Source organism: Pleurodeles waltl, chromosome 4_2, assembly GCF_031143425.1.
Source record: "Pleurodeles waltl isolate 20211129_DDA chromosome 4_2, aPleWal1.hap1.20221129, whole genome shotgun sequence".
NCBI classification, from domain to species: domain Eukaryota; kingdom Metazoa; phylum Chordata; class Amphibia; order Caudata; family Salamandridae; genus Pleurodeles; species Pleurodeles waltl.
In genome coordinates this window covers 419,627,401-419,915,758 of record NC_090443.1, presented here as the reverse complement: position 1 = coordinate 419,915,758, position 288,358 = coordinate 419,627,401, and the positions used below count along the sequence as shown (strand labels likewise).

General features: G+C 46.5%; 1 protein-coding gene across 1 annotated transcript; it reads left to right on the top strand.

Annotated features, from left to right (window-relative positions):
• Positions 1 to 80,414: 80,414 nt before the first annotated feature.
• Positions 80,415 to 222,446, top strand: SYDE1 (synapse defective Rho GTPase homolog 1). The gene is made up of 8 exons (XM_069231653.1): positions 80,415 to 80,701; positions 128,397 to 129,410; positions 132,067 to 132,840; positions 137,233 to 137,456; positions 170,915 to 171,041; positions 171,710 to 171,885; positions 181,914 to 182,145; positions 216,920 to 222,446. The coding sequence occupies exons 1-8, from the start codon at positions 80,614 to 80,616 to the stop codon at positions 217,384 to 217,386; spliced, it is 3,102 nt and encodes a 1,033-aa protein (XP_069087754.1). The 5' UTR covers positions 80,415 to 80,613; the 3' UTR covers positions 217,387 to 222,446.
• The last annotated feature ends 65,912 nt before the right edge of the window (positions 222,447 to 288,358 follow it).

Sequence of the window (288,358 nt, the reverse complement as noted above, 5' to 3'; positions counted from 1 at the left end):
CATTTTGTAATGTTCTGCAAATATTTTAGTTTGACCAGAAAGCAGTTGATTGTCCCATTGCTGGAGCCCTTGAGCTTTACCCAAATATGCCCTGCTCTCGTGTACTTGCAGATGCTTCCTGATGACCATGTTTATAGTCTGTCCCTTGCTTTTTACGTGCTGTTTTGAGATCTAGGCTATCAAGACCAGATTGATTAATGCTTTGCTGTCTATATTTTATCTTGTTTTCAATTGTCTTTTGGTACAAATTTTAACTGTTTGTACCCCGAGTGATGCCTTATATTGTATGACTGTACGGGTTGTGTTTTATCTTTCATTCTAATGTTCTTTCATGGTTGTTTTTACAACTGAATATAGATTTCATCATGATGTTGAACATATATTGTATTGTATTGGTAGTTCTTTAGCGCTTTCTTACTGCTTGTGAAGCCCAAAGCACTTTGAGTGGCCCAATTTCACTATTTATGTAGTGCTTCATAAACCTGGCAGTATTTGAAGTGATCCAGTTTACAAATTAGATTCATAGGCGCCCCATCAAAGAGCATGGTTCAAAGAGTGATGGCTATAGTTTGACCTATCTCTTTCATTTTAGGTGATGTATGTGAGGTGTATGTAAAAGCAGCATACTAAACTGGTGCTGGATTAAACCCTGTGGAGGCCCGAGGTAGTCGAAATTTTGCCCCTACTCGCAAATTATCTCCTAATACGTTTTTAATTTTACCAATCAACAATTTTAATAAGCCAATTTTTTTACACAAAACCAAACATTACACGTACGTAGTTTGCACCGAATTTGTTTTACAAACTGACAGCTGACAGAAGATGAGTTTTTAAGAGACAAACTGTTAAGTGAAGCTAATGTCTATGGTTGATGTACTTTGAGTTGTTCATGGCTACATTACATTAATACAGTATTTTCTCTATAAAGTCTTTAATGTAAAGTTTTCGTTTCTTTGAGTTGATAAATTTTTTCTAGTTTTTGGAAACAATTTAAGAAAGCTTGATTGTAATTTTCGTACAAGAGAAAATGAATATTATTTTGATCCGTTGACGTGGGCCTCCTAAAAGGAGTGGGGCCCATAGGCTGGTGCCTACTTTGGCTATTTGGTAATGCAGTACTGAGTGTTGCACTGCCAGTTAAAATGAACAAATTATGTTACTCTATAATACAAGATCAACAACTTTATTTTGTGAAATTTTCACAATGTTTATTAGTTTTTCGTAAAAAAGTAAATAAGTATATTTTCATATTGAAAACATATTACAGATCTCGTTTTAAAGCAACCACCAAACATACCGCGTAGTGTTGATTCAGTTACAGTGCCCCATACTACATCTCTTGAAGAAGCAGAGTTGGTCCTCCTACAGTGTCATGATACTGGGCTAATTTATTGGACCCTTCAAAAACATTTATAAGTATCTACATATAAGGACATTGAGTTATGCTTTGCCCGTCCATCAATAATAATCACTGATAACATAAGCATATTACTTGCCTAAATATTTAAATTGCAAAGTAATATCCTGGAGAAGGCTTGGGCAAATGTTACCTAGAAGCCGGAACAGTATATGCCAACATTATATTTAGAACTAAACAGCCATCTCACTCTGGAGTATGCATAATATTGAATGGATGGATGTGAGACATCACACCATCGTTGTAACACTTGACATGCACCTGGAAAACTTGAAGACCCTGCCATGTGTGGAAAGTCAATGAACCAAACGTTTTTGGTGTGATTGAACATAAAACAGAACACGCATTGGCAAAGCCAACACATCTCACCTATGCAAGATTTATTGGCTTTGCCAATATGTTTTAGCCATGTTGTACATCATGTTGGCAGCTGTTCAGCATGGGTAAAAGTAGGTGACATAAAGGAGAGCGATGTGGAGTGGAGTGTTGTAAAGTAGTGTGTTGTGGAGTAGAGCAGGGTGTTATGGAGTGGCATAGAGAGTCGTGGTGTGGAGTAGAGTTGAGTGGCATAAAGTGGAGTGTCATGGAGAGGCGCAGAGTTGAGTGGCATAGTGTTGTGGAATGTTGTGGAGGGAGTAAAGTTGAAGGGTGAAGTATGGAGTAGTGTCGTAGAGTCGAGTGGAGTAGAGCGGCATACATTGCAGTGGCATAGAATAGTGTAGAGCAGAGTGGTGTGGTGTAGATGGTGTTGCATAGAGTGGAGTAGAGTGTTGTAGAGTGAAGTGGCATAGTGAGTGGAGTGGCATAGAGTGTCATGGAGATTTGTGGCACAGAGTGGAGTAGTGTGTCATAGAATGGAGTGGAGTAAAGTGGCATGGTGTGGCATAGAGGGAGTTGTGTAGAGTGTCGTAGAGTTGAGTAGTGTTGTAGAGTGGCATGGAGTAGAGTGTTGTAGAGAAGAGTGGCATAGCATAGAGTGGAGTAGAGTTTAATGGAGTAGAGCGTCAAAGAGTGGAGTTGTTGTAGAGTGGCCTGGAGTGAAGTGGCATAAAGTGCAGTGGTGCAGAGTATATTGGCATAGAGTGCATTGTCTTAGAGTTCATTGGTAGCGAGCAAAGTTGTGTAGAGTGCATTGGTGTAGAATGCAGTGGCGTAGAGTAGGGCAGAGTAGAGTGGAGTGACATCGTAGATTGTAGTGGTGTAGAGTGCAATGGCATAGAGCGGAGTGGCTCAGGGTGGAGTGGTGCAGGGTGGAATAGATTGGCATAGAGTGCAGTGGTGTAGAATAAATTGTTTCAGAGCAGAGTGAAGGGGTGCAGGGTAAAGTGGAGTAGTGAAAGATTGAGTGCAGAGGTGTTGAGTAGAGTGGCGTAGAGTGCAGTGGCATAGCGCCACAGAGAGTGCAGTGGTGCAGGGTAGATTAGAGTGGTGCAGAGTGTAGTGACATTGAGTGCATTGACGTAGAAATGAGTGATGCAGAGTAGAGTGCAGTAACATAGTGCAGTGGTGCAGAATAGCGTAGAGTTCAGTAGCAGAGAGTGTAGTCTTGCAGAGTGAAGTGTCTTAGAGTGCAGTGGTATAGAATGCATTGCCATAGACTGCAGTGGTGTAGAGTGTTGCAGAGTAAAGTGCTGTAGAGAGCAGTGCATATATTACAGTGGGGCATAGTAGAATAGAGTAGCGCAGAGTGCAGTGACGTAGAGCGCAATGGTGTAGAGTGCCATAGCATGTAGTGGCATAGAGTGCAGTGATGTAAAGTGTTGTAGAGTATAGTGGCATAGAATGCAGTGGTGGAGAGTAATTGGCATAGAGTGGATTGGTTTTGAGTTAAATGGTGTAGAGTACATTGGGTGGAGTGCAGTGGTTTAGAGCAGAGAAATGTAGAGTGGTGTAGAGTGGTGCAGCATAAAGTGAAGTGGCAAAGAATGCCGTGGTGTAGAATAGATTGTTTCAGAGTAGAGTGAAGTGTGTAGAGTGGAGTGGTGCAGGGTAGAGTGAAGTGGCAGAGTACTGGCGTACAGTGGAGTGGTGCAGAGTAGAGTGGAGTGATGTAGAGTGCAGTGGTGAAGAGTGCAGTGGTGCATAATAAAGCAGAGTTCATTGGCATAGAGCATCGTGGTGCAGTATTAGAGAACTGATGTATAGAGTAAAGTGGCATAGAGTGGGGTGGTGCACAATAGATTATAGTGGTGTAGAGTGCAGTGGTGTACAGTGGTGTAGTGTACGTTGGTGCAGTGGCATAGAGTGCAGTGACACAGAGTAGAGTGGCAGAGAATTCAAGTGGCAAATGGCGCAGTGTTGCAGATTAGAGTGTTATAGAGTGCAGTGATGTAGAGTGGTTTAGAGTGCAGTGGTGCAGAATTGTGCAGAATAAAGTGTCACAGAGAGCAGTGGCATAGAGTACAGTGGTGTAGAGTGTAGTGGCATAGAGAAGAATGTTGCAGAGTAGGGAATAGTGGCGTACAGTGCAGTGGTATAGAGTGTATTGGTTTTGATTAAAGTGGTGTAGAGTGCAGTGGCATAGAGTGGAACAGTGCAAAGTGGAATACAATGGCATAGAGTGCAGTGGAATAGAGTAGATTGTTTTTTCGGAGTAGAATGAAGAGGCATTGAGTACCATAGAGTCCAGTGGTACATATTAGATTAGCGTGGTTTAGAGTGGATTGGCATAGAGTGCAGTGACACAGAATGGTGCGGTGCAGGGAAGAGTGGAGTGATGCAGAGTAGGGTGGCATAAAGTGTAGTGGATAAAGTGCATTGACAGAGTGGCATAGAGAAGAGTGGTGCAGAGTAGCCTGCAGTGGCGTACAGAGCAGTGACATAGAATAGAGTGGCATAGAGTTCAGTGTTGCAAAGTAGACAGTCGTAGAGTGCAGTGGTGTATGTACAGTGGCAAAGAGTGCACTGGTGTAGACTGCAGTGGAGTAGAGTGGTGTGGAGTAGAGTAGCATAGAGAGCAGTGGCACAGAGTACAGGGGTGCAGAGTAGAACAGAGTGGCGTAGAGTACAATTGTGTAGATTGCAGTGGTGTAGAGTATCGCAGAGTAGAGTACAGTGGTGTAGAGTGCTGTGGTACAGAGTAGATGGACACAGAGTGCATTGTTTTAGGGAAAAGCGGTGGTGAGTGCAGTGGTGAAGAGTACAGTGGCAAAGTGTAGGGTGGTACACAGTAGAGTAGAGTGGCGCAGAGTGCAGTGGTGCAGTAGTAGATTAGAGTGGTGTAGAGTGGATGGCATAGAGTGCACTGGCATAGTGTAGAGTGGTACATAGGTCCATATTTATACTTTTTGACGCAAAACTGCGCCAACGCAGTTTTGCGTCAAAAAAATTAGCGCCGGCTAACGCCATTCTGAAGCGCCATGCGGGCGCCGTATTTATTGAATGACGTTAGCCGACGTTAGCCGCCGGCGCTGTCTGGTGTGCGTTAAAAAAAACGACGTACACCAGGCAGCGCCGGCGTAGGGGGAAAATGGCGTATGGGCGTCCAGAAATGGTGCAAGTCAGGCTGAGCCAAAAAAATCGTCTTAACCCGATTTGCGCCATTTTTTTACGACGCCCATCCCCCATTGAAATGACTCCTGTCTTAGCAAAGACAGGAGTCATGCCCCCTTGCCCAATGGCCATGCCCAGGGGACTTCTGTCCCCTGGGCATGGTCATTGGGCATAGTGGCATGTAGGGGGGCACAAACCAGGCCCCCCTATGCCACAAAAAAAAAAAAAATACTTACCTGGACTTACCTCAATGTCCCTGGGGTGGGTCCCTCCATCCTTGGGTGTCCTCCTGGGGTGGGCAAGGGTGGCAGGGGGTGTCCCTGGGGGCAGGGGAGGGCACCTCTGGGCTCATTCTGAGCCCACAGGTCCCTTAACGCCTGCCCTGACCCAGGCGCTAAAATCCGGCGCAAATGCGGGTTTTTTAGACCCGCCCACTCCCGGGCGTCATTTTTGCCCGGGAGTATAAATACGACGCATATGCATCGCAGTCATTTTTTAAGACGGGAACGCCTACCTTGCATATCATTAACGCAAGGAAGGTGTTCACGCAAAAAAATGACGCTAACTCCATGAACTTTGGCGCTAGACGCGTCTAACGCCAAAGTATAAATATGGAGTTAGTTTTGCGTCGAATTTGCGTCGAAAAAAACGACACAAATTCGGCGCAAGCGGAGTATAAATATGGGCCATAGAGTGCAATGGCATAGAGTACAGGGGCATAGAGTGGACTGGCATAGAGTGGAATGGGTAAAATGCAGTGGTGAAGAGTGCAGTGGTGCATAGTAGTGTAGAGTGGGGTAGAGTACATTAGCATAGAATGATGCAGAGTAGAGAGGTGTTGACTGAAGTGACGTGTGAGTGGTGCAGAGTAGAGTGCAGTAGCATGGGTTTGTGCAGAGTAGAGGGGAGTGGCGTAAAGTGGAGTATGCATAATTTGGTAGCACACTGCCATTACAGACAACAAATCTTATAATGAAACAACTATTACATTTTCACAGACTGACAATTTTAATGATAAAAAGCATACAGTGCCCAGACTAGAATGTGTGTTAAGGTCATCACCTGGCGTACTGATTTGTTTTGATGGTATTAAAATATTTTTTTCCATCTAATTTTAGATTTACTTCGGGTAGCCAACATGATTGTCACATAAATCATCTCCCTTTGAAGTCAAAGAAAAAAAAGTAAACACCAAGCTCCTAAGAAGACGGATCCCGCCATTTGACCTCTGTCTTTGAATGCACAGCAAATGTTACAAGATATGAAACAAGCTTTAAAGGCATGTTTACAGAAATGGAGCACTCAGAAGGATACTGTAAATAAGGATTGGACAAGGGAAGGGACGACCTCAAGCTGGACAGCCTAAAACAGATATAGCCAACAAATAGAAAGCGAGAAAATGTGAGTTATAAACCAAAAAAAAATGGTAAGCGATGGGCAGATGTATTCCCAGGGACGTTTTCCCAATGTCCCCAAGATGTTGTTAGTGTAGGCTTCAACCTAAAAATGGAAGTGCAAATGTAGTGGAAAAAGAAGTGTAAGAATAATGTTTACACTTTTAAAATGGGGCATTTAAGAGCCCTGGTTGCTTTAAAGGTGGTGTTGTTTAGCTCGATCAAAGGCAGTTCCAGATTTTAGGCTGAAAACAATTCACAAATGGTTTGCACTTTCATGAGAGCTTACTGCTGCCTACATTTCTGAATTGCCTTCCTGGAAGTTAGTGTCGGACTTCCCAGGAACGTATGATTGCATGAGAGAGGGCAATGGGGATACAGTCCTTGCATTCCTGAATGCTGAAAGTTTTTCCACTCATCCTTTTATGGCAGATGGATAGCCGAAGATTATCTCAGGGTGCCGAGTTAGACATACAGAGAGTCATTTACAGGTCCTAGGGTGGACATTCCAGGGCCAGAGTAATTTGTATACACGCCTCTGAGCTCACACATCAAAAAGGAAATCAATTCTCTGTCTCAGGCTGTCTATGAAAGTCCCAATCTGTATGGAATGTGACACACGTTATCACTGATAACTTTAACTCTCACGTCCCTTGCTGGACATGACTACTATCACTGAGACCTAGGTTGGCACCAAGCCACCCCAGCAGCCTTTCAAACAGGCCATGCTAGCTTTACCTCACACACATCCCTTGAAAGAAGCAAAGAAGGCGAAGCAGGTAGTCTTATTAACTAGTTGTTTATGACTAGCCAGTTTAATAAACTATCCACCCCAACTTCTTTCCCAATCGCATTGTACATCAGTCATTGCCCGATTTAAAGCAAACATTCTGACTTTGTTTAGACCCCCCAGCCAATTGTTCAGAAGCAGTATAAAACCTCCACCAGCACTAACTTAGGTGCCTGGCAACATCCCACATTGTTCTGTCTACTTCGCTGCCACTGGCTTTGAACCGTGCACTGATATTGTGTTCCCCGTCCCTTCTGTACTTAATTTGACTTTCCATTTTTACTGACTTGTTTGCTGAACCTTGAACTTATTTTCTTTGTGGATTTGTTGAAGCCTACAGCAAGAGATCAGTGCAGAGCTCTGTATACAAGCAGATTATCAGAGAAGAAACAAGGTACATCATTGTACAGGGGAGAAGCACTACCATCCAAAAAAGAGTTGCAAAGGCAGGCTATGTAATTGTATCACAACCTGCCAGTGGCAGGGCATCCTGGACTGAAGAATATGGAATAACTAGTGAAAAGACATTTCTGGTGGCCTAAGATAAACAAGGCCATGCAAGGGTATGTCCATTGTGTCCAGACAAAGAGCGAAGCTATGAAACCAGCAGGAGTACTTCAGTCTTTACCTCCTTCAAGGCAACTTGGTTGAAATTTTCTGCAGTTTATCAAACAACTACCTGGGTGTCAGGGGTATAACACAATTCTAGTGGTAGCAGATTACCTAACAAAACGGGGTCACTTTATTCTTCCATAGAGGCTACCTCCCTTAATTATATATGCATCCATGGCATACATAGTTTTTTTTAAAACTTTTATTTTATTGGCTTTTCAGTTGAAGTTTAAACAGATATGACACAATGCCTTATACGTTTTATGACATTCTTCCTGACATTCGTACAAGTGACACATTTAGGCTTTCCAGGCACAGTGAACTTACAACAAAGCATAGTAGTTCCGTTTTGTCGCTAAAGTTCTCACCCCTTTGTTAGGATGCCAGCATTACTCATCTGTTCAATAGGTCTTAACAGAGACCTAGGGCAGTGGGGGAGTAGAGGTGGCCATAACCATGGTCTTAAGGCCACTGTCTAATGCCTCCAGGAATACGTATTCATGCTCTAGGGATTACCAATCCACTTCATTCTCTGCAATACTTATCAAGAGAGCCAATCAGATATGAAGCCAACAATATAACAAAGCTAAGAGAAACAAAAACAAACAATCTGCCAGTGGTCCTCGTATGTATACAAGCAAGCTGTGCGACGACTGTAGATATGGAAATCAGCTTTTGTGTACTATCTCAGAGTCTGTGCATGGGGATGGGTACCCAGTGAGGTAAGTGTGCTGGGGAGGGGGCCACCCACCCATTTGTCGTTCCTCTGGGGGTCCTGGATTTAGTACATGGGCACTTTCCCTATATCCCTCTCCTAGAAACTCATTGTGGTGCTTCCGGTATCACTTTCATGATCTGTGTCTAGTCCCGCAGCACTGTTTTCTCAGCCATCCATAACTTCTGTCCACAGTGGGGCCAGTGGCCTACGCCTCATCCCTTTGCCTTCTTCTCTCTTCAAGGCTCTCTCCTCCGTTCTACCCCATCTCGTGACCTCTTGTGCCCAAGTCTGTAGGCTAGGACCTTCAGCATGTTTCCATGCCATTGATACTCGTCGCTCAGTAAGCACCAGAGCCGAATCAACAAATCTGTTGTCCACTTTTTGGGTGCGTGGCCTAGTAAACAACCCGAGGAGGCATGTTTCCATTGTGGTCTCTAGTCGTCTATGCAGCGCATGGTTAATTTTATGGATGACCCCCCTCCAAAATTCCTGCCTCTGTGGACATCCCCATGTCATGTGCTCGAGTCCCGCATCCAACAATCGGCACCGTGGGCAACCCAACCCAACCCAGCCCCCTGTATATGAGCGCCAGCCGTCGTGGGGTTAGGTAAGTCCTATGTGTGTAGTTATATTGTATATATTTTAGTCAGGTGTTTCGGGAGACCGAGGGGGCATATGCAAGTACCCTGCTCCATTCTCCATCAGTGAGGTGTCTAGCTAGGTCCTTCTCCCACCTAGCCTGTAGAGCATCTAGCGGGTTATGACCATTGCCAGTAGTGCCCAATAAAGCCAGTAGACCAAACGTGAGCCCCCCCCCCAATGGACAGCATAGTCAGCAAGACCTTGTGTGTGGGAGGTTCACCCTCTATCCCTCTCTAGGGGACCCGGCTAGACCCTGTCATCACCTTGTATGTCAGAAACTGCCCTCAAGGCAGACCAGTGGTCTGCTAGATCCTCAAACGAGATTAGTGATCCCTGAACGTACCGTGCGCCCAGCGTATGCAGATCTGTGGCTGTCCAGCAGTGCAGTTGTTGTTTTGTAAGACAAGAGAGGGGGTCACTATGAAGCATTCCCAGTAGGGGCATATCTGGCGGGTAAGGCACCTCCGTGTGTGTTCTTCTAAGGACTCTCCTCCAGTTGGCAAGAGCTGTTGCCAGTAATACTCCCCTCTTAGTGCCGCGCATGGTAGGCAAAAGCAGCCCATCCACCAGTCCGGTGTTGCTGAGGTCTCCCCCATCTACTGCTAGTTCCATAAACCCCACTCCACTGAGCCACCATGCAGGCCACTGCATCTGGGCTGCCAGGAAATAAAACTCAAGGTCGGGGGCTCCGAGCCCCCAGCGTCCCGGGGCAGTCGCAGAGTGGACATTGCCACTCGTTGCCGTCCCTCATCCCAAATCATTTACCTTAGCAGTATGTCCCGTGGTCGATTCCAAGAGGGCGGCAGGGTGATAGGCAAATTAGCAAAATAATATAGCAGTCTGGGCAGCACAACCATCTTAAGAGGAGATACGTTGGCCATAATTGGCAATCTAAGGGAGTGCCAGAAGGTGACACTGGACCGCAGTGCCCGAATCGCTGGGCCCAAGTTACCCTCCCTGAGGTCCTGTGTCTCGTGGTAGATCTGGATGCCCAGATAATGGAAGGTATGTGGTGCCCAAGATACCTCCTCCGGGCAGGAAGATGGCCGGCTCGTTCCACAGACCCCCGGGAAGATATGTCTTTTGTTTACTTAGTTGGAGACCAGGGCAGACCCTGAACTCATCTAGCAGTTGGAACACCTGAGGTAAAGTTTGTAGACCATTGTGGAGATAGATAAGTAGATCATCTGCATACAAGGAGACTACATGGAAACGTCCACGTCTACGTATGCCCTAGTCTTTGGCCCTCTCTCAAAGTCTCGCCACCAGGGGTTCTATGGCATTGGCGAATAGCAAGAGGGACAGAGGGCATCCTTGTCGGGCTCCTCTATGTATGTCATAGCTACACTCGAGTCATAGATTGTGTATATAGCAACTTAACCCAGTCACTCCAGGCCTTGCCCAAGCCCAGCCGCAGTATAGTGGCATCCAAAAGGTCCCAGCTCACCGTGTCGAAGGCTTTTTCAAGATCCACCGACACAATCATTTCCCTCGGATTAGGGGGATGAACATCCTCATCGAGCAGGGAGTATAACCTACAGAGGTTATTGGAAGTGCGGTGGGTCGGAATGAACCCGTTCTAGTCCCCATGGATGAGGGTATTCATGTGGGGCAGCAGTCTTGCGGCAAGGGCTTTACTAAGGATTTTAAAGTCAGTGTTGAGCATGGACAGAGGCCTAAAGTCGGTAACCCTCCTGTCGGCCTGTGTGGACTTGGGTAATGGGATGACTATGGCTTCCCTGGTCGTGGCCGGCAACAGTTTGGTCTCATAGGCTTCAGCATACATCTCCGCCAGTCTAGGGACCAGGACATCACAGCCCAGCTTATAAAACTCAGAGGGAATGCCATCAGCACCCGGGGCTTACCCGCCGCTAGTGTTTTAATGGCTGCCTTAATCTCCCCTATGGAGATCTGTACACCCAACCCCTCCCTGTCCTCGTCAGTCACAACATTCCGAGGCAGTGCAGACAGAAAGCTCTCCCTCACGATAGCTGAGTCCATCTGAATGGGGCTAAACAAGGATTTATAGTAAGCCGAAGGCGATCTGTTTCCACTTGGATGAGGTGAGATTCCTGTAACATGGCAATCTGTCCCCCCCTGCACTTCATATAGGAAAGAATCTTGTGTTGTTTTGCAATCAAACCCATACCCCTGACATTCCAAGACAGTATTTTAGAAAAGGGACATGTCGCAGCCATATCCTCTAAGAGGGCCACCAGGGAGTATGTACCTCCTTCCCACGCAGCTCCCTATTGACCATTGCAGTAGCACATTGCATATGTCTAAGGGACCACAGGCTAAAACAGGCAATACTAGCAATCCCCAACTCCCCATCCAAGGCCAGACAAGCAACTGCTGCCCACCCAAACCATAATAACCAGTACATGAACAAGTGATGTCATCATCCGACTGGAGTGTCCAGCGGGTGATCTGTGGGTGGTTCCGGAGCACAAAAGTCGTCCACTAGTGCCCCAACCGGCCCGCCTCTGAGCTGTATGAGAGCAACAGGGCTAAGAGTATGTATGCCCCCCGGTCTCAAACGATGTCATCTGACGTCTGAGGCATCACGTGGGGGAGGCCCTCCACCACACTAGACAATGAGTCTACATCCGTGGAGTCCTCCCCGTTCAAGGACTCAGGCTCTGACCTCTGGCCATCCCTGGAGCTTCTCGCCTCCGTCAGGAAGGCTGCCGCCTGTAGTGCAGCTCTCTTCCCCCAGTGCACCTGTTGGCTTGTGGGTTTTGTCACCCGGCGGTCGCCCAGAGGATCTCTGGTGTGTCTTCTCTTGCCATGGCATCAAGGTTGTTTGCGCTCCACATGTTTGGGGTCTGTAATGCCCGCTCATTAGGACTCCAGTCATGCCCATGCTTCATCCGGTTCCTGAAAGAAGCGCGTGGTGCCATCTAATAAAATCTTTAACTTGGATGGGAACAGCAAAGAATATCGGAGTCCCTTCTCCCGCAGGACTGCCAATGTAAAGTCAGGGAATAAAGTGGCACTACCCCGATCCTCCTGGAAGGGGCCCGTCTCTTGGGCCACCTGCAACAGCAGGTCACGGTCTTGATAATGTAAAAGCTTTGCCACTATCGGTCGGGTGGTCTTCCCGGCTCTTGCCTATGAGTCGGGACTCAGTGCGCTCTCTCCAGGGCAAAGAAGGCCGTGAGGGGGCGTTCGTTCATATTGAAGCGCAGCCAGGTCTCTAGGTAGGCCACTGCATGGGCGCCCTCAACGCCCTCTGGTAGTCTAACAATTTGTATATTATTGCGCCGACTGTGGCCCTCCGCATCCTCCGCTCGACGTTCCAATACATGAACCCGCTCAGAGGGACAGGTGGCCTGAGCCCAGAGGGCCTGGTGCACGGGCTGCAGCTCCTCCAGGGATGTTTCAGTAGCTTCTACCCTGTCTACTGACTTTTGGTGATCCGTTCGTAAGTGACTTAGTTCAGAAGAGACCTTTCCGATTTCCTGGCTTAGAGTTAGCTTGGTGTCTTCAATCACCCCCAGGATCTTATTCAGGGTATCGTGGTAGGTGCTGAGCTGGGGAGTGGCACGAGAAGCAGCACCTAACCCTTGAGGAATGTATGACTACAGGGTGGTGCTCCCACCCGGCACCGAAAAAGGCGAGTAAAAATGAAAACTCGATAACAGAATGTGTATACATATGAGAAATCCTCTTAAATACACAGTTGATTAAGCTCCTGAATAAAGGACAGGTAGGGGTGTATATATATATATATATATATATATATATATATATATATATATATATGACGGGCAGGACGAAGGTCCTGATGAAGGCCTAATGACCCTATGTGGCAACTCAAAAATGGCCGAAACATGTTGACCCTTTACAGATATTGGGGTGTACAGGTAATTGGTCCCTAGTAGCACCACCTTTGATAAATTTTTAACCCTGTCCAGGCGACACTGGAATAAACTTGAGGAGTGATCGGCCTGAGACAGTTTTATTCTCTGTTGTTCGTCCTTGGTCCCCGTACTTCTTTGTTGTCTGATGTGTACCTTCATGTTTCCCTACCCCTACTGAGTGTGTTAGCAGGGCCCTATGATGAAGCATGCCACAATTTGTGGGTGAGGGCTGTTTTTTACACATAGGTGTTTAACCCTTAGGGTTTTTTTACACCTAATCTTCTGTCCTCTGGTGTTGATAATATAGTTAAGGGAGGTCGGGCAGAAAAGCATCTCCTCTTACCCCTTTATAGTGTTTAATCGGCGCTGCACTCTCCTCAGGCTCACCATTAGTCAACTGTCGGACATGCCCCTGCTCTGCCTGGGGCACTCCCTGTGATTGGTGACTGAGTTTTCCCATATTCAGTAAGGCTCTGGGGGCAGCCGGGATTCACCTCTGTCTAGTGTCCAGCAATGTGGATGAGCCTCACAGCACGGAGCACCACCAATCCTCCGCTTGCAGACCCCCACTCACGGCCAAGTAGTTCCCCAGGTCAGTTCCTCACCTGGGGCTCAGTCTTGCTCCATTGTATCCACTTCTCCGCCGGCATCTCCCAACTTCATCTGACCAGGACCACTTGTCATGTGGAGGAAAACTGGGGGGCAGCCGCAACCTCGGGCCCCACGTCAAGCACCCCCAGGACGGGCCATCCAATGTTCTTATGGGAGGGTGAGGCAAGAAGCACCCCCGCTGTTCACACTTCTCGGGGGGGGCATCCACCACCAACTCCTCCCTGCATAGGGGGCAGCAGAATCCAGGGGTCTCCCCCAACCTCCTTGCAATCTCCTCACCTCCTTCCAGGCTTCCCACACGCCTCTCTGCCAGTCCCGTGGAGGGCCGCCTTCTGTTGTAGCAACGCCTATGCTTCTGTATGTGGAGTTGAGCGGGCCGCACTCCCAGTGCCTCTTCAATCGCGCATGGGGTTTCTCAGCCCATCACTCATTAACATCCCTCCGGTGCGCCGAGATGCCTGCACGGCTAGCGGTGCCAGCGGTGGCACCCGGCGCCCCCGGGGGTCCTCTGAGGGCCGGCCAGCGCCCCGTCGACTATGTTCGGGGGCAGCGCACCTCTCTCCACTGCCTCGCTTCAGCACTCAGGCGACCGCCAAGCTCAGTGGCGCAAATACGCACCACCTATTCTCCCACGCCGGCGGCCGCTCCCTGCAGCAGCGGCCCACGCGGTAGGCCGGCCGGTGTGGCTGTTCAGCCCGCACGGCTCCTGACAGCACCTGGCTTCTCCAGGGGCTCCGTCTCCCGGGTGTCCTCTGGCTTGCGGGCACCCACCCGCTCACAGTGTCACAGGGGGCCCCCCAAACAACCTGATATTGACAGAATTTTAGGCGGGCCACTCGGAGCTCCGATTCTAAGCGGCCGCCGACTTAGCCACTCAAGCTCCCCTCCATGTCATACATAGTTATTGACAATATATTTAAACATCACTTATTACCAGATATTATTACCACAAATGAAGAAACATAATTCACAGCACATTTCTGGACAGACTTGAACAATAGAACAGAAACTACACATTTCCTATCCACCATCTACCACCCTCAGATGGATGGGCTGATAAAGAGACTGAATTGATCCATACAACAATATCTGCAATGCCTTTTGATTGATCATCACAAGAAGTAGAGCAAGTGAATTTCCTCAGTAGAGTTTGCTTACCTGAGCTGATATCTAGTGCCTGTTCTTACAGTGTCTCCAATGTTTCTTCCTTTCACCATTGTCCCCGGTTCCTAAGCAAGATATTTTTCATTATTTGTTTCAATTGCAACTGGTGGACGATTGTGAGTTTTGTTAGGCCTTTTTTTGATCACTTGTGTTGGAAATTGCCCTTTGAGCAGGTTTATCCCCAAACCATTTGCCTTCTTCCTCCTATTTTTTCACATTTGTTTTGCTCGTTTACTGTCTCTGAGCACTTTACCACTGCAGATCAGTGCTAATGTGCAAGTGCTCCCTGTGCAAATTGTATTGGTGATTGGTCTATCCATGATTGGCATATTTGATTTATTAATAAGTCCCTACTAAAGTGCACTTGATATGCCCATGGCCTGTAAATCAAATGCTACTAGTGGACCTACAGCACTAATTGTGCCACCCACATGAGTAGCCCTGTAAACATGTCTCAGACCTCCCACTGCGGTGTCTGTGTGGGTAGTTTTAAACTGCTATGTCGACTTGGCAAGTGCACCCACTTGCCATGTCCAATCCTTCCCTTTTTGTACATGTAAGGCATCACTAAGGTAGGTCCTAGGTAGCCCCATGGTCAGGGTGCAGTGTATTTAAAAGGTAGGGCATGTACCGGTGTGCTTTACATGTCCTGACTGTGAAATACTGCCAAATTCAGCTTTCACTATTGCAATGACTATCTCTTTCATTTGTTAACATGGGGACTGCCTTTAAATATCTTTCAAGTGTAGTTTTCTATTGGGAGCAGATTAAGCTATAGAGTTTGGGGTCTCTGAATTCACAATTTTAAAATACATCTTTTGGTGGAGTTGGTTTTTATATTGTCTGTTTGAATATGCCACTTTTAGAAAGTGGGCATTTTTTGGCTTAACCATTCTGTGCCTCTGCCTGCCTGAGGATTCCACGTCTGGGTCAGACTGACATTTGGGCTGTTTGTGAATTCCCTCTAGAGAGTGACACAAATGGATTTGAGTGTGTCCTGCACATCCTGATGAGTCTTCCTGTGCTATAGTGGGGAGGGAGGAGCTGGCACCTGCACCTGAAAGGGATGTGTCTGTCCTCACACAATGCAGTCTCCAACCCCATGGAGTGTGTCTGGAGCAAGGAGAAGAGCTGAAGAGCTGTAGGAGGAGTACTGCCCCTTTGCTGTGTGTGCTTTGCTGGGTTCGCCTACAGTTGCTGCTTCTGCCTTAAAGAGGACAAAGACTGGAATTTGCTGTGTATCCTGCTTGTGAAGATTCTCTAAGGGCTTGAACTAGAGTTTGCCTCCTGTTGGAAGTCTCAGAGATATCAAAGACTTCAGTTTAATCTGCCTACAGCAGTGGGAACTGTGTGTTTTGTGCTGCAACAAAAGAAAAATCACTACAAAACCGTCAACGACGCCGCTATCTGCACTGTGACCTGATGATGGCGCATGGAGCCGTTCCCCGCTTTACACTGCAATCCTGGTCTTACTGCGGCCGCCATCTGCCGCCATCATTGAGCCGCTGCTTGCACCGTGACCCATGGGCCCCACACTCTGCATCACCTTGCTCACACCACAGCCTTAGTATTCCTGACGCCCCCACTCTACGCTGACACTGACGCCACTGCTTGAACCGTGGCCTGAGGACACCGCTCGCGAGGTACACAGAGCACCGTCCTGTCCCGCAACACAGCCCTGGTCTACCAACACCAGCGTCATCAACTCCAGCCTCATCAACAGACGCCTCAGTCTGCAACGTGACCTGATGGTGCTGCATGGAGCCCGCACTGCATCGTACCACCGTCTTTGGCCTACTGACGACAGCGCTTCAGCAACGACGATGCTGCTGCCTGCACTGCGGCCTGGAGACAACACATGCTTCACCGCCACACTGCAGCCCTAGTATCACAGAAGCTGCAGGACGACCGTCACCGAGCCGCTGCTTGCACCATGACATCTGGGCCCCACACGTCGCATCGTCCTGATTCGCACTGCAGCCCAGATGCCATCAATGCCAGCACTCTTGACTTCATCATCAATCCGGAGTTCAATCTGCAACGTGTGTAACTTCAAGGGCCCCCGACCCCTGCATCGACCTCCGGACCGATGCCTGCAACACTGCATTCCAGATCTCATTGTGAGGATCACAATGCCCTGCATTTCCAATGTACAGTTTGCGGGTCTTCGAAACACTGTAGCTGGCCTGCAACCCAGCGGACGGCCTGAACTGTTGGATTTGTTGTTCATGATGATGTGATAGCCCTGTACAGAGCTATTAACTTCAAGGAACTGAATTTTTAAGTAACTCTTACAAAATTCATATCTTTATTACTGTATGTTCGATTTTACTCATTTTGGTCTTGCTTTATACAGATAAATATTGGCTATTTTTCTAAAACTGGTTTTCACTGTATTTCTGTGTGTTCTGTGCAAATGTTTTACACATTGCTTCTGAGTTCAGCCTGACTGCTTGTGCCAAGCTACCAAGGGGGTGAGCAGGGGTTACCTGAACTGGGTATCTCCCTTGCCCTGACTAGAGTGAGGGTCCCTACTTGGACAGGGTGTAAACCGACTGCCGGCTAGAGACCCCATTTCCAACAACTTGCAATTCTTTTCTTTTTACGGTTAGCAAACTTGGACAAGAATGTCTAACTCTGTACCTCAGACACACTAGTGCTGATGTGGGAGTCCTCCATATAAATTCTTGTCCTTAGTTAGCATTTTTCCTGCAAGGTTATTTGATGGTAATGTCTTCCTGGAGTTTTGACCACTCGTGTTAATGCACTAGACTGCAGTACAGCTGAAGCTGTGGTATAGGGGAGAATTATGATTGGGTACCTAAAGAGAAAATCCATAGAGAAGACTGAGGATCTAATAAAATGTTCTAAGTCACCTAAGGCCATCTAACTGATTTACCATATTGCTCTGTTTAAACTAAGCCCAACCCCTGGGGCAAAACAACTTGGTTGTGTATTTAGGATGATATTTGTTATCTTTACAGTTCCATCATCATGAAAGGAAATTGTTATGGTTCCTATCCATAAGAAAGGCGATAGAAGTATCACAAATTATTTTGGATTAATTGCCATTTTGGATGCAAACAGCAAAACGTTTGCCAAAGCACTCTTGCTACATCTGGATTACTGGATAGACTCAAAGCACTTAGGCCCATATTTATACTTTTTGACGCACAACTGCGCCAACGCAGTTGTGCGTCAAAAATTTTAACGCCGGCTAACGCCATTCCAAAGCACCATGCGGGCGCCTTATTTATTGAATGACGTTAGCCGGCGCTGCGGACTGGTGTGCGTCAAAAAAAATGACTCACACCAGGCAGCGCCGGCGTAGGGGAAAATGGAGCTTGGGCGTCAAAAAATGGGGCAAGTCAGGCTGAGGCAAAATTTTGGCCTCAACCCGATTTGCGCCATTTTTTTTGACGCCCAACCTCCATTGAAATGACTCCTGTCTTAGCAAAGACAGGAGTCATGCCCCCTTGCCCAATGGCCATGCCCAGGGGACTTATGTCCCCTGGGCATGGCCATTGGGCATAGTGGCATGTAGGGGGGCACAAATCAGGCCCCCCTATGCCACACAAAAAATAACGTAAAAATATACTTACCCCAACTTACCTCAACTTCCCTGGGATGGGTCCCTCCATCCTTGGGTGTCCTCCTGGGGTGGGCAAGGGTGGCAGGGGGTGTCCCTGGGGGCATGGGAGGGCACCTCTGGGCTCCTTCTGAGCCCACAGGTCCCTTAACGCCTGCCCTGACCCAGGCGTTAAAAAACGGCGCCCATCAGGCTGGGCGCCGTTTTTTAAGGCCTGCCCCCTCCTGTGCGTCAAAATGACGTCACAGTATAAATATGGGGCACAGGCCTTTAAGTCATTTTTTGGAAGGGAACGCCTACCTTGCATATAATTAACGCAAGGCTGGTTCCCCCTTCCAAAAAATGGCGCACATGGTGGAACTTTGACGCCCGCTGCGTCGGACGTCAAAGTATAAATATGGGGCAGGGTTTGCACCGAATGTGCGTCAAACATTTTGACGCACATTCGGCGCAAACAGAGTATAAATATGCCCCTTAGGGTCAGATTTACTACAAAGTGGCACAGCATTGTCCTGTGCCGAAATTTGCCTTGCTGCGTCACTTTAGGAATGCAGGGATGCACAGTATTTAGTAAAAGTATGTGTTTCCCCCTGCGCCGGAGCTAAATATAGCAGCCAACGCCAATGCAGTCATCCTTGCACCATAGTGCAATAGTGTCTGCGTTTAAGGGAATGATTGTGTATGTTCACACAAAGAGGACAAGAAATATAGTCAAGTATCAAAACCCGACTAATTCAAAATCAACAAAATTTTTAAAAAACGGCTCTCACCCACAATTTGTGGCATGCTTCATCAACGCGGAACCGGGTAGAGGCAAATAGCAGCAGCACCGGACCCTTGACGAAGTAAGGAGGGGGAAGGGGTCTGGGGCCTCATTTAACAGCACGCTTACTATTTCGGCCATATTATAGTTATGCCTACCCGTTTGATCGGGTGTTTGGGCATGTCCGAGTCGACAAGTGCAACATGGACAGCTCTGAGTTGTACAATTAGGGACGGCGGGCTGAATTATTTTTTCCCATGCACACAAGATGTTTCTATTGATAACACGGGTATGGGCGATGATAGAATAAAGTTAAATGCCTGCATCATAAAACTGGCAACATGAATGGGCCGGCGGGCGGAAACATGATACCACAGTAACGAGAGAGACAAAAAATCTTTTAAAAGAAGACTATTTATAATCTAGCACTACTTGTTTGAAAATCCTGAAGAATAAAACTACGTTATATTATATACAGCTACTTCCTTAACATCATATTTATGATGATTTATTCTCATACAGTGTGTGACTACAAGGTGGTGGTCCCACCCGGCTCTGATGAAAAGGGGCATTTGTGAAACTCGGTAAGTGCATACACACCAGCCTTTCCCTGGTTTATGGACCTGGGTATATCACATGGGTGTGTAAGATATTGATAACAAATTATTCAACACAGGTGGATTTAGACAGGTGTTATTCCTCCTACAAGGTAATGGAAATATACTTAGGGAATTTTTATGCACTAGTTTGATTATCTTTTCCTTACACATATAAGGTGAAGATTTGGGGACTTCACTGAATTTTGGATATCAATCTTATATGTATTTCTTTCCCCACAGAATACTGAGTGTGTTGACAAATGACAGTATATTTTGTGGCACAAATCAATTAGCCTCCTGATCAAAGGACAGGTAGGACTCTTTCTTATAATACGGGTACAGGGCGAAGGTCCTGACGAAGGCCGCATGACCCAAGTTGGCATCAGAAACAGGCCGAAACATGTTGACCCTCTTCAGAGATTGGGAGTACAGGTTACTAACTCCTGAAAACACCACCAATAACATTTTAATCCTGTCCAGGCTGTGCCGGAATAAAACAGGATAAGTGGTCAGCCTGAGTCAGTTTTATATCTGTTTCTGTTGTTCGTCTTTGGCCCCTGTGCCATGATTGTTGGTCCTGTCTATTGTGCTTATATGTTCCCCCACCCTTACTGCTCCACTCCAAAGGGGTTTTATAAATTTGGAGTGTGTTAGCAGGGCCCTATGATGAAGCATGCCACAAATTGTGGGTGAGGGCAGTTTTTTCAAAATTTATTTGATTTTGAATTAGTCGGGTTTTGATACTTGACTATATTTCTTGTCCTCTTTGTGTGAATATTATTGATTAAGGGAGGTCGGACAGGAATTCCCTCTCACCCCTTCATAGTGTTTTAATGATTGTGTATGTGCAGGAAGGTGTCCCTTCCTGCACATAAACAATCTACAATGGTGATTTGGCACTTCTATGTGTGCTGCACAATGCAGCACAAATAGAAGTAGCAAATCGTCCGTTTTTAAAAGGGTCACCTTCCTGCACATATACAATCATCCATAGCCTTTTGTTCTTTTGATGTGTGCTGCAGAATGCAGCACACATGGAAAAAGCAAAAACAAGGAGGAATAAAAGTATTCCTCCTCGTTGTGCCACGCAAACGCCACCTCATGGGGTGTGTTAGACCTGACAGCCTCAGGGTGGGACTTATAAGTCCCAAGTAAAGTGCACTACATGTGCCAGGGCCTGTAGATTAAATGCTACTAGTGGGTCTGCAGCACTGATTGTGCCACCCACATAAGTAGTCCCTTAACCATGCCATTGCAAGGCCTTTGTGTGCAGTTTCACTGCCACTTTGACTTGGCATTTAACAGTCCTTTCCAAGTCTTAAACTCCCCTTTTTCTACATATAAGTCACCCCTAATGTATGCCCTAGATAACCCATAGGGTGCTGTGTAGACAAAAGGCAGGACATATACCTGTGTAGTTTACATGTCCTGGTAGTGTAAAACTTCTAAATTCGTTTTTACACTGCTGTGAGGCCTGCTCCCTTCATAAGCTAATATTGGGGCTGCCCTTGTGCATTGTTTGAGTGGTAGCTGCTGATATGAAAGGAGTTGGAAGGTCATATTTAGTATGGCCAGAATGGTGATGCAAAATCCTGCTGACTGGTGAAGTTGGATTTAATATTACTATTTTAGAAATGCCACTTTTAGAAAGTGAGCCTTTCTCTGCACTTAAATCCTTCTGTGCCTTCAAATCCACGTCTGGCTGGGTTTAGTTGACGGCTCCCTTGTGCATTCACTCAGACACACCCCAAACACAGGATACTCAGCCTCACTTGCATACATCTGCATTTTGAATGGGTCTTCCTGGGCTGGGAGGGTGGAGGGCCTGACAATTGCATGTCAAAGGACAGTAGCCTGCCCTGACACAAAGGACTGCCACACACCCTACTGTGGCCCTGGCAGACAGGATTGAACTGAAAGGGAACCTTGTGCACTTCTTTGAGTCTCCCCCACTTCAAAGGCACATTCGGGTATTTAAACAGGGCCTCTGCCCTTACCTCGCAGACACTTCCTGGAGAAGATATCCTAAACCAGAACCTGCATCGTGCCAAGAAGACCTGCCTGGCTGCTCAAAGGACTCACCTGTCTGCTTTCTGTGAAGGACTGCTGCCTTGCTGTCACCCTGCTGCCTTGCTGCTCTCTGGCTGTGGTGAAGAAGTGCTCTCCAAGGGCTTGGATAGAGCTTGCCTCCTGTTCACTGAAGTCTCAGGACCAAAAGACTTCATCTCTACAAGAAGGACTCCTTGTGTAGCGAAATTCAACGCACAACCTGCCAGAAACGACGCACAGCCTGCACCGCTGTGAAAATTTCACTGCACACCGAACTGGAATGACGCAGCCCGACTTCGCAACAAGAAGATCGACACAGCGCCAGCGTAGCAACCGGAAATTCGACGCACGACCCATTGGATCGATGCACAGCTGAGCCGGAACGACGCAATCCGACTTCCAGAGAGGAATTGCCGCAGTGCCTGCCGTGCGGTAGAAAATTTAACGCAACGCCCACCTGATTGATGCAGCTCCTGTGACTTCGTCCTGCCAGCGCAGGAAAACCACGCATTGTCCCAGGGGCATCTGAAAACCCCACAACCCTGAGAGGATTCACGACCGAACGCCGGAAATCGACACACATCCGTCCCTGCGTGAAAACTAAACGACGCATTACCATGTGCGGCCTGAGAAATTGACGCACAGCCCTTTGTTTCCACACATCTGTTCCTCTGCGATTCTTTGTGGAGATTTTTCACGCAAACCAGGTACTTTGTGCTTGAAAGAGACTTTGTTTGCTTTTAAAAGACTTAAGACACTTTATATCATTTTTCAGCAATATCTCAACATTTACTTATTGCATCTTTCAATCGTTTTCACCTGCATCTTATCAGATAAATCATATATATTTTCTAAACACTGTGTGGTGTATTTTTGTGGTGCTATATGGTGTTATTGTATGATTTATTGCACAAATACTTTACACATTGCCTTGTAAGTTAGGCTTGACTGCTCAGTGCCAAGCTACCAGAGGGTGGGCACAGGATAATTTGGATTGTGTGTGACTTACCGTGACTAGAATGAGGGTCCTTGCTTCGATAGGGGGAAACCTGACTGCCAACCAGAGACCCCATTTCTAACAGGGTGATGTTAGTTTTTGGTGCTGTCACATATTTGCAACACCTTGTATATCTGAGGCAGCGTCAAAAGCAAAGGGTGTTGCGGTGGAACGCCCACAGCAACACCCATTGCACATCCCTCTGACACAGAAAACTGCATCAAAGGGGCCTATATTTACAAGGTAGCATTAAGCCACAAAAAGTGGCTTTCGCCAGCTTGTAAATGTGGGACACTGCACAGCGCCACCGGAGCATCACAAAAAGTGATGCTTAGGAGGCAAGGGCCTTGTAAATATGGCTCTTAATACCTTCTGTTCAAGCTCAGTTTGGGAGTGGTGCCTCCACAGCAGATAATGTTATGATGCTATGTACTCTTAACTCAGCCGTTTTTACTAGTAAACGAAAGGTGAAAGGTGTATAATTGTTTCATTGACTACAGTAATTTTGTGAATTGGCAGATAGTCCTCTGCTCTGTAGTAAACTCACAAAATTGGGTTTTGATCCAGCATTGTTGGAGTTGATTGGAACCTTACACACTGAAAACGGGGTCATGGTCGAGACTAACATAACAGGTACCCTCACTCAAATGGCTTGTAATGGTCTCCAGTGACAAGCAGGGTCACATACTTGTACCCTGATAATGAAATTTGGAAGTGGTAGAATTTGTGGAACATCTGACAAATTGGCACTGCTTCCCTCTTGTGTAGCATGGCGCACCACTTACTTGCTGTCGTATTAGAACGGTTTGATTCTGTTGGATCAGACACCAATTGACTCATAGAGATTACTACACTCCCTCATTTATTATAACTGTACCAACAAATGATAAGTTTCCTTCTGAAAAGCTTGCACAAAACATCAAATATAGTGAGGGTTTTCAAGGCATGTCCTGCATGCAATTGAGAAAGGCAAGCATTTCCTCAGGTCTTCTTCGGTCTGCGCTACTATGATAATGCATGTTTGTCTTCAGATGTGTCTAAGATTAGGTAGATGGTTTTGGAGGGCGCACGGGCTGCCAAGGGTGAAGTAGGGTCTTGCTGTGTAAAGTGTGTGCCACTGGACAGTGTGGGTGCCCTCTGGATCTAAGAGACTTGGAATGGAGTACCTTGGGAATTCGATAAGCTGTTTTATCTTATGTTTTTAAGACTTTATTTATCATTTTCTAGAACAAAACAGACACATGTATCAAAGACCCCACGTAGTGGGATATTGCATAGCAGTTGTCATTACATCAGAGATAGAAGGAGGGGGGTACGAACAGATTCATACATGGTAGGTGGATCAAGACCAATCGAGCAGGGAGACGATAGCTGTAAAATTAAGTACAATTGTGGCCACCGCGTGGGCAGGGTGAATTATAACACATATTGCATGGAGTATTCAGAGAGACAAGTACAGGAACTCAGCTTTGATCGTCTGACTCAATGGATAGTAAATAGTCCCGGAGAGGTTGCCAAATGTCCCTTTGGCCTTGCAGAGGGGTGGTGCAGTGTAGCATAGACTTCGCTGGTCATGTTGCAGTAGATCATGTTAGTTAGTCAGACATCCGCTGCAGGATGGATGCCACTACCCCATCATAGTGCTATCGCTCTTTTAGCTAACATCAGCGTCATGGCCATAAATCTATGGATGCTCTTTGGAGTGTCAGCTTCGCAGCCCATAAGTATCAAGAGGGGGTTCAGGAAGAGTTGCTGCCTCTGGCATAAGGGAACGTCGTTCAAACACCCCTTCCAGAACGTGCATATATATGTGCGTATGTCTACGTCAGGTGGGAAAGGTCTGCCTTCATGGCGCTACATTAAGGGCATTGCGAGGATTTCATGGGGTCAAGTTTGGACAACATATTAGGAGTGGTATGTGCTCTATGTAAAAATAATTTGAAATGGAGGAGTTTGTGAGGGTGATTAGGATCGACCAACTTTGCATGCAACAGTAGTGCCATTTATTGTGTAAGAGAGGGTGGCCCAGGTCACTTTCCCATTTTGTCCTAATTTTCCCATTATGTGTCTATTTCAGGGTCATGCAAGTGTGATAGAGTTTAGAGACCAGTCTTCCACTTTCCGCATCTGATAAAAGTAATGTCAAAGGAGTGAAGTCCTCGGGGGGCAGCGGGTAGGAGGGGATGCATGCCCGCAGGGTGGCATGCATGCATCTGAGGATAAAGTGGTCCATGTGTGACGCATTTGCGAACCGGGTGTCATCTGCATGTGAAAGGACGTGGCCATCCGAGAAGAGATCACCTTCGCTATGTAGTTCATATCGAGTCAATGTACGCTGGACCACTTTCTCCAGTGTCATGGTGGACTGCTTCTGTATGTCAGAAGTGTCCAGTTTAAGGCCTTGTGGCAGTAGCGTCACCAAGGGGATCCCGCCAGCCTGATCACTAGCTGGTTTTGCATAGGAAAGACGGGCTTCTGGATGAACCAGTAAGAAGCAAATTGGCATTGCGCTCTAAGACTGTAAACCTGGACATCAGGGACCCCGAACCTGCCCTGCTCGTAAGAGAGGACAAGTGTATCCCACTTAATCAGGGGTCTGTGACCCGCCCAAATTAATCTTAACAACAAATTACTAAGAGTATGGAAAAATGAGTTGGTCAAAAGTATGGGTATGTTTAGAAATAAATATAAAAAGCGGGGAAGGACCACCATTTTAATGATGGCAATACGACCCACCATGGAGAGGGGGGGATGGAACTACTGTTCAGTTTGTATTGAGGGTTTATCTATGGCATGGCCATAATTAAGGTGGACTACATTCTCTTTGTCTTGATGTAAAATAACACCTAAATCAAAGGCCATGATGCATATGATTTTCTTGTAAATGATGAACCAGGAGGCCCATAGCAATTCTAAAGAGAAATGGCGTTAGGGGGCAGCCTTGCCTTGTACCCCTGGCTATGGTAAAAGGCTCTAAAACAGAGCCATTCGCCAGAGGCCAAAGGGTTGGAGTACAAAAGCATAATCAGGGCAGTAAATCCAATGGTAATCCCAATTTATGCAGCGTCACATGCAAGAAGGGCCATCCAAGGAGGTCTACTCTGCGTCTAGTAGTGCAACTGTAGCAGGCATGACCAGGGATACCCTACTGAGCACTGCAAACACAGTGCACAGGTGGAAAGAGGTGGATCTATGAGGGACAAACCCTATTTGGATTGGCAAAATAATTTGGTACATCAACAGGGACAGCCGATTAACAGTCACCTCGGCCAGGATCTTGTTATCAAAGTTAAGTAATGAGAGAGGTCAGTAGGAAGTGCAGAGGTGAGGGTCCTTACCAGGCTTCAACGTTAGGGTAATAACTGCATTGTGCAGCGAGGGTGGTAGGGATCCAGCATCAAGGGCCTCAGCAAACATGTCCAACAGACGTGGGGCAAGGGTGTGTGTATATGCCTTATAAAAAGCACATGTAAGACTGTCATGGCCAGTAACCACTATCGGTCCTGATGAAGCGCCATTGGATCTTTCTTTGACCGTGTGGGCGCGAAACATGTCGACCAAGTGTTAGGAGCAAACAATTTTTTTCTCCTCTCTAGTTTTGAAGGAGTATTGGTAGCATTATTTTCCTGAATACTCCCATTCGTGTTTTTAATCTTGACCTGACCCTTATTGAAAGTATTAAAACTAAGTATGAGGTGTTCAGAGCCAATTTTATATCTCTCACTCTCCTTTTTCTCCTCTGCCAGCATGTGCTGCAGACTTTTCTTGATTTATTAAACATCTTCCTGGTTGAAGAGCCTCCATCTTATGGATGTTGGCCCGTCAGATATTGCAGTGCCAGTCTGGCGAGGAGTCAGCCCGATGATGATGCTTAGCATCCTAATGTGATGCTTGAGGGCACTCCTACAAATTCTTGATTGCAGTCTATTTTTCGTCCCCTGTGACAATTTATCCTGGAACAGTGTACTCACTTTGATTAAAGGTACATACACTCATTCACCTACGCATTCATACATTCATACACACTCACAGCAACACTCACGAACATACATTCAGGCACACACACAATCTCACGACACAACATGCACGTCCACTCACACCCACTCATGTACACACGCATTACACACGCATGCACGCATTCACACACAGTCACACACCCCCACTCATGCACACAACACCCCCCACCCCTCTCTCCTGTCGGAGAACCCGACTTACCTGCTTGCAGGGGGTCCTCCGGCAGGAGATAGGACATGGCGCTGCTGCCAGCAGCAGCGTCCGCCGGTAGAACACCGCCAGACCATATTATCGGTCATGATACGGTCGCCGGCAGTCTACTGGGGTGGCGCTGCTGCTGGCAGCAGCGACACCCTACCGTCGTCCGCTGCAATGACCGTCTGCGGAATTTCGCCAGAAGGCTGGCGGAATTCCGTCGGCGGTCATAATATGGTTGATGGTAGGTAGCCATGGCGACGGTGTTTTGGTGGCTGTCGCCACAGCGGTAGGCGGTTTTTACCGCCAATGTCATAATGAGGGCCTACATGTTACAAGATTATCGTGAAAAGGCAAGGCATAAAATGCCATACTACAGTGAATACTGAGGCCATAAAATGCTGTAGTTAGGTGCAGAACATAAATGAGTCACCAAAACATCACCATATACATATGAATACCGACAACCTCACCATCAGGCTATAGGAACAGAGCTCTTGTGTTCCTATTAGGTATTATGTGGCAATCTTCAGATTCCTAACGTAGAATGCAGGACCACTTTCACTCCTGCTACCCAATATACAGTAGTGTCTGGAAAACTGCTTGTAATAAAGCTCTGCGTCATTCTGGGTTCATCTCCAGAGGATTCATCCCCAAGAAAACCCCCATGATAGGTACAAACATGGAGGTGGGGGGGCAATCCCCATGGAAGGCTTCACAAGGAGACCTCACAGGGTCCCCTACACCAACCAGTGTAAGATAGCTACTAACGCTGTGGGCTCTTCTTCTAGGGGAGGTACCTAGAACAAGCTGTCTGGCTCCCGGGCTTCATACGGAGCAAGGCTCAGCGTTCTGACTCACCCAGCCCTCACCCGGCAGATATTCACAGGGAGACCGCTCATGGTCCTTCCTGCCGTCAGGATCCCAAAGCCAGGTAGCCGCTCAGAATCTTGGGGTCTCCATGCACTGGTAACAAGACAAAGGATCACTCCAGCACAGCTCACAACACACTGATAGTAGAGCCTAAAGCACAACAGGGAGGGGGGCACACCACCCAGTCCCTGGAGAACAACCAGGGAGCACAAGAGCTGGGAATAAACAGCAGGCCAGCACATCAAGGTCCTTAGAGCAAAGTGGCAGTTCTTTTTGTAGCTCAACAGGCCACAGGTCAGCCCAACAAGCAAGTCAGCCCATTGGTGGTTGTCCTGCAATCATAACAGTTCCTTCTTGCAATCTGCAGTCTGTAGAACCAGCAGCATCCGGTTACAAGTCCATGCAGTGTCTAAAATCATTGAGTCACAGCCACTGTACTTATATTCAAAATGTCTTTGATCTAGGTGATACTTCAAAAGAACCTTAGAGGTGCACAACACCCCCTTTCAACCCCAGCCCTGGCTCCAGACATCAGTAAGAGGTAAACAATCCCTTTGTGTGAGGGCAGGACACAGCCTATACAAATGTAAGTGCGCCCCACCTCCCTTTCTCCCAGCCCAGGAAGACCATTCAGTATGCAGATGTAATCCTGTTACACCTCCTCCTCCACTCTCCCTCTGCGATGGCTGTCTGGAAGTATGCACAAAGCCCAGCTGTCACTTTACCCTAGACGTAGGTGGGAGTCAGGCTGCAAAGCACACGAGGTAAAAACCAGAGAGATGCCCACTTTCTAAAAGTGTCATTTCTACAATAGTAATTAAAAATCCACCTACACCAATAAGCAGGATTTCTCACTTCCATACATACCAAACATGCCCACACTACTCCTCACAGATCAGAAATGTCCATGTAAGTACCTTTAAGGAAATTCCCAACGCTAGCCTATGGGAGGAGCAGCACTCACAGTAGTGAAAAACGAAATAGGTTGTTTGTCACTGGTAGGACATGAAAAACATAAAAGTATATGTCCTACCTTTTACATAGACAGCACCCTGCCCATAGAGCTGTCTTGGGCCTACCTTAACGGCGACTTAAGTGTAGCAAAAAAGGGTCTAGGCATTGGCAATTAGTTTGAATTGCCAAGACAATGTGGAAGAAAACTGTGCACGCAGTCAGTGCGGTGACAGGCCTGAGACAAGCTTGAAAGGCTACTTCTGTGGATGGCACAATCAGCGCTGGAGGCCCACTGGTAGCATATAATTTACGGGCCCTGGGTTGATGTTAAGCCATGTTACAAGGGACTTACTGGTAAACTAAATGAGCTAAACAGGTGTAAGCCAATTATACCAATTTTTAGGGGAGAGAGAACATGCACTTTAGCACTGTTTAGCAGTGGTAAAGTGCCCAAAGTCCTAAAGCCAACAGAAAGAGGGTCAGAAAAATAGGAGGAGAAAGGCAAAATGTTTGGGGATAACCCTGCAGAAAGGGCCATTTCGAACAAGCAACAATCTCACTGGAGCATGATCCAACAGTGTGCATGGGAGATTCCAAATGTGGTTGAGCCAAAGGACAGCCTTCACAAATATGAACCGGTAATCTAGATGTGTCCTCACTGCATGAAAATGTAAAATATGTATCCAGTCGTGTTAGAGTGTTTGAGGCGCCATGCATCTTTGAGGGCGTATAAGTCATTAATTCCTTGGAGAACCTGGAGTGCATGTGGTTTGCTGCCTGAATGGATACAGGTCGAGTCCAGTACTTGGTCGTGGACCATATTGAGGTCTCCTGCAGCAGCACAAATTCAGCATCAAAGCGACTCGTCAGGGCTGAGGTTTCTTGATAAAAAGCTGGGATGTCTATGTTTGGGGCATAGCCATTTGTTATGAGGAGGTTCTGTCCCGTCGCGGTGCCTGCAATTATGTCATATCGGCCTTCCTTGTCACGATGACTAAAATGAAGACCTTAATGAATAGGTGTATGAACACCTTGTGAGTATGTGCTATAGCAAGAGAAGTATCTATGTGAACCTCAAGGAGTTTCAAAGGCAGGGGATGACTGAGGCGGGATGAGAGTCTCTTGTAAGAATGTAATTTTCACACCATTCTATTGAGATATGAGAGGACTTCCTTGCCCTTGCAAGGGTTGTGGAGGCCACGTATATTCCATGTCAGAAAAGAGAACTCAGTCTACCGGGCCCTGCCCAGGACAGTGGTGGTCATGGAGTTAGCGATAAGTATGGAGTTATGTTTTTACAATGTACAGTGCCCCTTCTAAACAGCTAATAAAACTAAAGAAATAAATCAATACCCACGTGAACACCCAAGCACCACCCCCAGCCACACCAAGCTACCCAGTGAATCCCAACCCAACACTTAAAACAAACAGAAACCCCAACATTTGCAGTTGTGGTGGACACCTTGGCTGATGGCCAATGCTATGGCACACTGAGCCCTGTCAGTGAGTGATACCGGAGGAATAAAGGTAAAAGCCTGGTTACAGCAAAGTTGTCACAGCAGGAGACAAGATAAAAGACAAAGGAAAGGAGATCCTGCCAGTGGTGTGACTGGACATAAGTCAGGCTCACAATGCGGTGAGTAAATCATCCAGGCAGAAAAAGGTCAATGCTCACTGAAGCATGGAGTTCTGGAGGAGTGCGCACCAGAGTGTTGTGGGGACAGTTTGATTTGCCAGAACCTTGTTGCTAGCAGAAGGACATCGCCTCAGCCGGTATGTCGAAGAACTGTGCCTTACCATGGACAATTATGCACAGCCTGGCCGGGTAAAGCATGCCATATTTTAGACCTTGCTTGAGAAGTTGAGCTTTGGCCTTGTTGAGCTTATGCTGCGTTTCCTGCACTGCCAGTGTAAAATCAGGACAGCAGGAGGCAGCGGAGCACTGGTATTGCAGAGGATCGTGCTTCTGGGCCAGTCGAAGCATCTTGTCCCAATCTCTGTAGTTATGCAGGTGAGTAACAATGGGACACAGAGGGGTGCTAGACAGAGAACGAGGGCTCAGGGTACTGTGGGGCCATTCCACCACAAATGTGGAGGTGAAGCTTTGGTGGTCAAAGAGTTCAGAGGGCAGTCATTCCACAAATAGTTCGGGTTGCCCCATGTCGGTAGATTCGATTCAATGATTTCCCATAATACAAATGTTGTTTCTATATGATATCACTTCAAGGTACTCATTTTAATGGCCACTTCTTTAAGAAGCCGTTCAGTCTTTTCTAGACATTTAGTAAGGGACACAGTACTATCTTCCAAGTCAGAGATACATCCCTCAGCAGTGTTCAGTTGAGCATTTTGGTGATCAAGTCTCTCCCTCATGCAGTCCAAGCATTCAGCGAAGGAATCAAAGTGAGCATCAATGGAGCGGAATCCAGCACGGAGCTCTGACATAGATGGCCGCAGTGTGGTATGTCTCTTACCCAGGCCCTCCTCTACATCTGATGTGGAGCCAGATCTACAGTCACCTTGGTGTGGTCAAACATGTTTCCTCTGCCTGGTGTTTCCCACATCCCATGATACCTTGCACCCGGAGAGAGTGAGTATGGCCAAGTGCTAAAGCGATATGCAAAGCCAAGTCTCAGGGCAGGTGGGGGGAGGTCTGATGGTGACTCCCAGCAGCCAGGAGAAGCCAGGCACCCCATATGCTGCGCATGGATTCAGAGCCAAGCTGAGGTCATAGCAGAAAGGACCACTTCCCTACAGGAAAGTGTCTCTTTTAACAAGGTTACCCCCCACATGTTGCCTGGTTTCTGGTGCAATTTCGACGGAAAGTAAAGTGGGTACCTGCTAAACAGGTATCCAGTGCCAGATCTTTCTCCCAAAACTGCACAGTTATTTTTCCAAGTGGCAAACCCTTTAATTGCCACTGTAAGTCCTTAGTAAATGGCAGCCTTGGTACCTAGGGCATGGGGCACTAAAGAAGGCCCCTGAGGGCTGCAGCACTGACTGTGTCACCATCAAGGTCCCTTTCATCAACTGCACAAAGTGCTGCCATTGCAGACTGCGTATTTTGGAGCGGAGATAAAATGAAAACATGACATGGCCCACAGCCTGTTGCCATGTCCCCTAACACTGCATGCAATATATGTAAGTCATCGCTTTGGCACGCCTTACAGACCTAAGGCAGGGTGCATTATATTACATGTGTGGGCACGGTTTCATGAGCAGCTATGCCCCGTTATGTCTTTGACGATCCACCGACATAGCAAGTGACCAGTCAAGCTAATTTAAGTACATGTGCTGGACAGTAGGTCATTACGAGTTTCCCAGCTACATGATTGCTTCACTGAAGATAGGGATATTTGGTATAAAAAATCTTGATTTAATAAACCCTCACTGAATCCAGAGATGGATTTATTATAACATGCACATGGAGGGCACCCTAGAGGTGCCCATTGAAAACCTACCAGCCCCTAGTGTGGTCACTGACTGGTGCAAACCAATGCAGCCACCGACAGTGTTCTGGCCCCCTAAGGTGACAGCCAACACTCTTGAGGGCTCAAAACAAAGGCCTGCTCTGGGTGAAGGTGATAAGACCTCGTCCAGGCAGGATGGACATTCCTGGGTGGGGAGCTTCAAAGGCCTTGTCGCCTTTGAAATGAGACTCAGGCCTCTCCACATGCTATTAGAGAAGGCTGACCCCCAATTTCTGACCCCACATTTGACGAGAGGACTGGTGAGAAAATTAGTTAAATTAAAAAGACTGCCCACTTCATGACAGTCCCACCCGTAAGGTGGATAAGCTGAGGTGGACACTACTTTTTAAATTTCTCCATCTTGTTTGGAAGGAATTAGGCCAATAGGTTTAGGGCTATGCCCAATTCCTAAAGGAAGTGGTCATAGGAATGGTTTAGTCACCCTAAAGGTGAGTAGGCCATTGACTACCACCTGGCACCCCTGTAATGTCCCTAAATTCAGTATTTAGGTGGTACTCCTAAACCCTAGAACTCAGATTCCTAATCACCTAAGAAGAGCCAGACACCGCAGGGTCGCACCAGCAGGGAAGACTGCAGACACCAACTGACTTGGCCCCAGCCCTACCAGCCTGTCTGCAGCCCTCAACATTTCTGTATCAAAAGACGATCCGTCCTGCAGCTCAGCAACCTCCAAAGCCCTGTAAGGGCTGCCTGCCTTCGACAAAGACCAAGATCTCCCATGGACAGCGGACCTGTCCAGAAGAAACCAATTTTAAAGAAAAGAACTCTGCCCTGAGGAACCGTAAACTGCACCTGGACCCACCTTTGCACCTGACACCCATGGCCTGAGTCCGAGTGAAGGTTCCCCTGCGATTCTGAGCCTGAGACCACGTGGAGTGACCCCTATCAGACTGTGCCTTGAAGCCTGCAGCCTCAATCTGAGAACTCCCCCTGACCGCGACCGCACAGCAAGCTGTTTTCCAATGTCAAAGGACACCTCATCATTCAGAGCCCCTGGATCTTGGGGAGCTGGACCAAGGATGTCCTGGACTCCTTCTACATCTGAGCTTACCTGGGCAGCTGTGGGTTTTCCTCATTCAGCCTCGTGGCCCGATCCTGCAGCCTTTTTTCAAAACTGACCTCCTCCATTTGACTTGCATTGGGCGCCTGACACTGTGTTGGCAGTCTGCACCTGGCCGCCCCTGCGCTGCTGAGGTTGTAAGTTTAGTGCTGCCTTGTAGTCCCCCTTGTACTTACCTCAACCGCAGGAGATCGACCCCTGACGCCTCTTTACTCACCTGTGAGCAGCGCATCTTCGCTAACCCTCAGTCTCCATTGGTTAACGTTGGGCACCCGATCCAGAATTTGACATCTGCACCTGGCTGCCCCTGTGCCGCTGTGGGTGCACTTTTATTGCTGATTTGAACATTGCCTGCTGTTGAACTAAAACCCCAAACACTCGATTTATAAGTCGAGTACCCAACTGAAAAACTGGATTCTTGTTTTCCTTCCGTAGGTTAACATTGAACACTCTGAAAATTGCACTGTGTCGATTTTTGAAACTGAAGAGTATTTTTAATTTAAAAAAAGTTCTTACCTTACAACAAAATTCTTTGGTTCAAAGCATATATAAAAGAAAATGTTATTTTTCTAATATGGTCTTGGGTGTATTCTTTGAGTGTGTGTCTCATTTATTGCCTCTGTGAATACAACAAATGCTTAGCACAACTCCTTGATAAGCCTAACTGCTCACCCACGCTATCACAAATAAAGCATTAGACCTATCTATCTCTGCCTCGGCAAAACTTTGGGGATCCAATTGACTCTCTGCTCGGTGTACTTCATTTTAGTGCACTACATAGAGAGACAGATTCCTACACTGGTAGCAGCAGTGGGGTCTGCGACTTTGCATTGGTTGATACCACTTGGTCAACAAGTGAATACACAAATAAATTGCCTTTAGTTAGATTGCATTTTTTGAATTGGGTATTTTTTCAAATTCCAAAAAGTAGCTGTTAGGGCCCTGGCTAAGTCCCTGTCGCTTAACAGTGTTTACAATATGTACTGTAGTTACCTTCAGCTTTCACACAAAGATCTGAGGTCCCTCTGTAAAACAAAACAGATCAAAACAGGTTCATACCATATCAGTGCCCAACTCCAGGAGTTTCTGCCAGAGTATGACCTGGCAAAGCATTCTAAGGAGGCCACTGATCTGATAACTGAAGAAAGCGAGGAAGAGGTATATCCAGATCCCCCTTAAGTTGAAAGGGAACAACCTGCACCAAGAGTATCCAGGTCACATCCCTCTAGAGAGGACGGTACAAGTTCTCCCAGAGATAGACTCTCTGAACGGGAGATACTTTTAGAGCAACTGTCTAGGAGAATTGCCCTGGAGGACAGGATCCTAGATATAGAGAGGGAAGGAAAAGAAATGGGTTTAGCACCCAGGAATGATGGCAGCAATATTATGATTAGAGACAGAGTAGAGCACTTTGACCCTAAAATCCCCAAAGGGATTGTCCAAAAATATATGAGTAGGGTGGTGATATCACCAAATGGTGCCCAGCCTTTGAGAGGGCCTATGTTTCCATAAGACTTAAGGAAGAGCACTGGGGAACTCTCCTTTGGGAACTGTTCTCAGAAAAGTGTAGGGGTAGACTCTTTACACTGAATGAGTCAGATACAACCTCATATGATCTCATAAAAACTACCCTAATTGAGGGATTTGGATTGACTCCTGAGGAGTACAGTATCAAATTCAGGGAGATTTGAAAAACAAAGAACAAGTCCTGGGTTGAATTTGTGGACTTCCCAGTGAGAACACTAGGTGACTGGTTAGGAGGTAACAATGTACATGATTATGAAAGGGCTGTATAACTTAGTAATGAAAGAGCACCTTTTGAGTACCTGTGTTCAGTACCTGGTAGACCTAGGTCCACTTTCTCCTCAAGAATTGGGAAAGAAGGCAGACCACTGGGTCAAAACAAGGGTGACCAAAACTTCCACTTGTGGGGGGGAGCCACAAGAAAGAGGCCAAAATGCCCCCACAAGGGAAAGAGGGTAACCAAAACAAAGACAAAAGCAAAGAGTTTTCTAAAGGCCCCCACAGACCTGCCCAGGAGGTTGAGTCCCAAGACTCTTCCCAGCCCAAGGGTGGGTACAAAGGGAAAAGTTGGGATTCCAGAAAGGCTTGGTGCCACACTTGTAAAACCCATAGGCACCTAACTGGAGATCTTAACTGTCCTAACAAACAGAATGCCTCTAGTGCACCTGCAGTACCTGCTGTGGTAAGTCTCCAGGTGAGATTCCAAGTAGGCCCTGACCATGTCAGTGAGCCATGTGAGGCAAGTTTAGTCTCAGAAGATGGGGTAGATGTAACTGCCCTGGCTGTCTGGCCCAGTAGTCTGGAGAAGTACAAACAACAGCCTTGTAAATGGGATTCAAGTTGAAGTACTAAGAGGCATTGGTACCAGTGTCACTATGGTGAATGAGCAACTGGTGTCCTCTGAACAGTATCTTCCTGGAGAGACATATAGGGGGTGATTCTGAGCTTGGCGGGCGGCGGTAGCCGCCCGCCAAGCGGGAACTGCCAGAAGACCGTACCGCGGTCAAAAGACCGCAGCGGTCATTCTGGGTTTCCCACTGGGCTGGCGGGCGACCGCCGAAAGTCCGCCCGCCAGCCCAGCGGGAAACACCCTTCCCACGAGGACGCCGGCTCAGAATTGAGCCGGCGGAGTGGGAAGGTGCGACGGGTGCAGTTGCACCCGTCGCGAATTTCAGTGTCTGCTAGGCAGACACTGAAATTCTTTTTGGGGCCCTCTTACGGGGGCCCCTGCAGTGCCCATGCCATTGGCATGGGCACTGCAGGGGCCCCCAGGGGCCCCGTGGCACCCCCTACTGCCATCCTGTTCCCGGCGGGAGAACCGCCAGGAACAGGATGGCGGTAGGGGGTGTCAGAATCCCCATGGCGGCGGAGCGCGCTCCGCCGCCATGGAGGATTCTCAAGGGCAGCGGAAAGTCGTCGGGACACCGCCGACTTTCCGTTTCTGGCCCCGGCTGAACCGCCGCAGTCAGAATGCCCAGCGGTGCACCGCCAGCCTGTTGGCGGTGCTACCGCGGTCGTTCGCCCTGGCGGTTTTTACCGCCAGGGTTAGAATGACCCCCATACTGTCCTCAACGCGGACAATCAGGCTAAGGTCCATTCCATGGCAATGGTGTCCTTAGAATGGGGAGGGGCTACTGACCAAAAGAAGGTGGTGGTATCTCCTGCTATACCTGTCCAATGTCTGCTAGGGAATGATCTGGAGTCCCCAGCCTAGCTAAGGTAGAAAGAAAGACCCATGCCGTTATGCTGGGTATCCCTGAGTGGGTGTGCATCAAAACCAGAGCACAGAGCAAAGCACAGGGTGAACAAGTGGAGCTGGAGCCTTGACTAATGGCCCAGATTACCAAGAGAAAAGGGAAGAAGATTGGGGACCAGCTTCTCCACAGATCACAGAGCAGGATCTCTCTCCCCAGGGAGAAGACCTAACAACCCCAGATGGGAGTTGAGTCTCAGGAGCTTGGGCCTTACAGGGCAGAGCTCCTGGGACCAGGGGGCCCCTCTTGGGAAGCTCTCAGCCAGGGACAACAAACCTGGCCCACTCTTGAAGGCCTGAGGCAGCAGGGTGCTGCACAGGAAAAAGGTGATGTTAGTGGTAGCCACAGGACCTATCTGGAGGAGGGACTTCTGTATACTGAGGCCAGAGACCTTAAACCTGGTGCCACTAGGAGATTGGTAGTGTCTCAGCAATGCAGAGCGTTTCTCCTCTCATTGGCCTATGACATTCCCTTATCTGGGCATCTTGGCCAGACCAAAACATGGAGGTGGATGGTCAACCACTTCTACTGACCAGGCATGTCCCAGAAAGTAAAGGAGTTTTGTAACTCCTGTGTCACCTGTCAAGCCAGTGGCAAGACAGGTGGACAACCAAAGGCCCCCTTAATTCCACTTCCAGTGGTTAGGGTTCCCTTTGAAAGGATTAGGATCAACATTGTTGCTCCCCTTGATCCTCCAACACCATCAGGGAACAGATTTATGCTGGTGGTAGTGGATCATGCCACCAGGTACCCTGAAGCAAATCCCCTAAGGATTACTACTGCCCCTGCAGTGGCCAGGGTGCTCATTGGTATCTTTACCCGAGTGGATTTTCCTAAGTTGATGTCAGACAGAGGTACCTTCTTCATGTCTGGATACCTGAAGCACATGTGGGCTGAGTGTGGTGTAACCTATAAGTTCACAACCCCATATCATCCCCAGTGCAATGGTCTTGTTGAGAGATTTAACAAGACCCTCAAAGGCATGATTGGTGGGCTCCCTGAAAAACTCAGAAGGAGAGGGCATGTCCTACTTCCTTGCCTGCTGTTTGCCTACAGGGAAGTGCCACAGAAGGGAGTGGGGGTTTCCCCGTTTGAACTTTTGTTTGGGTATTTTGTTAGGGGACCCTTTTTTTGTGAAGGAGTGATGGGCGATACCTCTTAGAGAGCCTAAACAAGACATTGTGGATTATGTGCTTGGCCTTTGTTCCAGGATGGCTGAGTACATGAAAATAGCAAACAAAAATATTGAGGCCAGCCAGGAGCTCCAGAAGCTATGGTTTGACCTAAAAGCTGCACTAGTTGTTGACTAACCAGGGCAGAAGGTATGCGTGTTGGAGCTTGTGGCCCCAAGGGCCCTCCAAGACAAGTGGACTTAATTCTGCCCTATAGTAGAGAGAAAAGACAAAGTCACCTATCTGGTGGTCTTTGGAAGATGAAAGAAACCCCAAGAGGGTGATCCATGTTAGCCGCCTAAAACCCTACCATGACAGAACTGAAGTGACCATGCTCATGGTCACAGATGAGGGACATGAAATTGAGTGAGCCTCTCCCTGATCTCCTCTTCAGCAATCCCAGGGAGAGTTCAGTTGAATGAGTTGCCTTTTCAGACACCCTCTCTAACCAACAACAGACAGATTGCAAGCAAGTCTTACATCAGTTTTCTGAACTCTTCTCCTTGATCCCTGGCAGAAACACCTGGGGTACTCATGATGTGGACACTGAAGACAGCTTGCCTGTCAAGAACAAAATATACGGACAATCTGATCATGTTAAGGAGAGCATCAAAGCTGAGGTCAGCAAGATCCTGGAATTGGCAGTCATCGAGCACTCAGAGAGCCTCTGGGCCAGCCCAATTGTGCTAATCCCTAAACCTTATTCCCAGGGTGGAATTAAATAGATGAGGTTCTGTGTGGACTATACGGGTCTTAATACAGTGACCAAGGCAGATGACCAACCAATTCTAAGAGCAGATGAACTCACTGACAGATTGGGAGCAGCCAAATATCTGAGTACGTTTGATCTCACATCTGGGCACTGGCAGATAGGCCTGAGTCCAGGAGCAAAAGAAAAGTCAGCATTCTCCACTCCTGATAGGCATTATCAGTTCACTGTTATGCCCTTTGGTCTGAAGAATGCTCCTGCCACCTTCCAGTGGTTGGTGAACAAAATCCTTGCTGGATTAGAAGACTGTAGTGCAGCAGATCTTGAATACATTGCTATCTTCAGCTCCACCTGGCAGGATCAGCTGAACCACCTCAGAAAGGTCCCTGAGGCTCTGAAAAAGGCAAGCCTCACTATCAAGACAAGCAAGTGCCAGATAGGCCAGGGTCAGGTTGTATACTTGGGACACCTTGTTGATTGAGGCCAAGTTCTACCTCTCTAACCCAAGATCCAGACCATTCTTGGCGGGGAAGCTCCAACAACCCAGACCCAAGGCTTTCCTTGGCATTCCTTGGCTTGACAGGGTATTACAGAAGATTTGCGAAGGGCTAGGGCATCATTGTGGCACCCCCCACAGAACTCACATCCAAAAAGATGCCCAAAAAGGTAAACTGGATAGTCAGCTGTCAAAAGGCCTTTGACACCCTGAAAGAAGCAAAGTGCTCTGCACCTGTTCTAAAGGCTCCAAATTACTCTAAGCAGTTTATTGTGCAGATAGATGTCTCTGAACATGGGATAGTAGCGGTCCTGTCCCAAATCAATGATGATGGCCATGACCAACCTGTTGCTTTCATTAGCAGGAAGTTAACTCCCAGACTGCAGCTTTGGGATGCCATTGAAAGGGAAGCTTTTGCTGTGGTCTAGTCCCTGAAGACGCTGATACTATACTTGTTTGGCTCTCACTTCCTTGTTCAAACTGACCACAGGCCTCTCAGATGGCTAATGCAATTGAAGGGTGAAAATCCAAAACTGTTAAGGTGGTCCATCTCCGTACAGGGATTGGACTTCACAGAGGAGCAGAGAACTGGGACTGACCATGCAAATGCAGATGGCCTTTCCAGGTTCTTCTACTTAGAAGAAGGAGGCTTCCCTGGGAAGGGCTAGCTTTGTCCCCTTTGGTTTAGGAGGGTCATTTAGGAAAGTGCCTCTTTTGACATGGTTACCCCCCACTTTTTGCCTGATTCCTGGTGCAATTTTGACTGAAAATGACTGGATACCTGCTAAACAGGTCCCCAGTGCCAGATATCTTTCTCCCAAAATTTCAGGGTCCTTTTTCCAATTGTTAAACCCTTTAGTTGCCACTGTAAGTCCCTTGTAAATGGTACCCTTGGTACCTAGGGCAGGCATAGGGCACTAAGGAAGGCCCATGATGGTGCAGCTCAGACTGTATCACCCTCAAGGACCCTCTCACCAATTGCACACAGTGCTGCCATTGCAGACTGTGGGGGTCATTCTGACCCTGGCGGTCATTGACCGCCAGGGCCAACGACCACGGAAGCACCGCCAACAGGCTGGCGGTGCTTCCTGGCCAATTCTGACCGCGGCGGTAAAGCCGCGGTCAGAAAAGGGAAACCGGCGGTTTCCCGCCGGTTTTCCCCTGGCCAAAGGAATCCTCCATGGCGGCGCTGCAAGCAGCGTCGCCATGGGGATTCCGACCCCCATCCCGCCAGCCTGTTCCTGGCGGTTTACACCGCCAGGAAGAGGCTGGCGGGAACGGGTGTCGTGGGGCCCCTGGGGGCCCCTGCACTGCCCATGCCACTGGCATGGGCAGTGCAGGGGCCCCCTAACAGGGCCCCAGCAAGATTTTCAGTGTCTGCTTGGCAGACACTGAAAATTGCGACGGGTGCCACTGCACCCGTCGCACCTCAGCAAATCCGCCAGCTCCATTCGGAGCCGGCTTCATCTTTGCTGGGGCTTTCCCGCTGGGCCGGCGGGCGATCTTTTGCAGATCGCCCGCCGGCCCAGCGGGAAAGTCGGAATGCCTCCCGCGGTCATCTGACCGCGGGGCGGTGTTTGGGTGGTTTCCGCCCGCCGCACGCCGGGGTCGGAATGACCCCCTGTGTGTCTAGGTGCAGAGATAAAACGCAAACATGACATGGCCAACAGCCTGTGTGCCATGTCCCCTAACACTTCATGCAATATATGCAAGTCACCCCTCTGATATGCCTTGCAGCCCTAAGACAGGGTGCATTACAGTACATGTGTGGGCACAGCTAGCATGAGCAGCTATGCCCGTTATGTCTTTGTCGATTCTCAGACATAGCAAGTGACCAGTGAAGTTATTTTAAGTACATGTGCTGGACACTGTTCAGTATAAATTCCCCAGCTACATGAAGGCTTCACTGAAGATAGGGATGTTTGGTATCAAACATCTCGTATTAATAAACCACTGAATCCAGTGATTGATTTATAAATACATGCACTCAGAGGGCACTTTAGAGGTGCCCCTGAAAAACCTACAATCTCCTAGCTTGGTCACTGACTGGTGAAAGCCAGTGCAGCCACCTTAGGCATTGTTTTGGACCCCTGCGGTAACAGCCAATACTCTTGAGGGCGCAGAACAAAGGCCTACTCTGGGCACAGCTGATAACACCTTTTCCAGGTAGGATGGACATTCCAGGGCGGGAAACTTTACAGATGTTGCCGCCTTTGAAATGCAACCCAGGACTCTCCAAATTGTAGAGAAGGCCGACTCACAGTTCCTGACCCCACTTTTGGTGCCAGGACTGGTGAGAAAATTAGTTAAATTAGGAGGAGTTCCCACTTCATGCTAAACGTGTTCAAGCTGAAGTGGACACTGCTTTTTAAATTCCTCCATTTTGTTTGGAAGGAATTAGGCCAATAGGGTTAGGGCTATGACCACTTCCCAACGAAAGTGGTCATAAGAAGGGTGTAGTCACTCCAAAGGTGAGTAGCCCATTGGCTACCACCCGGCACTCTTGTAACACCAGTAAATTCAGTATTTAGATGCCACCCCTGAACCCTAGAACTCAGATTCCTGATCACCTAAGAAGAGCCGGACACTACAGCGTCGCATCAGCAGAGAATACTGCAGACACTAACTGACTTGACCCCAGCCCTACCGGCCTGTCTGCAGCCCTCAACGATTCGTCATCAAAAGATGACCCATCCTGCAGCCCAGCGATCTCCAAAGCCCTGGGAGGGCTACCTGCTTTTGACAAAGACCAACACCCCCCTGGACAGCAGACCTGTCCAGAAGAAACCAATTTTAAAGAAAAATAACTCTGCCCCGAAGAACTGTGAAAGTCCACCCGTACCCACCTCTGCACACGACACCCACGCCCAAGTTTGAGTGGCCCACCGTTCCTGTGAACGTTTACCAACAATTCCGAGCCTGAGTCCACTTTGGGTTGACCCCTGCCGGACTTTGCCTCAAAGCCTGTAGCCTCAATCCCTGACTTCGACCTCCCAGTAAGCTGTTTTTCGACATCAAAGGACACCCTTGCATCCGGAGCACATGGACCTTGGGAAGCTGGACCAACGATGTCCCTGAGTCCCTCAACATCCAAACTTACCTGGGCAGCAGGGTTTTCTTCATTCAGCCTCATGGCCCGATCCTGCGGCCTTTTTAAAAAAACAACTATAGGAGGCTGGCTCTGTTTATGGTGTACACCTATGGTGTGGCACCCTATACTCCAGGCAACCCCTTAGAGATAGTGAATAGGTAACCAGATAGCAAAAACTCACTAGGGGTAGCTAACACGTGCATCTGAAGCTTATCCAGGTGGAATGTAAAGCACTTGCAATACCAAAGTAGTCAGGTAATAACTCAGTCACAAAAAAGCAGGCAGTGTTGCAAAGATAAAGTATTCTTTATTACAGCACAAACTACTAGACTAGCATTGATATATCTCCCTTTGGAGATATCTACATACAATATATACACAAAAAAACAAGCAGAAATAGCATAAAATATACAGGGCCTTATGGGGGGGCCAAACCATATACTAAGTAAGTGGAATGCGAAATAGTGAACCCAACGAAGATAAGTGTACTAGTTAGCTAGGGGCTGGGGTAGATGAATACACCAGAGGTAAGTACGGTAAGTGCCCCCAGTGACCAGGTGCAGAGTGGTTACGTACCCAGGAGTCCCATAGACTAACCCAGGGAAGTAGTGGTTAGAGTTTGGTGTGCTTCAGAACCCTCCCCAGCGGACCCTGAGGAAACCAACAGACAGGAGGAAGGTTGGAGAGTGCCCTCACCCAATGATACCCAGAAGACAGGAGCACATAGAACAGGGGACCCAGATGCAGAGGGGAGAAGGGACTCTCACTGAAGTCAATGGAAGCCTCGGATTGTCCAGCTGCTGTCACGACCCATGGACCAGGCCAGTGGAACCTAGGAATGGATTCCAGAAGTATAGGATCTAAAAAGGAAGGAGACAGAATCTAGCACCTTTGGAGGTGCCAAGGTGTTGCAGGTAGCAATGCCCTCTCCTAGAGGTGAAGTTCCTACAAGTCGGTGGAGGTAGAAGTCCACCTGCAGGGTCCAGGAGCTACAGAAGATCCTAGGAGTTGCTATGAGCTGTCCCTCAATGGTCGCCAGATTGCAGGAGGGTCAGTGACCAGCAAGGCCACCAACAAGCACTGGTAAATACAAGCAGGAGCTGAATATGTATTTGCAAAGGTTTGGGGACCAGCAAGGTCCAGAGGGGGAGTCAAGGCAGGCCCTCACCAAGTGAGAAGGCCAGCAGAAGTTGTTGGAGCCCCCACGAGTGACCTACAGGTGATCACACAGGGAGTCACAAGAGGCTTCAAAAACACACAAAAACAGAAGTTGCAGGAGTTGTAGGACAGGGGCTGATCTTCAAGTTGCAAAGTATTGGAGATGGGGCTTCTGGGCACCTGAAGATCTCCTGGAGGAAGAGTCCATAAGCCTTGGCAAGAGCAACAGTCACATTGCAGGTTCCAGTCCAGTGGCAGGAGCAGAGGCCTACAGTCTCCCAACTTGGTCAAAAGATAAGCAGGTCCCAGAAGAGGCTTTCGATTTCCATGGAACAGCAGACCCCACCAACCTGTTGATGTTGTCTTGAGGTGCCTGCGGCTGCAGGGGAGTGACTTCTTCACTCCAAGGGGATTCCTTGATGCTTCCATGTGCAAACAGAGTCCCTGTGACCCTGGACGATGCACAGCCTTGGATGTTGCAGAACTCTGGCAGGATCCAGAGAAACAATGGTGCAATGGGAGCCTTCCCACCAGAAGCATACTTGTTTTGGTTCCAAAGCAGACCAGCAGTGGTTCCAGAGGCCAGGAGCAGAAGATGTCTTGTAGAGAGTTTCTTGTAGAGTCTTGCTTGACGAATCTGAGGACCCACCCTTGAGGGAGCCCTTAAGTAACCCTAAAAGGGGGCTGGTTACACTCTAAAGCCATGGCACTCAAAGTATGGCCTGCGGGCCGCCAGCAGCCCCGCTGACCTACCTTGGCAGACCGCTTATCGGAATACACTACAATGGCGGCCATAAAAATAAAAGTGAGCCACTGGAGCATGTGCGATAGCGGCTTCATTGCGCATGCTCCCACGGACCTCTTCTATGTTTACCGGTGATGTCACAAGCCTGCCCACTGGAGGGAAGCCAAGGCCCCTTAAAAGTCATCGCTTGCAGCTAACTTTTACGGGGCTTTTTCGTCCGCTTCCTACAACCTTCGCCACCCGGTTTTCAGCCAGATGCTGCCACCTACACCAGTCTCTGCCCACAAGACTAATTTACGGTGAGTGAATGGGACACAGGCCCGGTTCCAGGAATGTAAATCTGAGGGGCCAAATGTGCGTTAGGGAGGGCCAATGTGTCCCCACTGCAGCTTGCCTCAGACATGAGCTAAGGTCCCCACCGGGCTATTTTATTTCACGGGCATGCCCAGAGTTTTGTCTCAGGCAGTAGAAAAATAGGGAAAATCATTTAAAGGTGGTCTTTTTCTCCCTAGCAGTACACAAGTAAGACAGCTATTATTAAAACAGTGAGCTATAAAATGTATTCTAGAAATTTATTGTTGACCCGCAGAAATATTTTTACAGCCCGTAGTGATCGAGGAGGTACCGGATATACAGAAAAGGGGGTGTCAGGAAGTCATATCTTTGTTGGGCGTGCAGGACTTGTGAGGAAATGTTATCAGCGTTAACCGGTGTTTATGTAGCAGCAACTATTAGCTTCGAGCCTCAGACGCTGTTGCATATTATAGTCATGCATTGCACGTAATGTATTAGATAACCCCAGCTTGTACTGACGCCTTTCCGATCACATAGCTCAGGTGCGGTGAGTTCTACACAGGTAAGTAATTTCAAGAGAGGTATAAGTTTGTGTTTTTTTTCTCCAGATGTCTTTCAATATTGTGCTGGGCAGACCTAAGCAGCAGGTCTATTATTGTTTTATTTGTTACAGAGCCAGGGCTGTTGAAAACATCTTACAATAATACATTTGCATATCTGGCCCCTGGCCCGGCGTGGCACTTGAGTATAGCTAACCCTCTTGGAGTGCTTCGCCTTACTGGGTTTCCGTTGTTTCCTCTATCCTAGCTGGTTCTAGTTGAAAGCTGCCTTTTTTTAAAAAATGAATACCTATAACCAGCAGTGGTGGCTCGTGGGAGGGAAATGGGGTGGGGCGTCAAGTGCAGGGGGGGCAGAATATAATATTTTTTTTGAAAACGTACATTTGCCAAATGCAGGGCACGGAAGGAGGCACAAACAGATAATGGGCTCTTCACCTCCACCACAACGCAGTACTTAATTTGTAAATGAAAATGTGGCAGTGCTCAAAGCCCTCCTCTTAAACACGTGGCTGCTACAATTAAATGTGGGAACGTGGAATATGGAGGCAGCTAATCCTGAAGCCATCTCTGGCCTCTTTAGTTCATTTAAAGCCACTCCCTGCCCCTTCAGCTCACTTTTTCAGCTTTCTGCTTTCTCCTATTGTGACGCTTTTCGTTTTTCTCTTCCTCCGTCGTTCCCATATGTCTTTAGCTCGGATCAAACCTTGAGCCAGAAGAATAAGCGCCGGCCCTCAAATAAATGCCGGCATGGACCTAGTCTAGATTTCCAAACATCATTTACAGAGCAGTATTTTTAAGGTGGAGGGTGTGAGGAATAATAAATGGTAGCAAAAGTCCTGCGACAGTGTGTCCCGCCTGAATTTCAAGCCCAAATTTCAGAAAAACAAATTTAATTTAGTGGCACAGTTCCAATGTAAGCCCTGTTTAGGCCCTTCTTTCTTGAGTAATGTAGCCAAGATATCTTTCTAATGATTTTATAGCAGGGCAACATATTTACATTGTTTGCATGACCCACCTACCTATGATTCTCTTTCCCCTTGATTCATGAGGTTTGTGCAATAACACGTGTTGCCTATTTACAAACTCATCTTCTCAGAAATACATTATTGCTCTTCTAACATCTGAAGCATGCAATGCCCTTTCAGATGGAGTTGTTGGATGTTGTAAAAAAGGATGGGGGCTGAATAATGTGATTAAAAAGATAGATGCATACCACCTTTGCAAAGAATGTTGGGTTTGTCTTTGCGTATTTATAGGTAAGGCTTTTTAAACTGGAAATGCCTACATCATGATTACTGACATTTGTTAATTCAATACTTTGGCCCTTCCATGTAGCCTGGAATGGCTGAGAAATGCATCTTACTCATAGCATAAATGAGACTGAGGTTTACTAAATGCACAATAAGATACTGAAGCATGACTCCTATATCTGTTTGTACTGCCTTGCATCTGTTAATATACAACAAGGTGACAAAACATTTAGATTTTGCAGTGTAACACTGCCTGTCGCTGGCTTTCTTGCTTCTTTTTAAAAAAAAATCCTTATATGTGTGTGGTAGATAATGGTTCTAACTTCAAGAGCAAAGATACTCCGCTGAGGCTATTATAGAGACTGGTGGTCTGAATCTTCTTTCACTTGTCATGCTATCTTTCGTGCACTGCTTCACTTTGTGACTGACTCTCCCTAAATGCTCCCTGTCCATGACACCTCTGGTTCATTAGCAGGTTCTGTTTTGGGCACATGTGTAATGAAGCATACAGTATCAAACTCTTACATGATACCATCATTCCCATCAACTTCATAACTGTTCTCAATGACACCGACTGTGATGTGTGGTAACGGTAAGCCTGTTACTAAAATGCCTGGAATCTCTCTTTGATTTTGCAACCTTCGCTGTGGTCATATCTATCTCTGGTCACAATGATACCCTATGTTGAGAATGCGGGCACAGATTTCTTCTGACTGACACTGAAACCCAAAGAGTACACTAATGTAGTCACCTGGTTTACACTGTCCTGGCATTGTTCCATTGATGAGGTATGGGTACATATGTTTGGGCTGTCACCCAAGAAGTACCACCACTACAGCAGGAAACTTGTCTGTTCCGTGTTTCGTGTCATGAATCCTAATCTATCATCCCTAAAATATGCTGCAGTCCTGTATTGGTTTGGTTTTCTGGCATTTCAAGCACAGTTGATTTCTATTGCTGTGTGACCCAGCACACTGAAAAAAAGCAATCTCTAAAAAGGGGTCCACATACCATTCATTGGCCTCATTATCACTCTCTGATGCCTAGCAAGTTGCAAGCATAATTGCAAAAAATACTTTTTATAACATGGTTCTCTGGGAATCGGCAAAGGCCAGCATGTGTGTTAACAATTATATGTTTAATCACGGTGCGCATCGTTTCTTTTTTACACATCACTTTATGTTACTTTGGTGTTGCGCACAGAGGTCTGTAGTGAGGCGCAGTGTCAGTCCATTGGTCGTGAGGCGGTGTCGGTCCATTGGTCGGTCGTGGGGCGTGTCGGTCCATCGGTCATTCGTGAGGCGGTGTTGGTCCATCAGTCGGTCGTGAGGTGGTGTCGGTCCTTCGGCTGTGAGAAGAAAATCTGATTCCTGAACCTTGATACTCATTGCACAGCAACAAACCCACCTGAGACCTTTGCAGTGGCCTACAGTCCAGTTACCGAGCCTTGCAAACGACCCAGATCCATACAGAGTGAACACAGATCATTCCAGGCAGCATGGGAAGAAGAGTACTTTTTTGTTGAATGGCCAAAGGAGAAAGCCACCTGTTTGCTTTGCAAGAGAAAGTAAATGTTCTTAAGAGATATAACCTGGAACGGCACTATAAAACTTGACACGTAGGTTATACTGAGAACTTCCCATTGCACTCAAAACTGCGTTCAGCAAAAGTAGCATTGTTAAACATAGGAAGCCATTCACGGAGGCAGAGCAGGTGAAGAAATGTTTCTTTTCAGCAGCTGAAATTTTGTTTGAAAACTATAGCAACAAATCCAGCATTTAATCGGTGCATTATAGCTATCGGATTCCACTTGTTCACAGAGAATAGAGGCAATGGGAGAAAATGTCCAGGAGCAGGTGATCAAAGCTGTCAGAGTCACCGTTCTTCAGCATTGCCATGGATGAGTCCACAGATATGGCTGATGTGGCTCAGTTGTTAGTTTGGGTGAGGTATTTGGACCAATCGCTTCAGCCCAATGAAAAGCTTCTGTGCCTTCTACCACTGCAAGGGCACACAAGAGGAGAAGATATTCTGGTCAGTATCTGCAACTACTTTGAAACACATCACATTCCACTGGACACTCTTGTCAGCATCACAACAAATGGGGCTCCTGCTATGGTAGGCCATGACAGAGGCTTTGTATCTCTGCTTAAAAAGAAGCTCACTGGACAGACTGTGATAGACTACCACTGCATTATTCATCAGGAAGTTTTGTGTGCAAAATTAACTGAATAACGTTCTAAAACCTGCAGTGAAACTTTTTAATTTTAATCGTGCCAAAGCCCTTAACCATAGACTTTTTAAGGCTATGCTGCAGGATTCTGAAGCTGAATATACAGACCTCTTGATGCACACTGAAGTGTGATGGCTAAGCAAAGGGAAAGTTCTGGAGTAGTTCATTGCTTTGCTTCCTGAAATTGAACACTTTGTAAACAGTAGAGGTCAAACATTCCCAGAACTAAAGGATGTGAAATGGCTTTTAATGCTCCATTTTCTTTCAGATCTATTTACACACTTCAATGTTCTTAATTTGATGCTGCAAGGCGAACAACAGCTTGTGTGGTCCATGATGAATGGTATTTACTAATTTGAAAGTAAGCTTGTGCTATTCAAAGAACAACTGGATGTTGCTGACTTCACCCACTTTCCAAAACTATTGGCTGTGACTCAGAGGTTTCCAAATGCACAGGAAATGCTGCCAACGCTAACTCTTGGTGCATGTCTAGAGGAAATTTCTGGGGAGATCAAAAGGAGATTTTCTCAATTCAGAGCCCTCACCACTCTGTTCAGGCTGGTTGAAAATCCCTGGATGGTGAGTGCACAAAATCTTGATGCTGTTGAACTTATTAGCATGAAAAGAGTGCAAGCACAAATGGAGCTGATAGACATGCATCACAACTCAGCTCTCAAAGCATCTTTTTTGGGACAGGCACCAGAAGAATTCTGGAACATTGTGCCTTCTGACAAATTTCCTCTTCTTTTTACAGTGGCCCAGAAAATAATTTGTATGTTTGGGTCAACATATGTTTGTGAAAGTTTGTTTTCCACAATGGGACTGTTGAAGAGTAAACTCAGAAATAAGCTAACAGACTTACATCTGGATTAGCTCTTAAGGCTTGCCGTTTCAGACATAATACCAGATTACAGAACACTAATAAGAGACATGAAGTTCTTAGTATGTCTTCCTTTGACATACCAATTTTTTGGACTCAGATAAACCTGTGCTGCACTGGGCCTGTGCTGAATATCCAGTTCACAAGGATTACCATTCCATGCCTCTTAAGATTACTATTGTCTGAAAAGTGTTTTTCAAAATGTCCTCTTTGTAGGTTTGTAGTTATATCTGGCTTCAAAATACAGCATTGTCTAGCAATGTTTTAAAAAGGGGGGTGGTTGTGCCCCCCATAGTATCTCTGCCCACTACCCCGCCCCCCCACCCCTGGGCCCTTCAGTGGGGCCCTCAGCCACAAACTATACTGCAATTTTGGCCCCCGAGAAAAAGTTTGTGAGTACACATGCTCTAAAGTGACCCACCTATCAGAGGGGGTCAGGGATGTCATCTACCTGGCCTGACCAGTTAGATGCTCCCCGGGACCTCTGCCTACCTTGTTTCCAACATGGCAGAATCAACCAGCCACCTGACAGAGCCCAATGCATTTCCTTCCGGGAGGAGCTGGACAGTGGAGGGGGTCATTCCTCTGTCCTTCGTGCAGTTCGTGCCAGAGTGGTAACCGGGGGTTCCTGAACTGGTGAAACCGGATTATGCAAGGAGGGCACCAAATGTGCCCTTCAAAGCAGTCTGGTGGCACTCAGTGTCCACCTTACCCCAGCCCTTAGATACCTAATACACAGGGGAGGTGGTCACACCTCTCCCTTTCAAGAAATCCCTTGTTGTTCCTTCCTCTGCCTGAGCCAGGCTCATCAGCAGGAGGGGTGAACAGTGTCTAGGGTGAACAGCAGCAAGGGGCTTGCAGCTAGACATCGTAAGGCTGCACAGGCAGAAATGGGGGACCCTCTAAGGAACCCCCAGAGTACAGGGGATCATGCAACTATCACTGGAATTGGTGTAGTTGCATGATTCCAATATGTTTGATACCAAACATGTCTAGGTTTGGAGAAGGCATTATGTAGCTGAACCACAAGTGTTGACCAGTGTCCACTACAACTCATTACACAACCAAGGCAGACACATCGGACTCCTATTTAAAACAGTAGAAAACCATCAGCACCAACCCCTTTCCTAAAATGCCCTCCAAGAATAAACCAACCCAGCCTATTTACTCCTTCATACAAACATCACAAGGTGAATTTATGGATTTAATCAAAGAAAGCAGGCCTTCTGGTTGCCCTTTTGACCCTCATCCACCACACATCTTCAAGAACATTCTTTTAGCTACTTCTGCTGCCACACCTGTAAGAAGAATCATCAATAGGGGCCAGATGTATGAAAATGTTTTGCACTCGCAAACGGTGCGGAACGGTAAATTCGGCCATTTGCGAGTGCAAAACAGTGGTCTGCAATGCATGAAAGGCATTCGCAGACCACAAATAAGAAATCACTAAAATTGTGATTTCTTGCGTTGCGACCTGGAAATTGCGAGTCGCAATTTGCGATTCGCAAATTCCAGGTCGCAAGGCAATGCTGCAAAAAATCGCAAATTGCGATTTTTCGCAGAATGCCATTTTGCACATGCAAAATACCATGGACTGCAACCAGGTGGTAACCTGGTGCAAAATTTTAAAATGCATCTAAAATGCATTTTTAAATTGAACATGTAAAGCACACATGCCCTTTTGGCATGTGTGTACCTTACATGTCCCCCAAAACATTTTTGGGGTGCAGCAGAGGGGGCCATAGGCCCCCAGCACCCTGGGGATCTGCATTTCCAAAATTGCAATTTCTGGTTCAGAAATCTCAATTTTGGAAATGCAAAACATTTTCAGCTATGGGCCAACAGGCCCATAGCTGCGAATGGGGCCAGTATCGCAATTTATGTTTCGGTAATAGCATTTGCGATTTTTAAGAAATCGCTATTACCGAATCGCAAATGTGATACATGGCACTTTGCGAGTCGGTAATAGCGATTTCTTAAAAATCGCTATTACCGAATCGCAAAGGGCCGTGATGATACATCTGGCCCTAAATCTTTAACTTCAGGAACTTTTCTTGAAAACCTGAAAAAGTCATACATTTGTCTGTTATTAAAGAAAACAAGCCTAGACCCGCAGGACCCCAACAACTACAACCAGTCACAAATGGACCTTTCCTGGGCAAACTGATAGAAAGCGCAGCATTCGCCCAGATGTCACAATTCATTGAAGACATTTCCAGACTTTTTGGACTTCCAAACTGGATTCCTTGCAGGAAAAGGAACTGAATCGGCACTCATTGCAATCTGGGATGATCTTAAAAACACAGTTGACCGCAATGGAGTTGCTGCACTACTTCTCTTGGACTGCCTTTGATACTGTTGACTGTGACACCCTAATTCAAAGACTTCACGAAGCCAGCATAGAAGGGACTGCTCTCGACTAGATTACATCCTACCTTCAAAACAGAACTAATATTTTCTATTCTCTCCCCTTCTCGTCCAAACCCTACCTCACAAAAGCAGAGGTCCCCCAAGGATCAATCATCTCACCTATGCTTTTCAACATCTACATAAAGTAATTATCAGAATTGATCAGTGATTTTCAATTCTCATGCTACAACTATGCAGATGACACACAAATACTACTTAAATTGGAATGCCCGAAAGGCATTGAAATCTCACAAATCTTCAGTTGCCTCAGAGTCGTTGATCAGTGGAGCCACCTCAAACTAAACGCTTCCAAAACAGAAATACTCACATGTGGCGACTGGAAAAATTATGACCCACTGTGTGCCTGACCTGACGATCTCAGACCACCTCCTCAAGTATCCAAGGAAGTGAAAAAACCTTGGAATTACCACGGACTACAAGTTAACAATAAATGCCCAAGTGGACAAATTAGTGCGATCAAGCTTCATCACCTTGAAGACTCTGAAACGCATCTTCCCCCACGTGGGATTTCCACACAAGGTGCAGGCTACTATCTCTCTTGTACTATACAAACTGGATTATGCCAGCCTCTACCATGGATCATCTCTATCTATCATGAAAAAACGACAACATATTCATAGCTATTACATTTAAATCCTCAAGCCCACATCGCCCCTGCCTTGACAGCACCACACTGGTTACCCATTGCCAGAAGATCCACCTTCAAGCTGCTTTGTATCACCCACAAAGCTATACATGGAACAGGACCACTTTTCATCAGAAACAAAATAACCAAATACATTCAGCAAAGGAACCTCCACTCAAGATTGGCACCCCACCTTAGAACATCACCATACAAGAAAAAGACAATAGGTGGTACATCCTTCTCCGTTCAAGCAGCCAAACTATGGAATTCATTACCCCCAAATATAAGATCCACGGATAACTATCTTGCCTTAAGAAGACAACTCAAGAGTTGTCTCTTTCCTTCATAAACACTATAGTTAAGCAGCAATGGACTGTGTATGCCTTGCCTGTGTTGATAAACATTTATAATCTGATGATATGTATATTCTAGATATGTATAGTTCTTTAAGAAATATGTATCATTACTATTTCATAATAATACATTATGCACATACCCTTTAAGCCTGTTTAATAAATGCATATTTACTCATGGTTACGTTTATACATATATATATATATATATATATATATATATATATATATATATATATATACTTAAAATGCTGTGATTGGAGGACAGGTACATGTGATCAAGGCTACGGCCGAAATGTGTTGTTTTGTGATTAAACTTTCCACTCTTCTGCTGCTCTGACGTCCTGAGTGTGTGTTTGTACTGTGTTTTGTTTGGATTTATTACCAGTCTGCTCTGCCGGTGCATGCACCATCCCTCACTGGCTGCTATAACCTGGAAGGAGCGCCGTTTGGATTAGATTGTTATGAGGGTTTGATTATGGCCGGCGGCTATGGAAGTGTCCGAAACAATAGCTGATGGAAGACGTTACACACTTACAGGTCTCGACCTCTCGTATTTGGACAAATTGATGATTAAATCAAATGCAATGGTAGAGTTGAAAGGAATGGCTATGGATTCTCAGATCACCATATCTGTTTCAGCCTGAAGGGATTGCATGCTCCGGTGGTAGGTGCTGTTTGGTTACTGGGGGAGGGCATTGCTGCTAGTTCATGTTTGTGCGCTGGGGGCCTGCCCTACCTGACCTACGGCTTATGCACAGATAGTGGACAAGACAACTGAAAGTGATTTAAGTGTGAGCTGCAAGGGGAACTGAGTATTATACTCAGGGGACGTCCGAGCCAGTTGTATTGAGTGGCATTTTAAGTGGTGATTTAGTTTACCGGTGCACTGTTATCATAAGTTGGATGATGATATAGATCAAGAAAGAAAGGCAGTGGGGCAGGTGTTATTTGCAAAATCACTGAGAGGACAATCGCTTTCGAAAGATCATGAGTCAACTAATTACCTCAATACACTAGTATATAGATTAGAAAAATTAAGTGGAACTGAGACATCAAAATGGTGGGAAGCAACATCCTTACAGAACTATATAGACCAAGGAATGGTCCGAGAGGCCTACATATATGTATCACCCCATCGTATGAATCACCCAATCCTTAGATGCTGAAAGAATGGGCAGATAATTCAGCATTAAGTTCCAGACATATGTTGGAGATATTAGTGAAGCATGCATGGAGAGACAGAGAGGTGATATTACATGAAATCAAGAAAATCAAAGATGAGTTCAATTTGAGATTGGGGAAAGAGACTAGTAAAAATGTTTTTGAGGCAATGAAATTACGATTGAAAAAATATGAAGAAGATGTTACGATGAGAAAACAACGCAAACTACATAGAGATATGGGAGATCACGGGATTGGCCGAATTTTGACTTTCAGTCGAAAATATGGTCATCTATATAAATGTGAAAACATAAATGTGGATCAAATGTCGGCAAGTGATGTACCAACTTCAGAAAGTGAGCAAGGAAGTGAATCTGATGTTGACACCTCGAGTACCATAGAAAGTGATACTATTACTAATGAATTGAGTGGTAAACCGGCAACTTTTTTAGACGAGTATTGTTCACTGTGCAAAGGCAAGCTGATTATAGAAAAATCAAAAGGTGGCAGCACAAAAGGACAGGGGCCGAGGGGTCAGATGAAGAGGATGAGGAAGGGGAGGAGTTTTAAGAGACGAGAAAGACTCAGACATATGAAAACCAACTTACAACAAGACAGGGGCACATGGGAAGAACAACAAAAAGCTCCAATGTGGGATCATGATGGATAGAGAAATGGTTAATAGAACACTTATCAGTTTATCCAACCACATACTGACGGATAATGACAAATTGACTGTGCTTAGGGTTATCCTTTTGTTCCAAAGAATGATTTAATTATGCAGAGACTTGGATAGATCTGTTCAAATTTGTGAGGAAACTGAAACTAAAAAAATGGTATAAGCTAAAAGGTCAGATGGGAAATGTAAGTGAATCTGCAAGTAACCATGAGATTAATATTACTCTGAATATTGGTGATGTTGACACTTTTCTAACTCTACATGAACCTGAAAAAAATGAAATGGGTTTCGTTTGTTCAAAGAAAATATATACAACAGTAGATGATCTGGGCATTAAATATGATGGGGCAGCTTACTCTGGATTTAGACCGGTATCCACATTCCTTCCTATCATGAATCATGATAATATAGATACCTTTCACGATTTGATGGTACAGAATCTATTACACTTTCAACATAAGACATGGTTCAAAGCCAGACAAAATCAAAATTTGACTTTGGCCCAGCGAGAAGTCAAAAAACCTTTAGTAGGCAATTATAATACCATTATCTGCCCCTCTGACAAAGGTGGCAATATTGTACCTATGAGTAGGGAGATGTACATCAATGAGACCATGCGCCAAATGAATGACAAAAGGTTTTATACTATTGCCATGAAGGAAATGTATTCAAAAAGTGTAACAGCGATTTAGGAACATCTTACTGATTGGAGAGACATGGGCCCATTTACATGGGAAGAATATGTTTTTTTGAAAAAAGACTTTCCAAAATTGCCAGTATTATATCTCCTACCAAAAATACATAAAGATCAACAACATCCCCCAGGGAGATCAATTGTGTCTTCACAGGACAGTGCATTCGAAAATGTGTCCAAATATGTAGATTTGTTTTTCTTAAAGAGCATGTGTCAAACCTGCCCTCGCATGTCCGGGATACCAAGGACTTTTTGGGCAAACTTGAAGGGGTAGTATGGGAAGATGATTTCCTGCTCATACCTTTGGATGTCAATTCCCTATATACGATCATTGATGATGAAAAGGGAATTGAAATGTGCAGATATTTTTAAGAGCTAGGCCTATCAAATATTTGGCACATACTGATATGATTGTTAAAATGATGAGATGTTGTCTTATGAATAATATTTTTCTATTCAATGGCGTACTGTACAAGCAGATACTTGGAGCAGCACTGGGAACTTGTTTTGCTCCCAGTTTTGTTCATTTGTTCCTGGGTTGATGGAAGAAATTTCCAAAGGCAGAGATATGCTTTTTGAATTTGAAAAGGTAGTATCGTGGCTCTGATTCATTGATGATTTATTCAATATTTGGAAGGGCATCGCAGGGGAAGCCAATCGATTCATTGAGAAATTGAATAACAACAATCACAATATTGTTTTAACTTCCAATATGAGTAGATCAACTATTGAATTTCTGGATGTTAGAATACAAATACAGAACAGGCACATAAACACCAAACTATTTCGCAAAAGCACTGTGGGGAAATAATTCGCTCCACGCACTCAGCAGTCATCCTGACAATCTTAAGTGAAGTATCCCTTATGAGGAGCTATTAAGGGTTACACGTAATTGCATTACAGAAGAAGCATTTAGTACTGAACAGATGATAATGAAAACGAGGTTCAAAGAAAGAGGCTCTCAAGACTGGGTCATTAAGCAGGCCATTGATAAAGTCAAACAGGTGGACAGGACAAGATTTTATTTAAAAATAAACAGAACAAAAGTGCAGTTGAGTAGAATGAGCCCAGGATACTTATGACGTATAATGAGGATGTAAGGGAGATCAATACATTTTTGGTGAAGAACTGGGAGATTCTGAAAAGTGATCATATTATTGGTTCACCAATCCAAAGGAGGCCATGCATCACATATAAGAAGGGGCAAAGTCTATGAGATATCCTGAGGTCTAATGACATTACCACTATCCCTCAAATGAAAGATCATAATTTGTAGGGATTTTTCCTCCCATGTGGCCACTGTAAGGCATTCTGCAACAGTTTGCAGTGGGAAGAATATCCTACATTCAAACCAGGTGAAAAGAGATAGATTGAACAATTTCCCACTTGTAGAGGTACTTTTACTATCTATGTTTTGAAATGTCTGTCGACCGGTGGTATGTAGGGAGCACAAAACACATGGTCAGGAAAAGAGTGCTTAAACATATGCGAGCAATTACATCAAATGATCCCCACTATCCGGTGGCCAGATATTTCCAAGAATGCCATAATTCTAATAATTCTTTACTTGCTTATTTCACTGTGGAACAGGTGCCATCTAACCACAGGGGTGGTAATAGACTAGTGCAGTTAAGAAAGAAAGAATCTAGATATCTACTAGATCTTGAAACTAAAATACAAAAAGGATTGAATACTGACAAAGAGTTAAATACCCATCTCTATGAAGATTAAATAAACCATCTGAGTATATTTGAGGATGTATAATTATACATACAATCAGTTATATATACAAAGAGTATTGATTATATTTTTTGAACATTGCTTCTATGCTGATTTCCAGTCTGCGCACAATTTTCTGTATGAATTTTCTTCACTAAGTCATCAGCAACTATATATTTGTATGTACATTATATACTTTGGTACAGATTGATGTATTTTATCTGTAACAATGTAGTTGTAAATCTAATTGTTTAGGGGATTTTGTATTTTTCTGTTTATTTTGGGTTTGTGCACAGGTGATGATAAAAAAATATTTTATATCTTTTTTTAGAGTGTTTTAGATTTTTAGATCTGTCCTCCTGCTCATAAAGTCAATTGATGAATACATAATGAGGTTATTTTCTAGACCTACCCACTTGGGATTTAATGCGAAAGTGTACTTAGGCTGCAGCGTACTACTGGTTATACGTACAGAGTATTAGGATCTGTATTTATATTTTCTAAATTGATTACGCTTACTGTTCTAATACTGTTTTTTCAGGTGATGTACCTCAATATTGTGTCAAATTGTATTCAGAATATACGAAAAAAATATTTTTTGGAACAAATAGTCGACAGCTTGATCTGATTATTGGGATTTTAGAAATACTGATGTATTGGGTTAAATTGATATGATAATGACTATTTTCAGTCAATATTGATATGTTGACAATATATTGATATGATTCTGAAATAAGGTACTGTATCTGAATGTAGTGTTTCCATTTCTATTTTCATGCTGAGTATGTACTTAAACTGCTGTGATTGGAGGACAGGTACACGTGATCAAGGCTACGGCCGAAAGACGTTGTGTTTGGTGATTAAACTTTCCACTCTTCTGCTACTCTGACATCTTGAGTGTTTTGTTTGTGTATATATATATATATATGTGTGTATGTGCGTGTGTATGTATATATGTGTGTGTATATATATATATATATATATATATATATATATGTGTATATTATTCTATGATTAACATGTTCATAAGTCATTGCATAGCTCCTAGATAAGTTGTTATATTAGATACTTATGAATACCTCCTTTAGTTTTTTTATCACAATGATCAAATGTTTTACTATCATAAGCGTTCCGATATTCAAAAATTGAGGAAAGATAAATGAATGTTAGAAAAGTACACTTATTAATTATCTTCAAATATTAAAAATCTTGAAAGTCTGTGTTTATACAATACTACTTTTCTTCTCATATTATTATATCCATTGTTATATTCCTTGCACATATATTCCCTAACAATGTATTTACAAATCTATTTATTTCTCTAGTCCTATGATACTAGAGAAAAATTAAACACAAATAAATAAAATCTATAAATAAAATTAAAATTATAAATAATAAAATTAAAAAAACAATTTTATAGATAAATAAAAGAAATATTAAAATCAAAACAATTATCTCTCTCTCTATATATATATATGTGTATATATATATATATATATATATATGTATATATATATATATATATATATATATATATATATATATATATATATATAATAAATGAAAATAATATAATTTTACTGTCTTGTACTCTGTCTCCCCATCACCCTATGTCTCCATCAATCTATCCTTCATCCCCACTCTGACTCATCCCAAACCCATTCTACTACTTTCATCTCCAAAATAACCCTGCCTAAGTTCTTCCCTCCTCTACCGGATCTACCTTACCCCAAACCTCAGTTTACTACAATGATCTTCCAAATAACCCTACTAAATTCTCCCTGATTTATCTCACCTTTGACCCATCCAAAACCCCTCCTGCTACTATGATCTCCCTAACCCTTTCCACAGACTCTTCCCTTCTCCATCTCTTCTTTACTCATCCCAAGCCTCATACTATTACTGTAAATTCCCAATTAGCACTTAAGGATTGTTCCCTCCATTACTCTTGTCAATCCAACTAACAAACTCACATATCCTCTGCTCAAATTAACTCATAATAATACCAATACTGTACTCATATTTCCCTATACTAATACACCACTAATTCCTCTTGGGTTCTGGAGTAGCGTGCTACTCGCTGAAAAGTGCTTTGACCACATGTCACGGGTAGTAAGCACTATATAAATGCAATTACAATTACAATACCTTGAGATGGCTTCCTTGCACTTAAGAAAACCCAGGGAATGGAGTCTGGGGTTTGTAGGGGTAAGCCTTATATCTTAAGTGAAAGGTGCATGCATCATTTCACGCAAGCTGCAGTGGCAGGCCTGCAGACACAGTTTGCATGGGCTCCCACGGGTGGCATACTGCATGCTGCAGCCATGGGGGTCCTCAGGTGTACCAATGCCTTGGGTACCCAAGTACCATATACTAGGGACATAGGTGCACTGGTATGCCAATTGAGGTTGTAAAATATTTACCAGAAACCAAATTTAGAGGAGAGAGCACCGACACTGGGGTCCTGGTTAGCAGGATCCCAGTGAGCTACAGTCTAAACACACTAACAACAGGCCAAAAGTGGGGGTAACTATGCTAGAAAGATGGTACTTAACTACACCAACTTCCTCCATTAACTTGCACTCGGCATCCGACGCTGTGTTGACACTCTGCATCCGGCTGCCTTGTGCCGCTGAGGGTGTAAGTTTGATGCTGCCTTGTGCCCCCCCCCTTGTAGTTACCTCAAACCCAGGAGATCGACCCCTGGCACAGTTTTACTCACCTGTGAGCAACGCTTCTTGGTTCACCCCCAGCCTCCATTGGTTAACATTGGGTACCCAACGATGTGTTGGCACTCTGCATCTGGCTGCCCCTGTGCCGCTGTGGGTGCACTCTTGGTGCTGATTTGAATATTGCTTGGTGTTGATCTAAAACCCCGAAGAGTGGATTTGTACGTCGAGGACTTATCAGCAAAGCTGCATTCTTGTTTCCTCATAGGTTAACATTGAAGACTCTGAAAATTGCAGTGTTGGTTTTTGTAATTGAAAAGTATTTTTAATTTAAAAACTGCTTACCTTATAAAGAAGTTCTTTGGTTCAAAGTATATATAAAAGCAAATGTTATTTTACTAATGTGGTCTCTGATTTATTCTTTGAGCGTGTGTTTCATTTATTCCCTCTGTGAATACAACAAATGCTTAACACTACTAGTTGATAAGCCTAACTGCTCGCCCACACTACCACAAATAGAGCATTAGAATTATTTATTTCTGCCTCTGCAAACCTTTGGGGATCCTCTGTACTTGTGAGAAAGTAGCCTCTTTCTACCATGGTTACCCCTACTTTTGGCCTGTTTGTGAGTGTGTGTCAGTGTGTTTCTACTGTGCCACTGGGATCCTGCTAGCCAGGACCCCAGTACTCATAGATATAAACCAATATGTCAGTGTGTTTTGCCTGTCTCACTGGGATCCTCCTAGCCAGGACCCCAGTGCTCATAGTTTGTGGCCTAATGTGTGTGTTGTCAATAGTGCTTGATTGTGTCACTGAGGCTCTGCTAACAAGAACCTCAGTGCTTATGCTCTCTCTGCTTTTAAATTTGTCACTATAGGCTAGTGACTTCATTTACCAATTTCAATTGGCACACTGGACCCCCCCTTATAAGTCCCCAGTATATGGTACCTAGGTACCCAGGGCATTGGGGTTCCAGGAGATCCTTATGGGCTGCAGCATTTATTTTGCCACCCATAAGGAGCTCAGACAAACCCTTTCACAGGACTGCCACTGCAGCCTGCGTGAAATAACGCACACGTTATTTCACAGCCATTTTCACTGCACATAAAGTAACTTATAAGTCACCTATCTGTCTAACCTTCACTTGCTGAAGGTTAGGTGCAAAGTTACTAAGTGTGAGGGCACCCTTGCAAGTAAAGGTGCCCCCACATAGTTCAGGGACATTTCCCGGGACTTTGTGAGTGCGGGGACACCATTATACCTATCTGTAGCTTCACAATGGTAACTCCGAATATGGCTATGTAAGGTGTCTAAGATAATGGATCCCCCCCCCCCATTCCAAATCTGGTATTGGGGAGCCAATTCCATGCATCCTGGGGGCTCCACTATGGACCCCCAGTACAGCCAAACCAGCTCTCTTGGGCTTGCACTGCAGCTACAGCTGCTGCCACCTCACAGACAGGGTTCTGCCCTCCTGGGGTCTTAGCAGCTCAGTCCCAGGAAGGCAGAACAAAGCATTTCCTTTGGGAGCAGGGTGTTACACCCTCTTCCTTTGGAAGTAGGTGTTACAGGCTGGGGGGGGTTAGCCTCCCCCAGCCTCTGGAAATGCTTTGAAGGGCACAGATGGTGCCCTCCTTGCATAAGCCAGTCTACACTGGTTCAGGGACCCCTTGTCCCCTGCTCTGGCGTGAAACTGGACAAAGGAACGTGAAGTGACCGCTCCCCTGTCCATCACCACCCTGTGGGGGCACTCTGGAGGGCTCTGAGTGGCCAGTGCCAGCAGGTGACGTCAGAGACTTCTCCCAATAGGTCCTTACCTGATAAGGTAGCCAATCCCCCTCTCAGGGCTATTTAGGGTCTCTCCTGTGGGTTCTCTTTAGATTCTACTTGCAAGTTTCCAGCAGGAATCCTCTGCAAATACTACGTCATCCTCTGACCTTGGATCAACCGCAGCCTGCTCCAGGAACCGCTGTACAGCAACAAAGTATCCACAAGGGATACTTTTCTTCTGCAACTTCAGATCCAGCCAGCAACTGCAACAATTTCCACAGTGTGCACGCTCTGAGGACTCCCTGTCTTTACCCTGCACTAGAAGGACTAAAGAAATCTCCTGTGGGGTGATGGAGTCACTCCCCTGCTCAAGCAGAAACCTTCTAAGTTGATGACCGGTTCTCTTGGACTCCTGTCACAGCAATGAGCATGCTCCTTGGAACACAGAGGGTGGACCCCATCGACACAGACTGTCCTGAGGTCCTGCTGTCGCACTTTACAGGGGGTAAGACCATGCCTTCCCCCAGAACGACAGTACCCCTGTGCACTGCATCTTCTTCACCTCCTGAGGCCTCTGTGCACTATTTGCAAAATTCCTTCATGCACAACCTGGCCCAGGTCCCCAGCACTCTATCCTGTGACGCTCAACTCGCTGAGTTGTTCTCCAGCGGTGTGGGACCTTCCTTCGTAGTGCTGCACCAACTGCATTTTGCACCTCGTTTGTCCCTGTGTCCTTGGACACCCGTGGGTGCTATCTGGTGCTCTAGGGCTCTCTGAAGTGCTGAGAGTCCCCTCTTCCTCCTCACACAGAGTTGAGGCCCCAGGTCCCTCCTGGGTCCAGATAGCACCTAGTTGATGCAAAATGTGACTTTGCCGGAACCATGGCTTGTTGGAGGAATCCAGTGCCAAAACTCGACTGCATCCATCTTCATGACGTCGGACATCCTTTCCATCATGCAGGAACCCACTGGAATCTTCCTAGGGTGCATTTCTGCAGTCTTCGTGCAACCAGGGACTCTTCTTTTGCACCCTCTTCTGGGTTGGCAGGGGCTCATCTCCTTTTTGGAACTTATTTTGACTTCTGGACTTGGTCCCCTTCTTTTGCAGATTGTCAGGTCTGGGAATCCACTATTTGTTGTTTGTAGACTTGGTTGGTTCTTGCAATAATTCCAATTATGTGGTGTAGTGTGTCATAAAGAAACTTGCAGTAGTTTACTCCTGCTTTTCTGGGCTCTAGGGTGGGGTAATTTACCTAACGTTACTGTATTCTTACTCTCCCAGCGATTCTACACACACTACACTTGACTAGGGAGGAATTCGACATTTCGTATTGCACTTTCTTAGTATATGGTTTGTGTTGCCCCTAGACCTATTTTCTCCCATTGCATTCTAAAGTATTTCCTATGGTTTGCACTATCCTATGTCTAATTACTTACCTTTTTTGGAGTCTAGTGTATAAATTGTGTATAATACTTACCCCGAGCAGGAGTATTGCCTCTAAGATATTTTGGTACTGTGTCACCCAAATAAACTACCTTTATTTTTGGTAACACTGAGTATTGTCTTTACTTGTGTATAAGTACTGTGTAACTATAAGTGGTATGGCATGAGCTTTGCATCCCTCCTAGTTCAGTCTAAGCTGCTCTGTTATAGCTACCTCTATCAGCCTAAGCTGCTAGAACCCTACTACATTTCACCAATAAAGGATAACTGGACCTGTTATAAGGTGTAAGTACCCAAGGTACCCACTACAAACCAGACCAGCCTCCTACATTGGTGGCAGCGGTGGGATAAGTACTTGCAATTGCTTTACCACTTTTGTTACTGGTGCTTTTCACGCCAAAAAGCTTGCTGCAATACTTAAAGCATAGATAATATATGCCTAGAAGTAATTTTCTAACTTTCTAAAAAGTTCATTAAACTTTGCAAACTTTTTTTTAAGTTCTGAAAAGTGTTCTTCTTTTCTCTAAAAAGTTAGCTCTGTTATTCTACTAACTTTTTACTTACTTTCCTAAACTTTTTCTCTTTCAATATGTCTTCTGTAGAAGCTACCCCTAGAGTTGTGAAAACAACATATGAGAATTTAAACTTTAAAAGTTTGAGGGGCCTCTGTATTAAAAGAAGTTTATGGATTGGAAAGAACCCCAATAAGGAGTTCCTCTTAAATCTTCTCCTCCAAGATGGGGACAGGGACTCAGCACTGGTACAGATCAGACAGGGGAAGAGGTAGAGGATGATTCCAACCAGGAAGGCTCAGAGAAGCACAATGACAATCCTGGGGAGGGTACTTCCATAGATGTATCTGTTAACAAGCCCCTTAGCACAACTGGGAGTGGGAAGGGTTCATACACTAGTAGGGTTCTCTTCATCCCTAGAGGCCAGGTCACTAGACTGGCCACTGTTAGAGATAGATCTGCCTCTGCCCGTTCCAATGTTACCTCTGTTTCAGAGGCATCTCACACATCTAACCCTGAGGACCATCCCCTACATAGGGAACTCAGAAGTGTGAGGTTAGAGAAGGCCAGACTGAGGCTAAGGCAGCAACAGTTGGCCTGAGACAGGGAATCCCTGGCAGTGGGAAAAGGAAAGGCAGGGTTCGGGGTTAGTTCCCCATGGTGGCAGCAGTAGTTTCAGAAATTCAAATGTTAGAGAGCCTTCATTTGACTCTAGAAACTTGCACAAAGTTGTCCCTCCTTACAAGGATGGTAATTACATTTATAAGTGGTTTGCTGCACTTGAGAGGGCCTGTAAAGTTCAGAGGGTCCCTCATGTACAGTGGGCTGCTATCCTATGGCTATCCTTCTCTGGTAAGGGGAGAGACAGACTCCTTATTGTCAGAGAGGATGATGCAGATAATTACCAAATTCTTAAAAGTGCACTCTTAGATGGTCTGGGCTTAACCACTGAACGGTACAGACTTAAGCTCAGACAGACCAGAAAGGAGTCATCACAGGACTGGACAGACTTTGTAGACTGTTCTGTGAAGGCCCTAGAAGGTTGGTTAAATGGCAGTAAGGTGACTGACTATGAAAGCCTATATAACTTGATTCTGAGAGAGCATATTTAAATAATTGTGTGTCTGACTTGTTGCATCAGTATCTTGTGGACTCAGATCTGACCTCTCCCCAAGAATTGGGAAAGAAGGCAGACAAATGGGTCAGAACAAGGGTGAACAGAAACGTTCATACAGGGGGTGACAAGGACAGCAAAAAGAATGATGGTGAAAAATCTCAGGACAAGCATGGGGATAAAAGTAAACACAAAGATCCTTCTTAAGGTCCAAAACACTCCTCTGGGGGTGGGGCTAAAACTTCTTCATCTTCTTCAAAGTCTCCACACAATAAGAAAAAGCTTTGGTGCTATGTGTGCAGAGGTAAAGGCCATTGGCCAGGGAATAAGTCCTGTTCAGGTAAAGCCCCTGAGCCTACCACCACTAATACATCAAACTCTAGTGCCCCTAGCAGTAGTGGTAATAGTGGTGGGACTACTGGCAATAGTCAAACTAAAGGTGTAGTTGGGTTCACTTTTGGGACCATAATAGAAACTGGGGTAGACAGTCCCAAGACAGTTTCTGTCACACCTGGTGGTATTGGCCTTGCCACCTTGGCTGCTTGTCCCCTTAACATGGATAAGTACAGGCAGTCAATCTTAATAAATGGTGTTGAGGCCCAGGCCTACAGGGACACAGGTGCCAGTATCACTTTGGTGACCTAAAACTTGGTGTGGCATGCACAACACCTCCTTGGACAAAAGGACCAAGTTACTGATGTCAATACCTCCGCTCAGTCTCTCCCCTTAGCTGTAGTTCAACTTAGTTGGGGTGGAGTTACTGGCCCTAATCAAGGTGGTGGTATCACCTAGCTTGCCTGTTGATTGTCTCTTAGGGAATGACATAGGGGTCTCAGGTTGGGCTGAGGTAGAGTTTAGGACCCATGCTTGGTATCCCTGAGGAATTGCTTCCTCTCATTTCTGGTAAAATGAAAAAGCAAAGGAGAGAAAAAAATCTGAAATCTCAGGATCCCTCTCCACCAACAGGTAAGAAGGGTATCAAAGTATCCCTTCTCCACCCTGCCACTAAGGATACCATTCCTGTGGTGGGAGAAACCTCTCCTGGGGTGGAACCTGTACCAAGGGAGCCATCAGCTACCACAGCTGGACCCCCAGAGGTAAAAGTATTTATTAATATAAGGCACACCTCCAACCAATGTCCGTTTCACGTAAATTTTCAGTCTTTATTTGTTGTTTCTTGAGTTTCAAGCACGTGCTCCAGCCATCACTTGTCAATTGCCGACAACATGTGTTTCGTCTGGAGTGTACCCTGCAACTTCGTCAGGGCTGCAATTATATATATACAACATATTGCCTATCCATCTTCAAATCACAATAACACTGTTAACATCAAATTTGTAATACCTCTTGTGCAAATAGTGGGATCTTGATATAGTCTATAACCATTGCCATTAAATACCATGATAAACTGTGGGCAACAGATAGGTTGTGGTGCACCCATAAACACATTGCCAAACTAATTAGTCTGCTTAGAAATTCATAGTGCTTTCCATTGGTTCAATAGGGATATTTAGTGATTTGCATGTTTGACCCCTGAAAACCCTAATGTGCAAGCATATACATGTGCAATTCTACCAGCATCGTACATCTGATAAGTGTAAACCTGAAAACACCAACCCTTCACCCACATCAAATACCTGTAGATTCCTTTCTCGTATCCTTATATTTACTTCTTCTTAGTCCTTAAATCACGTTGCCGTACTGTTCTTTTCTTTGTTTTATATTTCTTCTTATTGCATTAGCTCCTTTATTTACATCAATTGTAATGTTCCATATTTTCAATAGATATCTGTATTGTGTAACCATGTTCTGTGAATACAACCATATCCTCAGATCTCCCCCATTAGAGTTTAATATGTTTTTTCATGATTTAATCATTTTACCCTCTTGCTAGACTGTTATTTATCCACTTAAGGTGCACTAAGTATATTACTCACACCACATACCAATTTCTCTTATGTATATTCTTATATAATCTCCCTCCTTATAGTCAGTGAGCGTTTATTCTCTGCGTTATCCGTAATGCGCTCTAAATATGTTAACTTCGCCGTGTGCCCAAATCTCTTGTGTATGAGTAATCACCCTCCTTAGAGCCGGTAAGCGTTTACCGGAGTGCTGTTATATTGGACTCAGTTCCCCAAATCTAATAAAACTTCCATGTTTCCACTATCTATATCAATAGTCTCCCCATAATCGTTGGTATGCATCTCACCTCAATCAAAAAACACGCCAAACCACATACACTCACATCCGAGTCTCCTCACCTGATTACAGCTTCTTTCACTGCACCGAGTACGCTTCCTGTATTGTCATCTAGTCCGTTTTTTATCCCCCCCCCCTTTTTTATAGTCATCCATTCATGGACATTAAAAAGGGACTATGTTATACTCAAAAGTCAATGCGATCTCAATTCCGATACATTCTTCGCACTTTCATTCTTTGTTAGTATCTGTGCCCAATAGTTGCCAGTCATCCTTTCCCTTTCTTGTGAGCACATGGAGGACATCTTCACATGCATAAAAAAACCTACCTAAATACATGTCAAATAAATTCTAAATTGCACGTTGGGGCTCCACTATGGACCCCCAGTACTGCCAAACCAGCTCTCTGAGGCTTGCACTGCAGCTGCTGTAACCTCACAGACAGGGTTCTACTCTCCTGGGGTCTGAGCAGCTCAGTCCCAGAAAGGCAGAACAAATAATTTCCTTTCGGAGCAGAGTGTTACTCACTCTCCCTTTGGAAATAGGTGTTACAAGCTGGGGAGCGGTAGCCTCCCCCAGCCTCTGGAAATGCTTTGAAGGGCACAGATGGTGCCTTTCTTGCATAAGTCAGTCTACACCGGTTCAGGGACCACTTGTCCTCTGCTCTGGTGCGAAACTGGACAAAGGAAAGGGGAGTGACTACTCCCCTGTCCATCACCACCCTAGGGGTGGTGCCCAGTGCTCCTCCAGTGTGTCCCAGACTTCAGCCATCTTGCTTTGCAAGGTGTGGGGGCACTCTGGAGGGCTCTGAGTGGCCAGTGCCAGCAGGTGATGTCAGAGACCCCTCCTGATATGTCCTTGCCTGATAAGATAGCCAATCCCCCTCTCAGGGCTATTTAGGGTCTCTCCTGTGGGTTCAGATCTTCAGATTCTACTTGCAAGTTTCCAGCAGGAATCCTCTGCAACTACTACTTCATCCTCTGACCTCGGATCAACCGCAGCCTGCTCCAGGAACCGCTGTAACAGCAACAAAGTATCCACAAGGTATACTTTTCTTCTGCAACTTCAGCTCCAGCCAGCAACTCCAACAGTTTCCACGGTGTGCACGCTCTGAGGACTCCCTGTCTTCACCCTGCACCAGAAGGACCGAAGAAATCTCCAGTGGGGTGACGGAGTCACTACCATGCTCACGCAGGCACCTTCTAAGTTGATGACCGGTTTTCTTGGACTCCTCTCACAGCGACACAGAGGGTGGACCCCATTAACACAGACTGTCCTGAGGTCCTGCTGTCGCAATTTGGAGGAGGTAAGACCTTGCCTTCCCCCAGAATGACAGTAACTCTGTGCACTGCATCTTCTTCACCTCCTGATGCCTCTGTGCGCTATTTGCAAAATTCCTTCATGTACATCCTGGCCCAGGTCCCCAGCACTCTATCCTGTGACGCTCAACTCGCTGAGTTGTTCTCCGGAGGCGTGAGACCTTCCTTTGTAGTGCTGCACCAACCGCATTTTGCACCTCATTTGTCCCTGTGTTCTGGGACACCCATGGGTGCTATCTGGTGCTCTGGTGGCTCTCTGGGGTGCTGAGAGTCCCCTCTTCCTCCTCACACAGAGTTGAGGCCCCCAGGTCCCTCCTGGGTCCAGATAGCACCTAGTTGATTCAAAACGCGACTTTGCCAGAACCAAGGCTTGTTAGAGGAATCCAGTGCTAAAACTCGCCTGCATCCATCTTCGCGATGTGGGACATCCTTTGCATCATGCAAGAACCCACTGGCATCTTCCTAGGGTGTATTTCTGCAGTATTCGTCCAACCGGGGACTCTTCTTTTGCACCCTCTTCTGGGTTGGCAGGGGTTCCTGTCCTTCCTGGAACATCTTTCAACTTCTGGACTTGGTCCCCTTCTTTTGCAGGTCTTCAGGTCCAGCAATCCACTGTTTGTTGTTTGCAGACTTGGTTGGTTCTTGCAATAATTCCAATCACAAAGTGTAGTGTGTACTAAGGAAACTTGCAGTACTTTACTCCTGCTTTTCTGGGATCTGGGGTGGGGTAATTTACTTACCTTTACTGTATTCTTACTCTCCCAGCAATTCTGTACACACTACCCTTGTCTGGAGGGGAATTTGTGATTCGCATTCCACTTTCTTAGTGTATGGTTTGTGTTGCCCCTAGACCTATTTTCTCCCTTTGCTTTCTATAGCATTTCCTATTGTTTGCACTATCCTATGTCTAATTACTTACATTATTTTGTAGTCTAGTGTATATATTGTGTATAATACTTACCTCCAGAAGGAGTATTGCTTCTGAGATATTTTTGGTACTGTGTCACCCAAATAAACTACCTTTATTTTTGTTAACACTGAGTATTGTCTTTACTTGTGTATAATTACTGTGTAACTATAAGTGGTATTGCATGCGATTTTCATGTCTCCTAGTTCAGCCTAAGCTGCTCTGCTATAGCTACCTCTATCAGCCTAAGCTGCTAGAACACTACTACGTTTCACTAATAAGGGATAACTGGACCTGGTATAAGGCGTAAGTACCCAAGGTACCCACTACCAACCAGGCCAGCCTTCTACAGTACTTCAGTTTAGTGCACCATATAGAAAGCCAGTTTCCTACACTCCCCAAGAGTAGAAAGCAGGCTTGAAATGTGAGGCAGAAGGACCCCCAACCTGTGTCACTGGCAGCAGTATGTGGATGAACAGGGAGATCCCTCTTTCTGTTTAGGACCCAAAGGGAGCTTGTGGGCGGCAGCAGAAGTATCTCAGGACTTGCTGTGTGAGGTCAGCTAGGGGTGAAGGAAGGGGCATTCAACCAAGTCACGCAACAATAATAAAGGGCTCGGGGACAAGTGGGACCCTCTAAAGTCGTGCGACGCTCAGCAGGCGGCCACAATCACACATGGGCCTGGGGTCCACTGAGCGCCAATCATCAGGGCCCCTGCTAGGAGCGTAACATGGTTGGCAGGTGATCGTGCGGTGTGGCGGGGCCCTCCCGGTACATCCCACCATGAAAGTGCCATCTGCCCCCTTCCAGCAGTTATTTAAGGCAGCATGGTTAGTGTGTGTAAAGCCGTCGAGGAGTCCCAGTGTGGAGCTGCGGAGTCCCCCGGGCTGTGGCAGCCTCATCAGCCACACCATCTCAACCTCTGCCTCCTGCAGTGGTCTCCGGGTGTCTGTGGGCTGCTTTCACCTCAGCTGGCAGGACACAGGCCGCAAAGGCAGTCTTTCAGAGGTGTGGGTGGGCCAGCGAGGCTAGGCAGCCTCTAGGCTCAGACTCACCTGTGGCCCCTGTCACCAATGGGTCTCCTAGTCACAGTCTAGGCCGCACCTGCCCGTACCAGTTACTCAGCTGTTAAGTTCTGCAACGCAGCAGTAGATGGCATCTCTTCACACCATCCACAGGAGTGCTGCAAAGCCCTGCTTTTCCAATGTGGGAAGATTGCTGTGGTAGCCTGTAACAAAGCTTATGAGGGCTAACAACGCTAGAGCTTCACAGCTGTGCGGCCATCATGGTCAATGGCCTGGCCATGCCCCCGACAAGTTGTTTTAGAGATGGGCTATGGCTCAATGTAGGGATAGTAGAGGGAGATCACAAGATGTGTTTTGTGGTCTCGGCTTTGGGTGTTTGTCATCAGGTGGACTACTGGAAGTTGCAAGGCCACTAGGCCGGAGCTTCTGCTTGTGTTGTACCCATCGTTTGTGTGTTGCTGTAGTCTAATCTGGACACAATGGGTCCGATTCACACAAAAAAAAATGTTTGTAAGTAGATATGACTTACTCTTGACATATGTAATTATTTAGTTAAGGTTTTCGTATTTACACCCACTGGAGGTAGCTTCAGAGCTCTATATATCAGAACACATTCTACAGTGATAAACAGGGATGTATAAAGTTGATAAATACATCAACTATATCAAATGATCTGAAATGAAGATGTAAAAGGCTTATGAAGGGTCAGAATATGTTCCTCAGTGAGGGTGGCTGGTTTTAGGTACCTGACCAGTAGGCCTGCCCAGATCATAAGCTGTCAGGTGGCCCTCTGCCTGCTGGTTGTGTCGGGTGACCAGCTGCCAGTAGCCTTGCAATAGGCTTGGCAGAAAAAAATGAGTTTTTAAAAGCTTCCTGAATCTCAGAAAGCCATTTTCAGTCTCAGTTGTGATGGAAATGAGTTGGAGGGGTATGAACAGATTTACTTCGCAGTTACTTCTGATATACTCCCGAATGTCCTGGAGTAACTCACACCTACTCATGGAAAAATGCATGTGGAATGTGTTAGTGGTTCACCCAAAATGAAGAAACTTCTTTTGGGGTAAGCTTAAGTATAATACACAGTTTAATTCAAATTTAAAAGAAGCAAGTGGCCTGCTTGTTTTCACCACCAAGTTAGCTTCCTCGTGACATTAACAGTCTTTATAGAAGGAGGAAAACTACTGGCTGAGAAATCCCTCTTTTCAGGTTACAAACCTGAAAGATTAGGGGCGAAGGCCCGTGACCACCGGGATCTCAGAATGGCCGGAGCGGAAACCCCACCGCGGCCCTGAGCATGAAATTCGCGCCAAAATGGGGCGCGCAAAACAAAGGTTTCGTGGGGGGGCGGAAGTGCCCCCCCCAAGTGAACAACGCCCCCCCCTTTTTACGGCCCCATCGTAGTGGCAACGTTGGGCGGAAACGGAAAGGAGAGGGGTCAACGAGGAGCAAGCGACCAATAAGGGGGGGTTGCATTTTTCGAATCCAACGGGGAGGGGGGGGCACCCCGTGGGGATTCACAAGGACGCTTAAAAGGGGGCTGCCCGGCACCTTGGTCAACACAGGCGACCGGGCAGCCAAGAGGAAGAAGACACCCACCCACCCACACCAACCGAACAACAGGCACCCAGAATGTCGCAGACTCGGTGGTCGGATGACAAGCAGCAAGTAAGAAAGCGGAAAGAAAGGATAAAAGAACTACAAAGGCCACACCCAGCGCAGCGGGGTGGCAAGGCTACTTACCTTGGGATGCCTCACGGCAGGGTAAGGCAGTCAGGGAGTTGTAAAGGAAAGCAATTATGACACAAATGTATCAAAGGTATAATGATTTTATTGCCCTTTACAACAACCCGTATGTTTGATTTATGGCCCTCATAAAAGAAGGGCTGGCATGCTGTAAATAATCCCTCAATAAACTGCGGCTATGTTTCCAACAAACTACGTGCATCTTTGAGGTAATGGGCCGTCTGGAGGGGTTTCTTGTGTAAGCAGAGCCGACTGAGTAGTCCTGTAGGCCATTACATTTCAAATGCGGGCCGACGATTCCCATACTACTCAATCGTTTTAAACGTCAATGAGATGAATCAACTTCTTTTTGAAGGAGACCCTCAGAAAATATCTAGATGAATCCATTTCTATTGGATAGCCCATCTAACTTCTGGGAGATGAACCCCTTACTTGAGGAAACGCTCTCGAAACCTCTTAAAAGGCGATTCCCTCCTTTAGAAGCAAAGGTAAACTTCTCGTCGAAGAAGTGTCCCTTTCCGCGAGAGAACCTTTCTAAACAACCGAAAGAAGGATCTTTTTCTTCCAGACCCTCTCAAAACCTCTGGGGGGACAAACCACCTTCTAAACGAAACTCCCGGTGCACGCCTGACAGATGAATCCCTTTCCTTGGGAGTTCCTCTAATCCTCTAGGCAAGTGGTGCTTTCCTGGCAGAGACCTCGTATGCTGCCGACGCGGAATCGTTTTCCATTTGCCAGAGTGGTCGAACCGAGAGTAACTCCCAGGTCTTGCGACTCTAGAAATAACTGAAATATATGTTCCTCGCATAAGAAGAACTAGGGCTGCAGGACTGGGGTGGAAAGTAGTGGTGGTGGTGGTGACGGAGGCGGTGAGGGAGGAGGGGGTCTTCCGGCACATAAGGCCCCCACTGAGTCTTCTCTTTCACGGCTTTCACGATTAACACAATCGAGGACTTTGTTGGCGCCTCCTCCCCTCTCCCTCCCCCTTCTCACACGTAACATTGGACCCTCAGTGCTGGACGGCTCTTGTTATTCCAAATTATCAGGCACCCACACCCTTCCTGCCTCAGCCCCCTTCATTTGCTTAAATGCTAATTCATAATGGCACAACCGCAGCTAGAATACACTCGCCCTCTTCCCCCCCCCCCCCCCCCCGGATGGAGGAAAACGCACAGGGCAGGGTGTCAGCAACACGGAGCTGCAAACTATCAGCTCAAACTTTCTTGGAGTCAGGAAGTGCCCTCTTATTCATATGCCCCCATTTTTTTAGGGCGCAGCCTACCAGACAGCGGTTTGCTAGAGACATTTTGGGGACGTTCAGAAATTCGACTTAGGAATGCATTCCCTTCGTTGATCACCATTGGCTTTGCAAGTCACACTTTCTGGCTTTCCATTTCCTGGCTTTATTTGCTTTAGGTTCTCCAGATTCAGTTCCTCCCTAATGTTGCCTAAACTGTGTTTTCTGGATCCTTCCACAAACTCACTTTATGTTGATAGGCCTTTAAATCATGTTCTTATTGCTTCACATTTGCTGTGCATTCAAAGACTGAGGTCTAATGTCAGGCTGTGCCCTCCAAGGAAGCTTATTTACTTTTCTTGCTCTGACTTTAAAGTGAGAGGTTTTATGTGGATATTGGGGGTAGGAAGGAGTTTTTTCTAGCACATGAAAATCTTTAAATGAACTGTGTAAGTGTTTCAGATAATATCAGAATTATGAATTTCAAATGAAGCACATTTTTTATTTCTGAAGTGTGTTGGAAACAAATACTTTAATATGATCAAAACTAATCATTAAACTAGGTGATGCAATTTCCACATGTATTCGTCTGTACATTGTATAGTTTTAGTCTCTGCAAATGTAATGGTAATTGAAAATGTGTTGTATGTAATGGCAGTGTGCTACCACACCATGAATACTCCACTCCACTCTACTCTGCACTACCCCGCACCACAGCACTCTAATCTGCACCACTTCACTCTAAGCCACTTTACGCATCTCTTCTCTACTCTAACCTGTGTCACTCTACTGTATACCAACGCATTCTTTGCCACTCTACTCTACACCACAGCACTCTGCGCCATTGCACTCTATACCACACCCATCTAGGCCACACCAATTTACTTTGCACAACTCCACTCTAAGCCACTGTACTCAACGCCACTCTGCAATCTATGCCACTGCACTCTATGCCAATACACTCTACACCAATGCATTTTACTTTGTAACACTCAACACTATGCCCCTGCACTCTATGCCAGTCCACTATACGCCACTTTACTCTGCACCACTGCACTCTATACTACTGCAATCTACACCACTTTACACCATTACACTCTGTCACTCTATGCAACTGCACTCTATTCTGCACTGCTCTACTCTACGCCACTTCATTCTACTATAAAATGATCTACTCTACAAAACTGCACTCTACTCACTCTACTCAACTCCAGTTTATGCCACTGCACTCTATATCTCTCATATACTAACCACTGCACTCTAAGCTAATGCACCCTACTCTGCATCACTGTACTCTATGCCACTGCTCTCAAAGCCACTCTGCTCCACTCTACACCACTGCACTCTGACACTATATTCTGCAACACTGCACCCTCCACCACTCTACCGTGCACTACTCCACACCACTGCACTCTAAGTTACTACACTATATGGAACTATACTCTACTATGCAACACTCTATGCTACTCTGATCTGCACCACTATGTGCCACTGCACACTCTGCCATTCAACTCCACTCAACTCTACTCTGCAGTGTACAACACTACATTCTATGCCACTCTACTCTTTGCCACTGCCATCTGCATCACTCAACTCAACTCTACGCCACTGCACACCATTCTGCACCACTGCACTTTATGCCACTGCACTCTACGCCACTGTACTCTACTTTGCACCACTCTACTCTGGGCCACTCTGCTCCGTGCTATTCTGCTCTGCACCACTCCACTCTACTCCACTCTGCGCCACTGCACTCTACACCAATGTGCTCTACTATGCACCACTCTAATCTACGCCACTGCATTCTACAACGCTGGATTGTAGGCTGATGAATTCAATTCCACTGCACTCAATGCCACTGCATTCTACTCCACTGTACTCTTCAACAGTCTACTTCATAGCACTCTACGTCAGTCCACTCTACTCTGCCACTATAGTATATTCCCCTCTACGTGACTCCACACTATGCCACTCCAATATACAACACTCTCTGCCACTCCACTCTACAACACTCTACCCCACTCCTTGGCATTCCTCTCTATGACACTCCATGCTACTCTCCTCTATGCCACTAACTTTTAGCCATGCTGGTGAACAACATGGCTAAAACACATTGGCAAAGCCAATAGCCCTTGCAAAGAGGAGACCTAATGGCTTTGCCAGTGCTTGTTTCTCTTTGTCAGTTAGGGGCTGAAGACAGACTTTTATAGCCTCCCCGCATGTTCACAAGTCTTGTGAGAACAGAGGTCCACATTGTGCAAACATCACGAGTCTTGCCTCCGTTGTTGATACTTATGCTCTTTTTTGTGGTCAGGTTACACCAGAACACCAGCAGGTCTGCCAGTGGGTCTGCCCCAGTCCTATGGAGCTACACACAAGTTATACAATACTAGGCCACACACCCATTACGCACAATTTATTTTATCGAACATTTTCAGGGATTTTTGTCTCTATGAAAAGCAGATCCTGATTTCAACCTTTCATCTCTAGCCAGTGACCTAACACAAAATGATGAGGCCCCCAGCAGAATGTGATAAGGACCCCTTGAGTGTTCTGTGTGTGACAGATATTCATTGGCCTTGGGCTGACTGGGGGAACTCTTAAGGGGTTCGGGGATCACATGCAGCAAGAGCCCATATGGGCTGCAAGAGCCTATGTTACTCCGACCCCTTCCCCTCCAGTAGCCCCTATTCCAATGACAACAAGAGGTGCCTGAAACACGTAAGGAAAAAATTAACAAACCATTTGAGACAGTGCTTATATGGTCTTTGGTGCTGCACAAAAACCAGAGTGCTGCACAAAGGGCTAGCAGCCTTACGGGGGCACAGTTAGAAACGCAAGCATTGGCAAAGCCAGTAGTTCTGGTTTATTGTGCCATTGCATGTAGCGCTAACATTATAAGAATATGACGCATGAGAGTGTGTGGCAGGAGCTGACAGAGATAGATATAGCTGTAAAATAGTGCCTCGTGCAGTACAGTGAAAGTGAAAAGATACATTCAAACAGTCAATTGCATTAGATGAGAGATAAATACTCCAGTGGGGTTGGCCAAGCCGCGATTGGCAAAGTCTGAAGTCAGGGCTGAAAAAGCTGGTCACAGAAAGCCAGTGTTTGAAAGGGGCAGAATTAGTGCTCACCATTTGTCTATTGTTAGTAGTAGGTCTGTTTGACAAATCCACTGTCAAAACCCAGACCTAAAAATGATGCAGTAGATACAGAAAGAAGTCTATTGACTCTCTTAGGTAAGTGTGACCCATGGGGCACCATCTTAAGGTGTGACTGCCTTCCACGATGGACAGAGTCACCTGCAGCTCCGCTTATAATGGTATTGGTTATCCATACATTATTTAAAAACGCATGATGTCACAAAAATGTTTTATTTACTATGTTGTTATCGTTCAGACACACTTTCCACTGAAAAGGCATTTTTGATTACCTACAACTTTTAATCTTGTACACAGATTTGCAAGAAATTCGTCAAATCAGTTCCTTAGATAGTTTAGATCCAACTTGCCAATTTTCATGCAGATCCATGCAGGGGCAAAAAGTAAAGGGTTGAAAAAAAGAATTATTTCCTATTTTAATTCCCATAGAAAGTTTTGCTCACATATGTAAACCAAACGATAAACAGACTTGCACCACACTTCTTACAAATGTAGAACATTACTCAGAAAACGTGCTTTTGTTTGTTTGATATATATCTGTTGAGTATTTTTCGAGATATAAACATTTCAAAAAGATGCCGAGGTGACTTTTAGAGGTTATCATTTTTCTATATCTTGTCCGTTGTAATGCTACAGGATTTTTGGATTCGATTTCGGCATATCCACAAATAAAAAATTTAGGGCCAGATGTAGAAGCCTGTTTGCATTTCTTAACAGTCCGAATCGGTATTTCGGGCTGTTAAGACATGCAAACTATGCTTTTCTAATGTACAAAGGGCCAGATGTATCATCAAGGCCATTTGCCATTCGGAAATAGCGATTTTTAAGAAATCGCTATTTCTGACTCGCTAAGTGCCATGTATCACATTTGCGAATCGGTAATAGCGATTTCTTAAAAATCGCAAATGCTATTACCGAATCGCAAATTGCGATACCGGCCCGATTCGCAGCTATGGGCCTGTTGGCCCATATCTGCGAATTTTTTGCATTTCCAAAATTGCGATTTCTGAACCAAAAATCGCAATTTTGGAAATGCAAAACCTCAGGGTGCTGGGGGCCTAAGGCCCCCTCTGTTGCACCCTAACATTTTTTGGGGGGACATGTAAGGTGCACACATGCCAAAAGGGCATATGTGCTTTACATGTACAATTTAAAAATGCATTTTAAATGCATTTTTAAATTTTGCACATGGTTACCACCAAGTTCAACTTGGTGGTAATTAGCGATTCCTAAATGCCAAAATCGCATTTAGGAATTTGTTCATGCATTTGCTAAGGAATCGCAAATAAGGAATCCTTATTTGCGATTTCTAATTTAGAGAGTCGCAATTTGCGACTCTCTAAACAGGGTCGCAATTTTAAGGAATCGCTATTTTAGAGATTCCTTAAGATTGCGTTCAGAATGTATTTCATACATTCTGAATTGTCATTTTGCATTCGCAAACGGGCATTCGCACCGTTTGCTAATGCAAAATTATTTCATACATCTGGCCCAAAGTCCTTTAAAGAATCACAAATTGTGATTTCTACCCTGTAAAAATTGCAATTTGCGATTCCCAGAATAGGAAATACAAGTAGGGATTATCTATTTGAATTTCCTATTCTGATGTACCATGCATTTCCAAAATGCGATTTGGGCATTTTGGAGCTGCAATTACCACTGACTTAAAGTCGGTGGTAACCAGGTACAATTAAAAAAAAATAAACAGCACCGGAAGGTGCTTTTTTCAAATTGCAATAGAGCACACATATGCCCTTTAGGTATATGTGTGCTCTACAGGTGCACCCCTATTTTGGGGATGCACCAAGGGGGGGCCATTTTTCCATTGCCATCCCTGGTTTTGCATTTCCTAAATAGCGATTTCTTAACAAGAAATCGATATTTAGGAAATGCAAAACCAGCCCATTGACTTAAATGCTATGCGATTTCTTAATACTGATTTCCGCGACTCCTACTTTGTAGAAATCACTACTAAGAAATCGGTATCTTTGTACATTGCATTTTGCATTTCTTAAAACGTGATTTATGTGAAGTCGCTTCTTAAGAAATGCAAAATTTAATTTTCGTACATCTGACCCTTAAATCCTAAAAGGAAACCTAATGGATTAAGGCAGTGCAGATCACAGCGTTCTGACGGGCTGGCATCACGAAAAATGTCTCTTGTGGCCACTATTTCAGGAAGCAGGGCTCAGTCCCTGAACCCTACATGAAATTTTAAAGGCCATATAAAGGGGAACGATGAGCACACCCTTATCCCCAGGCTTTGTGGAGGGACTATCCTAGAACCTGCACATTGTTTAAATAAATAAAAAAAAAAAAAAAACTTTAAAGAGTTGTAGTGTCCACATATTCTTTCACGGAGTCGAGGTACCCTGATTCCTAAAATGGCAGCAAGGGTCCTCGGAACCTGCCTCAGAACCATGGATCCTGTACCTCAATGTAGGTTTCAAGGTACAGCAAATACCCAGGGGCTGCGGACATGCAAGCTTCATGCTGAGTACCGCAAAACCGTGGCAATCTTCACCACCCCATTCCTCACCATTCGGGGGTTCGTGGTTATGGATTCGGAATCACAGACACCCGAAGGAAAGGCATTGGTCAGAGAAACTAAACTGGCCCTGGGTTTGGGCTACATGGCTATGAAGCTTGTCTTGGGCTTGGGTTACGTGGCTATGAAGCTTGCTTCGGGTTTGAGCTGCCAAACCAGGGTCCATTAATTAAAAAAACAAAAAGTCCTGGCTTAAGGCCAAACTTTGTGGGTCAACCAAAATAATTGCATCGTAATAATTCCGATAAAATTCACTGAACGAACACAATTAAAAACGGAGCTACGGCTCAAGGGAACGAAATCACTGAAATTCACTGGTTATGGTGTACAGCAGGGGCGTTGTCAACCTCTCAGGGTGAAGTTCTTTAGGGCCTCGTCTGTCTGCAACTCAGTAGACAAGATTTATAAATAACGTGAAAGGGTTGAGTGGGTGAAAGGGTGCGTGACTGAAAGGGTCGATGGGTGGCCAGATGTATGAGTGAAAGGATCAATGTAAGGATGGATGAGTGAAAGAATGGGTGAATTAGTAAGAGGGAGGATGAACAGATGAAAGGGTGGACGTATGGATAAGTGGAAGAATGGAAGGATAAATAAAAAAAGAGGATGGCTGGATGAAAGGGTGAATGGATGAATGTTTGAAAGGGTGGATGGATGGACAGAATGAAAAGATGGGTAGATGGATGAGTGAAAGGGTGGCTAGATGATGAGAAAGGATGGATGAGTGAAAGGGTGGATGGATGGACAGAATGAAAAGATGGGTAGATGGATGAGTGAAAGGGTGAATAAATGGATAAGCGAAAGGACAGATGAGTGAAAGGATGGATGAGTAAAAAATGGATGAGTGAAAGGATGGGTGGATGAGTAAAAGGGAAGGTGGATAATAGATGAGTAAAAGCGTGAATGGATGACCGAATGAATGGATGAGTAGATGGATGAATGAAAAGATAAATGGATGGATGAGTGATGGGTGGACGAGTGGAAGGGAGGATAGATGAAGTGAAAGTGTGGATGGATGGATGAGTAACTGAAAGGATAGAAGGAGAGATGAGTGAATGGGAGGATGGATGAATGGATGATGGAGAGATGGATGGATAGGTTTGATGGGGAGGTTTGGAACTGGATGGATAGGCTTGGATATGGATGGGTGGACGGACGGACGGAATGGTGAGAGACAATGATAGATGAAAGAACGAATGAATGACAGGATGTATAGGTGAAATTGTGGCTATCATCAGGTGGATGGAGTAATGGAAGAATGAATGGATATATACTTGGATAGAAGAGACGAGAGAGCTCTTCTGGGGAGGGTGACGATGACGACTAGCTTCGGTTGCTTGGTGCCAGAACAGCTTTGGTTCAAAGTTGGGGGTAATTTAATTTCTGGCGACTTCCTTGGTATACAATCCTCACCCTAACACAAGTCGGCCGCCATGTAGAAAACGCAAAACTCACAAAACATGCATGTCAAAATGGGACAGGAAAAAAACGACTGCCCACCAAGAGCAAAACATGGAATGTGACGTGAATTAAGCAATGTGTTGTGTGAGATAAAATTCATAAAGTACAGATGAACGTTCAGAATGTGCAAATAATTGTTCAAAGGGGGCATAGAATGCTCAAGAAAATGTAAAGACCTGTTCAAAACTTTGAAAGAGTTTACATCAAAGTTGCACATACTTGCTCGAAAATAGTACATCATTGTTCGAAACGTGCAGAGAACTCGTCAACAAGTATACAGAATTACCCAAAAGATCACAAATGTATCTAAAAACATGTGCAGATTGTTCGAGGAGTGTGTCAAATTCTCAAAAGGCTGATAGAATTCCATCTCTTCTGCTCTGTAAAATCAGGCGTTCAATAAAAAATGTGAAAAAGAAAGAGAGAGTGGGGGACTACAACACCCAGACTCCTACAGTCGCCCCCACCTCTCGCCCCCGCCCTACGCAGCCTAAGACCCAAAAGGGAAAACAGTGGCTGAAAGCACGCCTGGAATTCGCTTCCTGCGACTTTCCTTCCAGAGGAGCTGGACAAGAGGAGGAGCTGAAGGATGGAAGAGCGGCCGCTAAAGCTGGGGGGCTGCACCCCTGGGGGGCCTCGGGGACCCCCCTCCCCATTCTAGAGCCCCCCACTCGCTTCCACCATGGCGGAGCCTCTGCTGAAGAAGACATTCTCCAGACTGCGGGGCAAGGACAGGCTCAAACGCAAGAAGTCCGATGCCAAGGAGCGGGGTAAGACACCCAGAAACTTTTATAGAGGGAGTTAACGTGCCTAGAAATCCGAAGTAGGGAGTTAAGGCGCCCAGCAACTTTCAGAGACTGAGGTGAAGCGCGCTGGCAACTCTAGGGAGCAAGGCAAGGCGCTCGAACACTTTCAGGGGGAGACGTAAAGTGCTCCGAAACTTTAAGTGCTCCGAGACGTCCAGGGAGCGAGGCAACGGTCTGTCACCAAGATACTTTCAGAGAGCAAGTTAAAGCGCCCAGAAACGTCCAGTGGGTGACGTAAGGCCCTTGGAATCAGAGAAGTTGACAGTGAGAGAAAGCGCCCTGAAATCTGCATAGGCTGACGTAAGGCGCTCGTCACTTAAAGATTTACAGAGAAGGTAAAATGTCCAAAAACGTAAGGATGCGCTGCGGGATGCTTGTCACCCAAAGATTTTCAGAGAGTGAGCTAAATGTCCACGGACTTCCAGAGATTGAGCTGAGTACCGAAAACTTCATTCAGAACGTGGGGTGGAGGGGGTAGAAAACCCCAGTGGGTGTGCTGAAGCGCCCAAGTGCCTTCATACTGTGGGGCATAACACACTGACTTTTCAAGGAATGAGAATAGCTGCCAAGTAGCCCCGTGTCATATAAAACTTTAGGTTTTTCATGACTTTTTATTATACACCACTCTGCATGTGGTGTTACTAAATTCGATCCTTATAAGGATACAAATTGAACTACAACACCCAGAAAGCAACGTATTGTTTATTGAAAAGCCTGAACTGACCGCAGATATCACACATGACATGGGTCTGTTTGTGAAGTAAGGCATAGAGAGACTGCATAACTAATCGAGACAAGGTTTGGGCCCCGCAGGCCTATGGAGGATGTGCAAGGTTTACATCACACTGAAGTTATAACTGAGATCCCCCCTTGTATTTAAATGACGCACACAAGAAACGCCATTGTGGGATGATACATTGATTGGAAGGTAGGATTTAAAAAAAACTATAGATGAGTTAGGAGAGGGGCTTAGAAACTTTAAAATAGTCCATAAGATGTCCCGTGAGATCAGTGACTCAAACCCGTTAAGTGATATAAAGCGCCTTAAGTAAGTGATCTAAGATGCATAGAAACAAGGCTGGGTTAGGGTGTGCCAGTTATGCCAGGAGTAGTGTATGACACCTCATGGGTGTCCAGAAGAAAGACGAGGAGATGCAGAGCAGTTAGGAGTGATGTTATTTGACCACGGGGCATGAGGAGCGTGGCAAGGCGCCTAGAATACCCCAAGAAAGTTGTAAGGTGCTACAAGGCTGTTAAGGGCTGGTGAGGTAAGGTGCAGCAAGGCTTTCGGGGCAAGTGAGGATATCCACTGGGGCTATCAAGACAGAGGGAGACCCTGATGAGGTAAGGCAAGTTGAAGCCACCAGGAGGTAAAGTAAACCATGCTTACCTCCAGGCGCTCGCGAAGATGTCAGGGAGCGATTTCACGTCACATTGATTAACTATAACTCATACTATGAAGTGGGGGGGGGGGGGGGGGGGTACTGAGGTTTTAATTGAAATGTGAAAACCAGACAGGCCAAAACCCTAGAAATACATTCTGCATCATTTACTGCACAAGAGACATTTGGTTCGAGCCGTCACCCTCTGCAGGTGTGTAGTGCATACCCCTGCAGCTCCGCCCGCCAACCTCCCAAAAAAACCTTCAAGGGGCCTCCATTCCGCCTGAGGCCAATTAATATCTGTGAGACATGGGAGACTCGAGGACTCCCCATCATATTTTGCAAGGGGGTTGTGTGTGTGGGGGGTGGGGCTGTTGGGGGTCATCATTTTGCGTTTCGCCGCTGCCACCTTGGGAGAGACACACAGGGTTAGTTGTGGGTTCCATTTCCCCTTTGCATCACGCTATGCACCAGGTGTCCTGTCCATTTTAAAGATGTGCAGGGGACGAAATTCATGTTTAGTGACCAGTGCAAGCTTTCAAAATCCCAACTCTCAATAGTTAAAATTGGATCGCGATAAGGACATTCAACGAGAGCCCAAAGAGACGTCAAAGGGCACAAAAAATAAAGATAAACCTCCTTGAACGGCATTTAGCGACTCTGACCCAGGGATGTCAAGTTTGCTTGTGAATTGCACTGGTGAGTTTGAGTGTGGGTCGGCGGAGGGGATGGATTTACAGAGCAAAAACAATTAAGTGCAAGTAACTTGGCTCTGCCTTTGAGCGGAGTGATGCTGTGTGTTTTTTTTTTTTTTTTGCAGTATGGTGTGTCTTTTTGCAGGTTGTCGCGGGTCCATGCACACACTGGCCCAGACTGAACTGACCTTTGCCCGGATTGATTTTCTCGTTTGCACAGCGTGATCTGGGACAGTTTCATGAACATCTGTGGTGGCTCAGAGCAGACATGAGCTCCTCTCTTCTGCATTTACACTCTCTAAAGTTCAGAGACCAGGCTAAAGGGATCAAAGCATTCTGTAACTATTTTGTTGGCCTTTTACCTAGAGGTAGCTGCATATTAAATGTAACACAGGAGCCGTAAATGCAACACATTTATCTGTGAGAAATGCATTTTTTTGGGTTGGAAAGCTCGGTTGGTTAATGCGATCACTTCAGATGTCTGTGGGTGTAACTAACCCTAGTCAGTGCACTGGGGATCTAGAAATTTGTATTTACATTGCTGAAAGGTCCAAACCCGTGACAGAAAGCACTGGCAATATGCAATTCATTATTTTAACATGTATTGCATACAGTAAAAATAATCTGGCTCAAAAGTGATTAAATGTTTACGGTGCTTCCAAAAGTTATTTTTTTAGTAATATGCTGACTGTATATACTACAAACCTTTTATATAGGTTTCTGTTAAAATTCCAAATTCCAGAATAGTCCAATGAAAGCGTATACTGGCTTCCAAGCAGCCTTTAGATTTGTTGATGCAACAACTGCACACATTTATTTTTCATTCAGGCAGCAGGCACCCTGGAGACAAGGCTTGCTTCTTCTTAGCTACTTCTCCCTTCTCTCACGGTAGAGGGGACCCTACATCTCCCTCAGCAACTCAACCTTTCAGGACTTCTTTATTTGCAATAAAAAGTATGGGAACTGTTGCGATCAAATCAATAAAGCTCGAGAACGCCCCCGTTCCCCTGCCCACTTCGCCCTTTATTGAAGCTCATACATTTAACTGGGACTTTCTCTGAGTTAGTACATGAACAGCCAAGGGGAGAGCTTGGACTCAGTGCTCAGTGACCTCCTCTCTGGGATTTTGCTAGCTTTTATTTATTCACTAACTCGGAGAACTTCTGAGATAAACGTACGTTCCTTGGAGACAGTAAATGCATAACATAGGATCTCGGTTGTGATCCGAATCGGTGCAATTGTTCATCATAGGGCTAAATTGGTCTTTGCACTGAATGGTCTTGCACCTTGTACCTAGGTTTGTAAGCGGAGGTCCAGGGAATCTAATCCAATTGTGCTGCTTCCGAGTAAAGTGTCTGTTTTTAAGCGTTTGTAGTGTCTAAAGTGTATAGATTTCACTTGCACTAACTAGGAGAAATTCCGAGTTAAATACCTGCGCTTTAGATACTCCGGTGTGTGGCTTGGTCAGTAAGATTCGGAGATGGGTTTTGAGCTTCTAGTTTTCCAAGGGGCAGTGGGAAACCGTAGCAGTGTGAATTGTTAGGATTACTTAAAAGACAATATGGCGTAAAGTAACCAACAGTTTTAAGAACTTCAAGACTGTGTGTGTGTTTATGTTTTTTTTCTTTGTGTGCAAGTAAAATTCGTAGGTGAAATGTGTCAGCCACCTCGCCATAAATGGCCAAAAGCAACTTTATCCAACTATTTAGTAGAGAATACATTATTTTTTAGTGGGGGTTTAACACCCCAAACAACCCCCCTGAAGCTGCGCCCCTGTAGATACTGCAAAACAAAACAAAAAACAGGCATGAGGCTCTACATTAAGCCAGCATCTCTTAAGGCTAAGTCCCAATCTGAGTGTAGTGCAGCCATTTTTTTTATCCATGTCTCAGAGTAGTCCCTCCAGTTACCAAAGTGGTCCTGTCTTTGCACTGAATAATGCAGAGAGCTCCTTTTTGTGTGCACAGTTATTCATCCTGTTCATTGAGTGGTTCTATTTTCACTAACCTTGGTTACGTGCAGGGCCGGACTGGGAATCCAAAACAGCCCTAGAAAATTTTGTCAGATGAGCCCCCCCCCTAGGATGCATAGTGAGAAAGCCTGACCACTACAATTGGCCTTGCCCCCCTTCAAAGAAAACAGTGCTTTCTACAAAAAATGTAATTACATATTCAAGTGGATTTGTTTTTAAAGCATAGTAAATGATGACCTTATAGTGCACCAGGATACAACAATATTTATTGGGGCTCTTCAACGGTTCCTTCACCATCATCTAACAGTGCCTCTCATCTCTCCATCGCCCCTCTCTCACATGTATTTCATTTTTTTATAGCGCCCCTCTTACCAGTGTAGGGTGTTGGAGCACTTTACATCACACACACATACAGAGACAATGAATCATATATGTGTAAATCAGTGAATACAAAATGTTACATAAGACAAAGTAGACTACACGGTGTAGGGGCACGTTATCCATACTAGTAGGCTTTTTTAAGAGTGCTGGGGAAGTGTAAACTCGGGATTCAGAACATAACACAGTGGCTAGGGTTGACTTTACTAATAATTTCTTTCTACCCAAACAAACCCTTTTTTAGCAAAATTAGGGTAGGCAAAGACTGGGAAAAACATACCTTTCTAACCTGTACCATGCAGTTTGCATGCAGCTCTTTGATGGTAGTTCATAGCTCACTGTGCTAGATTACGACTGTCATTTATTAACTGCACAGTAACAAAAGGATCTCTGGACACAAGCAGTAATCCACTGAGCAATGCACATCAAGTACTGTTCTGTGATCTGCATTGTACACGTTCTTTGCAGCAGGCATATTAACCCTCTGTGCTACCTTAGATGAGTCAACACGACCTCTAGACAAAACTCAGATCTCTCTCCAGGAGGTACATTAATTACCAGAGTTATCTTTGCACTTTTGTTGCCTGAAAGGAGTTGGATATACAAGGAACTCTGCAGTGTTTTTAAAACTGCTGCACTCCCACAAAGGCGGACTCCACTCCCTTCCAGTCCAGCCTTGAGTAGGTAGTTGCTTGTGGACAGTGTGAGATGCGTGTGTGGCAGGGTTTTGGTTGGCACCGAGGGGTCAGAGCTCGCAAAGAGTGGTTCTGTTTTTTAGCAGAGGGTTCAGATTACTGAATGCAGCGATTTGTTTCTTGATAAAGAGGGTGTGGATTCATATGACGGTGTGTGTGTTGGTGGGGGAGGGGTTCCACACGTGCCGGTGGTTCGCAGGAACAAGGGCACCACGGCTCAGGGCACCAAGGCTTGAGGGCCGGCCGGGGCTGCTCTGCTCCTGGCGTCGGCTCACAAAGCCCAGACCGTTATGTGCAGGGAATTAACTAGCCTACGGGGAAGGGGAAAAACCACGTCTGGCTCTCACACAAGGCTTTCTTTCTCTCTCTCAAGGAAGTCTTGGGAGCTTGTCCCTCTCGGTGGACAGGCACGTCCAGCCCTGCCTTCAGGGTTTTTTTTTAAGGGGCGGGGAGGGCTAGAGGGCAACAGTGAGCATAAAGTCGCCTCACTAGTTCTCTTCTAAATGTCCTCCCCAGGAATACTTCCACTGTCGAAACATTTATGATTCTATTGATTTTTTTTTTTTTTCTTTTTTTATGAAGTGCGTAATATGGGCTTCGCCAGCAGACAAGTTAGCGCGGTGGGTTGACTTCACGTTGCAGATGTTTGTGCAATCTGTTTCCTATAAATATAACAATCCCTTTTCTTTTGAGAGGCCTTTCGCTTTATGTCACGGCGGGACATCACCCACATGAGTACCGCCTACATCGCTGTGAAAGGAATTATGAGAAATGACTGAAAAAAATCCCAAGGGTTTTCTGTTTGAAGCTCAAGCTGCTATTTTTGGAAACGTAAAATTCTTTCCGTTCACTGTTAAAATGCAAGAAAAATGTGGGCCACAGACTGGCTGTTTTCTGTTTCGAAAAAGCTCGTTGGTGGAGGAGGGGTGTGTGTGTGTGTGTGGGGGGCGGGGGGGTGGTACTTTCCGGAAGTGATCAACCCATCTACTTGAAAAAGTTAACGAGGGTTGTGTTAAACTCAGGAGACAAAAGACAGAATTAAATAAAGAGATTTCTTCAGATCTTCAGTCCATCTGATTATAGTAGTGTTTCTCTGGGAACCATGTGACACGGGGAGGGGGAGGGTGCCTTCCTGGAGCGGGGTGTCTCTGTGGTGTGTGTCTGTGTCTCTCTTTGGAGGGGTGGTGTCTCTGGCGTGGTTCTTTAGGTGGGTGGTGTCTGTCACAGTGGTGTCTTGTCTTTCCCAACGATTTCATTATGTTGTTTGTTTGCAAAGTTGCGTGTCGCCTGTGCGCATGTGATGGTTTGTGTGGTTCTTATTGTGGATTGGATAGTTCTGCCAGCCAAAGGGCCCCACTCACCCAGAGGCCCTTTTTGTAAACCACGTCTTTTCATGTTAATCTACCTCCTTGTTATCCGAGGCGTTCAGTGTGTTTAAATCTGATTACCTCCAGCAGAGTACAGTGCTCCTCGGGGGTCAGTCAGTGTCATGGAGGCTGGGAGGGCTGAGCAGGCAGGGGCACAATTTGAAATAACGGGTACAGTGTACTCTTCTTAGCCTCTAGCGTAGCCAACGAGAAATCATTTCCTCACTCTTTGTGGACTCGAGATCACGTGATCGTGAGTCCATGTTAATAAACCGATTTCGCTCATGATTGGCACTAATCGGCGTGACGGGTCATAGGGCGATCACGCGGGAGGGAGGAGGGTGGCAGCTGTCTCCACCACCAGCCTGTGTGTTGCATGTTGGTAACTGCACAAGCTGAACTCTGAGACACCGGCAAAGGGGTGTGTACGTCCGAGGCCCGCTGCTTAGCGTGACCTTCAGTGGCATGAGTGAACCTGCTTTCCGGGGTCAATATTCGTCAGCATCCTGACACTCCAGTGCGCGGTGGGAATTGTAGTGCACTATGTGCTCCTGGACATATAATTCTGCCTCCGTTTGCCCAGTTTTCTTAACTGCAGAACTTTAGGAGAACCTGGTTACTCAAACCTAGTATTGAGGGCTACATGTAGCAAGCACTTGCAAGTACCATGGGTCTAACCTTTTGGCTTTGTCAATGCTTTTGCTGATGCTGTTAGTTCCCTGGTGTAATCCTTGAAAATACATAGGTCACTAATTCAAAAAGGATGGTAAAAAGGTTATGCTACAGGGGTGGGAATAATAAGCAAGCAAATAAGTGACAAGAAAGCAACCAATGTTAAACAATGGGTTGATCCGAAGCCCTCTCCAAGTCAACTGCGTTGTAGACAATAGGTCTTCTATAGCAGGCAGCCAAGGCTGTGTGTAGCTATGACCTAAAAGATAGGCTTTGGAGTGGACATAATTAGAATGTACCACTTTGTGAAACTGAGTCTTGGATTGGAGGGGCTGGGGGTCTGGCATGGAATTTAGGAGAGGAATCCATAGCCCTACATTGAATGGGAAGGACAGACCATTAACACATGGGATGTTCACCAAGCAGGTCACGCAAGGTGACCACATTACTTCATATAACTGAGAATGTCATGTTTACAGTGCTTTCAAAACCTAAAGCATTGCGGGAATCAATGTCTTTCTCTAGTTCCATGAACCACTTGGTCTGAAGTACCAGATGAGTGTGAGAAACCCCAGGGACCCTGCTTGCTCCATCTTTTTGTTTTGGTGATGCCAAACCACAACAGAAAATGTTGCCATGCTCTAAAAACAGCGTCTGTGGAAGATACAGCTCAGCATCCCTGCCAGTTTTTCTCTGAAGACACTTCCCTGACCCTTTCTCCTTTGTGCATCCAAAGACCCATGCTCACCTGCATAACTCTTGCCCATTAGTTACTTATGAATCTAAACTACACTACCTTCTTACTGGTGACAACATATATCATTTCCGTCTGCTTGTTGGCTTCTGCTGCAGACTTTGCTGTATATGCCACCTTTAACATGTCTTTACCCATCTGGAGATGAGGAATGCACGTCTGCAGAATATGCTGCTGAGGAGAGCAGGAAACCTGGGCACAATAATTTAGATTAGCACTCTAGCACCTGATACTATCCTGCATATACTGTATTTTGTGTGACGAGGCCTCTAGAACTGATAAAATACTTCATCAAGTACTCTAGAATTGGACACAAGAGTCAAATGAGGCCTCCAAAGATGTGTACAATAATCCAGATTAGTTCTCTAGAACTGGACACTGTCTTGCAAATGACACCTCTACACACCCCTGGTACCACTGCACCTGCTGCACTATTGATAGCTATGCCCCTGTGTAGATGACGTCTAGCATGCATCACAGTACTCTGATAAGGCTTTTAGAACTGGGCATAATCCTGCAAATAAGACTTCTGGTACTGGGCATAGAACTGTATATACCATCTCAAAACCACGAGGCCATACTCCGGATGAGCACTCTGGAACTAGAGAAAGTGCAAGTGAGGTTGGATGGAAGCAAGTATAAATACTTCGGTCGAAGCCCCCCGGATAAGCGCCCTCAATGAGATTTCTAGAGCTAAACACTGTACAGCAGACACATCCTGAACACAATACTGCATTGAGGCCTGTAGAGCTAGATATAATAATCCCTATGTGATCTCTAGAACTGGACACATAAGTGTAGATGAGACCTATAGAACCTGATATAGATCTTCATATGAGACCGCCAGAGGAAACGCATATAAGACCCACAACTCTATGCAATACAACACCGGGGCTTGGAGCACTGAATGCAGTGCTTTGATGGGCCCTCTAGAACTGGATATAATACTCCAGGTGCGATCTAGAACTGGACGTAACGCTGAAAAAGTAGCAGATGAAGCCTCCAGAAGTGGCCAGACAGATGTGTCCTTCAGACCCGGAAATGGATAGTGCATATTTTACATATGATTGCAGACGTAGCCTTTTGGCGCTCATTTTTCTCACTTGACAATCCTGCATCCTGTCCTGATCTGCCATGCCCCACTCCTGGCAACCGGGCATTATAGGACTGCTGCCCGCGACTCCAGGGGGAGGCACACACTGTTTGTTGCCCACTTCCTTTTCAGATTATATTATAATAATGAGTATTTTTCCTGACATTTGAGTTTTGTTTTCCGCCTTAAAATTACATAGCGGGTAAGATTACACTAGAGAGCGGGCTGCGCACGAGACCAGAGACGCTGCACGTGCTGCGTTTTCTCTGATACGCTCGCTTTAAGAGGGAGGAGGGGGGCCTCCCGCCTACAATACACTCAGCGGCTCACGGCACGCTGTCCTTCCCGTGTCAGGAGAGCGAATCAAGGGCTTTGCATACTTTGTGTCAACATAAAATACAAGATTAAGGGTAATTAGGAGACCACGACCCGGAGCGTAATGCACCTCACAATACCCCCAACAAGTAGGTGGCACAAAAAACCTATGAGGTCACCGATGCACACTGACCATATTTTCTTTTATTGTCAAATGGTAATGTGAATGCAACTTGATGTGAATGTCGGGTTTCCATAGTGTCTAGCCTATACACCATAGTTCACACTCAAAGTATATTTAGCATGTATTTTTTTTATCTTTCTATCCATGCCCTGCTTAATTTGTATAAGACTAGGTGCTGGGCCCAAAGTTTTTCTCAAAAGCCTGCGGCTGGAGCTATCAAAGGTCAAGTTGCCGAATACCAAGGGAGCTTAGTCTTGATTCCACCTCATGCTTCTTTCATCCACAATAGACACTCTTTATCCCACTCTTGCAGGCCCTTTTTACATCCCTAGGTCCTCCCTTCTTCACTGTTTTTCTTTCTTTCTCCTTCCCATTTTTGTGTTTTTTCTCTCTCTTTCTGTGGATCAAAGTTTGCTGAGGAAAAATAAACGACATTCCCTAAAATGAGTGTCAGTGGTCCCACCTGCAACCACCTGCTCAAATTAAGCACTGTATCCAGCTATTGATATAGCTATCATCCATCTTTTCACTCTTCTATCCTCCATCGTTTTACCCATCAATCCATTATTTACTTCTTCCATCCTTTTATGCAGTTTATTTTGCCATTATGTCCTTTAATTCTTTCAAACTACCTTTAACAGTTTCTTCCTTCTTTCCAGTCACCTTTGCTTCCTCCTCCTGTTCTTTCCTTTTCTTTCTACCATCATCTTCTTTTCCTCATGCATACTTTTTCTCTCTCATCTCTCTCATGGTCATTTTGTAGGCCTTTCCAACCAGATGGCTCAAGCTGGATGTGAAAGACCTATTGTGAACTTCCAGTGGTCTAAGAATTAGCCTATTGCTCACCTTTGGTTGGGCTTATTGTGACTTTCATTTTCTTGCCTCTTATTCAGTGGTTTGCCTTCCTCTTATTGTATTTGTCCCTCCCCTAGAGCATATCTTCTTTACAATGGTTTTGATTGGCTGACTTGTATCCTTCCATTACTCAGATTTATGGAACTACTTATATTTTTCATTCAACACTCTGACAGCGTATGCGTTTCTATCTCCCTCTTGTGCTTCTTTCCCCTACCCCACCAAACATCTACAACCCTGCACTGTGTTGCTCCGCACCCCTATAGATTGTCTGTTAAAACACAGTAACACGTTTATATTTGCTGGGTTGTAGCTGAAAAGCATAATATTAAGGGTTGTTTTTTTAGGGTTGAGCCTGTGTCGCATGTGCTTGCGCATGCGTTTCACTTGCGAGACGCTTTAGGAATTAGATAAGGGCTCAGAGCCCCGTTGACGTCCCGTCAGTTGTCTTTCATTGGTTTGTGGGCTTACCTCTTAAAATCTGCTTGCTTTCATTAGTGGAAAGCATTCATAGGTCATGCCTTTTCCGGTGGTTAGCCCTCCTCGAGCACAGCGACCAAGTACTGGAAACATGTGAGGCTCGCTGTTTCCCGTCAGGTTTGGAGACTACTTTTTATCTTTTGTTTGCAGCGCGATCTCGCTTGGCAGAATTCGAGCGCTTTGCATAACATCGAAACGACCCTGTTACATAGTTGATTGCACTTTTGCCAATAGGTTTCATTACGAGTGAACTGTAGCAGCGCGATCACGCTGTTTTTTTCTTTCAATTGGCATGGAGGATTTCAGGGGATGTTGGTTGGTTCCAGGCCTTTTGAGACAGGCAGATATCTTCATCCACAAGGCATGGCAGACAGTACAAACAAACGTTAACAGTCCTCATGGTGCAAGTGGATTGGTTGGTGTTTGTGGCAGGACTTGGAACCCAAGGGAGCAGGTCTTGTACATATTCTGAACATTCTTGTGGAGCTAGCGGAGAAAGACTTGATTCGCTAGTCGCTTAGTACTGCATCTTCTGCCATCTCTGCAGGCCACTTGCCTTTGTGCATAAAGGTATATTGGAAGGCATAATTAATTAATTGGATTGGTTTGTTGAATCTACCTTCAGGACGTTTTATTGTAGCTGGTAGTGGATTTGGCTTTCACGGTTGTGAGTAAGCTTTGAACTTGGATAATACTAACCTCTGGGCCTGACCTACAATGTGAACTTTCCTACCCATTGTGGAGGAACTGAAGATTATCTCAACTGGCTTTATGTCAGTTGTATTCATTTAGTTTTCGTAAAGTTTGCTATACAGTATTTGAACAATTTATGGTTGCAGAGCCCGTTTAGTGATAGTGTATATTTTTGTAGGTTTGGAATCCAAGCAAGACCTTTGAAGAGAAGTGTGGATGATCTATGCCGGCTGCATAAAGAAAAGAGGACTGCTCCAAGGGAACTGGGTTTTTTGTGGGGAATGCTGGATGTGATTGGCAGAGAAATACGGCAAGCTGCCCTGGGATTTGTAGTTTTTTTAATCATCTTTTTGTGTGGTTACTATAAGAACATTGTTATTTCGTGAAGCTTTTGAGTGCTGCTGTGGTTGGGAAAAAATGAAATTAAATGCATTATCCTTTCCTCCGTATTCTTAACAGAATTAGAACTTGATGGCATGAAGGTTAGGAAATTTTACATCTAATGTACAGTTTTGAGCTATCACATGTGTTGGCGTTTCCTTTATTATTTTGGAATGGTTTATGTGTATTCTTTTTGCAAGCACTATTTTACAGTCAAAAATAAGCAATGCCAACAGATTGGCACTCGGGTTAGAGTAGCAAGGCTTAGTGGCTTTGACAATGTTTCTTTTATTTGTTATGTTTTCTACTATTTTTATCATTTGTCTTAACGGTGTGAAGTGTGCATGTCAGCACACAGCTTGCATCTCTGTCATTCTGTTCTTTCTGTGCTATTTTTGAGAATTGTGTCTGCAGACAGAGGCAGCCCATAAATGAATACTAGTTTTAGTGGAACCCATTTGACCAACTCAGTGGCAGCCCCGCCATAAGCTGATTAAGTATGGGGGTTCACTACACCACTGGCTAGAGAAGTAGTTGCTAAATGTATATGCGTTGTAGAACAGCAAGGCCGTTTCCTGGGGGAGCAGCCAAGGTCATTTGCTCCAGGCCCCTCTCTGGATAGTCCACCCTGACTCCGATAAATTTATTTAGATATCACTTACATCCATGAGGCAGGTAATGTAGGTCGGCACTAATTGGCACCACATATGGGTTCTTCCTCAAAGTTTTTCAGGATTTTTTTTTCATGTTAATGACTTGCTTATACACAAGCAAGTGGCCTTGTATGACTTTATCGAGCCAGGCCCCACAGAAGCTTGTGATGGACCTCTAGCACAGATGCATAAGCTAGAAGGGTTTACAGTGGGTTCCGCTAGTGTCCCATGCCACTGTGTGATATCAGCTCTTCACGTGGTGATTGTGTGTGAATGCAGCTGATATCTTTTACACATGATGGTGCCATGTGAGTTGGCAGGTCTGCCTTCTGCCTCTCAAGTGAAACATGCACGCCTGAAGTGTAAGCTCCAAGTTCTTGGAGCGTTAAGGTGACCGGATCTTGAGCCCCAAAAGCTGGGACATTTTGCAAACATAGAAGAAGGACAACAATTTTTAGGTCGAGTGTGCAAGCACTCTGACCTCTTGTAATCCATCTGTGGGCTTTTAACCACGCCTATCACATGCCCATCACTATCACTCATTCTTGGGCTTGCCTTTCAAAAATCCTTTGTTATTATTTGTAAATGCTTTACGTTTGTCCTACCCTTGGGGCGGTTTTATTACCGCCTTGGGGACGGACTCTGTTACAAGGATAACTGCACGTTTGCCTATACATTTGTCTGCAAGCTAACTTCTTTTTCCTTTTGTCTCTCCTTCGCGCTCATGCACATGGCAGCCATGGCGCTTTGAATCGGCTTGCTTATGTCTACTGTTTTACTTTTCATTTTCAAATTAAGTGGCAAGAAAAGTCCAGCTAGGATTTTACAATGTTACTAGCTCTAACTCGAGCAAACTCGAGACCCATTGCATTGTAAACGATTATACTTCAATGGAGCATTGCAGAATGACAGCTCTCATCAACATCGGAACACTGTAAAGGAAATAAATAAAAAGTACATTTTTAATACATTATCATATATGTTTAAGTGCTTACTTATAACATTTGCTGAATAGCCTTGCTTTGGAACACCTTAAAAAGTGCCTATCACTTTTTTAAGTCGACCCCCTCTAAAAACCGGGACATAAGCCAAATGTGCTGAAATCTGCTGGAACAGCTGGTGAAAAATTGGGATGGTCCCCACAAATTCGGGACGCCTGGTCACGCAACAGGAGGGTTCACTTGCAATGTTTCACACTGGTGTCAAGTTATTTCTGTCATATCTTCATATTAACCACTGAAATGTTCATACAAACCGCTGTAAAGGCCCTCCGAATATGGAGCTGCTCTTTAGAATGTTAATGACGCAGTGTGTTCGAGGCTGCAGCGCCCACTTCACGTTTGCGTCAGCAGCCGTGCCAGGCCCTCTCTTGAAGACATTTTTTTTTATCAAAATACGAATGTCATGACAGGGCAGCGGTAGAGTGATGAGGTTTGAGATAAAGTATTGAACCTCGTGAGACGACCAGGAGACCAGTGATGAAATCAAGACGGCTGCCAAGAATTAATGTGTAATTGTTGAAGCAGAATTGTTCAGCAGTGTTGGCAGGATGCAGGACGCAGGAAGGCGCTAGGAAGTGGAGCGAGGCCCGAGGGTTCCGGGATGCTGGTGTGGTGGTGTTAAAGATACCGATCTTAATTCTTCATTGTCACCTCTCCGGCCACCGACTCCCTCCTGGAGTCATCCAGGAATAGGATTCTCTAAAATAAGAACACGTTAGCGGTCACCGCCAAATACTGACGGAGGGCATTAGTCACAATCGGGGAATTTAAGAATTTCTCGTTGACACTAAATTTTAGTCCGAGGCCCTGTGGTGGGACTGGCTACACGCGTGCCTACAGGGCTAGCTTGAGGCCTTCTCGTAGCGATGATCTGACGCCGGTGCTCCCTTTGCAAAAGAATAAGAGCTGGGCCCAAGGTTTTGCTAAGAAGCCCGCAGCTGCCGCTTCCAAAATGTCGGGGCTTCCAAATAGCAAGGCTGCTTCCAAGTTAATTTTCTTCCCCACTTTCTCACTGTTTTTCTGTCCTTTTCCTCTTTGCTTCATTTATCCCTTTGCTCTAGATCAAAGTCTGATATAAAAGAATTCTCAGTCCCCAAAAATGAATGCTGGTGGCATCTTGGACAATTACATTTAACTACGTCAGAAAGCAGGACTATTGGCCACTTCACTCCTTTAATTAATTTTAAACAGCTATATCTGTGTTTGGAAGCCCTCTTTCTCTTTCCACTTATGATGGTTCCAACAGGAATGATACTCCCTGCACTGATTTTGGCTGCTGTTTTGAGGCACCGCATATGAGAACGTTTATTTAGGTGGTTGTAATGTGGTGCCCACACAGCAGAAGAGGCCAGTGTAATTAAACCTCTCTCCATCCACAAGGTTACGCAGAAGAGGACATAAGTAGACTTCTAGCATTGTTAGCAACCCAAGGGCCACACTGGTGAACCAAAAACAGCCCTGGCAAAAATGCTCACACCAGCCCTGCTTTAATTGTTAATTTGCTGTAGTTCTCTCTTTCTGTCCATTCCCTCTCCTCCTTTCCTCTGTTCTTGCTCTCTGATCACTTTCTCTCTATCTTCCCACCTACCCCCTTCTCGGTGGAGCTGGGAAAAGTGACAGAGATACCAGGGGCGATCCTGGGCTTTCAAAACCAGCCCAAGGCTCCAGCCCACTAGGGAAATGCCCGGTGGAGTAAAGGCCTCCAGCCCTGAGCAGCACCCGCGTTCCTTGGGTCCGACACTAGCATTTGAGCTGCACTTCGTCTTCTTGCCATTTTAAGAATTACAGAATTACTCTTGGCATATTGTGTTGTGCCCAGTGAATATTTGAGCAGCACTAAAGGCATGTTTGTGGAGTAGCTCATACTTGCTGAACAGCCTCCAGGGCACGTTTCAGCAGAACATCTCGTCTTCAAACTGTTGCGCCGCTGCGCGCGGCACGAGCCGTACATTCGACTCGGGCCGCGGCACGCTGTTTAAAGACGCGCCGCGTCCCCAGCCTGCTCTGCACCTTACGAGGCCCCAAATTGGGCATGGGGCCTCGTTCTTTTGAGCGCACCGCGCTTCCAGGCAGGTCTGACCTCCCCCACTCACCTGTTCTTCTTTTCTTCTTCTTTTTCCTGTTGTCTTATTGTGCCTTCCTTTATGTTTTATCCCTTTCCCATACTACCCCTCTCTTCCCAGCATTCCTTGTTTCCCTACTCTCTATGGCTCCTAGTCCCTTCTGTTCTATGTGTTTTTCCCTATCTAATATGGTGCCCTTGTACTTCCTGTTGGTCACTTCCTGTTTATTGGTATTTAAGAGCTGTGATTCTTTCTCTCCTTGCGCTGCAACACTTTATGTTTGGATGGTGTCTTCGCTCCTGCTTCCTTGTATCCTGTGCTGGTTCTCGCCTGTTCCAGTGTTTTTTCCTGTATTTTGCTCCTGTTGTTACCTATTCATTTTGTTCCTTTTGCAGGAACATATCTTTTTGGAGGTTTTTTCCCCTTTCAGGGTTTTTTTTCCCTCTGGCACTACCTCTGAGGGACACGGCCTGCTCTTGGCGTACCCATTGCCTGCAGCACCGTGGCTACCAGAAAGAGTCGCCCCTACCTGGGCCAAGGCCGCACATTCAGAAACAAGATCCTCGCCACTCGTTCAGCGGACTCCAGGTTAAAGCAGCATGTAAGTCGTGACAGATTGCAGCGCCAAATACTCCCGACGTCGTCTAACACCATGAATGATTCAGTGGCAGCTGCTGCAGATCCTGATCAATCTCTTCTGGCAACCATTCAGCAACAGGCTCAGGAACTGCAACAATTACGCAATGAGAATGCTGCTTTACGACAGGCTTTGGCTTTCCGCAGTGCAGATGTTCCGGCCGTCTCCACCTCTACTCCTTGTTTCTCCGGTGAACCAACTAAACTGCGAGAGTTCCTCGATGCATTAACTGTGCATTTCGCCTTCCGACCTACCCAATTCTCCCACGACAAGACAAAGGTGGGATATCTTATCAGCGCGCTATCCGGTCCTTCCGTGGCCTGGGCAACCCCGATGGTATCATCAAATGACCCAGTATTGTCGGACTATCCCACCTTCGTGAATCGGTTTAAACAGATGTTTAGTCGTCCAGGATTGGAGGCCTCTGCGGAAGGAGCCTTACTTGACATCCAACAAGGCTCACAAGATGTCCTCCAATATATTACCCGCTTTCGACAGCTAGCGGCTGAGACCACCTGGGTGGAACGAACTCTGGTGACTTTATTCCGTAGAGGACTTAAGGAGGAGATTAAAGATGAGTTAGTACACTCCACCCGAGTTGAAGATCTTCGTGGTCTGATGGATCAAGCTCTTTCCATTGAATACCGTCTCCAAGAACGACATATGGAGAAAAGAAAGAATAGAGGATCTTCCCAGCCAAGCACTTCACGTGTCTTTTTGCATCGTCCCGAGGAACCTTGTCCTCCAGCCAGAGACGCAGAAAGTGAACCTATGCAGGTGAATACCACTCGAGGCCCACTTTCCGTTAGCGAGCAGGAAGACAGACGTGTCTGTATTGTGGTGCTGCCGGCCACATGCTTCGTACCTGCCCCGTTCGTCCTCAAAGGCCATCGGGAAACGCCACTTCCCGTCCTCTGTAAGAAGGGAGGGGACGGGATCATCTGCTATACCTTCCATCAGTTCATTCAAGGACAATGCCACAACTTTGTTTATGTTACCTGTGATGTTACAGTTACTGGACGGCCGTCAAGAAAGAACAATGGCTTTACTTGATTGTGGTGCTAGTGGCATATATATGGATAAGACTTGGGCCACAACTCAACAAATACCAACACGACCTAGAGAAGTCCCGGAACAAGTTCACACGGTGGATGGATCCTTAATATCCTCTGGTCCAGTTGATACTACCACCCTGACATTAAGTTTACAATTTGGGAACCATCAAGAACACATCTCATTTGATCTAATATCATCCCCCAATCATACTATCATTTTAGGAATTCTGTGGTTCATAAGACATAACCCTTATGTAAATTGGGAAACCCGGACTATTTCCTTGTCCTCACAGTTTTGCCATGAGAAATGCTTTGCTTCAGATACTTATTGGTCACCCTAGAGGTTGATGCCTACTGAAATTACTACAGGATGTTCCATCAATACAGTCCAAGGAGTCCCCGATCTCTATCTAGAATTTCAAGATGTGTTCCAAAAACCATCCGTACCTGTGTTACCCCCACATCAAGATTACGATTGTTTTATTCCCTTGAAACCTGGAGCGATCATTCCCTTTGGGAGGATGTATTCACTCACGGAACCCGAAAGGGAAGTTCTCAAGGAGGATCTGCAAGTAAACTTACATAGCGGTCTTATTGTACCATCATCCTCTCCGGCAGGGGCTCCCCTCTTTTTTGTACCCAAGAAGACGAAGGAGCTTCATCCCTGCCTGGATTTTCGAGGTCTAAATAAGATAACTATAAAAGACCGTTATCCTTTGCCCCTCATCAAGGATATACTAGAGGCAGTCAGAGGGGCTCAACGAGTTACCAAACTAGATCTTCGTGGAGTCTACCACCTTCTGCGTATTAAAGAAGGAGACGAGTGGAAGACTGCTTTCCGGACCCCATTTGGTCATTATGAGTACAGAGTTATGCCCTTTGGTCTCACTAATGCCCCCTCAATTTTCCAAAGATTTATGGACTCTGTGTTCTCTGATCTCTTGAATCATACGGTCGTCATCTACTTAGACAATATCCTTATTTATTCTAAACGCCCTGAACTTAATTCCTCTCACGTGAAACAAGTCCTCCAAAGACTCCGGGAACACCAACTGTCCTGTAAACCAGAAAAGTGTGAGTTTGACAAGACCGAAGTCAAATATTTGGGATATCACCTTAGTCCCACTGGAATAGCAATGGACCAGGAAAAGGTACAAGCCATCCTAGACTGGTCTTCCCCTTCCTCTATTAAGGAAACGCAATGTTTTCTAGGATTGTCTATTTTTTATCAGCAGTTTATCTTGGACTTTGCAGAACAAACCAGCCACATAACTCAAACATTAAAGAAGGAGAATTTAAAGAAAGGCTTTGTCTGGACAAGGGCGGCTGAAATAGCTTTTCAGAGTCTAAAAAAGGCCTTCACTCAAGCACCGATATTGAGACACCCAGATACCAACAAACAATTTATTGTTGTTACTGATGCTTCCGAAAGAGCCATCGGAGCTGCCTTATTCCAACAACAAGAAGATGACGGTCTTGAACATCCTGTTTTTTTATTTGTCCCATGTACTCTCTGCGTCGGAACAACATTACTCAGTACTAGAAAGGGAGTTATTAGCTCTGAAAACAGCCTGCCTAGAGTGGAGACAGTTTCTTATGGGTTCCAAAGAGCCCTTCGAGGTGAGAACAGACCATCGTAATCTACAATGTTTACGTAATTTTTTATGCCAGAACAGTCGTCAGGCTCGTTGGACCTTTTTCTTCAGTCAGTATGACTTTTATGTCACCTATATTCCTGGCTCCCAAAACATTCTGGCCGATGCTCTGTCTCGCCGGTATCCAGATTGTACTCCTACCCCATCACAATATCTACTTGAGCCCAGTAAAATCATCGGTGTAGCTCAATCTTTCCTGGATGAGGTACAACTGGGATATTCCAACCTGTCTGATCAAGAGTTAAAGAACCTAAACCCCCTAATACGTAAACAGAAGGGGTATTATTATTTTAAGAACCTGTTGTTCCTCCCTACTAATGGAGTAAGAGAAAAGGCACTACAAATGTGCCATGATTCTCCGGTTGCTGGTCATAGAGGCATCAAGGCCACACAAGAACTACTCTTGCGGTCTTTCTGGTGGCCTACCTGGAAATTGGATGTCGAAAGATACGTTCAGGCTTGTCCCATATGTGCTCAAGTAAAGATACCCCGTACCAGACCTGCAGGATTACTACAACCATTACCTGTTCCACCAGCTCCCTGGCACACCATTTCTACTAATTTCATGTGTTCACTACCTCCATCAGCAGGAAACCGGGTTATCATGGTCACCATAGATTCCTTTACTAAGATGGCTCACTTCACTGCCCTGAAAAAATTACCTACTTCCCAAGAACTAAGTCAGATATTTGTCCATCATATTTTCCGTCTCCATGGACTTCCACACAGCATTGTATCTGACAGGGGACCTCAGTACATCTCCTGGTTTTGGAAATATTTCTGTAGGACACTGAATATCAGTATAGCACTATCATCGGGTTTCCATCCTCAAACCAATGGACAGACTGAGCGTCTCAATCAAGGATTAGAGCAGTACCTTCGCTGCTTTTGTAATTCTACCCAGAGCAACTGGAACACTTACCTTCCTATCGCTGAATTCTCTTACAATAACACTGTCCATAGTGCCTCTAAGGTCACTCCTTTTTTCTGTTCTTATGGCTATCATCCTACCTCTTTTCCTACTACTCCTCAGTCTACCTCTTCCCTTCCTCCTGTTACTTAATTTTCCAGACGACTTTTACAGATCCATAGATTGATTCGATCTAACTTGTTGAACACCAAGAGATACATGAAGAGAATGCAGACAAAAAGCGTAGGGATGCTCCAGAATATATCACCTTCAGGATAAAGTCTGGCTTTTGTCAAAATTTTTGCATTTATGCCTTTCTCAGAATAAGTTCACACCTCGTTACTACGGTCCTTTCCGTATCCTTCAGCTGATTAATCCTGTCACTGTCCGTCTTCACTTGCCTCGTACCTGGAGGATTCATCCGGTCTTTCATGTTTACCATCTCAAACCCTATGTACCTGATCCTTACTCTCGACAGTTTCCTTGTCCTCCTCCTTTATTAGTGGATGATGTACAAGAGATTTGTGACTCTCGTATCTTTCACAAACGTCTTCAGTATCTGATTCATTGGAAGCGTTACCCTCTCAGTGAATGCTCTTGGGAAGATGCATCTTCTGTTCACGCACCTCTTCTGATTCGTCATTTTCACCGCTTGTTTCCGCACAAACCTGGACCTTCGGGGGGGTGCCTACTGTTGCGCCGCTGCACGCGGCACGAGCCCTACATTCGGCTCGGGCCACGGCACGCGGTTTAGAGACGCCCGTGTCCCCAGCCTGCTCTGCATCTTACGAGGCCCCAAATTGGGCATGGGGCCTTGTTCTTTTTAGCCACCGCGCTTCCAGGCAGGTCTGACCTCCCCCACTCACCTGTTCTTCTTTTCTTCTTCTTCTGTTTCCTGTTGTCTTATTGTGCCTTCCTTTATGTTTTCTCCCTTTCCCATATTACCCCTCTCTTCCCAGCATTCCTTGTTTCCCTACTCTCTATGGCTACTAGTCCATTCTGTTCTATGTGTTTTTTCCTATCTAATATGGTGTCCTTGTACTTCCTGTTGGTCGCTTCCTGTTTGTTGGTATTTAAGGGCTGTGATTCTTTCTCTCCTTGCACTGCAACACTTTCTGTTTGGATGGTGTCTTCGCTCCTGCTTCCTTGTATCCTGTGATGGTTCTCGTCTGTTCCAGTGTGTTTTCCTGTATTTTGCTCCTGTTGTTACCTATTCATTTTGTTCCTGTTGCAGGAACCTATCTTTTTGGAGGTTTTTTTCCCCTTTCAGGGTTTTTTTCCCTCTGGCACTACTTTTTAGGGACAGGGCCTGCTCTTGGCGTACCCATTGCCTGCAGCACCGTGGCTACCAGTAAGAGTCGCCCCTACCTGGGCCAAGGCCGAACATTCAGAAACAAGATCCTCGCCACTCATTCTGCGGACTCAAGGTTGAAGCAGCACGTAAGTCGTGACACAAACTCCTAATCCACGCCCACAAAGCTCTCCACCACGACGGACCAGCCTACCTCAATGAGCGCCTCCACTTCCACGTCTTGACACACCAGCTCCACTCCGCCAACCTTGCCCTCGCATCCGTCCCCCGCATTCACCGTACCACAACCGGCGGCAGATCCTTCTCCCACCTTGCAGCCAAAACCTGGAACTCCCTCCCCGTCAACCTAGGTACGACCCAGGACCTCCCTACCTTCAGGAAGCGCCTCAAGACCTGGCTTTTCGAACAGTAGCAACCCCCGTGCCTTGAGGCCCTCTGGGTGAGTAGTGCGCTTAACAAATATCTGATTGATTGATTGATTTTATGTTTTGATTCGGGTCGCTTGATTTATGCTGCAATGCAGGACTGCCTCAGACTGCAGAGCTGTGTATGCAGAAGGAAAAGGCAAAATGTGTGACATACTTTTACAGGATTAGCTTGCTGTTTTCTTTCTAGCATAAATTGATATTAAGATATGCCAACGGTATGCAAAATACAACGTTTGTCGAGAAAGACAAATATACACACACAGTAGAAACTAGATGTAGCTACTCACCAGCAAATAATGATTTTTGTTTTGCGTGAAAGCACCAAGATATTGTTATTAATACTGTCCCTTCTATTCCTTCTGACCCCAGAATAAAATAGTTTGTGTAGGAAATCTAATGTTTATAGTCAGCATCCTGCAGGTACACACTTCAGGTAATAAAAGGTGTGCCTCCTTTATTGTGCATCTCTTAAGTTTTGGAACTGGTTTTATTATCTGGTGTGAGAGAGAGATGCCTGTGCTGCAGTCTGAGCGTGCTCTTGACGTTACTGCTGTGTGTGGCAAAGGAAAGAGCTCCTCTGCCCAGCGCCAGAGTGCACCCCAAATGGTAGTTGCCCACTACCATCAACAGTTTAACATCAAAGGTAAATGTAGGAGGCACCTCAAAAAATGATTTCAAAATACGATCGCTTTTCAGTCCAAAATACATAAATGGATTTAAATCACCGAGTTCATTTCATTCACAATATCGAAATATTTTGAATGAAATGAATTTTTTGATTTAAATACATGTAAGCATTTTGGACTCGGAAGCAATTATATTTTGAAAGAATGTTTTGAGGTGCCTTCTACGTTTACCTTTGATGTCCAAGTGCGTGTGTGTTGCTAGCCCTGTTTAAAATGTGCTGGCTGATCCTGAGAGCTCTTGTCTGTATTAGTTTTCTGTATATCTTTGCCCTTGTTGCTTGATGCTTTTTAGTTGGTCATGTGATCTCAATCCCTCTCATTCTACAGGTGCTCCTCTCCCTTTGAGTGCTAACCTGTAGCTGGGGCTTATCATGGCTATGCTAGCCAGTGTTAGTGTCTAGTGATGTGAGAGGTCTGCTGGTGGTTTGTTGCCGGGCGCAGAGTGAGTCTGTGTATTCACCTGTTTTGAGGGGACTGTGTGGTGTTGATGTGTAAATGTGCTTTACTGTCTGGCATTGGGATGTCTCACCTGTAATCCCCAAAGTCTCTTCAAGGGATGTACCTCATTGCTCCCCAAGTGACTCAGTTGTAGGCCCCAAAAGTGTAGGCATGCATTGTAAGTTTATCCTCAGCACTTGGCGTACTACGCAGCGCTGTGGTATACTCATAGCTGCCAAGTTTCTCATGTCCATGCGTGACATGCTGCTCAGTCCATGTTTTCTTCTTCGAATTCTGGGACTTGTAGTCCTGTTTTATAATGGAATAAACAATACTACACGTCCCAGAAATGGAAAAAAGTAGCACTCATGGACCTGGGAAGCTTGCCAGGGCTGTATCCTACAATATCATATTGAACTATTACTTGTTGGGTGCCACCCCTGGCTCACAGATCAGGCCCTGTGGCATATTTGAGTGGTACAACTGGCACATTGTCTGGTAGTTTATTGTTAGTGCACCGCACTGCACCGGGAACAGCATCTCCGCAACGAGGTATAGTAGCAACAGCGGTAACACTCTAGATTGTATAATCCCGGATGTGCTGTGGGGGCGCTAAGAAGCCAGCACAATAATATGTAGCGCATCATATGGTCGGTTTTTACAAGCCGAAGTTGTTCACAGTTTTTTCGTTTTTTCCAGACATTAATCCAACCGGAGGCACAGGGAGATATGGTGAGTTGCCCACATTTACATAGCTGTTGGTTCAGGGCAAGAAGACGGGCTTTGAACCCTCCCCTCCAGATTCAAGGAGAGGTTGTTTCCTGCAACTGAAAACGGCTCCCCCTGATGTTTCATTCACGTGGTTCATCCACAATAAAGCACGCTCAGAGAATTAAAAGGTGTGGTCCAGAGAGACGCTGTGGCTAATTTGAGCGGGTGGTTCAGGTGGGGCCCACCAGCACTCCCTTTGGAGGAAGGAGACTCCTTTCCACAGCAGACTTTCATCTAGCGCAAGATGGAGAAAAACATAAAAGGGGGATGAGGGAAGAAGAGAAGGATTGGAAAACTGTGACAAAGGCAGAAGGCAGGATCAGCAAGGACATGCAAGAGTTAGATAAAGGCAGGGACACCTTAAGGATTTTGGGGATCCTGGGCCAAAAGTATTTTTGGGGGCACATTTTTGGAACAGCTTTGAATTTATGATCCAATTTCAACTCTTTTGTGCACTCTTCGGCCAGGTCTCTGACAGTGCACAGGCTCGCGTCCAAATTCTAAATATGTTTACATCTACTATTCAGGGATAGTGACCTGTTTTCAAAAACAATACTGCAGCAGCTCACTAACAGTACTGCAGTTAATCTCTGGGACACCTTCCAATTTCCTGTATATCTTATAGGATGTCCTGTTTTGATCTAAGGAAACCCCTTTTTTTTTTATAGATGTTGCATTAAAAACATAAACACATCATTTCTCTGCCAGATGTCAGTAATAGAATCACACACCACCCATATTAAAAATATATTAAACAAAAACTGTATCTAAAACAATCTAAGAAGTATTCAAGGGCTTTGGAACAAGACTGCAGAACGGAGCAGGAGCAGTTTGTGCTGCTTTGTAGTGGTGGGGCCACACAGGGGGATGAATTAAAAAAAAAATGTGCATAGTTGCCGCTGCCGCCACCGCCACCACCACCACACCGCTCCTCTGCTGCAGGCACAGGCTCCCAGCCCGCCCTGCGGCCAATCCTGACGCTGCTCAGAGAAGTGTTAGGATTGGCTGGGAGCGCTCAGCCCTGGTGCTCCCAGGCAGACTGGGAGCCTGTGCCTGCTCTCTCCTGCCAGGAAACACAGTGCCGGACTGCAGAGAGCACAGTGCACAAGTGTGTTTGGCCAGCCCGAGACGGCCGGTCAAACATACATGCGCAATGAGGGGAGTGCACAGTGCTCGTCACAGCCTGTGGCCCTGCCCCTTTTATTACAAAACAATAATAAACACAGTTTATTATTGTTTTGTAGTAAAAGGTTTTTAGCTGCTGCTGCTGGAGGAGGGCGACCCTCCTCGACCCTGGCGGAGGAACCGCGCCTGCAACAGAGCTGGCTATTTCAGGGGGCCCCTTGAAAGGATTGGGCCCTGGGCAAGAGTCCACTTTGCCCCTGCCTTAAAATGTCTCTGTATAAAGTGGCGGGGCCTGCCTGGTCAAGAAAGAGACATGAGGTGGAATCAAGACTAGGAAGCCTTAGTTCTTGGACCCATGCTTTCATAACTCCACCGAGGGCTTTGTGAGGAAAACTTACTCTTGTTCAAATGAAGCACAGGACAGATGTACCAGGAGCGACTGGTGACATCTGCGATAAACGGCGCGTTCGTGTGATGGGGGTCTGAAGAGCGCATGCCGTGGGGACGAAGAGGACATGTACAGACTGGGGGTGAGGGAGATCCGAAATGTGCGTGGTGTGAGAGATGGGGTCTGAGATGTTCTGGAGCTCAGGGTGTTAGTGAGGGAGGTGTAGGGTGTGTGGTTTAACGAGGGAAATGTACAGTGTGAAAGGAATGGAGCTCCGAGAAGTGCATTTTGTTTTTCACCTCCTCCTACCCACCCCTCTACCATATTTCTTCCTTCGCTGGCCCTCTTCACTCTGTTCGTTGTGCCTCTCAATTCGTCTCTTCCTCTTGTTTTTGTACCTTTCTTTGAGTCCCATTCTGTTTCTGTCGCTCCCTGTTGTTTTTCGGTCTCAGTCTGCTTAATCTCATTTCTCTCTCCCCTACCCTCTCCACTCGGACTTACTTCTTTTACTAAAATAGGCAAAGTTCTTGAGGAGGAATGTGAGGCCTGGTGCGGGGAGCTGGCCCGGCCCTCCGCTGTATGTTCCGTCACACACTTCAAGGAAGACCAGGCGTCCGAGGAGGGCCGGGCCCCCTGCCCAGCGCGTGAGAGGCTCACGCTCTCTCCAGCGGCAAGGCCCCGCGTCCAGAGTGCGGGTGGATCCCGGGGTCACACGGTCGGTCAGGGGCTCCACGCCCAGGCTTACATGGAGTTATGTCCAGATAAAAGGTGCTCCGCGTCCAGACTTCCAAACAGAACCAGGGCCACGTGTTTATGACTTTTTCGGGGTCAGATCTCATAATTACTTCAGATTAGGCGGCACAAGGCAACCCTTTTCTCAGAAATCCTCCGAAAACCCCCAGTGCCAGGATCGCAGCTCTAATATTCCCCTCTTTTTTCAGTCTCATGTTCCTTCTGCGGTTCTGCACCGGAATGCTGGCCTCTCTCTCTCTGACAGGCCTCTCTGCGTCCGTTGCACTTCTTTAGCTCTCTCGCTCATCTGTTTCTCCTTCTCTCCCTCTCCTTTTTTATCTCCCATTTCTCATTCCCTCCTCTGCAGTTCATGCTCGCCCTCGCCTTAGCATTCCTTGCTTGGTGTTCCTCTTTCCGCATCCCCCTATTTTTCTGTCGTTCCCTATCTATTTTCCCCTTCCGTGTGTGTTGTATTTTCTCTTTCTCCGTTTACTCCCGTCACACTCATTTTTCCCCTCTCCTTCTCTTTCCCTTTCCCTTTCTACCCTTGCCCCCCCCCCCCCACCTTTTTTCATACCCTGTGCTGAGTGGCCAGTCACGAGCTTCTAGACTCCTCTTTCATCCCCGTCTCGGCTAATTATTCGGTGGTCACTGATGAACACAAAGACATTTTACTTTTTAGCACTATATTAGCACATTAAAAACACTGTTACCCTGCACAAAACTGAATCAAATGCCCCCAGTCGCTTGGTCTAATATATGTGCCCCCTTCATCGTTCTCAGAAACATCTGGAAATAGATTCCATCGCTCCCTCTCTCCCCGGCCCCTCACACACCCGCTCAGCTGGATGTCAGTTCACAAGGGTTCACTATTGGAAGCCGAGGCGGTGACAGAAAGCTGCTGTTCCCTGGCCGGGTCTGTGTGCCTGGTCAGCCGCCAGCTGTGGCCTGCAGCTGGCAGGAATTAGTTTCAGCCAGAGGCCTTTCTTTGTCGCACTTTATCATCGAAATTATTTCTGCTTTTGAGCCTTGGAAACCTCTGCTTCGTGCGCCTACTGTGTCATTCTCTGGACATAAACGCGCAGTGATCCTGTTCCTCGGTGTTTCAAGAAGGGTTTCTGCTTGTGATACCTCTCCTTGGCGTTTCTAACCCTTATCTAATGTTATCAGAAGGCTCCATGTGATCAGGGGCAGCATATTAAGGTAAATCAGGACTACCATTCCCAAAATGTTTGGACTGCTGAAAAGAAGCCCGTGTCTGGTAAATAATACTTAACATTAGCTAGGGTATCAGGGCCCTACTGCAAGCAAGGAAAACATGCCTTCTGGTGGTTGAGTTGTAAAATACAGCAATCAGTGGCCCCCTCAAACATCTGGGCCCTGGAGTCACTGCCCCCGTGAAGCCATTAATAACTACACCACTGCTTAACACCCCTGCTCAGAGAGGTTTTCCTGGTTGTATGTAATTTAATTAAAATCCATTTTGTGGACTACCATTACTGAGAAACCATTTTACCTAAACTGTTTAATGGAATTTTACAGAATGAATGGCATTCACAATTTCATAGAAACCAATTCATAGATTCCATTTTTGCATGAACTGGCTTTTGCATGCATATTTTTCATGGTTACACCCATCTCTGAACACTTAAAGCCCTTCCTACTCCTAAGCTCTACACATCCCTGAATGGTAAAACCTCTCACTACTGCTATACTTCACATATTCCTGAACCCTAAAAACCCCTTCTATGCTGAACCTCCACCTACTCCCGATCTCTGAAAACCCTTCACCATACCCTAAGTCTACCCATCCCTGAACCCAAAAAACCCACACTGCCCTTAAACGCCGCTCCTCCTTGACCCTTAAAAATCCCTCACCACTCAAACTCCAGCCATCCCTGAATCCTCAAAACCCAACACCGCCTAAACCCCACCCAATCATGAAATCTAATATCTCTTCAAAATACCTACTCTACCCATCACCGAACCTTAAAAGCCTTCACTGATCCTAAACTCTACCCACCCATGAACCCTTTAAACCCTTCAACACTCCACCCATACATGAGTCTTCACACCCCTAAACTCAATTCATCCATGAACTCTAAAAAACAGTCACCACCCCTAAACTCCATCCATTCCTGGAATGAAAAAACATAACCCCTTACCACCCCCAAATTCCACCCATCTATTACTGAACTCCAGCTGTTACTGACCTCTAAAAACATTGCCTATGCCTGAACCCAAAAAACCCTCCCTAGTCCTAAACTCCACCCATGTTTACTGTAATTTTGGATTTTTCCTTAAAATGATCTTTTCTTTAAAATGTTTCCTTTAATTTTCGATATTCATATTTCCTTAAAATTGTTTTTCCATGATTTGGTTTTCTCCAAAGTAGTTTCTCAGTTTTTGTTTTCCAATGAATTTACATACATTAGGTTTTAATAAATGATAGGTTTCTAACACTTATCATTTATCTCTATAATTATGTACCAAGAACATGGGCCATCTAAGTTGTAACAACTGACCATTATCAGCACTATCACAAAACTCCTCTCAATTCCCTGAGTCAAAATACCTGGGGCTGCCGAGATTGTGGCCAAACAGAAACCACTTTCTCCAGCCGATCATAACTTGAAACAGTTGTTAAACCTATTTATATAAATGTATTCCTCCAAGTGCAAAAATACTGCTTTCTGCTGAGTGCCGCACTACCTGGTCATTGGCACAGGCCTCCTTTCTGTATACATTCTGAGGGTTCCCCCTGCCCCTGGGTAACTCCGAGGACAGCATAAACCTGTAGTTCAGATCATACCCAGAGAAGGTAGGAACGAGAATAAGATGTGTAGTGCAGTGGAATGAGGGAAAGATGCATGCTCTCTGGAGTCCATAAGGCATGCATCGCATGTCAGTGCACCAGATCCTTAGAACCGTGGGACCAGGAGGGGTTGCAAAAGTCTGATAACCCTCTCTGGTTTGTTGGCCAACCAGGATAAGAACTGAGGGGAAAATCCAACACTAGGCCGCCTAAACTTGTAAGAGTGTTATAGGTAATGGTTTGGCCACCTTCTAGCTTCTCCATCATTCTCATTCATTAGACCAAATTATGCATGAGCGACAGAGCTCTAGAAGTACTTCTATTTAGTGTCACCAATGTAGGCCCCTTGGAAGCTGGACTCCCATGGAATCTAAGCCCTGCTGCTGGGAGGAATATGGCAGCTGGCCAGTGGCGGTTCTTGGAAATCAGTGCAGCAACGAGGACTATCTCAAGCCCTTCAGGCTGTACAGAGTGTGGAATGCTGCTTGTAGGCTCTCACTTCTCAGAACCCTTCTAGATTGAAATGGGCACCAGATTATCTGTTTCTTTGTTCCCAAATTCGTGCCAGAAATGTGACAGTGAAAGCGTACTGGTCCTGCCCCTCTCGCTTGGATGGTGATGTGCCAGTGATGCTGTGCAGGCACCAACCCTGTCACTCTGGTAGTGTTGCGTTTCTTCAAAGTGTCCATCCTCTTGGAAGTCCCCTCGCCACCTGATAAAGGTGAAGAGTGAAGAGACGTGAAAGACTAGAGGCAAGGAGTGGGTGTTCTGTTGTCAAGGACTCCACAGCATGTCTGTCTTCCCACTAAAAGCTTCTCTCTCATTAAAACATTCAGGGCCATATTTATACTTTTTGACGCAAAACTGCGCTAACACAGTTTTGCTTAAAAAAAATTAGCGCCGGCTTACGCCATTCTGAAGCGCCATGCGGGCGCCGTATTTATTCAATGACGTTAGCCGGCCTTAGCCGCCGGCGCTGCCTGGTGTGCGTGAAAAAAAACGACGTACACCAGGCAGCGCCGGCGTAGGGGGATATGGAGCTTGGGCGTCAAAAAATGGGGCAAGTCAGGCTGAGGCAAATTTTTCGCCTCAACCCGATTTGTGCCATTTTTTTCGACTCCCAACCCCCATAGAAATGACTCCTGTCTTAGCAAAGACAGGAGTCATGCCCCCTTGCCCAATGGCCATGCCCAGGGGACTTATGTCCCCTGGGCATGGTCATTGGGCATAGTGGCATGTAGGGGGGCACAAATCAGGCCCCCCTGTGCCACAAAAAAAAAAAAAAAAGTACTTACCTGAACTTACCTTAATGTCCCTGGGATGGGTCCCTCCAGCCTTGGGTGTCCTCCTGGGGTGGGCAAGGGTGACAGGGGGTGTCCCTGGGGGCATGGGAGGGCACCTCTGGGCTCCTTCCGAGCCCACAGGTCCCTTAACGCCTGCCTTGTCCAGGTGCTAAAAAACGGCGCAAAAGCGGCCGTACGTCATTTTTTTTGACCCGCCCACTCCCGGGCATGAATTTTGCCCGGGAGTGTAAATACGGCGCACATGCTGCGGAGTCAATTTTTTTACGGGAACGCCTACCTTGCATCTCATTAACGCAAAGTAGGTGTCCACGCTAAAAAATGACGCAAACTCCATGGACTTTGGCGCTAGACGCGTCTAACGCCAAAGTATAAATATGGAGTTAGTTTTGCGTCGGAATTGCGTCAAAAAAAATGACGCAATTCCGGCGCAAACAGAGTATAAATATGCCCCTCAGTGTTAATTTGATTACAGGAGAAATATTCTAATAATGCCTTGCTGTAATTGGAGAGAATTTGCCTTTGCAAAGTCATTAGGAATACACAGAGTCCGTAACATGTTGGAAATCGGACTACTGCCCGTAATTGTCTTTCTCCCAAGCATAAACAATAAACAAACAAGGGCGACCCGCTGTTCCTGGAAACCTGAATAAATGTATAATTAGGAAAAACAAAGGTACTCTCTGATTTATAATCAAAAGCACCACTCTTTTTTTTTTTTGTTTTGTTTTTGTTTACACGAAATGTGAAAAACAATGTATTTACATAGCACTGTATTTTTTTGTAACTAATGCATTTACATTTCCTATATACACTGTGCAGGAGCAACACTGCTCAGATATTCCAGTCAATATTTGAGCACCAGATTTTGCACTGTTCCTATCACAGTAGTATGAATCGAGCTTGTCTTGGCATGGTATCTACTGATTACTGTGCTTCTGTGGGTTGCACAATAAATTATGGTATATATGTTCTAATTAAAGATACCAAAGGAATTCAATGATGGCCTTTCTGACTCAGTAAATCCTGAGGTAAGACTGCAACATTATAATTCGTAGTAGCTGTATCAGTCAAAATAATGAATATTATTTCAGATGGGTAGCAAGTGTTTAATTACATTGTCGAATGCTACCACACTATGTCTTGATGGAGAACCTGCCTGTAAAGAATTGAAATGGGATCGAACCACCAACACAATAATTTGTTGGCTGAATATTTAATGCACCATGTCCAAACCCACATTTTACACTGAAGTCAGAGTATCAAAGTAGTGCGTGAAACCAGTCCAAATTCCATCTGGCGTTCACTATTCAGCTGTGCACTTTTTGCACTTATGTCACCAATCACTAGCACTACGCAGACACATGGTACATCTACACATATTTCTAATGCTTAAGCAAGTAAATTAAATTAGATGAACTATGCTCTACGTTTAACTTTGGTGCTATCATTCTGATTGATTCAAGGTAGTTCGTTTCAATACTTTTTTCATGTCTTGAGTTAAACAAATTGATACTTTTGATTATAAACTTGAGGAAACCACTGTTTTTCCTAATTTCTCCCAAGCCAATCGGCTCTTTGGGCTGCATGCCAGTTCTCTTGCAGATTACAGTCACACTGCTTCTAAGAGTTATAATGCCAACGAGAGTGATTTTATTTGGTCAGCCGTTTGGTCTTGAGGCAGAACCAGCAAACTCAAATGGGACTCATCCACAACATAGATGTGTGTTTATAGTTAGGATTTGGGCATGTGGCCGTCATTGGGCTAATGCACAGTGATGCACGCTGGTAACTTGAGAGGCTTTTTTGTGTAAGGTCTCTGGCACAGTTGGGCTAAATCCTGACAATTCAGGTGTTGCAATGGAAACAGTCCAGATGGACCAAAGAAGGGAGCAATCCCAGTACTTCGGGGAAGGAGACCTTCCTCACCTCAGAAGTGGTATATCTGAGCTAGTGTTACCCAGAGGTTTGTAAACTGAATATCAGAAAAGGGGCAGTGGAATGGCTCCTGGGCTTGGGGAACACGCAGCATATTCATTTTTAAAATCCTCAGAGGAAAGAGACAGCTCTTTAGGATCTGTTTTGGAGACAGACTCTATTCTTTGCCAGTTGCCAGCTGGAATTCTAAGTCCAACAACTTTGTAAACATACAATCCACCGGCCAATATGACTGCATACAGAAAGAAACAGAGGCTTAGTGGGCTAGGAAGAGGCACAGTTCTTTGAAATTATTTCCAAATGTTCCAGAAGGAAGAGAATTTGTGTTAATAGGATTAATGTTATTGATTGATTCTTGTTGCAGTGGTTTGAACCAGTGGGAGCTCCTAGGCAGACTTCTTCGTAGGTAGTCGAATGACCACTACAGAGTGTAGTTTTAAGACTACTTAATCCATTTATTTTATTAAGGGACCTCGCCACACAAGAACACTCATATAGATCAGATTAGAAATCTTGAATTGTTTTACATGTGCATGGATACTAGTATGAACTTTACATTTTTCGTCATATGGTTGATTTTATTAATCGTGAGAAACAATTTGGTAAACACAAATAAGTTGCAGGAGGCAATACAGTACTTACCTATTCTTCAGTGTAAGAAATCATATATTAAGTCTTGTTGTAGTTGAAAGAAATTAAATCATTTTTGGGTGGTGGTGACTACCCATTTCAAGGAATAATCACAACCCTTTTGACAGTGAAGGCTCAAGGTAATTGAATTAATGTGAACTAATACTGAAGATCACAAAATGGATTATAAAAATAGAGTACAATTTAAAACACAAAATTACAGTAAGATGATAAAAATCCAATAAGGGAAACTAGAGATAAGAAGTTTAAAAAAATTAAGTAGGAACAGTGCCAAGAAGCATAAAATACTAATGATAGTGAGTAGCTGGGAAGACTGGGACCTGGGTACAGTTTGACACTGACCACTATGGAGCACAGTTTGGGTACACCAACTAGGCTCGACCTGGTCAAGATTTTACCTGCCGACTTAATCTTCTGACTCGCATGATGTCAGGCAGAGGCCAACCACAGGGCCCAGTTCAGATTTGGTTGCCACTAGTCAGTTGTAAGAAAATGCCTGTTGTAGCTTGTCGTCTTCCTGCACCCACAAAGGTCAGCCAATTGAACTTTTGGGTCCACTTCTTGTTCCTAGGTACAAGAGCATGCGGGTCCAGTTCTTCAGGGCACTTCTCAGATCACAGACATCAGGTCCTGTCATCTTGTGTTCTTCCTCAGATCCAGGAGTGTTCTGAAGTGAGTGCCTGGAGGTGACACATTTCTCCAGCACGTGCTAGTGGGTGGGATTGCCCCCTGAGGATACCATAGCCAATGGGGTAAAAGTTCATGGGGCCAACTCTATGCCTTTTGGGCATTTTCAAGATCGAGACATTTTTTGGGCATACTAAACTTGGGCTCTGAAGGCAGGGGTTGGTGTTGGGAATTATGTAATCCCATATCTAACACCAAAATCCAGTGTGAAGCTGCCACAGTATACCCAATTAACACAGAGACAGAACAGGGGTTCTAGCAACCAGATAGTGGATACACACAAATTGTTTTAGCATCCTGTTTCTACTCCTTTCAGGTGTGACCCCAGAGTTGTATGTCAAACCCAGAGACAGAAATATGGAGGAACAAAGAAGGTCCTTCAGCAACCAGACAATGGATTCATAAAAATGATCTTGGCATCTGATTCTCTGCCTTTTAAGTGCTCCCCAAAGTGTTATATGTAAACCCAGCAGACCTGTCAAGCAGGATTTGAAACTCAAACGAGATCTGACAATATGATGTAAAAAATGATGCCCCACCCTGCATATTCGAGGAGGTTCAGAGTCATTATCGCTGCCCATTGAGGTCAGCTTCTCATTTGCATCTGAGAGGCACTTTTACCTTTTTCACATCTATTCAAATGCTAATTACTGGCCGACAAATGTGGGAGAGCAAATGGGGATTTAGCCTGCTGAGAGACTTAAGGTAGGAAAAAGGTAACTTTCTAAATGTTACTTTTCTATAATATTTATGACAGTATGACTTCACTATTGAATTGGATTTTTAATAATTATTAAAAGTAGTTGTTTATTTTTCTAGCTAGCCTCATCCCCGAGATAAAGAATTTGGATTTTTAATGTGTACCCTAGTTTGCTACATAGAACAGCTAAGCCTGTCACTTTGAAAATAGCTTTTTTTCCTAGTCACTGTAAGGACATCTTAACATTAAATGTTTACGTGTCCAACTTTTAAATACCATCCACCCTGCTTTATAGATGACGGAGCCTACATAATCTGTCAAAAGGGTTTACTTTGAGAGGTCGAATTGCAGTTTTTACACTCCTACCATTTGATTTTAACGGTATGCTTGAAGCGATATTTACACTGTGAATGGAGTGGATGGCACACTAGGTGCTCCAGTCCATTAGTAACTTAAAATGTACAGGTTCTGGGTACATTTTGTACCTTATACTAGGGACATATATGTATGTTAAGTAAACCTATTAGGACTATGCCAATTCAATCATGTTTAAAGGGAGAGCATGGGCATTTTACTACTGGTTAGCAGGGGTAAAGAGCACAGAGTTCTAAAATGAGCAAAAATAGTAGGTCCAGCAAAAGGCAAAAAATCTGAGGTGACTATGCCGAAAAAGTGGATTTCATAAAATAGTTCCCTCTCTGTGATGAAATGCAGACAGTGTTTCTGCCTCTCAGGGCTTCACTGGGCTAAGAAACCAGACTTGACACTATTAATTGCTTCGATACTTGGCACTGAGTGACAGCTCTGTCAATGTTCAGTCATGGACTGGCTAGTGACTGAAGACTGCTACTTGGGTAATATGTATAATAATTACTTATATTCTAGGCCTTATAAACTCCATTCTATTACATAGATGTTTGTGTGCGGCATCATATTTATTTTCTACGTAGAATTAATTGGTGGGGCTTATAGTTTAATGTTTATACGTGTATACATTTAGGGACCCAGGGTAAGAAAAATAAAAAACATAGGAAGGATTCCACATGGCTGATGGATCTTGCAGGAGTCTTGTTAATCAGTGAAACCACACCATAAAACAAATGTGTATGTATTTCATGTACTTCCAAAACAAACCTCCAAGACGACCATGACCCTTTTATCTCGAAGTTAATTATTTTGCTTCCTTTCATCTAAAATATCCAAACACTGCTCACATCGTATATACGGTTAAAACATGTCCACATACTGTTAACGAGCTGCAAATACAAGAGATGTACTATTGGGATGTCAGAGAATCCAGTGTAGAACTGCGGCTGCACAAGCGTAGGCCCATGGAGTGAGTATCATTCATAAATACCACACTGGCTTCTCACCCAAGCAGAGGCAACAGTTCAGATGAGTACAGAGGTCGAACTATACAAAGTACTTTAGAGGCATGACAAACTCTATTGGTGCTGCCAACGCAAACGTATAGAGGGAATCAACATAATTTGGAAATTTCAATTGTGGAGAGTCCAGCTTCCAGACTATGATGTTTATTGTTATTTCATGTTTGCATCTCGTCCGGTGACACTAAAGACGGTTTTGGTCTTCCCTCACTGCAGTTCCTGGCAGGGTCACAAATGTGCAGGACAGAGACTATTCTATCAGGGGTGGTCTTTGCAGAATATGGTGACGCCAGCATCCAGAAGACTTTGTACATGTCGCTGGCAGAATGCAGGGAAGTTGCTCTTGGTCCCTGCTTCTCCCTTACCACTATATCCAGCTGATTATGCTCAGCACTTTGATATGTGATGCATGTTTTTTTTGTTGCCAACCTGTAGTCGTTAAATCTAGAGTTGGCGTGTATTTGCCAAGGACTTCCATTTCTGACCGCAGTGCAAGACTATGTATATCCTATGTGTCTCCCCTGGTTGGGCATGTAGTGAATGTGCAGGTCGATTCATTCCTCCTTCGGCCTGTGCGTTCCCAGATTGGCTGTTGGGATTGTTGTGACGTGATCAAGTTGGGACCCCTTCCCCTTTGTGAATGCCAACAAAAATATTTTTTCAGAGCAGGTAGTGGTCCTATGGACCACTGCCTACTCTGAAAAAAACGAAACCAAATGGTTACGGATTTTTTTCTTTCCTTTAAGGAAAACGTTCTGCAAAAATAAAAAATAAACTGCTTTATTAAAAAAGCAGTCACGGACATGGTGGTCTGCTTTCTCCAGCAGGCCACCATCCCTGTGAGTGCCTAGACTCGCTATGGGGTCGCAAACTGCGACTCACCTCATTAATGTTCATGAGGTGGGTCTTTGCGACCCCATAGCGAGTCGCAGAAGGTGTCTGAGACACCTTTCTGCATCTCGGATTGCGAGTTGCAATTTGCGAGTCGCTATGACTCGCAAGTCGCAATTTCATACCTACCTACATCTGGCCCAAAATGGCTGGAGCCCAGTGTAGGAAGGTCACTGGCTAAAGAGCCTTCAGGTGTTTCCTTAAGGTCAATTTAGAAATAGTAGATCTCGTGTTTTAGAAGGGGCAGTGGTTTCACAATTTGGGTGCAACATTTGACAAGTGTGGTCATTATGGCCAACACATCTGCAGCTGGGAAGAGCATGTACCTGTAGACAGTCAGGAAGCAGGTCTTCAGAGTGATGTTGGATGCAAGGCAGAACTATCTCTCACACAGTTATGCGGAGTGAGTTAACCCAGTGGTGATGGTGTAGGCATGAGTGCGAAGCCACAGTGGTGGTGCTGGGCGTGGAGCCGGTCTAGATTCAAAGAAATCTTGATGTAACCTGGTACCAGGCAGTTTAAAGGTAAAATAAGCATGGTTTGTGCTTCTTGTGGGGTCCTGTCCTCTATTCTGTGCTGACACAATCCATAAGCAACTTTCAGTGGCAGAGAGGAGACCAGAGGTGGACTAGCTTATCTTGGAAGTGGTATATTTTTGGACAGACCAGTTCTTCCAAAAGATCAGTGGGGCCAACCCAGACCTGACCCTAATAAGCCCCACTCCAAATAGCATATGTGACTACGTGTGTCATCAGATCCCACTGTCCAGTTGGGCTCTTTCCGCTCATTGCCTGTCTGCATTTGTGATGTCACCATTAGGTTTGAACTTGAATAGCACTGGAGCTTCTCCAGATCCTGCAACTCTTACTGTAAGCAACAGGAAATCCACCTTGGCGGGAAGTCAGCACAGCTGCTCAGACCAGGTTGATGGCGTGTGCTTGGCCTGCGGCTCCTCTGTCACATAGTTTGATTTCTGGCAGTTAGTTTTTTTTTCTGTTCTGTGTTCACCTGAAAGGGGAGAGGAACATCCAGGCCTTCTGCCTCTCCAAACAAATGTTGTCACTGCCCTATCATTCGGGATCTAAGGTGAATGGTGGTGGCAGAGGCAAAGAGTATTGTTTAAGGGGTACAGGATATTTTACATGCACCCCTCGTGGAGAAGCTGCCTGTAGGAGGCAAACCTACTTCCTATAGCAAGGGCCCCTTCTCTATCTTCCCATGTGGGACATATGGAACTAGTGTGTCAAACATATGTACGAGTGCCTAGTGGTTCAGGTGAATGGAACATGGCCGTATAGTGTGGCCGCACAAGCTGGTAGTTATGCTGCGACTACACTTTGTCCAAAATGGACCTACAGCCTAGTCTCTGCAGTGACAGCCCCCTCCCTTAAAACAGTTATATAGCGAGAGGTGTGTGGTTGCCATCGACTCTGCAGCAAGGTCTCAAACCCTCTGGGTTACCAGTCCTGAAACTAAACCGAAGGAGCTATTGTTACAAAGGGCCAAAGGTATCTTTGCATCTTGTTAAATTATATTCTTTTGGCTTCCACATCTGTATCACTGCCTACCCTTTATTTATTAACCACATAATGAATTGAACTTGTACAACTAAGTGCAGGACCATAGGATATCTTTGGCCAAAGGGCACTGTTATAGCAAACAGCATGTAAACGCTATTAAAAATGTTTGGGTCGTATCTCAGTTCCATAGGGTGCTGGCTTTATTGGTCTTTAACTTACATTTCATTAGTAAAAGCTTATCTTTCGCTTGGGGGAGAAGAGAGCACGGTTTATAGACTGTTCCTCCTCCTGGCCTACACTTGGGTCACTGCCTAACTCCGCAACGTCTATTGAGCTGGTGCTTCTGTTGCCTGGTGATATGTCCAAGGACCAAATGTCTCTCTTCTGATGCCTGAGGGGGCGGATATTATGGGCACGGGCAAGGCCCTACATTAAGAAAGTGCACCGTATCCCTCCTATTACTGACATTCACACATTATGCTATTAACTGCCTCGAGGGAGTTCTAAGGCACATTTTAAGCCTGAGTGAAACACGTCAGCTTTCAGCTGTTCATGGATGTAATCACCAAGTATACTATTCCACGTTTTTTGCCGTAGGAATACCAACTTACTGGTATTTTTAGAAGTGTGCCCTGGTCTTAAACACCTGTACATAAGGTTCTATTCATTGAGGATCTAGGAATGGCACAACAGTTAGTCCATTGAGTGTTCTTCACTGTGCCATTGTGTGTCTAAGTTTCTAACTACTCCTAACCCCGAGAGTAACACTTGTTTGCTGGATTTTACTACCCCTGGAGAATCGAGTGACTGGAGGGAGTAAGTTGCTTATTTAGTTGAAGGACAAAAGTATTGGACTTGGAACAACTGTGGTAAATTATAATACGCACTAGATACCTTGCCCACTGACTACTCTAAGAACCCAACAACAGGCCTTATTTTTAGGTCGAGCACGCAAGCTCTTTGACGTGTTGCAATCTATCTGTGGGCTTTTAACCACGCACACCCATCACGTTCACTCATTCGTGGGCTTGCCTTTCAAAAATCCTTTGTTATCATTGGTAAATGCTTTACGCTTGTCCCTCCTTGTGGCACTTTTGCTACCTCTGTGGCCATCGACCCTGTTACATGGATAATTGCACTTTTACTGATACGTTTACTGCGAGCAAACTTCTTTTTCCTGTCGTGTCTCTCTTTCGTGCTCACGGTGGCCATGGCGATTTGAATTGGCTTGCTTATGACAACTGTTTTACTTTTCATTTTCAATTTATGTGGCAAGAAAAGTCCAGTTAGGAACTTACAACGCTAATAGCTCTAATTAGAGCAAACACGAGACTCATTTCATTGCAAATGCTTGTTTAAATATGATGTATATTTGCATTTTCAGCACTACTCATGCTTTGAACAGTGCAGGTCTTGTTTGACTCTCCTCTTTCACCGTGTAGCATCAACCATCTTGTCTCTGCTCCCTTTCGTGGACGTTCCAAGCGAGGAAGTGGTTGGTCTTGAAGAGAGAGGGTGGCATGCCGTGAGGCTGCTCTATGTGTCTGTCCGGCGACAAACTTGCATCCGACCGAACGCCTAGAGTGGCGGAAGTAGAGTACAGTGTTCACAACAGCTCGAGAAGCGTGCAAGGCCGTATCCTTTACAGGCCCCAGCAGGGAATTCGGATGTTGGTTTTCCTGCCAACTTCCAGGAACAGGGTGGAAGGAAGTGGGTTTCACTGGGCTCTCCTGGAGCTCTCAGGGATGTTCGTCCTTTTGTTTTACAGGTCCCCAACAGGGATTGCAGATCTTGCTCTTCAGGCTTTTTCCCAGGCGTAAGCGGAGGCTGCAGTCTCCGAAGAAAGCCCCATAACAGCCAGCAGTGCACTAGTTTGCATCCTTTGATGGCCCCAATCAGGGACTTTGGTTTTGATGCCCACGTGTTTGCATCAGACAGAGCCATTTTAGAATTGTTGACCTCGGGAGCACTGTTGTTTTTTATGATTCTCTGCTCCAAGTATACAGCTGGTGGTAACTCTCCATTTGCCACGTGGGTAAAACCTCCAAATTTCACTATTATGAAGCCAAAAGGCATTTGTACACTTGGGCTGCCTCAGCAGACATGTGAGGTCCTGTACCCAATACCTGCCTCAGCAGAGCTCTTTGGTTTAGGGGGCTGCTCACTCTAACTCTGCCAGCATTGCTATCTTGTGTGGGTGGGTTCTGTACCACTTATTTACCTTCATTGGTGGTCTCTGCTGTTGGTCACACACAATTCCATGCAGAGAGTGTTTTTTTCTAATTTTAATTAGGGTTTTTCTTGGTTGGGTTGGTGCATTGAAGCACTTTACACAACTAAATGGTGCTTGGTGATAATAGATGTGCGCAGAATATCTTTATTGAAACTGGACCTTATCCAGTGCTGCTGGAAGCTGGGGAATAACAGGTATATCTCTTTGGTTATGTCTGCAAGTTTGCAAGTGTCAAATCTACAAAATCAAGGTTCTTCCACCTAAGATGTAGTCTTTGGCTGGGTGAACAGTGGGTAAGTCCATGGCTAGTGACCTCTCATTCATAGCTGAAGACTTTGGGAAGGTAGCCATTAGAGCATTGGTACAATATCTTGTGTTTTTGGTACAGTTTCTTAAATTGAGATCCGTCTTTCATTTGGAGTCAGTTTTGAGACTTTGTAGTAGCGGTGATGTGGTTTGGAAGTATCAGACTGAGTCTTGCAGCGAAAATCTCCAACCGATCTGACGTAGCTTTTAGGGACACTTCACCTTCTCTGTCTCTATTGCCCAGCAGAGGACACTGGGCAGTAAAGTTTACTTCTGTTCTTCGGGCTCCCCACCTCTTGAGGGCACTTTGAGAGACTGACTCCAGATCTCTGTGGAGATCATTACTGGGCGGGTTTGAGGACACAGATAATGCGATTGAAACCCGAACTCCTGCACTTGTCCCCTACAGAGAATTATTCCTGGACAGTTAATGGTGTGAACATGGTGCCTCTCCTTCAGTTTTAGAGAGGATCTCTATGAGAAAGGCCGAGGTTTGAAAGATTGCGGAGACTGATCTCCTCTCTCACCCTCATGTGGTGTCTCCTGGACCAGGTTTGTGGCCCATAGTCTAGTACCATGGGCCACTAACCCGTTGTTGACAGAGCAGGAGTCTTACCCTTGGGGGGTAAGACTACCGTGTCTACCATGTTCCAGAGCTGCTGTTTCTGCCAACAGACCCTTGAGAACACTTTACGATGGGACCCTTCCAGCACATTGCCATCTACTTGTGGCCAATGATGAGATCCTGTTAGTGATACAAGCCCTGCTGGGCTGGTGTTGAGGTTCTGCTCAAGGCTAGAGCCTTGTTTCCTTGATGATCAGGTCCTGTTTGTGGTGCTAACCCTGTTGTGATGTACTGATACTTTGTTCTTGATGTGAGCCCTACTGGGCTGCTGGAGAAGCCTTGTTGATGACAAAGGCCATGATTAGCAGGTCAAAAACCTTTGTCCGTGCTATGTTTGTAGCATATAGTTATTTGTTATGTGGGTTCTGCTGAGCTGTGTATGAGTCTTTACAAAGAACACGAGCCCTGCCTTGCTGGTGTCTCGGCCCTGCTCATGATATGGGCCGAACGGGACTGGTGCTGAGGTTTCTTTCATGACAAATGCTCTGCTGAGCTGGCGATGACGTCCTGTTTGTGACATTGTCTGTGGTAGTAGCGAGGCTTTGTTCGTGGTTTGGTTGTAGTGAAGTCTTACTTGTGTTTCATTTGGAGCAAGGCCCTGTTTATGATTCATGCTCCGTCATCGAGCTTTGCTGGTCTTGTGGTGAGGCCTTGTGTGCCAAGCCTTCTTGTTGCCCGGTTGGCTTTGAGGTCTGTCAGCCCTGGTGGTTGCCGCCCGGCTTCGGATTAGCCTTCACAGAAGGCCTTTAGTTCTTGCGTCACAGACCAGTCTTTGTGAGGGGGCGTCGTGGGATGCAGTCGACCTCGGCCACAGGAAGGTCGCCAGCCGCTTAAATCTAACAGACCGGGCGGTTTTCTGTGACTCGCACGTGCACACACAGCAGACACTCAAGCACGGGGCCGGGCGAGGCACTGTAAAGGTAGGAGATTTCCATGTGGGCTGCTACATCGGGGGTGGTTCTGCTGCTGCAGAGGAATAATTCCACTGGATACCGTGGTACTCCCAAAAATAAAGTTGCAATGTTTGGCCCTGTTTTTTTTTCAAATGTGTACCCGTGGGCGTTATATATAGCGCTCTTACTAAAATGTTTTCCAGGTTTGCGTTTGGTTCCAAGCCCAGCACTACAATCATATAGATGGACAAGTATGGGAAACGTTTACCTGCTACCTATGTTCCCAGAGGTGACTATGGCCAGCAAAGCTGGCATGCCACAAAGCCGGGTTTAAATTAACTTAACCACATAATTGAAACGATTCAAAGGTAATAAGGATCTGGTAACACGCGGCTCCTTAAGGAGTGCCCCCGATTGACACCCTTGGAACGCCAACCCCAATATTATAAGTGTGAGGCTTTTATCTACGTGGATGTTTACCAGGTGGTCAGGCAGCATGTAGTACTCATAACACAAACCTCTTCTTTTCAAACCGCAAGGCATAACAAATGGTATTGTATTGTAGAGTTTATATACATGAGGCAGTGTGAACCATAGTCTAGTGAAAACAAAGAGGCCTTTATAGCAAATAGTCTTTAAACTTTCCGGGACATCCGGTGACTTGTTGGGATATCCGATTAGACCATGCTATCACCAGCATCTCTTTCCTGCACATCCCATTGAATGTTGCCTTGCCATGTTCACCTCTTCACACCTAGAACATTTTAAGTCCTTACACTCATCACTTAGAACACTGTATTCTTTATGACTATCACAATACACTTCGAAGTTACTCCAAACAATACAAAGTGTCTCATGTAATTGAGTTGTGTTTATATGGCTTTTAAGGTCTGGATTTTGAGAGTGCAGGTGTCTGGAGGCCTATTGTGAACAATGTAAATAAAATGGATGTTATGTTATGTGATGTGCACCATCCTGCTGCGGAGCAGGGGTGAGTCTAGCCAAACCTATGGCTAGTGGAGGATTTTTTTCTCACCTAAGACTATTGCCTTTTCAGGTGTAACCTTTTTCCTCCACTCAAGTATTGCATTGAACTGCAACAGGGACTACTTACACATGTAGTTCTCGCTCTGCTCCTGCTTGCTCCTACCCATAGTGACTTCCCTAGGGTAAACTTCATTGTGGGTGGTACATCAGTCCGTTTTTTAAGTTTGCCCAGGACGACAAATGTGCTGACTGTTGCGAGACATATGTTATCTTACAATGGAGTTAGAACCCGCCCATTGCTTACCACTGGTTGGCTTTGTTGTCACTCATTTGCTTGTTTCTCATTTGTTAGCCTTCTTAGGCTTTCCTTTCTCTTCTTGTGTTTGTTCCTCTCCTGGAGCATGGATGCATTACTTGTATCCTTCCATTGCTCATTTTCCAGGTGCTACCTTTTTCTTGTAAGTGCTCTAGAAGAGAGTTCCTGTGTTGACCCCCTTGTGTACTTCTCCCTCCTCAGTGTTCCTCTTTCTCACCCAACCTCAGTTCCATTCTTGCTTCCCTTCCACCCCCTTATCGGTTTGCTACCAAAGTCCTGCTTGCCCACCCAGCGCTGTCTGTTTGCTGCCACAATCCCTCATGCCGTGTGCTTCCCTCTCCCCTCCCATCTGCCCGCCATTGTCCAGGGACTTACCTATCTCGGCCCGCCCTCCACTGTCATCTTGTTTCCCCAGCCCCTCCCGCCACTCTCCATTGTCCATGTGCTTCCCCAGCCATCCTAATAGAAGGGTCGTCTCTAGGTCCCCACTCTCGCACCTAGCGAGTCCTCCATCGCAAGGGTGACCAAAGTATTCCCCAAAACCCTGGGTTTCCTAACATGGCACTACTGTTGCCCTCGTCCTGGCTGCACTCTATCCTTACATTCCATGGATTCCCAGAGGTGCCGGTCCTTCCCTGCATAGTCTCGTTTTCCCACAGACGAGGCCTTCTGGAGTGTTTTTCTCAACCAATCTCCCACTAAATCTCTCCACTCTTATGGCGAACAGATGGTGATCTGTCCGGGCCAGCGGCCAACGACCGCATGCACATTCTTTGGACGCCTGACACCAAACCACAATGATTCAATGACTGCTTGCCTCTGTGTTGGTTTTTCTGTGGGACCGAGGGCGGTGACAGCTTTAAAGATCAGATACTTTTTGTGCACGGGAGGGGCACCCCGATGTTATAAGAATTTGTCAAGCGCCACCATTGGGGTGGAAGATTTGAACGTTGTTGGGGATGGGGAAAGGTGAATAAGGTTCCAGAGAAAGAGGCAGATGCCTCGGATCTTCCTCGTGACGTGATGACGTGGTTTGCTTTTCCGTACTAATTCGCTAATAGAAGATGCACAGACTTAACTCCTTGGTGAATTTTGCCTCACACGTCCACAGAGCACATAAGATGCTGGCCTTCCACCAGGAAGGAGTGCCGGGCCGGCGCGTTTCATGTAGACACCTCAAATCCAGTCCAGGGCCATGTATCATAAATCATTTCCATTAGTGTATTTGTCCAATTGGTTCAATTGAAAGCAATGAAAACTATAGCTCCCAGAATGCACTGGGTTGTTGATTGAAATGTTGCGGGTTAGTTAGGCAGTGATATGTAAACGGAGCAGGCATTATGAGGGTACCTCTTTCAGTAAACCTCATGAAAGGTAGGCCCGTGTGCCTGGCACCCTCAAAATATGTACTGATCTCACCTGAGAAATATTTATTGAATAGTGGGCTGGCAGCCTCATGCTGGTTGAGGATGTGCCTGCGCCTAGCAGGTTCTTGGCCCTCGGTGAGTTTGACAGCACAGTTGCTTGTCCAGGACACTCGCTTTATACCTAGCGCCCCCCCCGCCCCCCCACCAATAACCTCCGTTTATCCAGCCAACCATTACCTGTGCATGCGACCTCTTCTTCCACTCTGCCATCAGCACTCCAGCCATTGGCTGCCAGATGCCCGATCCTAGGACTGGATTTGACAGTGGCCACCTCAGTGGTCCATTTATATTAGGCTGGTAAAGCGAGAGGGCTAGCAGCACGGAGACAATCCTTTTGTGTAAAATGTTGTTGCTTGGAAAATGATATGCTCTTAGCATTTTGGTGGTTGGACTGCTCTGAACTATACTGCCCAATGCATACTAAAATAATGTGCGTTCAAAATACACCATTTAGAAGCATTTTTTTTCTTTGTGAGTTAGTGGTGGAAACCTCGACCTCCAATTTACGCTGGTGGATATGTACGGAAATAGGGCGATTTCCTGACTTACCAGTGTGCTTGAAAGGCTGGTAGGTAGTTTCGAGACAAAACCTATCACCTTTTTTCTGTGCCCTCCCCAGTTCTTCCATTCTTATCTCCTCTTGTCTTTGCATCCTGTGTGCTCTTTCTCTGTGCCTTTCATTATAGATTTTAGGGGCTCTGTCCCATCCTGTCTTCCTGAAGTACCACCCACATAACATTGACTAACTGTACCCAAGCCGTACCAGCCTTCCAGTAGTGCAAACCAGATGGTTTGTGATTGAGTCGGTCTCAGCACCACTGGCCTTCCAGGAGCAACAGCCTCAAAGGATGTGACTGGCTACCTTATCAGCCAACCAGCAATCCTGAATTGTCTGTGCCCTACATGGCTGACTGCCCCAACCCTCTAGGTCTTCCAGAAGTGTAGGCCCAGCATGAGACTCGCTGCCCAAGACCATTGATCGGCCAGAAGTACCAGCCTGACATGCGACTGACTTTACCACAGCCCCACCAGCCTTTCCAGGCACCGGCGTACAGTCCAGTCCGTGACGTTACATTTTCCTCCGCTTCTGCCATTTCTGGACCCTGAGAGGAGTCTGAGGGGAAGCTGTAAGGTTATGGAGGGGGGCAGAGTCGGGGGTCACCCGGGGATTCTGTAATCTCAAACCATCTGTCTTCCATTTGCATGGAATGTGCTTCCCTAAAGAAATGTCTCGCTCAGCTCTCCATGAAGGGGAGACCCGGGCCTCTAAGGAGGCCTCGCTTCCTCTGCCTCACTCTTCCGTATCCCTCCTCTCACTCTGTTCATCCCTTGCTGTCCACCCACTCCTGCTTCTCTCCTGTAGCTCATACCTTTTCTTTAAAGGGCCTCCTTTCTTTTCCCCTTGCTGTGCGGATTGCTAAATGTCATCCTATTTCCCTCAGCCTTTCGCCACCACTTTCCCCTCTCCTCCTCCTCCGTTTCACATTTCCTTCTAGTTCACCGGCACTTTTTCCATTCCTACACTAAGAGCTATTGTATCCAGACATACATAGTGCAGAACTAGTCGGGGCACAATGTGGGCTATGCCCATTTCTGGGGAAGGGGCTCCTAATGCTCAGCCTTTTGAGACCCCACACAGGGTGCGATCGAGGGCTTTTGGGGGACGATCCCGTTGAAAACAATGGAAATATCGTAAAGCATGTTTTTGGGCGGCGTGGAGGTTTTCAGGTAGGGTGACAGTCAGCCCTAGGGGGAAGCATCGTCCAAGGGAGGGTGAGTTGAGAAGTGCGGGTGGATGAATGGGTGGTTTAAAAGGGGTCTGTAAGGGATGGTTTGAGATCATGTATACAAGCGATGGGGGAGAGGTAATAGTTCCCCGTGGTTGGGCCCTGAGACCGTGCCAGCAGCAATGTTTTATTTTGCCATGGCTCCTAAAACACAGATTAAACCAAGAACCATACAATGCTGCTATAAAAAAGAAGCTACAAACACTTGCATTAAGTAAAGGTTCCTAGTTCATTATCCAGCAACTCAACCAGCCCTTTCAAAGGTGGGGGTTTCTGTCGCGTTGTGTAATAATTTATGTATTTACTGCCTCGTCGGTGATGCAGTTGATCTGCTCCCCTGAGCTCTCTCCTCACCACGGCTCCTTTTGCATATCCCCGTTTTTCTCCTCCTCCTCTTTCACCTGTCTTTTGCGGAACTACATACCTTCTTTGTAGCTTTGCTGCTTATATTCCTAATAGTTAAATAGTCGATGGCGCAGTCCTGTCATTAGCACAGTCCTTTCTCCACTTTTTCGTTTCATTTGTCTTAAATAATAAAAAGCCTTCTCGTTTCGTTACATCGTTTCATTTCCCCCCTTCCACCCTCTCCGTTTTCACATGCAACCTTCATTATGTTTTTCTCATTTTTTTTTCTCCATTATTGTTTCTCATTTCCCTGCGTTCCCAATAATTATTTTCGCGTTTCCTTTTTTCAATTTCCAATATTTCCTTTCATTGCTTACCCACTCACTTCACCCCTTCTCCCCGCCAGCTCGATGTAACGTGAGGGGGTTGTTCTGAAACCTCGAGCTTACTTTTCAGAAAAGTGGGACATTGCGCCTTACTCAGATATGCTGCTTTTTAGGTTTGACTATATTGGGTACTACACAGTCTAATGATCAGTCAATAATAAGGAGCGGACCAGCTGGATTGAAAGTGTCTCTTGACGCAGTCTTTGGCTATAGCACTACTTCCTATGGTTAACCTTGCTATCCTAAAGGTAAGGACTGTCAGGGTAATAGGCAAAGTGCTGAGAAAACTGGAACAGAAGCTCGTGACTGCATTGGTCTCTGTGTCCAGGACAGAGCAGAGGCCGACAACCTGGGGAACCCGTGTCTGTGGCACATTCGATAACACTGTTGCCCCCTTGATAACTAGGCGATTTTAGTTTGCGGTTCTTTGATAAAAGGCAGCTCATTCTCGGGCTCTATAAACTGCTCTTGGAGCAGTTCAAAGGATACAGGCCTCTATGTCATGCCCGTGACCGAGGGTGGGGAGGTGGTACAACTTCATACACCTGCGTTATGTGTTCCAAATATGTAGGCTGTTGAAGGCAGATAAAGGTGTTTTCTACATTAGATACATATCTGCAAGCAGTTTACATGTTAAGATTCATGTATCTAAGAGTGCCTATTCACGCTAATCTCTAGTATTTTGTTTTACAGACCGGCCAGCCAAGACCTCTGAGGTGGGCTGTGTCCCTTCTGGCCAAGAGTCCAACAAAACAGTGCCTGCGGACTCAGAGGATGTCTGCCCACGAGGACCAAGCATCACTGTGGCCAAAAAACAGAACTGGGCCAGGTTCTCTTCCTGCACTAGGGAACCTAGGATTTATTTTAGTAGGAAACATCCCTTTGGTCACCAGGCAGCTGCAAATCCTCAGAACCACTCAGTCAGGCTGTGTGGACAGCCTCCTGAGACCAGCATGAACTGCAGTGTTCCAGAGGTAGTATCCACCCCAGGGGACACAAGATGTTCACTGAAGACCAATGCAGAGCACCTCTCCTGTTCTCCTAGCCCAAATCCTCTCCAGGATGTGTTGAGGATTGAGGAGAACACTTCTAGGACTTCTTCTTCTACTCCAGTTATGAAGTTTACTGGCCACCACCAGAGCAGCATGGACAGCAAAACCAAGGTTTCTATCAGCCACCAGCAAGTTTGCACCTCTTCTAGCACCATTAAGTACAGTGGTCATGGTGCCTACCTCCAAAGTCTGGAGCGAAGCAGCAGGGAATGGGTGCTCTCCTCTGGAAAGGGCTCCGGCTTGGAAGAAGGTCAGACGATGACATCTGTGGATGAACTGAAGGAGTCTATCACCCAGTCCAATGAAGGAGACATCTGGTACAACCCCATCCCAGAAGATGAGGACCTGTCCACTATGTTGGACAAGACAGACCCTTGGAAGAAGTGGGGGATGGTGGCAAAAGAAGGAAACATAACCCATACAAGTAGCACTATGGCAGCACCTGGTCATGCTGACTCCACAAAGAGGTCCAGCACTGATACAGTGACTTCTAGCAGCTTGGGATTACAAGCATTACCAACTGTTCCTCAAGCCATAAATGGCTTGGCCGACAGTCCCTCCTTTAAGACTGTCCGTGATCAGGCAGCATTGGCTGGGGCACTGCAACCACAGAGTTTGCCTGAAGACAATCTCTCATCGAAAGCTGAAATTACTGGTTAGTAAGTATGTTTATTTGGATTTTATTCTTACATATGATAACTCCACAGGTTTGGGTGAAATCATACAATGTCTAGTGAATATTCTTGTTTCCACCCCAGAAGTATACCCCCAATCTTAATAATGAATTCAAACGAGGTTGGTTCATACTTACCTACCATGGCAAATTTTGATAGAAGGGAAATGTATTTCATTTGGTGTTCAGCTTGGCCATTACAATCATTCTGCAAAGAAATAATACATCCACCTCCATTTTTTGTATACAACCAACAACAAAATAGCTATGGCGCAGTCCCCAAGATTAAATCTTCCTATTATAGCATTTTATAGGCAATTGATTTGGAGATCATCTCTAGACATTTCAATGTGTGATAGGGCATGGTCCATGTTGCCTAAGTTGGGTGCCCCTTGTAATATGAAATGTAGTGTAAGCCGGAGTAAAACATATTTGAACTCTTTCTTGATTCTGATTTTTGTTCCGAAGGGGTAATTTCGACACAGGTTGTCTTTCTCTGCTCATGAGGTTTATCTTCTCACATTTATAACCAGCAGAGCGGTGATATCATAGTCCTGGAGACCATTTTAATGTATTTTCTTTTAATACATTACATTTGTCAAACACTTTTATTGTGTTAAAACAAACCTAATTTTTGTATTAAATTATGCTTATTTTGCAATGTTAGTGGACAATAATTCAAAAATCCATGCCTAAATTGATGGAAAACATTTTCCTATGATCTACCTACACGTTTCCTCCTAGTCACACACCTTCGGCAATCACACACTGCTCATGATGTAAATGGCGGATTCCCTAGGTGGGAAGTAAGCTGTTCATCTTATTTTTCTAATACAAATGGTCACCTTCATAATCCTGTAGTTATTAAGTACTAAACCACCCTAAGGATATGAATTTATTAATATTCCTGTACAGAAGAAGAAATCCCTGCATGATAATATCAGGGCGTACAGATGGAAAGGACACCTTACAGGCAAGAGTTTGAATAGTGAGACCAAATTAATGATGTATGTTAAGCGGCCTGATATGGGCATCAGACAGGTTTGGCAAATAAGATGCATACTTTTTAGTAAACGAATCTGAAAGATAAGAAATCAGTTGTTGCTGGTGGGGGATGCTTGTCTGTGGGTCAACTGGTAGAATGAAAACATCCAGCCTTCTAGTGAAAATTCGACACTCTAAATGCTGTAAGCACGTGAGTACTGATTGGTTCAACAGAAAAAGCACCATTTGTTGTAGTGGCAATAACTATGGAGCTTCCAAACTGTTACTGTCTTGAGTAAACTGTGGATAAGCATCAACTCTACAGTTTGAGAAAAAATTTGAATGATATATTGAGCAAACACACAAAATAACTTAATAAGGCCCAAGGGCCGAAAGCATTGTGGTGCTGGCTTCAAAAGAGAAATGCCTGTCCTAGTCACAAATTCTTTCTGAGTTGTAAAAGTCACTAATTTGATTTTTTTTGTTGCAAAACTATGCAAGACAAAGCTGTACGTGTTGGTCCTCAACCCTGTTTATCGTGAGAATCTAAACCGCTGATGCTGGAGAAGGAGAAATGCATTAGTTATTAAATAAAGGTGATTCAAAAATGCAATGCAAAGGAAAAACATCTATTTACTGTTGGGTGCACCTGCACTGCTCCCATGAATCAATCTGTGGGTACTAACTTTCTTTTTTTGTCTCCAATTTCTAATTCCTTCACATTTACAGTACATTTTAAAATGTTCAATTGTACATTCAGCTTCTTTATTTATACACACTTTAATAATCTTTTAATATGTTGTAATTTTCTAAGTAGTTGCGGACCCCCTGTGGAGGCTTCACGGACCCCCAGGGGTCCCCGGATCCCAGGTTGGAAACCACTTCTCTAGTGTATAAATCAGTGCTTGAAATGGAAAAATTAAAGTGCCGGTACTCTGAATCAGAGTACCCGCTTGTTTCTAAGAAGTGCCGGTACTCTCCAATTGAAAGTATTACGTTTTTCTTGAGATGGGCCGGTAATCTCCCTCTCAAAATAAAAAAGTGCCGGTACTCAGTACCGGCCCATTTAAAGCACTGGCAATCCATTGTCTATTCTATAGCAGTCCTTTTACATTTTTGTTTTAAATTACAAGCCACTTAAAACAATTATCTTTTGTGATTACGTTCCCAAAATGGCCCTCAGTTGTTCATTATCTTGTCTCCTGATAAAAGAACAGTTTTTCCCTGGTTGCCTGTCCGATTTGGAAATAAAACGTGGAAATGTTTGAGAATGTAAGCATCATTCTCTTTGCAGATGTCCTCCTAATTTTTAGGGTATGCAGTTGGGTATATGGAGTGTTTAACTGAGTATGGTAATTTAAAAGCCATGCAACTTCGTTGATTGAAGTGGCCTTCAATCCAGGTAAAGCCACAGTGTTGGAATTTCAACCTGGATAATTTAGTAGCAGATATGGATTGCAGTTTTGGCTACATTTGTCTAAATACATGCCCCAAATTGGGAATGTGAATAAATAATTTTCACTAATCAAAGGAGTGGGGTCGCTCACTGAGGAAGGTGCCATATGCACCAATTGCAAGAGACGCTTTGTAACTAGCAAGCCAGAGCATGGTTTATATTCCTAATTGTTTTTTTACTGTGCATTTATTCCTTTAGATCAGACCTCTAGCCCGGTTCTTGCCAGTCCGGACCTGGAAGCAGTGAAGAGTCCTGCCCCAGCGGACAGCCCCCAGGCCTCCAAAAAGGTGGGTGCTATCAACAAAATGAAGTCCCCTGGCACGGTACGACGCCTCTCGATGAAGATGAAGAAGCTGCCTGAGCTGAGGCGCAAGCTGAGCCTACGGAGCACACGCAACAGCCGACCGGACCCCGACGGCTCGTCCCCCAAGGAGTCCAGCAACGTCATCAGCCGCTACCACCTGGACACCAGCGTGGCCACGCGCGAGGCCATGCGGCGCAGCAAGGCGGGGCAAGCTTCCAAGGCCGCCAGCAAAGGTGGTTACCTGAGTGACGGGGACTCCCCGGAACTGATCGCCAAAGCAGACAAGCGTCACTCGGGAGGGTCACAGGAGGACAAGGGCTGCGAGCTGGATGTGGACGCCTTCCGGCATTATTGCATGAGTGCGCACCCGCGCTGCGTCCAGCACCTGTCGGGCCTGGTGAGTGTGCACCTGTACGGGGTGAAAGACGTGAAGTCCTCCAAGACTGATTCAAAGGACATCTTCTGCGCGCTTCAGGTGGACGGGGTGAACAGGGCACGCACTGCCCTGCTGACCTGCCGGGCGGCCTTCCAGAGCCTAAACCACACCTTCAACCTGGAGCTGGAGAGTGCCCAGCTGCTGAAGCTCGTCGTCTTCTCCTGGGACCCAGTCGCTGGCAAGAACAGAGTCTGCTGCCACGGCTCGGTCAGCCTGCCGCACATCTTCAAAGGTGAGGCCGGGGTGCCTTCGGGCTGTCTGGATACGTGGTTAGGGGGTCCCAGAGGTCTGGAATATCAGACTTCCAACTGGACATCGCTGCTTGTTCACGCTTGGGGTAGCCCCCGTTCTATATACCACATGACAGATTCAGTCCTCTTAGGAGCCTACTACGTGCAAAGCACAACATGAGACCTGAGCACAAAGTGACACAGATTAAATGGGATTTGTCACTGAGCTCCCCCCAAATCTACACACCGGGTGTACGTGAGATTCCAGATACAGAAAAAGCCAGGGAAAAAACTGTCTTGGACCCTGCTACTCCATCCATAACCCAGTCATTCACTCATTTGCCACACATTCAGCCACCTGTCTCCCAATAAAATCTTGTCATACTTTCCTCTTGTGTAAAGCTCCTCATTAACCCTTCCACACATTACCTTCACTCCTTCATCCACGCATCGTTCAGTTAGTTAATTGACTCGTCATACATTCTCTATCTGAGGTCAGTAAGGGCCAGATGTAGCATTATTGCAAATTGCGACTTGCAATTTGCAAGTCAGAGCGACTCGCAAATTGCAAGTCGCAATTTGCAATGCAGAGCGGTGTCTCAGTCGCTATGGGGTCGCAAAGACCCACCTCATTAATATTAATGAGGTGGGTCGCAAATTGCGGCCCCATAGCGACTATAGGCACTCGCAAACATGGAGGCCTGCTGTAGTCAGCAGACCTCCATGTTCGTGACTGCTTTTAAATAAAGCAGTTTTTTTTTTTGTAAGTGTAGCCCGTTTTCCTTAAAGGAAAACAAGTTGCACTTAAAAAAAAAAACGAAACCTTTAGTTTCGGTATTTTTTCAGGGCAGGTAGTGGTCCCTTGGACCACTACCTGCCCTGAAAAAATAGTTTTGGGTCCATTCACAAAGGGGAAGGGGTCCCATGGGGACTCCTTCCCGTTTGCGAGTGGGTTACCATCCACTTCAAGTGTATGGTAATGGAATTGCATTCTACTGCGAATCGCAAATAGGAAGGGAACACCCCTTCCTATTTGCGATTCGGAAATGCATTTTGCGAGTCGGTCCCGACTCGCAAAATGCATTTCTGCATGGGAAACACGCATTTGCGAGTCGCAAACGGCAAATTTTGCCGTTTGCGAGTCGCAAAGTGTTTCCTGCATCTGGCCCTAAGTTCGTCCACTCAATTTCCAACCGGTAATGCTATCACTTGCAGTGTCGGCCCGCAGTTTTAGAAGGGAGGGGGGTGGGCAGCACACTTGCACTCATTCTTTCACACACACCCGAAGGCAGCAGTCCCAACTTCGTCACAGAGTGGGATAGGGTCAGTGAGACTGCTGACCCCACCCCACTCTGTGACGAGGTGTCACTGATTCACAGTCGCCCTGGGGGCTTCAGGGCTTAAACCTGAAGCAACCAGGTCGATGTCAATGGGTGACGCTTCCTTTGTCACCGAGGGGGAGGGCCTCGAGGCACCTTTGCTGGGCCGAGGAGGTCACGCCCACAGGAGCTGTGACCTCTTCAGGCCAGCAAAGTTCAGCTCAAGCTGCCAGGAGTCTGCGCAAATCGCGCATGTCTGCTCCTGGCTGCCTGACCTGAACATGAGGAGTATCTGTCAGGCTGACCTTTGTCCAAATTGCGGCCCCATACCGACTATAGGCACTCGCAAACATGGAGGCCTGCTGTAGTCAGCAGACCTCCATGTTCGTGACTGCTTTTAAATAAAGCAGTTTTTTTTTTTTTAAGTGTAGCCCGTTTTCCTTAAAGGAAAACGAGCTGCACTTAAAAAAAAATCCGAAACCTTTAGTTTCGGTATTTTTTCAGGGTAGGTAGTGGTCCCTTGGACCACTACCTGCCCTGAAAAAATAATTTGGGGTCCATTCACAAAGAGGAAGGGGTCCCCCTTCCAATTTGCGAGTGGGTTACCTCTCTTGAAGTGGATGGTAACTGCGACACCATTTGCGACCGCATATGCGGTCGCAAATGGTATTGCATACCACTCCGAATCGCAAATAGGAAGGGAACACCCCTTCCTATTTGCGATTCTGAAATGCATTTTGCGAGTCGGTCCCGACTCGCAATATGCATTTTTGAATAGGAAAATGCGATTTGAGAGTCGCAAACGGCAATTTTTGCTGTTTGCGACTCGCAAATGCTTTCCTACATCTGGCCCTTATACCCAACCATATTGTCAAACACTTACTCTCACAATTTAGCATACACTTTTGTTACACATTCCTTCATTCCTCTGAGCTGTCACCCTTTCTCATACCTCACGCATTTACTCACTCCTCATTCACACATTTGTATTGCGCTCACACAGTCGCTCACTGACTGCAGCTTTTGCTTTCTTGCTCCCTCACACACTCTTTATTGTAGTGTATTGTAATTGTATTTATATAGCATTTACTATCCCTGATGAATCTTTGAATTGCTTTTTGGGGAGTAGCATGCTACTGTGGAACCCAAAGGATTATTATGGGATTAGAATAGGGAAATATAGGTTGTTATAATTTGGGCAGTGGACATGTCAGTCTGTTAGTTTGATTGAATAGGATAAAAGAGGGATAGACGAGAGAAAAGTCTAGATACTGTTCTTTTTGGGGTTCATATTGGATGAGGTTTGGGATGAGTCAAATGAGGGATGCAGGAGGGAATAGTCTATAAAGGGTTATTAGAAAGATGATAGTAATAAAATGACGTTTTGGGTGGGTCAAGGAGGGATAGTGGAGGTAAGAGTCTGGAAGTGGTTGTATGAGAGATCATAGTAGTAGAATGAGGTTTGGGATGAGTCAGAGAGTGGAAGTACAGGTTATATTGAGCGAGGTATAGAATGACCCATAGAGTACTGCTTTGGAGAGAGTTTGAGGTTTTTCTTTTTTTCTTTCCACAATAGAAGTAAAGTAATAAATATAAATACATAACTACATAGAAAGGGTATACATGTCTAAGGAAAACAAAATAAAGAGATATAAAATTGTATTGTATAAAGGTCCATATGCGCAAGTATGGAAAGTTAGAAATTCAGACTTTCATGTAATGCCATATGTAAAAGCTAATTTATTTGTGTGGATACATATATATATATTCATATATATATAATTTTGGTTTTCCTCAATATTTCAGTAGTGAAGCACATACAGATATAATTATGATTACATTTACATGTTGTGATAAATAAATAAAATAAACAGGGACCCACAAGCATCTAATCAAATAACATCTGAAAACTATGCAGTGACCTATATACATGGTAAGCATAAAATTATGTATTGATCCATACATTGTAACCATAAACAATATATACATTTGTTAAGCAGACCTAAATAATATCTATATTTTGAAACCATAAGTAGTATATATATTTGTCCAAAGAAATGTACATATCTAAATACATACATATAATCAAAATATGTAGGTTTACATGCATAGGCATATGCTGTACACTTGTTTGACTCTTTAGCAGTTTAATGTATTGCCTCGCCCTTTGAAATTTCTCGTCCCCTACTCATTTTAAATCACTCTTTCACACTAACTCTCTAGCTTCATTTAGTTTATTCTTGCTGTCCTCATTGCCCAACAACTCACTGTTTCATATATTCACTTAACTTTTACACTTTTCACCGGAACTATTATTCTCTCTGTCTCCCATCACTCTTTAATTTATTTACTTAATTGTCCATTTAATTTCCCATGTGTTGTTCTACTTTTTCACAGGTCGCATGCACTCTCTGTGGGTTCTTTCTCAGTCTAATTCTCACACTTAGTCTTGCACTCTATTACATTCAGTCTGTCCCCCTCTGTTGCACACTCACCTTCACTGATTCAATCACTGCCAGTCTAACCTGCTCTTTCACTCTCTCTCTATCTCTCCTGTCCCTGACTACATCGCTCTTGTCTCTCTCTTGGGCTCTGTCTTGGTCTCCTCTGTCTCCGTCATAGTCTTTTTTGCTGTCTGACTCCCATCCTCCCGCAGGGGTGTGGGATAAACCCTCAGGCACAGAAGGTGTCTTATACTTTAGTGGGCCCCTATTCATTCTAAATATTCTGGATATCTGGGAGATATGGGTGTGTCAGTGCAGACCATCACATTCTGCATGGGGCTGTCATTTTGCTTTATGCCATTGTCACCGCTCTCTGTAGGTCTCACACTTTCACTGCCATGATGCTGTCACTTGGGTGGCGCACGTTCACACTACTTTGCCAAGCCGCCTCTTTAATCCTCCAAATGGAAATGCTGCGCGGAGACGCAATGTCCTTCAGTGAACACAGAAATCTTATGTTGTTGTGTTTGCTATGGAATTGCCATTTTAATGTTATTCTTAATTATTATGTGCAGTCAATCTAAACCCTCCCGCCAAAACAAGTGCTGATTAAGTCTTTTTCACCCCACAGGCTCCAGGACTCAACTGTTGGCTGTGAAACTGGAGCCCCGTGGGATTCTGTACTCCAAGATGACCCTGGTGGAGCAGTGGGATGCCACTCCGAGTGAGGGTGAGCGGGAGCCCCGCGTTTTTGGGGTGGAGCTCCAGCAGCTGGTGGAACGTGAGCAGGCAACAGTGCGGGTGCCATTGCTCATCCAGAAGTGTGTGGCTGAGATTGAGAAGCGCGGGCTGAAGGTAGGCGAGATATCCCGTTTTGGTGTTTTCGGAAATATTGGGAAATGAGTGTGATTATGAGGGGCAAGAGGTGACTACTGGTTGGAGATGAGACCCATCATCTTCAAAAAGTTCTGCTTCTCTTTGAAGGCGCCAGGCTTCTACTAATGTATCTCAAGTGACAAAGCGGCCCTGTCATCAACATCATGAAAACATTTCTTCTGTAATTAACCTTCGTTTTAGGTCCTACCTATAAAGCACATCTGCTGTCTCTTCAAGACCTTTTGTTTTCAAAAATTGGATTTAGCAACCTCCCATTGCTTACTGCTGGTTGGCCGTACTCACCCTCATCTGCTTCCTTTTTCTTGATGATCAGATGTTTGATCCTCCTTTGGAGTATGGATGCATTTCTTTTGTCCTTCCACTGCCCATTGTTTTAGCCACTACTTTTTACTTTGTGTTTAAGCACTGTACTAGAAAGCATATTTTTCAGCTGGCTCCCTGGGCTACTTCTTTCCCCTCAGTGTTGTTTGGCTCTGTGTGCTCTCACTGGTCCATGTCTCTTGCCCCGCCCTCCTCCTCGCCTCTATAGTTAGGCTTATAAGAGGGTAGTGCTAGGCACACACAGTCAAGAAATGAGGCACGCACTCAATGACTAACTCCAGGCCGTTGTTTTATGTATCAGAAATATACTTTGTTCCTTTTGGTTCTAAAAATAAAGTATCTTTGCTGTAAGTAAATCCAGTTTCAAGAATGTATCACTTTCAAGTATCAAATGCACTTTGTTTAGAATTCACAGGTAAAACAGTTTTCAGGTAAGTAGTACTTTCCAATTTCAAAAGTAGACACAGTGCAATTTCTCATAGAAAGCAATGCAGTCCTAGGGGAGGAAAAGTAACAACACAATTTGCAGGTGAGTACTTGACTTATGATCCCAGTCTTCGGGGATTAAGGTGCTACAGGGCAAAGTTTAGAAAGACACTAAGGGTGCACCACCAGCCACATGGGGCTAACCGGGTGCAGAGGTCAAAGTTGGTGTCGGGCAGCCATTGGAATCCTAGGGAGAATGGGGGCACTTAGAAAGAACCAGCTTGCAGGTAAGTACCCGCAACTTCAGGGCACAGAGCTGGGGGGTTTAGCTCAGCCCCTGGGGTGTTTTGGGGGGGGCATAGGTCAGCACCAAACACACACCATCAGCGGCACAAGGGCATCCAGGTACAAGGTGCAAACTCAGCATCAGGAGCCCAAAGCTTTTCAATGAGTTAACCCCGGGGTCACTTGGTGTAAGGAGTCGACTGAAGAAAACCAACTGCTGGACAGGTAAGTAAAGAGCCCCCTGCTGGTTGGGTTCCCCAAGGCCAAAGGGCTGCAGGTGCAGGGGTACCTGTGGTCCGTGGGCATCAGGTGAAGAGTGGGTAGGCCTCGCGGATCCGGGGCGGTTCTAGAGTCTTCAGGAGATCTTGGTCCTTGGGTAGGCAGGCAGTCTTCTGGGGGTTTGTGGAGGTCACTGGTCCTGCAGGACGGGTCGTCTACTTGTAGCAGAAGTCTTGAAGCTGCAGACAAGCCGGTAGGGCTGTGGCCAAGTCATTTGTCATCTGGAGTCTTCTCTGCTGGTGAGGCTCTTCAGTCTCTCTTCTTCTTTCAGGTCATCAGGAATCTAAAGAGCAAGGTTCAGGGGTACCCCTAAATTCTAGATTTAGGGGCGTTACAGGGGTCAGCGGGCAGTAGCCAATGGCTACTGCCCCTAAGAGTGACTACACCCTTCCTGTGCTCACTCCCTTTGGGGAGGGGTCACATTCCTAACCCTGTTGGCCAACATCCTCCAAAACGAGATAAAGGATTCTGCCAGTAGAGGTTCACCTCAGCTCTGGGCACCTAAGGGGAGGTCCTAGGTAGGGTTGGCTCACCTCCTGGTGTTTACTAATTTTCCCACCTGCCTTGCCACCAAAAATGGGGCTTGGTCTTGGGGGGAGGGGGGCTAGCTGGAGTGCTCTGGGGCAGTGCAATAAGTGGTAGGGGCCTTTGAGGCTTACCACAAAGTGTTCTAGTTCCTGCAGGGGGGAGGCATGAAGCGCCTCCACCCAGAGCAGGCTTTGTACCTGACCAGAGAGCACAAAGGCTCTTACCTCATGGAGTCAGATTCCTGTCTGTTAGTGGCAGGATGGCCCTCACACTAGAGGGTTGGGTGAAATACAGGAGGCATCTCTAAGATGCCCTCTGTGTGCATTTTTCAATAAATTCAACACTGGCATCAGTGTGGGTCTATTGAGCTGAGAAGTTTGATACCAAACTTCCCAGTCTTCAGTGAAGCCACCATGGATCTGTGGAGTTCGTAATGACAAACTCCCAACTCAGGTACTCAATATGGCCACACTACACTTACAAAGTCTAATAATGGACTTAGACACTATTGCAGCTATGCCCTCACCTGTGGTATAGTGCACCGTGCCTTAGGGCTATAAGGCCTGCTAGAGGGGTGACTTACCTATGCCACAGTTTGTGGGCATGGCACCCAGAGAGGGATGCCATGTCGACTTTACCTTTTTCTCCCCACCAAACACACAAAATCTGCAATGGCAGTGTGCATGTGTTTGGTGAGGGGTGCCTTAAGGTGGCACAATACATGCTGCAGCCCTTAGAGAGCCTCCCTGCCACAGGGCCCTTGGTACCACTGGTACTTTGTACACGGGACTTAGCTGTGTACCAGGGGTATGCCAATTATGGAAGCAGTGGTACAGTTTAGGGAATAACACATGTGCTGGGGCCTGGTTAGCAGGATCCCAGTACACATTCAGTCAAGTTAGCATCAGATATCAGACAAAAAGTTGGGGGGTAACCATGCAAAAGGTCACTTTCCTACATGTGTCTCTTGTCCCACCTGCCCTTTCATCTGTGTCTCTTTCCCCGCCAACCCCTTCGTCGGTGTCTCTTTCCCTGAAGGCCCCTTCATCTGTGTCTCTTTCCTGGCCCGCTCCTTCATCTATATCTCTTTCCCCACCTTCCCCTTCATCTGCGTCTCTTGCCCAGCCCACCCGCCCCTTTGTCTGCCTCTTGTCCCGCCCACCTGCCCCTTTGTCTGCCTCTTGCCCCGCCCACCTGCCCCCTTGTATGCCTCTTGCCCCGCCCACCCGCCCCTTTGTCTGCCTCTTGCCCTGCCCACCCGCCCCTTTGTCTGCCTCTTGCCAAGCCCACCCGCCCCTTTGTCTGCCTCTTGCCCCGCCCACCCGCCCCTTTGTCTGCCTGTTTGCCTCTTGCCCCGCCCACCCGCCCCTTTGTCTGCCTCTTGCCCCGCCCACCCGCCCCTTTGTCTGCCTCTTGCCCCGCCCACCCGCCCCTTTGTCTGCCTCTTGCCCCACCCACCCCTTTGCCTGCCTCTTGCCCTGCCGATACGCCCACCCGCCCCTTTGTCTGTCTCTTGCCTCACCACCCACCCCTTTGTCTGTCTCTTGCCTCACCACCCACCCCTTTGTCTGTCTCTTGCCTCACCACCCACCCCTTTGTCTGTCTCTTGCCTCACCACCCACCCCTTTGTCTGTCTCTTGCTCCGTCCACCTGCCCCTTTATCTGTCTCTTGCCCCGTCCACCTGCCCCTTTATCTGTCTCTTGCCCCGTCCACCCGCCCCTTTGTCTGTCTTTTGAAACCACCCTCCCACCCCTTTGTCTGTCTTTTAAACCCACCCACCCCTTTGTCTGTCTCTTGCCTCACCACCCACCCCTTTGTCTGTCTCTTGCCTCACCACCCACCCCTTTGTCTGTCTCTTGCCTCACCACCCACCCCTTTGTCTGTCTCTTGCCTCACCACCCACCCCTTTGTCTGTCTCTTCCCTCACCACCCACCCCTTTGTCTGCCTCTTGCCACACCCACTCCTTTGCCTGCCTCTTGCCCTGCCGATGCGCCCACCCACCCCTTTGTCTGTCTTTTGAACCCACCCACCCCTTTGTCTGTCTTTTGAACCCACCCACCCCTTTGTCTGTCTCTTGCCTCACCACCCACCCCTTTGTCTGTCTCTTGCCTCACCACCCACCCCTTTGTCTGTCTCTTGCTCCGTCCACCTGCCCCTTTATCTGTCTCTTGCCCAGTCCACCCGCCCCTTTGTCTGTCTTTTGAAAATACCCACCCACCCCTTTGTCTGTCTTTTAAACCCACCCACCCCTTTGTCTGTCTCTTGCCTCACCACCCACCCCTTTGTCTGTCTCTTGCCTCACCACCCACCCCTTTGTCTGTCTCTTGCCTCACCACCCACCCCTTTGTCTGCCTCTTGCCCCACCCACCTGCCCCTTTGTCTGTCTTTTGAAACCACCCACCTACCCCTTTGTCTGTCTCTTGCCCCACCACCCACCCCTTTGTCTGTCTCTTGCCCCATCCACCTGCCCCTTTATCTGTCTCTTGCCTCACAACCCACCCCTTTGTCTGTCTCTTGCCTCACCACCCGCCCCTTTGTCTGTCTCTTGCCCCATCCACCTGCCCCTTTATCTGTCTCTTGCCCAGTCCACCCGCCCCTTTGTCTGTTTCTTGACACGCCCGCCCCTTTGTGTGTCTCGTGCCCCATTTGTGCACCCTTTTGACTGTCTCTTGCCCCGCCTGCCCCTTCGTCTGTGTCTCTTGCCCTGCCCGCCCCTTCGTCTGTCTCTATTGCCCCACTTGCCCATTTGTCTGTTTCCTGCCCCACCTGCCTGCACCTTCATCTGTTTCTTGCCGTGCCTGCCCCTTCATTTGTCTATTCCCCACCTGCCCCTTCATCTGTGTCTTTTGCCTCGCCTGCTAGCCCCTTCGTCTTTGTCTCTTGTCCAGCCCGCCTGTCTGCCCTTTAGTCTTTGTCTGCTGCCCCGCCCGCCCCTTCATCTCTCTTGCCCCACCCGCCCCTTCATCTGTCTCTTGCACTGCCTGCCCGTTTTTCTGTGTCTCTAGCCGTGCCGCCCTTTTGTCTGTGTCTCTTGCTGTGCCTGCCCCTTTTTCTGTCTCTTGCTGCTTCCTCCCGGCCCTGCGTCTGTCTCTTGCCGAATCAGGAGGAATGATGCACTTCTAGGCTAGTCACACCTCTAGGGTGGGCTACCTGAAGTGCACAGCCAATGAAGTCTTTACCCATTCTGTTTTTGGGGAAACTAGGAACTCTGGGACAGGAAAATGCAGACTCTCCACATGAAGTGGTCATCTAGGGTGTGTGGTCACCCCAGGGGAAAGTAGCCCATTGGCTACTACATTGCACTCCCTTAAGTGCCCCTAAATTCAGTATTTAGGGCAACCCGTGACACCAGGAAATCAGATTTGTCTGCTGGGAACAGAAAGAGGGGCAAAGAAGAGGCAAAGTCATGAGAACAGTGGTCCTGCAAAGAAGATTGGCACCAAACTCAGCCTGGCTGCTTGCACCACCGCAATCACAAAGATCAACTCATCCAGAAGCTGAACAGCCTCCCCAAACTCTTGGAGGACTACTTTTACCTTCAACAACCGTGCAGTATTTCCATTGGGGTGGAGGAGTGATCCCCCTGCATCTGCAGGCACCAACGGCACTGCCCAAGTACTTCGTCTTGCTGCCCATAGGACCCACCGAGGGACCAACTCACGAGGAGGAGGTTGTGAGCCCAGGAGGTCAACCCCATCATTTTTACCAAGTCTCGAGATGTTGACCCCTCCAGGAGCCTCTCAGCATCAATACCCTGTGGACCAGAGCTGTTGCAGCTGCCAAGGCTTGTTGTGTGTCCAGTCCAGGCACCGCGTATGTCAACCTGCCAACGAGGGACTTTAGAATCCACAAGGCCATCATCGAGAGTGGCCTTGCTGCCCTGCTTGCTTTTCTTCTCCAGGTCACTAAAATCCAGTGAGAGCCTCTAACTACATTGACCAACCGAAAAAAAAAAAACCTTTGCACCAGAAGCCCCCCAACTTGGATTCACGGAAACCGACTGTGTCACCAGAGCTCTAGAGACCCTCAAGATCTGACCCGCTCCCCAAGTCCACACTGGCAACCTTTCTTTTACAGGTGCCTCTTCCATAGACTTCAACGCAACCATTACCTCTGCACTCAGACACCTCAGGGCAGGTAAAACCGAACTGCTGGTGGTTTCTTGGACCTTAGCCCCTTAGCACTTTACATATGCAGTGTATGTGTCTCCCATATGATAACTTTACTGCATTCGAGACTCATGCCTCAACTCTAACAGCTTTGCTATTTTGACTGTTTTACTTGAAAAACCTAGAATGTCAAAAGCACTTACCCAATATTGATGATCTTGATGTCTAAATATACATACAAATCAGTGTTATTTTTGTTATTTTTATAAATTGGTCTTGGATTTCTTTCTTGAGTGTGCTCCATTTATTGACTCTGGGTGTAGAACAAGTGCTCGACACTCCTCTTTGATAAGCCCAAGCTGCTCGACCACACTACCACAAATAGAGCTCTTGAGATTATTAAAGTAAGCCCTGCAAAATCAAATAGGGGTCATCTGCACTTTTTGCATAGTGTGCCCTTCCATTGGCATACGGCATAAATCGGCTTCCTACACCACCCACCCCTTTGCCAGTGTTTTTTGCCCTACCCACCTGCCCACCTGCCCTTTCGTCTATCTCTTGCCCTATCCTCCCACCATTTTGCATATTTCCTGTCCTATATATAGGAAGCTGGGTTCTGGTTGTAGTGCCCCTCCCCACTTTTCTTGCATGCTGTCAGTATGTTTTGGACTGTATTGCACTGAGATCCTGCAAATCAGGGCCCCAGTGCTTGTGCTCTCTCCCCTAGATTTAGTTGCTGATAACCTTTTACACCTACAATTGGCATACTGGTGCTACTATATAAGTTCCTTGTATATTGTATCCAGGTACCCCAGGCATTGGTCCACCAGGGGTCTCTCATGGGCTGCAGCATGTATAGCGCCACCCATAGGAGCCCATGCAAAGTGTGTCTGCAGGCCTGCCATTGCAGCCTGCGTGAAATGGTGCATGCACCCTTTCACCACTGAACCTGACCACTGCACTTAGACATTATAAGTCACCCCTCTGGTAGGCCTTTGAGTCCAAGGGCAGGGTGTATGTATCCAAGCGTAAGGGTATGCCTGCATGAGCAGGGTACTCCTACAGGCCCCAGACCAATTCCTGGACTCTGTAAGCGCAGGAAAGCCATCTTAAGGTATGTTGACACTGGTCAACACAAATGGTCCAACTACATAATAGCTTTTCCAAACCTAGACATGTTTGGTATCAAACATGCTGTAATCATACAGCTACACCAATTCCAGTTTTAGTTGCATGATACCATGTACTCTGGGGGTTAATAAGAAGATCCCCCAGCTCTGCCTGTGCAGACTTATGTTGTCTAGCAGTCAGCCTACGCTGCTGCTGACCTCATACACTGTTCTGCTCTCCTGCTGATGAGCCAGGCTCAGGCCGGAGAAGTAGAACAAAGGATTTCCTGCAAGGGAGAGGTGTGATCACCTTCCCGTGTATTAGGTGGCTAAGGGGTGGGTGGGATGGCCTCTGAGTGCCACCATACTGCTTTGAAGGACACATCTTGTGCCCTCCTTTCATAATCTGGTTTGCACCCATCCAGGAACCCCTGGTTACCGCTCTGAGATGAAACTACACAAAGGACAGACAAGTGACCACCTCCCTGTCCAGCTTCTCCCCCAGGGAGTTGCACAGAGCTCTGCTAGGTCGCCACTTGATTCTGAGATCTTGGAAATAAGATGTGCAGAGGCCCCTGGGAGATCTGACTGGTTAGGCCAGGTAGGTGATGTTCCTGACCCCCTCTGATAGGAGAGTCACTTCAGAGAGTGACCAACCCCCTTCTAGGGTTATTTAAGGGCTCCTCCATGGGTGGGTCCACAGATTCGTTGAGCAAGACTCTCCAAGGAACTCTCTGCAAGACATATTCTGCTCCTGGCCTCTCGAGTAGCTTCTGGTCTGCTTTGGAACTGAAACACCTCTGCTTCTGGTGGCAGAGCTCCCACAGCAACATTGTTTCTCCGGCTCCTGCAAGAATTCTGCAACATCCAAGGCTGTGCATTCTCCAGAGTCACAAGAATTCTGTTTGCACCTGGAAGCACGAAGGAATCTCCCTTGAAGTGAAGGAGTCACTCCCCTGCATCCACAAGCACCTCAAGATGACGTGGACCGGTTAGTGGGGGCTGCTGTCCAAGGACATCTGAAGATCCTGCTTCACAGGTGGTGAGTCTGTGGCCTCCTCTGGGTCCTACTTATATTCTAGCCAACTTGGGAGACTGTGGGTCCCATCTCCTGCCACTAGACTGGATCCCCTGTGCACCACGACTGTTGCACTTGCCAAGGCTGGTTGACTCTTCCTCCAGGAGATGTTCAGGCACCATGAAGCCCCAGCCTCCAGCACTCTGCAATCTGAAGATCAGCCCCTGTCCTGCAGCTCCTGCGACATGAGACTTCTGTTTTGTCGTGCCGGTCAGGCCTCCTTGTGACTCCCTGCGTCATTTACCTTTGGGTCACTTGTAGGAGCTCTGGTGGCTCCATCGATATCTGCTGGCCTTCCTGTGTGCTGAGGGCCAGCAGTGACTCTCCCTCCTGGATAAAGTCTCCTGGACCTTCCTGGTCCCCAGAACTTCACAAACTCTTCTGCAACTCCTTTTTGCATTTGCCAGTGCTTGTTGGTGACCTGGCTGGTCACTGACCCTCCCGCAGTCCGGCGACCATCAAAGAACAGCTCGTAGGTGACTCCTGGGATCTTCTGCAGCTCCTGGACCCTGCAGCTAGACTTCTTCCACAGAGGTGCAGGAACTTCACCTTCAAGAGGGTTGGCATTGCCACATGCACCACCTGGGCACCTCCAAGGGTGCTGGACTTTTTCCCTTTCCTTTGCAGACCTCCACACCTGGGAAATCGTCCCTGGGTTCCACCGGCCTGCGGTGACAGCAACTGGGCAATCCGAAGCTGTGACAGACTTCAGAGACAGTTTCTTCTCCTCTCCATCCGAGTCCCTCGTGTAGGTACCTCTGTCTTCTGGGTGTCCTGGGGTAGGGGCATTCTCCATCCTTCCTCTTGTCTGCTGGTTTCCTCAGGGTACACTGAAAAGAGTCCTGAATCCCACAAACTCCAACCACTACTCACTGTGTTAGCCTATGGGACAACTGAGTAGGTAAATACTTTACACCTGGTTGCTGGGGACACTTACTGTACTTACCTCTGGTGTTTTCTATCTGCCCCAGCCCCTAGCTAAATACCACACTTACCTTGACGTTGTTCACCATTTCACATTCCACTTTTTTAGTATATGGTTTGGCCCTCCCATAGGACTCTCTGTGTTTTTATGCTATTTCTGATGGTTATGTTGTGTACATATTGTGTGTGTAGATATCTCCAAAGAGAGTCTAGTAGTAGTGTTGTAATAAGGTATCCTTTCTTTTTGCAAAATTTGTGTGGTTCCTTCTTGTGAGTGAATTGCTGTCTGACTATTGTGGTATTGCAAGTGCTTTACATTCCTCCTGGATAAGCTTTAGCTGCTTGCATCAGCTACCCCTAGAGAGCTCTTGCTATCTGGACACCTATTCACTATCACTAACGGTTGCCTGGACTCAGTATAGGGTGCCACACCATGGGGGTAACACTATAACTGATCCAGCCTTCTACACTACCTACCAGCCTTTTGTCTATCTCCTACCCTGCCCACCTGCCCTTTCATCTATTTCATGCTGTGTCAGTGTGTCTATTTGTCTCTCTTGCCCTGCCTGTCCCTTCGTTTGTGTCTCTTGCGCCGCCCACCTGTCCCTTCGTCCGTGTCTCTTGTCCTGCTCATTGTCCCCTTCATTCATCTGTCTTACCCCACCCACCCCTTCACCTGTGTCTCTTGCCTCGCCTACCTTCCCCTGTCTGGGTCTCTTGACCCACCCTCCCTCCCTTTGTTCCTTGATCCACCCTCCCTCCCTTTGTTGCTTGACCCGCCCTTCCTCCCTCCCTTTGTTCCTTGCCCCTCCCTGGCTCTCTCGCTTTGTTCCTTGCCCCGCCCTCACTCCCTTTGTTCCTTGCCCCATCCACCCTCCCTTGTCCCTTGCCCCACCCAGCCTCCCATTCCCTTGCCCGCCACCCTCTTCTCCCTTGCCCCGCCCACCCTTCCTTTTCCCTTGCCCCACCCACCCTTCCTTTTCCCTTGCCCCGCCCACCCTTCCTTTTCCCTTGCCCCACCCACCCTTCCTTTTCCCTTGCCCCGCCCACCCTTCCTTTTCCCTTGCCCCGCCCACCCTCCCTTTTCCCTTGCCTCGCCCACCCTCCCTTTTCCCTTGCCTCGCCCACCCTCCCTTTTCCCTTGCCTCGCCCACCCTCCCTTTTCCCTTGCCCCGCCCACCCTGCCTTTTCCCTTGCTCCGCCTTCCCTCCCTTTTCCCTTTCCCCCACCTACCCTCCCTTTTCCTTTGCCCTGCCTACCTTCCCTTGTCCCTTGCCCTGTCTAACCTCCCTAGACCTGCTCATTCCCCCTTGTCCCTTGCCCTGCCCACACACCCTCATCTGTCTCTCTTGCCCCACCTGCCCTCCTTTGTCTGTATCTTTTTCCCAGCCTCCCCTCTCTCATCTGTCTCGTGCTCCGCCCTCCCTCCCTTGACTGTTGCTTCCCCTCCCTTGTCCTTGCCCCACCCGCCATCCCATATCCGTGCCTCTTGCCCCACCCGCCCTCCCATATCTGTGCCTCTTGCCCCACCCGCCCTCCCATACCTGTGCCTCTTGACCCACCCGACCTCCCATATCCATGCCTCTTGCACCACCCTCCCTCCCATATCCGTGCCTCTTGCCCCACCCGCCCTCTCATATCAGTGTCTCTTGCCCCAGCCGCCCACCCATATCCGTGCCTCATGCCCCACCCGCCCACCCATATCCGTGCCTCATGCCCCACCCGCCCACCCATATCCGTGCCTCATGAAACCACCCGCCCACCCATATCCGTGCCTCATGAAACCACCCGCCCACCCATATCCGTGCCTCTTGCCCCACCCGCCCTCCCATATCCGTGCCTCTAGCCCCACCCGCCCTCCCATATCTGTGCCTCTTGCCCCACCCACCCTCCCATATCTGTGCCTCTTGCACCACCCACCCTCCCATATCTGTGCCTCTTGCCCCACCCGCCCTCCCATATCTGTGCCTCTTGCCCCACCCGCCCTCCCATATCCGTGCCTCTTTCCCCACCCGCCCTCCCGTATCGCGTGCCTCTTGTCCCACCCGCCCTCCCGTATCGCGTGCCTCTTGTCCCGCCCGCCCTCCCGTATCGCGTGCCTCTTGTCCCGCCCGCCCTCCCGTATCGCGTGCCTCTTGTCCCGCCCGCCCTCCCGTATCGCGTGCCTCTTGCCCCGCCCGCCCTCCCGTATCGCGTGCCTCTTGCCCCGCCCGCCCTCCCGTATCGCGTGCCTCTTGCCCCGCCCGCGCTCCCGTATCGCGTGCCTCTTGCCCCGCCCGCCCTCCCATATCCGTGCCTCTTGCCCCGCCCACCCTCCCATATCAGTGCCTCTTGCCCCGCCCGCCCTCCCATATCAGTGCCTCTTGACCCGCCCGCCCTCCCATATCAGTGCCCCTTGCCCCACCCGCCCTCCCATATCCGTGCCTCTTGCCCCACCCACCCTCCCATATCCGTGCCTCTTGCCCCACCTGCCCCCTCCCATATCCGTGCCTCTTGACCCACCCGCCCTCCCGTATCGCGTGCCTCTTGCCCCGCCCGCCCTCCCGTATCGCGTGCCTCTTGCCCCGCCCGCGCTCCCGTATCGCGTGCCTCTTGCCCCGCCCGCCCTCCCATATCCGTGCCTCTTGTCCCGCCCGCCCTCCCGTATCGCGTGCCTCTTGCCCCGCCCGCCCTCCCGTATCGCGTGCCTCTTGTCCCGCCCGCGCTCCCGTATCGCGTGCCTCTTGCCCCGCCCGCCCTCCCATATCCGTGCCTCTTGCCCCGCCCACCCTCCCATATCAGTGCCTCTTGCCCCGCCCGCCCTCCCATATCAGTGCCTCTTGACCCGCCCGCCCTCCCATATCAGTGCCCCTTGCCCCACCCGCCCTCCCATATCCGTGCCTCTTGCCCCACCCGCCCTCCCATATCCGTGCCTCTTGCCCCACCCGCCCTCCCATATCCGTGCCTCTTGCCCCACCCACCCTCCCATATCCGTGCCTCTTGCCCCACCTGCCCCCTCCCATATCCGTGCCTCTTGACCCACCCGCCCTCCCGTATCGCGTGCCTCTTGACCCACCCGCCCTCCCGTATCGCGTGCCTCTTGACCCACCCGCCCTTCCGTATCGCGTGCCACTTGACCCACCCGCCCTCCCGTATCGCGTGCCACTTGACCCACCCGCCCTCCCGTATCACGTGCCTCTTGCCCCACCCGCCCTCCCATATCGCGAGCCTCTTGCCCCACCCGCCCTCCCATATCGCGAGCCTCTTGCCCCACCCGCCCTCCCATATCGCGAGCCTCTTGCCCCACCCGCCCTCCCATATCGCGAGCCTCTTGCCCCACCCGCCCTCCCATATCGCGAGCCTCTTGCCCCACCCGCCCTCCCATATCGCGAGCCTCTTGCCCCACCCGCCCACCCATATCGCGAGCCTCTTGCCCCACCCGCCCATATCCACCCTCCCATATCGAGTGCCTCTTGTCCCAACCGCCCTCCCATATCGCGTGCCTCTTGTCCCCACCTGCCCTCCCATATCGCGTGCCTCTTGTCCCCACCTGCCCTCCCATATCGCGTGCCTCTTGCCCCACCCGCCCTCCCATATCGCGTGCCTCTTGCCCCACCCGCCCTCCCATATCGGGTGCCTCTTGCCCCACCCGCCCTCCCATATTGCGTGCCTCTTGCCCCACCCGCCCTCCCATATTGCGTGCCTCTTGCCCCACCCGCCCTCCCATATCGCGTGCCTCTTGTCCCACCCGCCCTCCCATATCGCGTGCCTCTTGCCCCACCCGCCCTCCCATATCGCGTGCCTCTTGTCCCACCCGCCCTCCCATATCGCGTGCCTCTTGTCCCACCCGCCCTCCCATATCGCGTGCCTCTTGCCCCACCCGCCCTCCCATATCGCGTGCCTCTTGCCCCACCCGCCCTCCCATATCGCGAGCCTCTTGCCCCACCCGCCCTCCCATATCCGCCCTCCCATATCGCGTGCCTCTAGCCCCACCCGCCCTCCCATATTGCGTGCCTCTTGCCCCACCCGCCCTCCCATATCGCGTGCCTCTTGCCCCACCCGCCCTCCCATGTCGCGTGCCTCTTGCCCCACCCGCCCTCCCATATCGTGTGCCTCTTGCCACACCCGCCCTCCCATATCGCGCGCCTCTTGCCCCACCCGCCCTCCCATATCGCGCGCCTCTTGCCCCACCCGCCCTCCCATATCGCGAGCCTCTTGCCCCACCCGCCCTCCCATATCGCGAGCCTCTTGCCCCACCCGCCCTCCCATATCGCGAGCCTCTTGCTCCACCCGCCCTCCCATATCGCGAGCCTCTTGCTCCACCCACCCTCCCATATCGCGAGCCTCTTGCGCCCACCCACCCTCCCATATCGCGAGCCTCTTGCCCCCACCCACCCTCCCATATCGCGAGCCTCTTGCCCCACCCGCCCTCCCATATCGACCCTCCCATATCGCGTGCCTCTTGCCCCACCGCCCTCCCATATCGACCCTCCCATATCGACCCTCCCATATCGCGTGCCTCTTGCCCCACCGCCCTCCCATATCGACCCTCCCATATCGACCCTCCCATATTGCGTGCCTCTTGCCCCACCCGCCCTCCCATATCGCGTGCCTCTTGCCCCACCCGCCCTCCCATATCGCGTGCCTCTTGCCCCACCCGCCCTCCCATATCGTGTGCCTCTTGCCCCACCCGCCCTCCCATATCGCGCGCCTCTTGCCCCACCCGCCCTCCCATATCGCGAGCCTCTTGCCCCACCCGCCCTCCCATATCGCGAGCCTCTTGCCCCACCCGCCCTCCCATATCGACCCTCCCATATCGCGTGCCTCTTGCCCCACCGCCCTCCCATATCGACCCTCCCATATCGACCCTCCCATATCGCGTGCCTCTTGCCCCACCGCCCTCCCATATCGACCCTCCCATATTGCGTGCCTCTTGCCCCACCCGCCCTCCCATATCGCGTGCCTCTTGCCCCACCCGCCCTCCCATATCGCGTGCCTCTTGCCCCACCCGCCCTCCCATATCGCGTGCCTCTTGCCCCACCCGCCCTCCCATATCGCGTGCCTCTTGCCCCACCCGCCCTCCCATATCGCGCGCCTCTTGCCCCACCCGCCCTCCCATATCGCGAGCCTCTTGCCCCACCCGCCCTCCCATATCGCGAGCCTCTTGCCCCACCCGCCCTCCCATATCGCGAGCCTCTTGCCCCACCCGCCCTCCCATATCGCGAGCCTCTTGCTCCACCCGCCCTCCCATATCGCGAGCCTCTTGCTCCACCCGCCCTCCCATATCGCGAGCCTCTTGCTCCACCCACCCTCCCATATCGCGAGCCTCTTGTGCCCACCCACACTCCCATATCGCGAGCCTCTTGCCCCCACCCACCCTCCCATATCGCGAGCCTCTTGCCCCCACCCACCCTCCCATATCGCGAGCCTCTTGCCCCCACCCACCCTCCCATATCGCGAGCCTCTTGCCCCACCCGCCCTCCCATATCGACCCTCCCATATCGCGTGCCTCTTGCCCCACCGCCCTCCCATATCGACCCTCCCATATCGACCCTCCCATATCGCGTGCCTCTTGCCCCACCGCCCTCCCATATCGACCCTCCCATATCGCGTGCCTCTTGCCCCACCCGCCCTCCCATATCGACCCTCCCATATCGCGTGCCTCTTGCCCCACCGCCCTCCCATATCCGCCCTCCCATATCGCGTGCCTCTTGCCCCACCCGCCCTCCCATATCGCGTGCCTCTTGCCCCACCCGCCCTCCCATATCGCGTGCCTCTTGCCCCACCCGCCCTCCCTTATCAGTGCCTCTTGCACCACCCATCCACCTATATCCGTGGCTTGTGGCCCACCCGCCCTGCCATGTCCGTGGCTCGTGGCCCACCTGCCCTCACATGTCCGTGGCTCTTGTCCCAACCCCCCCTCCCATACCCGTGGCCCTTGACCCGCCCGCCCTCCCATATCCGTGGCTCTTGACCCACCCACCCTCCCATACCCGTGGCTCTTGTCCCACCCGCCCTCCCATATCCGTGGCTCTTGTCCCGCCTGCCCTCCCATATCCGTGGCTCTTGTCCTGCCCGCCCTCCCTTTTCCGTGGCTCTTGTCCCACCCGCCCTCCCATATCGCGAGCCTCTTGCCCCACCCGCCTTCCCATATCTGCCCTCCCATATCGCGTGCCTCTTGCCCCACCGCCCTCCCATATCGCTTGCCTCTTGCTCCACCCGCCCTCCCTTATCAGTGCCTCTTGCACCACCCGTCCAGCTATATCCGTGACTCGTGGCCCACCTGCCCTCCCATGTCCGTGGCCCACCCGTCTTCCCATGTCTGTGGCTCGTGGCCCACCCATCCTCCCATGTCCGTGGCCCACCTGCCCTCACCTGTCCGTGGCTCTTGTCCCAACCCCCCCTCCCATATCCGTGGCTCTTGACCCGCCCACCCTCCCATATCCGTGACTCTTGACCCGCCCACCCTCCCATATCCGTGGCTCTTGACCCACCCGCCCTCCCGTATCGCGTGCCTCTTGTCCCACCCGCCCTCCCGTATCGTGTGCCTCTTGTCCCACCCGCCCTCCCATATCGTCTGCCTCTTGTCCCGCCCGCCCTCCCGTATCGCGTGCCTCTTGCCCCGCCCGCCCATATCCGTGCCTCTTGCCCCGCCCGCCCTCCCATATCAGTGCCTCTTGCCCCGCCCGCCCTCCCATATCAATGCCTCTTGCCCCGCCCGCCCTCCCATATCGCGTGCCTCTTGCTCCGCCCGCCCTCCCATATCAGTGCCTCTTGCCCCGCCCGCCCTCCCATATCCGTGCCTCTTGCCCCACCTGCCCCCTCCCATATTGCGTGCCTCTTGACCCACCCGCCCTCCCGTATCGCGTGCCTCTTGACCCACCCGCCCTCTCGTATCGCGTGCCACTTGACCCACCCGCCCTCCCGTATCGCATGCCTCTTGTCCCACCCGCCCTCCCATATCCCGAGCCTCTTGCCCCACCCGCCCTCCCATATCCACCCTCCCATATCGCGTGCCTCTTGTCCCCACCTGCCCTCCCATATCGCGTGCCTCTTGCCCCACCCGCCCTCCCATATCGGGTGCCTCTTTCCCCACCCGCCCTCCCATATCGCGTGCCTCTTTCCCCACCCGCCCTCCCATATCGCGTGCCTCTTGCCCCACCCGCCCTCCCATATCGCGTGCCTCTTGCCCCACCCGCCCTCCCATATCGCGTGCCTCTTGCCCCACCCGCCCTCCCATATCGCGTGCCTCTTGTCCCACCCGCCCTCCCATATCGCGTGCCTCTTGTCCCACCCGCCCTCCCATATCGCGTGCCTCTTGTCCCACCCGCACTCCCATATCGCGTGCCTCTTGCCCCACCTGCCCGCCCATATCGCGAGCCTCTTGCCCCACCCACCCTCCCATATCGCGAGCCTCTTGCTCCACCCACCCTCCAATATCCGCCCTCCCATATCGCGTGCCTCTTGCCCCACCTCCCTCCCATATCCACCCTCCCATATCGCGTGCCTCTTGTCCCACCCGCCCTCCCATATCGCGTGCCTCTTGTCCCACCCGCCCTCCCATATCGCGTGCCTCTTGCCCCACCCGCCCTCCCTTATCGCGTGCCTCTTGCCCCACCCGCCCTCCCATATCGCATGCCTCTTGCCCCACCCGCCCTCCCATATCGCGTGCCTCTTGCCCCACCCGCCCTCCCTTATCAGTGCCTCTTGCACCACCCGTCCACCTATGTCCGTGGCTCGTGGCCCACCCGCCCTGCCATGTCCGTGGCTCGTGGCCCACCTGCCCTCACATGTCCGTGGCTCTTGTCCCAACCCCCCTCCCATATCCATGGCTCTTGACCCGCTCGCCCTCCCATAACCGTGGCCCTTGACCCGCCCGCCCTCCCATATCAGTGGCTCTTGACCCGCCCGCCCTCCCATATCCGTGGCTCTTGACCCGCCCGCCCTCCCATATCCGTGGCTCTTGTCCCGCCCGCCCTCCCATATCCGTGGCTCTTGTCCCAACCGCCCTCCCGTATCGCGTGCCTCTTGCCCCACCCGCCCTCCCGTATCGCGTGCCTCTTGCCCCACCAGCCCTCCCGTATCGCTTGCCTCTTGCCCCACCCGCCCTTCCATATCGCGTGCCTCTTGCCCCACCCGCACTCCCATATCGCGAGCCTCTTGCCCCACCCGCCCTCCCATATTGCGAGCCTCTTGCACCACCGCCTTCCCATATCTGCCCTCCCATATCGCGTGCCTCTTGCCCCACCCGCCCTCCCTTATCAGTGCCTCTTGCACCACCCGTCCACCTATATCCGTGACTCGTGGCCCACCTGCCCTCCCATGTCTGTGGCTCGTGGCCCACCCGTCTTCCCATGTCTGTGGCTCGTGGCCCACCCATCCTCCCATGTCCGTGGCCCACCTGCCCTCACATGTCCGTGGCTCTTGTCCCAACCCCCCCTCCCATATCCGTGGCTCTTGACCCGCCCACCCTCCCATATCCGTGGCTCTTGACCCGCCCACCCTCCCATATCCGTGGCTCTTGACCCGCCCACCCTCCCATATCCGTGGCTCTTGACCCGCCCACCCTCCCATATCCGTGGCTCTTGACCCGCCCGCCCTCCCATATCCTTGGCTCTTGACCCGCCCGCCCTCCCATATCCGTGGCTCTTGACCCGCCTCCCCTCCCATATCCGTGGCTCTTGTCCCGCCCTCCCATATCCGTGGCTCTTGTCCCGCCCGCCCTCCCATATCCGTGGCTCTTGTCCCGCCTGCCCTCCCATATCCGTGGCTCTTGTCCCACCCGCCATCCCATTTCCGTGGCTCTTGTCCCGCCCGCCCTTCCTTTTCCGTGGCTCTTGTCCCGCCCGCCCTCCCTTTTCCGTGGCTCTTGTCCCGCCCGCCCTCCCTTTTCCGTGGCTCTTGTCCCGCACGCCCTCCCATATCCGTGCCTCTTGCCCTACCCGCCCTCCCATATCCGTGCCTCTTGCCCCACCCGCCCTCCCATATCCGTGCCTCTTGCCCCACCCGCCCTCCCATATCCGTGCCTCTTGCCCCACCCGCCCTCCCATATCCGTGCCTCTTGCCCCACCCGCCCTCCCATATCCGTGCCTCTTGCCCCGCCGGCCCTCCCATATCCGTGCCTCTTGCCCCGCCCGCCCTCCCATATCCGTGCCTCTTGCCCCACCCACCCTCCCATATATGTGCCTCTTGCCATACCCACCCTCCCATATCCGTGCCTCTTGATCCACCCACCCTCCCATATCCGTGCCTCTTGACCCACCCGCCCTCCCGTATCGCGTGCCTCTTGACCCACCCGCCCTCCCGTATCGCGTGCCTCTTGACCCACCCGCCCTCCCGTATCGCGTGCCTCTTGACCCACCTGCATGGCGTGCCACTTGACCCACCCGCCCTCCTGTATCGCGTGCCCCTTGTCCCACCCGCCCTCCCATATCGCGAGCCTCTTGCCCCAACCGCCCTCCCATATCGCGAGCCTCTTGCCCCACCCGCCCTCCCATATCCGCCCTCCCATATCGCGTGCCTCTTGTCCCCACCTGCCCTCCCATATCGCGTGCCTCTTGTCCCCACCTGCCCTCCCATATCGCGTGCCTCTTGTCCCCACCTGCCCTCCCATATCGCGTGCCTCTTGCCCCACCCGCCCTCCCATATTGCGTGCCTCTTGCCCCACCGCCCTCCCATATCGCGTGCCTCTTGCCCCCACCCGCCCTCCCATATCGCGTGCCTCTTGCCCCCACCCGCCCTCCCATATCGCGTGCCTCTTGCCCCCACCCGCCCTCCCATATCGCGTGCCTCTTGCCCCACCCGCCCTCCCATATCGCGTGCCTCTTGCCCCACCCGCCCTCCCATATCGCGTGCCTCTTGCCCCACCCGCCCTCCCATATCGGGTGCCTCTTGCCCCACCCGCCCTCCCATATTGCGTGCCTCTTGCCCCACCCGCCCTCCCATATCGCGTGCCTCTTGCCCCACCCGCCCTCCCATATCGCGTGCCTCTTGTCCCACCCGCCCTCCCATATCGCGTGCCTCTTGCCCCACCCGCCCTCCCATATCGCGTGCCTCTTGCCCCACCCGCCCTCCCATATCGCGTGCCTCTTGTCCCACCCGCCCTCCCATATCGCGTGCCTCTTGTCCCACCCGCCCTCCCATATCGCGTGCCTCTTGCCCCACCTGCCCTCCCATATCGCGTGCCTCTTGCCCCACCCGCCCTCCCATATCGCGTGCCTCTTGCCCCACCCGCCCTCCCATATCGCGAGCCTCTTGCCCCACCCGCCCTCCCATATCCGCCCTCCCATATCGCGTGCCTCTTGCCCCACCCGCCCTCCCATATCGCGTGCCTCTTGCCCCACCCGCCCTCCCATATCGCGTGCCTCTTGCCCCACCCGCCCTCCCATATCGCGTGCCTCTTGCCCCACCCGCCCTCCCATATCGCGTGCCTCTTGCCCCACCCGCCCTCCCATATCGCGCGCCTCTTGCCCCACCCGCCCTCCCATATCGCGAGCCTCTTGCCCCACCCGCCCTCCCATATCGCGAGCCTCTTGCCCCACCCGCCCTCCCATATCGCGAGCCTCTTGCCCCACCCGCCCTCCCATATCGCGAGCCTCTTGCCCCACCCGCCCTCCCATATCGCGAGCCTCTTGCTCCACCCGCCCTCCCATATCGCGAGCCTCTTGCTCCACCCACCCTACCATATCGCGAGCCTCTTGTGCCCACCCACCCTCCCATATCGCGAGCCTCTTGCCCCACCCGCCCTCCCATATCGACCCTCCCATATCGCGTGCCTCTTGCCCCACCGCCCTCCCATATCGACCCTCCCATATCGACCCTCCCATATCGCGTGCCTCTTGCCCCACCGCCCTCCCATATCGACCCTCCCATATCGCGTGCCTCTTGACCCACCCGCCCTCCCATATCGACCCTTCCATATCGCGTGCCTCTTGCCCCACCGCCCTCCCATATCCGCCCTCCCATATCGCGTGCCTCTTGCCCCACCCGCCCTCCCATATCGCGTGCCTCTTGCCCCACCCGCCCTCCCATATCGCGTGCCTCTTGCCCCACCCGCCCTCCCATATCGCGTGCCTCTTGCCCCACCCGCCCTCCCTTATCAGTGCCTCTTGCACCACCCATCCACCTATATCCGTGGCTTGTGGCCCACCCGCCCTGCCATGTCCGTGGCTCGTGGCCCACCTGCCCTCACATGTCCGTGGCTCTTGTCCCAACCCCCCCTCCCATACCCGTGGCCCTTGACCCGCCCGCCCTCCCATATCCGTGGCTCTTGACCCACCCACCCTCCCATACCCGTGGCTCTTGTCCCACCCACCCTCCCATATCCGTGGCTCTTGTCCCGCCTGCCCTCCCATATCCGTGGCTCTTGTCCTGCCCGCCCTCCCTTTTCCGTGGCTCTTGTCCCACCCGCCCTCCCATATCGCGAGCCTCTTGCCCCACCCGCCCTCCCATATCTGCCCTCCCATATCGCGTGCCTCTTGCCCCACCGCCCTCCCATATCGCTTGCCTCTTGCTCCACCCGCCCTCCCTTATCAGTGCCTCTTGCACCACCCGTCCAACTATATCCGTGACTCGTGGCCCACCTGCCCTCCCATGTCCGTGGCTCGTGGCCCACCAGTCTTCCCATGTCTGTGGCTCGTGGCCCACCCATCCTCCCATGTCCGTGGCCCACCTGCCCTCACATGTCCGTGGCTCTTGTCCCAACCCCCCTCCCATATCCGTGGCTCTTGACCCGCCCACCCTCCCATATCCGTGGCTCTTGACCCGCCCACCCTCCCATATCCGTGGCTCTTGACCCACCCGCCCTCCCGTATCGCGTGCCTCTTGTCCCACCCGCCCTCCCGTATTGTGTGCCTCTTGTCCCACCCGCCCTCCCATATCGTCTGCCTCTTGTCCCGCCCGCCATCCCGTATCGTGTGCCTCTTGCCCCGCCCGCCCATATCAGTGCCTCTTGCCCCGCCCGCCCTCCCATATCAGTGCCTCTTGCCCCGCCCGCCCTCCCATATCAATGCCTCTTGCCCCGCCCGCCCTCCCATATCGCGTGCCTCTTGCTCCGCCCGCCCTCCCATATCGCGTGCCTCTTGCTCCGCCCGCCCTCCCATATCCGTGCCTCTTGCCCCACCTGCCCCCTCCCATATCCGTGCCTCTTGACCCACCCGCCCTCCCGTATCGCGTGCCTCTTGACCCACCCGCCCTCCCGTATCGCATGCCTCTTGTCCCACCCGCCCTCCCATATCCCGAGCCTCTTGCCCCACCCGCCCTCCCATATCCACCCTCCCATATCGAGTGCCTCTTGTCCCAACCGCCCTCCCATATCGCGTGCCTCTTGTCCCCACCTGCCCTCCCATATCGCGTGCCTCTTGCCCCACCCGCCCTCCCATATCGGGTGCCTCTTTCCCCACCCGCCCTCCCATATCGCGTGCCTCTTGCCCCACCCGCCCTCCCATATCGCGTGCCTCTTGCCCCACCCGCCCTCCCATATCGCGTGCCTCTTGTCCCACCCGCCCTCCCATATCGCGTGCCTCTTGTCCCACCCGCCCTCCCATATCGCGTGCCTCTTGTCCCACCCGCACTCCCATATCGCGTGCCTCTTGCCCCACCTGCCCTCCCATATCGCGAGCCTCTTGCCCCACCCACCCTCCCATATCGCGAGCCTCTTGCTCCACCCACCCTCCAATATCCGCCCTCCCATATCGCGTGCCTCTTGCCCCACCGCCCTCCCATATCCACCCTCCCATATCGCGTGCCTCTTGTCCCACCCGCCCTCCCATATCGCGTGCCTCTTGTCCCACCCGCCCTCCCATATCGCGTGCCTCTTGCCCCACCCGCCCTCCCTTATCGCGTGCCTCTTGCCCCACCCGCCCTCCCATATCGCATGCCTCTTGCCCCACCCGCCCTCCCATATCGCGTGCCTCTTGCCCCACCCGCCCTCCCTTATCAGTGCCTCTTGCACCACCCGTCCACCTATATCCGTGGCCCACCCGCCCTGCCATGTCCATGGCTCGTGGCCCACCTGCCCTCACATGTCCGTGGCTCTTGTCCCAACCCCCCCTCCCATATCCATGGCTCTTGACCCGCTCGCCCTCCCATAACCGTGGCCCTTGACCCGCCCGCCCTCCCATATCAGTGGCTCTTGACCCGCCCGCCCTCCCATATCTGTGGCTCTTGACCCGCCCGCCCTCCCATATCCGTGGCTCTTGTCCCGCCCGCCCTCCCATATCCGTGGCTCTTGTCCCGCCCGGCCTCCCATATCCGTGCCTCTTGCCCCGCCCGCCCTCCCGTATCGCGTGCCTCTTGCCCCACCCGCCCTCCCGTATCGCGTGCCTCTTGCCCCACCCGCCCTCCCGTATCGCGTGCCTCTTGCCCCACCAGCCCTCCCGTATCGCTTGCCTCTTGCCCCACCCGCCCTTCCATATCGCGTGCCTCTTGCCCCACCCGCACTCCCATATCGCGAGCCTCTGGCCCCACCCGCCCTCCCATATTGCGAGCCTCTTGCACCACCGTCTTCCCATATCTGCCCTCCCATATCGCGTGCCTCTTGCCCCACCGCTCTCCCATATCGCGTACCTCTTGCCCCACCCGCCCTCCCTTATCAGTGCCTCTTGCACCACCCGTCCACCTATATCCGTGACTCGTGGCCCACCTGCCCTCCCATGTCTGTGGCTCGTGGCCCACCCGTCTTCCCATGTCTGTGGCTCGTGGCCCACCCATCCTCCCATGTCCGTGGCCCACCTGCCCTCACATGTCCGTGGCTCTTGTCCCAACCCCCCCTCCCATATCCGTGGCTCTTGACCCGCCCACCCTCCCATATCCGTGGCTCTTGACCCGCCCACCCTCCCATATCCGTGGCTCTTGACCCGCCCACCCTCCCATATCCGTGGCTCTTGACCCGCCCACCCTCCCATATCCGTGGCTCTTGACCCGCCCACCCTCCCATATCCGTGGCTCTTGACCCGCCCGCCCTCCCATATCCGTGGCTCTTGACCCGCCCGCCCTCCCATATCCTTGGCTCTTGACCCGCCCGCCCTCCCATATCCGTGGCTCTTGACCCGCCTCCCCTCCCATATCCGTGGCTCTTGTCCCGCCCGCCCTCCCATATCCGTGGCTCTTGTCCCGCCCGCCCTCCCATATCCGTGGCTCTTGTCCCGCCTGCCCTCCCATATCCGTGGCTCTTGTCCCGCCCGCCATCCCATTTCCGTGGCTCTTGTCCCGCCCGCCCTTCCTTTTCCGTGGCTCTTGTCCCGCCCGCCCTCCCTTTTCCGTGGCTCTTGTCCCGCCCGCCCTCCCTTTTCCGTGGCTCTTGTCCCGCCCGCCCTCCCTTTTCCGTGGCTCTTGTCCCGCCCGCCCTCCCTTTTCCGTGGCTCTTGTCCCGCACGCCCTCCCATATCCGTGCCTCTTGCCCCACCCGCCCTCCCATATCCGTGCCTCTTGCCCCACCCGCCCTCCCATATCCGTGCCTCTTGCCCCACCCGCCCTCCCATATCCGTGCCTCTTGCCCCACCCGCCCTCCCATATCCGTGCCTCTTGCCCCACCCGCCCTCCCATATCCGTGCCTCTTGCCCCGCCGGCCCTCCCATATCCGTGCCTCTTGCCCCGCCCGCCCTCCCATATCCGTGCCTCTTGCCCCACCCACCCTCCCATATATGTGCCTCTTGCCATACCCACCCTCCCATATCCGTGCCTCTTGATCCACCCACCCTCCCATATCCGTGCCTCTTGACCCACCCGCCCTCCCGTATCGCGTGCCTCTTGACCCACCTGCATGGCGTGCCACTTGACCCACCCGCCCTCCTGTATCGCGTGCCCCTTGTCCCACCCGCCCTCCCATATCGCGAGCCTCTTGCCCCAACCGCCCTCCCATATCGCGAGCCTCTTGAGCCACCCGCCCTCCCATATCCGCCCTCCCATATCGCGTGCCTCTTGTCCCCACCTGCCCTCCCATATCGCGTGCCTCTTGTCCCCACCTGCCCTCCCATATCGCGTGCCTCTTGTCCCCACCCGCCCTCCCATATCGCGTGCCTCTTGCCCCACCCGCCCTCCCATATTGCGTGCCTCTTGCCCCACCGCCCTCCCATATCGCGTGCCTCTTGCCCCCACCCGCCCTCCCATATCGCGTGCCTCTTGCCCCACCCGCCCTCCCATATCGCGTGCCTCTTGCCCCACCCGCCCTCCCATATCGCGTGCCTCTTGCCCCACCCGCCCTCCCATATCGCGTGCCTCTTGCCCCACCCGCCCTCCCATATCGCGTGCCTCTTGCCCCACCCGCCCTCCCATATCGCGTGCCTCTTGCCCCACCCGCCCTCCCATATCGCGAGCCTCTTGCCCCACCCGCCCTCCCATATCGCGAGCCTCTTGCCCCACCCGCCCTCCCATATCGCGAGTCTCTTGCCCCACCCGCCCTCCCATATCGCGAGTCTCTTGCCCCACCCGCCCTCCCATATCGCGAGTCTCTTGCCCCACCCGCCTTCCCATATCCGCCCTTCCATATCACGTGCCTCTTGCCCCACCGCCCTCCCATATCCGCCCTCCCATATCGCGTGCCTCTTGTCCCACCCGCCCTCCCATATCGCGTGCCTCTTGTCCCACCCGCCCTCCCATATCGCGTGCCTCTTGTCCCACCCGCCCTCCCATATCGCGTGCCTCTTGTCCCACCCGCCCTCCCATATCGCATGCCTCTTGCCCCACCCGCCCTCCCATATCGCGAGCCTCTTGCCCCACCCGCCCTCCCATATCGCGAGCATCTTGCCCCACCCGCCCTCCCATATCGCGAGCATCTTGCCCCACCCGCCCTCCCATATCGCGAGCATCTTGCCCCACCCGCCCTCCCATATCGCGAGCATCTTGCCCCACCCGCCCTCCCATATCCGCCCTCCCATATCGCGTGCCTCTTGCCCCACCGCCCTCCCATATCCGCCCTCCCATATCGCGTGCCTCTTGCCCCACCCGCCCTCCCTTATCAGTGCCTCTTGCACCACCCGTCCACCTATATCCGTGGCTCGTGGCCCACCCGCCCTGCCATGTCCGTGGCTCGTGGCCCACCCGCCCTGCCATGTCCGTGGCTCGTGGCCCAACTGCCCTCACATGTCCATGGCTCTTGTCCCAACCCCCCCTCCCATATCCGTGGCTCTTGACCCGCCGTCCCATATCCGTGGCTCTTGACCCGCCCGCCCTCCCATATCCGTGGCTCTTGACCCACCCACCCTCCCATATCCGTGGCTCTTGACCCGCCCGCCCTCCCATATCCGTGGCTCTTGTCCCGCCCGCCCTCCCTTTTCCGTGGCTCTTGTCCCGCCCGCCCTCCCATATCCGTGGCTCTTGTCCCGCCCGCCCTCCCATATCCGTGGCTCTTGTCCCGCCCGCCCTCCCATATCCGTGGCTCTTGTCCCGCCCGCCCTCCCATATCAGTGGCTCTTGCCCTGCCCGCCCTTCCCCGTCCGTGTGGCTCTCGACCTGCCCACCCTCCCTCGTCCGTGTTTCCCACACCGCCCACCCTCCCTCGTTGGTGTCTCTTGCCCCGCCCACCCTCCCTCGTCTGTCTCTTGCCCCGCCCGCCCACCCACCCTTGTCTCTCTTGCCCCGCCCACCCTCTCTCGTTCATGTCTCTTTCCCCTTCTACCCTCCCTCGTGTCTTTTTATCCTTCCACCCTCCCTTGTTTGTGTCTCTTCCCCTTCCACCCTCCCTCCTTTGTGTCTCTTTCCCCTTCCACCCTCCCTCATTTGTGTCTTCCCCTTCCACCCTCCCTTGTTTGTGTCTTCCCCTTCCACCCTCCCTAGTTGTGTCTCTTTCCCCTTCCACCCTCCCTCGTTTGTGTCTCTTTCCCCTTCCATCGTTCATGGCTCTTGCCCCGCCCGCCCTCCCTCATCTGTGTCTCTTGCCCCACCCTCCTGCATCCATGTCACTTGCCCCTGCCTCCTGTTGCATGACTGTTACTTTTTCCCTCCCTCCCTCCTCGGTGTTGCTTGCCCTGCCTGCCCTCCTTCCTCTGTGTCGCTTGCCTCACCCTCCCTTGCTTTTTCCATGTCGCTTGGCCAACACTAGCATTACTTTTTTCTGTCACTTTGCCTCCCCCTTCCTCCCTTCATCCGTGTCGCTTGGCATATCCATCCTCCCTTGTCTGTGTTGCTGGGCCCCCGCCCTGCCCTTCTCCATCCATGTTGCTTACCCCCTGCACTCCTTCGCTTGTCCATGTCACTAGCCTTCACCCTCCCTCCCCCTTCTGAGTTGCTTGCCCCCCACCCTCCATCCCCGTCTGTTGCTTGCCTCGACCCTCCCTACCTGTTGGTTCCTTGAACCCACCCTCCCTCCCAGTCTGTTGCTTGCCACCCACCCTACACCCCCGTCTGTTGCTTGACACCCCTACCTCCCCGTCTGTGTTGCTTGCCCCCACTCTCCCTGCCTCATCCATGTCGCTTGCCCCTGCCCTCTACCCATCTGGTTGCTTGCCACCGATCACCTGGAGGACCAAAGGGGTCCATGTCTCATGTCCTCCACCATCCCTGCTTTGTCTGTGTCATTTGCACCTGCCTGCCTTCCTTGATCTGTGTCCCTTGCCCTGGCCCTCCCTCATCTGTGTTGTTTGTATCTGTGTTGCTGCTTACCTCACTACCTTCTGCCCTCATTGTCCATCAGCTTGACTCTTTTCCCCCTTCCATTGTTGGTGTGCTTGCTCCTAGCCCCTCCCTTCCACTCCCTGTTGTCTGTTTTGCACACTAACTCCTCCTCTCTCCCTCTGTGTTGCTTTCCGCACCCAATTCCTCCTCCTTCCTTTGTGTTGCATTCCATCCTGTGATAAAGAAAAAAAAAAGTGCTGTGATGCGCCAATGCTTACTCCATCATTGCACTTTTTCACACGTCCTCTGTTGTCCTTGGTGCCCCCATATTGACTCCTATCCCACTAGCAATAAAAAAATTAAGCACTAGGGCGTGGCCAGCGCTGGCTTGTACCATAGCAATTTTTTTTTTAAATAGCCTTGCTGCACTTTAGCTGCGTTGCTGTACAGCTTGGATTAAATACATTGAAAAAGTCAAAAGCTCTCTCGTAGATTAGGCCTATTGGCTGTGCCAATGCTTGTTATATATTGTTCCTGATAAACTCTGCATCCCACCACCAGGACTCTACTCCATTGAAATGACTTGTACTTAGCATGAAGGGTAGGTTTAAGGGTAGAATAAGGGATAGAGTTATGATTAAGGTTAGATTTAGGGCTTGATTTAGAATTTGGCGGAGGGGGTTACTTAGTCACAATTTTCCTGTGCACTGTATTACAATCCCATAATAGCCTATGGAGATTGTGCTACGGCGGACAGGACATCCGTCACGTTTGTGACTGAGTAACCTGTAGGAAAGTAGCCTCTTTCTAGCTTGGTTACCCCCAGTTTTTGCCTGTTTGTCAGTGTGTTTGATTGTGTTCCCTGGGATCCTGCCAACCATGACCCCAGTAATTATGCTCTCTCCTGTAAATTTTGGTAACTGTACATTTTTCTTCCCACATTTGGCATACTGGTTCCCCCATGTGTGTCCCTAGTATATGGTACCCAGGATGTTGAGGTACCAGGGGATCCCTATGGGCTGCAGAAGTTATTCTGCCACCCATAGGGAGCCCGTGCAAAGTGTTCTGCAGGCCTACCATTGCAGTCTGCGTGAAACGGGTGCATGCACCTGTTTTCACTACAGGTCACTGCACCAGGTCACTGTATGTCACCCCTATGGTAGGCCCTCTCAGCTCAGAGGGCAGGGTGCAGGTACCTGTGCAGGTACCTGTGTGTGAGGGCACCCCTGCACTAGCAGAGGTGCCCCTGCGAACTCCAGCTCCATTTTCCTGGACTTTGTGAGTTCAGGACGCCATTTTACTTGTGTACTGGACATAGATCACTACCTGTGTCCAGCTACATAATGGTAACTCCGAACCTGGCCATGTTTGGTATCAAACATGTCAGAATTATACCCCAATACTGTTGCAAGTATTGGAAGTATGATTCCATGCACTCTGTGGGCTCTTTAGAGGGCCCTCAGCATTGCTATCATTAGTCTTACAGGGTTTTCCCGGCAGCCCAAGCTGCTGCCACCCCTCAGGCAGGTTTCTGCCCTCCTGCTGCTTGATCTGATCAGGAAGGCGTAACAAAGGATTTCATTGGGAGAGGGAGGAAATACCTCTCCCTTTGGAAATAGGTCGGACTAGCTTGGGAGGGGTAGCCTTCCCAAGCAACTGGTATGCTTTGAAGGGCACATTTTATGCCCTCCGTGCATAAACCAGTGCACACCGATTCAGGGACTCCCCCACCCCCCCCAGTCCCTGCTCTGGTGCGAAACTGGACAATGGAAAGGAGAGTGACCACTCCCCTGTCCTTCACCACCCCAGGGGTGGTGCCCAGAGCTCCTCCATAGGGTCCCTGGGTTCTTCCATCTTGAATCCAAGGTTGACAGAGACCATCTGATTGGCCAGGCCATGCAGTGACGTCCGAGTCCCCTCCTGATAGGTGGTCACCTGGCTAGGTGACCAATCCCCCCTTCAGGGCTATTTAGGGTCTCTCTCTTTCGTGGGTCCTCAGATTCGATGTTCAAGACTCCTGCAGGACTCCTCTGCAATGTTTACTTTGACTTCTGACCACTGGAACTGCAAATGGACATCACAGGAACCTATAATCTGAAGCTACAAAGATGACTCTGCTCTGCAACATTGTTTCTCCGGTTCCTTCCAGCAACTGTAACATTTCCCCAACTATGCACCCTCTGAGGGTGGCAAGTCTTCAGTCTTAACCAAGAAGCAAGAAGGAATCTCCCTTAAAGTGAGGGAGTCACTCCCTGCATCTGCAGGCACCTACTGCAACGACGACCGGCTGCGTGGATCTCCTCTCATCCTGAGCTGCGTGGATCCTGCATCACGGGTTGTGGTCTGATGTAGTCCTGTTGGCCCTCTCTGCCAGCTGTCCAACTTTGGTGGAAGTAAGCTTTTGCCTTCCCACACAGGACAGTACCCCCGTGCACCATGTCTCTTACCGCTGCCAAGGCTTGTTTGCATCTCTTCCAAGGGATCTTCAGGCAATGTGAAGCTCCAGCTCTCAGAACCCCTTCCTGTGACGCACAGCCCTCTGCGTGGTTCTCCTGCTACGTGGGATCCCTTTCTGTAGTGCTGCATGTGCTCCTTCTTAGACGTCTGTGTCCTTTGGGGTGCTACCTCTGCTCCTGTGGGCTCTCTGTGTCACCGAGGGCCCCCCTCTGACTCACCCTCCTGGGTTGAGTCCTCCTGGGCCTTGCTGGTACCCGGCAGCTCCACTTTTTCACTGACCATGAATTTGCCTTTGCCAAGGCTTGTTGGTGGAATTCCTGCACCGACACCCGCCTGCAATCTTCATTCCAGCGTGGGACATCTTCTGCATCCCTCAGGAACTCTTCTCCAGCTGCAGGACTGCAGTGCTGAGCTGATCTTCATCACCGTTGACCAACTCCTGCAAGTACAGCTGGGTGAGTAGTAGCTCCTATGCCTCCTGAACTCCACTGTGACTCTTAGACTTGGTCCCCTCTCTCCACAGGCCATCCTCTCTAGGAATCCACAGCTGGTTTCTTGCAGTCTTGTCTGGGTGTCTTCTTTTCTTCTTTTCCTTCCTTTTGGGTGGTTTGGGGACATTTCAGTGATTTACTCCTGCTTTCCTGGTCGCTGGGGGTACTGTGTTACTTACTTTTGTGGTTTTGTAGTACTTCCAGCTCCCCTCTACACATTCCACTTACCTAGGTTGGCGTTCAATGTTCGCATTCCATTTTGTTAGTATATGGTTTGGACTCCCACTAGGGTAACTATTGTCTAACTGTATTTGCACGGTTTTCTAACCTTTTCTATGCCTATTGCTGTTTACTAGTGTATATAATTAGTGTATTACTTACTGCCTATTGGAGGGTTGCCCTGCTAGTATTTTGTGATATCGTGTGGCCATAAATAAAGTACCTTTATTTTTGTACAACTGAGTGTTTTCTTTCGTGTGTGTAAGTGCTGTGTGACTACAGTGGTTTTGCATGAGCTTTGCATGTCTCCAAGATAAGCCTTGGCTGCTCATCAACAGCTACCTCTAGAGAGCCTGGCTTCTAGACACTGCCTACACTTCTCTAATAGGGGATACCTAGACCTGGCATAAGGTTTAAGTACCTCAGGTACCCATTGCCAAACCTTGAATCAGGCCCTTAGTGTTACAGTTACGTTTTAGGGGTTAAGCTTAGAGTTTGGTGTAGTCCATGTGAAGAGCAGGGTTAAAGTTAATGGTTGAGTTTACCTATAGTCTTGTTTTAGGGTTCAACTTTAGGCTTACCATTAGTACAATTAATGCAGTGATTTATGGTTTGGTGTGCCAGCAGCTGTGATCAGATTGCCGAATCAAGGGTTTTTCACACCACTATTTTTCTTGGCAGCTGCTTTGGGGGAGATGGAAACGCAGAACCTCACAATTTAAGTCCATCTTCAGCATACCTGCCAAGTTGTCAGCTTCCATATGTGTGACATTTCCATGATTTTTGTGTGCTTATTTGTGACATTTCAATTCTTTATGTGCAACACTTTTTCGCTGTCGAAGAAATTGCATCAATGCATTTTAGTCATTTACATGAATTACGCTGTTTTGCTATTGTAGGTGTGTAAAAATAGCCATAAAAGTGATGCAGGTAACCTGACGTGCTTATGCTAGGTCACTACCTATTCACAAGTTCTGCAATTACTTTTCTGGAAATGTTTGTGGGAACAGAATAAACAAAGTGCAAGTCATCTAAATGGAATTTCTCAGTTTAATTTTGAGCCACTAACACTCAAGGTTTGGAAGTAATTTGCCAGCGAGAACAACATTAACTGCAGAATTTTGGTCTTGCAAAGTGGACAGGTCCATGACATTCCTGTTAACAGTTGACAAGTTTAGCAAGTAACGTTTGAGAGAATAATATAAATATTGTAAAAAAAACATTTTGCCATCTATTATTAGGAATAGAATAATAATGGCAATGTGTGTGTTTTAGAGCATCACACCACACTCATGCCATTGAAAGTACTGAAATGAAAAGATGTTACTATTACAAAATTTAATTTTACAGACCTTGAAAGGATATAAGGCTGAGCTGGCCTTATATCTGATTTGAATATGTGAACTTTCAATTCCTGTATATAGCAGCAGACACACTCAACTCACTGACTGGTCCCACCACTTAATTGGAGGATTTTTTTTTTTTTTTTTTACATAAAGTGAAGAAAACTTAAAACTTTATAGGAACAATCACTTTCAGCCTATCGGCTCTTAAGTTTTTTTTATTTCATGAGGGCGAGTTCGTCAACAACTACTGTTTGTTTGCAATCTAGCACTTTAAGTCCTGGGTTTATATTGGACTAAATAGACCAACAAGTGCCAGAATGCAAAGAAAAACCTAGATTGGAATGTATTGACAGTGATGCTTTAGATCAGCTTGAAATGTGTTGTTTATATGCAAAGACTTGGCACAGCAATTGCTTTACTGGTCAAAAGTGGTATAAAAGTGCCTTATAACTGCCTATATAGTGCAGTAGAACTTGACATAATGTGACCGCTTGGCAATGGCAGACATGGTAAACTAAAAATTATTGTGAGTCAAATAAAAACATCCGGAACTCGAGTCTTTTAGAACCAGCCAAGAAAGCATAATTTAAAATACACCCACATGAAACCTGCAGGTCTGTGGGATCCTTCAGACCGACTTGCGGCCAGTGTACTTTTAGAGGCAATAATAGCTCTGAAGCTGGGCTTCAGCTGATTTAAAAGCTATGCTCTGTTGTGAGAATGTGAAGACCGTGGGGGCTGCCCCAACATTTCTCTCCCACCTGGCCCTTGCTTAGACCCCTCTCTGCAGTACACACTCTCACCTAGCAGTCTGGCTGTTGGAATGGGGCACACTTTTGCTGCTTCGGCTTCTGAGCCACACCCCCACTCACGCCTGCCCTCCCCAATTCAGCTGAACTCTAAATCCATTGGCTTTCTAGACTTAAAGACCCGCTGCCTGTGGAAGCTTATTCCATGGAAGCTGCCTGGTGTCGGGTGAAGTATAAAGAGAACCAAGGCGCCTTGAAACCCGGATCCTGTTAAAAAGAGCTATGTGCATTCAGTTCATCATCGTATGTGCAGGAAACTCGTGAACATCAAAAGAGCAGCAGTCCACCCCCTGCGTGTGCAGACGGAATCCAGGTGACAAACCAGTAATTAACTAATCTGACGACTTTTGTAAGTTATGTCCAGCCGGGTCTCGTTTCTGCAGCAATGCTCCATAAGGATTAAAGAGACGGTACCTTCTATGCATTAAAATAACTGCTCAATAAGGAGCAAGTACTAACTGAACATCTCTTCCCCAACAGCCAGAGAGTGCGGCTTGCAACGGGCGCTAACGCTCACAGAACATGCCATCAGCTGAGACACTCCTTTGATTTGCGTGATAAACGCCAGACCTTGTGGAGATGCCGATCTTCATTCGAAAAGCGTTAGTGTAACCCGAGATGCGTTATACTTGGCAGGGCTGCTTCCGTGATCATAGACTGAAAGCCTCTTTCCTAAACCCAATGCAAGTGCTTGGCTTATGCTAAAATAAAATTACACGCAAGTAAATATAAATCATTTCCATTTACCTGTGCTCCCAGAAGCAGTGAAAGCCACAGCCTGCAGTCTTTAGGCCAGAGCACCGTTGAGGCTAATGGACAGAAAGAAGGTGGGTGAGCTCTGGCACTTCGTGTTGGAAGAAGAACATGTGCTAATGTTTACTTCGGTGGTCTCATTTGTGCGTTTTCAGTGGTTGAAATAAAACAAAATGGAAGTGCGAGTACCCTATACCAGACTACCGGCTTATTTCTGAGAAGTGTGTAATACTCTCCAGTTAATAATATTGCACCAGAAGTGCAGGTATTCTCCCTCTGATTTAAAAAAAATGTGCAGGTATCCAATACGGCCTGAAAGTGGAATTGAAATGGAATTGGTTAAATTGATTCAACAGACTAGAAAGGTCAAGAAAAATGTGTACATTTCCTCCAAGTAAATCAGTACTTCCATACCAAAAAGTGATATGAACATCAGCCAGTGAGACTCCTGTGGCTTTTATAATTCGAGGGGCGACTCTTCAGGTCTTATTAATGTTTTTTCCTCCAAGAAGCTGACTAATAATGAGAATATAAATCTTGTGATAAATTGCAACACTGTTATGAAACTAAGATTCGGTAAAAAACAAGCTATAAATCTGTTTAGAACATGCTACCTGTCTGGTCTGTCCATGAATTGCCGACGTCTGTGACGCAGTATTTATTGGTGGTACCGGCATCAAAACCTACACTTTACTGCAATTTAATGTCATTTGCTCGTATGCAGCTCATTCACAGGGTTTATTTTGCCTAGGTCGTCGGTTTATACCGCTTGTGTGGCTCGGCTGCTGTGAAGAAGGAGCTGCGCGATGCTTTTGAAAAGGACAGTAGTGCAGTGACGTTGTCTGAGGACCTGTACCCGGACATCAATGTCGTCACAGGTGAGTCCGTCACCAGGCCTAAAATATGCGCAAGCAGATCCTGTTATGGGGTTTGAATTTAAACAATTAAATTAATGTCCTGCTAAAACAATATCTTGTCCAGAAGATGGAACGATTTAAGCAGTAGTTACTGTGAGCCGGTGGTTTCCGGTGCGGGGTACCGGCACTTATTTTTATGCCTCAGACATTTACTGTGAGCAAAAGACATACAGGGAAGGCGAAGGAAGAAAAAAACATCATAAAGGTAGGAAGCAGAAGCTGCAAGAGTGAGCTGAAGGGGAAGGGAGTGGCTGTAAACAGATTAAAGAGAACAGAGAAAGCTTTAGGATTACGCTGCCTCAGTATTCGGTGTCGCATTGCAGCAGCCGTATGTTTTAAATGAGCGCTTTGGGCACGGCACGTTTTTATGTACAAATTAAGCACTGGATTCAAATACCATCTTTGCTCCAGGCGTCAAATGTTATCATTAAGCCCTAGAAGTCGATGACTATTTACGTCAGTGCAGGTTCCAGTTCAGAGTAGAAAACTGCCAAATCTACTACAGAGAGCAGATTAAAAGTGGTTACTCGGAAAGTTATATTTCTGTAGCCCAGTGTCTTACAGCCGTTGGCCCCATACTTGCAAATTAATGAATGACAATATGGATGTCTGACGTCTGATTTCCACAGGCATCCTGAAGGACTATCTGCGTGAGCTTCCCACCCCACTCATCACGAAGACCCTTTATGAAGTGGTGCTGCAAGCCATGTCGAGGCGTCCACCTAAGGGAAGAGGGCTGGATCAAGAGGTGTGGCTCCTGGAGGAGACGGTTGGGCTGCTGAACTGCCTGCCAGAGATTGAGAGGGTAAGATTGGGCCTTGGGCTGAGTCTGTTGCAGTCCTGCTGGAACAATTTTCAGACTGGGGGTACTGGCTTTGATGTACATCACTGAAGTCATAGAGATTGTGAAAAGTCCAAGCATCACACAGAAAACAACAATAGCAAATGAGCCACTTCGTTCAGCAGGAGAGTGCTAAGTGTGTGTTATGTAGTTGGTGATGCACTTTGGAGTACACTGCTGCAAATAGATTATTAAAGCATGGTGTGATAGCAGGCTATCAATCACAGGCAGCCCAATTTCCATTTAATTTGCCAAAAAAATGTGCACAGACATGCAATTTTCCTGATAAAACTATGTGGGGGCACAAACGATAGATAAGGATTCCAGCGAATATTTATCAATTTTGCATCACCAAGTAGTGTACTGATTTGTTTTTATTGTATAAAAATGTTTTTTTCTATCACTCTTCAGAGTTACAAAGAAGTGTTTAATTTGTGCTTTCCTAACAGCTGAAATATTCTTACTTATTTCAACAGTCCATTGTCGGGCATTTAAATTCGGCTGTGTGTAAGAAAAAACATTGACATCCAACAGCCTTTCCTTTCACACTCCGTTTATGCAGGACTGACGTATAGTTCACTTTTCAGAATCTTCTTACTTTGTGAAAGAAAAGAAAGAAAAGTAAACAGCAAAAATATTAAGCAGCGGTTGGTCAGAAGACATAGCCTAAACGTGACCTCTGTCTTTGTAGGCCCAGCCTACACTTTCACTTTGTGAAAGAAAAGAAAGAAAAGTAAACAGCAAAAATATTAAGCAGCAATTGGCCAGAAGACATAGCTTAAATGTGACCTCTGTCTTTGCAAGTGACAAGATAAAAACAAAACCTAAATGCATATTTTGTGCTCATTCACCTTCTGAACTACAGTATGGTTATTTTGGCAGACCCTCAGCTACCCTCAAGCCCCCCTCTTGGTTGCTTGGCAGTTCCTGCTTGAGGCAGCAGAGGACACAATGGTACACATGCTGGTGTGTCCTGGATTAGTGTTCATTGTATGTTTTTTAAATCTCAGACCTTGTCTTTTCCCGTGTGTCTCCCTTCATCAGTTGGTGCTCCCCCTTCCTTTTTTTTAAGGCAAGCCTCCAACAGCGCATGCGCTGTTGCTTGTGAGACATTGTTTACTATTAGAAGCTTGGAATCTGGCCATTGCTTACAGTTTGTTAGCTTCAATGTCACTCTATTTTGCTGCCTCCAAATTGACCAGCGCAGGCCAATTGCCCCTTAAATTTCTTTCTGTGGCGCATGGGCCAAGCACAGATTGATCTTAATTGGTGCCCCGTTCTCTGTGTTGCTGCCCATATCTGGTGATCCCTCTCTCCTACACCCACCCTCCCTTTGTGCTTCCTCCCCACAACAAACAAAACAAGCATTTACAATGCAACGGGTCTCGCGTTTGCTCATGTTCGAGCTGATCGCGTTGTAAACTCCTAACCCGACTTTTCACCTATCGGGTAAAAGTGCATTTATGTACATAACCCGAAAAAGTGAAATCAACTATGTAAAGCGCTCGACTTCTGCCAAGCGAGATCGCGATCGTAAATTTGAGAAAAAGAAGTCCACAAGCCCGATGGAAAACAGCGAGCCTCGCATGTTTTCTGTACTTGGTCGCTGTGCTCGAGGAGGGCTAGAAAAGGCGTGACCTATGCGTGCCTTCGACTAATGAAAGCAAGCAGATTTTATTAGGCAAGCCCACCAACCAATAAAAAACACTGACGTGAAGTTGACAGGGCTCCGAGCCCTTTTCTAAATACTAAAGTGTCTTGCTGCGATACGTATGCGCGAGCGCATGCAACGCAGGCTCGACCCTAAAAAAAGTACAGCGACTCGGCCAACACTGGAAGTATCATAGCAAGTTTTTAAACATTTAAATTTCAGTCATGCTGTGCTTGGGCAGCACAAATTCTTAGAATGACAATTCGGCAACTGACCCACACCATGCACAGGGTATATAAATAAAGATAAGAGGCAGAGTTTCAAACAGCAGAGACAGTGTGAGCGACTTGAGGTGGTGTCCTGAAGTTCTTCGACGCTGCTGTCTATTGTTTGCTGACAGCAGCTGTGAGGTACAGCCCAGTGTCTGTATAATTTACTGTATGAGCGTGTGGGACAGCAACGCACTGGACTTGTAAGCAGCCAGATGCAAATCTGTTGCGAACTCCTCTCTAGCTTATGCAGATATCTGGGTTGACATGAAAAGCGTTTGGAAGCAAATATCTAAAAGTACCAGGACGACCATAACTGCGATAAAGAAACACACAGGTACAGTTTTGCCGCTCGGCATCCCATCTAACCCAAGAAGCAGTCCGTAATCATTGTAGATTTGCAGATTTGTTTAAGTATTGTCCTGTCTCTAGGTGATTCCTGGCAGGTCCCAGCATATCATCTGGTGGGGTAAATTGGTAGTTGTGTGTTAACTGCTAGCATGGTATCTGTTAACTTTCTTACAAACCTGGTTACTAAAAAACATGAGACATCAGATTTCTATAACAAGAATGTGCTTCTCTTCAAAGTCCTTCCCTTAAAAGTGTCCCGGTCTGGTCATGCGATATCACAGCTATAACCTCCCTTTTCTCAGTTTCTGTACAGGACACCACACTGCACTGTCCCTAGAATTATAGCTCTGCTGTCACTTTCCTTGTGTGACTTTGATTTACACTTCTTAGTTCTCCAATGTGACAGCACAGCTGGCAGTTACCTGATGTTACATCGTTGATCACAGTTTCCTCGAACACATCTTCATGCCATGTTACATTACTGCTGTTGGTTTTCGTATGTGATACCAATGTAAAAATCTTCACTAGGATCACAACTGTTATTGTTCTCATGGAATTATTTTCTTTTTGGATGGCTTCATCACTGCCAGTTGCCTTATGCAGTATCACACTATCAGCCCTCATGTGGATCACAAGTTTAATTTCCCCATGTGGTTCTGGCTTTTTAGTTTCCGTTTTTGACATTACTTGCAAATTTGCCCTGATGTAACGTCACTGATGTCAGCTTCCGTGCCTGAGAGCGCTAATTTTTTAATTGGCTCCCATGACCTCAGCATTGACAGTTGGTTTTCTCAGGTTACATCAACATTTCATAATTTGTTATTTCGTAACTCTGATGCTAGTTTTCTTGTGTGATATCACTGATGTCAGATCGACCATATGACATCACATCTGTCAGTTATTCCATATGCCATTTCTGCTGATAGATCATTGATATGACTTCATTACTTGCTCTTAAATCCTTCATGAGATGTAATCACACTGTTCCATGTTGTGGCACATCCACTCCATTAGAGTACGTGATGTCCTGCTTTCTCAGTTGTGTGCAGCATTCGCTCAGAAACGCCCCACTGCATGTTCCATATTGCTCCCTCTTCCACCCCCAGCTCATAATGATGTGAGCACATCATCCCACTGTCACTTTTTTTCTGCTGATGTTGAACCATATCTGCAAAAAGGCGAGAAATTGACTTTGCCAATGCTTGTTCTGTCTGACTGATTCTTAGCCATTCTCTCTCTTGCCCCTCACTGCTCTCTCCACCTACCAACAGCTCTTTTCTTACCAGCAGTTTCTCCTCACCCTCCTTTCATCCTGTCTCCCTCCTCTGCATCAGCAGCTCTCGTTCTGCCTACTTTTGCATGGGGTATACCTCACTCTTTACTCCTTCTCTTGTTAGGTATGGCCTAAATACATTTTTCGCTTTCTTGCCAGCCTTTTGTTTATCTATACATTTCATTAAAAAGTACATAAATATATAGGGGCTTCCAATCAACCCCAAGCCATTCTAGCCATTGGATGCTTGCACTTTGAGTGACTGAATTTTTCCCTTGCATATGTACAAATGAAACCTAAAAAATAGTTCTCCAAAAATGGAAATTGTTAGATACTTGCACTTCCCAATGACTGAAAGTCCCCTTGTGTGATAGGGTTACTTCAACTGTTCTCATAACCCTCAAGATATGTATTGCACATTACAATGCTCATTCCTTACTATACATTAGCTTTGGTATAATTATTTATGCTACTGAAAATAAGCACGTCATTAGACTAGTCAAGGTGTATATTAAGGTTTTTAAGTTGAAGCCACACCCACCACAGGATTGTGACTGATGTTTCAACCACTTGTATCTCACTTGGGAAAGCCCTCTAGTAACTGCTGGTAGTACCGCATCTCCCCTATTTGAGTGTTGTAAGAGCACTGTCGGTATGCAGAAAACACTCCACTCAAATCAAAGACAAAGCGTAAACCCACCAAAACTTAAACAGCCAACATAAACTAATTGCACTTTTACTTACCAGTGACTTCAAGTTAGTATAAACTATAGGATGTGATCAAAAACCACTTTTAAATCAAGAAATGTATAGAAATTTGTAATGCGGACTCATTGTATGAAACAGCTTTGGCAAATAATTATTCCTATGGAAACCAAGTACAAATCGTTAAAATAGCCAAAGTGTGTATGCAGATTTATATACTAAAGTCACATCCCCTCAGCTTTGTACAGGTTATTTGAAGCAGTTGCCTCTAACTTGAGCTGGTCCTATATTAACACCAAGTGGACCTGTAGCTTCATGAAAATATTTCAGTGATTTTGCAGTTGACTCATGAAGGACACCTAGGAATGATTTATAGAACTGCAGCTTTATGTAAGAATGTCAGTACTTTTGCAATTGACTTATGTAGGACATCTAGCAGTGAGGAGGGGAAATGCTGCTTGATGTAAGAATTTCAATTTTCATTTGACTTCTGTCAGACACCAAGTAATGACTTATGGAGCTGCACCTTCACAAAAGAATACCAATACATTTGCATTTGACTTGAGAGACACCTAGTAACGCTTAGTGGAACTGAAGCTTCATGAAACAAATACAATGCTTTTGCATTCTACTTTTTGATGGGACACCTAATAACTAGTGGAACTGCTGCTTGATGTAAGTTTTTGAAATTTTTCATTTGACCTGTGAAGGACACCTAGTAATGGTTGGTGGAAATGCATTTTCACAAGAGAATATCAATGCATTTGACTTGTGATAGACACCTAGTAACAACTTGTGAAACTGTGGCTTGATGTAAGAATTTCAGTGCTTTTTTGTTTTGACGTACGAAGAACACCTAGTAATGACTTGTGGAACTGCACGTTCATGAATATCAATGCATTTGCATTTGACTTGTGAATGACACCTAGTAATGACTAGTGGAACTGCAGCTTTGTGTACAAATTTCAATGCTTTTGTTTTTATAAATAATCCAGTGGCAGTCGCCACAAGGTAGTTAAAGTTAAGTCAGCTGCTCTATAGGAAACACATTTTTTGGGTTGCTAATAACTTTGGCCCCGTTTGATGAATCTCCACAAAACGTTCTAAGAAAGTGCTACTTTGTGACTAGTTTGTGCATAGAAAGTTTTGTAATGATCCTTCAAGTGGGGGCTGAGGAAAAAAAGGAGAGGATGTGTCCCAAAATGCTAAATCCCTATGCATTTTCGATAGACCTTTTTAAGAATGGCTACATCAAAAACTGTTGAACGGAATTACACCAAAAGTGGCAGGACGCTAGATCTTGGTACACAGGTTGTGCAGGTTGTGCTTTTTGTGGTTTAGTGTACATCAGTTCAGTAGTTTTTGAGATATTAAGGTTAAAAAAAACTAGAGCTATCTGGATGAAGAGTCCCTCATATCCAATTTTAAAAAATAGAGCATTTTGATTAGAACAGGGGGCCTTTTTTCTCTTGGGCCATCTCACTTCAGCGGGAGTGAGCGCTCTGATTGGTTGCCAACAACATGAGAAAAAAGTTGCTGGCAGCCATTATAGGACTTAGGCCCTCATTACAACATTGGCGGTAAATGCCGCTTACTGCCACGGGGACGGACGCCAACATACCGTCGCTGTGGCTACCAGCCGCCAACCGCATTATGACCGTAGACAGAATACTGCCAGAAGGCTGGCAGTACTCCGTCGACGGTCATGGTGGCGGATGGCGGTAAGGTGGCGCTGCTGCCAGCAGCAGCGCCATTCAAAAAAAAAAAACGCTGACCCTATCATGAGCAATGATATGGCCTGGCGTGTTTTGCTGGTGGACGCTGTCAGCAGCGCCGCTTCCCGTCTCCTGCCAGAGGACCCCCTGCAAGCAGGTAAGTAGGGTTCTCCGACAGGAGTGAGTGGGGGTGGTGTGTGCACGTGTGGGGGTGAGTGTGTCTGTTTTTGTATGCGTGCATGCGGGTGTGAGTTGCGTTGAATGAGTGCGTGAATGACTGAATGTGAGTGACAGTGTATGTTGGTGTGTTTTGTGGTGTGTGGGTATGTATGTGTGCATGCGTGGGTGGATGTGGGAATGCATGTGTGTATGAGTGCGTATGTGTGCGTGTGTGGGTGTGTAAATGTGCGGGGGCAGGAGAGGGAGGGTGGGGGAGAGCTCTGGGCCGGGGAGGGCGGCGGGGGAGATCCCTATCCATGCGAGGGAAGGAATTCCCTGGCACTGATATTGCCTACCGCCATGGCAGTATGCTTGGCACGAAAACCATGGTGGTAGGCGGGGTCATAATCCCAAGGGTGGGATTGTGACTGCCGCCTGGCTGGAGACCGAAGTCTCCAGCCTAGCGGCTGTTACCACCCTGGCGGACCGAGTGGTACATTGGCGGTTTGGCTTGAGCCAAACGGCCAATGTCAAAATGTGGGAAAAGGTACTGCCAGCCTGTTGACAGTACCTTTCCCCAAATTACCGCAGACCACCAGGGTCGTAATGAGGGCCTTATTGACTTTGTTTTCTTTTTATATCTTCAGGACAGAGGACTAACATAAGGGGGCAGGGTGGCGACAGCACAACCTCTCCTCCCCAAGGCCCGACACAAAGTCTGCTGCCATTGGGCGGGAGCTTTAAAAATGCTCCTGCCAGATCAAAATATTCTTCCCACTTGGAGGGAGCAGCATAAGTAGCTGCTCCCTGCAGGTAAGAGCAATGCTGGCTCCCCCTGAATAGGGGGAGCCGGCTGGGGCTGTGGGGACCCTGAAGCTTCCTTCGCAGCCCCCAGCAAATGTATTGTGGTTGCCCTGGGTGGGCACCAGTGCACCCATCTTTCATAGTGCGGCTCTCTGGGGATAGGGTCCGTGAGGCCGATAACTGCTTGGGTAGGTGGTTGTGTGGCCGCCTTTCCTTTATTTTAAGGAGTGTCCCTGGGGGATCGGATCCCCAGGGCATTACCAGCCTTGGGGAGGGAGGCTACGCATCCCCCTGCCCTTTATTTAAAACACAACCCTGGGAGATTGAGTCTCCAGGGCCTAATAAGGCTTGGGGAGGTGGGGACACATGGCCCCCTCCATTTGAATACAAAAAAGGCTGTGGGGGATAGGGTCCCCAGGGCCTACTAAGGATTAGGGAATTTGGCCCATCCTCTGCTAAACCTTGGGAAACACTAACAGAAATTAAGCACTGAATTCCAGAAAATGCATTATGACCTAGAAACAGTACTCTAATTGAAGCACTCCTGCTAATGTATGCTGTGGTAACCTAACCTCCATTTTCTGCAGGTTATATCTCTCTTGCTACACCCCAACATTCTTCTGATCTCCTGCTACCTTGTTGTGAGAATTTGAGTATGCTCTATGGCTGTGGGGACTTATCATGCATGATACTCACAAATATAGCCTTGGGTCCAGTCAGACTCATTTGCTTAACCTTAAACTGAACCCCTGGTCATTGTGGGTGTGAGCAGTAAGGCTTGGCAAAGGAACTATGTGTAAAGCATTAAACAGCACCAAATAACAAAATAGGAAAGCAATGACACACAAAAGAAAAGACACCAATTTATAAAAATATATATTTTTTTTATTTATTTTTTAGAGATGTTGATGAACAAAATCTACCTGAGGGTTCTGAGGATATAGATTTTAGAAGATATTATCACTTTTAAATGCGACAGCAAAGAAGCATTGGTCAATAAAAACTTTAGAAACTTTTGAAAAGTTTGAAACAGTTCTGCTTTTCCAGCCTTGGGTGACCAACTTGGAGAGGAGTCTAGGGGGCCAGGGTGGACACTTTGGACAGTTACCTGGCCACCACAGTGTTTTAAGGCAAGATCCAAACTTCACAGGACAACCGCCACAGGCATCAACCGAGTGGTCCTGATGCTGAGGGATGCAGGCAAAATATGCTCAAAGGATGCTTCGACTTTGCCCTTCAAAGGTGGCTTCCCATTTGAAGCTCGCCTTTTGGGCTAACCTGCCACGTGGTCACTCTGGGGGAGGAGGTGAAACCTCATTCTGCGGCAACTGCCTTTGTTCCTGATCCTGGGAGTCATTCACATCTTCCCAGGTGGACAGAAAACCATCTGTGTTGCAGGGCCTTAGGCCACTGGAATAGCAGGGGCACAGAGTGGCAATTTTCTAAAAGTTGCTTAACCTTAAAAGTGACATAAATGTTGACTTGGCCATCAAGTTGCATTTAACACAATGATAAATTTGATACCTTACAGTACCCAGTTAGGTAGTCACATTCAGTTGTTAGCAAGCTGGGATGCCAGCCGGTAACACTGTGTTAGCCAATGGGGCTATTAACAGTCCTCAGCAAATCCACAACTTTTAGGGTTTTGCTGCTAGGACATATATATGAAACTATATGTGTTGCGTAATAATACCCAGCTCCTTGCCATAGGGCTTGCAAGGCCTTCCTTGGAGAGATACTAATAAGGGACTTGGGGACTTTGTCACTAATGGCAATGGCAAAATCGAAATTGCAGTTTGACGCTCTTTCTAGTCTGTAGTGGCAGTCTGGGAGCCATGTTTTCACTTTGTCATGCACAGGGTGGCACAACAAGTGTTGCAGCCTTGTGTGGACACTCTGCCTTACATGCCCTTGGTACCTGTGTACCATATGCTAGGGATTTTATAAGTAACTCAGTACGTGCCAGTTGGGGACACCCAGTTCAACATAGGTTTTGTAAATGGACTGAATACTGTCACTGAGGACTGGATTGCAGGCATCAGTGCTCTCTCAGAGTCGAAAAATCAGGAGCAAATATTCCAAATGGGGGCAAAAAGTTGAGGGGAAACATGCAAAAAGACTATTTTCTTCCACTTGTCCAATTGTTTTTACACTTAGAAGTCATCCAATATGAGAACTCAGCAATACTGAAAGACAAGTGACACTTGCCACTTGCCATGCTTCTGATTGTGAAGGAACTGTTTTCTGTTATTAAGAGAAACTGCTGTACGTTCTGCACCTGCTCCCTGTGTATGGAAGACTGCACAGCTGCATCTGGTGTTGTATATGTTCCTTGAGTCTGAGGGAATCTTGCACTGCTTCCTCCCACATTATCACTCTTCTGTGTATGTGAGAGAAGCTTGCATTTCTGCAGTGAGGCTTTACCTGTTCGGTAGTAGGTGAAGGAAGCCTGTGCTGCTGCTGCTACAATATTGTACCTGTTCTCTGTGTGCATCAGGGAAGTATGTCTTAACGTGTGTGTGTTTGAGAGGGAAGCTTGTACTGTTTCTGTCTACACTGTAACTATTGTGTGTATGCGTGGGAAGCCTGCACTATAGTACTGTACTTGTTCTGGCTGCATAAGGGATACTTGTTCCTCCCATGCTACCTGTTCTGAGTATGAGAGGGAAGCGTGAGTGCTGCTGGCTGTTCTTTACGTGCTCTGCGTGAGCGAGGAAGCTTATGTTGTTGCTGCATTTGCTGTACCCCTTCTGTGTGTGTGAAGTTCACTGTTGCTGCTCATGGTATACCTATGTACTGTGTGTGTTAGCGAAGCTTGGTAAAAGTTTTACTATTACAAAAGCCAGAACCATTGACTTTGCAAGTGTCTGTTTCTCATGTGGTGTAATAATTTTTTAGCACTATATCTCTCTCTGCTGTCCCCAAGCCTCTTCTCCTTCCCCCACCACTTCCTCTCTCTAGGTGAAATTTCTGCAGTTTATAATGAAGCCATAAAGATTCTGACTATAGAACGTACCTGGACACCTCTGGGTCCCTAATCTGACACTACTCTGCTTTTTCCCCAGGCCACTCTGACCATGTTGCTCAACCACCTGAGTATAGTAGCCTCTTACCGTGACTACAATCGCATGAATGCCCAAAACATTGCTGTGTGTTTTGGGCCAGTTCTGCTGACTCAAAACCAGGACCCTCTGAGGCAGGGCTACCAGAGCTATGCGCACTGTGGGGAAATCGCCAGCGCTGTGGACTTCAAGAGACACATTGAGGTGCTGCACTACCTGCTGCAGGTCTGGCCAAGTGAGTATAGGGAATAGGAAGCATGGTTTGAAGCCTGTGCCTTTGATGGGTAAATTGATCCAAATCCGATACAAAATGTTGCCTGAAAGATGTGGAAGAAATAAAGGGTTAGCATTTCAAAAGTGTCAGCGATCTCATCACATCAGCAAGAATATATAAGCTCATTTGTAAGAACATAGTGAGGCACAGAAGACGTTTTGAAATTATTATGAGAGAATCACAGCTTGATGTATCCCAAATAGACTGCATGGGAACTAATGGCTTCAATTCTTCTCAAAGCACAAGGGCATTCCAGGCACACTTTAGAAAGGGAGATACAAGATCTTTAGGCATTGACCAAAGAGTACAGCCATCTTGACCATTTTATAGAATCATAGGCACCTGTAACGTGTGTTGAGTCCACCGTAGTCAGCCTTTGTAGGAGGCTGGGCTGGTATGTAGTGGGTACCTAAGATACTTACACCTTATCGCAGGTACAGTTATCCCTTATTAGTGAAATGTAGGCAGTACCTAGAATCCAGATTCTCTAGGGGTAGCTGTAGCTGAGCAGCCAAGGCTTATCTAGGAGACATGCAAAGCTCATGCAATACCACTGTAGTCACACAGTACTCAAACACATGAAAAAAATACTCAGTGTTACAAACATAAAGGTACTTTATTTTGGTGACACAAATGCCAAAAATACAATACAGACTATACTTCCGTAGGAGGTAAGTAATTATATACACTAGTATGCAAAAACAGGTGTAAAAACAGTTAGAAAACAGTACAAATAGTACAAATCACAATAGTCAGAAATGGGCCTAAGGGAACACAAACCATATACTAAGAAAGTGGGAATGCTAATGTTGGTTTCCCACCTAGGCAAGCGTAGTGTGTATAGGGGTGCTGGGAGTATTAGAAAACACCAAAGGTAAGTAATAGAACCCACCCTGGAGCCCAGGAAAGCAGGAGTAAATCACAGTAACTTTCCTAGAACACACAAGAACACGAGAAAGAAGATAATGCAAGAACCAGAAGAGCTGCAAGACACCAAAAGTGTATTCCTGGCCCTGAAAACCTGTGGAAGAAGGGGACCAAGTCCAAGAAGCACAGAAGAGTCCAAGGAGAACAGGAGCCCCTGCTAACCTGGATGAAGGTGCAAAAGAAGAACCACCAGTGAAGAACAACAGTCAGTACCGCACCCAAGAAGACGGACGCGGGTTCCTGGTTGGAGCAGATGATGTCCCACACTGGATGGAAGATTGCAGTCTGATTTGTGTTGCTGGATTCCGCTAACAAGCCTTGGCACACACAAAGCTTGCAGTTAGCTGAAAATGGTGCTACCCGGGACCAGGAGTGGCCTGGAGGACTCCGCCCAGGAGGGGGAGTCAGAGGGGGCTCTCAGCAACTCAGAGTCCACGGAAGGCCAGGTAGCGTGCACAGGAGTCCCACAGCATGGGGACAAAGGAGGTGCAAAAGGAGGTGCAAAAGGAGGCCCATGCAGCACTACAAGAAAGGATCCCACGCCGCCAGATCCCACGCCGCCGGAGAACCACACAGGAAGATGGGCGTTGCAGGATAGAGTGCTGGGGGCCAGAGCTGCACGGTGCTTGAAGAACTTCGTGGAACAATGCCAGCAAGCCTTGGCAACTGCAAAACAGGCAGTGCACGGGGGCTACCGTCCTGCGTGGGGAGGCAAGCTCTTGCCTTCACCAAAGTTGGACAGTAGGACGTCAGGACCATTGGGACCACTTCATTCCACCACCCATGATGCAGGATCCACGCAACTCATCAGGAGAGGGGACCCACGCAGCCGGTCGTCGTTACAGAGGGGTGCCTGTTGAACCAGGGGAGTGACTTCCTCACTCCAAGAGAGATTTGTTTGTTCTTCTGGTGCAGGCTGAAGACAGGCTGTCCTCTGAGGATGCACGACCCGGAAACAGTTGCAATTGCTGGCAGGAGCTGAAGATACAATGCTGCAGAAGTTGTCTTTGCTTCTTTGTAGGGTTCCTGGAGGGTCCAGGGTGAAGTTTCTTCAGTGAGAAGATGAAGTAAAGGATGCAGAGGATTCCTGCTGGAGTCTTGCAATCCGAATCTGAAGAACCACCCAAGAGACAGACCCTAAATAGCCCTGAAAGTGGGAGTGGGCAGCTAAACAGGTAAACACCTATCGGGGGAGGGCTCTGACATCACCTGCTGGCACTGGCCACTCAGATACTCCCAGAGTTTCTTGCCAACTTGGAATCCATGATGGCAAAGCCCAGGGACCCTCTGGGAGGAGCTCTGAGCACCACCCCATGGGTGGTGATGGACAGCGGAGTGGGCACTCCCCTTTCCTTTGACAAGTTTCGCGCCAGAGCAGGGACTGGGGGTCCCTGTACCAGTGTAGACTGGATTATGCAAGGAGGGCACCAAAGCATTTCCAGTGGCTTGCGGAGGCTACCCCTCCCAAGCCTGTAACAACTGTTTCCAATGGGAGAGGGTGTAACACCCCTCTCCCAAAGGAAATCCTTTGTTCTGCCTTCCTGGGCTTGAGCTTCTCCAGCAACAGGAGGGCAGAAACCTGTCTGAGAGGTGGCAGCAGCCGGGGCTGCCTGGAAAACCTCAGAAGGCTGGAATGGCAATACTGGGGGTCCTCTAAGGAGCCCCAAGAGTGCATGGAATCATACAACCATGCTTTGCAAAAGCATTGGGGGTATGATTCCAACATGTTTGATACCAAACATGCCTATGTTCGGAGTTACCATTTATCTGAAGTGGCTCCTACCAGACCAGCAGGAGCATTTTCTTTTTTTTTTTGGGGGGGTGGGGGGAATAAAGCCCCATCCCTTTGGCAGCTACCGTTTTGTGTGGCATATCCTCCTCCACTCTAGGTCTTAGAGTTGATGCAGGCCAACAAGAGAAGCCAGTGTAGTTCTCCTGGGTGAGTCTGCTCATGTAAGAGGACCCAGAACAGAAAGCTTTCTTAATTCTAAACCATGACTTTTGAGTTATTGACCGCCCCAGGTTCATATTCTAGGAATGTTTGGGTCAAATAAACAGTTTGTGAAGGAGGACAATTCTACTGAAGGGTAAGGGTCCTTGAGTTTTGTTAGGGAAAAAGTGGTCAATTAAATTTCCAGTACACTACAGGCAACCAATATTGGGTGACTGGTTGCCTGTAGTTAAGCAGTGGTACTAAATTATTTAACCTCATATACTGACTGAGTAAAAAAACAGATGATGTTTGTACATTCCAGGTGCTAGCAGCTCATGCCTCGGCATGTTGGCGTTTGTCATTTATTTGGCACAAATGCAGGGCTCTTCAACCATTTCTCTACATGTAGGGTTCAATAGTCTCAGTCCAGTACTGTTAAACTGAAAGGGGAGGGGGTGTAGAACTATGGCGAGGGGCACAGCCATTATGAAACCCTGAAGTTGTTTTCAATGAGTGTTTCGCATTAGATAGTGAAAATGTACTTGAAAGCATTTAATTCTAATTCCAAATCATCAGAGAAGACAGATCATGCATTTTTTGGGTTGACTGTGCCGTATGCTGTTCCATTAGCTAATTTTGCCTCAGTAGGAACCAACTATCAAAATATGTCTACAATGAAGTGTAAAAGAAATGGTCTGTTTCAGTGAACCATTTTGTGACTGACCCGCACCCTGACCCTATATCAGATTCTGTTTTCTGAAACTTACATGTGCAACTTAATAAAATTATATAGGCATGGGACCTCCTTTGGCTGTATTGACTCTTACATAGTTGATGCCCCAGAACCAATAACTCCGCTGTGCCCAGGTCAGTACCTGTGATGCAGCACAGCGAACGCTTTGGGATGCTCAGCAATGTCCCAGTATGACTTAATACACATTCTCAGTTTTGTTTAAGGCAGGAACTGTAGCCATACATAAAGTTTAGTGCTTGTACTTCAATACGCCAACATTCAGTTCATTGTGGAAAGTTGCACAGGGCACAATACGGACACCAAGTTTTAAAGGCTGCCAATCAGGTGAGGAGGCTGCACAAAACTAGGTTGTAGAACCTGTTATTAGAATGAGCATAAGGGTATTCATCATTCTTTCCTTGGTGAAATACCTTCATCCTATTTTTGTAGTGTTGGCCCAAGGTAGAGCAACCTGTAAAGGCTGTCATATTGTCTGTGCCCATGAGCAGAAAAGTGATCAGTCACCATCACAACTGGCAGTTCCTCAATGAATCAGTCATTTATTTTGCTGACGGTCATACCATCATATCATGAAAGTACAATTTCCTTCAATAAAATGTTTTATATGTAGTACACAAAAGTATAGGTTAGCACCAATGCAGTTTCTTTATCCAGCCATTAGTGTGTTTTAGAAAGCGTGTTAAAAGTGCTTAATTGTACTGGTCTTGAGAAGCTCCTTCCTAAAAGCTGTAAGCTCGGGTCCGGTTTCTGCAGGTTCTAAATGCTTTTATGAAGAAATTCATACTCTATAAGTTCCTCCAATTAAGCCAGAAGTTTGGGAAAATGAATATTACACTGAAGGTATGAATGCAGTCATTACATGGTACCTAGGCAAACCAATTTTTTTTTATATGAGACAGGTCAAAGCAGGTTAACTCCTAACATGACTAACTAGCTAGGAGGTGGGACAAATTTGGGTAGACCAGTATCTTTTGTCAAAATTCACATTAGCCTGCTCTACTGGAAGTTAGGCTAATATTAACAAAATTACATTAGAAGAGGAGATAAGTGAAGAAGAAATAGGAATGGCACTAACACAACCACATTTGGGTAAAACCTCAGACCCAATAGACTACCAGTGTAATTCCATTAAAATGGCAGATTAAAGATTCCACCTATGCATAACCTGTTCCTGGAGGTGTATGAGAATGGGATATTGTGAAAAAGCTTAAGAACAGCAACAGGTGTCATGCTACACAGGGAAGGGAAACCTAGAGATACATGCATATCCTATCGTCCAATCTCCCTGCTCAGCTGCAAGTCCAAAATTCTGGCTAAATTTTCTGCCAATAGCTTAAAAGGGATGATCACAGAAATGATACATCTGGACCAAGGTACATTTTTTACCCCAAAGAGCTACTAAACTAAATTTAAGAGGATTTCATAATAATCTTGTAACCACCACTGGAGTAAGGGAACCAATTCTAGGGGTCTCCTTCGATGATACCAAATCATTCGACTTAATAAAATGGCCATTCCTATTCTCTACTCTAAAGAGAATGGGGTTTGGCTCAAATGTTGACTTTGAATAAGTTATTATACCAAGACCTAATTGCCAGAGTGAGGGTGAATGTAGCTAAGGATTTCCCAGTCTGAAGGGAGCACAGCAGAGATCTTTGCTATCCCCCTGTAATTTGTACTAGCTGTTGAGCCATTTGCTGAATGGATATGTAAAGTTGCTTGATAGGGAAGAGCCTAGGATGGTTCCTGGGACAAAAGAATTTCAATTTATGCAGTATATGTATCTATATACATTTTACCTACCGGCAGTCGCCAGTAGGTAGTTATAGTTAAGACCTCCTTCCCATAGGAAGAGCGTTTTTTGTTTTGCCCATAACTTTAGCGCCACTTGACGAATCTTCACAAAATGTTCAAATCATATACTTCAGTGGGTTCAGCTGCTGTCTTGAAAGTTTCAGGGTGATCCACCCTGCTGGGGCTGAGAAAAGGGTGGATGGGGGGGTTGAGGGGGAGTCCCAAAACGCATTTTCCCCATGCATTTTCCCATAGGGATTTTGAACACAGCTACAGCCTGAACCTCTGGATGGAATTACACCATATTTGGCTAAAAGCTAACTCTTGGTCCAGAAAGCATGCTTTTTGTGATTTGGTGTAAATCCGTCCTGCAGTTTTTGAGGCATTACAGTTTAAACAAATATAGATATCTAGGGACGCGGATCCGCTCTTTAGCCAATTGTCCCTGTGCTGATATCTGATTGGCTGCCAACACTTCATCAAGGAAGGGTTGGCAGCCATTTTGGGTTTCTGCTTCAGCCAATTCCCACAAAAAAAGTTAAAAAAGTAAAAAAAGGTGCTAAAGCAAAGGGGTCAGGGTAGGGTCACCGCCAAGCCCCTAGCCTTTGTCTAGGGGTCCCTCATAGACCCCACCAAGGCTACACAGTACTTAAAAATCTGCTGAGCCATGGATTTTTCTGAGATTTTTCTTAAAAAAAAGAAAAAAAAAAGACAGTCTCCCCGTCCTTTTCGTTTGCCCCCAGGGGGCCAGGTTCGGGGGCATTGGGAGCTTACACAAAGAGGGGGATGCCCCCCCCCCAGTGTCTGTACTAGCCCCAGGGACCACCACCTCCCCGGGGCGATGAACACAAGGTATGAGGGAGTGGGCGCGCCCGAGGGACCACCACCTCCCCGGGGCAAAACAAGCATTTCTAATGGGGAAAGACCCAACAGCCCCCCTACAGCTCTAGTTAGTGCCACTTCTCTGGGGCTAAAAATGAAATTGATGCAGGGGGCCCCGTGTGCACCCCCTCATGCCCCGAAGACCTGGGGACCACCACCTCCCTGGGGCAAAAGACTAACTAACTTTTAATGGGGGGAGGCATGTACGGCCTCCTCCACAGCTCTGGGGATAGCCACCTCCCCAGGGCTGAATATGACATATATGCGGGGGGCTTGCATGGACCCTCTGCAGCCCCAGGGACTGGCACTTTTCCAGGGCGGTATAACATAATGAAGGGGGTCCATCTAAGACCCCCTGCCCCAGGGACCACCACATCCCCGGGGTTCCATTGGAGGGGGGGCGCGTGGCACATCTCTCATGGAGCTCTACATGGCCCTGGGGAATGCCATCCCACAGGGCAGGCTCCTGCTATATCCCAGGGTGCCCACCCCTAGGACATAGTTGTTAGCTTTGACTTGGCGGGAGCTTTGACAGCTCCTGTCAAGTCATAGCAGACACTATGCTTCCAACGAGTGAGAGCTATCAAAGTGCTCTCGCCCACTGGAAGTGGAGGTTTCATCTCTTTTCCTGCCTGCAGACATGCGGGCAGGTTAAGAGATAAAACGATTGCTGTTGCACACACAGAGCTGCATGTTTAGAGGCCCCCTGTGTGCAAGAGCAATGCTGGATCCCACAGGAGGCGGAGAGCCGGCTGGGACTGCGGGGGGGCTTGAGACTTCCCCCATGGTCCCAGTGCACACTGGGTGCACTGGGGGGCACCCAGGAAACATGGACTGGCCTTGGGCGATGAGTCACTGGGACTAAAACAAGCCCAGGGAGAGGGGCCGTGCTCAGCTAGAGTCCATGGTTCTCCCTTTAAATCAAGGCCGGACCTCATGGAATGCGGTCCCCAGGGCCAAATTCAGCCTGGGGGGGGAATCGTGCTCCCCTAGAGTCCATGGTTCCCCTTTTAAATTGCCATGAGTATGCAGATGTGCGAATCACCTGTAGTAGTATGCACTGGTCTTCCTTTTTTCCCAGAAAGATGGACAGTTTACCAAAGGGCTCTCCAGAGCGTTTCCCGCCAATTTTGGTGGCGCAGTTCTTGATGCTGAGGAATATGAGGACATCACCAAACAGAGAAGCACTTACATCATATAGCTAAGGGGAAGGTCCCTGGTTTGGTGGAGATGTACTTCTTTGTAGTCTTGCTGGTCTCTCAATACGAGGATTTATGTTAATATAGAAATTATAGAGAAAGAGGCAACAGAAACACTCAAGTTGCCAAAACACACACAAGGTAACTGGTGACATTTCCTTGTGCTCCATTACACAGCTGTAGTGTAGAACACATACTGGACATTTACCCAAGGAGGTAGAAAGAACTCCAATTGGGTAGATATTTTGTGCAAATCTGTGCACTCTTGTTGGATAAAAGGGCAAGTGAGGTTCCTTTGTGGCCGAGTCAGTCAAACAGCTACTGACAGACACTCACACACCCACTCACAGACCCATGCACCTACTCATGCACCTACTCACAGATCCACTCACTTATGCACCCACTCAGAGACTAACGCACTCACTCACAGACCTATTCACAATCATGCACCCACTCACAAACCCACTCAAAGACTCACGCACTCACTCACAGACCCATTTAGACACTTATGCGCCCATTCACAGACCCACTTAGTCATTCACGTACCCACTCACACACCCACACAGACACTTACACATCCACTCAGAGGCTCTCTCACTCTCACTGTCACACCCAGAGACATGCTCTCACACCCACATAAACCCTCTTACACCCAGGCAAACACTCTCACACCCAGAGATACCCTCACACACCTATTTTCACACCCAGAGAGACAGACCGTGCCGAAGGCCGAGTGCAGCGCACAGTTGGCCTTGTGCAGCACGGGATTGATTATAGGGGGCTGAAGGCCAAGTGTGGCAGTGTTTGGATTAACGCATAGTAATGAAAATTTATTTATGTAAAAAAAAAAAACATAGAAATCCACTAGAAAAAAACAAAGGTTACAGGGATGTTACAGTTCGGAATGTACTCGCACAAAACCAGAGAAATTCAGTAGTTATAGTTGGTTATTTCAAGCAACTATAATTCGTGGCCTAAGGTAACTATAACTCAAGCCCTCACCAGGCACTGCACTGCTAATTACCCCACATGTTACATCACTCATGACATTTTCTGTGACATCATTGATAATATCACTGTAACATTTGCAGTAAAATTATCGATGAGAAAACTGTATGGCGAGGGCATGAGTTATAGTTACCTTGGGCTGCGAGTTATGTGTGTGTGTATATATGTTTGATGGCATGTGTAGCTGCAGATACACATGCTGTGCATTATCCTGCCATCTAGTGTTGGGCTCGGAGTGTTACAAGTTGTTTTTCTTTGAAGAAGTGTTTTCGAGTCACGGGATTGAGTGACTCTTCGATTCCATAGCGCATGGGCATCAACTCCATTGTTAGATTGTTTTGTTTCCACCTTCGGGTTTGGACGTGTTTCCTCTCATGCCAAGATTTCGATTCGGAAAACTCTGTAAACCTCTCTTTTCGTCGGTGTTGTCTCGATCGGGTTTATATCTTCCATCGACACAGCGGTACCGTTGGGGAAAACAACTTTGTTCGCCCTTCAGGGCACGCGTGCTTAACTCGGGCCTATTCGGGCCGACCTCATGGAAGCCTCATGGATCGGACTCCATTCCGATTCTGTCCTCAGTGCCACGCGAAATACCTGTATACAGACTAGCATCGGGTCTGCAACCTTTGCCTTTCCCCGGATCATCGGAAAGAAAATTGTGAAGCCTGTCGATCCTTCCGATCGAAAAAGACTCTTCGAGACAGGAGGGCGCGAAGTCTCAAAGGCGTCGAGAAGCAGTGAACATCTCTACGTAGAGGAAGAAGAACTGATGCAAAGAGCGGTCTCGGTTCGAGATTCCGAATCTGATCAGGAATCAGAAGAAGAAAGACCGGTCACAGCAGGACAACATGTGAGTACACCTGCCCCTGTATCCTCACAAAAGCAAAAACACAAGGCCTTGGGTACGCCACTGCCGGAAGGCCATGGCTCGGCCCAAAAAAAGACTACCGGTGACCAACTTACCAGTTCGGCACTGAAAAAGGCCACTCCTCCGAAAACATCAGAGGCAACAAAAAGCTCTGTGTCCGACTCCAGTAAACACAATTTTTCGGACTCGAAAATTAGAAAATCACTTTCGGAGCTGAAACCTTCATCAGCATCATCTTTTTCGATCCTGAAAAAGCATGCTTCGGAGCTGAAAAAGGCCAGCTTATAGAGGAACATGGACTTTCAAAAAGACTTAAAGAAAGCCACAAAACCTCTGAAGAGGAGTCTGAAGTACAACCAATACTTGAAGTTATGGATGAAAGGCAGTCCAGGATCCACATCCGTAAGGAAACTGGCGGAATTCAAGCAGCACCTCCTCTGAAAACAAAAAGAAAGCTAGCCTTTCAGGATGAATTGGACACTATGCAGCCTCCAGCAAAAGTGCCGAAGCAGAAGGAGAAACCACTACCTCCTCAATCTTCTCTTCCTCATTTTCCTCCTCACTCTCCACACCTACCTACCTCTCCTCCTACTAGTCCTACACCAGTGCAGTCACCCACTCCCTCTTATGACTCACAACAAGATAATGTGGATCCATGGGACCTTTATGATCCAGATCCCATTCCTAGTAATGATCCAGACAGCTATCCCTCTAAACCATCACCACCTGAGGAAAGCACTGTCTACAATCAAGTTATAGCTAGGGCTGCAGCATATCATGGTGTGACCATGCATACAGAACCCCTAGAAGAGGATTTCTTATTTAACACCCTATCCTCAACACACTTTAAATATCAATGCCTTCCCATGCTCCCAGGCATGGTAAAACACGCGGATCAAATATTTAGTGAACCTGTTAAGGCACGTATAATAACACCCAGGATAGAGAAAAAATATAAACCTGCACCCTCTGACCCTGATTACATCACCCACCAGGCACCTCCAAATTCTGTGGTAGTTAGCGCTGCCAGGAAAAGAGCAGTCAGTCATCAGGAGATGTGCCCCCACCTGATAAGGAGAGCAGGAAATTCGATGCTGCAGGGAACAGAGTTGCATCCCAGGCAGCATATCCGTGGAGGATAGCCAATTTAAAAGCACTGTTAGCTCGCTATGACAGAGCCCATTGGGACGAGATGCAAGACATAATCCAGCATCTCCCCAAAGAATACCAAAAAAGGGCACAACAAGTAGTGGAAGAAGGGCAAGCTATTACTAACAATCAAATACGATCTGCCCTAGATGCAGCAGATACCGCTGCTAGAAGTGTCAATACTGCAGTCACAATACGCAGGCATGCATGGCTCAGATCTTCTGGATTCAAACCAGAAATACAGCAGGCGGTGTTAAATATGCCGTCGATAAAAAACACCTGTTTGGGCCAGAGGTTGATACAACCATAGAAAAATTAAGAAAGGATTCTGAAACAGCAAAAGCAATGGGCACACTCTTCTCCGCACCATACAGGAGGTCCTTTCAAAAACCTCAGTTTCGAGGTATGTTCAGACCACAGACAGCTGAGGTATCCACATCACAAGCAAAGCCAACCCACCAACCGCAATACCAACGGGGTGGTTTTAGGGGCACATATAGAGGGCAGTACCCCAGAAATAGAGGGAAATTTCAGGCCTCTAAGCAACCTCCACAGCACCCAAAACAGTGACTTCTCTCATTCCCTTCCACTCCACTCCTCTCCACTGGGGGGAAGACTACAACAGTTCCACACAAATTGGCAAAATATTACCACAGACAATTGGGTGCTATCAATTATCCGCAATGGCTATTGCCTAGAATTGATACACACTCCTCCAAATATCCCACCAAGGTCACACAAACTATCCACAGAACACATCAGTCTGTTGCAAGAAGAGGTCCAATCTCTACTACTCAAACAAGCAATAGAATTGGTGCCACAATCTCAAATAGGGACAGGAGTTTACTCACTATATTTTCTAATTCCCAAAAAAGATGGCACCCTCAGGCCAATATTAGACCTAGGACCCTCAATCTTTACATCCTGTCAGAACATTTTCACATGGTAAACTTAGACGATGTCATCCCACTACTACAATAACAAGATTTCATGACAGCATTAGACCTCCAAGATGCGTATATTCCATATACCCATCCATTCTGCACACAGAAAATATCTCAGGTTTGTCACTCAAGGAAAGCACTACCAGTTCAAAGTATTGCCTTTTGGAATAACAACAGCTCCAAGGGTATTCACAAAGTGCTTAGCAGTAGTCGCAGCCTACCTAAGAAGACAACATATACATGTCTTTCCATATCTAGACGATTGGCTAGTAAAATCAAACAGTCATACGCAATGCCAAAATCATACGCATTATGTAATACAAACCTTGCACACACTAGGGTTCTCAATAAATTACCAAAAATCACACCCGCAACCAGCACAAATACAACAGTATCTGGGTGCAATACTAAATACTTGACAAGCTCTAGCATATCCAAATACACAAAGGATACAAGCTTTCCAAAATATAATCTCACAAATACAGAGAAATCAATGATATACTGTCATATTTGTCATGAACATTTTAGGAATGATGGCATCATGTAAACATGTGGCCCTTAAAACAGTGCCTTACACAACAGTGGTCACAGGCACACGGTCAACTTCAAGATCTAGTGTTGATAGACCGCCAAACATGCATGTCCCTTCAGTGGTGGAATTCCACAAATCTAAGCAAAGGGCTGCCATTTCAAGACCCTGTGCCTCAGACCATAATTACAACAGATGCATCAATGATTGGTTGGGGAGCTCACCTAAAAAATCACAACAGTCAAGGGCAATGGGATGTCAAACACGAACAGCTACACATAAACCACTTGGAGTTATTAGCTGTCTTTCTAGCAGTCAAAGCCTTTCAACCTCTTCTCACACAGAAAAATGTTCTTATCAAAACAGATAACATGACAACCATGTACTATTTAAACAAACAGGGAGAGACACATTCATCCCAACTCTCCCTCCTAGCCGAACAAATTTGGAAATGGGCAATTCACAACCAAATTCACCTGCTAGCACAATACATTCCAGGGACAGACAATCAATTGGCAGACCTCCTCAGCAGAAATCATCAACAAACACACAAATGGGAGATTCATCTTCAAGTACTTCAAAAATGGGGAACATCAAACATAGATCTGTTCGCAACAAGCGAAAACACAAAATTCCAAAACTTAGCATCCAGACACCCACATTCCCTATCCAAGGGCAATGCTATATGGATCAATTGGTCAGCGATATTTGCATACGCTTTTCCCCCATCCAACTCCTTCCGTTTCTAGTCAACAAGTTGCGTCAAACTTCACTCAGCATGATACTCATAGCACCAACATGGGCTTGTCAACCGTGGTACACAACATTATTAGATCTGTCAGTAGTACCACACTCCACACTCCAAACTCTCAGCCAGTCCGGATCTGTTGACACAAAACAGAAGTCAAATCAGACATCCAAATACCAAAACACTCAATCTAGCAATTTGGCTCCTGAGGTCATAGTTTGGATATTTACAACTCCCATTAGAATGTATGGAAGTTATTAAGCAAGCAAGAAAACCCCCACTACTAGACAGTGCTATGCAAACAAATGGAAAAGATTTGTATATTACTGTCAATCCAAAAATATTGACCCTTTTACAGCATCTTCACAAGACATCGTATGTTATTTACTTCATTTACAAAAAGCACATTTAGCATTCTCTTCAATAAAAATTAATCTTACTGCAATTTCAGCATATTTACAAAATAGACAACATAGCTCTTTATTTAGAGTTCCTGTCATTAAAGCTTTCATGAAAGGTTTAAAATGCATCATTCCACCCAGAACACCACCTCCTTCTTGGAATTTAAATATAGTTCTTACACGACTTATGGGACCACCAGTTGAGCCTATGCACTCGTGCTAAATTCAATTTCTAACATGGAAAGTTGCCTTCCTAGTGGCAATTACTTCTTTAAGAAGAGTAAGTGAAGTCTAAGCCTTTACTCTTGAAGAACCGTTCTTCCAAGTACACAAGGCTAAAGTTGTACTAAGAACAAACCCAAATTCTTTACCAAAAGTGGTATCACCATTTCATATAAATCAAACTGTGGAACTGCCAGTATTCTTCCCACAGCCAGATTCTGTGGCAGAAAGAGCTCTACATACATTAGAAATCAAAAGAGCTTTAATGTACTATATAGATAGTTGTTTAGTCTTTCTAAATGGTTTAGTTCTATTTGTCGCTTTCCAAAAACCTCATACAGGGAATCCCATATCAAAAGAAGGTTTAGAACGATGGATTGTAAGATGCATCCAAACATGTTACATTAAAGCAAAAAGACAGCTTCTAGTTCTCCAGTATGGGATCTTTCATAGATTCACATGCTTGAATCATCCCCGTCGTCGAGGTGGGAGCCTCACAGTAAGTTTAAATAGATATAGCAGTAAGTCAGTAAAAATAAAACTAGTAGGCCCCAGTAGGCCTCATAAGGTATTTTACAGTCTATCCACTTTGTTTTGTGAAAAGACCCAAACTTCAGTCTCAACCAATCAGGATTCAGCCCCTCCCAACAGTCCCAACAGAGGCTGAATTCCCTCAGATTTTCTACCGCACGTCGTGTGAAGGGAGTCTCCCTGAGCTCTGCTCAGTTTTTTCCTATTTTCTGACTGAAGATTAGTTTTTTCTCTCAGGAAACTTGCTACAGCTCCACTATGTCTGAAAAGGCAAAAAAGGGTCTGTTCAGAGATTGTGACACCTGTGGGAAGAAGAGACTGCATGTTGATGACCCCCACAAGAAGTGTATTTATTGCCTTCATCCAGACCACAAGGTGAGAGACTGCAAAATCTGTCGCACCTTTAGTCCAAAAACCCTCAAAGACCGGGAGGGTAGACTTCTCTTATGGCTACAAAAACAGAAAGCCTTAGAGCATCCTTCCTCAGATGACAGCGAGGCATCATCACAAACTTCTCGCCCTCAGAAAAGAACAGGTGAGAGAAGCAGAGGGTCGGATGAACCACCAAGGAAGGTGCTCAAGAAGACAAGACAAGTCTCTATTGGGACGAAAAAGGATGTTTTTCATTCAAAGACATTTAAACATGGGCCAAAAAAGGTTCATTCAGAACCTACTACGCCTTTACACCAGAAAAGTACCTCAAAAAAGCCATCTCTGTCTCTGTCACCACAAAAAGAGGCAGAACAACTCTTTTCGGTGAAAAAACATCCGTCGACGACCACCCCGTCGACGACTGTGTCGACGGTAACAGCGACTACGGTATCGTCGACGTTCACAACGCCAGCCTCACCGATGATTATGACGTCGTCGCCGTTGTCATCGACGACGATAATTACGGCAAATTTTTTTAAGAAAGCTTCGTCGGCAACCACATCGTCGACAGCGGAGGCCTCCTGGGTTCACCAATCAACCAGGGCACTCCCGTCTACGAAGCACCTCTCAATGAGGTTCAAGAAGGCACTGCCGACGACGGCACCTACACGACCGTCGTCGATAAAGTACCCGTCGACAAAGAGACCGTCGATGGAGCATTCGCTGACAAAGGACCCGTTAGTAAAGACGCCGCCGACGACGGAGCCGTCGACGAGAGTACCGTCGACGGGAGAGCCGTCGACGAGAGACCCGTCGACGAAGGAACCGTCGACGAAGGAACCGTCGACGAAGGAACCGTCGACGAGAGAACCGTCGACGACAGAACGGGCCAAAAGAGAGCCGTCGACGAGGGAACCGCAGACGAGTGAACCGTCGACGATCATATCATCTACAGCATTAACAGTATACAAACCATCCACCTACCTGGATACTTCGCCTCACCATTCCTCGTACCATCAGGACGACTCCTCCAGATTCTTACCCCTTTCAATTATTAATATAGGGGACAAGGCGTCTGATATTCTTCCAATGCATACCTCACCAAGTAAAGTGTTGCCATACCCACCACAACATCTTTTAGAGGATGACGACGACGACACATACTCGCACGGAATGTTTGGGGCAGCTAGTAGCCCGTCACAACTCAATGTAAAATGTCAAGAGTTTGACGAAGAAGAGGATCAACAGTATCAGCCTAGTTATGCCTCAACATCTTATCCACAGACACGACAACCATCGCCCCTCGCTATGCCTAGCACATTAGTAACAGATCTTCAATTTATGTTGAAGGACTACTATAAAAGGTTTCCACCGTCAACTCAGTCCACGCCACCTAGACCTGAGAGCTACCAGACACCTCGGCAAGCTCATACTACTAGCCTTTCCGTAACGCCACAGGCTACTATACCTGTAATTAGCCAAACCCAGGAAACTTGCCCCTCATCGGACGACGAAAGGGAAGAGGGTGAGCTAAGAGATTCGGCGAATAGTGAATGGGATGATTACCTCGTCCCCACACCATCTCCACCGCCAGCAGGTCCAGTAGATTCTCCTCCAGAGGACATAGGTGGTTTCCATAATCTGATAGAGCGAGCGGCGAAACGTTTTGGCCTTGCAATTGTTTCTCATGAAACCAAATGTTTTTTGTACGACTTTAAAGAGCCATCAAAAAGATCTGTACGAGCCATACCCATTGTTGATTTCTTATGGCAGGAGGGTTTGAAGGCAATGAAAAACCCAGCAACAGTGCCTTCACAAATGCCAAGACTAGAGAAAAAATATAAGGCCCCAGATGATTCTCCGGCCTGTCTAGTCTCAAAGCCGAAACCTGACTCTGTGATATCACAGGCGGCTCAGCGACGTTCCAAAAACCCCTCCACACCTATTGCGTCTCCCCCGGATAAAGAAGGAAGGAGATTAGACAATATTGGCAAGAAATTCTCCTCTGTGGCCGCAGTCACCGTTAAGGCGGCTAATTCCCTCGCCATCTTGGGAAGATAAGATCGCCAGATGTGGGCAGACATGTCTGCTTTTTTAGATTTACTGCCAGAAGACGTCAAGGTGGAAGCAAAAAAGGTCTTGCAGGGGGGAGAAAGGGTCTCCGCAGAAATAATAGACCGCGCAATAGACATTTCTCTCACTGGCTTTAGACAATTAGCTGGTGCAGCAGTCCTGCGCAGACAAAGATGGCTAAAGGCGACTTCTTTCAGACCAGAAGTCCAGACTCGTGTTCTTGACATGCCTTTCGATGGAGAGAGTTTGTTTGGCAAACACGTGGACGACATTTTGCAGGCTATCAAGACGGATACCGATACGGCAAAATCCCTAGGTACCCTGCAGTATAAAAAACAACCTTTTCGTGGAGCAAGGGGTAGAGGTAATTACTCCTTTCGAGGTGGATACCAGCAATACAGGTCACAATATCCATCTTCCTCCAAAGGATCACGACAGCAATACCATCAGCAACAGCAGCATTATCGATTGCCTCCGGCCGCAGCTTACAAACACCCAGCTAGAGGACGAGGAGCTGCCCGGGGAAGAGATACAGGCAGGAAACAATGACCCGCTGATCATCTCAACGCTTCCCCACCAACCAACATCGAGGGTCGGAGGTCGCATCACTTCCTATTTCCCCAACTGGAAGGCGATAACATCGGACAGATGGGTACTCGATGTAGTGGCCAGAGGTCATACTCTGGAATTCACTCGAACACCACCAACTGTTCCTCCATCGGGCCCACCGCCTCCGAGGTTGAACCAACTCCTCAGGGAAGTAAGAATAATGTTGAGAAAAGGAGCAGTGGAACCAGTCCCTTTATTTCAAAAGAACAGAGGATTCTACTCCCGTTTTTTCCTTGTAAAGAAACCCTCCGGAGACTGGCGCCCCATTCTGGACTTGAGAGCCCTGAACAAGTTTCTGAAGAAGCAATCGTTCAGGATGGTAACTCTACAGGATGTCCTGCGTCTGTTAAATCCCGGAGATCGCATGCATCCCTAGACCTCCAGGATGCCTATTTTCATATCCCCATATATCGCAACCATCGCAAATTCCTAAGGTTCACAGTGGGAAGTATGCACCTTCAATTCCGAGTTCTGCCATTCGGCCTCAAATCAGCCCCCAGAATCTTCACAAAAATGTTAGCTCCAGTAGCAGCACATCTCCGCCAGTCAGAGATCCAGGTCTTCCCTTACCTGGACGACTGGCTTATAAAGGCACCCTCAAAATCGCAAGTGAAAAATCATATTTTCCATTGCCTTCAATTGCTACACAACCTAGGGTTCGTAGTCAATTATCAGAAATCTCAACTCTACCCCAAACAGGAATTGAATTTCTTGGGGGCAATTCTGGACACAGTCCGCAACAAAGCCTACCCATCTCACAAGCGGAAACAAAAGTTAACCTCCTTGGCACAAAGGCTCTCCAGAAGAAGGTTCGTTTCAGTCCACATCTACAAATCATTGCTCGGAATGATATCTTCATGCATTCCGCTAGTCCCAGATTGCAGGCTCCAAATGCGACCCCTACAAGAACAATTAGATATACAATGGACCCAGGTCAACGGTTCCTTCGAAGACAAGATTTGCATAACGCCTCCAATGAAGAACATCATGAGGTGGTGGGCGAATCTAACCAATTTGTCAAACGGACTGTCTTTTCTTCTCCAAACACCAAGTTACATAGTAACAACGGATGCCTCTCTTGCAGGATGGGGGGCACATTGCCAGGACCTGCAAATCAGCGGAATCTGGAATCAGAAAGAACGTCAGCTTCACATCAATTATCTGGAACTCAAGGCAATACACTTAGCTCTGAAAGCTTTCTTACCAAAGATACAGAGTTCAAGCGTCTTAATCAGGACAGACAATACAACCAGCATGTTTTATCTAAACAAGCAAGGAGGCACAAGATCCCTACAACTTTCGCAGCTAGCCCAACAAATTTGGACATGGGCCATAAAGCACAATATTTCACTCAAGGCGGAGCATGTGCCAGGACAAACCAATATTCTAGCAGACACCCTGAGCAGGACAGTGATTCCTTATCACGAGTGGGAACTAGACCAGAAAACTCTCAACAGCCTTTTTCTATTATGGGGCAAACCGAACTTAGATCTATTTGCCACTCTCGAGAACAAGAAATGCCAGTTCTACGCAAGTTGGCTTCCCCAAAAAGATTTGTGGGGGAATGCGTTTTCGATGAGATGGTCCGGAGTTTATGCCTACGCTTTTCCTCCGATCCCGCTCATTCCGAGAGTCATCAACAAACTGAAGGCGGAGGGGTGTCGCCTTCTGCTTATAGCTCCCAAATGGCCCAGACAAGTCTGGTATACGGAGCTCCTCATGCTCTCCGAACGACCACATCTACGACTCAGACAGAGCCCGACTCTCTTAACGATGCACCAGGGACAAGTCAGACACCCAGATCCGTCATCTCTTCATTTGTCAGCTTGGCTCCTGAATACAATGAATACTTGAATCTCAACATTTCCCCAGAGTGTAGAGACATATTGGCGAAAGCTAGAGCGGACACTACCAACAAAACCTATAAACTTAAATGGAAACGTTTTTGTATATGGTGCGCAACACAAGATATACATCCTTTGTCCTCTACTCCAGAACAGATACTTCCATATCTCCTGCTCCTTGCAAAATCAGGGCTTGCATTTTCTTCTATTCGGGTACATCTGGCAGCAATCTCCAGATACCGCAGATCTCCAGACAGAGTTTCTTTGTGTTCCACTAGAATCGTCAAACAATTTATGAAGGGCCTTTTTCGGGTTTTCCCGCCAGTTAGAAAGCCTCCATCATTATGGTCATTGAATGTGGTATTGATGCAGCTTATGAAAGCCCCCTTTGAACCGATCCACAAAGCTGACCAAAAATTCATTTCATGGAAAACAGCGTTATTGCTAGCTCTTACTTCAGCAAAGAGAGTCAGTGACATTCAGGCTTTCACTATCAAACAGCCTTTTCTCCAATTCACAAACTCAGGTGTCATCTTGCGCACAAATCCAAAATACATCCCAAAAGTTCCTTCAACGTTTCACCTAAATGAACCAGTTATCTTAAAAACCTTTTTTCCAAATCCGCAAACAGTAGCGGAAAAAACATTACATTCCCTTGATATTAAAAGATGTTTAAAGTTTTATCTACAGAAGACTCAAGCTCTCCGCCAGTCGGATCAATTGTTTGTAGCTTTCGGAGGAACAAGAAAGGGACACGCGGTGTCCAAACAGACTATAGCAAGATGGATTGGTCTGGCAATTCAATTCTGCCATTCAAAAGCAGGAAAACCGCTCCACACCAAGGTGAGAGCCCACTCTACAAGATCGGTAGCCACTTCTGCTGCATTATTTGCAGGGGTACCACTACATAGCATCTGTAGAGCAGCAACATGGTCCAGCCAACACACATTTACGAGGCATTACTGTCTCGAAGAAACGAACAACGTCGATACAGCAGTGGGGCAGGCAGTGCTGAGGCATTTATTCCGATAAGGTGAGCCTCTAACACATCCCACCACCACACTCAAGGTATGTTCATTATTGGTTCTTAGTCTTCTTAATAGCTACAGTGTGTTTTACTCTACATATCTGATTCAGATTGTTCACTTCTTTATAATGTCTTAGCTTGTCGTACTCTTCATCATCATGAAAAGAGTACAGGTTTTTTCTGCCACACACCTGTTATTGCTCTTCTATTCGAATGTCTATTGATGTACATATATTAATAGGTATGTGGTTTTTAAAGCTGAACTGATGGGATTCACATCATTTGTAAAATTACAAATAGAATTACAGTCAATGTAATTCACTAATTAAGAAAGCATTACTGCTCGTTATTCTGATTCAAGCATGTGAATCTATGAAAGATCCAATGCTGGAGAAGAAAATTAGTTACTTACCTGTAACTGCAGTTCTCCAGTATTGGTATCTTTCATAGATTCACATGCGACCCACCCTCCTCCCCTCAGAGGCTCCCCTATTATACAGATATTAAACTTCACACTCCTACTAGAAAATCTGAGGGAATTCAGCCTCTGTTGGGACTATTTGGGAGGGGCTGAATCCTGATTGGTTGAGACTGAAGTTTGGGTCTTTTCACAAAACAAAGTGGATAGACTGTAAAATACCTTATGAGGCCTACTGGGGCCTACTAGTTTTATTTTTACTGACTTACTGCTTTATCTATTTAAACTTACCGTGAGGCTCCCACCTCGATGACGGGGATGATTCAAGCATGTGAATCTATGAAAGATACCAATACTGGAGAACTGCAGTTACAGGTAAGTAACTAATTTTCTTTCTCCCAAAACACATTCTACAAAGGAAAAAGGTGCCACAATGGCTTTTTTACGGAATATACCAATGGCTGAAATATGTAAAGCAGCCACTTAGTCAACACCACATACTTTTACTAAACACTACTGTGTAGACATATTATCACACCAACATGCCACAGTAGGCCAAGCTGTACTAAGAACATTATTTCAAACAACTTCAACTCCAACAGGCTAAATACTGCTCTTTTATGGGAGGACTAACTGCTTTGAAGTCTATGCACAGCATGTATATCTGCAGCTACACATTCCATTGACCGGAAAATGCCACTTACCCAGTGTACATCTGTTCATGGCATGTTCCGCTGCAGATTCACATGCCCCCTCCCACCTCCCCGGAAGCATGTAGTTGTTTAAGTTACAAACATTTGTACATATGTATATACATTTACATTAGCATGGACATCTTTTACTTTGTACCTATATACTCTATCACTCCTTCCTTTACCCTCTGCGGGAAAACAATCTAACAATGGAGTTGATGCCCATGCGCAATGGAACCGAAGAGGAGGAGTCCCTCGATCCTGTGACTTGAAAACACTTCTCCGAAGAAAAACAACTTGTAACACTCCGAGCCCAACACTAGATGGCAGGATAATGCACAGCATGTGAATCTGCAGCATCTCATGCCACGAACATATGTACACTGGGTAAGTGACATTTTCCAAATATATATATATATATATATATATATATATATATATATATAACCTAGCTTCCATAGGTACAACTTTTTTTGTTTTGCCAATTACTTTAATTGCCTTTTGATGAATCTTCACAAAATGTTCCAAATTAGTACGCCACTCAGTTCAGCTGCTGTCTTGAAAATTTCAGGGTGATTCATCAAGCGGGGGCAGAGAAAAACATGGGGTCCCAAAATGCTTTTATCCCATGCAATTTCCCATAGGGATTTTGAACACAACTACATCCTGAACTGCTGGATGGAAATGACAACATATTTGACAGAAAAGTAGCTGTTTGTCAAGAAAGAGCCCTTTTTAGATCGAGCATAGCAGCTTGCATGCACTGCTTTTTCGACGTGTTGGTATGTATCTGGGCTTTTAACAATGCCAACCTCACGTCCATCACTATCACTTGTTCGTGGGCTTGCCTTTCAAAAATCCTTTGATGACATTGGTAAATGGTTTATGTTTGTCCCTCCTTGGGGCAGTTTTGTTAACGCCTTGGCCACCAACTCTGTTACATGGATAATTGCACTTTTGTCGATAATTTGACCTCAAACAAACTTGTTTTTCCTTTTGTGTCTCTCCTTATCACGAATGCTCATGGTCGCTGTGGTGCTTTGAATCGACTTGCTTATATCAACTGTTTTATTTTTGATGTTCAAGTTATATTGCATAAAAAGTCTGGTTAGAAGTTTATAATGCTAATAGCTCTAACTCAAGCAAATGCGAGACCCTTTGCATTGCAAATCTTCGTTGTTATTTGACGTAAATCCGTTCAATAGTTTTTGAGATAATGAAAAAAAGAAATATAGATATCTAGGGACATGGATTCTCTGCGGATCCAACCATCCCTGTGCTGATGTCTGATTGGCTTCCAACGTTTCAACTAGGAGGTGTTTAGTAGCCACTTTGGGACTCTGACTCAGCCAAGTCCCAAAACGAATGTTTTTATAAAATTTTGCCGCCAATTCGGCGAGAATCTGCATATCCACAGCAAATTTTGTTTTAAAGAAAATAAGCACAGTATCCCATGCTTGTTTAAAGATTAGCCCCCATGTGGGCCAGGTCCCGGGACATTGCAAATATAATAAAGTTGGGAGGGGGTGCACGTGGCCCCCATCCTCGGTGCTCTTTGAGCTCCAGAGACCATCACCTCCCCGGGCCTTTATGTAAATTATGGAAGGAGGCTGCTCAGATCCCCCCTCCTTGTGCTCCTAAGAGCCCTGGGGACAACCACCCCCAGGGCATTATTGGAAAATTGGAGGGGGGCCGTGTAGACCACCCACCCCACCCCATAGCTCAGAGGCACCCCAGGGACCACCACCTCCCTGGGACAACATATCTAAATAAATGGGGAGGGAAGGCCTTATACGGCCCCGGGGACCACCACCACCTGCCTGGGGTTTGCCTCTGAAAACTGAAAGGAAACTGAAAGGAGGGGCACCGTGCCCTCCCTCCTGGAGGCATTAATGGCCTTGGGTACTGCCACCCACCTAGGGCCAGCTCCCTAACTCCTGGGGTGCACACCCTTGGGAGATAGCAGTTTGCTTTCACTTGGCAGGAGCTTTGACAGCTCTTGCCAAGTGAGAGCAATCTGTAAGTCCGCTCCCAGCGGGTGGGGGCAGGAAAACGGATCCTGCTCACTGGGAGCAGACTTCATCTGTTTTCCTGCCCGCTGTCAACCTCCACTGTGCATGGTGGAGGATTGGATGCCTACGGTGGGGTTCGCTGCGGCCAACCGCCTGCTGCGGATGGCCTTAGGCAGTGTGCAGCATGGGGCTGGATGAGTGGGGCCAACACCCCACTGAGTTAAAAGCACCATAGAAATTCACAGAAAAAATAAAAGGTTACAGGGATGTTATAGTTAGGTACTGAATTTACACGCTCAAAACCATAGACATTTACCTGTTATAGTTAGCTATTTCAAGTAACCATAACTCATGCCCTAAGGTAACTATAACTTGCGTCTTCACACTCGTGTTTGCATGTGTATCCCAGAGTACTCCTTAGATAGCCTCAAAACAATATTTGACATCATATAAAACAAACATACTGGCATAGGCGTCTACTGGAATAAATCATTAATATTCATACTAGGAAGTGAGACCCCCATGGGCTACGCTCCTCCTACTGCATAGCATTGAACACAGTCATTGTGAATACCTTTGAATCAAAAACACATTCTGGGGAGGGAACCTCCAACCATAAACGAGTAAAGTAGAGGCTGAAGGCTCCCACTGGCGCAATCTTCCACTGTCAATGCTCAGAAGGGCAGCAATTTACAAAATGATAGCCCTCACTAGGTTTTGGTATGTATTACAAAATACTCAATATCTAATTCATAAGTGCTTAGTTAGGAAAATAGGCAACATGACAAGAGCGTTGATAAAGGCAGGAGGATCTCCATTCATAGTACTAAGGACACAACAGACTGCTGCGCTTTCAAACATTCCGAAATATTATGGAGCAGCACAATTTTAATGTACAAATGAATGGGTCTGTTCACCACTAGAAATGTAAGCATTCAAAATATTGCCGTATTCTTGGACTAAAAGGATACACTCTATGGGGGAACATTGCCATGTAACACTCCACTCACTACCGACACAATAGCCAAAACATGGAACAACCTGATCAAACAAATGGGGTGGGAGAGCAGATTGACATCCCCAGGAACCCATGAAAGCAATGGTGAAACTGTAGGAGTATCAGGAAATCGGATGATGCAGGCATCCCAACCCTGAACACATTCTAAAATGCAAATTGGAATGATATCTTTCGACCATTTTACAAAGCAATTATGAAATGAACAAGACACAATTGTTTAAGGATGTACAGCTCAAACATGCACTAACCACTGAAATTGACACAAAGTAACTAAAGAACACTCCAGCCTAGGAAGGTGATTGTTATATGGACAGCAACCGAGCAAAGCCATCTCACTAACATATAGCACACTATTTTAAATCCCCCCAAAAAACGAAAACTATACACCATGAGGATGAGATGGCAGTAATATATTGTTGAACTGGAGGACTGAATTTGCGAAGATGCTATTAAGATTCCCAAGAGAAATCTAATTTAATGCAAAATTTAAGCTGATGCAGTTTAAAGTGCTACACAGAACATACTATAAGAGAACACAACCACATAAAGATGATATGACCTACATGGATGCTGAAGGAAGGGAGCATTTTTCCATATACCTCAAGATTGAAAAATATTGAGAAATACTGGGAATAGATTGAAACTTGCTTATAGGCAATGATGCTGGCTAAGGCATTGAGAGCACTGTCAGGTGTCAGGGAGAACTTGGACCTAACTAAGTATCAAGAATTATTAGTAAATCAGGATTTAGCAAATGTTAAAATATAAATTGCAAAAAAATGGGTAGAGGCAGAACCACCAGCAATTTTAGAATGGGAAAGGAATATGAACTGTGGCATGGCTGCAGAAAAATTAGTTTACCTAGGAGAGGATACCCACAGAAATATCAGAAAATAAGGGGAAACTAGGAGGCTGGGCTCACAGGAGACTGAGGGCCTCATTATAACTCTGGCGGTCACCAGACCGCCAGGGTCACAGTCGAGGTTGGACCACCGCCCAATTAGCGGCCCGACCATGACATTACGACCATGGCAAAAGTGCCACGGTCAGACTGCTGGCACTGCCACTTTTCGGCCACCCTACACCTGGCAGTGGTACCAGTCCCAATCCGCCAGGGCTGCAAGCAGCGCTTCCCTGGGGATTACGACCCCTCTCTTCGCCGGCATTTACATGGCGGTTTCACAGCCATGTAAATGCTGGTGGAGACAGGGTGTCGGGGGCTCCGGGGAGGCCCCTGCACTGCCCATGCACTTGGCATGGGCAATGCGGGAAGTGCATGGGCAGTGCGAGGGCCCCCCTGGCCCAGCCCCTTTGCGCAGATCACTGTCTGCTTTGCACCCGAGGCACAACAGCATTGCAGCCGGCTCTATTATGAGCCGGCTTCAATGTTGTGCATTTCCCGCTGGGCCAGCGGGCGGAAATTGTCTTTTCCGCCCGCCAAATTCCTAATGAGGGCCTGAATCTCAGTATATATCCTATAAAAGGCACAATTTGTAATAGAGGACATTCATGACTACAACCCTCATTAGGAGGAACAGCTGTAGATATGATCCTAAAGGTCCTAATGAGGGGAAGAAACTAAGTCTGAGTGGGTGCAGGGGAGTTTAAAGCCATATTGATGCCTGATGTTATCTGAATGTAAAAAAAAAAAAAAAAAACACACACACCCAGAAGTCTCCCCCAAGTTCAGATAGCTCAGGTAAGCAGTTGCCAAGAAGGACAAAACATATTGAGAAGCATTTGCTTCAGGGATGCGACATGCTGAGTCGACAACAGTGTGAGTCAAGGAACAGCTTTGGCTCCTCCGCATTCATTGCCTCCAATTCATAAAAACATTCTGGACTGAAGTCTCTTGAAACAAAATACGGTTCCAGCTCACAATTGCTAGAGAACATATCACAAGTAAAGGAAGGAAATGTGGATCTTGGTATTGCAAGAAGATTGTGTGCTTTTCCTGTCTTCAGGTAAACAACACTGCTTGTGACTTCCAATGGTGGGTCTAATGCTGCAGGATACAGTAACATATCGGGGTATGTTCAGAATTGCCGCTTCCGCTTCCCTAGGGGACTCAGATGTGTTCCTTTTTTGTAGGGTTACTTGGAAACATTCTAAAGTAGACTCCTCTGTCTTCCAGCAGTTTTTATTCTTCCCTATATTTGGTGTTTGAAAGAGGAGTAGAGGAGTTTTGGGTCTGCTTTCTTGACTGGATTAAAGCATAGGTTAGGCACCACAATTCTAATTGTGTCTCCATCTACAGATCAAGGCAGAGATGAACGAGTTACTTACCTTCGGTAACGACTTTTCTGGTGGATACATTAGCTACCTGTGGATTCCTCACCTAATGAATACTCCCATGGCGCCAGCATTCGACGGAAATCTTCTTACTAGTCTCTGCACGTCGACGAGGACGTCACTCTAGCCCACGCGACGCCGTCTGACGTCATACAGGCAATAAGAGGTCCTCGACGACGTGCGGACGTCAGTACCAATCATTTTTTACGTGCATGAGAACAACCAGGCAATGCAATGAAAGAGCAAGGCAACATCCCATTACCTTGTAAAAATACACAACATTGCATGAATAACTGTAAATCTTTTATATATATATATATAACTCTCTCTTTTAAAAAAAAATATATATACACATCAAGTATATACACAAAGATATATACATATATATAAATATAATATATACAACATCTATTGCACCCTCAAAGACCAAGAGGAGCGTACTCAAGTATTACTTGGTAAGACCAGAAAGGCAACGGGGAGGCGGGTGGGACCGTGAGGAATCCACAGGTAGCTAATGTATCCACCAGAAAAGTCGTTACCGAAGGTAAGTAACTCGTTCTTCTGATGGATACAACTACCTGTGGATTCCTCACCTAATGAATAGAGTCCCAAAGCAGTACCACGCCCGGCGGTGGGTGCCTAAATGGTCAAACCAAGAAATCCTGCAGCACTGACCGTGCAAAATGGCCGTCCCTTCTAACCTCAGAATCCAAACAGTAATGTTTTGCAAAAGTGTGAAGGGACGACCAAGTTGCGGCCTTGCAGATGTCGACCATAGGAACACCTCTGGCCAAGGCCGAAGTGGCCGACTTAGCTCTGGTGGAATGAGCTCTAATGCCCTCAGGAGGATCCTTCTTTGCCAAAGAGTAACAGATTTTAATGCAAAGAACAACCCACCTGGATAGTGTTCTCTTGTGGACTGCCTTTCCTCTCCTCTTGCCCACGTATCCAATAAACAGCTGATCCTCCAGCCTGAAATCCTTTGTTCTATCAATAAAGAAGCTCAACGCTCTCTTTGGGTCCAGACGGTGCAGTCTTTCTTCCTCTTTGGAAGGATGAGGCGGAGGATAGAACGTGGACAAAGTAATTGCCTGAGCCAAATGGAAGGGTGAAACAACCTTCGGGAGGAAAGCAGCCTTGGTCCTCAACACCACCTTATCCCCATAAAAAGTTGTATAAGGGGGTTTTACTGATAAGGCCTGCAACTCACTCACTCTCCTTGCTGATGTTATAGCTATCAGGAAGACTGTTTTTAAAACCAAATACCTTAAGGGGCAAGAATGCATAGGTTCAAAAGGGGACCCCATAAGGAAAGTCAGGACCAAGGACAAATCCCATTGCGGCATAACGAATGGCTTTGGAGGATATTTATTTAGAAGACCTTTCAGGAATCTGATAACAATAGGGGATTTAAATAAAGATGGTTGGTCTGGAAGACATATGAAGGCTGACAAGGCCGATAAATAACCCTTAATGGTAGCCACTGCACAACCTTTCTGCACTAGAGACAGAGCAAAAGACAAAACGTCCGATAGATGAGAATGCAAAGGATCAATCTGCCTCTCTCCACACCACGCAACAAATTTAGACCATCTATTAGCGTAGATAGATTTAGTGGAGTGTCGCCTGGCCGCTAATATAACATCCACTACCTCAGGCGGGAGAGAGAAGGAACTCCGGTTGCCCCGTTCAATCTCCAGGCATGTAGGTGCAGACTCTGGATGTTGGGGTGTAGAACCTGCCCCTGCGACTGCGAGAGGAGGTCTGCCCTGAAAGGGAGACGGAGCGGAGGGCACATTGAGAGTTGGAGAAGGTCGGAGTACCATACCCTCCTTGGCCAATCCGGAGCTATTAGGATGACTAGAGCCCGGTCCTGGCGAATCTTCCTCAATACTCGAGGAATCAAGGGTATGGGAGGAAACGCGTAAAGCAACTGGCCGCACCAGGTTATTTGAAACGCGTCCCCCAACGCTCCCTGCATCGGATACTGGAGGCTGCAGAACAACGGACAATACGCGTTCTCTCGAGTGGCAAACAGATCTACCCGAGGAAACCCCCACCTCTGGAAGATTAAACGGACTTGATCTGGATGGAGACGCCACTCGTGGTCTGCCGAGAAATGGCGACTGAGACTGTCCGCACGCACGTTCAAGACTCCGGCCAGATGGTTTGCTATCAAGCAAATCTGATGGTCCTTTGCCCAGGACCATAGTCGAAGAGCTTCTCTGCAGAGAAGGTACGACCCCACTCCTCCCTGCTTGTTTATGTAACACATCGTGGTAGTATTGTCCGTTAGGACCTGTACCGACTGACCACGAAGGGAAGGGAGGAAGGCCTTGAGAGCCAGACGTACAGCCCGTAACTCTAACAGATTGATGTGAAACATCTGTTCCTCTGGAGACCAAAGACCTTTGATCTCCAGATCCCCCAGATGAGCTCCCCACCCTAGAGTGGAAGCATCCGTTATGACTGTGGCCACTGGTGGCGACTGCTGGAACGGCTTTCCTTGTGAAAGATTGTTGCTTGCAATCCACCACTTCAAATCCACAGCAGCATCTCTGGAGATCTTGACAGTACCCTCTAGATCCCCTTTGTGTTGAGACCACTGCCTTCGGAGGCACCACTGAAGAGCCCTCATGTGCCAGCGAGCATGCGTGACCAACAGAATGCAGGAGGCAAAAAGACCGAGCAGAAGAAGGACCTTGAGGACTGGAACTACCGCTCCATTTTGAAACATTGGAACCAAATCCTGAATATCTTGAATCCGCTGAGGCGGAGGAAAGGCCCGACCCAATGTTGTATCCAGTACTGCCCCTATGAACAGGAGGCGCTGAGAGGGCTCTAGGTGAGATTTGGGCTCGTTCACCGAAAAACCCAGGTCGAACAACAACTGGGTTGTTGACTGCAGATGATGCGACACAAGCTCCGGGGACTTGGCTTTGATCAACCAGTCGTCCAAGTAAGGGAATACTGCTATCCCCTTCCTTCTGAGTTCTGCCGCAACCACCGACATCACCTTCGTGAAGACTCGAGGTGCTGAAGTAAGACCAAACGGAAGGACCGCAAACTGATAGTGTTGCGATCCCACCACAAACCGGAGATACTTCCTGTGTGACTTGAGTATCGGGATATGAAAGTAAGCATCCTGCAAGTCGACAGACACCATCCAGTCTTCCTTGTTCAACGCCAAAAGCACCTGTGCTAGGGTCAGCATCTTGAATTTTTCCTGCTTGAGGAACCAATTCAAGATCCTCAGGTCCAGAATTGGTCTCAAACGACCATCCTTCTTGGGAATCAGGAAATACCTTGAGTAACATCCTCGACCCCTTTCCTGCTCTGGGACCAACTCCACCGCGCCCTTGGAAAGGAGGGCTTGTACCTCCTGTTCTAGCAACAGGAGGTGTTCTTCTGAACAATAAGAAGGGCGGGGCGGGATGAGGGGCTGGAACTCCCGAAAGGGAAGGGTGTAGCCTTTTCCCACAATACTGAGAACCCAAGTGTCCGTTGTAACAGTCTTCCATTTGGTGAGAAAATGCTGTAATCTTCCCCCTACAGGAGAGGAGTGAGTGGGAAATGGTGGAAGCCTAAGGCTGCTTCCCCTGCTGCACCCCGCCAGAGGATGAGGAAGAGGCAGATTGCTGCTGAGAGGCTCCTCTGGTGCGGACCCTACCTCTCCCCCTGAAAGATCTATAGGGATGGGAAGAGGCAGGTTGCTGATATCTTCCCCGAAAGGAAGAGGAGGAAGAGCCACGCCCAAATCCACGAAACCTCCTGAAAAATCTGGAAGAGGCCGTGGAAGAAGGAGCTTGGAGCCCTAACGACTTAGCCGTGGCCCTGCTTTCCTTAAAACGTTCTAAGGCCGAATCAGCCTTGGCTCCAAATAGTTTGTCCCCATCAAACGGGAGATCCAACAATGTGGACTGTACATCTGCAGAAAAGCCCGAGTTATGGAGCCAGGCCTGTCTCCTTGCCACCACAGTTGTGCCCATTGCTCTGGCTACTGAGTCGGTGGTATCCAGTCCCGTCTGGATAATCTGGGTCGCAGCAGCCTGGGCATTTGAGACAAGATCCAAAAGACCCTGGGGAATCTCTGTAAACGATGAGGAAATGTCATCCATCAGAGCATGAATATACCTCCCCAGGATACAGGTTGCATTGGTGGCTTTTAACGCCAGACTGCAGGACGAAAAAATCTTCTTCGACTGCGCCTCTAGCTTCTTTGAATCTCTGTCCCCAGGCACCGTCGGGAAAGAACCAGGTGCTGACTTGGATGAACAGGAGGCCTGCACCACCAAGCTCTCCGGCGTAGGGTGCCTAGATAGAAACCCAGGGTCAGTCGGAGCCGCCCGATACCTCCTGGCCACGGCTCTGTGAACTGCTGGGGAAGATACCGGCCTCTTCCACACCTCTAACACCGGATCCAGCAGAGCGTCATTAAATGGCAACAGAGGCTCCGCCGCAGCTGAGGCCGGATGTAGCACCTCTGTTAAAAGGTTTTGTTTAGCCTCCACCACCGGCAAAGGCAGGTCCAAAAAACTAGCTGCCTTCTGTACCACTGCATGAAAGGAAGCAGCCTCCTCAGTATATTCCCCCGGGGACGAAAGATCCCACTCAGGGGAAGTGTCCAGCCCACTGGCCGACTCCAGTCCACGCAGCCCATCACCCGAGTCCTCTAGCTCTCCTTCCTCCAGGGCTCGTTGGTACTCCTGCTCTTCTAATACACGGAGAGCACGTCTCCTGGAATGAAGTCGTTGTTCAATACGCGGAGTCGACAATGCCTCCGCCGAAGTCGAAGATCGGCGCCGATCTTCAGAAGCCACCGACGCCGCGTCCGGCGCCACAGGTAACTTCGGCGCCGACGAAAGAGCAGCTGAAGCAGATGGACCCACCGGAGTCACAGGCCGAAATCCCGACGTCAACGGGATGGAAATCCCCGGGGCCAATCCTTCTGAAGCCACCGGAGCGGCCACCGGCGCCGACACTGGCGCCGAGCCCACGTTCCCAAAAGGGAGAAAGGGCATAAAGGGTGCCGGCCGAAGAGGCGCAGGATCACCCAAAGAAAAGGCCAAAGGCCCAGCCGGAGCACCCCCTGGAGCCATCTGTTGGAAGATGGCATACATCGCATTCAAGAATGCGGAACTATCGGCTCCAGGGGTGGGAAAAGCCGGATACTGAGGTGCCTGTCTCGGAGGCGACCCCGACGCCGGCCTCGACGTCTGCGCCGGAGAAAACACCTGAGGCTCCAATACCTCAATCACCGACGCCTGTCCAGGTGAAGTTGGAGACGCCGGAGAGGGCAACGGCGTCGAAGGATGCGGCGTAACCGTGGGACTGATCTCCCATGTCCTTCGGCGCCGATCCGAAGACCTGGAACGAGTCTCCTTCGAATGACGCCGAGATTCTCTACGGCGCCGGGAGTCTCGATGACGCCGATGTCTTGGAGAAGAAGACTTCTTGTGATGCTTCTCCTTCGATTTAGCCATAAACAGCTTCGCCTCACGTTCCTTGAGGGCCTTTGGATTCATGTGCTGGCATGAATCACAAGTCGAGACGTCGTGGTCGGAGCTCAAACACCAAAGGCAATCGGAATGAGGATCCGTCACCGACATCTTGCCTCCACACTCACGACAAGGCTTAAATCCAGACTTTCTCTGCAACATTATTACCACAGCGAAAGACTACGCAGCCAAAATACACTGTAACCAAAAAAATAACAGTTGCTCCCTCGAAGATAACCGTTTCGAATGCACGGAAAAAAGGGAACTGACGTCCGCACGTCGTCGAGGACCTCTTATTGCCTGTATGACGTCAGACGGCGTCGCGTGGGCTAGAGTGACGTCCTCGTCGACGTGCAGAGACTAGTAAGAAGATTTCCGTCGAATGCTGGCGCCATGGGAGTATTCATTAGGTGAGGAATCCACAGGTAGTTGTATCCATCAGAAAGGGTCTTTATATCATTGAATGTTATTAAACCCCAAAAATCAGCTGCTGTACTAACTAACATGTATCTGCTTTAAGTACCAATTCTCTCACAACATGCCAGGTTAGGGATTTATGCGATTGCCTGCCCTGCCTCTTGGATAGTTGGGTATAAAATATATCAGATGCATGTTCATCCTAAATAATAGCCAGCCTTAAGTACTTTGGAGTGCGATGTATCACCACTAGTTGATTCACCAGGCCATTTGTGTTTTTTTTATGTGCCAAGTAAGTTTCACTTGTATCTTTCTGAGTGCCTCTAGTGTTGCCACCATTTTGTAAGGTGAGAGTTCCAATGTGGCACTCACCAGATGTACTTCCTGCCTTAGATGACAGTGGTGCGAAGGGAGAATTCAGAGATTTTCAGTATATCATCAGGTCATGGAGGGTCTCAAAAACAGAATGACACCCATTATGTTCACACTAGTTGTGCTATTAGATAATTGACAGTAAATAGATTCTGCTGTTAGGACTTAATAGCTAACACATCTAATTGGATCCAATCAGTGGTCAAAGATGGGGGGTGGGGAGGAGCGGTGTTTCTGAGGGGCATGATGCGCCTATTCTTTTTTAATTTTAAAAAAAAAAACAGTGCCCCTACTTTTTGTTAAGACAACCATCCTGGGACGGTTAATTCTGACAGCTGAAATGCCTCATCTGAAGTCTAAGGCAGGGAGTCTCCTGTTGTGTTAAACCGAGGGCGAGGCAGACAGTTAAACAAGCCTTCTTGCCAGAGTGTTGCTGCCTGAAAGAAATGTATATGTGTGCAACTGTTTAATGTGCAAATGTAAAGGGTACTTGAAGTTGGTATTGGCTTTAATTGATGGAATCACTTGAAGCTTCTTGATGACACATTCTTTTTCAGAGGTTTTGTAAGGGAGCCGACAGCTAAGCTGTGAAGTGTGTGCTTTTAATGGACAGTTATATAAAATAAATTGCACTATGTGCTGTCTAGGTATTACTAAAATCTATTTTTTTGAAGCACTTTTTTACCTTAAACCTAGATGCATATTTTGTAGCAGCCTATCTTATACTGTGTGTAATGCAAGTGTAACATAATGACTTGATTGTTCATAGAGCTTTCACAAACAATCTTATAGCACTAAACATACACAAGTCACTATTCTCCACTGCACCAACTAGGATCAATTCTGTGGCTCTCTGTTGCAGTGCATTAACTAATAGAGGTTTCATAATGTACAATAGTGTATTACTGATTAACATAATTTGCATTTAATTTTCACTTAAGCTGTGTTATTTCATATGTAGTTACCTAAAGGTGAAAGACCGAAAAAAGATACAGAATATTTTGTTTATTCAACCATGCCTTTGACTACTCCCCCACACTCTTCCAACCCAACCCATTGTGTGCAGCACCACAGTTCCCATACCCTTTTGAATGCAGTCAACCACTGGACCCGATTTGAATCCATAAATGCATTGGGTGTTATTATAAAAATTACTTTTGATTGCGGAGTTAGAAAAATGTAGGCTCTGCCATTTCATAAATTATCTACTGTGGCACCAGCGTCATTTCTGATCTGGCATGTGGATCAGTCTCTTTCACCTGTGAGCTCTTCAGTGGCATGGCAATAGCAGCCTGCAACAAATTACAACACTTTTCTTTCTTGCCTTAATGTTAAGGATGTGTAGTGCTGGGTGGCTCCTTCCAAGCACCAACCTTACATAACCTCATGGGATGGTAGAGACTATTGAGAAGCCCCTTTCAAAGGAAACTGTATCATAATCCCTTGTGGTAAGTGTGAGGCTTTGTTTTGTTGTGGAGCCAGGGCTGTACGAGGTCCCTAAGGACCAAAGAACCATCTATGGTGGATGTACCTGCTGCCAGTATCTTGCAGAGTCATCCTCGGATGAGAGTCCAAAATTGCTGTATTTGTTCAAGGCTTGTAGACCACCCAATAGACTCTGTTATAGCAAAGGATATGACCTCGTAACAAACTAGGAAGGGGCATACACCACATCATGTTGAGGTTTTCCAAACCTACATCGGAAAAGTGCACACTTGTGTAGAGGGCACAAAGCAAATACAATATTGCTTGCACAACGAGAGAGGAGTGCAAACTTTGAAACACCGCAATCCAATGCATTTGTTTTATTTGGCAATGTGACAAAAAGTAAACCTGTTAACTTGGTTTGGAAAAAAGTATTGAGGCATGCACTGGGCCAATTCCTTCTGCACAAGTGTAGATTACCTGTAACACTAGTTTGGCAGCTTTGGCAATCTTAAGAAGTGGGCAAAAGTTATTAAAGCTATTAAGGCCAATTTTGTGTATTGCCTTAAGAAACAAAAACAGTATGAATTGAGGGGGTAGACATCCAGGTAGTAAAGGTATAGATTCTGCCTCATTTCAGTGACCACAGTTAGTGTCCAAATAATTAGCAAGTTGTTGTCTCTGGCATTTATGCAGTCTTTATTCACCTACTGTTTTTAAAATTGAATTTCGGAAACTTGTCACCCCCAAACTTCACAAATGTTTCTTTTACAGATCCAAGAAGAAAAGCTGAAGATTTTAAGGATAAATCATTTGCAAAACCCACTGATTACCTGAGACAGAAAACACAGCTGAAGCTGGAACTCTTTCCAAGTGAGGTGGTGTCCAGAAACCGGTGCAGGGGCCTTGAGAGTCCACCCAGTAATCGCTATGCTGGGGACTGGAGCATCTGTGGGCAGGACTTACTTTTGGTTCCGAGTGGGAACCTGGTGGATGCTGACTACGATGAAGTGGCTGGGACAGACAGTGAGAACGAAGAGGAGAATGCAGTCCTTGATCTGAGGGAGGGCTTCCTGACTCAGACTGGGACAGTCTTTGTTAGGGACTTTGCACTGGTGGATGACACTGCAGAGATTGATTTGGAGACTCCCTATAGCCCTCGGCTGAACCTGAAGGATTTTGATGCTTTGATTTTAGACCTGGAACGGGAACTTTCCAAACAGATTAACATCTGCCTATGAGCCCCAGATGATGGTCAAAAAAGTGTTTGCTTACTAAAGCACCTGGACTTCACATGTGAGAGCCTCCAGTAGAGGTCCTTATACAAATATTAAGTGGTGGCTACCTTGTATATTGAAAATGTCCTGTTGTAGGCACTTTGAGAGAAAGTTTCTTGATGCCTTCAAGGTTTTATTGTTTCTGTTGATGATGAGGAAATCTCCGAGTCAACCAGAGTTGTTGACATGATTACCTGCATGACCTGTGGTTTTCAGATTTGATAGGAGTTGTAGGTCAAGGCATGGTTTAGTCAATAGGGACTGTGTGCTGTTGTGGTATCCATACCCAGGTTACTGGCAAGGGCAGGGATGTAGTAAAAGTATGCAAATGAGCAACAAGACCAAAGTAGGAAACATTCACGTAATGTAAGGGAGCCAGTCCATAACCTCGGCTTGGTGTTAGTGTTCTTGGATTGGAGCGTTAATGCAACAGGCTAATTGTAGTGTTTGGGACCACATTATTGTAGTTGGAGGAGTAGTTTTGAGAGCTGTAATGCAAAATTAAGAGCCCATCCCATGTGTTGGAGTCTCAGCTCTTTGTTATGAAAAGGCACTTTACTTCTTTTATATCTATTTGTATGTTATCAGCCCTGACTCCCTACTGCAGAGGCTCCCATGATCCTATAGGAATCACTATGCTTAATAATCCATGCCTATGGTGGCTGCATGCATGCTTCTGTATTCCTGTAATAACAAAGCACTTTCAAATTTTGTTCTAATGACTGATGTCTTGTAATATGAAGACCTCCTCTCAAGAGTGCCTGTTGGTCCTTGGGTGACAGTCCTGTGATATTTTGAGTATATTCACAAATGTTAAATTTCTATATAGTTAATCTAAATGAGAATCATTTATAGTCAATAGTAACCAACTGATGGACATCCCTTTCTTAGCAGGATGTTTTTCTCTTCTACTGTGACCCACATTCAATTATAGTGAGATATCTTTACATAGAATGGAATGGGCTGGAGATCTGAAATTTGTAGTGAAGGAAAAATTTAACCAAGTTTTTCTTTTGTTTCTTCCAACAGTAGAACGGATTGAGTCTTTGAGGCCATTTTGTTACAAGAATGATCTGTGACATGATGTTAATAATTCCACATGAGGCGCCTCTCTTTTTCCCTGCTAATGTGGGTTGGCAGACATTGGTTACATATATAAAATGTGAATTGGGATGGAAAAGGTTCCAAACCTGACCAGCAAAGAGTGAAGTCCAAGATGTAACCATCTTAGGTGGCAGGTGTTATGCAATGCCGTGTTGGTTTGACCTTAAACTAAGTACACTAGTTTGGATAGATATATGGCAAGCAAGGCTAATTCTGCCCTTTAGGGAGTACGTAGAATCCTCCTCTGAAGTCGGGATGCATCCAGAAGGATATCTAATGCCCTCAGAAAGTTGTCCAAAGAACTTTCCTTTTTCAACCTTGGGTAGGCTTAGAAGCAATTTAGGTTGCGGTGTCTGATGGGTTGTTTAAGATACCCATTTAGAATGGCTTCCTAACTTGTCTGATACATCCTTGTGTCTTCGGCACAGGTGCCTCTGAGTATGAGGCTGAGATGGGCATCAGTACTAGCTACAAGAAGACTCTATGATACAAGGGCATCTACACATGTGTTTAAAGTTGATGCTTTTCATTCAGGGGGGGGCGCTGTGTTAGGAAACAGTTTGTCACTTCAAGGTTAAGACAGACTCCTGATAAAAACAATCAAGTACCTACCACCCCATTTCATCTTACCCTCATGAGCAACCTTTCAGATGCATTCATTAATTTTCAGCTTGTATTTCATCCTGGAGTCGTTAGGGAAACTACACCAGCACCACATATGTTACTTAAACTGTGGGGAAGTGTTTGCCTTACTCGTGTTTAATCTTTTCATATTACCATAATGTTAATCTAAGGAGCTGTTGTGTTTACAGGCCTGTGTGAATCACCCAGAGATTGTGGGAGGACTGTGATACATTCTCTGGCACTAAAAAATTTATTACAGACTAATGCTGCTCCTTTAATGTTCCGCCTATCCATCAGAGCCACAAAGCACCGTTTTTAGACTGGGTAAAACATCACAAGATCAATTGTGCTGTCACTCGAACTACAAGATATCAGATGACTTGTATTATACATACAAACCTACCAATATAAAATGTATATTCAAAGAAACATGACCTCATTGTAAATATAAAGTGTGTGCACTGGCAGAAAAAGCTGAGCACTTGTATTTAAAGCAAGCAAAAATACAGTCACAGTATTATAAATATTGCACCTTTTAGGGGCTGTGCTGCCCATTTTAGCTCGGCTCCTTTATGCAGGGTCCTCTTAATGAGCTTAGTAAACCAAACAGTGTTACAATTCCTGAATTCCTCACTGCCCCTCCCTATATGTACCGCTTATTTTTGCCGCTGCTACAGCAATCTGCTGCTGCTGTGATGACTAACTTTGGTAGTGTAGTGCATACGACTTGTATAGTGGTAGTGGGAATTTTACAAATGCTGGTTAACACAGCAAGGAAACTAGGTACTTGGAGGCAAGAGCAGAAAAGTTTTTTTGTTGTGATCCATCACAAAAGGTTTATAGGAGAGTAGCTCTTGGTGATATGACTTCTTGGCATTTTTAGGCTCCAGTTGTCCAGGTCCTTGTGAGTGCTTCATGTCTGTAGGTCACATAGTTTCTGAGCACGCTTTGGTTTGGCAGCCCTAGGACCTGAAACACAAGGACATAGTGATTTGCACAGGATCACTGTTGTGGTTGTGTTGAAGTCTTGATTAGAACTTTTATCTCATGGTTCCACAGTCAGTGGCCCTGGTGGCAGACTACGTCTTCATGATTCTTGGGAATAGCTCTTAGCAGTTGTTAGCTGGATATACATGCTTGGACGTGCAGAATGCAGCCATGCTGAACAGCACTGCAAGACTATCAAGCACACCCAAGTCATCTCATCTCGCGTTTTTCAGCAGCTCGGGCGTTTCTTGGAGCTCTAGGATTCCAGACTTCTATATACGTGACAACTGCTATTATTTTCTGCTTAGGATTTCTTCAGGGTGAAAAAGAAATCCCTGTTCTATGTTCTTAATCTTGATGGGTTTTGTCCTAATAGGTGAGCTTTCTAAGTTGAATGTTGTGAGCTGTGTGAACTAGTGCCATGATTTTGCCAGATCAGTATTCAGGGCTAACTGTTTGTACCGTCTTTGGGTGAACTATTGATGTATAGCATCTGCCGCAGTGCTCTCTGTTGTGACTCTTCTGTAATCATTTTAATTACCTGGTCTTTCTCTTCTGTTTTATGAAGCACTTTCAACTCTTGAAGGAGGAAAATCATTGGGAAACAGGATGTGTAGCATGTAAATGTTTGCATGTTTGCAACAGCAAAGATGCGAAGTAAAACATTTCATTTCTCTTGGTCTACACCAACAACAGAAAAGACAAAACCCACAAATACTTCAAAACAAGTTTCAAATTTCATGTGCAAAGTAGCAGGCTCAAGGTAAAAAAAACGAGGAATACTGAAAGCGGAGGACAGCTTAAATAGCAACAATACTTGCAACAGTTAAACGCGGAGTACATTGAAAAGCTGTAGTATTATTAAATCTGGCACGGGGTAACCACTTAATAGTATTCTTATGCCCAGCGCCACTGACATTATATGATTCTGCTGCCCAGCATTTTCCACAGAATCGTGGATTTACATCCTTGCCACATAATTCACAAAGTACTGCATACTTTGCATATTTAAACAAAAAATTAGTTTGTACCTGAACTGGATCAAACATTACTAATAAAAAAAGACCTACCTGGTGCGGAACAGAGAGAGACAGGCCCTTTACAGAAGTAGACTGGTTACCATTCAATTGTTGGTTAATGTAGTTTTGTGTCTACCTGCTACCACTGAAGTGCTACCTTTGTCCAAACTGTATTAACATGCATGAAAATGTCAAAATAATATTGCCACATGGTGCCTCATTAGGACCCATAATTTTCCTTTTCTTGCTGCATGACTTGGTCATATATGCTTCCTCCACTTTCACACAATTCACATAATGCAGCTGTGCCAAATTCCAGAAACCCACAGGAAAGTGGTTTTGGAAGAATAGCAGCAATAAAGTGATTATTCTTTTTTTTCTTCTTTTTTTTGTAACCAAGTTTGTTGAAAATGTGACTTTCCTCTAGCCTATATACATTCAGCTCTACCTGAAAGTGCTGCCTCTCAGTGGCATTTACTGAAATCTGTGTGATAATCTATATTAAAAAGTTGAGGCCATTAGAATCGGTCACGCATGTTCCTGATCCGCATCCTTTGTTCCTGTGTGTAACCCCTACTTTGTGTTACGCCCTTTTTCCTTTTCTGCACCGGGTCTTCTAACATCCCATCTAATGCCAGGGAAGAACCAACTTCTAACCTTTAGTAATACTCTACATCTGGCTATCTGTCCTCAGATGACGTTTTCACCCACCACAACTTTAATAGGCGAGTGTTTAAACCTATTTATGGTACTATGGGATCACAGAATTCCAACAACATGTTGGGACTGTTTAAAATGTGAATCACTCTGATGGCGTTCACCTACCATTTTCCTACAGCAAGGGGACACTTTGTTGGCTGCATTTGAAAAGGTGACATGAAAAGTATTACGGCCATACCTTAAAGTATTTTTAAGTTATATGTTTTAATATTTTGTTCAGTTATCATTTTTTGTACTGTTATGCATATATGTTCAATAATTGATGGCCTGTAACATAAATCGGGCCACCTGCAGTTCATAGGTCTATTTTTGCTTATTCACTGTTTTTAAAGATACACAGTATTCAACATACAAACCATGTGGCCGTTATGTAATTGTGCTCATTTTGTATGTATTTAAGATGCTATAAATATACCTTATTTTTGGGATTTGTGAATTTGTAAAATGAAAATCTATAAGGTACAGATTTGGAGAGCGGTGGCTTTGTTGTAGTCACCCTTTCACCACTCACCTTCATATTCTCAATATTTTACAACACGAACAATAAAGAGAAAAAAGATATCTGGAAAAGTGACCTTGTATTGTTTTTAGGTTTAATTTTCCATGTCACGGTGTATAGTCCTCATGTTTCCTAGGACCATAGAATTTATACCTGTGTCACATTTGGTTGTACATGCATAGTGTAATTAACACAAAACTGTGTACTCCTTTAGGTGTCCTTTTCTGGTGAATCTTCAATGTTCCTGTCATATGAGCTCCCACTTCATTCTCAAAATCTTTGGGAACCGTGTGCTCCAACATGCTTGATTGACATACCTCTTGAAGCCTCAAGAGTGACAGGGCCATGTCACAGAGGGCTTTGAGGACACATTTCACTCCTGATAAGCATGCCATAGCTGAAATTCTAGCATAATAAGGCTCTCAAGCAGATTAGATCTACCTCAGACCATTGGAGAAATCAAGGTTTTGCAGCATGAATCTTTTCTGGATTCACATGCTGTGCATTATTCTACCATCTAGTGGTTGGGTCCGGAATTTCTACTATTTGTTTGTAAAAAATAAAATAAAAATCTACCTTTGTTTGTTGGTGGGCGTCGACTAAAGCTCCATTTGGTGTCTCTTTGTGACATTGTTGCAGTTCCTCTGTATGTTCACACCTTGGGTCGCGATCTCAGATTCTTGTTTTCAGCCGTTGGGCATGGACAGTTATGCAGTGACTTCTCGAGCCCGTAGGGGAAAATCAGAGATTTACCAAAGAAAGTTTGAAAAGTTTATCAAGGCCTCAGAACTGAATCTTGGGATAGCTGTTGGCGCAAAGAAGTAAGATCGAATGCAAAGATTTAGTGCAATACTTCCACAAGGGTCGAGAATGCATGGACGGGGGGGGTTCCCCAATCAGTATGATGGAGAAGACACCATTCCAATTTTGTCAAAATTATCATTTCAAATATGCCCAGAAGGACTAACATCTGGTGTGAAATCTCTGCTCACCAGTCACTACAAGGCCAAAAATCCACTCCATCCCTTAAATATCTGGGAATTTCCAGTGGCAAGGAGGAAAATGTCTCCAATGGAGCAGAAGGAAAGTTCTCAGAGGGTGATCATGAGATCACAGAATTAAAGGAAGATCCACTGAAGAAAATCAGAAAGGAGGTAAGAGAGTCAGCCAACTCCGTTACAGCACAGAAGTTGAAAAAATCTGACTTGGGGCCACAGAAAGGAGCCTCAGCGTCGAAACACTTGCCGACCTCAGGCATGCCCCACGAAAAGGAGTCATGTGGAGCACTAGAGTGGTTCTCCATTGTAAAAAAAAAACTCCCAAAAAAGTATTCCGCTCCTAAAGACAGAAAGGCAAAAGACTCATCCTCATCAAAATGCCTTGATATTCAAGGGGTTCGCTGAAGCAAAAATTCAGAACAATCTGCTAAAGAGATTTCCACATTGAAGAGGAAACACTTAAATGCAAGTTCTGAAAATAGAGCCTTTGAGATTGAGGAAAAGGCTTGAGGCCGAAATGGCTGATCTGATTCAGAAAAAGAAGGAATTTGACAAAAGCCTAAGTAGTTTCCGAATTCCTCAAAAAACTTTGAAGACAAAGGAAGTGACAGAGACAGAGGTTGAGGTCATTCCCCCCCTTAACACCTGAAGCTCAAGAAGAGGAAGAGGAAATCTTCTATACAGAAGAAGAGGAACAGACATTGTATCAACCATCAGAGGAAGGAGAATATGTCGAGATGCAATGCGAAGATTTGGATGGGGAGTCACCAGAGGAGGTCGTGGAATGTTATCCATCTAAGGCCTCTCCCTCTGATGATATTGGCGTGTATAATATGGTGATTAAAAATGCTGCAGACAAATTTTATGTGCAACTGGAAGAAACCCAGCCAAGCCTCAGTCATGCTTTCTTTTGGAGAGACTGATTCCTAGTCAGGCTATGAACCAATATCTGCCCTTGCTGCCAAGTATTTTGGACCAACGCAGAGAATATCAAGGAACCAGCCACCTGCAGAGCAGTAATGCAGAGGCCAGAGGAAAAAATAAAACATTTCCTCGAAAGATCCAGAGTACATTAAAGGTACTGTGCCTGCCGACTCTATCATAACCTCAAAAGCAAGGAAGGGGAGAACATCCCATCAGTATCAGTCCTGCCCCAGACAAAGAAAGTAAAAGGATGGAGCTAATGGACCACAAGAGTGAGAGGAGTGCGGTTAACCAGTGGCAAATTGCAAATTCCAGTGCCTTACTAAACAGACATACAAGTCAGCATTGGGAGGAGATAGGAGAATAAATGAAACATCTCCCATATCATATAGAAGAGGGCTGCTCATCTGGTGGAGAGCGAGCAGAATATAGCGAACACCTGCTTGAAGTCTGCATTAGACATGGCTAACACATCTGGTATTCAACTGATGATGGGGGTTACATTAAGGTGCCATTCATGGCTAAGAATTTCGGGATTTAATCCAGAAGTTCAAGCCAATGTAATAAATACCCTGTTTAATAGACAACAATGGTTTGGGAATACTGTTGACGAAAACCTCAATCAACTCAAGAAGGACAATGAAACAGCAAAGTCCATGGGTTGTTTCGCAGTTTCGAGGAGTAATTCACAGAGGATCCTTCACTCAAAGAAAGCTAGCCTCAAAAGGCACTTTTTAGGCCGAGAGTTCTCACCAGGGAGTCCACAGTAGAACCAAAGCCTCAGCTACACAACAAAGCTGGCAGTTCCAACAAAAACAAAGGGGTTCCTTTCGTGGACGAGGGCAATCTGCTAGAGGAGGGACAACCCAGACTAATAAGTGACTACATTAGATTAACAGCAATAGCCCCAAATCCATCTGTGGTAGGAGACAACAAAGACACTCATTATCTGCACAATACACCAGAAGGTAAAAGATTACAAACATTTCTCCAGGAGTGGAGGAAAATACCTTCAGACCAATAGATGCTAAAATCAATACAATACGTTTATTGCATAGAACTAGAAAGGTATCCTCCAACAAGGAGGCCAAAGAAAAAGAGTAATAACAAAGGAAGAAACAGAATGACTCCACAAAAAGATCAAAGAACTGCTAAATAGGTGATAGAACAGGTAACAACTAGAGAAAACAATAAGGAAAATTACTCAACACACATTCTAATTCCAAAAGTGGACAGATCCCCTCATCTAGTTTTACACCTCGAGTTCATCAACAAGTTTATAAAAACTCTAAAGTTCAAAATTACAACTTTACAGGAAGTCATCCCTCATTTGCAAAAAGGAGATTTCTGGGCCACAATAGACTTGAAAGTTGCTTACTTGTACAGTCCAATAAATGTAAAGCACTAGAAACACCTAAGGTTTATGGTAAACAGGAAACATCATCAGTTCACAGTATTAACCTTCGGAAAAAAATCAGTTCCAAGAGTGTTTACCAAATGCCTGGCTGCAGTGGCAAAAAGAACAGATGATGGAGGGAATGCTGAACAATGTAAACATTCACCCACAGTCACAAAGATCTGGATTTAATCCATTGTTTTTTTGCCCACCAAGCCACCCAGTTTGGACCCAGCCATATGCAAATCAGTCTTGACACTGCTCCTCATAACAGTCCACCCGAACTGCCAAGTCAGGTCCTCCCTGTACCAGATACAAGCATCCTAATTCCGGTTTCAGGGTATCACCCTTCATCAGCTAGGCTAGCTTGAATCCAGTGGTGCAGTGATCATGAGACCTATGTCTGTGCATACCCTTCTTACTTAGGGTGACAAAAGCAAAATGACACGTCACCTCACAAAAATGGATATTCATGTTTATCCATATCTCGACGATTTGTTAGTGAGAGCTCACTAGTACCAAAAATGCAAACAAGACATCCTAGTAGTGATGAAGACTTTGTACTCCCTGGGTTTCTCATTAAACATGGAGTCATCTCCAGAACCGGAGCCAGGAGAAGGTTTTCTTGTGAGCGAGACTGAATTCAATTCAGGGGAAAGCATTCTTCAGCTAGAAGAGGATGCAGTCTCTCCTAGAGGAGTTTTACGGTTACCAGAAGGGCCATGCTCTGACAGTGAGGACTGTGGGGAAACTATTGGGAAAAAAATGGCTTCATGCATTCCTCTGATCACAAATGTGAGACTTCATTTGAGATCAATTCAGAAGTGGCTTCAAAATCAATGGTCACAAGCAACAGGGAGTTGGGAGGATCTAGTGTTTGTCACACAGAAGGTGCAGGAGAAAATAGCATGGTTCAACATGGAAACATTACAAAGGATAGACTTTTTCAGCAACCAACAACTTCTGTAATAATAACCACAGACGCCTCACATATGGGATGGGGAGCTCATATGGGCCCTCTGAAAATATGAGGAATCTGGAGGAATGAAGACGCAGCACAATACATCAACCTCTTGGAATTAAAAGACAGTTTTTCTAGCTTTGAAAGCTTTCTAGAAGCACATTCAGGGAAAGACCATATTAATTCAGACAGACAAACAACAGCAATGTTTTACATCAACAAACAAGGGTGGGGGGGCTCAATCTCCACTACTTTCAAGATTCGCCCAGCAGCTCTGGAGTTGGGCAACCAAGGAGAACTTCAGGCAATACATCTACCAGGAAAAGACAATTGTAAGGCACACAGATTGAGCAGACAGGCCTCCTGCTCCCACGAATGGGAACTCAATCAGAAAGTGATCCAAAAGATTTTCAAAATGTGGGGCACACCACAATACATCTGTTTGCAACTTCTTGAAACGCAGAATGCCAAAACCTTGCCTCCAGACAGCCACCCCGTGTCTCCCTCAATTCCACTGTTGTACAATGGTATCAACAAATACGAAATTGGTCACATGACCTTAATTCTAATTTCGCTTCAATGGGTAAGGCAAACGTAGTACTTGGATATAGTACAGCTAGCTGAGGGAACTTTTATGACACTAACAAATCAACAAGAACTGCTGTCAATGGAAAATAGGAAAATGCTACACTCAGAACCCGAATATTTCAAGCTGATGGCATGGCTCCTGAAGACTTAGAATTTGGTCTCATGACGTTACCAGAAAAAACAGTGGCATTATTAAGGGAAGCAAGGAAACCTATAGCTAGGAAATGCTAAATGGCAAAATGGAAAAGATTTTCAAATTTTTTTTTTTTTTTTTTTTTGCAATTTATTTATTTTATAAACATACAGTCAGCAAATAAAGTATGTCAGGTGATGTTCACAGGCATATTATTACATAGAGCAAATGCAATAAGGTCAGCTCGACCTGTTTTGTGACACAAATTAGCTGACATCTTAAACAGTTAAACCAAATACCAATAACAATCCCTCAACCGCTCCCATTCCCTCCCATCCCAGCTTCCATATAGGGTCCATTTATTTCAAGTCATCCGTATGTGCTAGATTTGTCTTTTCTCTTTTTCAAAGGATTGTAGTGGTCCTAACGGTCATAGGAATCAGGCCCAAGCCCCCTTTCCTTCAATTTGTGTGATTATTAGTCCATCCCACTCCCTTGGGATGTAAGTGTGTCAATTTGTTTGTCACCATAGACAAGTAGTGCTGTGGTCATCTCTCCTCAGGCCACCAGTGTTTCTTTTGGCTTGTCGTCTTTTCTGGTCCTCCTGATGTGTACCTCTTCCTCCCTGCCCATTCAGTCACATCTGATTCCCTTGAACTTCTTGTTTGGGCCTTGGGACTAAGACAGTGGATAGCTATGCCTCCTTTTGCAACCACAAAGCCTAAAATTGTATAGTTTCCTAGGTGGGTTTTGTGGTAGGAGTCCTAGCAAGCACTTGTCTATCTGCAGTGGTACATCCCATCCCATCCCATTGCTGCTTTCAACTGGGCAAGGACCTTCTTCCAGTATCTCCTTATTGTGGGGGCAGGTCCATGACAAGTGAAAGAAGTCGTCGTCAGTTGCCCCACATTTTGGGCAATTATTGTCTCGGGAGGGTTATAGGGCATTTAGACGTCTGGGGGTCAGGTATAGCATATGTATCAAGTTATATTGAATTAGTTTGAAGCAGGCACTAACCGCTACTTACTTAACCCCCATATATACTTTGGTCCACTCCTTTGGGGTAGGTTCTCTTCCCAGATACTAGTGCCAACAATTCTATTGTATCTGTATGTGTGGGTTACGAGCTTGCAGCCCCTTGTCATCCCAAGCAGGGTGCCTAATGCTTGGGCCTGAGTGGGTGCATCAGGGAATCTGGGCCATAGTTGTCTGGCTATTGCCGTGATTTTTGCAAATTGTAAAAAGTGTCCCGAACCTATGTAAAAAAAATCCTGTGCTTGTTGATGTGATAAATCTATCATCTAGGTAGAGGTCAGAGAGCATTAGACAACCTCCCTCCTAGCATTTGGTCACTGACTTTACCTGCTTCATCTGAAAAAAGGGAGGTCGTATCCAGATATCCATGTCTGGATAGTAAGGTACTCTCTTAATAACTCTCCGGACCGTCCGCTCCCAAATCTTCCCCATTAATTGAATCAGAAGTAGGAACTTGTGGGAAATTCTTCAACCCTGTATCATAAGGTCCCCTAGCTGGTAGGTCCCATGTGTTCCCTCCAAAAGGCATCTCTTCCAGTTTGGTTCCCTGTCTAGCCAATGTACTGCATGTTGCAACTGGGTGTCTAGATAGTATAGTTCAAAGTCTAGGACCTCAAAGCTACCTTTCTCCCATTCTCTCTGGAGTGTGGACAGACTGACCCTATTTTGTTTGCCTTGCCACAGGAGGTCAACCAGCAGCTGGTCTAGTTCTTTAAATACTGACTTTGGGATCTCATAATAAGACCCCTGCATCATGTATAAGCATCATGGTAGTTGTTAGAAATGGGGTCTCTAGTTGGCTGTCGGTTTTCACCCTGTCTAAGTAGGGACCCTCACCCTAGTCAGGATAAGGGAGATACCCGCTCAGATAACCCCTGCTCACCCCGTGGTAGCTTGGCACGAGCAGTCAGGCTTATCTCAGAAGCAATGTGTAAAGCATTTGCACATAGCACACAGTAATAAGTGAAAATACTACAAAAGGACACCACACCAGTTTTAGAAAAATAGCCAATATTTATCTATATGAAACAAGGCCAAATACGAATAAAATCCAACATACAGTAAGAAAAATATGAATTCTGCAAGATGTACTCAAAACTACAGTTCCTTGAAGTCAATAGCTCCACCTGGGGCTACCACGGCGTCGTGATCAACAAAACCAACAGTTCAGGCCGGCCGTGGTTTTGTGGGCCAGCTACGGTGTCGGGAAGACCCGCAAACAGTACCTTGGATTTGCAGGGCGTTGTGATCCTTGCGGTGAGCTATGGAGAGCGGCGTCACTGACGTTGCGGTATCGGTTCCGGAGTCGGTGCAGGAGTTGTCGGGCCCTTGAGGTCACACGCGTTGCAGATCGAACTCCAGGCTGATGAGGTCTGTGAGACCAGGGCTGCGGTGTGAAGCGGGGCGGTGCGACGTACGGTGTCCACAGGTCACGGTGCAGGCAGCGTCGGCGTCGTTGCTGAAGCGCTGTCATCTGTAGGCCCCAAGCCAGCAGTTCCGGACGGGACGGTGCTTTGTGACCCTCACGAGCGGTGTTCACAGGCCACGGTTCAGGCAGGATGCCCGGTGACGACACAGGAGTCGATGGTGCTGGCGTCGGTGGACTGGGGCTGCAGTGCAGGATGGGACAGTGCTTTGTGTACCTTATGAGTGGTTTCCACAGGCCATGGTGCAGGCAGCGGCACCGGTGTCTGCAGGAGCGTCGTTGTCAGGGATGCCCAGGCTGCGGCGTGAGCAGGCGATGCCAGAGTGCGGAGCCCACAGGTCGCGGCGTCGGGGAGACCAGGGTTGGGGTGCGAAGTGGGGCAATGCGACTCCGTTTGGTGTCGGCAGGTCACGGAGCAGGCCAGCGGCATCGTTGGCGGCGTCACTATGGGTTCTCCTCTGGAACAGCACAAAACACACAGTTCCCAGTGCTGCAGGTCGAGGAAACTGAAGTCTTTGGTGTCCCTGAGACTTCCAACAGGATGCAAGCTCTACTCCAAGCCCCTGGAGAATTTTCTCAGGCAGGACACACAGCAAAGTTCACCCTTTGCACTCTTTTCAGGCAGAGGCAGCAACTGCAGACCAGCCCAGCAAAGCACCACAGCCAAGGGACAGTACTCCTCCTTCAGCTCTTCAGCTTTTATCCTGGGCAGACGTTCCTCTTGATTCCAGAAAGATTCTAAAAGTCTGGGGTTTTGGGTCTTCTCCTTATACCCAGTTCTGCCTTTGAAGTTGGCAAACTTCAAAGCAAAGTCTCAAGTGTTTGCAAGATACTTACTTGTCCAGGCCAGGCCTCAGACGCACACCAGGGGGTCGGAGACTGCATTGTGTGAGGGCAGGCACATTCCTTTCAGGTGTGAACAACCACTCCTCCCTCCTCTCTAGCTCAGATGGCTCGTCAGGATATGCAGTCTACACCCCTCCTCGTTTTGTGTCACTGTCTCGAGAGGTGCAAAACAGCCCAACTGTCAAACTGACCCAGACAGACAATCTACAAACAGGCAGAGTCACAGAATGGTATAAGCAAAAAAATGCGTACTTTCTAAAAGTGGTATTTTCAAACAGACAATTTAAAAACCAACTTCACTAAAAGATGTATTTTTAAATTGTGAAATCAAAGACCCTAGATGCCACATTTTTATTTACTCTCAAAGGGAATCTGCGCTTTAATGATATTTAAAGGCAGCCCCCATGTTAACCTATGAGAGAGATAGGCCTTGCACAGTGAAAAGCGAATTTGGCAATATTTCACTGTTAGGACATATAAAACACACTAGTATATGTTCTACCTTAAACATACACTGCATCCTGCCCATGGGGCTACCTAGGGCCTAACTTAGGGGTGCCTTACATGTAGTAAAAGAGAAGGTTGAGGCCTGGCAAGTGGGTACACTTGCCAAGTCGAATTGGCAGTTTAAAACTGCACACACAGACACTGCAGTGGCAGGTCTGAGCCATGTTTACAGGGCTACTAATGTGGGTGGCACAACCAGTGCTGCAGGCCCACTAGTAGCATTTGCTTTACAGGCCCTGTGCACTTATAGTGCACTTTACCAGGGACTTACCAGTAAATCAAATATGCCAATCATGGATAAACCAAACAACTGAACAATTTCTATAGGGAGCACTTGCACTTTAGCACTGATTAGCAGTGATAAAGTGCGCAGAGACAATAAACCAGCAAAAACAGACCTCAAAAAAAGAGGAAGAAGGCAAAAAGTTTGGGGATAACCCTGCAAAAAGGGCCATTTCCAACAGTAGTACCACTATTTTTGACAGTTATTTTGCCCATTAATGATAAGCGCAGTGTGTTCCAAAACTGTATGGTAGATTTCAAGTTTACAATCACCGAACCCAGATTTAGATAATACAATTTATGTTTATCATGAGTAATGTGTAGTCCTAAATATTTTACTTTACCTGTTATCCATTGGAGACTCTCTAGTGTGTTTGTCTCTAGTTGCTGACTCACTAAGTTTCCTAAAGGGTACAAGACAGATTTTTGTACAATTAACTATGAGTCCTGAGAATTCCCAGTATTCTTGCATCACGTTTAGTAAAAGTGGGCCTGAAATGTCTGGGCATACGAGCTAGATCAGGTCATCATCTGCATATAGGGACATTATATGTTCCCTGGCTCCCACTTTTAGGCCCCATCCTATTAGGATATGTTGAAGTCTGTATGCCAGAGTTTCTATTGCAATGATGAATATTAATGGAGGAAGGTGGCATCCATGTTGAGTCTCCTTTTGTAGAATGATCTCCTCTGAGACGTAATGCCCCATTCTCACTCTTGCTTTGGGACAGGTGTATAATAGCCCTATTGTATCAGGCATTGGCTCGGTTTGAGAACCCTTGTCCACCTTTTGTGACTTCTTTCTCCAACCTTTGGTGAGAAATTTGAGTACTTACCTAAAAGACACCAAGGATGTACTTAATCTGATTGAGACTGTCAACTCCACTTTGCATGTTCAGGCCTTAATTACTCTGGATGTAGAGGCCCTCTATACTAACATTCCCCAGGAGGCCACTCTACACGTTGTGGAGACTGCCCTACTCCAGAGTTCCTGGTCTTCACCCACTCCAGTCCAATTTGTGATGCAATGTGCTGAATTAGCCATGACTAAGAATTTCTTTCAGTATGAAGAATCACTCTTTCACCAGATTCAAGGTACTTCCATGGGCAGCACATTCGCGCCTAGTCTGGCCTGCCTTTACATGTATCATTTTGAAAAACGGTTCATCTTGCCTACATCGAACCCATTCTCTGATAACATCAAATTGTGGCGGAGATATATAGACGATATCCTTATTATTTGGCAAGGCCCACTTCATGACGTTGAACTCTTTACGAATTGGGTCAACACCTTGGACCCCTTTTTGAGATTTACAGCTCATACTTCAGCCACACAGGTCTCTTTTTTGGATTTGATGATCAATATTGTTGATGGCAAACTGATAACTGACACATATCACAAGAGCACCGACCGTAACAGCTTGTTATTATACGACAGCCATCATCCAGAGGCTCTACGTGACAATCTACCTGTAGGCCAATTTCTGAGGTTACGGCGTAATTGTAGTACGGTCAAATTATTTGACATCCAGGCCCTCGACTTGAAACGTAAATTACACAATCGTCATTATCCTCGCAATATCATTAACCCGGCCTATAAGAGAGCTCGTAATAACCACAGGGAGGCACTACTGGCACCTGTAGTGAAGGATACAGAGGCCCGTATGACTTGCGTTTCTACATACACCCTTCTGTCCAACTCAGTGAAGAAACTTATTAACAAACGTTGGAACATCCTACAGAGTGGGGGGACCCTGATACCTTGTCCCCTGTTTGCCTTCAAACGGTCACCCAATATTAAAGATCTGGTCGTCCATACACGGCCCCGCCAACAAGCGGACGTGCAAAAACAGACCACCTTATGGCATCTGCCTCCAGTTACCGGGCATTTTCCTTGTGGTTCCTGTAACGTCTGCCCTTTGACCAAACGGGTTGACCATTTGGACTTAAAACATGTTGGTACTTGGCATCTCAATAAGCACACTAATTGCAACACCCGACAGTGTATCTACATGATCACTTGTCCTTGCGGGTTACAGTACATTGGGATGACTACCAGACCTGAGAAGCAGAGAATCAACGAACATCGGAGCAACATAAGGTGCTCTCGGATTACTACAAAATTGAGCTCGCATTTCTTGGAAGCTAATCATGGTCCCAACAATATGTGGTGGGTCGTTTTACAGGTTCCTAAATCTAGTAATAACGACCCTCAGTATTTATTTAAGACAGAACAACGTTGGGTCTTTCGACTTAGGACATCCAGCGAAGGGCTAAATGATGATATCCCTTGGTGCTCCCTGTCCTCGTAATTGAGTTATGATATTCAATCCTTTCACTGACTTGACATTCCTCCACTTTGTACCACCCCCATTCTGATTGTTATTTTTTTGTATTTTTTTATATTATTTTTAGTCCAAGGACCAACATGGTTGACTTAATAGCTATTCCCTTAATTTACTCTGGGGACTAATTATGTTTATATATGAAAACAGAGTTTGTCTCTCTTTCGTTTGCTTATATATATTATCTTGATGACTGTGTATGGATTTATCTCACTTCAGATGTCTACTATGACTTTTTACATTTCACCGTATGAGGATGTACACTTTAGTGCCCCTACTACAAACATGGCTGCTGTATTTCCCTGAAGATAACTCTCCCAATGGTCGAAAATACTTACAGGATGGCCGCCGTTCTTTTGGACTTTTGTCCATCTTCTATTTTCATTGCCTCAGACTGGGCAGCTTCCGGCACTGAGTTTTTCCGGCTCAATCGCTTCTTTTTGCGCTTTGAGCCTAGACTATTTTTAGCCTGCAGACGCGCAGTGTAGCGTCTTTCAGGCGTGCACCTCGGGGCAGGTTGATCAGCAGGACCGGTGGGAGACCCAAGTAAGTCTGCTCGCGATCCCGCTTAAAACGCTTTATTTTTCTTCGTGGTTCCGATGTGCTTTACTACTCTCTTTGAAGCACTATCATTTTACTCTTTTTGATATTGCACATTAAGATTCAGCAGTTGGGGTCCATGTTAGCCCTAAGCGAGACTAATTTGCTTTGGAATGTTCTCTTTTGTTTCTGCTCTCTACGTACAGTAGTATGATTCTATGTCTTTGACAATTACCACTTGTAGAAATATTTATGTGTACAGGCTACGACTACCTGACATACTAGACTGCAACAGGGCACATTTTGCTCTTTTGACTACAGACTTACCCATTTGTGTTTATTTAATCTATGCATTGCTTCTTAATTTTTTCATACCTAGTAATTCTTCTGAGGTTTAGAGTCTTGCACGTTCCTATGATGTTTATCCTCCACTGTGGGATGGTAAGCCTTTCTGTGTATTGTTTCCGTCTTCACTACACCTTTGGACCGGGGTTTTAATTAATATTTTATTGTTTGCACTATTCAAACTGCGATGTTTTGTCTGTGTTTTCATCTATGCAGGGTGACTGATTGACCAAATCGACGTTGACGACTAGTCTTCATGCAGTAAGTGACCTCCCAGCACTTATAAATACACCATTAAATAGGAGAAGTAGATTTAGGGTCCTGATGAAGCGTCATTGGATCATTTTTATGACCGTTAAGACGGGAAACATGTTGACCATGATACGTTAGGACTAGGTTTACTACCTTTTTCCTTACACGGAGTGTAGTGGGACATTATCCCCCGTATTTTCACTCCCTTCATGTTTTAATCTTGACTTGAGCCTTTCTTCTGATCTATTAAATTTTGATGCTAGAGGTTCAAAGACAATTTTAACCCACTTTCCTCTCCTTTGTTTTTTTCTTAGTCAGTTTCCATCTCAGACCCCATTTTGCTAACACTAAATTTCGGTTGAGTACCACCACCGATTCCGGCGTGGTCCGCCAGACACTGCAGCACCGGTCTGACGAGGAGATTGCCCAGTGATGAAACTTGACATCCTAATGGATGGTTGAGGGCTCTCCTGAAATTACTGACTTTGTCCACCCTACATGTATATTTGTGTATGTATAAAAAAGTTTTTTAGATATATATATTGGAACAGTGTACTCCTTTTCTTATATACGTATAATAGTTTGACCCACTTAATATAGGGAGAGCCCAGCCCTGCCTTCTCCAGACCCCTCCTTACAAATTCCCAATGCAGGGAGCCAAAGGCCTGTTCTATGTCCAAAAAACCCAATGCATAGCTTCCCTCCTGCACTTTTGGATCATGTATCATACATGTTCTGATTACCTTAAGTTTCTCCAAGTGTTCCTCCCTGGGATAAATCGCGACTGGTCCTCATGAATCAGTCGAGGCAGATATGAAAGGAATCAGGCTGCCAATACATGGCTGAGAAGTTTAAGATTACCATTTAACATTGATATAGGATGGTAGGACCTGGCCTCCATCTGGCCCTTTCCTGGTTTTGGCATTAGTGAAATCAGTGCTTTGGTCATAGAACCTGGTAGTTCCCCTCTCTTATACGCCTCTGCAAAGACTTCTCCTAGTTTATCTATTAGTATGGTTGGGAAACGTTTATAAAATTCAGAGAGTAGGCCGTATCCTCCAGGCTCTTTGGCTGATTTTAAGATCTTTAGTGCCTCTAGGAGTTCCTGTTTGGTGACAGGGGCCCCCAAAATTTTCCGTTCATCAGGAGATAGATACAGCGATGGAAGTCGATCTAAATAGGTTTTTAGGTCTTGATCCCTGCCTGGTAATTGTGGGTTTGCATATACTGCACTTAGGTTGGCAACAAATATCTCATTAATTGACTGCTGTGTGCAATTCAGAGTGCCATAGCCATCTTTTAATGGAAGTATGGGTTGAGGTGTTTGCTCCAACTTGATCTGCCTAGTCTCCCTGCATTGTCTATGTCACAGTACCAGTTTTATAAATTTTCTTTTTCTGCTGTGTTTATATAAGAGATCCCATCTTTCACAGAACTTGTGTTTTTGTCTATCCCATGTTGGAGCCAGGGATACATCAGAAGCAAGTATTTTTTCTAATCGTGCTAATTCAATCTCCTGCTTAGTCAGGTCTTGTTCCAAGGCCCCCTGCACCCGGACCGAGGTGGCGATACATATCCCTTGGGCAATCATTTTCATAGCGTCCCATTCAATGGCACTAGTCCCTGTCATGTTCCAGTTAGTCTTGAAATATTTGTGTCAAAGTTTTTGCTATAATGGTGAGAAATGCTGTGCCGGACAGAGATTCTACCCGTAGGTGTCATAATAGGACCTTGGGTGGCTGTCTACTAAGAGAGTAAGTCAGTAGAAGCAGGGAATGATCTAAGCTATACCTCGCCAGGTACTGGATAATTGACATTCAATGGATAGCTGACATTTGAAGGAAAAAGTAGTCCAGAGTATGGGTGTTATTGGCAGGGGAGTGACAGGAATGTGCACTGGTTTGAGGGTTACGCTGGCACCATATATCGAGGAGTCCTATAATGCTGATTGTCTGGTGTAACGTTGTTGTGGCCTGGGGTTTAAGGCTGACCCAAGGTGGAGGGGCGGGGGGATATGTGCTGCATGAATTACTGACCCTAGGCAGTTCCCATCATCAGTGGTGGGTCTATAGTTTGTCTAGTGATCTGGAAGGGGAGCTTCGGGCCACCCATATTAGGATGCATCTAGCGCATCCTGAGTAGGAGGTCGCAATTACTTTCCCTCGCCATCTTTTTTTGTAGGGCTTTAATGCAGTTCCCCCACATGCATGTCTCATGTAGGCATCCAATGGCTACCCCATATCGTTTAGGATAGTTTAGTATTCTGTTAACTGTCACAGAGTTCCCAAGTCCCAGTACAATCCACAACAGAAATTTATAGTGTGCCGTTAGTCTTGTTCACTCCATGGTATGGGTCTCTGGTAGTGGTATTGGCCTATATGATGGCACCTCTCCCTGGATTTCCTTATGTCGCCCCCTACCCCATGGAAGCTCCTTGCTCAAACATAAACAACATGGGTAACACTAACTTCTCTTGAATGTTCCATGCTAAATTAGGCAAAAGGTCTCTTATTAGAGACAATAAATTGCAATAAAAAACAACAAAAGCACAATTTGATCTGGCCCCTCCCTCCTTCGCGCAGTGGCCACGTACCCCCCTCCAGGTGTAGCTGTGCACACATGAGGTTGATGTAGCCTGCCCCAAGTCTCCATTTCCCCAGCTATGAATGCTAATGATGATCAGTAGCGTAGTGTAGATTCTATCTAGGTCCTGTAGCCCTGTTCGTCGCAAACTCTCTGCAAGGAGTCCGGTGAGTCTCAGCAGTCGGAGGTCCCTAGACTTCGCCTTCCCCAATCTATACCAACGCCCAATATTGTGGCACATCTCCTAATGGGTAATTACTGGTAACATTGCGCAGTATACATCTGCAAGTGCGTAGCCAGCCATGTTTGTTCCTTTCCCTTTTTCATTTGGTCTATGGTTGTCTGGTATCCCTAGTCCATTAAGCTGATCCTGGACCGACCATGTGCTGTCAGCCTAGGGAAACGTTTTCCTCTGTGGACTCTGGGAGTTGGCTCAGTGGAGTATAGGGGTTCTGTAGATCAGTTGTGACTCTCTCTGATTGTAGTGTTCCATCTTTGGCCACCACAATGTGATCCATCTATAGGGATTGAGGAGTATCCCATCTTTGTGAGTGCACCCTTAGGTGATTGCCCTTCTTTTGGTTGTTTTTATGTCGGGGATCTTGCCATTCGCAGAACCGTTCTCCGCCATCTAGGCCGATCGAGTCCAGCAAGTTAGCCGCTTCCAGCAGAGTTTTAAAAAACATGGGCTTTGCCTTCGAGTTGTACTCGCAAACGTGCAAGAAAGATTAGGCTATATTTGAGATTTTGGTCTTTCATTATTTGCTTGACTATTAGGAACTTTTGTCGAAATGCCTGGGCCTTCTTGAAATAGTCCGGGAAGATGTGTATGGCGGTGCTTTCATATCGGGGGTGTGTGTGAACCATGTGTCCGGACATGTTGAAGGATGAGGTCTCATCTTGCGGGATCATGGCATGCGTCAGGGCCCCAGATTTCAGTTCAGGGCCCAGTGACCTATGAGCCTGTTTCAGCAAAAATAATTTAGAAAGTCTGAGTGAAGGAATCGTCAATTGAATCCATTCTTCCAAGAGGAGTTCTGCGGAGGGTCCCTCTACGCCTTCCAGGAATCCCAGAAAGGGCAGATTATTACATCTGGAGTGACCCTCTGCGTCTTCCAGATGGTCTTCCAGTTATGTTGTAGTATGCTGAAGGATTTGGATTGTAGCTCATGGATGGTGGTGTTAAGTGAGACAAGGTCTCCTTCCGTGGCATTTATGCTGTCTACTACTTTCTGGACATCGAGGAGCAGGTGGTTAATGTTTATGGCCATTGAGTCAATTTTGGTTTTAATGGCTTCTCGTATACATGGTTGGCTGCTAAAATTTCGGGTGTGGCCTGTGCCCCTTCATGGCCTTCCGGTAGGGTGACGTCTGTCGCGGGCCTGGCACTGTATACTGTGTGATGGTGTTGGCCTATGAGCCTCTCGCGGTCTTGTCCTTCACTATTGAGGCACCAACGGCGAGGCACCAATTACTGTGGCAAATTTCTATGCCCAGGGCCGGTAAGAAGGGTGCCTTTGGTCCCAGATGTCAGCTGTGGCCTGTTATTATGTCCAGATTATCTCCATGGGATTTGGTTGTCAACGTGCTTTTTGAGGGAACCAATTGAGAGCAAGGCTGCAATGCTTTTGGTGGGGGGGCTGCAGTGGATGGTGTAATATTGTGGTCAACGGTATGCAGAGGAGGTGAGATTTAGCAATCAAGGAGGGATGCTGTAACCACAAAAGCATATAATATATATAATATAATTAACATCGTCAGGATTGGGGTGTCGCCCGGCACATTTGCCCTGCCAATTGCAACCGGATTACTGTTTGGACGATCAGGATAGTTGTCAAATAGTTTTTCAAGGAGTGGAGCTCCTGCAAGGTGCAGTTACACTGTCATCTTGCTTGCCCACGCTCCCCCCAAAAAGATTGTTAAGTTGGTGTGTTAAAAATAAGTTGTATAAGAAGATCACAAAATAAAAGAGAGTGTTAGATATCTCATACACCTTTTACAAGAAGGTCCAACATATGCATCTTTGAAGGTCCATTTGGCTGCTATTGTGGCCTATACAGGAGGACAAATGGGGAGAAGTTTCTTTACAGCACCAGTGGTGAAAGGATTCTTAGAGGGTGTCAAAAGAATAGCACCACCAAGAAAGTTATCAGCACCCAACTGGAACCTAAATTTAGTGCTCACGCAAGGGTACGTTACAGATGCTGACTCTAAAAACAGCATTCTTAGTTTCTATTACTTACCTGTGCATGGTTAGTGAGTTGCAAGCACTCGCAATTCAGGAACCCTATCTTCAAACACAAAATTACAGAATTGTCATGAGGACAGGGCCACGATTCTTGCCAAAGGTGGTTTTGCAGTTTCACATTAAACAATCTATTCAAATTCCAAATTCTTTCCAGAATCCAAAGATGCATGCCAAAAGAACATTACACACATTGAATGCTCCATTATGTTCTACATTGAGAAGACAAAACCTTTAAGGAAAACTCAGCAATTGTGTGCATCTTTCTCAAAGGGCTTCTGGGGAAAATCTGTTACAAAAAACACAAAAGCAAAATGGATTGCACAAGTATTTCAACTATGTCACACCAATGAGGGAGAAGCATTAACAAAACTACCAGGAGCACACTCAACCTGGAAAAAGAGTGCAACTATTGCCTTTATGTCTAATTCTCAATTACAAGAGATATGCATGGCAGCAATCTGGTCATCAGTGCACCCTTTTACGAAACATTACTGTGTTGACATTTAGATGAATAAGGAGACTCAAGTAGGATAGAAGGTGCTAAAAAATTGATTTACAATCAATGCCCATCTTTAACCCAACCTCCTATAGTTAAAGCACTTTAAAATCGATGCACAGCATGTGAATCCAGAAACGTTTTATTCTGCCAAATGTAAAGTTTCTTAACTGTAGGTGCAGTTTTGCAGCTTGAAAAAATTGCTGGATTCACAAGCGACCCACCCACCTCCATCAGGAAGATGGGAGAAGAAGAAGGGAGGAAAAAAAAGAAACAATAAATGATCTGAAGATGGCGACCCAGGGTGTGAACATCCGGAGGTAGTGCGACAGTGTCACAAAAAGACACCAAATGGAGAATCCGTCAATGACTACCAACAAACAAAGGTAGAAAAGGAAGACGGACAACAACATTTTTTGTTTACACAAGAAATAGTAGAAATTTCGGACTCAACCACTAGATGGTGGAATAATGCAAGGCAGGTGAATCCAGAAAATTCTTCAGGCTGCAAAACTACACCTAGAGGTAAGAAACTTTACATTTATTTACAGACTTCAAATACATATCCAGATTAAAACAGAGATGAACAGTAAAGGTCAGACATTATTTTACTACTGCCCCCTCCCCCCCAGATACGCAGATAGGCTATTATTCTTGCTTTTTTATACGGCTTGGAGGCAATAATACAGAGGGCCTTTAATAGAAACATAAATGTGAGTAAAGCCATAATTTTCATAGCAGTGATTCACCCTGTCACCTAAATCCTGTGACATTGTATATTCTATGATAGTTTAACTGAAAACAAGTAATCCATGTTTGACATAACCTAACCAAATGCCTAGGTAAAGAAATTCTGATATAATTTACAAAAAGCTTGACAATTCCATGTTGTAGCTCTCCTGAAATAATCAACCTTATAAACAGAGATCCAGTTGATGTCTGTGAGTAATTCTTAAATACCTTATGTTTTATGTCATATTGATGTCACGATCATCAGACAATCTGTGTGCAAAACAATTGTAAAGGATGAGTACCGGTATGGAAGCTCTCTAACCTTTTTATTTTTATTAACTTTGTGGACAAGCATTCAATGAAAATCATAAATAAAGAGAGTGCATTTTAAGAGTCTAATTTTCCCCAAAAACTAGTGTGTGTGTGTGTATCTATGTGTTCTACATAGTGAGCAAAAACTTTGCAAAAGGTAGGTTATGATTTATTTCTCTTTTATGACATTAACTCAGGTTTAAAAGAAAAAGTCAAATCCCTTGATAAATGTAGTTATGTGAAATTATGGCTACAAATTTCAGTTGGAAAAAACCATTGAGTTAGCTATGCAACCATTACTCGCCCACAATGCCCTGCTGACATATGATGTGACACATTGCATTACAAATGATAACATCAAGGACATCATTGCAAATCATTTCACTGTTGACGTTTTCAGTGTCACTATGAATCTGTAATTGCTTAAATAAGTTTTGTTATTAACTGCAGATATGTTACGTCTTGTTACTTATTCTTCTAACTTACCACCTTACCTTGACATGAGCTGCACACATTTCTTGGTGGAAATAACTCAGGCAGCAGGGCCTCCAGACTTGTGCAACCGAGACTGACTGCAAAGCATGGCCTCTGGCCAGGCCTGACGTCATTCCCTCCCATTTGAACATAACCCTCTGCACATTTCCATAAGCTGTGTACAATGGTGGTTGAGCACAGGGCTTGTCCTTCAGCTAGGCCCTGGGCTAAGCCCCAGTGTGGAAATGACCCACTGTACATGGCTTTCAGTCATAGGTTTTTTGCTGAGCTCTGGACCCATGCCCCGTCCAAGTGACCAAAGATGTTCGAATATCAGCATTTCTTCCCCGTAGTTCTACAGACGGTTGAATGGCAAACATTTCATTCTTAGTACACTTAATATACCAATTATGATTTTAATTTCGTAATTGAAGTTTCATAACAGTCTCAGTGAAGAGCCTAGTGAAATTAACAAAACCATGCTTTGAGATACTGTGTTTCATGTCTTAGTTTTTGTTGCTAGAGAGTTGCACTGCCTAGACCATCTTTGTTAGCAAGGATGTCAATTGTGAGGTGATCTAGGATTTCACAAGTGATGTCACTGAGTATGTGTAAGGTTATGAACAGTGCATTAGTGAGTGAGATATGACTGCATATCTAACCCTAACTACCAAATTATTTTCTGTGTTTTTTAACTGACACTTGTATCAATAATTATACTTTAACTGTGTTTGTTCAGAAAATGTGGAGTTTATCATATGTTTATACTATGAACTAATGAAACTATAATTTACACGTTTTAACTTTTTGTTTAGTTTGTTTACAGAATTCAGCCACCATGTTTTTATATTTGACTATGCCCACCCCTGCTGCTCACTGCCTTTACCATTTCGCAGTAAGGGTTGGCCACAGAGCCTGTCCAGTGGCCATGTTCCGTCATCCAATCTCCCCTGCAGCATGGCACCTGCTGTCCATAGTCGTTGGTCTTGTGGAGCTGGTACTCATTGTAGGAATTGGCCAGTGGACAGTGCAGCCACCTTTGCCTGTGCACAGTGGTGACTGGCTGAGGGGCTTAGCCTGTGGCCAGGCCCTGCATCTGATCCACTGTGTGGCAGTTCACAGACGAGGCTGGCTGCAAGACCTAGCCTTTAGTAGGCCATGCAGCGAATATCCCATGCAGGCATTCTTCCTCTGGGCAAGCAGATGGCAAGTAAACCCTGTGTTTGGTGTATCCGCTTTTGTGCATTTCTTTTGAATGTTACCAAAGTTATTAGCAAATCCACATTTTTTAAATACCCTTCCAATTATAATTGACCCTCATGCTTCCCACCATTCCTGATGTATCTACATGGAACTTCAGAAGCTATGTCTGGGCTCAACGTGCAGACCTACAAATACTGTGTAGATTTATCAAACTGCCAAAGTTATTAACAAATGCAAAGTCTCCTCCAAGTTTGGAAGGGCACAAACCTTTACTTATAGACAGAAAGGTGAACTTTCTCAGTGTCCATCAGTAATTTTGCTGGTCTTAAAAATGATGCTAAATTTATAAGATATTGTTCCCTGGCGCAAAATTTGCAGATTTCATGACATTGGTAAAAATTAAGGTTTTTCTCAAACTAATCACATCTATTCAAAAATTCAAATTCAATTGACTGAATTAATGATGTAATAGCATATACCTCCATAGCCTATTCCTTAAAAGTACACGTATCAACCCACAAAAAAGTCTGGTCTAAGTAAAGTTCTAGTTTCAGGCAACATTTTTTTTATAATTCAGCTCAGCATTTTCTTCTTCAGCAGAGAGTAGTAAGTCCAATGACCAATGACGCTTCAATGAAAAAAAAAATTTTGGGCTTCATGTTTTGCTCCCCTAAATGGATCGGCAGGAAACTTAACATGTCAAAACTCAAAAAAGTGCATTTTGTGTGGCACAAATTGTTTTCAGATCTGTCATATTGCAAAAGATATAAGCAAAGTAAAAAAAACACCTTTTCTACACAAAGTGCAACTAAATTATAATATCAATGTTTAAAAAAATACATCAGTTGGATGGATGTTATGGTTACAATTTACAACTGAAATTGAAAGGTTATGTACGCAATTCATTCATAACACAATGCACTGCTCAGGACCTCAGGGACCTAAATTATATGACATAGTCAATGACATCAGCGGTCATACCACTTCAACTTTGATATACCTTTGGTTTTGGATCTTGTTGATGTGATGTTTGTAGATCTGTGCCGGTAGGTCCTGTGGCAGAGGGTGCAATTGCAAAATGGCATCAAACAGGATTTTGTGAAATCGGGAGTGTCTTCACAAATTCCACTTTGACTAGAATGAGGATTTGTTTTTAGGGAGGGGATTAATAGCTGTCCCTATACAATCCACCCCATCCTCTTTATGTTCAATGTATTCTGAGATATACAGCCTCCATTTCTTTTTTTGCTACTCTTGTGCGGTGCTTTTGCTCGAGAGCCAACTCCTTGAATTGCATGAATCTGAGTCTGAATGATAGAGCGTACACATACAAAATGGCAGCTCTAGGAATTTGCAAATCTGCTGGTAAAGCCACCAGCCCAGAAGGGAAAACAGTATAAATTTGGCTTTTAACATGCAGTATTTATTTCTCTTGGAAGCCCTGCGAGACTCTCACTGATGTCAAGGGATGGTAATGTGTAGAGAAATAATACCGAGGTTGCTATGGTTTTGTGTTCCCTACGTGGAACCTGAGAATTCTTTTGGTTGGCAATTGCTGCTGGGACGTTGAGACAACAAGGAATACACTTACTTGCTCTCATCTCCAAGTGTCCAGCTTCCTTTAAGTGTTGACGATCTGTTGTTGCCATGTGCAGCGTTCCCTTTGTGGTAATTTCCTTCACCTCAGGATCTGATCTGGGTGGCACTCATCTTAATTTAGGTATTTGGATCCTTACCCTGGAGTTTCAGAAGATTGCAGAGGGCTGGTTTGTTGCCCAGACGAACGAGTTACTTACCTTCGGTAACGACTTTTCTGGTGGATACATTAGCTACCTGTGGATTCCTCACCTCATGAATACTCCCATGGCGCCAGCATTCGACGGAAATCTTCTTACTAGTCTCTGCACGTCAACGAGGACGTCACTGTCTCGCACGCGACGCCGTCTGACGTCATACAGGCAATAAGAGGTCCTCGACGACGTGCAGACGTCAGTACCAATCATTTTTTACGTGCATGAGAACAACCAGGCAATGCAATGAAAGAGCAAGGCAACATCCATTATATTGTAAAATACACCACATTGTATGAATAACTGTAAATCTTTTTATGTACATATATATATATATATAAAACTCTCTCTTTTAAAATATATACACACACCAAGTATATACATAAAGATATATACACATATATATATACAAATATATTATATATATACATCTATTGCACCCTCAAGGACCAAGAGGAGCGCACTCAAGGATTACTTGGCAAGACCATAAAGGCAACGGGGAGGCGGGTGGGACCGTGAGGAATCCACAGGTAGCTAATGTATCCACCAGAAAAGTCGTTACCGAAGGTAAGTAACTCGTTCTTCTGATGGATACAACTACCTGTGGATTCCTCACCTCATGAATAGAGTCCCAAAGCAGTACCACGCCCGGCGGTGGGTGCCTAAATGGTCAAACCAAGAAATCCTGCAGCACTGACCGTGCAAAATGGCCGTCCCTTCTAACCTCAGAATCTAAACAGTAATGTTTTGCAAAAGTGTGAAGGGACGACCAAGTTGCGGCCTTGCAGATGTCGACCACAGGAACACCTCTGGCTAAGGCCGAAGTGGCCGACTTAGCTCTGGTGGAATGAGCTCTAATGCCCTCAGGAGGATCCTTCTTTGCCAAAGAGTAACATATTTTAATGCAAAGAACAACCCACCTGGATAGTGTTCTCTTGTGGACTGCCTTTCCTCTCCTCTTGCCCACGTATCCAATAAACAGCTGATCCTCCAGCCTGAAATCCCTTGTTCTATCGATAAAGAAGCTCAACGCTCTCTTTGGGTCCAGACGGTGCAGTCTTTCTTCCTCTTTGGAAGGATGAGGCGGAGGATAGAACGTGGACAAAGTAATTGCCTGGGCCAAATGGAAGGGTGAAACAACCTTCGGGAGGAAAGCAGCCTTGGTCCTCAACACCACCTTATCCCCATAAAAAGTTGTATAAGGGGGTTTTACTGATAAGGCCTGCAACTCACTCACTCTCCTTGCTGATGTTATAGCTATCAGGAAGACTGTTTTTAAAACCAAATACCTCAAGGGGCAAGAATGCATAGGTTCAAAAGGGGACCCCATAAGGAAAGTCAGGACTAAGGACAAATCCCATTGCGGCATAACGAATGGCTTTGGAGGATATTGATTTAGAAGACCTTTCAAGAATCTGATAACAATAGGGGATTTAAATAAAGATGGTTGGTCTGGAAGACATATGAAGGCTGACAAGGCCGATAAATAACCTTTAATGGTAGCCACTGCACAACCTTTTTGCGCCAGAGATAGAGCAAAAGACAAAATGTCCGATAGATGAGCATGTAAGGGATCAATCTGCCTCTCTCCACACCACGCAACAAATTTAGACCACCTATTAGCGTAGATAGATTTAGTGGAGTGTCGCCTGGCCGCTAATATAACATCCACTACCTCAGGCGGGAGAGAGAAGGAACTCAGGTTGCCCCGTTCAATCTCCAGGCATGTAGGTGCAGACTCTGGAGGTTGGGGTGTAGAACCTGCCCCTGCGACTGCGAGAGGAGGTCTGCCCTGAAAGGGAGACGGAGCGGCGGGCACGTTGAGAGTTGGAGAAGATCGGAGTACCACACCCTCCTTGGCCAATCCGGAGCTATTAAGATTACTAGAGCCCGGTCTTGGCGAATCTTCCTCAATACTCGAGGAATCAAGGGTATGGGAGGAAACGCGTAAAACAACTGGCCGCACCAGGTCATTTGAAACGCGTCCCCCAACGCTTCCTGCATCGGATACTGAAGGCTGCAGAACAACGGACAATGCGCGTTCTCTCGAGTGGCGAACAGATCTACCCGAGGAAACCCCCACTTCTGGAAGATTAAACGGACTTGATCTGGATGGAGACGCCACTCGTGGTCTGCCGAGAAGTGGCGACTGAGACTGTCCGCACGCACGTTCAAAACTCCGGCCAGATGGTTTGCTATCAAGCAAATCCGATGGTCCTTTGCCCAGGACCATAGTCGAATAGCTTCTCTGCAGAGAAGGTACGACCCCACTCCTCCCTGCTTGTTTATGTACCACATCGTGGTAGTATTGTCCGTTAGGACCTGTGCCGACTGACCACGAAGGGAAGGGAGGAAGGCCTTGAGAGCCAGACGTACAGCCCGTAACTCTAACAGATTGATGTGAAAAATCTGTTCCTCTGGAGACCAAAGACCTTTGATCTCCAGATCCCCCAGATGAGCTCCCCACCCTAGAGTGGAAGCATCCGTTATGACTGTTGTCACTGGTGGCGACTGCTGGAACGGCTTTCCTTGTGAAAGATTGTTGCTTGCAATCCACCACTTCAAATCCACAGCAGCATCTCTGGAGATCTTGACAGTACCCTCTAGATCCCCTCTGTGTTGAGACCACTGCCTTCGGAGGCACCACTGAAGAGCCCTCATGTGCCAGCGAGCATGCGTGACCAACAGAATGCAGGAGGCAAAAAGACCGAGCAGACGAAGGACCTTGAGGACTGGAACTACCGCTCCATTTCGAAACATTGGAACCAAATCCTGAATATCTTGAATCCGCTGAGGCGGAGGAAAGGCCCGACCCAATGTTGTATCCAGTACTGCCCCTATGAACAGGAGGCGCTGAGAGGGCTCTAGGTGAGATTTGGGCTCGTTCACCGAAAAGCCCAGGTCGAACAACAACTGGGTTGTTGACTGCAGATGACGCAACACAAGCTCCGGGGACTTGGCTTTGATTAACCAATCGTCCAAGTAAGGGAATACTGCTATCCCCTTCCTTCTGAGCTCTGCCGCAACCACCGACATCACCTTCGTGAAGACTCGAGGTGCTGAAGTAAGACCAAACGGAAGGACCGCAAACTGGTAGTGTTGCGATCCCACCACAAACCGGAGATACTTCCTGTGTGACTTGAGTATCGGGATATGAAAGTAAGCATCCTGCAAGTCGACAGACACCATCCAGTCTTCCATGTTCAACGCCAAAAGCACCTGTGCTAGGGTCAGCATCTTGAACTTTTCCTGCTTGAGGAACCAATTCAAGATCCTCAGGTCCAGAATTGGTCTCAAACGACCATCCTTCTTGGGAATCAGGAAATACCTTGAGTAAACTCCTTGACCCCTTTCCTGCTCCGGGACCAACTCCACCGCGCCCTTTAAAAGGAGGACTTCTACCTCCTGTTCTAGCAACAGGAGGTGTTCTTGTGAACAATACGAAGGGCGGGGCGGGATGAGGGGCGGAAACTCCCGAAAGGGAAGGGTGTAGCCTTTTCCCACAACACTGAGAACCCAAGTGTCCGACGTAACAGTCTCCCATTTGGTGAGAAAATGCTGTAATCTTCCCCCTACAGGAGAGGAGTGAGTGGGAAATGGTGGAAGCCTAAGGCTGCTTCCCCTGCTGCACCCCGCCAGAGGATGAGGAAGAGGCAGAGTGCTGCTGAGAAGCTCCCCTGGTGCGGACCCTACCCCTCCCCCTAAAAGATCTATAGGGATGGGAAGAGGCAGGTTGCTGATATCTTCCCCGAAAGGAAGAGGAGGAAGAGCCACGCCCAAATCCACGAAACCTCCTGAAGAATCTGGAAGAGGCCGTGGAAGAAGGAGCTTGGAGTCCCAGCGACTTAGCCGTGGCCCTGCTCTCCTTAAACCGTTCCAAGGCCGAATCAGCCTTAGCCCCAAACAGTTTGTCCCCATCAAACGGGAGATCCAACAATGTGGACTGTACATCTGTCGAAAAGCCCGAGTTACGGAGCCAGGCCTGTCTCCTTTCCACCACAGTTGTGCCCATTGCTCTGGCTACCGAGTCGGTGGTATCCAGTCCCGTCTGGATAATTTGGGTCGCAGCAGCCTGGGCATCAGAGACAAGATCCAAAAGACCCTGGGGAAGCTCTGTAAACGAAGAGGAGATGTCATCCATCAGAGCATGAATATACCTCCCCAGGATACAGGTTGCATTGGTGGCTTTTAATGCCAGACTGCAGGACGAAAAAATCTTCTTCGACTGCGCCTCCAGCTTTTTTGAGTCTCTGTCCCCAGGCACCGTCGGAAAAGAACCAGGCACTGACTTGGACGAACAGGAGGCCTGCACAACCAAGCTCTCCGGCGTAGGGTGCCTAGATAGGAAACCAGGATCAGTTGGAGCCGTCCGATACCTCCTGGCCACGGCTCTGTGAACTGCTGGGGAAGATGCCGGCTTCTTCCACACCTCTAAAACCGGATCCAGCAGAGCGTCATTAAAAGGTAATAGAGGCTCCGCCGCGGCTGAGGCCGGATGCAACACCTCTGTCAAAAGGTTTTGTTTCGCCTCCACCACCGGCAAAGGCAGGTCCAAAAAACTAGCTGCCTTCCGTACCACTGTATGAAAGGAAGCAGCTTCCTCGGTATATTCCCCCGGGGACGAAAGGTCCCACTCAGGGGAAGTGTCCAGCCCACTGGCCGACTCCAGTCCACGCAGCCCATCACCCGAGTCCTCTAGCTCTCCTTCCTCTAGAGCTCGTTGGTACTCCTGCTCCTCTAGTACCCGGAGAGCACGCCTCCTTGAATGCAGTCGTTGCTCAATCCGCGGAGTCGACAATACCTCCGCCGAAGTCAGAGATCGGCGCCGATCTTCCGAAGCCACCGACGCCGCATCCGGCGCCACAGGTAACTTCGGCGCCGACTGAAGAGCAGATGAAACGGATGGACCCACCGGAGTCACAGGCCGAAATCTCGACGTCGACGGGATGGGAATCCCTGGGGCCAATCCCTCCGAAGCCATCGGAGCGGCCACCGGCGCCGACACTGGCGCCGAGCCCACGTTCCCAAACGGGAGAAAGGGCATAAAGGGTGCCGGCCGAAGAGGCGCAGGATCACCCAAAGAAAAGGCCAAAGGCCCAGCCGGAGCACCCCCTGGAGCCATCTGCTGGAAGATGGCATACATCGCATTCAAGAATGCGGAACTATCGGCTCCAGGGGTGGGAAAAGCTGGATACTGGGGTGCCTGACTCGGAGGCGACCCCGACGCCGGCCTCGGCGTCTGCGCCGGAGAAAACACCTGAGGCTCCAATACCTCAATCACCGACGCCTGTCCAGGCGAAGTTGGAGACGCCGGAGAGAGCAACGGCGTCGAAGGATGCGGCGTCACCGTGGGGCTGATCTCCCATGTCCTCCGGCGCCGATCCGGAGACCTGGAACGAGCCTCCCTTGAATGACGCCGAGATTCTCTACGGCGCCGGGAGTCTCGATGACGCCGATGTTTTGGAGAAGACTTTTTCTTATGATGCTTCTCCTTTGACTTGGCCATAAACAGCTTCGCCTCGCGTTCTTTAAGGGCCTTCGGATTCATGTGCTGACACGAATCACAAGTCGAGACGTCGTGGTCGGAGCTCAAACACCAAAGGCAATCGGAATGAGGATCCGTCACCGACATCTTGCCTCCACACTCACGACAAGGCTTAAATCCAGACTTTCTCTGCGACATTATTTCCACAGAGAAAGAGTACGCAGCAAGATATACACTGTAACCGCAAGAGTAACAGTTGCTCCCTCGAAGATAACCGTTTCGAATGCACGGAAAAAAGGGAACTGACGTCTGCACGTCGTCGAGGACCTCTTATTGCCTGTATGACGTCAGACGGCGTCGCGTGCGAGACAGTGACGTCCTCGTCGACGTGCAGAGACTAGTAAGAAGATTTCCGTCGAATGCTGGCGCCATGGGAGTATTCATGAGGTGAGGAATCCACAGGTAGTTGTATCCATCAGAAAGGTGGGTGCATGCTGGCGAGTGAATCGCTCATTTGTGATTTGCGTGCTTGCCAGCAAGGCACATTGTCCAACAGGTGTTATGATGAGCTTCTGCTAAAAATGCATGCATGCCACTCACCGATCTGCTTAGTCACTTTCACTAAGCCCAACTGCCCATAGAAAAAGACCTTGCCTGGACAAAATATCGGGCAAGTTCAATCATTCTGGAAATACTAACGCTCGTGTTTAGCAACCATTTTGGGAGATTGGGAACTTTCCCAGAGGGTACACAACTGCCTGCTGAAACACACGCATCATATGTGCAATGTGGTAGACATATTGGATTTGGGAGAAATGTATTAATTTTAATTGGAGATGACACGTTAACAAGCCTGCACTGTTCTTTGATGACAGGCACACCAGTATTCAAATCATTGTCATAAAATATATATACAACTAACTACGGTGACATGCACATCTGTGAATTGGGGAAGATGAAAAAACATTAAACTTGCAGTACACATTTACCTGAGTCTGCATCAACAGTTGGTGACAGGCACGCCTGAGTAGGGCAAAAACAATCAGTGACAGGTTGTAGGAAAGTGGAGTATTATGTAATGTTGGGGTTAGTCCTTACCATGTAATACTCTCACAATACCCCAGAGATAGTCCTTGGATTCATACAAGTAAATCCTTAGCTCAGTCCTGGTAGTGTGGCAAAGAGCAGTCAGGCTTTCTCAGAGGAACAAGTGTTATGCATTTCAGAGTAGAAACATAGACGATAAGTAATCAACATGATTTGAAAAAAATCTGCCACCAATTCATAAAAATAGAGCTTATTTTTATATAAACTTAGGCACCAAAACAAACAGAATTGGATAAGTATAACCGGATTTAGAAATTTTAGAAGTAATGGTAAATCATAGCAGAACTGTCATTTAAACATTGCATTGTATTCCATGGGGGAAATATTACTGGTTGCAAAAATACCATTAGAAAGCGAGTCACGTGGAACTGTTTTGGGGTATGCAGTTTTAACTGGCCTGTGGCGTCTGAGAGCAGAGTTGTCCTGGCTGTAAATGGTTCTGAACGGGGCTTGTGTTGAAGTCAATGGGCAGGAAGCCACTGGTGACAAACGACCACTTGGAGGTTGTGCTGCGAGGAACCCTTGCAGGGTTCAGGTTGTGCGGGTCGTGGGACTAGACCACAGTAGTCAGTTTGCTTTTACCTGGCCTGTTGGATCCGGTTTCAGAGTTGTCCTGGCTTTCTGTGGTGCTGAGCGGGACTCGCACTGGTGCTAATTTTACTACTTACATGACATCACTAACAAAGGGGTGCAAAATCTCAGCAGGTCTGGGCTGCAGATGTCGGATGAGGGTAGCACGGTGTGGCCGCAACCAACAGGCCTTGGCAGTGGTAAGGGTGCAGAAATCCTTTACGAACTTTACAGGTCCGAGTGAGTGGTGTAGTGGCTTGACACTTGGAGGAAGGCTGGACTACAACTCCCAGAAGACAATGGACCACCTGGTTTGTGACGATCCCACAGTGGGCCCGGTGGCCGATGGAGATTTGGAATCTACGGTGTTTTTACCTGCAGTTTGCAGGGGACTAGTGGCACTAGTCCAAGGAAGCCTGAATGTGCTTCTGGATTCCAAAGGTATCCCTCTTGATAGGAGTACTGAGTTTCAGCCAAGGACTGGAGTCGATCATGCAATTACCAGTCTGTTATCACAGAGAAAGAGTAATCCTCTTTTGCCTTGGTGCAGTGGGCAGAGTCTGGTTGTCAGTGATGTAGAGCTCCTCCTGGCCCTTCTCCGAAGGTGGTAGATCAGATATGTGGTTCTAATGTCAAGAGTGTCCCTTGAATGCTGGATTTAGGGGAGTTGGGGTGTGGAGACTAGTGCCCAATGGAAAGCTAGCTCCTACAACTAATCTGCCCCTGAAATTACCACATCCGGTGGGACAGGTCACCTTTAACTACCCAGAACTTTCTATTCTGCCACTCCTAAGTTAGCAGAAATCAAACTTTAGTGCACAAACCAAGCTGCTCACCCTAGAGGTGTGGTCAGTCTGCTGGTGGTGTGCACAGTCCTGCATACCTAACTTCCCACCTGTCCATGAGCAAATGTGCATGGAGAGGGCTGTTTCCTCCACTTGGGGACGGCACAGATGGCTATCGGGGCAGTGAAGCCTTTGAAGCTCACCACCCTGATTGGCATTATTCACTAACCCAGCTTGGGGGTGTAAGGTGTGACCTCCTTCCGGCCTCAACCTTTGTTTCTGACCTCTGGAAGTGCCCATGCTGCCTGGCATGAGATCAGAAACCTGTTTTGGCTGTAGCAAGGTCTCAAAAGAGCACAGGCTGTTCACCAGAGCACAATAGAAGGGTGGTAAACAGGTGGGCAACCTCTTGTGTGCCACCTGCGTGCATGCCAGCCGTTCCTCAATACCAGATTCAGGTTATATGTCGGAACCACAAGTGCTTCAAGCACCCATGGCTCAACAACGAGGTCGGAACAACGACCTCGTTCTTATCACTAATGCCTTTACCACGAATGCGTTTGCAATGATTTTCCATTGTAAACGCATTCCTGGTAAAGGCATTAGTGATCAGCATGCACAGTTCCAGCATGCTTCCCCCCCTACCACCCAACCCCAAAAATTACCACGACCCCCCCCATCCCCACAACTAACACAACACATCACCCCCAAAATCACCACAACCTCAACCCCCTCCCCTAAAACCTAAACAACCCAACCCACCCCTAAACCCTGACCCCTCCCTCACCCAAACCCTAGTCACCCCCAGCCCCCCACCCCACCCCAAAAACAAAAAATACCCCGAGTCCCCACCCCTGCCCCTAAAACCTAAACCCCCAACCCACCCCTTAAACCTAAACCCTGACCCCCCTCCCCAAACCCTAATCACCCTCAGCCCCACACCCCACCCCAAAAACTAAAAATACCCCCAGTCCCCACCCGCGCCCCTAAAACATCAACACCCCAACCCACCCCTTAAACCTAAACCCTGACCCCCCTCCCCAAACCCTAATCAACCCCAGCCCCCACCCCACCCCAAAAACTAAAAATACCCTGAGTCCCCACCCTCGCCCCTAAAACCTAAACACCCCAGCCCCCCAACCCACCCCAAAAACTAAAAATACCCGAGTCCCCACCCGCGCCCCTAAAACCTAAACACCCCAACCCACCCCTTAAACCTAAACCCTGACCCTCCTCCCCCAAACCCTAATCACCCCCAGCCCCCCACCCCAACCCAAAAACTAAAAATACCCTGAGACCCCACCCCGCCCCTAAAAGCTAAACACCCCAGCCCCCCAACCCACCCCAAAAACTAAAAATACCCTGAGTCCCCACCCGCGCCCCTAAAACCTAAACACCCCAACCCACCCCTTAAACCTAAACCCTGACCCCCCTCCCCAAACCCTAATCACCCCCAGCCCCACCCCACCCCAAAAACTAAAAATACCCTGAGTCCCCACCCCGCCCCTAAAACCTAAACACCCCAACCCCCCAACCCAGCCCTTAAACCGAAATCCTGACCCCGTCCCCACCCTCCTAAACCCTAATCACCCAGAGCCCCCACCCCCCCAAAAAAAACAGCCCCAGCCCAACTTATCGCCTCCTTCACCTTGTCGACTCCGACACCCTTCTTCTGTACCTTAACCACGCATGTACGTGGTTCAGACGTGTGGATAAGGTACCAAAACCAGGAAGTCGTGGAAAACGAAAGCGTTGTTTCGCTTTCGTTTTTCACGACTTTGTGGTTTCGGAGTCGTTCCGGGTGCTTCGCCCAGATTCGTATTGGGAAAAAGCAAGGTGTTTGACACCAAACTCAACATATCTAGGTGGTACCATTATGGAGCTAGAAGCCCTTGTCTGCCGGGGCTTAAGGCCCATGCTATCCTACGGACCATCCTGCAATTATGGTGTACCTTAATGGAAAGGATGCTATAGAAACATAGAAGCTCATGCTTATGTCTATGCACCTTAAATATAATGCACCCTGCCTCCTGGGTTGTAGAGGTCTTCTTTAGGGGTGTATGACAGATATATAAAGCAGCGCACAGGACCGTGCCACTCTTGGTAGGGCACAGTCGAACTTGAGCGGTTTGCACCACTCTGGCGGTCTGAAATGGCAGGCCTGCCATTAGCAGTGTGGAGGGAGTCACCTAGGGTGGCACAAACCCGTGCTGCAGTCCTGGAGACCCCTTTACAATCTTTGCCCAGAGAAGCATTTACTAAGGTCTTGTAAGGGGGTAAAGCCTTACCAATCAGGAATTCACCATGTCAACATGACAATTTAGGGTGAGCACACAGGCACTGGTGCCTGATTAGCAGGCTTCTAATGCAATCAGTCATAAACATCAGCATTTGGGGCAAAATTAGGGGGTGACCACGCATAGAGGAGCACTTTCCTGCACAGGTACACTTAAACTTAGGTGAATATTAGAACAGCGTGGCAGCAACAGACCCACGTAGGTCACCTCATAGAAAGAATATTAGCACAAGCACCATTTCTGCAAGTACCAGTTACTCCTCTATTGAATTGGCAACAGTGGAAGGAAACGTTTGAAGCCTATTTAGAGGCAATTAATGGTGACAAATTTATGTCAAAAAAGAAAAAGGTGCTTCTAATATACAATTTGGGTTCAAAAGGCAGAAATTTTCTGAAAAACACTACCCCTGCAGATAGTAGCCTCACAGTAAGAGAAGGGGAAGGTGATTCTTCTGCTGTGATTGATGAATATACGTCCATTATCAACAAGAGATGAAATTATCTGAGATCAATTACTTGAAAGAATGAGCAACAAGAAAGTACAAGTAAAAACTTTTGTCCACCAAGGACCCAAATTTGGAGACAACTCTAAAGTTAGCTAAGAGCATTGAGCACTCTCAAATCTGCATTAAAGAAATGAATGAATGTGTTAAATCCACTGAAGTAAAGCACCTGATTGTGAAATACAATCTGAAACAAACCATAAAAGGAGCTGGTGCAAGTATTCTCTGTAATCCTCAAGTCCTGCCATCTAAGACGAAGACTGAGAGGAATAATACTTCATGTGTCCACTATGGAAGCAAGTCCTACTTAGAAAATGGTAGATTTGTATAGCTATAAATTGAAGGCTGTTTTAAACATTTCAAGAAAAGGCATTTTACACATCTGTGCATAGCAAGTTTGGCCCAATAGCTGCACCTTTGCAGACATTCAGAGGTATTGAGGAAGATTTTATTGACTCTGATGAGGCTAGCAATTTTGTACTAATGTTACCTTCAACAGGCCAGGAGAGGAGTGGAGTGTGTCATGGAAATATCACCCATGGAGGGCCAAAGGAAACCCCATATTGTGTAATCTCTGTGAATAATAGAGAGTTGTAGTGCAACAATCTTGTATAAAATGTTCGTATATGGGACAAAAGAATGGAGGTGGTGGGTAAATGTGATGCTAATTTGCAATTGGATGGAAAATCTGCTGTTGGACCAGTATGCTTTGTCAAGGATGGTGCAAATGTGTTGGGTTGGGACGAGCATGGGGAACTAGGAATCATTTTGAACCCCAATCATCCTGACACAGCATTGTCTAAACAAAACCTGAGTGGAGTGTATTGTGCACAACGGTTGCCAAGTTATCCCAATTCAAGACTGGTCAGACATGTAAAAGCAGAGGAGTGGATTAAGAATTACCCTGAGATTTTTAATGAGAAATGGGGAAAGCTTAAGGGACACCCACTGTGGGATCGTCACAAACCAGGTGGTCCATTGTCTTCTGGGAGTTGTAGTCCAGCCTGCCTCCAAGTGTCAAGCCACTACACCACTCACTCGGACCTGTAAAGTTCGTAAAGGATTTCTTAAGCTAATCAACCCCAACCCCCACCCCACCCCAAAAACTAAAAATACCCTGAGTCCCCACCCTCGCCCCTAAAACCTAAACACCCCAGCCCCCCAACCCACCCCAAAAACTAAAAATACCCGAGTCCCCACCCGCGCCCCTAAAACCTAAACACCCCAACCCACCCCTTAAACCTAAACCCTGACCCTCCTCCCCCAAACCCTAATCACCCCCAGCCCCCCACCCCAACCCAAAAACTAAAAATACCCTGAGACCCCACCCCGCCCCTAAAAGCTAAACACCCCAGCCCCCCAACCCACCCCAAAAACTAAAAATACCCTGAGTCCCCACCCGCGCCCCTAAAACCTAAACACCCCAACCCACCCCTTAAACCTAAACCCTGACCCCCCTCCCCAAACCCTAATCACCCCCAGCCCCACCCCACCCCAAAAACTAAAAATACCCTGAGTCCCCACCCTGCCCCTAAAACCTAAACACCCCAACCCCCCAACCCAGCCCTTAAACCGAAATCCTGACCCCGTCCCCACCCTCCTAAACCCTAATCACCCAGAGCCCCCACCCCCCCAAAAAAAACAGCCCCAGCCCAACTTATCGCCTCCTTCACCTTGTCGACTCCGACACCCTTCTTCTGTACCTTAACCACGCATGTACGTGGTTCAGACGTGTGGATAAGGTACCAAAACCAGGAAGTCGTGGAAAACGAAAGCGTTGTTTCGCTTTCGTTTTTCACGACTTTGTGGTTTCGGAGTCGTTCCGGGTGCTTCGCCCAGATTCGTATTGGGAAAAAGCAAGGTGTTTGACACCAAACTCAACATATCTAGGTGGTACCATTATGGAGCTAGAAGCCCTTGTCTGCCGGGGCTTAAGGCCCATGCTATCCTGCAATTATGGTGTACCTTAATGGAAAGGATGCTATAGAAACATAGAAGCTCATGCTTATGTCTATGCACCTTAAATATAATGCACCCTGCCTCCTGGGTTGTAGAGGTCTTCTTTAGGGGTGTATGACAGATATATAAAGCAGCGCACGGGACCGTGCCACTCTTGGTAGGGCACAGTCGAACTTGAGCGGTTTGCACCACTCTGGCGGTCTGAAATGGCAGGCCTGCCATTAGCAGTGTGGAGGGAGTCACCTAGGGTGGCACAAACCCGTGCTGCAGTCCTGGAGACCCCTTTACAATCTTTGCCCAGAGAAGCATTTACTAAGGTCTTGTAAGGGGGTAAAGCCTTACCAATCAGGAATTCACCATGTCGACATGACAATTTAGGGTGAGCACACAGGCACTGGTGCCTGATTAGCAGGCTTCTAATGCAATCAGTCATAAACATCAGCATTTGGGGCAAAATTAGGGGGTGACCACGCATAGAGGAGCACTTTCCTGCACAGGTACACTTAAACTTAGGTGAATATTAGAACAGCGTGGCAGCAACTGACCCACGTAGGTCACCTCATAGAAAGAATATTAGCACAAGCACCATTTCTGCAAGTACCAGTTACTCCTCTATTGAATTGGCAACAGTGGAAGGAAACGTTTGAAGCCTATTTAGAGGCAATTAATGGTGACAAATTTATGTCAAAAAAGAAAAAGGTGCTTCTAATATACAATTTGGGTTCAAAAGGCAGAAATTTTCTGAAAAACACTACCCCTGCAGATAGTAGCCTCACAGTAAGAGAAGGGGAAGGTGATTCTTCTGCTGTGATTGATGAATGTACGTCCATTATCAACAAGAGATTAAATTATCTGAGATCAATTACTTGAAAGAATGAGCAACAAGAAAGTACAAGTAAAAACTTTTGTCCACCAAGGACCCAAATTTGGAGACAACTCTAAAGTTAGCTAAGAGCATTGAGCACTCTCAAATCTGCATCAAAGAAATGAATGAATGTGTTAAATCCACTGAAGTAAAGCACCTGATTGTGAAATACAATCTGAAACAAACCATAAAAGGAGCTGGTGCAAGTATTCTCTGTAATCCTCAAGTCCTGCCATCTAAGACGAAGACTGAGAGGAATAATACTTCATGTGTCCACTATGGAAGCAAGTCCTACTTAGAAAATGGTAGATTTGTATAGCTATAAATTGAAGGCTGTTTTAAACATTTCAAGAAAAGGCATTTTACACATCTGTGCATAGCAAGTTTGGCCCAATAGCTGCACCTTTGCAGACATTCAGAGGTATTGAGGAAGATTTTATTGACTCTGATGAGGCTAGCAATTTTGTACTAATGTTACCTTCAACAGGCCAGGAGAGGAGTGGAGTGTGTCATGGAAATATCACCCATGGAGGGCCAAAGGAAACCCCATATTGTGTAATCTCTGTGAATAATAGAGAGTTGTAGTGCAACAATCTTGTATAAAATGTTCGTATATGGGACAAAAGAATGGAGGTGGTGGGTAAATGTGATGCTAATTTGCAATTGGATGGAAAATCTGCTGTTGGACCAGTATGCTTTGTCAAGGATGGTGCAAATGTGTTGGGTTGGGACGAGCATGGGGAACTAGGAATCATTTTGAACCCCAATCATCCTGACACAGCATTGTCTAAACAAAACCTGAGTGGAGTGTATTGTGCACAACGGTTGCCAAGTTATCCCAATTCAAGACTGGTCAGACATGTAAAAGCAGAGGAGTGGATTAAGAATTACCCTGAGATTTTTAATGAGAAATGGGGAAAGCTTAAGGGTTACCAGCCTCGCATAATTTTAAAACATGATGCAAGAGCGGTGGCTAACAAAGTACATAAAGTGCCATTAGGTCTGTGTGAGGAATTGAGGCTCGAATGAAAAAGGATTGTATTCTTTAGGCATAATTGAACCTATTGAAGGGTCAGAATAATTGGCCCCCATAGTGCTAGCGTGTGAAGCTGATAAGTCTTTGAGACTTTGTGTAGATCAAAGAGATTTAAATTCTAACATTTGAGTAAATCGCCAACCTTTTCCCAACATGAATGACATGCCGGCAACTTTGGGTGGTGCTGAAGTGTTCCCTTCTCTCAATGTATCCTCTGCTTATCATCAAATTGAATTAACTTGTGATTGTAGACACCTAACACACAGGTGAAGGGACATATCGTTATATCTTCATGCTATTTGGCCTGGCGTCGGCCTCAGCCGTATTACAACCGGTTATTTAAAAAGACCAAAGGTGTTATGTTTCTTCAGAATAACATTTTGATATTTGGTAAAACAGAGGTGGAACACGATGACAGAGTGAGGGATATGTTAGAGATCATTATGGATAGTGGATTGACCCTATTGAAGGATAAATGTTCATTTTTCAAAAAAAGTTTAGATTATGTGGGTTATCATGTATGAGGGAAAGTGGTTGAACCTAAAGTGAACATTTTAGATGCCATGCAAAGTGGGACTAAACCCAGAGATAAAGACCAGCTTTGTGCATTCCTCGGACTGGTAGAATTCTATTCCAAATATGTAAATTTTTCTGATAAAACAGCATGTTTGCCTAGACTTCTGAAACAAAATGTGATATATGGTAGGGAGCAAACCATTGTTTACCCATTAAGAAAGGATCAGAGTCCATGTATTCTACAATAGAGAAAGAAGCTTTGGTCATGTTAGTGGGGTGTGAAACATTTCAAGAACTTCTTGTGGGGGAAGGAATTTGTTTCGAGAATGGACCACAAAACCTTGGTGGATCTTTTCACCACAAGAGGAGGAGGTAGAGCTACCCCATGTATTGCTAAATGGCAATACAGACTGCAAGAATGCCATTACAAATTAGAGTATGTGCCGAGAATTATGTAGCTTTTTACCTTTCTAGATTGCTGTTAGAGGGGAGTGAAGAAACACAGGAAATGGTGGATGATCTTGATATGCTAGTTGTTGTGAGTTCTTTTAATGACACAACAAAGGGGGCTTTATCTGAGCAGGAGTTGTTAGAAGCTGTGTTGAATGATAAGGAGTTACAAAAAGTGACACATTTTGTGGTAATTGGTTGGCTTACTATCAGGAATACCCAGAGGCACGGATGCCTTACAAGAGAGTGGAGCAGGAATTGTCTATTGTTGGGATCATTATGCGCAGGAGTGGACAATTAATTGTTCTAGTGTGCCTACACAAAGGAGTTTTGACCTTTGGATTTGTGCCATGAAGTGGAGAGTAGGGGAAGATTTTTGGTGGCCCAGAGTAAACAAAGCTATTGAACATTATGGCCGAGATTGTTGCATGTGTGTCCTCAGTGACAAATCACAGGCGACGTGCCATTCTCCTGTCAATCCTATTGTAGTTAAAAGTACACATTGGAGGAAAGTGGCATTTGATGTGTCTGGGCCTTTTGGGGATAAAGGTAGTACATCTAACTATGCTTTATTCATCGTAGACTACATGACTATATTACTTTAAGTGACATTTCTGAGAGAGGGATTTCCAGAGGAATTGGTGACTGATAATGGTACCCAACTGTTGTCCAGGGAAATTAAATGTTTCCTAGAAAAATCATGTATAAAACACATTTTAACTTCTCTGTACCATTCACACAGTAATGGTCTTGTAGAGAGGGTGAACCGTGTCACCAAGGACCAGATACAGCTTGCAATCATCAATGAATTGCATTGGAAAGAAGCAATTGACGATATGTTGTGGGCAATAAGAACTATCCCTCACATAAGTACAGGAATATCCTCTTTTACGTTGCTGAGAGGCAGGGTCCGAGATAATAAAGGAGTATACGTCTTGGAAGACTTTTAATGCAGTAAAAATGGCAAGTGTGAGGCATATTAGGACTGCATAAAGGAGAAATATTGTACTAAGAACGATCAACACAGGACCTTGGCTATTCAGGTTGGAGGCTGGGTTAGGATTAAGAGACCTGGTTTTGTCACACTTTGCTGCACCTCTTCCAGTAAAAGAAGTGAAAGATCAGGTAGTGGTGCCAGAAAATGGCAAAACCTTGGAACAAATGATTTATTTCAATAGTCATTAAATCCAAAACTGAGTATGTCTGCAAGAAGATGGGGGTACATACAGATATTAGTACTGACAACAAAGGTCCCACCAGGAGAGTTCTGGAAAGGACAAGATCAATCCTGGTGTAGATCAAGAGTTATGAAATGTATAACTAAAATACTTTGTTAAAGCTGTAGATGTTTATGGCATACATTTTGTAATTTCATAGCTTGTCATTAATTCTGAATCTGTCTATCATATGTATTGTACAGTTCATTTTGCACATTTTCGTTCATGTTCATTTTCAGTGTTTTACTCTTCATACAATTTATTTAGTTTATTTTGCGTAAGAAGGGGGTTTAGGGATGGAATGTAGGGATTGCTATGGTTCTGTGTTCCCTGCATGGAATCTGGAGGGAATTATTTTGGTTCCTGCCAGGACGTTAAGATGACAAGGAATAAACTTACCTGCTCTCATCACCAAGCCCCTAGCCTCCTTTTATGTTTTCCATTATTCTGCTACATTCCACATCATGTAGAGCAGCCGCAATAAAAATGGTCTTTTGCAGCAATCCAATGGTGATAATCTGTAGTTCCTTTGAAGGTCTGCAAACCTTGATTTGGATGCAGAAGAAACATATTCCCTTGTCTGATCAAATTCATCTATTGTTCACATTTACATTCCTTGTGTCCCAGAATAAACTGAGGCTAAACCATCCATGCAGTAAATCCATTGAATTGTGCGTGGCACCCTTTAAAATAAAAAAAATAAAAATATATATATATATATATATATATCTTGATTAGAGAGTGTCTCCTGGCCCACTAATTCTGAAGAGCCCAATGCATTGGTCTAAATGTTTAACCATGCAATTTTCTCAAATTTGTATCTTTCTTTCATTCTTTCCAACAGTCACTGTTTTTAAAAGCAGTTCTTAATTTTGTGTGATTTTTACTTTAATTTCTATGTTTTATCCATGACACTAATGCAAGCCCTGAATGCATTAAGAAAATGCTTTCCATCAGGGTGCATCAAGACCGTTTGAACAAATCATCATAGTTACTAATCAGGCATGCACATATTTTCCAGCAGTAATTTACTATAAATGATGTAACCTAGTAATCTTAAATCTCCATGTTCTTGGTGGATCCTTTTTTAATAATAATTAATAAATGTATCTCGGAGAACAGCCGCTATCATTTGGATAAGCGTCTGAAACATAACATTCATCATAGTATTAAAGCCATGAAACCTTTACTTTATGATAACCAAATGAAATTCACACAAGCAAAACAAGCAATTTCTAATGTGTATCCCACTAAATAATTATATGAATGTTAAGATTAAATAAGTAGAAAAGGGGACTTTATAAATACCAAACAGAATCCTCATAATAATGACAAGGTATGGTGCATACATGGATGAAGAGTAGAAAGATTTGCAGGTCACCAAAGCGACGCAAGGCAATCTAGGCAAATTAACCAACAGCAAAGCAATTCTCCAGGTGGACCTCAAGAAATTAAAGATAACACCTAATTGTTAAAGAGGGACATGCATGTCAGCATACCTTTGAATTTTTGATATTCAATGTGTGTTTCGTGTGTAGCACTTGCACGAGTCGCATCTCAGTTAAGTCTTAACTGATTGCAGAAATCCATGTACATGAGCTCTAAAATTTAGGCCATGGAAATTAGGAGAGGCGCTTATAAAGAAGGTGTCTGTAAGAAAATTGGGCTCTTTGCAGATGCCCCATTTGTATCCCGTAGATGTTGGGTTTCCTACTCTGATAGTGCACTGAGACCCGATAACTAGGCCCCAATGTATGTGTTCTCTCTCTCTCTGAATTGTCATGTTGACATGGTGAATTCCTGATTGGCAAGACTTTACTCCCTTATAAGGCCCTAGTGAATAGCACCCAGGGTGCCAAGGGCATAGCTGGTAAAGGAGTCCCTGGGGCTGCAGCATGAGTTTGTGCCACTTTAGGTGAACCCATCCAAATTGCTCATGGCAGGTCTGCCATTGCAGACACCCCTAAAGACGACCTCTGCAGCCCAGGGAGCAGGGTGCATTATATTTGAGGTGCAGGCATGTAAGCATGAGCTTACATGTCTGAATAGTGTATTTTCCATCAAGGTACACTGGAAGTGCAGGCCGGTCCATAGGATAACATGGGAATTAAGCACCAGCGGACCAGGGCTACTAGCTACATTATGGTACAGCCTAGATATGTTGAGTTTGATTTGCTTTCTCTCCCCCAACACAAATCTGTTTTTGAGGGACGGCTGGCATGCATCCAGGTAGCACACTAGAGGTTGCCCACCTGTTTACTACCCTTCTTTGGGCCCTAGCTGAGCAGCCTGTGCTTTTGTTTTTACATGCTTACCTCCGCAAAGACAGGTTTCTGAACAGCCAGGCAGCCTGTTTCCTCTCAGAGGTCAGAAACAATGGCTGACGCAGGAAGGAGGTCACACCTCCTTCCTCCCAGCCTGGCTACTGAATAGAGCCATCAGGGTGGTGAGCTTCAAAGGCTTCACCGCCCATTATAGCCATCTGTGCTATCCTCTAGCAGAGGAAACAGCCCTCCCCCTACCCCCAGGTACATTTGCTTGTGGACAGGCAGGAAATTAGGTATACAGGACTGTGCACACCCCCAGCTGGCTGACGATACCTATAGGGTGAGTAGCCCGGTCTGTGCACTAAATTTTGGTTTTTGCAATCTTAGGACTGGCAGACTAGAGGGTTCTAGGTAGCTAAAGGTGACTGGATGTGGTCACCTCAGGGGTGGATTAGCTGTAGGACCAGCTGCCCATTGAGCACTAGTCTCCACACTTCGAACTCCCCTAAATCTAGGATATAAGGGACACTCCTGACACCAGAACCTCAGATTTGGTGGACTAATTTTAAAGAAGGAAACATAGGAGTTCTGCATCACTGACAACCAGACTCTGCCCTCTGCACCAAAGCAAAAGAGGGATACTCTGTCCCTGATGCAACAGACTGGGACCTACATGAATGACTCTCATCCTTGGCTGAAACTCGACATTCCTGACCAGACGGACTTCTGTGGAAGCCAGAAGCACCCCCAGTCCAGCCTCCCACCAAGTTACAGGTCGCTGCCATACTCCCCCGTTCCTCCAGACGTCTCCAAAGTATCTTGTTGTGCTTACTGTTACCAAGGCTTGCTGTTCACCAGCCTGGTAACAGACCCCTTAGCTCGACGCTGCCACAGGACAGTACTGCCCAGCACATGCGACCCACATCAGCAATAACCCCTCAGCTGAGTTGTTCCATTCCCTTAGTTGCAGCACTGTGTGTGTAGAAAAACCAGCACCTGCGTGAGTCCTGTTCAGCACTGCGGACAGCCAGGACAGCTCTGTACCCGGACCCCATGGACCAGGTAGAAGTGACCTGACTGCTGTGGCCTAGTCCCAGGACCTGCAGAACCTTAAGCTCAAAAGGGTTCCCTGCTGCACGACCTACAAGTGGTTGTTTGTCTCCAGTGGCTTTCTGCCATTGACTTAAACACAAGTCCCATTCAGCACCATTGACAGCCAGGACAACTCTGGACCCGGATGCCATGGGCCAGGTAAAACTTATCTGACTGTCGTGATCTGGTCCTAGGGACTGCACAATCTTAAGGGTTCCACGTAACTCACTATTTAAGTGCATTTTTGCAAGCAGAGGTATTTCTTCCATAACCTTCAATGCAACATTTAAATGCCAGTTCTGATGTGATTTAATATTTTTTCAAAAATCCAGAACTCCGGTTAAACTTATTAAATTCTGTCTGTTTTGGTGTCTAAATTTGTATAAAAATAAGTCCTATTTTTATAAATTGGTGCCAATTTTTTTTTTTGTCATGTCAGTTATTTATCGTCCACGTTTGTACTGTGAAATGCTTAACAAGTAAAGCCTGACTTCTCTTTGCCACTATACCAGGGCTGAGCCAAGGATCTACTAGTGTGAATCCAAGACCATCTCTGGGGTATTGTGAGAGTATTAAATTGTGATGACAAACCCCCACACCACATAACACTTGACTTTCCTACAGTGCCACCTTGGGAATCCATGTCTGGTGGTTTGCACTACGGCAACAAACAAGGAGACGGTGGTTAGCCATGCCCAAACAGAACATCTCACATAGTTGAAAAAATATTTACCATGCATGGTTTAAAAATGACTGTTAATAGACACAGTCTTTAGGGTACAGTGCATGCACAGGTGGCACCTCTGTTGGATCCTAACTGACCAGAGAAATCTGTGTGTATGAGCTCCAAAATCTAGAAACCGAAATGGCAAGAAAAGCACTCATGGGAGAGCAGGCGCCATCTTGGAAATCTGCTGCTGGGGGTTGTAACTGTTGAAATAAATAGGGGAAGCGTGGCAGCACATGCCAAAACAGTGGCTGGCAAACTGACTATTGTGTGCAGTTTTAAAAATGTATTGTGCCCGGTGCATCAATATTTAGAGCAGCTTAGTATGTCTACACAGAGAAAAGTGTTTCTAAAACTAGTTTGAAGAAAATATTGTTTCAAATTGCCTTATCGCAGTCTGGATTCTGTGACTGATTTTTTAATTTGTATGTAGATATTAGGAACATATGTTATTTACGAACAGTACTAAGATGACAGTGTTCAAAGATGGCTAATCATTTTAATTCAACAAGCTATTCACCAGTTGCATTCTCATTTTATAGGTCTATTAATAGCAAATTGTTCTTTTATTAAACTTTGATCTGACATATTAAGTTCTACTAATCCCCATATCTACATCGATGCTCAAGGTTGTCTTCGCCACTTGTAAACTAGCTTCTCTTTCATTATTAAATGTATTATTTCAATTTGGTATGCAAGGCAGAAATGATGGAGTGTCCGTGGACAACCAGATCTGTGCAATCAGAGTGAGCTATATGGGAGCTGAAAAAGATCATATTTTATTATTAGTCTAGGAAGATCGATCTAAATAAATGAGTGACCGAGCATAGAGGCGCAATGGTTGGCTTGAATTCTGTGGCTATACAGTTTGATATTTTCATGATAATAACTTGCAAAAAGAACATATATGCTCCTCATTCTGTAGTACAGCGGCAACGTCTATCATTTTAGTATTTCCAAGAAAATGTATGCTGTCATAGGGTACATAATTTATTGGTTATACAGAGATATATTGAATCCTGCATATGTTGAAACTGATTGTATGCATTGGTTGGTTAATTTGTGCCCCTTTATAATCAGAGATCTTTTCACAAACAAGCAACACATCTTGTTCGAATCTTTCAAGGATTGAACTTGATGAACCTATGTAGATACTCATATATTCAAACTTTATGAACTTTACTGTCCTATTGAAAAAATACATCCCCTCATATTTCGAGGGTGATCTACCTTTATACCTTTTTCGACAGATGATCTCACCCAGAAAATTACTGAAAAATTACTACTAAAATGTAGCTCAAGTTCACTTTCAATCTCTGAAATTGCTTCATCATATCTTAATGATCTAATTGAGCAACTTTTTTATCTCCCTTCATCTCCAAGTCTTGAGAATGCATGGTGAGGTTGCTCGGATAATTATGATCACTCTATGAAGAAAGAGCACTTAGTTCTCCAGTAGGGCAGAGTTGCAAGAGCCACAAGTAATCATTCTGACGTATTATTTATAGTAAAGAGAATTTAATCTGTTTTCTTATTTGGAGCTTTAAAATCTTGGTGAATATCTAGAAATTCCTTAATCACTGACCAATTGTACTAGAAATGTTAGAGAATTGTGGATTCAATTCGAAGATTACCACCCATTGCAATACTTGTGAGGCTGTGACAACGTAGCAATGTTTAAGTACATTATTTCAATTTCAAGGAGTTTTACCCACCCAAATTAATCTATTTATTATGTTTTTAAAAAGAATTTCTGATTCTGATTGCATGGAAGTGCTTGGAATAGGCGTAAACACTAGAGCTGGGTAATCATTTTGATTATAGTAACATGTCCAGCTATTGATGAACACAGTAATCGCCACCTCTGAAAAGCTTGTTTATTTTTATCCAACAATTTGCATTAATTTATTTGCCTTTGAAGCAACCATCTTTCCCAAGTATCTAACATTTTTAGTGATCGTGGCATCTTAGTTCAAGAGGAGGAACCTCCCAATTTATATGAATCATAATTGTTTCAGTCTTCTTGTTTAAACTGTATCATCAGAGACTCAGGAATTCATCTGTTATTGAAAACAGGTGTGATATCAACCTCACATAAACATATATCGGGTGCTTCTGGAACATTGAGACTTACGCAGTGCTTTATATGGGCCGGTACTGTCCGGTACTGAGTACCGGCACTTTTCTATTTTGAGCGGGAGAGTACCGGCACATCTCAAGAAAAACGTAATACTTTTAATTGGGGAGTACCAGCACTTCTCAGAAACAAGCAGGTACTCTAGCACAGAGTACCTGCACTTTATTTTTTCCATTTCAAGCACTGGACTTACGTGAATGTTCCCTTGGGCCTCTACTTTGGAGTTGTTCGAATTGGGGTTTGTGGTTGTCTGAGTATGCACCCTGTAAAAGCAGGAACCACCATGTATAGTCAGGGTGAGCTACATACACACTAGGAGGTGACCTGTGCTCACCCTCTGGTTGCTTGGCACAGAGCAATCAGGCTTATCTAGAGAGGCAATGTGTAAGGTTTTTGTGCAACACACACACACACACAATGAAAACACCACAAACCTTCTCCACATAGGGTTAGAAAAATAGATTATATATTTTTTCTCAACCGCGATTCACCCAAAGCCTAGTCATAATCAGCCATATTACTAAGCTATTGTTACTGTATCTGCCATGTGTTCGTGATGTTACTGTTGAGAATTCGAATATTTATTCTCACCAACTAAATGTTTTTTAGCTACTTCTCTAGGAATTTAATTAAAAAAATAAGAAGCGAGAAAAAATGTCTGCTGGATGTAGATTTTGTGGGAATAGATGCATTTAATAGAGTTCTGTTGAGCTGCTTTCAGAGTTGGGTGGGCTACCGTGAACCGACCATGAAAGCCAACACGGTCGCATTCTAGTTGCATGTTTCTGCAATGTGAGATTTGAAAAAAAAAATCGAGGGCTCACTTTGCTTATCAATTTGTCTTTCTACCCTGTAAGTACACCTACTTTGAGTTAATAGACGTTTGAGTAATCATTCAATACTGAGAAAAAAAACACTTTTAGCAGTCAACATGCACAGAGGAGCTAATTCACAAAACCATTTATGAGTAGTGAAAGAAGTACTACCAGAGTACTCTTTTCAGTACTCCTACAAGTCTTTGTGACTCTGCCTAATAATGTCCAACTACTTATAATAAAAAGTGCAAAAGTTGCACAGTTTGTTTTTGTTTTAATTGCAAATTATTATTTACTAAATATTATAACTTTAACTGTTTTGGGACCAAACACAATCTCCCTATCACCCAATTGCAGCTGTGTACGTTTATTTCAAATATTTTAATGTTTTGAAGAAGTGCAATAGTAGAATGTCTTGACCAACCAAGGTTCCCGATTCTAAAAACAAAACCTCCTGTCTCTGGGGCTGCGGAAGGTGGGAGCACTTGGGATTTTGCAATCCTTCTGCGGTTGTGAGAGGTGCGCTATCATGCTGACACACAAAAAAATAAAGGCGAGGGCTCAGTTTAGATTTATCTGCCTAGTTCACTTCCTGTCGTCTCCTGCCAAGGGTATGACTATTTTTTATCAGTCTTAAAAATACTATGAAATAATCTCGTTTTTATGCATCATCTTCCCCCTCTGCCAATCTCTGTGCCCCATGGCTCCTTCAGCAATTAGTTCCCTAATTGTTTTTTTTCTTTTTTGGTCTGGCTTTACATCACATTTGTAGGTTTCCTAATTGTTGCTATTTCTTTAAAGTATAGATAGACTTACTGGTACTAATTAATTAAAATATACATAGAGTGGGATTTGACTCCGTCCAGAAGAGTTGTTCCCTTTCTGCCTAATGCTATTGGCTGTTAGGTGCATCATTCCACCTCCTATGGAGTGCTTGCACTGCAATGCATGCGTGACTATTCTGCATGTTAGTTCTCTGAATCACCACACTTTCAATGCTTAATCTCATGCATGTAATGTAGAAAGAAAATAGCTGGGGGTTCTTTCACTGCAGAAGGCTAATTTTTACACAGGCCTCAAAAAAAGGTGCTGATCTGGGAGCCAAGGACATGCTGTGGAATGTGTTCAAAGCAGCCCGCGCCCTTTCTTCTGCTTTCCATGCATTCTCCATCTATTCATTTTCTCCCTCTTTAACCCCACCCTGTCCGCTGACAAAAGCCCTGTGGAGCTGGAAACAGAGGTAGTGACCTTTAAAAACCAATCTTCAATAACTTCAAAACACCTCCCTCACCACCCCTCCTGCAAACTATCCACCACTCCCTACCCCAGAGAAATGCCTGCTGGGAAAAAAGGCCAGAATGGCCTGCTAAGATATTCAAATGGCTGCCTCCTCTCTTTCTTTTCACTTATGTTTTTCTCAGCAAATGCTTGCAAGAGCCTGCCATCTGCATTGTGAAAACTCAGTGTTGATGAATGCCTAGTCTTGATTCCTTCTAATTCTGTCAGGACCGGAGGCTCCGATTATGCTTTCTCTTTCTTTACTGACTTAAACAGCAGCCAATCAAATACAAGTAACAGAAAAAACTACACATCCCAAGATGCCTAACATCCCATCACATGGTCCAATCACTAGTCATGTCCTCTGCCATAAGTCCTTTGACCTTTGATGTCACTTCCTCTTTCTTTGCTGCTTCGCAGCAGAGAAGTACCCGTTTTGATTCTCTCTAATGCTTTGTATGTTTACTTAGTTCTAATTACTGTAAATGTTGTTTATTTAAGCGTCGCGATTCAGCGCGCTTTTATTATGTGTATTTAAGCGCCCGTGCGCTTTGTATCTTGGCTTTTTGTCAAGGTTTGAGGCCCGTTTTGATGTGGAGCGGGAGCGGAGCTGCACTTCGCCGCAGTCTCCTTTCTATTTTTAACTTACATGCGCGCGTCTTAACGAGCCGATCCCTTTCCATTTTGGAATTGATCGGCTCGTGAGATTGCAGCGAGTGCGTGTAAGTGCCCCCACAGTAATTTAATTGCTCCCTGACGCCCAGCAGCACATAATACTGACTGGGTTGTAAAATTAAAAATAGGCTATTGCCGAAAGTGCCTTTCAGGCAGCTCCCTCCACACTTTAAAAAAAGGGCTCTTCATCACTTGCCTGAATTGGGGTTTTTGCACTCCCCCATTGATTCCAACCTTACCTACACAATATACATTAATCTTTTAAAGGTTTTTGTACCTTAATACTCTGGTCATGGCTCAGTGGGATGACCAAGAAACAGAATATTATACAGATGAGTTGGGTAATCAACTGGAGGTGGATCTAGTGGAAGCCCTTGATACCAGGGTCTAGCAATCTGTAAATGATGCCCTGGTGAGAGCTTTTTCAGGGCAGCTATTTGACCACGCTCGATCACAGGGTTGGATGCAAGGGCAACAACCGCAACCCGAATCTAAAAAGTAAAGGACAAGACAAAAAATTTGGAATCTAGAGCCGAGGTTAGTGGTATTCATGCAGACGCATTCGAAAAACTGCGTAAGAAACGTAGTGGGGAACATAATTATAGCTCTAAGAAGGAAGCCTCCTTCTCTCCCTCTTCCTCTGATAAAGATTCCTCCTCTGATGATTCGGATGATTCCGACCCTCCTATGCCTAGTAAAAAGGCTAAAAAAGCACCCCCTCCCTGCCAGGTTTTGGACTTCGACCCCACAGAAATCATACACCCCAGAGCTTCCAATTGGGTTCCTCCACCCGAAGTGGCTCAATATGTCCAATCTAATTTAAGGAAAAGCTTTGATAAGGAAGTCAGGTCACGATTAAAAGCAGAGTGCCCCAGACCTGACCTAGAAGGCAAGGTTTCTGATACCCCAGAAATAGACCCCACCATGGTCACCTTTATGAGGAAATTTGCGAAGGACCCCAAAAAAGGCTTGGATCGATCCTGGCGTAATTGCCAAGACAAACTGTTGGATCTTTCAGGACCTTTGACCAAGATCCTTGAGATGGCGTATGTGGCTAAGGAATCAGGATCTCCTGTGGACACAGATGTCCTTATTGGTTGGGCACAAAGATCCATTTGCCTGCTAGGAAACTCTAATTGTGCTATTTCTGCAGAACGCAGAAAATCTGTTCTAATGCGCATTGATCCTCAGTTGTCAGATCTTGCGACCTTGGAAGCGGGCCCATCGGCTGAAGGACTTCTTTTTGGATAATCTTTTATCAAAGACTTGGCTAAGTTCTGCTCCACCTTTTCTTCGCTAGACAAGGCCCAAATGTCCCTCAAGAAGGTTTTTAAACGAGGCCTTTTTGTCAGGGCCGGTCGTTACGGGGGACGTATGCCCGGCTGAGGAACATTCAATAGTCCCCAAAACTACTACCCGAGAGGCAGAGGTGGTTGGTACGGGGCACAAGACACCACCTTCTACCCCACACACCCCTGAGGAGGACATCCTTGTTTCCGCAGGGGCCATCGCAGAGGGCAGCAAGGAGCCATACAGGACTCAAGTTTCACTGGTGAGCATTATTCATTTCTCTCAGGTCAAACTTGGGGGCAGAGTAGCATCATGCTTGGCAAATTGGAAGCGAATCTCCGGAGATCCATGGATTCTCCAAACGGTCGAGGGATTTCGTCTGGAGTTTATCAGTACTCCCAAACAACTCTCCCCTCCTTTACAGATGTGTTTTTCCCTAGCAAATCAAAATTTTATAGTCAAAGAAGTGCAGGCTCTATTAGACAAGGGAGCCGTCCAGTTTGCCTCACCTCATCCTTACGGTTTCCTCAGCCCTATTTTCGTAGTAGACAAGAAAGGCGGAGGTCACCGTTTAGTCTTGAACCTAAAGGATTTCAATCATTGGATCCTATACGGGCACTTCAAGATGGAGGGCATCCACATGTTAAGAGATATTCTCTTGGAAGGGGATTGGATGGTTCGACTGGATCTAAAAGATGCCTACCTGTCAATTCCAATTTTTCCTCCTCACAGGAGATTTCTGCAATTCCAGTGGAAGGGGCAGTGTTTGGAGTTTCTTGCCCTTCCATTTGGTCTGTTGTCAGCCCCTTGGTGCTTCACGAAGCTCCTGAGACCTGTGATGGAATGGCTCAGAGCCAGGGGAGTCAGATTGATTATATATCTGACCGACATCCTGCTGATGGCCCAATCTCCTCAAGTCCTACTATCTCATTTGGAGTGGACCATCAGCCTTCTGCAAGGTTTAGGTTTCCTTATCAATGTGCAGAAGTCATTGTTGAAACCCTCTCAGGTGACAGAGTTCCTGGGGTTTCAGATAAATTCTATTCTATGCCAACTCCTTCTTCCCTCTCAAAAGATCCGCAACATCAAGAGGGAATTGAGATCGGTTCTATCTAGTCAGACCGTCTCATTGAGGAATATAGCCAGAGTAGTGGGCTTACTAGCTTCGTCTATTCAGGCGATCTTCCCTGCACCCCTACATTATCGGGCACTACAGAGACTCAAGATCAGACATCTACAACAGGGTCTGAGTTATTCGGAACAAATCCCATTGACTGCCGAAGTAAGATCAGAGATTCAGTGGTGGCTCCATCATATGGAAGCTTGGAATGGCAGGGCGATTTTAGGGTCTCACCCAGAAGTGGTGACAGAATCCGATGCCAGCAGATGGGGTTGGGGAGCACGTTGCAACTCCCTATTGACGGGGGCAGATGGTCAGAATGGGAGCAAACCCTTCATATCAATTGCCTGGAACTTCTGGTGGGATCTTTTGCCATAAAGAGCCTCTCCCCACAGAAAACAGATTGTTGCATACTCTTACGGATGGACAATGTCTCAGCAGTGAGATATGTCAACAAATTAGGAGGCACGAAGTCCCGAAATCTGGCAGAGATTGCCATGGATTTCTGGCACTATTGCCTAACTCAACGCCTAGTGGTCATAGCGGAATACCTTCCTGGGGACCAGAACATCATAGCAGACTGGAACTCCAGATACATGTCGGATTCCAGCAACTGGAAATTGGATCCTCTGATTTTTTCTCAGATAGTCAGGGAATGGGGCAATTGAGAAGTGGATCTGTTTGTCTCACGGCTCAATTGCCAAATTCCAAAATTTTACAGTTGTCGTCCAGACTCTTGTGCGTTAAAGACAGATGCCTTTCTTCAGGATTGGTCCCAGTTTCGGGGTTATGCCTTTCCTCCATTCCTGATGATTGCCAGGGTTTTGTCTCAGGTGCGGAGACAGGAGACAGAGATTGTTCTGGTGACGCCCTTTTGGAGAGCACAGCCTTGGTTCCCCATAGCTCTTCATTTAGCTTGTGCCTCTCCTCTTCTAATTCCGCCTCGTCGAAATCTTCTATTGAGTCCGGAGGGCCTTCAACATCCACTGGTCTCGTCAGGGAAGTTGACTCTGTTAGCCTGGTTAATTTCAGGTCAAGATGGAGTACCCCAGATGTTTCGAAACAAGCTGCGGAATACATTAAGCAGGCCTGGGCCGGTAGTACCCATAAAAGATATGACTCAGCTTGGCGCAGATGGTCTAGTTGGTGTGATGGAAGAGGTGCCAATCCAGTGGTGGCACATATTGGTATGATTGTTAACTTTTTAGCAGAGCTAGCTAGTTCTGGTTTGGCTTATCGGATGATCAATAACTTTAGATCAGCTATTTCAGCAGGACACTCTCATCTAGAAGGTAAACCCATTGGAGAACATCCGTTAATTTGCAGGAGTATACGTCTTTCTAAACCTCCTCAAGCTAAATAATCTGTATTATGGGATGTTAACATTATTTTACAATTTTTGGATTCTTGGCCTACCAACAGGTATTTATCTCGCAAGCAGCTTTCAGCTAAGCTGACCATGCTTTTATGTATTATCTCTTGCAAAAGGGTTTCAGATGTCAGAGCATTGGATTTAGCTGGTAGAACCTTTTCTCCAGATGGAGTCACTTTTTCAGTGACAAAAAGGACTAAAACAAATTACAGGTCAGTATCTTATCCAGTTTATACTGAAAATTCGAAATTATGTGTAGTCCAATGTTTAAAGGATTATGAAGTTGTCACAGAAGAATTTCGACAGGATGTTAAAGGTCAATTGTTAATTTCTTTGCAAAAACCTTTTAAACCGGTTACCTCAGCCACATTGGCCAGATGGATGAGATGGTTGATGAAGGAAGCAGGTATTGATACCTCTATATTTGGGGCTCATTCTGCTAGAGGGGCTATGGCTTCTAAATCTTTTGCCCTTGGTTCCCGGTTAGAAGACATTATGAAGGCAGCAGATTGGTCTTCAGAAAATACTTTTCATACGTTTTATCACAAATCAGTATTGGACGTAGCTACTGTAGTAATAATGGAACAGCTTTAAACTAGCATAATCGGAGCCTCCGGACCTGACATAGAATAAAAAAAATTCTAGCTAACGCGTCAAGAATTTTCAATTCTATTAAGGACACGGAGGCGAGGATTATCCCTCCCTTAAGCACAATGACATATTTAATATCAATTATTGTGGATATTTATGATCTATTGTTATTTCTCCCTCCCATTTTATTGTCAATTATAGAAACATCAGTTTATTGAGACATTTTCAATTTCGTTGGGATATTACCTGCCTGTTTGTTGTTACAGGTTCTGATCAGAATTCCTGAAATTCTTATCTTCATGGAAAGGTTTGTGTGTAACGTTTAGCCTGGGTTGATTCCCCGGTGTTGAGCTCTCCAGGAGACGGTTATCCAGTAGGAGAGGATGTTCATGACTCCGGATTTCGAGATGGGCGTAAGAAGTTTTGTTTTCATGTTGATCTTATCTGTTCTGACCAAACAAAGAGGAAGTGACATCAAAGGTCAAAGGACTTATGGCAGAGGACATGACTAGTGATTGGACCATGTGATGGGATGTTAGGCATCTTGGGATGTGTAGTTTTTTCTGTTACTTGTATTTGATTGGCTGCTGTTTAAGTCAGTAAAGAAATAGAAAGCATAATCCTCGCCTCCGTGTCCTTAATAGAATTGAAAATTCTTGACGCGTTAGCTAGAAAATATTTTATTCCACCTAATGACCCTTTCTCCCTTCACCCTACTCTTTCAGTTTTTCATCTACTGATTGCGGGTCCATTTTCATCTCTGCTTTCTCACTTTGTCACTGTTTTCCTAACTTTCACTTCTTTCTACTTCCACTGCCTTTCTCTCTCTTGTTTCAGGTCGATGTTTAATGTCCGAGGCTGCACATGTTACTGCTGGTGCTCACCATCAATCACTTCCTGTTCCTTTCTCTTAACAGCAGCTCTTGTCTCTGTCTCTCTCTTCTTTCTCTCTCTCTCTCCCCCTCCACCCTCACCCCCATGTGATCTTGTTTTTCCTTTATCTGTACCTCTGGCAGATGCTTAAAGGAGCAGTACACACAAACGTTTGAGTGGCTCGGCTATCTCCATGGCTTGTCCTCGCATTCGAGTTGTGTACTGTGATGAATTTTATCTCTGAAGAAAAGTTTTTTCCCTTCCCATTCACTATAACCCATCAATTATGGAAAACAACAGTCTATTTATAGAGTGGGGTACAAATCTAACAAGCATCAGCAAGGCTGATATGTCTTGCCTGTGCGATATTGATTGCCTTTTATGGAGCAGGGCTGAAAGTTCTAAGAAAAAGTAGTACGACAAAGTCTACACTAGCTGTATCACAGCACTTTTTTGAAATTATTAATTTTTTTAACTTTCAGCTCTGCTGCATAGCAGCTGTGCTGCGGTACAGCATGGCTAAAAAAGGACAAAGCCAAATAACTCTCACGTATGCAAGTGCTATTTGACTTTTTCAATGTTTTGCGGTAGGGCAGGAGGGTTGGAGGGTGCATGCCACAACACACAAGGCGCGTCTAGTTAAATAAAATGTAAAACAGTAAAATAGAGTTAGGAAAAAAGTGCTATGACATGGCTGGCTCAAGGCTCAGGGTGAAAGGGGACAAGCAATACGAGTGACTGAAGAAGGATGGTGGGAGTAGTCTAAGAAGATGTTGGACTGTGGGGTGAGGAGGCATCAAGGCGACAGACAGCAGGAAGTGAGATACAGTGCAAGCAAAATGAGAGGCAGTTGGAGGAGGGTGGGAGAGAGCAACCAACACCACAGACAAAGGCAGAGAGCATCACAGACAACGGCAGGGATGGCAGAAACCTCGTGGGGTGGGAATAATGGGAGAAGCAGCACAACGGTGGAGAGGGGTGAGAGGGACAAGGCAACAGCAACAATGAGGAAGGAGGGCAGAGAAAGCGACAAAAAGGGGCATGCATTGACAATGGGACAAATCAGCATGATGGAGTAGCAACAACGACGAGGCAAGCAACAAACATTTTGAAAAACGTACCTTTAAAAGCGCAACAAGTGAAGGACACACAATTGAACTAAGAAGCAGAACTTCGGCTAAGCTGCAAGCGAGGGATAAACACACAAAGAGGAAGTGAAGCTGGCAGTTGCTGACCAAGACGAAGCAAGGAAATCAATGATGATGAAGCTAACCGGTCGTAAGCAATGGGTGGGCTCTAAGCCTTGTAACCTAACAAAATACCTTAAAAGCGACAATGCATGCATTGTCTCATGCACGACCGAAGACTAAATATTACTAGTTTCCTTTTTAATTCTTTTTTTTTGATTGATAAAACGTTTTGGAATTTGAGAACTTCAGCACACAGGATTTGCAAGTAAAAAAGTGTGTGTCAGTTTTTCATTTTGGATCCCTTAAAATGAGCATACCTGACTTGGGTAAGAATACCTCAGATTGGCTGAATGGCTTGAACGGGGCTACAGTGTCTTCTGCAAATCTTTACACGGTTTGTGTAGAATCCACTGAGCTTTGTGGTACTGTGATCCATTTAACACACTAGGGGGGGACTTCTTAATGGAGCTTCCAATGGTAGCTTTTTAGAGAAGCTAATTGAGTTGATTTCTGCTTTCGTTCTGAAACTGAACTCCAGCAAGTCAGAACTTTTCCTTATTTACTCTAATTCTCAAAACCAGTGCAGAAATTGCACAACATCCTCACACCACTTGACATTTCTCCTGCCCCCATGTCCTTTAGCCAAACTTCTGTCTTTTACCATTGATCCAAACCTCAAATTGAATGAGCGTGTTGAGAGCGTAGTTTATATAATCTATATTAACATGAAACATATATATATTAATGTATAACGATGCTACATAGAAAACAATAATAATAGCGGTTTTGCTTAAAACGTGCACTTGAATTATGACTACGGTGTGTGGCCACCAACGTATATGCAAACTAATAATGATGAGTAAAATTGTTCATGTTATGATTAATCAAGTTGATATTAGCATTTATGTTATTGCATTTATATTGAAAATCTTATAGGCCTTAAGTTAGCGTGAGCTGTGGGTTTTTTAGCTGCTTAGCTCTCATATTAAATGCATTTTTCTGTTTTCCAGTGTGCTGACTCGCAAAGGGCCATGACCCTGCAAATGTTCTTCATCTTCAACTTGGAAGATGAATGTATCTATGTGATTCCGTTCCCAAGTGCATATTTGGTCCAGGAGAATATCAAAAGAAAGAATAACAGCCATATTGCAAATGAACCCTCCAACGACAGATTGGGGATGTCAGGATGTTTTTGGGAATGGTGGGCTACTGTCGCCAGTGGATACCCAACTTCTCGATCATCTCAAATCCTTTGATAAAACTGACAGGCAAAGAGATCAAGGATGAACCATATACCATAGCTTTGTCCAAAGAAGAGCTTGAGTCATTTATGGAATTGAGAGAGTGCATGTGCAGGGCACCAGCGCTAGGTATGCCTGATTATACGAAGCCTTTTCTGCTGGTTTGCCATGAACATGATGCTTGTTCTTTGCCTGTCTTGACACAGGTCCATGGAGGTGTAAATCGCCCTGTAGCGTATTTTTCAGCTACCCTGGACCCCGTCGCAGCAGCCTTACCGGGTTGTTTGTGCGCAGTTGCAACAGTTGGTCAGAGCCTTACGCAGTGTGAAGGCATAGTCATGGGATATCCCCTAACAGTAATGGTTTCGCATTCAGTTGAAATCTTGTTGACTCGAACTAAAACTCAGCACATGACAAATGATCGGTCTTACTAAGTATGAGGCAATCATACTGGGGTCACTGAATGTTTCACTAAAACGATGTACTGTATTGAACCCGGCAACTTTACTTCCTGTTGAAAATACTGAAATTAACAATGAGGAAGAATTAGAACATGACTGTCTTGAGGTAACGGAATTGTGTACCAAACCACGACCAGATATTCAGGACACACAGCTGAAAGAAAATGACTGTATTATGTTTGTCGATGGGTCCTGTTTAAGAGATTCTGTTGGAACATTGAGAGCTGGTTATGCTGTATGTACCATAGCCGGTATCATTGAAGCTTCCTGGCTCGAGAGAGTTTTTTCCGCACAAGTGGCAGAATTAATTGCCCTTACTAAGGCATGCCACACAGCTGTGAATCTGAGAGTCACTATTCATACTGAGAGCAGATATGGATTTGGAATTGTACATGATATTGGCCAACTATGGTCACAGAGAGGTTTCATGACCTCTTCTGGTTCTCCTGTGAAAAATGGTGAACAAATAAAGGATTTGTTACATGCAATTCAGTTACCTCTTGAAATTGCCGTGGTAAAATGCAATGTTCATGTTAAGTCACAAGACTTTGTGTCCATGGGAAACGGTTATGCAGATCAAGTCGCAAGATTTTGCGCATTGAACTGTATATCGTTCAAAGAACAGTGGGAATTGTTACCGCAAACTGAAAATGACACATGTTTGAACCTTGCATTAAGGGTGGTCGATACCCTAGATGAGTTCAAAACATTACAAAGTCGTGCTAGCAAAGAGGAAAAAGGATCCTGGCAAAGAATGCAATGTGTACAGAGGGCCGATGATCTGTGGGTCTCAGAAGAAGGGAAATTAGTCTTGCCAAACACCCTTCTGTCCCAGTTTGCCAGGCTATATCACGGACAGGCTCACCTTGGGAGAGATGCAATGATCAGGTCATTTAAAATTGACTGGTTCAACCCAAAATTCAGACATGCTGCCGAGGTTATCTGTCACAGGTGCATCATCTGTCAACAGATGAATGCTGGAAAAGGAACTGTGGTAACTTTGAGCCACATTAGGAGAGCTGGTGGTCCGTTCAGCAAAATGCAAATGGACTTCATTGAAATGCCTGCTTGTGGAAGATTGAAGTATGTGGTTGGTGATTGTGTGTGTTTTCAGTCATTGGATTGAAGCTCACCCCACACGCAGAAATGACAGTCTCACAGTTGCAAAGCTGCTACTTGAGGAACTAATACCAAGGTTCGGGTTTCCGGTCTCTATAGAGTCAGATAGGGGCAGACACTTCGACAATGAGGTGATAAAACTCTTGTGTGCCGCACTAGACATCGAACAAAACCTGCATTGTAGCTACCGCCCTGAAGCATCAGGACTAGTAGAGCAAATGAATGGTACTCTGAAATTGAGAATGGCAAAAATGTGCACAGCCACCAATATGAAATGGCCAGATGCGTTGCCCTTAGTGCTGATGTCAGTGAGAAACACCCCTGACAACAAAACAGGACTGTCCCCCCATGAGATCCTCATGGGTAGAGCTATGAGGTTGCCAGCAGTACCTGCAAATGCTCTAGTGAATATCACAGATGATATGGTGTTGGACTACTGCAAAGGTTTGGCTGATGTGATTCGCTCTTTCTCTCACCAGGTAGAAGCTAACACATTGCCACCGATTGGAGATCCAGGCCACACCCTACAAGTTGGTGACTGGGTGGTTGTCAAGAAGCACGTGAGAAAGTCGTGTTTGGAGCCACGCTGGAAAGGGCCGTATCAAGTAACCTTGACAACTACCACTGCCGTGAAGTGTGCAGGAGTTCCAAATTGGATGCATGCCAGTCACACGAAGAAGGTAACGTGTCCTGCTGATGAGGAACTTGAAGTTTCCGGCACAACAGTTCCAGGAAGAGAAGTCTCAGGGCCAGAAAACAGCCAACAAGGAACTGAGACTGCAGGAGAGCCCACTGAGAACAGCCTTGTCCCTCAAACAGTGAATGAGTTTGAGAGAGGTGACAGAGTGCCTATCTCAGTAGAGGCAGCAGGAGAACTAAGTCAAGGAGAGGTTCTCCCAGAAGTAGACAGATACGGGTTAGAACTTGAACCCAGTACAGATCAAGAAGAAGAAGAAGGAGAAATAATAGAAAAAGATCAGAGTGTGCCAGCATCCCCTGAGCCAGCTGCAGGTCCATCAAGTGAAAACACCATATCACAAGAGGAGGGTGCTGTCCAACGTCCTGAAAAGATACATCAAAAGAAGACGCATAAGGGTGATAACTGGCCAGAGAAACCAGTCTTAAGAATAAGAAACATACCAGATGAAACAATAATAGAGGAGACCGATACATCCCGAGTGGAAGACCTAAGTGAAGGAGAACAGCAAGGTGAACGAAGGCTGAAAAGAAAAAGAGTTGCGAACAGAAGATATACAGGTCCTGAATGGGCGTATGCTACAACATCTGAATGGCAACAAGAATTTCTAGCATTCTGTTTTGATTGAGATGTAACAGGCCAATACTACGGTACCTGAATTAATTCAAAGGAAAGACCTGGTTGAAATCGAAAATTTTAAACTGAGAAAAGAGACTTATAAATTACCGAATGTGACATTAGAACCGGATTCGACTTTGAGAAACCTGATTATGACAAGCTGCTAACCTGATTTGACAAAGGGGTCCTGGTGCGAGTGAAAACGCTGTAAATACACGCGAAGAGCAAGAGAAAAGTTCTAAATAATCCTCGAGTTGATTGTTATTCTGCTATCTGATTCTATACAGACATGGCTTACAATAGAGGTAGTAACAAGGGGAGTAAGATGTGTGGTTGGTTAAGCCGTATAATAGGTATTGTGTGTGCGATAATAATTGTGAGTGTGATTGTGGGAATGCCGTGGTTGGAGAAAAAGACTATTAAAGCTACTTCAAAACCTGAAACTACAACACTAACACCGTGGAAAAGATTTGAGCAGGATGCAAGACACTTGCATGAGGGAACTAATTCAAAGGGGGAACTTTCTACTAATGTCTTCTATCGCTTGCTGAATGAGTATGTGGAGACCATGGATGCGAAAGACTGTTATGTGTGCACCAAGATTCCTTCATCTGTGCAAGAAGGGGTTACCTACCATAGCCTTCCTTTAACCTACAGGATTAGCTGTAGTTTATTACTAACCAGATTCTATAATCAAGAACATGTGCAATACTTTTATTTAAATCTGGATGTTGTGTTTTCTTTTGTGCCTGTGATTGAATTCCTGAACAAGTAAGCTAAGGATCATGATATAAAGATAGTTAGAGGATTCTTTGAGCCGACGCTTACATTTGGAACTGCTTATGCCCATCGCAATAATTTGACTTGCTTACTATCACCTGTAGAGAAAAGCTTTTTAGATCACACTGATGATAGATGCAAAGCATTGAAAGAAAGATTAGAAAAAGGATTAGAGAAACGCACATATGCAAATGATTATGCTTACACCGCAATCAAAACACAAGGCAAATTAGCTATAGATGCATTACATGTAGGCAGGCTTTGTATATATAGGCCAAAATCTGAGCAGGACAATTTTGTGTGGGAACGAGTGAATGCAGACATGTGTTTTTGTTTCAGAGTAAGTGGACATTTATGCTGAATGGACAAGATCCAGCGATCCCTGGGATTTATTACATTTGTGGACTTAATGCTTATTACCATCTCCCTAAGGGATGGTATGGGACATGTTATTTGGGAATAGTTTTCCCAAATAAATTTACCAGATTGATGACTTAAAACAAATACCTAAAACGTCTGAACTACAACATGTTAGGCAAAAACGAGAATCAGTGGCTGCTGTCATTGGTGATATATTTGGAGCTATAATCCTTTCAGTAGGGGTTATATTGAATTCTATGAAGATTCAAAAGTTGTCTACTATTGTGGATAACATGCTGACAAATTTCACAGGGGCTATACTCCTGATGGATACTGAACTTGCGGCAGAAAGAGCTATGACTCTTCAAAATCAGCTCGCTTTAGACATTCTTTTAGCAAAGAGTGGAGGGGTCTGCAAGATGCTTAACGAGCGCCATTGTTGCTCGTTCATCCCGGACAATAGTAAAAAGATTAGAGGTATGCTTACTAACCTAACTAGAGATAGTACAGATTTGAAAGATTTGAAGGAACCTGGAGTTCCTGGAGTTTGGGAGAAATTTGGAAAATGAATTGCCAGAGTGGGGAGCTGGTTTACCAACATTTGGAATGGGGTACTTGCTAAAATATTAATGGGTCTATTAATTGTTCTGGCCTGTCTATTAGGATTATGGGGGGCATGCAAAATCAATGACACAATTAAGAGAAATTGGACTAAAAGAACCAGAAGAAATGAAGAAAGTGAAAGAGAGAAGATGTTCAATGAAATTTGGGAGAGTTCACATAAAGGACAAGGTGTTGAAATGCGCATTATGCGTAAAGTGAAAAACTAAAGTAAAAGGTCAAAGGGAAAGGTTTGTGTGATGACGAACGTCATCAGAGGAGGGACTGAGAGAGCGTAGTTTATATAATCTATATTAACATGAAACATATATATATTAATGTATTACGATGCTACATAGAAAACAATAATAATAGCGGTTTTGCTTAAAACGTGCACTTGAATTATGACTACGGTGTGTGGCCACCAACGTATATGCAAACTAATAATGATGAGTAAAATTGTTCATGTTATGATTAATCAAGTTGATATTAGCATTTATGTTATTGCATTTATATTGAAAATCTTATAGGCCTTAAGTTAGCGTGAGCTGTGGGTTTTTTAGCTGCTTAGCTCTCATATTAAATGCATTTTTCTGTTTTCCAGTGTGCTGACTCGCAAAGGGCCATGACCCTGCAAATGTTCTTTATCTTCAACTTGGAAGATGAATGTATCTATGTGATTCCGTTCCCAAGTGCATATTTGGTCCAGGAGAATATCAAAAGAAAGAATAACAGCCATATTGCAAATGAACCCTCCAACGACAAAAAGGGATGTCAGGATGTTTTTGGGAATGGTGGGCTACTGTCACCAGTGGATACCCAACTTCTCGATCATCTCAAATCCTTTGATAAAACTGACAGGCAAAGAGATCAAGGATGAACCATATACCATAGCTTTGTCCAAAGAAGAGCTTGAGTCATTTATGGAATTGAGAGAGTGCATGTGCAGGGCACCAGCGTTAGGTATGCCTGATTATACGAAGCCTTTTCTGCTGGTTTGCCATGAACATGATGCTTGTTCTTTGTCTGTCTTGACACAGGTCCATGGAGGTGTAAATCGCCCTGTAGCGTATTTTTCAGCTACCCTGGACCCCGTCGCAGCAGCCTTACCGGGTTGTTTGTGCGCAGTTGCAGCAGTTGGTCAGAGCCTTACGCAGTGTGAAGGCATAGTCATGGGATATCCCCTAACAGTAATGGTTTCGCATTCAGTTGAAATCTTGTTGACTCGAACTAAAACTCAGCACATGACAAATGATCGGTCTTACTAAGTATGAGGCAATCATACTGGGGTCACTGAATGTTTTACTAAAACGATGTACTGTATTGAACCCGGCAACTTTACTTCCTGTTGAAAATACTGAAATTAACAATGAGGAAGAATTAGAACATGACTGTCTTGAGGTAACGGAATTGTGTACCAAACCACGACCAGATATTCAGGACACACAGCTGAAAGAAAATGACTGTATTATGTTTGTCGATGGGTCCTGTTTAAGAGATTCTGTTGGAACATTGAGAGCTGGTTATGCTGTATGTACCATAGCCGGTATCATTGAAGCTTCCTGGCTCGAGAGAGTTTTTTCCGCACAAGTGGCAGAATTAATTGCCCTTACTAAGGCATGCCACACAGCTGTGAATCTGAGAGTCACTATTCATACTGAGAGCAGATATGGATTTGGAATTGTACATGATATTGGCCAACTATGGTCACAGAGAGGTTTCATGACCTCTTCTGGTTCTCCTGTGAAAAATGGTGAACAAATAAAGGATTTGTTACATGCAATTCAGTTACCTCTTGAAATTGCCGTGGTAAAATGCAATGTTCATGTTAAGTCACAAGACTTTGTGTCCATGGGAAACGGTTATGCAGATCAAGTCGCAAGATTTTGCGCATTGAACTGTATATCGTTCAAAGAACAGTGGGAATTGTTACCGCAAACTGAAAATGACACATGTTTGAACCTTGCATTAAGGGTGGTCGATACCCTAGATGAGTTCAAAACATTACAAAGTCGTGCTAGCAAAGAGGAAAAAGGATCCTGGCAAAGAATGCAATGTGTACAGAGGGCCGATGATCTGTGGGTCTCAGAAGAAGGGAAATTAGTCTTGCCAAACACCCTTCTGTCCCAGTTTGCCAGGCTATATCACGGACAGGCTCACCTTGGGAGAGATGCAATGATCAGGTCATTTAAAATTGACTGGTTCAACCCAAAATTCAGACATGCTGCCGAGGTTATCTGTCACAGGTGCATCATCTGTCAACAGATGAATGCTGGAAAAGGAACTGTGGTAACTTTGAGCCACATTAGGAGAGCTGGTGGTCCGTTCAGCAAAATGCAAATGGACTTCATTGAAATGCCTGCTTGTGGAAGATTGAAGTATGTGGTTGGTGATTGTGTGTGTTTTCAGTCATTGGATTGAAGCTCACCCCACACGCAGAAATGACAGTCTCACAGTTGCAAAGCTGCTACTTGAGGAACTAATACCAAGGTTCGGGTTTCCGGTCTCTATAGAGTCAGATAGGGGCAGACACTTCGACAATGAGGTGATAAAACTCTTGTGTGCCGCACTAGACATCGAACAAAAGCTGCATTGTAGCTACCGCCCTGAAGCATCAGGACTAGTAGAGCAAATGAATGGTACTCTGAAATTGAGAATGGCAAAAATGTGCACAGCCACAAATATGAAATGGCCAGATGCGTTGCCCTTAGTGCTGATGTCAATGAGAAACACCCCTGACAACAAAACAGGACTGTCCCCCCATGAGATCCTCATGGGTAGAGCTATGAGGTTGCCAGCAGTACCTGCAAATGCTCTAGTGAATATCACAGATGATATGGTGTTGGACTACTGCAAAGGTTTGGCTGATGTGATTCGCTCTTTCTCTCACCAGGTAGAAGCTAACACATTGCCACCGATTGGAGATCCAGGCCACACCCTACAAGTTGGTGACTGGGTGGTTGTCAAGAAGCACGTGAGAAAGTCGTGTTTGGAGCCACGCTGGAAAGGGCCGTATCAAGTAACCTTGACAACTACCACTGCCGTGAAGTGTGCAGGAGTTCCAAATTGGATGCATGCCAGTCACACGAAGAAGGTAACGTGTCCTGCTGATGAGGAACTTGAAGTTTCCGGCACAACAGTTCCAGGAAGAGAAGTCTCAGGGCCAGAAAACAGCCAACAAGGAACTGAGACTGCAGGAGAGCCCACTGAGAACAGCCTTGTCCCTCAAACAGTGAATGAGTTCGAGAGAGGTGACAGAGTGCCTATCTCAGTAGAGGCAGCAGGAGAACTAAGTCAAGGAGAGGTTCTCCCAGAAGTAGACAGATACGGGTTAGAACTTGAACCCAGTACAGATCAAGAAGAAGAAGAAGGAGAAATAATAGAAAAAGATCAGAGTGTGCCAGCATCCCCTGAGCCAGCTGCAGGTCCATCAAGTGAAAACACCATATCACAAGAGGAGGGTGCTGTCCAACGTCCTGAAAAGATACATCAAAAGAAGACGCATAAGGGTGATAACTGGCCAGAGAAACCAGTCTTAAGAATAAGAAACATACCAGATGAAACAATAATAGAGGAGACCGATACATCCCGAGTGGAAGACCTAAGTGAAGGAGAACAGCAAGGTGAACGAAGGCTGAAAAGAAAAAGAGTCGCGAACAGAAGATTTACAGGTCCTGAATGGGCGTATGCTACAACATCTGAATGGCAACAAGAATTTCTAGCATTCTGTTTTGATTGAGATGTAACAGGCCAATACTACGGTACCTGAATTAATTCAAAGGAAAGACCTGGTTGAAATCGAAAATTTAAAACTGAGAAAAGAGACTTATAAATTACCGAATGTGACATTAGAACCGGATTCGACTTTGAGAAACCTGATTATGACAAGCTGCTAACCTGATTTGACAAAGGGGTCCTGGTGCGAGTGAAAACGCTGTAAATACACGCGAAGAGCAAGAGAAAAGTTCTAAATAATCCTCGAGTTGATTGTTATTCTGCTATCTGATTCTATACAGACATGGCTTACAATAGAGGTAGTAACAAGGGGAGTAAGATGTGTGGTTGGTTAAGCCGTATAATAGGTATTGTGTGTGCGATAATAATTGTGAGTGTGATTGTGGGAATGCCGTGGTTGGAGAAAAAGACTATTAAAGCTACTTCAAAACCTGAAACTACAACACTAACACCGTGGAAAAGATTTGAGCAGGATGCAAGACACTTGCATGAGGGAACTAATTCAAAGGGGGAACTTTCTACTAATGTCTTCTATCGCTTGCTGAATGAGTATGTGGAGACCATGGATGCGAAAGACTGTTATGTGTGCACCAAGATTCCTTCATCTGTGCAAGAAGGGGTTACCTACCATAGCCTTCCTTTAACCTACAGGATTAGCTGTAGTTTATTACTAACCAGATTCTATAATCAAGAACATGTGCAATACTTTTATTTAAATCTGGATGTTGTGTTTTCTTTTGTGCCTGTGATTGAATTCCTGAACAAGTAAGCTAAGGATCATGATATAAAGATAGTTAGAGGATTCTTTGAGCCGACGCTTACATTTGGAACTGCTTATGCCCATCGCAATAATTTGACTTGCTTACTATCACCTGTAGAGAAAAGCTTTTTAGATCACACTGATGATAGATGCAAAGCATTGAAAGAAAGATTAGAAAAAGGATTAGAGAAACGCACATATGCAAATGATTATGCTTACACCGCAATCAAAACACAAGGCAAATTAGCTATAGATGCATTACATGTAGGCAGGCTTTGTATATATAGGCCAAAATCTGAGCAGGACAATTTTTTGTGGGAACGAGTGAATGCAGACATGTGTTTTTGTTTCAGAGTAAGTGGACATTTATGCTGAATGGACAAGATCCAGCGATCCCTGGGATTTATTACATTTGTGGACTTAATGCTTATTACCATCTCCCTAAGGGATGGTATGGGACATGTTATTTGGGAATAGTTTTCCCAAATAAATTTACCAGATTGATGACTTAAAACAAATACCTAAAACGTCTGAACTACAACATGTTAGGCAAAAACGAGAATCAGTGGCTGCTGTCATTGGTGATATATTTGGAGCTATAATCCTTTCAGTAGGGGTTATATTGAATTCTATGAAGATTCAAAAGTTGTCTACTATTGTGGATAACATGCTGACAAATTTCACAGGGGCTATACTCCTGATGGATACTGAACTTGCGGCAGAAAGAGCTATGACTCTTCAAAATCAGCTCGCTTTAGACATTCTTTTAGCAAAGAGTGGAGGGGTCTGCAAGATGCTTAACGAGCGCCATTGTTGCTCGTTCATCCCGGACAATAGTAAAAAGATTAGAGGTATGCTTACTAACCTAACTAGAGATAGTACAGATTTGAAAGATTTGAAGGAACCTGGAGTTCCTGGAGTTTGGGAGAAATTTGGAAAATGAATTGCCAGAGTGGGGAGCTGGTTTACCAACATTTGGA

Bases quoted from the DNA above. Each gene is read 5' to 3' on its own strand.
- SYDE1 (XM_069231653.1), top strand. From the start codon at position 80,614: ATGGCGGAGCCTCTGCTGAAGAAGACATTCTCCAGACTGCGGGGCAAG. The intron at 171,886-181,913 runs GTAAGATTGGGC...CTTTTTCCCCAG, and splicing joins GCCTGCCAGAGATTGAGAGG to GCCACTCTGACCATGTTGCT. The intron at 182,146-216,919 runs GTGAGTATAGGG...TTTCTTTTACAG, and splicing joins CCTGCTGCAGGTCTGGCCAA to ATCCAAGAAGAAAAGCTGAA.